Genomic DNA, 288,358 nt, shown 5'->3' with positions numbered 1-288,358 from the left:
AAAAAGCTTCCATACCAGAAAGGACCTTGTTCACCAGCCGCTGAAAAGTGGCAGGGGCGTTCTTGAGCCCGAAGGGCATCACACAGAACTGGTAGTGTCCCTGAGGTGTAGAGAAGGCTGACCTTTCCTTCGGCCCCTCAGTAAGGGAAATCTGCCAGTATCCTGAAGTTAGGTCAAAGGTACTTAAGTATTGGGCAGCTCCCAGCCGGTCAATAAGTTCATCCGCCCTAGGGATGGGATGAGCATCTGTCTTGGTTACTGAATTTAGTCCTCGGTAGTCCACACAGAATCTCAATTCAGGTGTGGTGCCCGGCGGGGCAGCTTTCGGTACCAAAACCACCGGACTAGACCAAGGGCTACTAGAAGGTTCAATCACTCCTAGCTCCAGCATCTTAGCGACTTCACTTTTGATGCTGGCCTTCACCTTGTCCGACAGCCGGTAGATCTTAGACTTCACAGGTGGGCTGTCTCCTGTGTCCACGTCATGGGTACACAGGTGGGTCCTACCCGGGACAAGGGAGAACAGAGAAGAAAATTGCTCCAGGATCTGACGGAAATCTCTCTGCTGTTCAGGAGTCAGGGATGGTGAGAGAATCACTCCCTCCACTGACCCATCCTTTTCTTGAGACGAGAGAAGATCAGGGAGAGGTTCACTTTCCTCTTCCTCTGCTCCATCGGTCACCATCATTAAGACAACCTCGGGCCTCTCATGGTGTGGCTTGAGGCGATTGGCATGCAGTACCCGGTGGGGCTGTCTCGGGGTCTTAAGATCCACCAAGTAAGTGGCTTTACCCTTTTTCTCCAATACCTCAAAGGGGCCTGTCCAACGATCCTGGAGGGCATTTAGCTCTTCAGGTTCCATCACCCACACTTTTTGTCCAGGCTCCAGTTCCACTGGGTGAGCATTGTGGTCATACCACTCCTTCATAACTGCTTGGCTGGCTTCCAAGTTGTCAGAAGCTTGCTTCCACAACTTGGCCATTTGGCTCCGGAAGGCCAGCATGTAGCTCACCACGTCCTGGGGAAGCTTCCTGGGAGTCTTTTCCCATCCATCCTTCACCAGGCTGAGAGGACCCCGTACAGGGTGCCCGTACAAAAGTTCGAAGGGGCTGAAGCCCACTCCCTTCTGTGGCACTTCCCTGTAGGAAAACAAGAGACAGGGTAGGAGGACGTCCCATTTCCTCCGCAGGCTCTCAGGCAGACTTCTTATCATGCCTTTCAAGGTTTTATTAAACCTCTCCACAAGACCATTGGTTTGTGGGTGATAAGGGGTGGTAAACCGATAGGTAACACCGCACTCCTTCCACATAGCCCGCATATATGCTGAAAGGAAGTTAGTCCCCCTGTCGGACACAACCTCCTTGGGGAAACCCACTCGGGTGAAGATCCCCATCAGGGCCCTTGCCACTGCGGGTGCAGTGATGGTCCTCAGAGGTATTGCCTCTGGGTACCGTGTGGCATGATCCACTAAAACCAGGATGAACCTGTGACCAGCTGAAGTTGGTGGATCCAATGGCCCTACAATGTCGATGCCCACCCTCTCAAAGGGGGTGCTAACGACAGGTAGTGGTTCCAGGGGAGCTTTTAGCTTCACCCCTGTTTTCCCACTGGCTTGGCAAGACACACACGTCCGACAATATGTATCGGACGCCACTCTCATCCGAGGCCAGTAAAAGTGGGGGACAAGCCGGGCAAAGGTCTTGTCCTGTCCTAGGTGTCCTGCCAATGGTATCTCATGAGCCAGTTCCAAAAGAAAGGCTCTAAAGCATTGAGGGACCACCAAGGCCCTGGATGAACCATGTCCAGGTGCCTTGGGCTCACTGTAGAGGAGTCCATCCTCCCAGTAAATCTGGTAGCTCCCTACAATGTTCCCTGCTGCCTGGGCTTTGGCCTGTTGCCGCAGCCCCTCAAGAGTAGGACACTCCTTCTGAGCTTTGCAGAACTCTTCCCGGGAAGGACCTCCCTCCACATGCCATTCAGTAGGGATGGGTAGGTTCTCCAAGGAAGCAACATTCTCCCCTGAGGACTCCAGATCCACCTCCGCAGGTGGCCTGTCTGTCTCACGAGGTGGAGATGCCGAGGCAGGGTCCTCCGGCCTCCTGTCCTTCTCTTCTCTGGCAGCTGGCTGGGCCATTGTTCCAGGCTCCAGCGTAAGTGAACTCCCCCTTCGGGTAGTCGCGGACCTTGTGCTGACACAGGCCCAGTCAGGGGGTCCCAACATCTCAGAATGAGTCTGGTACTCCACCCTCCTCCAAGCATTGTGCTCCATATCATTTCCTAACAGGCAGTCAACAGGCACGGCAGGGCTTACGGCAACTCGAAGTGGGCCTGCAACCCCTCCCCACTCAAAGGGAACCTCGGCCACAGGATAGTGGCCCAATCTGCCGTCAGCCATCACGGCGGGATGGAGTACATCTGGGATGACCTGCTCTGGAGACACCAGTTGACTCCTTACCATAGTCATACTGGCTCCTGTGTCTCTCAGAGCCTCCCCTCTACGGCCGTTGATGGTGACCCACTGCTCATACTTGGTAGTATTAGAGGGCAGTTGGGTCTTTGGCACCATCTCCTTATCACCCAGGGACACTAAAGTGACACCCGCCCGCTCCCCTCCGTTACCCAAAGGCATCTCCTCCCCGAGCACTACACTAGTTATTCCCGGGGCTTTTCCTCCAGTGGGAGGAGGTGGTCTTTTTGGGCATCTCACATCTCCTTTATAGTGTCCCACACCACCACACTCGAAACAATGAACAACCCTTGGCTGCTGGCTTTGGCCAGGATTAGGGTTGCGAGGGGGGTTACTCTTAGGGATGAATCCTCTGCCCCTTCCTTGTGAAGTATTTTGTGGACCTTTTGAGAACTCCCTCTTATTATCCCCGCCCTCTTTCTTCTGGGGGGCGCCCTGTCCAGACTTCTGGGAATCCCCTCCAGTCCCCTTAGATGACACCCGGGTACTAGCCCAGATGTCCGCCTCCTCAGCAAGCTTCCTGGGGCTGGTCAGCTTGCTGTCCACCAGATGCTGGCGCAGCTCGGGAAAACATTTCTCGAGTAGGTGTTCCTTGAGTATGAGGTCATATAAACCTTCATAGTCCCCTACCTCGCTGCCTTTCACCCAACCCTCCAAGGCCTTCCTGGCCTAATCCAAAAAGTCCACCCAATTCTGTGTGCCTAGTTTGTGGCTACCCCGGAACGTCTGCCTATACTTCTCAGGGGTTAGCCCAAACTTCCTTATCAGCGCCACCTTCATAGCAGGGTAGTGGGTTTGCTCACGCTGCTCCAGGGCCAACAAGGTATCCCTGCCAGCAGGCGGCATGTATTTATACAACCCACCCCCCCAGTGGGCTTCCAAGATCCCATGGGCCCTCAATGAGACCTCATAGGCGGCTAGCCATTTTGCAATATCATCACTTGGTACGTAGCTAGCCATGACATCTTTGGGTAAATAGGGTCTGGGTTCTCTGGTGTTCACCTTGGTTTCGCTGCCACCATTTGGAGTGATGTTAGGGGCCTGGAATTCGAGTTCTCGTAGCTTGAACTCGTGTTCCAACCTCCTCCCCTCCCTCCTTTCTTCCAACTCCATTTTTGCTATTTCCCACCTTAACAGTCTTTCCTCTCTCCTGTCAGCTAACTCGGTTTCTGACAACCCTCTCGATGACACACTGCTGCCCTCCCTTGAGGTTGCCTTGGGGCTGATTGACATCTCACCCACCCCCGGGGGACATTCCGCAGTCCTATCAATGACAGTACCTCTGTCCGATTCCTCCTCCTCTACCATTCCCTCCGTGTGCGCTTCCACCCAGGCTCGCAGACTAGTACCGAGCTCTTCTCTTTTGGCCCCTCGCCTAACGAACACTCCCCTTTCCTGACAGAAATCCTTGAGCTGTGCCACAGTATAGGTCTCCAGCTCTGACATTTCGAATTCCATCTTGTCAGTGAAAAGTGTGGACAACCACCCGAAAGTAAGTTACAAGGATAGGAAACTCTGAGGGTCACCTCCACCCACCACCAGGAGTACATTTAGAAAAACAAAATTCTGATTAGGAGGGCCGCAGGGAGAAAACTCCAGGTGTAGTCCCGTGGAAAGCACTGCGTTACTAGTGTAAGCACAAATCCGCAATCCCACCGCTGAAACACCAATTATGTTAGACCTAGGGTATCCTAGACTACATAGGGTAGCCTGGCACAGTAGGGGAACAGCTAAACTCCAAGGCGTTGGTTAAGTGCTTACAGGACCCACTCACAGTAACTCAATGACTGACCACTAAAAATAAAAGACGCTACACCAGTTTAGAAAAATACCAGTACCTTTTATAAAAATTCTCTTTTGTTCTTTTCTTAGGCAAAAGCAGTACACTTTTAGTTCAGTACAGATTTCATATATATCACATCAACTTCAATACTTTTCTCAATTCAGTGCAGATCAATCAAAGGTACATCACATTTGAGGTAAATTACTATCAGTTTCACAGAATGCTTCTTCACTTAGTTGTTACAGAAGGGAAAATTCGCTTTACACAATCTTGGCATGTACATTACCCATCTGCACTCAGGGCCCAGGTCAAGCTTGTCAGACTTCTACCCCCAGCAGCGTTGTTCACAAAGCCCACAGCCAACTATATAGTTAAAGAGGAGACAAGGTACATTAATTAGGCTTCCTTGGGACTATTCTACGGCTACTCCTCTCCTGTAATAGAACTGACTCCGAGTGATTAACTGCCTGGGAAGTTGTTGTGACTGAGCTCTGTTCGTTACCGGCACCCTATGGCCCAACTTGCACCACTCCTACGCAAGGCACAAGAACCTCATGCTTCGTTTCCCTTTGTCACTGCTCCCCCTGTTATTAGCTCGATTTAAACGGATACTAATATACTGAGAGGGTTGATGGCCAAGTTCCTCACGTTTCTATTCCTGACGGTTCATTAGTTTTTCAGTAGTTTTTCCCAACACTGCCGCTTCAATGCTCTGTGTCAGCCGGCTCTGCCGCCTCCCGCTTCCCCTCGTTTCTCCCCCGCTTACTTTATCTGAAGGCAATCCGGCTTGAGATGTCCTCGCGCTCGGTTGTTCTCTCCTAGCGCTGACGGCGGGGCCTCTGAGGAAGTCGGCGTCGGGGCGGGGAAAACGGGAAGGGCTTACTCTAGCCGGGGACGCTCCTCTGGCGATTCCGTGGCGGCGCTTCTGCCTCCTTCCGCGTTACCTCAGGCCGAAGCTCCGCCTCGGGCGCACCTCCTCTGACGCGCCGGGTCCTTCCTCCTGGCTTCGGACTCCGCCTCACCTCCAACGACGACTCCTCCCGTCAACACACGGGACAGCTGGGCATTTCACTCGCGTGTGGGTCAGGCTTGATGACGGCGCTACACACAGGTAGGAGCCTCAGCCGATCTCACCGCCTTTCTCCACAGTGTGAGAGCTGGTCTCGAGTGGGGTGAATGTGGCTGTCCTCACTCCTCAGCCAGACAATACAGCTCTGGATCGACGTCCACCTGCTCCTCCCACAGCCTTCAGGGCAGGTGTTCAGATCACCCACAAGGGTCGCTTTACAGCAGTTTGCGAGGGTCTTTTCAACACATGACCCGGTGATTTGAAATCTGGTCACAATGTCTCTGGTCACAATTAATGGATGACGTGACAGTGGGGTTTGGTCAGCCTGAAAGGGGGCACTTCCCAATAACGCGACAGCCGGCCCACAGGTCGATCTGGTCACCACTGGTGCGCAATCCTCCTCCACAAGTCGCCTCTCTCCTCACTGGTCACTCCTGAGACTGCACAAAATGGCTGCTGGTCACTGGCCTTTTATAGAGTGGCCTGAGACCTCTGGAAGCCACTAGATGTTTCTGGAACCTTCCTCATGTTAGTCTATGGGTCTGTCCTCCTGGAATGTCCGTTATGGCAGTTGGTGGACACCATTTTAGGTTCATGAGTGTCCCTAGATTTTCCAGGAGCTAGACTAGGCCTCACAGAGTATGAAGGGAAAATGGCGTCATAGTCAAGGAACACCTAGCCCCCTGACAGCACTGAAAAATCCTGGTGGACATAAAAAAAATAAAAATAGAAACACTGGGAGGCTAAGGGGGACAAAAATAAATCATGATGGTTAGAACACCCCCAGATGCAGACAGGTCTAACACCAGCCATATGCAAATCAGCCTTGACCCTGCACCCAATGGGAACAGTCCAGCCCGAACTGCCAGGCCAGGTCCTCCCTGGACTGGGAACAAGCATCCTAGGACCGGTTTCGGGGTTTCATCCCTCATCAGCCAGGATCGCTTGAGCCCAGTGGCATTGAGAGAGTGAAGGGTATGCCCAGACGTGGATCCTGTGCTCACTACACCACTGGATTCAAGTTAGCCTGGCTGATGAAGGGTGATGCCCTGAAACTGGTTCCAGGATGCTTGTTTCCGGTCCAAGGAGGACCTGGATTGGCAGTTCGGGCTCGACGGTTCCCACAAGGATTTGCATACGGGTGGGTCCAAAATGGGGTGATGTGGTGTGCAAAAGAATGATGGATTTAACCCAGATCCTTGTGCTGGGGGTGAATGTTTGCATTGTCCAGCATTCCATCCATCAACTGCTGTTGATTCTCGTGGTCTCATGTTCCATTAACACAGCGGCTGGGACAACAATCACTGCCAAAGCCAATAGGCCTGACTTTAAGATGCTGTTGCATGCAAATATAGGCATTCACCAAAGCTGTTTGCATGTGTTAGCACTTTAAAGTCATACCGAATGGTGTTCGCATTCTAGGTGTCCTAAGAGTGCGCAGCACAAGACAGAAGTAAAACAGGATGTTATTAGGAGTTCCAAGAGTGAGCAGCACAAGTGTGCATTACCACAGTTTATTACTAGGTGTCTCAACAACTAGCAGCACAAGCTTGCAGCACCGGAGGCTGCTGCTAAGTGTCCCGAGAGTGAGCTAGCACAAGCCTCCAGTACTGCAGGCTTTCACTAGGTGTCCTGAGATTAAAAAATATCAGCTCCTATACATTAAAATATACTAAAATAGCATTGAAAAGTAAATTATCAATAAAGAAATTACAAAGAAGGAGTCTGTGCATTATGTGAAAGGCTCCCAGTTTTCCGTTTTTACTGATTTTTACAGATAAATACAGACAGAAAAGAATGAGTTTCCTGTCTGTATTTATTTTTAAAATTGGAAAAATACTGAAAAGTGTGCTTCTTGTGTAAGATTCTCCATGCTGTATTTCATGAACTCCAGGCAAAAGCTGAACAGATAGACAGCATAGGGAGTTAAAAAACAGGATGAGATTTCCTTAAATACAGACATATGTTAACAAATATTTGTAGTAAAATGCTAAGATGTACATGTGGCTGTAGTGTTATGTTATATGTGACTTCTTCATATGCTAAAACGCGACAGGAATCCACATATGAGTGCATGAGTAAGAGTTAAATAAATGTGGAAATATACAATTTTGCGACTTCATTTATTCTCAAAACACAAAATAAATATGGATAAATACCAATAAGATATCCAAAAAATAAATATGGATAAATACAGACAGAAATGGTTAAAAATAATACCATAAAACTAGGAGCCCTAAATATGTGATATATTATTGTTGATATTCATCAATGGATTAATCAATCATCTTGGACAAATATTGGGTGTTGTGCTGAGTCAATAGTTAATTAAGTTTGTGAGGAGTTTCTCCTGTGTGAAAGGGAAAGAGGTTTGACCTTACTGATTCCTGCACTTCAGGAATTTTTATGATTACCCAAGAATGAGATAGGTGCTGTAAGGCATTCCCTCAAACTGTTTCTTTGTAAGCATTACAAAGAAACCATCATAGAATTTTGTAAATATTTAATAAAAGAAGCAGAATTAAAGGACCACAATGGCAGATTCAGCCAGTGCAATAGAGAAAGGATTCTAGCGGCACAAACAACCAACCACGTTGATGAAGGACCTGAACGTGACATAAAACAGCGCCATAGAATGAGGACCCTGACAGCACATCCAGTGTTGGTGAGGAGCATACTCACTTCGAAAACAAACCATCCGACCCAACTACAGGAATGAAGCAGAAACCGAGTAAAGTAATGATCCAGCTAATTAAGAACAGTATGTAAGTGCTGAATAATATAGCTCAGCTGTTATTTGTAAAGGAAATACTTTTCATGTAGAATTTTTAGTAACCCCCAAAAAATATTATCGTTCAAAATAAGCAGTGGCAGAGAGCTGACTAAGCCTGACTTAGAAAGTAAAGCGAAATCTGCTGAGTCATTATTTGCCCTTGCCCTATACTTTAATAAGCAAATCTTGGGTTGTTGAGGTGCCAAAGGTGGGGTAAAAGAAGAGAGCGCTGTAGGACAAAGGGTGCATTATGTCTCTTGCAGCCTCTGCTATTTTGTTGAATCAACATCCGTGCAATTGCAGTGTCTGAGTGTGATGTGTTATTCTTGTAAGGGCTGGCAAAGGTACACAACTAACCTGTAGTCTAATTAAGCCAAGGACGTGGCTATAAACATGATCATTCTTCTTTCAATAAACCGGAGACAATTTACATGATGAAGGCTATGCATGCAACGTAGGCAACAATAATAGTTACAAGTTACAACAGTTACTTTCAAAAGTTACAAAGTGAATTTTGTTCAAGAAATAGATTGATGGATGAATGTTTTAAAGGGCGAATCCAAAAAATGCTTATTTGAGAGGTGGTCCCCAATTTATAAAGTGTATGGAACTGTTTGATAGCCCATAATCAGAGTCAGATTGGGGACTTATTTAAAAGCCCTGTGCGTCGCCGGACCTTCACTTTTTTCATACTCTGGCGGCGCAGAGTGCAGACCCATTTCTATGAGGCCACGCAAAGCCACCCTGCGTGCCTTTTCGTGGCCTCGCAGATATGGTGTAAGGCAACGCTTTGCCGCACGCTGCGCCAGGGAGGCATGGCATGGGCACTGCGGAGGGTGTTCTCACGGAATGCCCGTGGATTTTGACACATTCCCAGATTTAGAGCAGAGCGTAAATCTGGAAATGCATCAAACCATGCTCCTTTCCAGGTGTGGCGTAAGGATGAAGACTAACTTTATTTCTCCTCATTGTTTCCTCTTTCTGTATGTGCTTCATTCTGCATACAGAGAAAGAGGACAACAACTCCATTGATTGTTTTTGTGCATGAAGGTATGCCTTCCTGCAGAAAAACAATCATTCCTACAGCGCGGACTCCCATGCACCATGTTGCAAGGGTGCCTGCGTTGCCTCAAAACAGCAATTTGTGAGCCAGCACAGTGAAAGAGGACAGGAATGTCCTATATCTCATAGATATGGCGCATTTTGCCCTTTTCTTTTGACGCAGGGCAGCACAGCAATACGCCTTGCGTCACAGCTCTGTGCCAAAATGTTGTAAAAGAGGCCCTTGGTTATTAACTCCCATTCCACATTTCACCTTTCTTAGAATTATATTTTGTTCATTGAGATTGTTTTTTGATATTGTTTTAAAGTCCATATGGTAGTAGCTGTGTCAACTGAAATATTTCAATATTTTCATTGTGTGCAAAGCGATTCAGCACCTCCATGTTGTTGTTGGCGTGGTCCCCACGGTATGCAACGTTTACAACGAAATTTTTACAACGCACTACCATTACAACGCAGGTATTACCACGCATACCATTACAACGCATTGCGCTGGGGGGGGCGCTCTAGGGTGAGTAATAAGTTTAATTTTCTATCCAACACCTTCCCTAGTGTCCACGGGGACTGGAGTTGGAATAGAAAATTATACTTACCACTATCCAGCACCTCTAAGCGCTATGCGTTGTAACGGTATTCGTTGTAAATACCGCGTTGTAAAGGTATGCGTGGTAAAAGTATGCGTTGTAACGTCATACATCCGGTCCCCACCCTTTCCACCTCAAGAAACCTTTGAAAACATGACACCATTATACATATTTTAACACAAGCTGTACAAAGTAATTGGTTTCAGAGACAATTCAACAAATCTGTGTATGTAGTCTGACGTGGCTTCATATGATTCTTTAAGAGGCACATACCATGTGTCTTCACGTTGGCGCAGCATAATTTAGTGTTTCATGCACATAAGCACCATGTATACTCATTGTACTTTAACAGTGGTAATCTGTGTGCACCATATTAAATTAATAACAATAGGTAGCTTCATGTATTCATATTAAGAGCAACACATGTATAATCATATTATAATCAATGTAAATGTGGGTGTACTTGTAAAGTGCACTGCAACTCCATGGAGTATCCTGGCGCTGAAGACCGCTGGGGAACCTGTCCTGGTTTTCCCTGTGAGATGGTCCCTTTCTGGGTATCTCCAAGGTGAAACCAGGCATACCCGGCGTCTGTTGGGGGCCGTTGTAGAGATGAGGCAAGCTTAATGCCCAGAGTTGCCCAGTGTGTTCCCTGGTGAGAGTAGGCACCGAGGCGAGAATTATCGAGTCCGTTTTGACCCTGGTCCACGACCCTGCCGCGTCGGGAATTGAACCCTGGTCCCGGGCCGTTCTCTGCTTATGGGTCTGCCGCCTCTAACCAGTGAGCCACACCACTCCACTCCACTCATGCTAACTGTACTCATGTGTTGCCATCTATTTTGTTTTCCTAAGGTTGGTATGACCTGTGCTTAGGCTTCAGCCACTCATATTATTTCTGAGATAAATTAATTGCAAGTTTCATGTTATCTCTCCTCTGCAGGTGCAGTCTGAAGACGTGTTCGTTAGTTATAATAAGTCTTTGTTTATTGTTGAGTGCTGTTAAGATGTATTTGCCTAATTGGAATTTGGCTGTGGACATGCAATGCATATACTGTACGACGACTATCGTCAAATATTTAGGTACAGAGAGATCCGCCGCATCAACTCCAATCGTCATCTTCCTTTCTTCTGTTAATCATGCTTATCATAGTAAATTCACAGTCATATATCATGATTGAGAATCTATTTGTAAACTAGCCCTAAAGGAAAGAGGAATGGCATAGCCGAATGGACATGTATTTTGGGTAAATAAATATATCTCCAACACCACTCCAACAAATGCTGATACTGTTTCTAAGTAAATGAATGGACCTGTATGTGGGGCAGAGAGAGTCATGTATGAAGCCTGGGGCTACCTCCACAAATTCTACAAAATGTGGAGATGCTGGATGTACTATTATAAATTGTGCAACACACCAGGAGATGTTGTGAACTCCAGGGATGAGACGGAGAAGAACGAAGAGAAGAATTGATACCCAGCACCCTCTCATGACCATGTGACACCAATCCTCGTTAATCAGCTTAATGACTACCTCTCATAAAGGCAGTGTCATATACAAATTAAAAGTGCCCATTTCCATATAAAAATGTGGTATTCTATTGCTGACATTGGTATGCTTTTTGTGTTGCATAACATGTAAAACCTATATAAAAAAATCAAAAAGAGAATCTACTTGGAAGGAAGGAAATGGGAAAATTAAACATAATACAGATCTCAACATAATGCCCTAGGTCACAGAGCTACCCCTCACTTTAGAGATCTTTCACAAAGCTCAGTCACTAGATGTTCGGCTACACAGACATATTATTGTGATTGCACCAATCTTACAAACATGCTGCACATGTCACTCTAGTTATAATAATGTCAGAAAACAATGTCTCTTATCAGGATTTGATGATCAAATGTTTCCATGCGAAGGAAAGTGCCCCCTTTTGACATGGTCATCCCCTATGTTTGATTGGTATCTGATGCAATTTTGACAGAAGTGCACTGGGTTCCTGCAATCCATGTCCCCGTGCCAGATCTCTTTCGCTAAAACTTCACAATTGTTTCCCCAGATGGATATACCTTTAGCCCCCCCTTGTAAGTCTCTAGTAAATGATACCCCTGGTATCTATGGAAAGGAGGCTAAATAGGATTTTCAAATAGATCCCCCGAATCAAGGAAAACCATCACCCATACACTCCTAACCAACAGACTGGACTACGGAAACGCCCTCTACGCTGGGATCAACAAGTCTCTGCTCTGCAAACTCCAGACCACACAGAACACCGCAGAACAGACTTGTCCTCGGTATCCCACGTCACGAACACATCACCCAGCACCTGCGTAACCTCCAATAGCTCCTCATCGAGAAAAGAGTGACTTTCAAGTTACTCACCCATGCCTTCAAATGCCTCCACAACACCGGACCCCAATACCTCAACGACAGAATCTCCTTCCCCGTACACAAGAGGAACCTCCAATCCGCTGAACTCGCCAAACCCCTGTGCATCCGTAGAGCAAGAACGGTTGGAAGAACCTTCTCCTACATCGCTGTCAAGTCCTGGAACGAGCTGCCGATTAACATCAGATGCGCCCTCACCCACGCCCTTCAGGACAACCCTCAGGACCTGGCTCCTCAAATGACGGGAGCTGCTCCCCCCACCCCCAGCGCCTTGAGACCCTCTTGGGTGAGGAGTACACTTAAAATTCCCCTGATTGATTGATTGAAGGGCTGCAGCATGTATTGTGCCACCCTTAGGACTCTTTAGCATCAACATGCAGACTGCCATTGCCAGCTACATGCTATGGTGCTGAGAAAGTGAAGACACGATATGGCACACCTTTTGTGTGCTACGCCTACAGACACTGCACGCTGTATAGGTAAGTCACCCCTACAGCAGGCCTTACAGTCCTAAGGCAGGGTGGACTATACTACATATGAGGACATATCTGCATGAGCAGATATACCTCTATGATATCTAAGTTGATTCTTGGATAAAGTGAACAGGGAAGCCATTTTAAGAACATGTGCTGAACACTAGTGTTTACGAGATCCCCAGCTACATGATGGATTCACTAAAACTAGAGATGTTTGGTATCAAACATCATACATAAAGAAATCTACACTGATTCCAGTGATGGCTTTATTAATACATTCACCCAGAGGGCACCTTAAAGGTGCCCCCTGAAAACCTGCTGACTACTAGTGTGCTGGCCTACTGGTGGAGATCAGTCTGCCACCACAGACAGGTTTCTTACCCCCTGCAGGTGAGAGCCATGCTCTCCGAGGGTAGAAACAATGCCTGTTCAGGACAGAGGCGTTGTCACCTCCTCCAAGTAGGATGGCTAAGTGATCAGCATATCAAGGCAGGAGGCTTCAAAGGCCTCTGCCACCTTTGATATGTGACCCAACGCCTCACCAAACAAGGGAAATGCCAACCCTTGCCCCAGGCCCATTTAGCATCAGGACAGGTGGGAAAAGTAGGTAGTCAGAAGGTGTATCCCACTCCTCAGGCTAGTACCACCCCTAAGGTGGGCTACCTGAAGTGGGCATGACTTTTAGAATTCCACCATCTTAGTTTTGGTGGAATTTGGCTCGCTGGGTTAGGGTTATGTCTACTTCTCCCATTAAGTGGACATATAGAGGGTGTAGACACTCTAAAGGTGAGTAGCCCATTGGCTACTACATGTCACTCCATGTAACACCCCGAAATTTAGTATTTATGTGGCACCCCTGACACCAGGAACTCAGATTCGATGGATCAAGAAGAAGAGGACACCGAGAGCCGCAAGAAAGAGTGAGAACTGAAGATTACTGTGGATTTTTGGTGCCAAACACTGCCTGCCCACACCAAGTCTCCACAATCATGACCAGTGACTAGTCCTGCCGCTGACCAGCTTCCAAGAACCTCAGGAGACTGCTAACCGCCGAAATTGCCAAGCAATGCGTGCGGGTCTCTTGGCAGTAGCAAGCTGGCTTCGCACCAACTGCCTCCAGTTGAATGCCACCAAAACGGAGGTATTGGTTCTTGGGAAGCAAGCTGAGCTATGGGGTAATCAGTGGTGGCCGTCAGAGCTTGGTGTCACACCTATTCCAGTGGCTGGAGTGAGAAATCTAGGAGTCTGGGTAGACTCTGCACTTTCCTTCAAGGACCACACCATGAAGGTGGCTGCCACATGTTATGGAATACTGCGTGGTATTAGGCCAGTCTTGAAGTACTTTGATCCCCCTACCAGACAGCTCGTAGTTCAGGCCTCAATACTATCTAGGCTGGACTACGGTAGCTCACTGTTGTTAGGGGTGAATCAAGCGGAGGCCTCTAGGCTCCAAAGAGTACAAAATGCCGCGGCACGAGCCATTGTGGGCCTTCCCAGACACTGTTCGGTGTCGGGCACCATCATGGCCTTGCATTGGCTCCCGGTCAGACAGCGAATCAAGTTCAAGGCGCTGTGTCTGGCCTTCAAAATTTTGAAAACTTCTTCGCCACCGGCACTTGTTACTCTGCTTACACCCTATGTGCCATCGAGATCTTTAAGATCGGAGGGTCTCCATTTGGCTGTCTGCCCACGCTTCAGGTTGAGCAGGATGGGTGGCCGTTCTTTTAGGGTTCTAGCGGCTGGCCTATGGAACTCGCTACCAGTCCACATTCGTGCTCTTGAGGATATGTTTGCCTTCAGGCAGGCCATTAAAACTTTCCTCTTTCCAGTTTCTGGCTAATCTTTTTAGTGTGTTATGTTATAGCATCTGTCAAAGCGCCAGGACGCCCCTTTGCTGGGGCAGCTGTGCGCTCTAGAAATTTTAATAACATAACATAACATAACAATCTCCCTTGGAGTAGAGAGGTTACTCCCCTGCAGTCCACAGGCACCAGTAAGCAAAGCAAGAGATGCCTGTGCTCCTGAAAGTGAGATCTGTCCCCCAACGAAGTCAGAGAACACTAGGACTAACTGGAGCTGCATAGGACCAATACCTGGGGTACTGGAACCCTTGCACCAAACAAAGACCGTGAGAGTCCAATCTGAGCTCCAATGACACCTAGACCAAGCACCCGTTGAGGGACATCAGAACTGCAGAGACCCATGTTGAGAGTGGACCAGCAGTCCTGATGGGTGCCACCGAACTGATTGTGCTTCCTTGTCTCCCAGGCCCTTGTGATCCAAGCTCCCCGTTAGGAGCTCCTGGACTGTCCCCATGTCCCCCTCTGCCGCCTGTTTCAAGGTGGCCTCCCTTCACTTTACCGACGTAGCGCACCCAGCTACCAACACAAACAGCACCTCTGCATCCGGACACACCTGGGCAAGTAACGAGTAAGTGCGGGTAGTACTTTGGACCTTGGCCTCCTATGACCCTAAGACCCGAAGGAGACCCCCAGAAGCCTACCGTAAATACCTGCATGCTATCTGTGCCTTTTCTCCCATAGGAAATCATTGTGTGTAAAGGCGCATTTAAGTAACTGTTTTACTTACCCACACAATTCTATATTTTGAAAGTACTTACAGTGCTATTGAAGTTCTTGGCATAAAAATGTATATAATATAATATGACTTATTTTTCTAAATTGATCTCGGGTTTATTCTTGAGTGTATGTCTCATTTATTGCCTCTGTGTGTGCCAACAAATGCTTAGCACTACTCTCTGATACACCTAACTGCTCACCCACCCTACCACAAAAGAGAGCATTTGGGATATCATTTGTGCCTCTGTAAACCAATTGGGGTTTGCCAGGACTCTTTAGACAGTGTTACTCGTTTTGCGCAACTATATAAAAAGGCTGCTTCCTAATTTGGTGGTTCAGTGGTGGGATACAATAGTTTGCATTTGCTGACAACAGTTGCTCAATAAAAGACTCCACAAGGTAAATCCACAATTGACTTTAGTTGAAATAGATTTGAGAATTGTTGTAGACTTTTCTAAATTTCTAAAACTTGAATTGTTAGGGCCTTGGTTAAGTCCCCTGTCCATTAATATTAGAGGTCTAAAACTATCCTCAATAGTTAGGCCTTTTCAACAGTATAGTATGCTAGATTTCTCTAACTTCTTTAAAAGGTCCCTACTGATCTAAATACCATGTCTGAGACAGAGGGTAATTCCCAGGCGCTCAACCTGGGTCCCTACAAGAAACTTAAGTTGACCCAACCTAAGAGCCTTTGCACAGCATGGAACCTAGCCATGGGGACTAAGGCCATGACAAGCTCATCTTCAGATTCTAATTGCTATGCATGATAGAGCCATGGCAATGGAGGGAAATTCAGTTGGCACAGAAGATGCAGGTGCCAGTGATGATGAGTCCTTGGACCCCCCCATCCCCACTGGCAACACCTCTACTCGAAGTAATACTAGTAGTACCCCAGATGAAGTTGAGGATGAGGATCCTGAACTTTAAAAACTAGCAAAGAGACTGGCTTTAGCAGCCAAAATCTTAGCCATAGAAATGGAGAGAGCTGAGAAGGACCTAGGGCCCATCTCTGGGGGCAGCAGAATTATAAATAGGGAGAAAGATTAAGCTTTTGACTCTAAAATCCCCAAAGGGATTGTCCCCAAATATGTAGAAGGTGATGATATCACAAAATGGATTATAGCCTTTGAAAGGACTTGTAAAATGAGGAAACTCAGCCAGCAGTATTGGGACTATCTACTCTGGGAGCTCTTTTCAGGAAAGTGTAGGGATAGACTATTGACACCGAATGAGGTGGATGCTGAAAGACCTCAGAAAAGATACCTTGATGGAGGGCTTTGGAAGTCCCACTGAAGAGTACAGGTTTTGTTCAGGAAAACTTGTAAAACTTTGAGTCAAACTTCGAGTCAGACCTGTGTAGATATGGTTGACTTCTTAGTCAAAATACTGGGTGGCTAGCTAAAAGGTAACAATTTGCAAGGCTTTAATGAGCTTTATAATCTTATGATGACAGAGTATCTGTTAAGTAACTGCATTTCTGAAAAGTTGCATCAGTACTTGGTGGACCTATGTCCAGCCTCTCCCCAAGAATTGGGAAAGAAGGCTGACCACTGGGTCAAGACTAGGGTAACCAAGACAACTCATGGTGGGAGTGACCAAAAGAAAGGGGTTAATGAGCCCTCTCCCCCAGGGAAAGATGGTGACCAGGCGAAAGACAAAAACATGTTCAGGAGGGTGGGGCCCGATACAATACACAGACAAAGATTGGGTACCAGGGTAAGACCTGGGACCCCAAGATTTCTGGGTGCTCTAATTGCAAAGTCAATGGGCACTGAACTGGATGCACTATCTGCTCCAAAAAGAATCCCCCTAGTGCACCTGCAGGTAATCCTGCAGTGGTAAGTCTTCAGATGGGATCCTTGGTGTGAGGATGGGGTGTATGTATTTGCTCTGGCTGTTTGACCCACTAACAAGCCAAAACACACACACAGCAGATTTTGAGTAATGAGATCAGAGTAGAAGCACTGAGATCACCATGGTGACTGAAAATCTAGTATCTCCATGGCAGTATCTGGCTGGACAGACTTGACCAATCATCAATGCTGATAATGTGACCAAGGTTAATTCCATGACTATGGTGTCCTTGGAGTGGTAGGGTGGAAGGGGTTACTGGCCAAAAGAAGGTGGTTGTGTCCTCAGCAATTCCTGTTGAATGCCTGCTAGGGAAAGATTTGAAGTTCTCAGCATGGGCTAAGGTAGAACTAAGATCCCATGCAGCCATGCTGGGAATCCCTATATGGGTGTGCGTAAAAACTCAAGCACAGAGCAAAGCTGGGGGTGAACAAGATGTTTTTGAGTCTGAAAGAGTGTCCCATGCCTCTAAGAGAAAAGGTAAGAAGTCATAAAAACCAGCCTCTGATCAGCCACAACCTCAAATCCCCTCTCCTCAGGGAGAAGACCTGTCAGCCCCAGAGGGAACTGAACCCCAGGAACTTGGGCCTTACCTGGCAGAGCTCCTAGGCTCAGGGGGACCCTCTAGGGAAGAGCCGTGCCAAGGACAGATGACCTATCCTACTTTTAAAAGCCTGGGACAGCAAGCTGATGCACAGGAACAGGATGTCAGTGGTTCCTACAGGACCTATTGAGAGGAGGGACTGCTGTACACTGAGGCCAGAGACCTCAAATCTTGTAGGAGAGTAGTAGTGCCTCAGCAGTAGAGATAGTTTTTACACTCTTTGGCCCATGACATCCCCCTAGCTAGGCATCCTGGCCAGAGCAAGTTGTGGAGTAGGCTAGTCAGCCACGTCTACTGGTCAAACATGTCTCAGAAGGAGGTTTGCAACTCCCATGTTACCTGCCAAGCCAGTGGCAAAGCAGGTAACCACCCAAAGTCTCCCTTAAATCCACTTCCAGTGGTTGGGGTTCCCTTTAAAAGGGTAGGAGTTTATATTGTTGGCCCCTTTGACCTTCCAACAGTATCAGCTAACAGATTCCATACGGGTAGTAGTGGGTCATGCTGCCAGGTACCGTGAAGCTATATCGAATTTGTAAGCACAGGTGCACCACATATAAGGATTGTGAAAACTAAGTCACAAGTTTGTTAAAAAGACACTAAAGAGTAATGTCCAATTTTAAAAAAAAATCCTCTTTATTGTTCCCTTTGTAAGAAAGAACAGCCAACGCGTTTCGTCCCAGATGGGACTTCTTCAGGGCTGTATTATAACAAAACAAAACATATAAACATACAATTAAAATCATGAACTATTTACATGCTCAGCCGAGCAACAATAGTCACAAATTAAAAAACATGGCTGCCAGCATTAAAATATCTAATTCAATTCTGGTACACACAAAAGCGCAAACAGGGCCAGGCCGTTGGCCATAGCCTCTCCAAACCCGTTACAACGTTGTATGGTAAATACTAACTGTTCACTTAGTCCCTATCTATTCCTATTTCTAACAATCAGGAGGTTAAATCTAGAAATAGGCATTTTGGAGAAGAATAACCATAGAGAGCCAATAGTGGAACTATCCTTTGCCCTTACAATTGTTACAAAAAAGACGAAAAAGTACATACTGAGTCATGGCAATCCTGCGGATAGAAAGTGGTATAAAAATAACATCGGGACCTACCGTGATAAGCTGACACCTCATGGACGATTCAGCAGGTCGTGTAAGAGTAGACAATCGTAGCGATAGTTGCTGTTTTATATACAGCCTAGATGTATCTATTCCCAAAAAAAACAAGACAAGGCAACAAAGTATGAGCCTTAGGACGGCACTTTGCATATTCCCCTCCCTATCCTAGTCGCACCCCCCTCCGTCATAAGTGATGCAGATGGTAAATGCCCAGAGGGAGGCAGAGATGGTCACTCACGTTTGTAAAGTTGTAGTGAGGTTCTTTCTATTCACTTTATCTTTGAAGGAGAAGTAGTTCCTGATCAGGATACGAAGGAGAGAGGGCTGTGGTATAGACTGAGGGAGACATAGAGGGTAGATAATGGATGTGTGAGTGTACATTAATGAAGTGGGGAGCCCTGCCCAAGATCACGAAGTAACATAAGATTGACATTATAAACCTCTTGCATGTGTCTAACGTAAGTATTATATTCGTCTGTGACCTAATCCCGTTCATGTCCATAAACGTAGAACAGGATTCACATATAATTTACTGGCTTTCCCCTAGGGGGAGCCCCAGCAATTGCCCATGCTACAATCACTCCTGTGTAGATGTGTCTAATGTAAGCATTATGTCCGTCTGTGATCTAGTCCCGTTCATATCCATAAACGTAGAACAAGATTCACATTTCGTTTACTGACTTTCCTCTAGGGGGAGCCCCAGAGATTGCCCATGCTAAAATCACTCCTGTGTAGAAAACTCCCAGGGTGTGAATGTGCCCTTTTTAAAATTTTGTTTAACTCCCATTTCTCCTTCTCTGGACTTTTAATTTATCGCCCTCCGGGCTGCGATGCTGCTTTTAGGGCTGCTCTCCCGGATTTAATCAGTACGGAGGCATTGGGATGTGCTAATTACATAGTCCTCGGTGACCTCAATCTTCATCTTGCCTGCCCGTCCTTGCCCCCTATCCGGAGCTTCTTGGCCGACTTAGAGGCACTGCAGTTCTCCCAGCTGGTGACTTCCCCCACACATCGAGATGGTCACACACTTGACCCGTTCTTTACCAACTTAGAGGGAATCAGAGCACTCTGTCCTATCCAGATGATATGGACCGACCATATGTTGGTGAAAATGATATATCCCATATCTGAACCTCCTTATATATCTCAAGACAGACCAATTCTTAAACGACATTGGAACAAACTAAAATTGGAGGACTTCTACCACTTGTTGGAGGAGGCACCCCCTGGGCCCTGTCACCAATGTTGATCACGGATATGATTCCTTTTGTGTGTGGATCTCCCGCGCCCTTGATTCCTTGATCCCCCTGGTATGGTCTAAGCAGTGTTCAAAACAGCGTAGCCCATGGTACGACAGTACCTTAGCGTCTCTTAAAAGAGCCTGTAGACAGGCGGAAAGGCTGTGGAGAAAGTCGTTTGATCCTGAGCTAAAGGCTTGCTACTCTGTTAAAACTAAGATCTACCACAGGGCGGTATGCAGAACTCGAGCAGCCTATTATGCTCAAGAGTTTCAGAACAGCTCCCACCCCTCGAAACTTATATTCAAGGTGTTAAAGGACCTTATGGCTAAGAGGACAACAGCAGCAGAAATATGCTCGGACTCCCATTGTGGCCTCTTTTTTCCTCGAGAAGGTGCAAGCCATCTATCGAACCTTCCCGATGGGCTCTTTAAATCCAGAGCGGGCCAGATGTATCTTGGGAGATAGCGAGTGTCTTGTCAGTCTGCCTTCCTTGGCCAGGGAGGCCTTTGATTCCTTGAGTCTAAAAATTAAGTCAGGTTCTCCCGCAGATCTGCTTAAACCGGCTCAGCTTAGGAATATGCCGCCTCTATGCCGCACTCCGGTGTTGTCTTTGATTAATCTGTCACTTTCTTCAGGTGTAGTGCCCATTAGGTGGAAGCAGGCCGTAGTTACACCTATTTTGAAGAAGGCTACCCTCGACCCTCGCAAACCAGAGAACTATCGCCCTATTTCCTGGCTTCCTTGGGCCACAAAAGTTGCTGAGGCCCATGTGAACGGCATTCTGGCAGACCATCTCACTAGGGCCAATATTCTTGACCCCACCCAGAATGGGTTCCGTGCGGGCCACAGAACCGAGTCGGCCTTACTTTCTATGGTCGAACACCTGCGTTCTGTGCTTGATGCGGGTCGGACAGCGGCACTATTGCTATTAGATCTAAATGCCGCGTTCGACACGGTCTCGCACAGGATTTTGCTCCAGCGACTCGAGGAAGTAGGTGTCAAGGGTTCTGCCCTTTGCTGGTTCCGATCTTTTCTTACGGAAAGATCTTTCCAGGTTGCAATTCCACCCGGTAAATCTAAATCCTATCCGTTGGCCCTGGGGGTCCCACAGGGTTCATCGTTGAGTCCCACTCTATTTAATCTTTACGTGAGACCGCTGGCTGCGGTCGTCAAGCAATGGGGCCTGACGATGGTCTCATATGCTGATGACACGCAGTTGGCGGTCACATTGAGTGGGGACTCTGATGTGGAGGCTCTCAGGTTTCGAGACGGTTTACGGGCTGTGGCCAATTGGATGAACTCCAACTGTCTCCAGTTGAATACCAAGAAGACAGAGGTCATGGTGGTTGGCAAGCAAGTGGGTCTGTGGGGTGACAAGTGGTGGCCTTCTGAACTGGGTGTGACCCCCCTCTCCTGTATCGGAGATAAAAAATCTTGGGGTCTGGCTTGACCCGACACTCAGTTTTATCTGCCACACCAAGAAGGTGGCGGCCTCCTGTTATGGCTTTATCAGAGGACTTAGGCCTATACTTAATTTTTTTGATGCCCCCACCAGACAGCTGGTGGTTCAGGCATCAGTGCTGTCCCGGCTGGACTATGCCAGCTCGCTTTTGGTGGGATTAATCAGTCAGAACTCATCCGGCTGCAGCGAGTGCAAAATGCTGCAGCCAGAGTGGTGATAGGTCTGCCTAGGCGGTGCTCGGTCTCAAAAATGCTGCACTCGCTCCACTGGCTCCCCGTAAATCAGAGGATCAAATTCAAGGTTCTCTGCTTTGCGTTTAAAATTCTCAAGGGTACTTCTCCCCAAATCTTGGAGAATCTTTTGACACCGTATGTACCCCCGCGAACCCTGAGATCCTTGGGGCAGAATCTGGCGGTGGTTCCGCGTTTCAGGCTGAGTAGAACTGGCGGCCGCTCCTTTCGAGTGTTAGCGGCGAAGTGGTGGAATTTGCTTCCTCCTGAGATCCGGGCTATTGATGACCTTCTTCAGTTTAGGCGCGCCATCAAAACCTTCTTGTTTGCTTAGTTTTAGGCTGTTCTCTGTACCTTCTTCTTTTTTTCGGTGTTGTGTTTGCCTTGTCATAGCGCCAGGACGCCCCTTCGCTGGGGCAGCTGTGCGCTGTATAAATAAAAATAACATAACATAACATAACATAATGCTTACCCTTATATGTCACAAAAACCAAGACGCTTGAGTAATATCCAGACGAGCACCATCTATCAGATGTGCCCTATAAACCTGAGAGGAGGGACGAGAAGAACACGAGATTTGCAAAAATTCAGTAAGTTGTGACCATGGGCATAGTGCATGGAAATGACCCTCGAGTTCTCAATTACCTGATCTCCAATTTTAAGGCTCAAATCGGCAATCCAAGGTGTCAATAAGAACCTTCCTATGTCCCTGGCCGACTCTAAAAAGAATAAGAGATAAAATTACATGATCGAAAAGAACTTTGAGTAAACTAGGTCGATGGACATGGTAAATGGAAGTACTGAATTACCTGGTCTCCAAATTAATGGCTCAGATCGCCAATCCAAGGTATAAATTCAAACCTTCCTATGTCCGTGGCCAACTCTAAGAAGAATACGAGGTGAAATTATATTACTGAGGGAATGATTACACTGTATAATTCTCAGATTAGACGCAACGGGGTATTTGGTTAGTTATGATTGGTATTCACAAACTACCGACAACCCCGCATAATAAACTGAGTGTCGTTGTGGATATACCATGCCTACGGTCACCCGGGATGTACCCCGTTTTTTATATATATACAATATCACTAGGGCAGGCAACTTCGAACGAGAGGGATTAAAAATTCAAGTCAACATAACCGCCCCACTTCGAACGAGAGGGATTAATAATTCAAGTCAACATAACCGCCCCATAAGGAGTGAGGCTTGTGAGTGAGGGGTTGGCCTAACGGCTAAGGCGCTCGACCTCGGACCTGGGGAACTTGGTTCGAGTCTCGGTAACGACGCCAATAACCCCCTGTGATTCTGGGCAAATCACTTAATCTCCCCGTGCCTAAAATGAAAGTGTGTCCTCATGTAACGTAACTGGTGCTATGTAAAGCGCTCTGATAACTGATTTGGTTCGGTTCTAGTTCGCGCTATACAAAACTCTGCAAAAAAAATAAAAAAATAAATATATATATATATCTTGCCCCCGATGAACCACAATAAGTCACCCTCTTAAGTTGATGTTGGCAGTGGATTAGGTTAACAAAGATTACAGTCCTGAAATGTATCTGAAGTATTAGCGCAAACAGGCAAAGGATTACTGTACACGAAAAGAAACGAAACAAAATAGCAGAAAGACTAAGTCCACATCCCAAGTGCCCTTAAAAGAGAGACCAAGTGTAACGCGTAACTCCCACCGGATACTGCATTAGCATAAACTCTTACCGCGGAAGGGTGGTTAAAGCGGCTCGAACTGTCTCCTTCGATATAAGTCTTCACGCCTCCAGTACGAATAGCACCTGGTGGAAGTGGGTCGTGTGGGAGTTGGTATATATATCCCCAACTGATTAGCTAATCAATTACACCTGTGTAAACCTAAACAGGCGGGTACAAATATTAACCTGTCAGCCCATGTATAACGCGGCCGCCATATTGGAATGTAGCGGATACTTATCTAGTGCGGCATGTAATCTTATGAATGAATGAAAAAAAGGGTATCGCACGTCCCGGAGAAGCAGGTAGGATTACAGATAAATCTTATGTCTTATGGGTAAAATTCTCCGAGAACACATGTCCAGAGTTGTAATCGTAAGGACCGAAGGTGTATCAGTCCCGGTACTAGCAAAACGCATTACAAATGGAAATGGTGGCCATCTTGAAATGGTCAGAAGCTAATCAAAAAGCATGGTAAACAAAAACACGATATGTACTCTGACGAGGAGTAAGTCTATGATAATTTTGAGCAATTGTCTTCTAAAAGAATCACGGTAAAGGGTCTCCACAGCGTGACGCAACCCCGCAGTATTGCCATAACTCAGCGAAGTTTGCATCGTTCAAAAATTAGAATAAAAATATGAACAATTGTTCTTCCTATGTAAAAACACCGGATAAAGTTACCCTGTCTGGTTAAATGGTTTCTTTTTGGCATATTTAACCTTGTAGTGAGAGACAACAATCAAGGATTATGCGATGGAATACACAACATAATTTTTTGGCCGCAATTGACAGATTGAATTGACAACAACATTACGTTTCCACAATAGGACGAATCCATCTTGGCTTGTTTGATCCTAGGATGGAAAAACGCACAGTTTTCAGAGGTTGAAGATGTTACTGCTTTTCCACAATGTATAAGGGTCTCTTGCATTTGTATACATTCTGGTCATTCTCTGAAGATCCTATACATTGTATACATTCTGGTCATTCTCTGAAGGTCCTATAGGTATGACAAATGACAAAACATTGTTTATACAAACAAGAGCAAAAGATAGCAATAGTGCAAAACATGAAAATCTATATCCAACTTTGGAAGGTCTATTACAGAGGATTTCATGTCAAGAAATAATGCATCTCATCGTCAAAATTATGGCCGAACTCTAGCGTTCTTAATCTACAGATCCAGGTCGCCTTCTTCTTTCTTATGGCTAGAAGTCTATCCCCACCTCCAGGAACATGGGGACACGGGGACATGATCTATACCCATAAACCATATGGTGTCTTCTGGTGTGTGTCTATCCTGCATATAATGGGTCATTGGGTACTTTAGATCACCGTTTCTATGTGCTCTGACATGTTCTTGTACTCTGACTTTCAGCGCTCGTTTTGTGCTGCCCACGTATATTTGTCCACATGGACATCCCAAAACGTAAACTACATATTCAGTATTGCAGTTAATGAAATGGTTAATCCTATGTATACGTGTGGTGTTGAAACAGAACTCCTTCATTTTATCTTTGCCTAGTTTGCACATATTGCAACCTCTGCAGGTATAGAATCCAACCAACTTGTTACATAGCCAAACTGTTTTTTTCTCCCTTGTGATGTAACTAGGGCAAAGAACGTTTCTCAGGTTGTGGCCTCGTCTATATGTCACCCTAGGTTTGGCAGGCAGGATCCCCTGTAGGCTAGGAATGGCTGTGAGAAGATGCCAATGCTTGCGGAGAGTATTGTAAATTCTACTGCTCTCGTCTGTGTAGGGTGTAGTAAACGCAACATATGGTTGCTTTGACTTTCTTTTTTCCGACGGGGCCAGGGTCACCTCCCTAGTTACTTTAGTAACTCTCTTGAATGCCTTGTTCAAGATATTAGAGGGGTATCCCCTATGTCGGAATCGTTCCGTAGTCTCATTGATGTGGTTTAGGAAAGTGTCTGGAGTGCTACAATTTCGTCGCATCCTAATCATCTCCCCATATGGGATGTTATTGATACCGTGACGGGGATGTGCGCTGGCAAAATGTAAAGTATTGTTGCAACTCATGGCTTTCCTATGGGTCCTACTGTTGATCTTGTTATTTTCAACAAAAAATGTCATGTCCAGGAAGTTAATCTCCTTACTGTTGAATTCCATCGTGAAGCGCACATTAAAGGGGTTGTCATTAAGGTATTCATAATAGGCCAGGAGATCTGGGGCAGGTCCATTCCACAACATAATCACATCGTCGATGTACCTGCCCCAGTATATCACATGATCTGACCACCGCGATGCCCGGCGGCCCCAGGCATGCTCCCGCTCAAACCAGCCCATAAAAAGGCCGGCGTAATCGGGAGCAAACCTTGACCCCATTGCAGTCCCCTGGGTCTGTTGGTACCATGTAGAGTCATGGAGAATTTTTTTTTTGGATAGAATGATATTAGTCATTTCTATCAGCATCTCATTGTTACCAAGGTGCTCCGCTGCTCTCTGTCCTAGATGGAATTCAAGGGCATTTATACAGAATTCCTTTTTTATGCACGTATACAGGCTGGTTACATCGAGTGCAACAAAGATTAAGTTTTCAGCCCATGTAAATTCCTCAAATTTAGCTAATATATCCTTGGTGTCCTTGATATATGCTGGGATATTTTGTACAAAGGGTTGTAAATATGCATCCACATATTCCGATAAACGTTCCGTTGGTGAATTAACACCCGAGATGATCAGGCGGCCAGGTGGAAAAGGGCCGCCCTTTTGGATTTTAGGTAAGATGTATATACAAGGGAATGTCGGCTCTGTAACCATAAGGTATCTGCATTCCTCCTCACTGATCAAGCCCACTTCACGCCAATCTGTAAGCCTCATGTTGATGTAGGCTCCAAGGGGGGCCATGGGATTGTAAGCAAGCTTGGTGTAACAAGCTGTATCAGACAATTGCCGGTCAATTTCCATAAAGTAATCAATTTTCTTCATCAGGACCACATTGCCCCCCTTGTCTGCCTCACAGATGACAATTGTACCATCTGTTTTTAAATTATCTAGGGCTTCCCTTTCCCCGATAGTGAGGTTATGTTGACGTGCTTTGGGGCGGATGGGATGATCCAATAGTTGATATAGGCCATGGGTTACTTTCTCCCTAAAGATGTCAATATTGGGATGAGTTCCTACAGGTGTAAATTTGGACCTGGGTTTCAAACTACTTTCTATCGTCACATCTTCAACAATTCCCATTTCTTCACAAATTAAATCCCTGTCCACAGAAGTATCAAATTCAACTGCCATCATTGATTCAATTACATTTATTTCAGTAGCCGTGTGTTCAGAGACAAAGTCAACATTACAAGGGGTGGTTACAGTAGGGGGGTTTCTGGCAAAATGGTCTTTGAGTTTTAGAGTCCGAATAAATTTAAACAGGTCCACAAAAACATCAGTGTCTCCACCCACTTGGTTGGGACAAAAACCCAGTCCCTTACTTAATACAGATATGTCATCCGTGGATAGTACCCTGTCAGAAAGGTTTAAAATAATGGATTTTTCACATTCCATGATAGTACTGGTGGTCACCTCTGTTAGTTCTTTGTTCTGTTCGACCTCGTCCTTTTTGCAACCGTCTCCACACCATGACCTTTTCCTTTGTTGTCGTTCCTGCCACCACCTGCCCCCCCTTCTGGTTTTGGTACTTTTGGTCTTGCCCCCAACCGTAACCTCTCCATTTCCAATAATTTTTTTTTATTATTATTGGGTCTTACTTCTCCCTCTACCGGTTCTGCCGTTGTCTCAATTGAGATTGAACTGGCTCCCGAAGATAATGATGTTATGCTACTGGCAGATGTCAATTCTGAAGTCTCTTCTCTGCGTCTCTTTCCCTCCCCAGTCATCTTTACATTATCATATTTATGTGAAAAGGTGTATATCCTTCCATCCCTGTAATCCTTGTCGTCCCGCTTGATCTTTTTAAGCTGAAGCTATATCCCTTAGGACTGTCACTGCTCCTGCAATTGCCAACGTCCTCTTAAGGTGGCAACAGGCAGAGGTAGTAACTTCATGTCCGGCAGCCTAAAAGCAATGTGGAATGGATGTGGTGTGAATTATAAGTTTACTAACCCATATCATTAAAAAAAAAGGTTTAGTTGAGAGATTCAACAAAGCCATGAAAGGTATGATCCTGGGACTCCCTGAAAAACTCAGAAGGAGATGGAATGTCCTTTTACCATGCCTGCTTTTCGCTTAAAGAGAAGTACCTCACAAGTGAGTAGGGTTTCCCCCCTTTGAACTTCTGTTTAAGCATCCTGTAAGGGGACCACTGTGTCTACTTAAGAAAGGCTGAGAGAGACCTCTCAAAGAGCCTGAACAAGATGTTTTAGGATGGCAGAGTGCATGGGAAAAGTATCCAAAAACCTTGAGGCCTGCCAAGAGCTCCAGAAGCATTGGCATGGCCAACACTCTGCACTGGTGGAGTTCCAAACAGGATGGAAGGTATGGAGTTTGGAGCCTGTGGCACCTAGGGCCCTCTAGGACAAACTGAGTAATCCCTACCCTATCCTTGAAAGGAAAGGTGAGGTAACCTATCTGTTAGACCAAGGCACCAGCAGGAGCCCTCACAGGGCCATCACGTTAACGGCCTAAAGCATTTCTAAGACAGGGTTGATGCAACTATGCTCATGGTCACTGATTAGGATCAGGAAATAGAGAGTAAACCTATCTCTGACCTCCTCTCCTACAGCCCCAAAGATGGTTCTGTAGATAGAGTAGTCTTCTCAGACACCCTCCCTCTCTGCCCAACAGCAAGCTGACTGAAGGCAAGTTTTGGAGCAGTATGCTGAGCTCTTCTCCCTAACCCCTAGTCAAACTACTTGGTGTACCCATGATGTGGACACTAGAGATAAATCACCAGTCAAAAACAAAATGCATAGCCAGTCTGATCAAGTTAAGAAGAGCATCAAGATGCTGCTATTGGGAGTCATTGAACCCTCTGAGAGCCCCTGGACCAGCCCAGTTGTGTTAGTCCCAAATATCATTCCAAGGTTGGAAAAGCAGAGGTTTTGCAAACCTGTATTCAAAACACATACTCATGCACACAGAAAAACATGAAAATAACACAAACATGCGGTCTACTCCAAAATGTGTAACACAGTTGAGATAGCTTAACACCACTGATCTATTATTACACATTTAGTTCTTCAGTTTCTGCAGGAGGTGAGCAGCCTATTGCGCCAGCTGGCATCACACCACATGGGCAATTGGTAGGTCTATAAACATTATATAGATCCACTATTACAAGGAGGAGGTGTAGCTGAAGGACTATACTAAACTTCAGCCAGAGGAAAAATTCTGCCTTTAAGAGTGTATGCCTGCTATTGACACTGCATCAAAGACACACAAACAGAACAGAACAGTGCTCTTCTGCAATCCTTTTTACCAAATCAGCAGTGGAAGTCAAGCGTAGAATTCTGCTAATGTCTCTTTCCTTCCCTAATCTGCTGTCAGACCTGACAACTCACACAGTGCCACCCGTCTGACACGATTTCGGCTCCCTTCACACGTCATCCCGTGAGGAGCTGAAATCACACAGTGGAAGGGAAAGCGAGCTGAAAACCACTGTAAACAGTGCATTTCTAGCTCGTTTTTGGAGGCAGTAGCTGCTGATGTCCATTAAGAAGTGTGAAAACAACCCAGGACATTGGCGACAGCCTCAATGACCCTTTGTCTTCTTGTTTTTTTGAGAGGGGTGGGGGCTTCATGAATGGCAGAGTTCCTCTTAGGTAGCTCTCTGCACAAGGCCCCTCTCCTCCAAGGCCCACCCCACCTCACGCTGTGCAATTAATTTGTAAGTTGGCAGATATGTGCTGTGTAGGCACCGCCCAGCACTTTCTATATAGCATTTTCTGCTTCATAATGAGTGTAGGGCCTAATGTACTAATCTGTGTAAACAATCCAAGAATATGTCAATTGCAAACTGACTCATTTGCATAAAGGGGTTCGATTTGTGATGCATCCTATGTATAAGAAGTTTCCATCGCAATTTTTGCATTCACAGAGTGTCCCAAAATATTCCTGACAAATGAATATTAATTAGGCATATGTCTATTTGTGACATCCTATGATTGCCTGCACATGCAGGGGATATGGCCTGCAAGGACCAGCAAACCACTGCCCTTCCATTTGGTTTCCCAAATGTGAAACATATTTTAAAGGGACAAGTGCAGACAATCCTGCGTCCCCTTCTGTAATAATGATAGCGCTGGCACACATGAAGCACCAGTGCTATCATTACAGGGCATTTTCCCGTTTGCACCGGGGTGTTGCCCGATGCAAATGAGGGAATCACTTTGTCTCTGGTGGATGTGGTCGTAGAGGCAAACATGCTGCGAGGTGGCACACTAATAGTGCACCACAAAAAGGGGGCACACTTTCAGTACACCTCCTAAAGGCAGCCCTCTGATGGGGGAGAAAAAGGTCCCATGGACTCCCCAGAGTTCCCCATTCAGGTGGATGCAGTCACGCACTGTACCCGCCTTCAAGGGGATCTCTCTCCCCTCTTAAAAGTGTAGGTGGATGCCTCCTGCTCTGTGAAACATGGAACAGTTTTTGAGCAATTGCTCTGTATTTCACTTGAATGCATTGCCACAAGGGCAGTGCGAGTTCATGGCTGCCCTGTGGAACAGCACATTATTTCTAATACGGTGCCTGTCCCTGTTTGCACCTGGCGCCCCTTTTGAAGAGTTGAGAGTTAAGTACATGACCCCTCTACCTTGCCTGATTAATTTTGTGCCACAACTGGGCCTGCATCACCTTCACCAAGCCATTCACAACACCTCTAAGTTTCAATCCTTTGAACATTGAGACATTTTCCTCTTGAATGACTTCCTGAACCAAAACAGATCTTGAGCTTAACATTCTGCGCCCCATAAAATCTAGTCACAAGTCCTGTTTTGAAGATGAATCTATGCTTGTCTTCCCAGCACACTCTACATCCGATCTGTGAACATATGATTTACTAAAATAAGCAGTAATCATGTGTTATAGTACTGTGTGTTTTCTTGTTCCATTACTCAGATCCTCCTCCTCCTCTGTGAAACCACAGAAACTTCATATTTTCTTAAATATTACAGTAACATGATGTACAATATTTTTGTTTGCAGGATATACATTTCGAATAAAGGCAACATAGACTTTCATCTGCATTAACCACTTCTACCTAGCCAGCCATGGCACACAGCAGAAGGCAACAGAAGAGAAACCCTGATTCAAGTTGGGCATCACAATTGGCGTCCACCGCCGCATTCCACGCACGTCAAAGGCCACCTCTTGGACCCTGTATTCAGTAATTGCGCATACCTTAAAGTGGGCTCCATCAGTCGTCTGCCTTGGACTGACCACTTTTTGATCTCTTTTACCTGGACTTCATCTAAACCCTTACCCTGCACCCCCACTCTGCGGAGAATGAGAAACTGGTCCAGACTTTCCTTGAACCAGTGGACCAATACTCTCGCAACCTCCAGATCCTCACTTATCGGGGATTCTTTTTTAGATAACAAGGAGTATGACAAGTGGAGTTCGGACTCACTTGACTCCATACTTCCCCTCCATAATATCAACTTAAAAAGACAGCAGAAAACTGCTCCCTGGTACTCGGAAGAGCTCATAGAGAAAAACCGCTTCTGTAGGAAGCTTGAGAGGAGGTGGCGCCTGGGATACGCTGCCGCGGATAAAGCCACATACAGGGAGGCTATCAAAGCCTACAAATTAGAAATAAAAGCAACAAAGTCGGTCTACTATAGCGAAAAAATCATGACGGCTAGGTCACAACCTAAAGAGATGTACCAAATAGTAAAAAGCTTGACTAGGCTTCGACCCTCCCTGGCTGCCAACTACAACCCGCGCTCTCGATGTAACGATTTAGCGGAATTCTTCTACCAAAAAATAAATAACATCTACCTATCATTTCCAGACTTGGAGTCAGACCCCACCACTCAGGGACCACATCTCCCTGTGGAAGCTGAGCATTTTTGTCAAAATATTTTGGATCATTTTCCCTTGTTAGACTTAGAAACATTGGAGCCGCTGTTACGCCAAGTGAAGTCAGGCTCCCCATATGATCCTGCACCCCCTCGTACGTTGGCTTTAGCTAGCCAGACCATTCTGCCCACGATTATGGAGTTATTGAACTCCTCCATAGCGACCAGCACTGTACCACTCACCTGAAAACATGCCATGGTACGAGCACTCCTGAAGAAGCCTACCCTAGACCCCGGCAACCTTAACAACTACCGCCCAATTTCTCTGCTCCCCTGGGTGAGCAAAATCCTCGAGAAACACATTAACATCTGTCTCACTAGGTTTCTCGAGAGCAACCACCTGCTAGATGTCACCCAGATAGGTTTCCGTCCCAAGCATGGGATGGAAACGGCTTTGCTGGCGGTCACAGAGGAAGCTAGGCGGATCTTGGATCAGGGAGGATCAGTGGCAGTTATCCTCCTTGATCTAAGCGCCGCGTTTGATACGGTGAATCATAAAACTCTATTGCGCCACCTCTAAAACTTAGGAGTGTCAGGGGAAGCTCTGGCCTGGCTCAAGTCCTTCTTAAGTGATAGGACTTTTCAAGTCTTTGAGGGATCTTTTGCTCCCTCAAGCAAGCCTTCGGGCTGCGGGGTACCACAGGGCTCATCTCTGAGCCCGGCGCTATTCAATGCGTATATGAGACCGCTGGCTAAGATCGTTCATCCATATGGCATTAAGATCATTACATATGCGGACGATACTCAGCTAGTGGTCTCTCTTGCGCAGAGGAACTGCCAGTAACCACAGACTGGTCTGACAACCTGTCTGGAACAGGTTAAGAGCTGGATGATGATGTCGTACCTCAAGCTTAACGGTGACAAAACTGAGCTTATGCTTCTCGGCCCACCAGCCCTGCCTACTATAGACCTGTTATGGCCCACTGGCATGGGTATGCCTCCCGCGCACAGAGACGACATAAAAAGTCTTGGGGTGTGGATGGATAAAATCCTGACCTTTAAACATCCAAGCAACTAAACTGTCAATGACCAGCTTTGGACTTATTCGGATGCTGAAGAAAATGTTCCCACTTCTACCTTTCGAAGCCAAGCAAGTCGTTATGCAGGGCTTAATTCAATCCTGCCTCGATTTTAGTAACGCCCTGTACTTAGGGGCGCCTGAATACTGTCTGCAAAAACTTCAGCGGATTCAGAACTGCGCAGCACGGACATTGCTTAGTCTCCCACGCAGAGCCTCGGCGGAGCCTGGGTTGAGAACTCTGCATTGGCTACCTGTTAGGGAGAGAGTCAAATTCAAGTCCATGTGCATCTCCCATCAAGCGTATTGGAAAACTGGCCCAGAAATCAACCACTCTTTGATCACTCCCCACTGTTCGAATAAACAGCTTCGTTCCGCTCATGCCTTTTTGGCGACAGTTTCCCGCATCAGAAGATCTAGAGCTGGTGGCCGGTCATTTTCCTATAACGCCGCTAAGTTATGGAATTCACTCCCCCTCCATTTAAGATCCAATCCCAACCTGACGACCTTTCGCAAACAGCTCAAAACCTTCTTGTTTAATACTGCAGACTAGCCCCTAGGTTACCACCCTGGGAGGTACCAACCTGGTCCTCAGCGCCTGGACGCCTCAGGGCAGCAGCCGCGCTCAACAAAATTCCTTTTCATTTCATCCGCCCCCACCAATTATATTGTCAGTGGGAATGATCTCACGCATATAGTTCTTGCAAAAGCAGCTTACAAGGCAGAAATCAGAATCTATAATTCTGGCTTTCACGACAAAACAAGTATTCATTTAAGTCAATTAAGTCAAGTCATACCTCACTATCCTGTGCCAGTTAGGCAAAGCACAGAGCACTTTGCAAAAAACAACTTGGGACTATGTCTTTGACAGGTGCAGCATAAAGAATGATGTACGAAATTGCATACATTTGTTCTGCAAATTAAGTGAAATGTTGAAAGAATTACCAGAAATTATGTAAAATACTCTTTAGGGTATCACAAGTCAAAACTGAAAGCCAGGGCATATCTTGCAATCAAAAACACTAAAAATAAGTGCTTGACAACTTATTCATGGAGAAAATGACTCTCCCAGCACATTTACTGCTTGAGTCAGACATTTTCTTCTCAAACTTATCCTCTGCAGCCAAACATTGGCAAATTACGTGCTCAACAGTCAGACAGTTAGCTCTAAGAAGGAAAAACCTGAACCCCTGATGCCTTGTAGGAGAGTCCTATTTGAGACAAGTAAGAGGAGATGGAATTTATCCCTTTTCAAGTGGAAGGAAGATGAAAGAGCAAAATGATGGGAAACTCAAACTTGGTAGCCATATACACATTAGAGTGCACCACTGGAGATCAGGTGAACCCTTAGCTATGTATAAAAATGTATGTGTTGGAAGACCACAGAAATACATTGAATGCTTTGTGAGGTGAGAGAAGAGCTTATTTATTTGAGTGCCCTGAGATGTGGAGTGTTCCCCCCAGAATGTCATTGAGTTGAATATTTATGGTTTACCCATCTTCCAGGACTACCCATGGCTCTGTTGGGCCTTTGCATAGCTGATGGCAAACACTGACATACGGCTTATACTTTCTCAAGTAAAACTGTACGGTTGTTGGACAACAAACATCAAAACTGTGGAAGACTGATTCCACGCACACATCCAGATATGTTGGCCTAAGTCTTGCTAGCTTACAGTGCACCATCTATACCCCTAACCTGAAAAGGTAACAAGTGGATGTGCAAACTCAGAGCATGACAAATCGGACTCCCCAAGGAAATCATGGTAAGAGATCTAGAACCCTGTTGCTTAGTTAGTTATGCATACCCAAATAGATACATAGTAAAGTGTTTCAATATTTATTGAAGCATTGTGATTCTTGTGTGGAAAAAGGGTCAAGCAGATCAGGTCGATTACCCCTTTTCAAGATTTGCCCGGCGTTATCCGCCTCTCACCCAACTCACTGTTACCAAATAAAGAGGCAGGTGCTGGAGACTGGAAGGCAGGAAACAGGAGTTTATTCCGACGGAGCAGAACACATCAAATCAGACAACAGGGTATCTTCTCGAGGTGCTCTAACAACATCTCTGAGGCCTGGCCTCTTATACACTGGTTTATTACTTTATTACATATCACACATTCTTGGTAATGCTTTGATGTACGGAAAGACATTCCTGGAATCCCCGCTTCAGGCCCATTCCCACACATATCTACAGTAGAGGTCCCCACCCAAACCTCAGCATGATGGCTGTCGCGCAGCTGGACATACCGCTGGGAACAGGAATGCGGGCGGTCGGTCGGATCTTGGGGTGTGAAGGCATTGATTAATCACCGCTCCTCTGATGTGAGGCGAGGTCCTACTGTAGGGAGCAAATAAACTGCATCTGTTGGGCTAGGTGATGGCCTGGGATCAGGCCGGGCAATCGGGCAGGGAGGAAGAGATTATCAAAGGGCCTGTTCTAAGGGTGGGATGAAAGAGCGAGGGGGTTCAGCACGGGATGTGGCTCTGAGACAGGGTCGTGTTTAGAGGTGCGTTTATGACCCAAGCAGGAGAGACCGGGGGCTGTCAGGGCGCGGGGGAATACTTGCGAGGCTGGGGAGTGAGGGGGAGAGACGCGCAGGCTATTGGCAGTGGGCAGAGAGGTCATGACACACAAAATGGCTGCCACCTATGTTCGTGATGGGGCCTAAAAGGGGACAAGATGGCGTGGCCACTGTTTCGTGACTTTCGCTTTACTTTCAACAGTGGCGAGGGTGAACATAAATGAACGCCGCTTATGTACATATACATTGTCATTTTCCACACTTGAGTAAAATACTTGTGCTGCAATAATCAGTAGAAGGAAGCAGAATAATGTGATTAGCATTATGAGAATGGTGAAAAAGATAAACAGTTTAACCATTTTGCTGATTACAGAAAATATACGCTTGCCTACACACACTGTGCTCCTACCTAGAACTTCCTAAACTAGTGTGCCTAGGATGGGGGTGAATCTTCAAAATCCCTGTAGGGTGATCTAACTCCATGTTACCTGTGGGTAGGTGTCATAAGGCTTGGACGAAAGCTGAGCAGCATCCCTTGCAAGAGGTAAACAGATATCACCTGGGCTGGAATTACGGCATATGGTTGACCTCTCAGTGCCAGCTAAATGCTCCCCTGCCTAAACAAAGGATTGATGTCATATATATATATATATATATATATATATATATATATATATATATAAATAATAAACATCATCTGTGTTGCCATGCCAAAGCCACAGTCAGGCCACATTTGTTTATTCTATTGTGATAGCTCTGTCGCCAAAAAGTCAAAACAAAGAACAGCAGTTCGCTAAGTGAACTTAGCCCTTGGAGAGAATGTTCAAGGTATCTGATAATGTGTCGAAGAAGTGGAAATATAAGCAAAGCTTAGTTCAGAGAATATTATCACGCACTTGCACCCAAGTGAATGTGTATCAAATGTCATTGTGTTTAAGAAAAGAAGGCAACTTAAACACATGAGCATGCAAAATGGTGTTTCCATCCAGGCCTACAATGTGACTACAAAACAACACAGACCTATGTCTACTTTGTCATTGCACATATAGATCAATGACCACAACTGCCAATCAGACAGAGACCTATGCTTGCACTGCCAAGGCAAACATTGATAAATGCCCTCACTGTCAGGGTAAACCTAGACCGATGCCAGCGCTGCGGAGGCAGACATAGAGCTATGCCTCCTGACTACCAAGGCAGACTTAGACCATGCTTGCACTACCAAGAAACACACTGATCAATGCTCATACTGCCAAGACAAACGTAACTTCTGCTCACACTACCATGGTATATACAGAGCTATGCATGCTCTGCCGAGCCACACGTTTGTCAATGCCCACAATGCCATGACACACACAGACCTATACTTGCATTGCCAAAGTACATGTAGATCAACACCCTCACTGCCAAGGAAAACCTAGACCTGTGTCTGCCCCGCCTAGACATACTCAGTCCTATGACTGCACTGCCAAAGCACATGTACATCAACGCTTGCATTCCAAAGACAGACATAGAACTATGCCTGCACTGCCATGATATACATAGACCCACGTCTGCACTGCGAGGGCACACATAGATCAAAGCCTGTACAGCCAAGAAAAACATAGGCCTATGCCTGCAATGCCATGACGCAAGCAGACCCGTCCCTGCATTGCCAAGGTACAAGTGGATCAAAGCCCGCACTATCAAGATAAGCCTAGACCTAAGCCAGCACTACCAAGGCAAACAGACCTATGCCGCAATGCCATGGCGCACACAGACCCGTCCCTGCATTGCCAAGGCACAAGTGGATCAACCCTGCCCTACCAAGACAAAGCTAGATCTGTGCTCACACTTCCATGGCCATCCTGGCCTGCATTAGAATGGAAGTTGTGATGGAGGCAATCCAGGTTCCTTGAAGACTGTCTTTTTGGTGGGACTGTTTAAAATGACAGTACCGTGACTATCAGTAGAGAGCTCCAAAGAGGGACATGAAATCACAGGTTACTGTGTGCCAGTACTTGCTGGCCCTGGAATAGGAATCCCCTCTTTCTAGTCCACTGAACAGGCCAGGGATAATTACGTGGTTGCAACATTTTGCAAGCACTGGAAACCCCCCCCACCACCCCATAAAAATGTTTGTAGAGCCAGTATCCCTGTGTCTGTCCATTGAAGAGGCAAAGAGGGGTCTCCAGGGCCATTGCCATTAATGACCTGAGGCGATGAACATATTCTGTGCTCTGCCACGGATACTGGGTGGCGTCCACGCAGATGAATTTGTAAGGATGGAACATGGCTGAAACCCTTTAGTATGGGCACTGCCCGGGCACAAGGATTTAGTTGTTGAAATATGATGAGAAGTGTTTAAAAAAATGATTGTTTCTTCCATTAAAGAGATTTTCCGGATTGGTGTAGCAGGTGGGACCAAGGCACGTCAGAATAATACCTGACAAAATTGTGGGGCATATTACCAACAACTAGCGATAATTATCGCTATGTTGGCTTAGCGGCAATATTTTTATCGCCGAGCTGCGGTGATTTTTATCGCTTAGGAACCTTGCTATTATCAAGGTTTATCTCCTAAGCGATAAAAATCGGCCGAAATGCATGAATATCGCTGAAAAGTCATGCAGTACCGAGCTAATACTCTTAGCCATGTTATCCACCTACCATTGGATAACATGGCTAAGGACTGCTCAGGGGCAGGTGTTAGCTTTTGGAGATAATCACGCTTAGCACGAATATCTCCAAAAGTTGGTAATAGGAGATAGCGATGTTAGCGACTGTTTCCAGTCGCTAACATCTTGGCGCGCCCACTTTGCATGTCATTAGTGATAAATTTCACTGACATGCAAAGCGGGGCCCAAGATGGTCGCTATCTCCTACTAGCTGTCGCTAACTGGTGTTAGCGACAGCTAGGTAATAGGGAGATGATTTTATCTCCGCTTTCTTGGTTTTTAAAGCCAAAAAGCAGAGATAAACCCCCTTGATAATATGCCCCTGTGTTCCATCGGGATATGTATGTAAACACATTTTTTTTAACATCTGTAATGAATCCGACCCTCTTAAACCTACATTGGTCAACCCTTCTATATTTAGAGGTTCAGGTTTTGGCAGATTCTGGCACAGCAACACTGTGGAAGCGGCTTATCTAACAAACAGTTAGTGCTAAGAGAGAAAAAGTCTCCAGACTGTGGCCTTTTTCGGTATGCAAATTCCACATACATACCTCAGAGTTGCAATAGCCTCTTCGAAGGTCTCTCAAAGTTAGGGTAGAGCCCTGGAAATTAATAATAACTGCTGGTCATTTTTATAGTACACAGTGCTACCTGAACTAACTCTTACCTCTGTGGCACTATCATACAACTCAATATTTACCAGCCCTAAAATGATGAAATGCTAAGTCAGCCCTGTGTGGTTTGAAAATTGTGAACTGCAGACTACACACGGATCTCTGCTGCAGAGGCTGAAAAGATAGGACAAGTTTAATGAAGCAACCATAGGTAAGACGTGCCCAATGGCTACCAGTATACTTTACCTAGATCCATTGTTACAACCTCCTCACACCGCAAACTCTGGAAATATGGCGGCTAACTAACGCGCCAACCAGACTGTCCTCTTTTTCTTCCTCTCTTTTCCCACTTCCGATTCCTCCCTTTGAGGGTAATACATAAGACCACCAATGGCAACATACGCCAAGATCGTGATTACCTACTCAAATATACGTGTGACCAACCTTGCTAAAGATATGCCTACTGTAACCCCAACGGCGTATAACGACACCAGTATTGCCTTCACTATATCTGTACTGTATATAAAAAAAATTCTCTAAAAAAATCGTTTGAAATAAAAAAAAAAGAGTACATGTTAACATAATACATTCATAAGTACATTTACTGCCCGACCGACCCTCTCTACCATGCACTATATAAGTGTCGCTCCCAGTGGGAGGTGATTCTGGAACATCCAATCATACACAACTTTTTTTAAAGGGAGGGGAGTGACATTCAAGGTCTCAGGCACCCTTCCTGTGGTACACACCTATGAGAAACAAGTAAGTCTAACAACTTGTTTGTGAAAGATGTATCACTGGTTTATAAAGAAGAACATGAGATCATTGTGTTTTCTATGACATAAAGCTAACTTGAGATATTAACATTGTGGGCAGACAAACTAGGGGCCTTATTGAGCATTTGCCGTTTGGGATGCTCCGTTACAAACGTGGTGGATGTTTCTTCTACCATATTACAAGTGCATTACAACCTGTGGCACTTTAATAATGGGATGTGCCAGGTGTGTGGAGAAGAATCCCGCCTGTAAACTCTAAATAAGGTCCACGAGCTACCTTGGTATGAGCTCCTCTTATATTGCTGAAAGGTCAGCTTTCCTCAAGGACAGATTTGTGTGACATATGTTCATAGGAATTACCCTTATGTCTATGTATATGTACAATGGACAGGATGTGGTGTAAGGGCCAGAGCTGCGACTTTGGAGCTGAGGAACAAGGTTCGATTCTCAGCATCCGCTCAAAAGTCAGTGATTCAGGGCACATATGCAATCTTTCCAGTGCCAAACAAAACCATGAATGTAACTGGTGCTCACGTTAAGCGCTTCAATACCTTTAGGTCGAGTTAAAACCACAAACAAAAAACATTTATAGGTGCGGTTTATTTATTAATATTCATTATTTAACTGTGTTTTTAACATGTTTGACTGGAGCATGGCACTAGAAAAGTTTTCCATACCATGGCTGGAGAGTAATGCATCTGGAGAGATCAAACATACAGTATGAAAAGAAACACATATCCTGGATGCCCAGAGCCTGGCTTTGTTCATGTTGACTTGTTCCATACTGGAAAAGCTCCTTGGTTTCCCGCCAGGAAGAAAGGCTGTGCAATGGAACTCCTCATGTTTAGATGATGAAGACATGCAGTAAACACCACAGGCAATGAAGAAGGTCAATCTGCCTGACTCTTCCTATTACTCGCCGCAGAGGCTGCAAAGCCACAAATATAGACCACTTTCTGGAACTAAAATCTCACAAGTAAACCAATGAGTCATCCCTGGCTCAGCTGCCACTGGTAAACCGCGCCAAAACATTTCCTCTGCAAGTTTTGAACACACTCCTCCAGAGTGCCGTGGTTTCCATTGGACTCTTCCATCACTCAGTCGTATTACTTACGACTTCTCAGGTGTGCTACAAACAGTCTGCATTGGACTTTCACAGAAGGGATTCAACTCATTGAAATACATTTTTAAGGCTGGCACTGACTACATGCCAGTTTATATTCTGCACACTTCTGTTCTTTGCCATCAATGCCCTCTACTCCTTTTTAGGTCTTGATTAGTAAGTGAATATGCTGTCTCCTCGAGACATGCTGTATCTAGGATATGAACTTGAAAAAAACGCCCGTCTTTTTCTTTGGTTCTTCTTGCTGTCTTTTAGAAATACTTGCTTTTCATTGATGGATAAACTTAGTAGTCCCTCCTTTTGAAATGTTGTATCCTCCCATGAGGACTGTCCCTCTTACATGTGTTCTTACTGTTCAGGTTATTTATACTTAGCGGGAACTCTTTTTTTTAGTTGGACTGCCTTTTTGCTCGATAACTGTTCTGTTTACTTGTGTAATGAAACTTCGGTCAATTCATTTGCTTGCCATGTGCCTTCCACTCACTCCTCCCACAACATTCTGCTTCGGTCTCATATCTCCTGTGCTCCCCCTCACCCCTTCTACAACACTGCTGGCAGGCCTCCACCACCTCTCTGAGGCCACTGCTGTTGTGCGCTTAATTTATGCAGTCTACCCCCAACCTCTTGCAGCGGACGGCTGTTTTGAATTCTTATGGTATTTTAAATGAGTTACTTTTCTTTATATAGCACACCTATCCATGCGCTCAAGTTTGAGCCACCACCAGACTGGAAAACAGATCCCCAGCTTCCCAGTCAGCAACTCTCATTGCTGAGCCATATCCTTTCCCTAGCTATGTTGCAGGATGCAGTACCAAATGTGCCAAAAAGAGGTCCCAATGGACACCTAGTGACAGCTTATGGTACTGCACCCCCATAACACTGCATATTTTTAGGTCAAGCCTAGCAGGGCGTATGCGCTACCCGAAAGACATGTTGTATTGACTATACAAGTGTAATCCGCCTGCTGCTTACAATTGACTGAGTCCAGTGTCGGTCTTCTTTGCTGCTTCCTAATTGGTTCTGAAGCCGATACCTCACTTCTGGTTTTTTATTCAGAATCACCGACAGAGGACAGTTTCCTTACGCTTCTATTGCTTTTGTACTTGTTGGCGGAACTCTTTTTTAACATTCATGATGATATTGTGTTCAAGTGGCTACGTTGTGTGTAGTCTTGTTATAATTAGTGCATCGCGGCATGCCATGCTTTATCTTCACTTGTAATTGTTGCAGTGTGGCATGCCACGCTTCCCCGGTATTTTAAATTGTTGCAGCGTGGTATGCCGTGCTTTATTTTTATTTCCTGTGATTCTGGGCAAATCACTTAGTCTTCGATCCTTTTGTTGCTCCAATATTGTTGACAAACTCTGATGAAAAATGAAATGAGGAGTGCAGCCGTAGCAAAATAGGGAAACACAAAGAAAAACCTCTTCAGGGCTCTCCCAGGCACAGCTGGAGAGCCGCTTCTATACAATTCACTGCACCATGGAGCCTTGCCCCATAATGCTTTGCAGGGCCTATTTATTTAAAATATCACGTTGCCCATATCTTTGCCTGTGGTGACCCTAGAATGATGGGACCACCGACAAACTGTTCAGTGTGACATGCTCAGATTTTTCTGATCATCTACTGGGTCCTCACCTTAGGTTGAGGAGGTCCCCAAAATCATCCCCTCCCCAGCTTTTTATAATGCAATTTGAATTTGTTCATGACTAGAGCTTTTGCACTACAGCTGGGATGAGGATTTTCTTTAAGGTTAATTTGTATCCCTGAGAATAACATATTTTATGCAGTTCTTATTTATCTTCAGAAAGGAATCTAAATCTTGCAACCATGTAAGTCATAAACCTCAATTTGACATCTTGTGGATTTATGGCTAATTTGTCTTTTCACCACATAATATTCCTAGTCTGTGCACAAAACTCATAACACAATACCCATATATTAATTGGAGATATTTTTTATAGCTATTTCTGTATTGCTTTTCACCTTTGCTTTATTTTTGTTTTACTCATGGTACAACAGTTATTTTTGAAAGCTTTCTATAGAGTATTCATGAAATGCAAAGCGCAAGTCAAGTCACTGCTTCCTACAGGGAATTAGAATAGTTGAATGTGTATTTTTTTCCAGCCAGCATATTACTCTTGTCTCCTCTCCCTCATAACCTATTTCCAATTTTCTGGTTCTCCAGCCCCGCAAGGTCACATGAATAGCAATAACACAATGCAAATATGATCACTCCACTGCATACAAAAAAACTAAAGTAAAAAACATTGTAATTTTGAACGCCAAGAGCTCTAACTTTCACAAATGCGAGACCAATTGCATTTAAAATGCTTGTTTACTTGTTCTGTCAGTCTTCATCTCCTCCTGCTTTGAATGATGGCCATGATGACCTCATAGGTGGGCGAGAAAGCACCATAATTTATTCTAGCACATATTGAGGGATCCGGTTGCACGACCTTCAATGTCAAACCTTTCTACTTTCCAAAATAATATTTTGACAAAGAACTGACAGATGATCTGTTCAACTATTTATGTGCAAATGTGCAAAACCTGGTGGTCTGCACTGTAAACTGATTACCCAAGATCAACAAAAGCGTGGGGAAAAAAGGACTGGTTTTGGATTTGCATTAAGAACTCAATTTCCGTATGATTATTTTATTCAGTAAATCATCCTCATGGTTCAATGGACGAAGATGGGAGTGAATAGGAGTTGTTGGTGGTTAGGCAAAGTAGCAAAAGATGTGATGTCACAGTAACTTATGATGAGGCATAGGTAGTATGAAACAATTACCACTCCCAACTGAAATTACAAGGAATATGATCTCCAACGATAACAATCAAAGCACAGGCTTCTACTGAACGCCATGCCAGACCTGCAAACTCACACGTTGCGACTATGTGTCAGACGGTATCGTGATATCAGAGCTCGTCACGTAGTCACCTGATGAAAAACCCATGTCACAAGGTGAGCACAGGGTGAGATGGCAACCCCTTCATGGAAGGGGTTTCTAGCCCATGCATGCTTGCTTAGGGTTTGCACGCACATGATTGATTATTAGAAGCCATTGCTTGTGTTTTGAGGGTGGTAAGCAGTGTATACTAAGGTAGCGCCCAGCACAAAGCCCTGTCCTGCTTCCTTGCCCCACCCACTCCCTAGCTATTTGACTGTGCTGGCCCTAAGGCTTCGCCCCTCCTCTGTCCGTCATCCTCTCTCACTTGGTAAAAAATGTTTTGGGGGGTTGACCGAACTGCTATACCTCTGCATTCACCTTCTCCAGAACCACTCATTCAACACTCAACGAAATAGCAGCAAATATCAAGAAATGTCTTGTTGATGTAATCAGCTCAATCAACAGTGAAGTAAACAACCTATTACCAGACTCACTCTGTTATCACAATGCAACATTCCAAGGAGGTCCTGGTGTTTACCCATTTACCTCACAGACAGCATGCGCCCACCACGACACCCAGCAGTGCTTGTCACAAGGTCAACGTCTTTCCCTTATCCATCATTAAAACACTTGTCAGCAATGATCTAGCATCCATTTCAACATTGCAAATGCCTTCCTGACAAGAGCCCTTTCACATTAGCTTCAACAACAAATCACATTCTTCCTCTCCAAAATCCAGGTACCTCAAAGTAACTCTTAAATTAGAACCCATCACGCATTTTCATATAATATATTTTAGAGAGCCATTGCTGCACAACTCCACACTTGCATAGAGCAGCCAGAACCTACTTACTGCAGGCCCATTAGACAGGGTACAGACACTGCTGCATCACCAAAGTAACTATCATCTAAGTGGTCCTAGAAATCCCACAAATCTTAAACAACAGTGACACTTCCCAATGATCCTGGTAGATGTACCATTAGCCTTTGATATTGTGTATAACTGGTTCTTCTTTCCATCGTATCCTCATATATTGTCATAAAAGTCAAAGTCTTGAATATGACACTTCCTTCCTGGTCAACATCTCCAATTTTTTCCAGATGAGCTGCACAAAATGCACCTGCTAAAATACATTAGGTAGTTTCAAGATTTTTTTTTTTTTTTAAATTCTTTTTATTGTTGCATCAGCAGTATCACCGCCAAAGAAAAGGTAGACAGACGGCAGGGCGTCAACATTCCGCCCTATCCGCCAGGAACGCAACTTTTCTCAGTAGTTACATCATGTCATATTCTGCAGTCATAGATTCGCATTCAAACTAGCAAGAGTAAGAACAAATAAACCAAAACCCAACAGAATCCCAGGAACAGCCGCCCGCCACCCCGCCACACCCCCCCCCACCCCTTGGTCCCACCCTCTCTCGGCATGTCTCAACCGACAATCTCGCACACAAGAGCAGGTATTAATGTAGGCATATGACACTCATGGGTCCCCACTGTGCACATCATCTCGTCCAGGTGTTCCCCTCCCACATTTTACTAGTCCACAGGGTCTCAATCTAGTCCATGGAATTGTCTCCATTTAGCCCATATTCTCCTGAATTTTTTGGGGCAGCCCCGTGCACGATAAGTAACTCTCTCCGCCGCCATGTACAGATCTAATCCCCTCCGCCATTCTTCCATGTTCGGCTTTCCGGGCGCTCCCCAGCATCGTGCGATGTCTCTTTTTGCTACTACTAAGGCCAGAACCAGAAAGATAGTCAAGGGGCGGGGCAGGTCCACCTCTGTGATTGTACCCAACAATGCCAGTCTAGGGTCACGTGGGAGGGCCACCTCTAATACATCCTCCAGTTCCCGGAACACCTCCTCCCAGTATTCTTGAATTATTTCACATCCCCATAGTGTGTGGAAGAAATCACCTGTGTGTCGATGGCATCTAAGGCATGTTGTGTCTGGTATTCTACCCATTTTAAAGAGTCGTACCCTATCAAAATAAGATCTGTGCAATATTTTGAATTGTATGAGGCGGAGTCTGGATTTAATAGCTACCTCCCGGGGGTGCATGAGGGCGAGTTCCCAGTCTAGATCCTCCATGTCCCCCACATCCGCCTCCCATCTATCACGTAGGGCTTGCAGGTCACCCAGCATATTGTTGGTTAGATTCTTATACGTCAGGGATATCGCCCCACCCTGTAGCTGTTCCTGCAGCAGTCTACCCTCCAGTGGTGCGTAGTCTGGGAGATCTGCCAGTACAATGTTTTGTGCGTTCCATGCATGTTTCAGTTGTAAGTATTTGTAGTACTGAGTGTTGTGTAGGCCAAATTCTGTTCTTAGTGTCGGGAAGGTCTTTAATTCCCCTTTTGCAATCACGTCTCCTACCGTGGAGATGCCTATGTCATCCCACCTCCTAAAACCTTTCAGTTTATTCAGTTCTCCCAGCCACTTGCAGCACCATAGTGGTGTCTGACGAGTGACCCTCTTGTCCCAACCCATTCTTTTCGTCGCCCTACGCCACGCTGTCAACGTTATCTTAGTGGCGGGAAGGAAGTGCTGGCCTACCGCTTCCCCATAGAGGTAATGCAATATTGATTTGTGTGACCATTGAGACCTTTCCAGCGCATAGGTGGGGTGATCGGCCGCCGCATGGAGCCACTCGTTGATCGGGGCGAGGTGCTCCGCCCAATAGTACGCCTCCAGGTTGGGAAGCGAGATACCCCCGCTATATTGGTGGCGCTGCAACGTGGTGAGGGCCACCCGAGGTTGTTTTCCCAGCCATAGGAAGGCGCGCAGGTCTGCATGTATTTTAGTCAGAGTCGCCAATGGAAGGGGATAATACTCATTCTGGAGTGCATAGAGAAACTTGGGTAGTAGGACCATTTTATATAGTGCGGCACGACCCAATAGGGTGAGCGGGAGTAGCCTCCATCTGTCCATTTCTGACCTTGTTTCCACCATTATCCTAGCCACGTTTGAAGTGTAGGAGCGTGTCTTATCTAGCGTTATATATACGCCCAGGTATTGGAAGCCGTCTGTCGTATGAATAAGCTGTCCCGGAAGGCACTCATGACGCTCTTTTCCGTGTGGGTCATAAAGGACCGATTTGTGCCAATTGATCGTGTGTCCCGCCCTCGCCCCGAATTCGCCTAGCTCCCCGAACAGTGCTGGAACTGTCCTGCCCGGGTCGGTCACGAACAATAGTACGTCGTCGGCGTACAGAGATATTTTTTCCTGTGTGCCGTCAATAGTACCCCATCTAAAACCTCTGATATCCTGGTTCTGTCTAATCCGTGTCGCTAAAATCTCAATCGTAAGGGTAAACAGGAGGGGGGATAATGGACAGCCCTGGCGCGTACCCCTATCAATGGGGAACTCACGGGACAACCTTCCATTGATCCGCACTCTCGCCTTCGGGTTAGAATACAGGAGCCGGACCCACTGCATGTATTTGGGACCAATCCCAAAACGTCGGAGGGTCTCCATCAGGAAGGGCCAGTGGACTGCATCAAATGCCTTCTCCGCATCCAATGAGAGGAACCAGTGGGGTTCACTCCTTTCACGGACCTCCTGGAGCCAGTTGTGGGTGCGACGGAGATTCAATTTGGTCGCCCTATCCGGAAGGAAACCTGACTGGTCCATATGCACCAACTCCGATATCACCTGTCGTAACCGTCTAGCCAGGACAGTGGCCAGCACCTTCGTCTCCGTATTCAGGAGGGAAATTGGGCGGTAGGAGGAGCAGTCGTTTTTGGGCTTGCCCTCTTTGTAGATTGGGATAATAGTGGCCAAGACCAGGTCCGGGGGTAAACTCCCTGCCTGGTATGCGTCCGTGAAGAGGTTTTTCACTTGTCGCTGTAACAGATCCGCCGTACGTTTAAAAAATTCTGCCGGGAAGCCATTGGGCCCGGGAGTCTTCCCCGGTTTCAACGCCGTCACGGCTTCAGAGATTTCGTCCAGCGTCAGATCCGCCTCCAGGGCTGCAGTAGCCTCCGCGGATAGTGTCGGCAGCTCCATATCACTTAAGTAGCGTTGGGCGTCCCCACAGTCGCCCAGGTCCCTAGCCCTGTAGAAGTCCTCGTAATAGGTCGCGAAGGCCTCGGCTATGTCTCTATCCGTGTGTACCTGCCTGTTTCCTGTTAACGAGATCTTATCCACCCATCTCGCTGCAGTTTCCCTCCTACTCAGCCAGGCTAACAGTTTGCCCGACTTGTCACCGACATCATATAGTCGATGCAACGTCGCCAGTGCCTGAGTGCGCGCCTCATCCGTGACTAATTCCCTGTAACGTCTCTGTGCGTCAATCAATTTCCTGAGGCGGGCCTCAGTCTTTTGCTGGTGATACTCCGTTTCTAAATTTAAAATGGAGACCTCTTCACTCTCTACCTGACCCTGACGCGACCTCCTAGCCTCTCCCAGCCTGGTTTGAATGCGGTCTCTTAGGACTGGTTTCATAGCCTCCCAGAGGGTAACACCAGAGTCCACCGAGCCCTCATTTTCGGCCATGTACACCCGTATGTCCGCACGCACGCCCTTAAGTATTTCCGGGGTTTGGACGTCCCATGCCGCTAATCGCCATTGTGACTGCCTCCTCCCTCTGTCTCGTCCCACCTGTACTAATAGGGGGGAGTGGTCGGAGATCCCCCGCGCCTTGTATTCTGCTAGGTCTCCAACCGTGATATCCTGTCTAGACATAAAAACATAATCCAGCCTGGAGAAGACCTTGTGTGCCCCGGAGTAAAAGGAATAGGCTACCTGTGTTGGATGGAGCCAACGCCATACGTCGGTGAGGCCGAGGGTATTCATCTGCCGGGCTAGGGCGGTTGTGGAACCCATTGGGTGTGAAGCCCCCGATCTATCTTGTGTGGTGCACATGACATCATTAAAGTCCCCCCCCATTACCTGAGTTGTGTCAGCCGTGTCCAGGAGGATAGTGGCAACCGCCTTCAGTGTGTGAGCCTGCAGCTTGGGTGGGGCGTACACTGATATTATCGTGAACCTACGTCTTTTCCACAACCCCTGGACTCCCGCATATGTGCCCTGAGGGTCCAACCAGGTGCGTGTAATCGTGAATGGCGCAGATTTTTTTATAAGGATCGCCACCCCCCTGGAGTCTGCCGTGTATCCTGCATGTGCCAGGACAGTGTACCTTCCCCGCGCAATAAATGCGCACTGGTTCCCTCTAAGGTGTGTTTCCTGGAGGAGGATGACGTCTGGTGCCAGTCGTCTGAGGTACGCATTAACTAAACCTCGTTTAATTTTCGACCCCAGGCCGTTCACATTCCAGCTTAGCACCGTGAACCCTGTGTCACCCGTGGGTGTAGCGTCTAGTGTACTTGCCATTGTGTTGCTCTGAACCTTCCCTGTGTGGGACCGTGACGTAGGGATGTCAGCAACTGTGGAGTGGCGTGTCTCTGCTGTTCCTGAACGTGATCCCCCCTCCCCCCCATAACCTTTGTGGACCCCAACCGGGGGTAATACAAGAACCAATTCCCCTCCGCTCCCCCCTCCCCACCTCCCTCCCCTTCCAGTTGCATCCCAACCCGGGCCTGAACTATCCAAGGGAGAAGGTCTGTCGCCCTCCCGCACATCCCTCCCCACGCTAAACAAGAACTAACACTGAGAACTTAAAGAACAGTAGGGGGGTGCGTGCCAACTTGCTTGCTCCGTGTCGCCGAGACTTCATCATCTCCGATCCCCCAGCAGCCCAGTTCACGAATGTGAGTCCTGAGTGTCCGTATTCATCCCTTGGCTTGAAGACTCTTGTTCCATATGTTGGATTACCGTGATCAGCGGGTGATCTGAGTTGTCCATTGGTATGTCTCCTTCTCCTCCAGACATTTGGGCTTCCGAGTCCTCCACCTCATCGCCTTCGGATCTGGTTCTATTCCTCAGGCAGCTGAATCTCGAGCCCACCACTAAGTCATTGCTCGGGGACGCCGACCTGTTGCCTCTTTCACCCTCCTTGTCTCGCGTGCGGTATGGCGTCGCCGGGGCTTTCTTCTGCGTCCTCCGCGCACCCCGTCGCTGTGGTTTCGGCACCTCCCAGAGAGGCCCCTCACGGATCGTCTTGTCCAGAGCAGCTCGGCCAGCCGCCTCTCTGCTGTTCAGAATGGGCCTCTCCTCGAGCCACTGCCACACATCCTCCGGGTGGGCAAAGAAGATGGATTTGTCTTTATATATTACCCTGAGTTTGGCAGGGAAGAGGAGCATGTAAGAAATGTTCAAAGACCTCAGCTTCGCCTTGACCGGGTCGAACAAACGCCGCTGCTTCGAGACCTCCTGACTGTAATCTGGAAAAATCATGATGGAGGTATTCTCCAGACGGATTTCCCCCAGCTTCCTGGCTTCGCGGAGGATCAGGTCTCTGTCCGCGTAGTTCAAAAAGCGCGCTATGACAGGTCTCGGCCGCGCTCCCTCCGGAGGTTTGGCGAGGAGCGCCCTATGCGCCCTCTCGATGATGAAGCACTGGGAGAATCGTGCCGCCGGGAAGGTAGTTTTCAGCCAGTCCAGGAGAAAGGCGGACATGTTCCCATCCTCAATCCCTTCTCTAAAGCCCACAAAGCGAAGGTTATTGCGCCTGGATCGATTTTCGGCATCATCCACCTTCCACAGCAGTTGGCGATGAGAGGCCTGCAATTCCGCCATATCCTTCTTAAGTGTTGTAATCGCCCCCTCATTGTCGGTCAAGCGAGATTCGGTCACCGTAACCCTCTCGGACAAGTTTCGGAAGTCCTGGCGTAGTAGCGTCACCTCGGATCTCACCTCTCCAATCTTCGTTTCCAGGGCCGTCCGAGATGCCTGAATATCGGTTCTGGACGCTTGAATGGCCTCCAGCAGCATGGCCGTGTCGTTGCGTGCGCCGTTCTGCTGAGATTGCTGTGCCGCCCCGGACCGCGTTGCGGTGAAGTCGTCCATGGGGCCCCGTTTCGAGGGCCCGGAGGTCCGGTCACCTTTCCCCATATTGATATCGCGCCTCTCTGGCACCTGCGGCGCAGATGTGCCCAGCCCCGGGCAGCGTGTGGCAGTAGAGTCCCTTTGGGCGGCCCCGTTTGCAGAGACTCTCCCGCGGGCCCCCCGGCACCTCTCTCGCCTCAGTCCTAAGGGTCCCCTGGCTGCTCACCGTGGTCTGGTGGTCGCCGTGTGTGGGATGGGGTCGCGCAGGCAGGATCTCTCCCGGGGCCCCAGCAGACTGTCTCCTCACCGGGGGGATCTAGGTCTCCTCTCCCCAGCAGTGGCCTTCAGGCTGGGTAACAAAGCAGCCCGGCCGCCATGTTGGTAAAGGCGGGCACCGAGTGCAAGTCAGAGGCAGACCCCCGGCTCCTGCGTGGTCGGCTCTCGGCTCCTGTGCCCCGGGCTCACCTCCGTCGCGGTCTGTCAGCGTCTCCCTGGCCGTCCGCCACTTGGGGTTGGCCGCGGCGGGGACTCCTCGTCTGTCTCGTCCGCTTCACACTCCGTCGGTCGCCATCTTGGTGTAGGCGGCCGGTCGGCTGCGCCCGCCTCGGATCACCCTCCTCTCTCCGGCGGCAGAATCCCGGTCCCGCCTGGTCGCCAGGGGGGGGTGCGGGGGTCCCGGCGCCCCCAGTAGCCGGGCACTGCGGGGCAGGATTGAAAGGTGAGGCACTAGGGGCGCCGCGTTGCACCGCGCGCCGCGGTCGTCAGCATGGCCGCCGGGAGGCTTCTGATGTAGAAATGACCGGCGCTCGGTAGAGACAGCTCCGCGCTATCGCTTGGGGGATTCCGCCGGGTATCAGGACGTCGGTCCTCCGTTTTGGCATGAGTTAGGGCCCATGGGCGATCTGCATCGTCGGATAATCGTGCTGCTCGGCCGGAGCTCCGGCAAGGCACGTCTAGTCGGCCATGTTGCTGGCCACGCCCCCCAGGTAGTTTCAAGATTCACATGTATCACGACCTGAAGATGCTTAATATTCTTGTGAAATATAATTAACCCATAATGAGCCCAGCCACCTGCTCTAACTCATTCTCATCCAAACCAGGATGTCTGCTGTCCACCTGAAGATAACCTGATTAAGACCGAGTTTGTGCTTCACACCAGTTACAAACATTACACACAAATCCGTGTGTACCTTCCCGCTAAGCATTTCTTGAATTTAAGATGGGACTCGTTCATATTTCAAATCACTCTTCATTGACCTGGTGGTGCAATGTCTTGAGAACCTCGTCTTCCTTCATCACTGCTCTTGTTCTGCTGGTGTGGTGCACCTTCTACAGAACTGCCCCATACACATTGAGCCTATTTGGCCACGCTCCAGATACACCGCCACCAGACACAAAGAATAATTTACGGATTAAATAGTTATCTAACACATAGTGTGGATAATCTGGGTCTTACTTCCATTGTACAACACTTTAACACTGTGGTGAACAAATCTACAAACTTGAAGCACTAAATCCACTTTTTGAACTAATTATGAATACATTATGACACTTACAGACTAATCATAAGAGGATACTGAGGATAATATGTAATGAATTACACTTTGGAGTGATCAAGAGTAGGTTAGGATTCTCAAAAACATATAAAACCTCGCTTAGGTATATTAATGCTATGAGGAAATGGAAGGTTTGAATTACAAGACTGAAAGCAAGTGAAGACCCCAGTGTGGAAGAGCATTAGATAAGAGCTGTATTTTTGTGAAAGCACGTTTAATAAATATTCATCATAAAACTATTTGAGTATGTCCATAGCTAAAGAACTCAAGTACAGAAGAACCGGGTACCTAAGGTCATTATTGGAAGCTAGAATAAGTGTGATCATCAAATATTTAATGTGCATTGTGCATTGTATTGTGATTAAATGTGATATATGTGAAGATGCTGATGGAGTTTAGTAAGTTACTGGCAGTACCAATGACAACCATGCTTAATCATTCACTGGAGACATGGGTTTTATCGTGAAGAGCAGTTAACCAAAATGAGATGCAAGGTAGACGTTTCCGAGCAAAAACTGCAGCTAACCCGACTTCGCAATATTTACAAGGAATTCCTTGTATGGTGCAAAACCCCCAAAACTGCCTCTAACTCCAGTTAGAGTCAGTTTTTTAAGACCAGAAAATAGCTGGTCTTAAAAATGGTGCAAACACTTGGGGCCTCATTTCAGAAGGTTTTGGTGCTGGACAGCGCTGCAAAGAATGTTGCTGCGCTGCCCTGTGACTAAAGTACAGGGCAGGAATGCACACCATCAATAAGATAGGGCATTCTTGGGCCTCATTCATGAAAAGTGTTGCAGCGCTGAGACAAAACGGAGTTGCAACACTTTTCACTACGCCTTTCTTGCGTCACCATGGATGTGCTGTATTCATTGCATGGCACTCCATGTCGCAATTAATGACAGATACGTCTGGAATCCTGATGTATCTGTTAGCGCTAAAGTCATGCATTGCTGTAGTTGTGTCACAAACATGACACAACTCTAGCAATGCATGGGGCCAGCTTATCCCTGTGACACTGCATCACCCTACGCCTGCCATGAGGCAGGCGTAAGGTACTGACGCAGTGGCATCCTACAATTGTTGCAGTGAAATCTGATGGATTTCACTGTGCCACTCCTATGAGGCTTTGTTGCCTGGGAGCGCCCACCCTGCACACATCATACCTGATGCAGGTATAATGTGGCACAGGGCTTCACAAAATCATGCATATGCCTGGATGTGTCACTTTGCAAATTCGGCGCAACGTATTGCAAGAATCACGCTGCAAGTAGGTCAAGAAAAATGACGCACTAGCGGTGTAACTGTCAGAAGGGGGTCATGAATAAGCCCCCCTGTCTTTTTCCCCTAGTTGGCGCATAATGGCTGCCATGCACCAACGTAGGTACCCTCTCGCCATGGTGTAAGGGTGACTGTGTTGCATAGTTGATTGATGTTGTGGCTCCATCTCTTCTCGAGATGTCTGCATGTGTGTCAGGATTAGTGGAGGGCGGGCATGAACCGGTTGGCCTTGTTGGAGTGTTGTTTGCCTGCTCTTTTCTTGAGGGCTGCCAGGGTGTTGGTGCGATTGGAGATCCATTGGTGGAGGTTGCCCACTGCGTGTTGTCATCTGTAAACGTTGGCGAAGTGATGGTGCCGAAGGAGTTGACTGTAGTGTGTTTATCTAGGTACCTATATTGATACTCCTATTTCTGACCCTTGTCCGGTTATTAATTCACTAATATCCATACACCGGCACAGAAGCCCGTTTTCAGATTGGGTCATAGCGCATGCTGTCACATTAAGCAAGCACTATCCCTCCAGCCCCCTAGAAAGCACACCGAGTTCTCAAAAGAAATCGAACCTCCAGCAGACCTGGGAAATCCCCAGCAGCTATTGTTTTTATTTCGCTCGAGAACTCCTGCAAAGAATGTAAGAACGACCAGTCCTTATGACATTCTTACTGACGTCCTTATGTCCATCCTTACGTCAAACTCGGCACCTTTCAGGTATAAATATACCAACGCTGCCCTAAGCAGAGACACGGTGGTGACGAGCTTGGAGCAGCGCTACTTGCCGGAGAGCCCAGCTGATGCAGAAAAGCCCACGGACGCTGCCCCTCCCTTTTGACGCGCGGAGAGAGACGCTGCCTTTTCTCCTGCCGAGAAATCCAGCCTCCGGCGTTTCCAGCCGCCCTCGCGGGTAACTGGGATATCGAGTCCTGTGACAGAGATACCAACCCTCCAGCCTTCTAAATCCCAGGTACTGAGCTGACTGACCCCTTACAGAAAATTCTTGAGTCAGATCCTTGGAAAAACAAACTTAACTTAAACTGCTACTTATTTACTCCCGCCCAAGTATTAGGCTTAGGTCAGGTACACCGGGGTAGGCGTAGTTAGAAGCACCAGTTGAGAGCGATTAGTCAATGTATATATGTATGTATATCTTTTATCCATTTTAAGTATCATATGGCTAAGAAACCATATAAATGCTTTTACAGTATTATTTTATAATTCTGTTTTTACTGTATGCACTTTACTTAACTATAAGTATTCCAATAATAGCAATTCATTTCTCTTGTATGAGAAAAGAGACTGATCAATAAATAACATCTTTTTATTGAAACACGCCCATCTCTTATTTCTCTACAAACTGGTGAAACTAAGAATGCACGTACTGACTGAGTAAAATAGTTGTCTTTTGTTTTCACACGACTCTAGAGATATACTCTTGATTAGGGAAGAGCAAAGTTGTCATGTTCTATGGTTGTCAGAAACTAAATCCCTTCTTGTCTATCCAGGGAGGTTAAACTCCTCCTTGCCTATTCGAGAAAGTTTCTAGTGAACTCTGAGCTAGCTGGCACACATAACTTTAAGTCTAATATCGTCAGTAGAAGACCTAGTTAACCACAGTCCTACGTCTATACTATTGAAGATATTATTCCAATGCGCAGAGCCTATTGGGATAATAGGAACTACACTACATGGCGCCCAACGGTTTGGATAGGCGATAAATCTAACGCAAGACATTAGAGTAACTCAGTCGTGCTTTTTCACACAGACCCTTTTTTCCCATAAAACTCCAAAGACGTCTGGAGTGGGTGAAAGGTTAAATCCGCCAAACTAGGTAGGAGGAGACTCCCATGTATGGTTTTTGGTTTATTAAACGTTGAAGGATACAGTGTTCCAAAATATTGTGCACCTAATCTTTGTTTCCGTGGAAACATGATCTGCAACAAAACAGTTCTTGACAGTAAAATGTCAGAAACTGAAGAAGAAAGGGAGACAGCTAGAGTAGCAGCTCAACTTCTAGCGGAAGACACAAGTCTCGTACAGCAAGACCCGGATGCAATACTCATCCCGGTCAGCATAAGAAAAACTATAACCTTAAAACTTATAGAAAATGCACTGACACCAAGAGGTGGTACAGTCATATTCGTAATTGAGGCACACGAATATCGGCAGACAGAGTTATTCTATTCATGGATAAATTTTCCAGCAGCAAACGCTGTAGCAAAGGAGTTCCATTATTACAAGATAGAGGAACCTCCGGATGAGTACACCCCTTTCGAGGAGGTGGAAATACCACTCAAATACCAAGAACACCTGCTCTGGTTTAAAGGCGCCCTAAAACATAATGATCACATCACCAGGCTCGGTCCACTAGGTAGACCAGGAGCAACGTGGCCGGTTCTAGCCAGCTACACACCACATCCAGACATTGAAAAAATGTCAATACCAGAACTTTTAACATAGTTAAAACAACTGATTAAAATACACAGACAACTAGTCCAATATGTTATGCGGACTTCAACAGTCCAACCAGCTATTAAAATTCCACAGCTGACCCCTCATCAGGGGAACACAAATAAAATCACACCACAGAACATACAGTCCTGTCTAGGTAAAGTACCCATTAAAAGGGAACAAATTCCATTCTGGTTAGCACAGAAAATCACTCAAATAGAGGCGGTATTTCCAGATACCACCCCTGTTGAGAAACACAGAATTCTGACTATCTGCCTTCCAATGGGGATCGCACCACATGTGGAGGACTGTGACACTTGGGGTACAGTGTTTGCTTCCATTTACACAAAAACACATGGTGTTCCATCCATGGCGGTAATACCAGAGGTGCTAAAACAGATTCAAAATGAATACGGTCCAGAACCCGCTTTAACTCTGGGTATGAAATTACTGAAAGACTTCAAGCAGGTCTCGGCAATATTACTAGCAAACATAAAGGGGGAAGCAGCAAATGTGGCAATCCGCCAAAGATTGAAGGAAACAGATATAGCAGACCAACCATTTGAACTTGCCAGCATCATAGAAAAATCCTATGAAGAACTAGGAAGAGATAGTTTGGGTGGGAAACCAGTGAAACCTCAACTAATAGAAAATCCTGAAAAGGTATTTATTAAAAATAATCTAAACACTTCAAAAAACAACTGGGATGGAAATAAACAATCCACTCCCAAAGAAAAAAGATTCCAGTCCAGAGGAAGGTCTCCTCGGCGGAGAGAAAGATCTCCGGACCAAGGACACAAGTCTCCCCAGAGGGAGCCCTCTGAGAAAAAAATACAACCTTAGAAATAGGGATAATTTGAAGAAACCTGATAGATATCAAGATACTGATACACGTCCCTCTCGATCTTTTCAGACTTCCTCGCAGAAATCGGAAAGAAGAGGACGGTCAGAACACAGGGAAGAGCTCATCAAGTCCAAAGACAAAGAACCTGCTCATCAAAGTAAAAAGTTACAATTTCCAAAGAAGAAGGTAGCCAGCATTAAAATAATCAAACATGCCGAAGATCCTGAGGACTCAGCTGAAAAACGGAGAGTGGGCTCAGACAATGCTAGACAGCGCAGCAGAAGTGAGCATAGCTCGCAAGATACTGATGAATCATCTGGAGACAGTGGACACGAATGAGTACATTCTGGTGGAAACTGCAGATACCAGAGTTAGCAAACCTCATAAAATATATGAAATAACTTTACGTATAGAGGGAGATAAGACTAGGAAAATAAGGGGTCTATTTTGGGATAATCTCTCCAAGGGCTATGACATCCTTCTAGCTGAAAAAGACTGGCCACCAGAGTTTGTCAGGGAGTGCCCTCATGGCGAAGAAATGATTATGCCTGCCTTCTCAAATCATATTCCAATTCATAAAACATATACACTTGCAAGAAAGTGGGCAGTAGCCCAGGCTCCTGCACTATATAAAAATCATGTGGGATGGGATGAGGACTCTCCTCCTCACAAGATCCAGTTAAAATCTCAACCAACTGCACAGAGGCAGTACCCAATTAAGCAAGAAGCTAAACAACAGGTCAGGGAGATCTTAGATCAACTTGAATACCAGGGGGTGATTGAAACATGCACCTCACAAATGAACAATCCTTTGTTTCCTGTCTCCAAACCAGATGATTCATATCGTCTAGTTTTGGACTACAGACACCTTAACTCATGCTGCAAATCGTTTGCAGTGCAAAACTCACACAGTGCGGCACTAATGAATAGCATAGTGCGCAAAAAATACAAAACAACATTAGACATCTCTAATGGATTCTTTTGTCAAAATATAGCACCAGAAAAGCAGTTCCTGTCTTGTCTGTCAACGGGACAAGATCAGTAGTACTACCGCCCCTTGCTGGTAAAAAAGAGAACCGAGTTGTATCCATCGACCTGGTTAAACCACAATCATGTGGCTGATAACAAGTAGTAGGCCAAGTGGACTCCCAAGAAGTAGTAGAACACCAAAGTTTGCTACAAACACAGAGGTTCAAACTGAAAGACTAATCACACCTGATAAACCTACAGTGATTCAACAAGGACTATGCAACAAAGCGATGGAACTTAAACCTCTTGAAACCCAAATCAAAGCTTTACATCAAGAAACTCCATTCTACAGTGAAGTAACCACAGACTATGCTAATGAAACAAAGCAAATACCTAAAGCAAAAAGGAATCCAGAAGCAATTGAAACAATTGATAGAACAGCATCCGGCTACTTCATCAACTTCGATGATTTTTCTGAAGATCTGAGTGAACCTGAGGAACAGCCGACAATAAAAACTTTTAAAGATAAAGCAAAGGAACTCTTTCATCAACTAAAAGAAACCTATCTGATTTCTCCATGGATTGAACTTTGGGTGGCACTAGGAGTATTCATCCTCATACTTTGGCTCATCATGGTACTATGCTTGGGACATTTCATTGAGGGAAAATATGCTACAATGGACACAGCAAGTCAGAACATCAACTTGGTCCTGAAACCACACAAGTCTTCACACATAGAGAAAAGAGAACTTTCTTCAGTAAACTTCACAGCCAATCCTATACCCGGTGGGGTAGCATGGGACAAAACTGATTACGAAATCTATGGTCCGGTTGAGCTCCTGAAGTATCCTCATCAATTCAAGATTTCATTAAGTGACTTTGTAAAACCAAGCACATTCGCTGATGATTGGGATTTTGAAAGTATTAATGATATGATGTCTGATCTAGTAATGTCAGCTAAATTTACAGAACATGATTATTTGCAAGGTTCATCTAATTACGATCAAATGTTTTGTTACAACCATTATGGTAACCATTATCTGCATAAATCTACTCAACCTAGAAATGTTTTAAATTTTAACCAATGGGAACATTGTGCAACTCCACCGAAAGGCAGTTCAAAGACATTTTTTTATAAATATTCATACTTTTCGGGGTTCAACACTAGTAATGCAGAATCATTTTATTTCAAATTGTTAAATAAGACAGGAGTGAAAACCATGCTTACAAACACAAAATTGATATATTCGGACTAATTTTTTGAAAAAATGAATACATTCGGTTTTGATTTCTGGAACAATAACATTGAAACGAAAACGATCTGGGGCACAAAAGATTGGCAAGTGCAAGGTATAGAATCATTATTTAGAGCCTGCATGATCCCAGAACAAATTATATTTTTGAATGATACAATTCAACAGACATCCTGTCTTGGCCTAGCCAAAATTAAAGACTTAAATAAACCGTCTATTCCAAAACCAACACCTAACAGTAATAGCACTACGGATGTTGAGATAGACGTATCCCATATTTTAAACCAAAAGAGAACACATCCTGATTGGAAAAAATGGTTGATCTGGCCCACAGACACAAATAACTGTCAAGACAGATTCCTGAACAAAATACAGGGGTTCACATTGACCAGGCCAGACCCAAGATACTCCCAGAGACAACATCCAGGGATTGTAACTACTTACAGTGTGGGAAAACTCTGCCTTCAATGGCTACATACATCCACACTGTCAGAAATTAAGCAACACTTAACTTTACTTAAAGAAGGTGCTGACTTGCGTGATTTCATCATGGGACCACGCAAACAGCGTCAAAAACGTTTCATAGCGGCCTCTATATATGCAGCATACAACGAAGCTTGGAAAATAACTCAAATTGATACAGCAGAGAAAATACGGGAAATTGACCGTGTTAATTTGGAAAAATCACTTTCTGTTGTGGACAATGGGTTAATGACTCTGTCTTCCAGAATATATTCACTGGACAGTATTGTATCTTCTGCAATCGATGTAATAGAACAAGACTTACTGATGTTGCAACACGGTCAGTCTCAATTACGTTCTATTGTACAGCTTGGCTGGACGTTACAAAATCTGCGTTCAGGCTATGTGCCTTGGCGTTTAATCAACACAACGTCACTATTTAATATCTTTAACCTTACTGATAAACAAATCAGTTTGGCACAAAAGGGTGCTGACTATACAATTCTGAGCATTGAAAAACTTGAGAGATTACCATTGACAATGTCAGAACGACCTGTCATTGAATGGATAATACATGGAATAATAAATATACCGATAACAACTTTCCAGTTTCAATACTGCCAAAAATATATACAGGCAGGCCAGTATGAAAGGTTGGGTAAAGGATACATTAAGTCCACATGGAACTTGCCCTATACACACACATGTGTCAGTAATAACGGACAGAGTGTATTTCTTAGTGGTAATAATTGTGAAAAATCACTCAGTGGCATACTTCTGTGTCAGGGTATTAGTTTACATGGGGCCTGTGAAGGGACTTCAAATAACCTTTCATGTCACTAGTTAGGCACAACCGCAACACAAATAGAACCATTCTTTAGAAGACTTTCGAACGGGAGTTACATTCTAATTGTAGATCACAGATGTTGTGGCTTGTTGCCAGGAAAACCTTATCTTGTAAGCGTGACTTCCAGGGTCATGTGCTGTGAAAGAGTATTGTTCCCGAATGATGCTCCAGACAGGGAGGGAAGGTTATGGCCCAGTTTAAAAATCTCTTCTATTCTAATTGATACTTTAAGCAGAATGAAGACTGTGCTCCTACAGACGCCAACCCAGTTGACGTCATCAAAAGAAACGTATGATCTCCAAGTTGCAAGGACAACGGCAGAGATTCATTCAATGTTATCAACAAATTGCCCCCTACACTTCGCAGAAATGCTGAACGAAATCTTAAATATTTCTGATACAAGTGGTATCGCAAGTGTATTTAAGACAGTTTTTTCAGGAGCTTTAACCCCATTCAAAGCGATCCTGGGTATTTTTCCAAATTTCATCCATTCCATCTTTGGCGGACTTCCACTCCTGTTGGGACTAGTAGCAGGCATTTTATTCTTGCTACTCTTGCTTCGTTATGGCAAACCTTGTCACAGACAAGACTCCAGCAACAATGGAAGAAACGATCCTAGCTATCCGCTACCGGGACCGCATAACTAAAGTCCTTGGCTTAGCCCGGCTACGGGATCTAAATATGACCTGGTTTCTTTCATTCAGACCCATCTGGCAGAATTGTGTTATGCCTGTATTAAGGTGCATGCTATGCGGCGAAGAATGCGTGTTGGACACCTGTCTTACACTACAATCGGACGTACCATTGGACGCAGATACTTTGTTGGGTCCAGTAAAGGTTCATGCATTGTGCTGTCCCCAGCGGCTACCTATCCTGATAACGGCATTCGTGGAGACTTCACCACTACGATTGAAGGGTAGTGAAGTACAAGATGAAAGCAGCATCGACCAGGTACGACCTTCTGTAAGCAGTTCTGATCGAGCCATCATTGAAAGCAATCATGCGCATGACTGCATGGTAGCGACATTTTCTAACCTAGTCGAACTTTCACCAGAAGCTGTAGACTGTTTTTTCGAAAGTCTGTCTGAAATGATGTTTTCACCGGAACAGAGAGAATGATTTTAAACAAACTTGCACACGGCGTTCCCTGAACTATGAATTTGGCCTTCAGTCTTTTAACAACAAAATGACTGTGAACTATTTTTTCTCTTCTCCCCTGAATAGCGAAAAAAAAAATTCCACTTCCAAAATATTTACCTTTTTGGCACTTATCTTCTGCTTAAAGTAAAACTATTCTTAGAGAACAGAGCTTCTATTCTCAGGAATTCTAGAGACATTAAATTACCTCAACCTCTAGTTTATATGCAATTAATTGTGTTTATATGTGATGAGATGGACTCGCAATTTTTTCTGTATCAAGAGCCATTTCATGTGTAATTTCGCAACTCATTCATGCTGATATAAGATGTGCAACTCCTTTTTGAATGATTATACTGCTTGAATGCATACAGTACCTATACTCATTTCGTGCATTTTGCATACGCCATTTTTCAAATACAAACAAAAAACAAAAATTTTTGTTTTTAGGGTGGTTCGGTATACACATGCACTGTTAGTTATGTTTACTATTGCTTAGTTTAGTAAATATGTACATAAAATCATGGAGTGGGTGTAGTGTGTTTATCTAGGTACCTATATTGATACTCCTATTTCTGACCCTTGTCCGGTTATTAATTCACTAATATCCATACACCTGCACAGAAGCCCGTTTTCAGATTAGGTCATAGCGCATGCTGTCACATTAAGCAAGCACTATCCCTCCAGCCCCCTAGAAAGCACACCGAGTTCTCAAAACAAATCGAACCTCCAGCAGACCTGGGAAATCCCCCGCAGCTATTGTTTTGATTTCGCCCGAGAACTCCTGCAAAGAATGTAAGAACGACCAGTCCTTATGACATTCTTACTGACGTCCTTATGTCCATCCTTACGTCAAACTCGGCACCTTGCAGGTATAAATATAGCAACGCTGCCCTAAGCAGAGACACGGTGGTGACGAGCTTGGAGCAGCGCTACTTGCCAGGGAGCCCAGCTGATGCAGAAAAGCCCACGGACGCTGCCCCTCCCTTTTGACGCGCTGAGAGAGACGCTGCCTTTTCTCCTGCCGAGAAATCCAGCCTCCGGCGTTTCCAGCCGCCCTCGCGGGTAACTGGGATATCGAGTCCTGTGACAGAGATACCAACCCTCCAGCCTTCTAAATCCCAGGTACTGAGCTGACTGACCCCTTACAGAGAATTCTTGAGTCAGATCGTTGGCAAAACAAACTTAACTTAAACTGCTACTTATTTACTCCCGCCCAAGTATTAGGCTTAGGTCAGGTACACCGGGGTAGGCGTAGTTAGAAGCACCAGTTGAGAGCGATTAGTCAATGTATATATGTATGTATATCTTTTATCCATTTTAAGTATCATATGGCTAAGAAACCATATAAATGCTTTTACAGTATTATTTTATAATTCTGTTTTTACTGTATGCACTTTACTTAACTATAAGTATTGCAATAATAGCGATTCATTTCTCTTGTATGAGAAAAGAGACTGATCAATAAATAACATCTTTTTATTGAAACACGCCCATCTCTTATTTCTCTACAAACTGGTGAAACTAAGAATGCACGTACTGACTGAGTAAAATAGTTGTCTTTTGTTTTCACACAACTCTAGAGATATACTCTTGATTAGGGGAGAGCAAAGTTGTCATGTTCTATGGTTGTCAGAAACTAAATCCCTTCTTGTCTATCCAGGGAGGTTAAACTCCTCCTTGCCTATTCGAGAAAGTTTCTAGTGAACTCTGAGCTAGCTGGCACACATAAATTTAAGTCTAATATCGTCAGTAGAAGACCTAGTTAACCACAGTCCTACGTCTATACTATTGAAGATATTATTCCAATGCGCAGAGCCTATTGGGATAATAGGAACTACACTACATGACGAGAAGTTCTTGAGTGGCCTTGATCCAGCTACGACAGTGGAGGGAGATAATGGCAGTGGTATACGGTGAGCATGGTGAAGAGGTGATTAATACAATGATGGTCAGTACAGGAGAGTTTGGTAGTGTGGCTGTAGTTGAAGTTCACGCTGGCGGAGAAGACAGTCTAGAGCTTGTGTCCGGAATGTGGGTTGGTGCAGTGACTAGCTGCTTGAGTCTGATGTTGGCGAGGTTCCCCAGGAGGAGGTGGTGTTCTGGTCAATGGGGTTGTCCAGGTGGAACTTGAAGTCTCCGAGTAGGATATAGTCAGTGGATGGAAGAGCCTGGGTTTCAATGAGGTCTACAATGGCACCAGTGAATGGGGGTTAATGGCCCGGGGGGCCTGTAGACATGGGTGTCATGGAGGGTGGTGTTGGGGTTGGTCCAGGTCTGGAAGTGGAGGTGTTCCATGGTCACTGTTGGGCCATTAGAGAGTGTGGTCAGTCGGAGTGAGCTTTTATAGACGATGGCAATGCCTCTTCCTGTATGGTCAGGGTGGTCCTTGCGGCTGATTTAGTAGCCGTCAGGGATGGCGGTGTCTGGCCCGGAGCAGAAGATGGTCTAGGTTTCCGTGAAGAAGGCGATGTCTGAAGAGGTGGCATCAAGGGGGTCCCAGATGTCTGTGGCGTATTTGTGGAGGGGCCGTTATGTAAAGAAAGGCATTACCACTTCAGTGGTGTGACTGTCCACATCTCACATTACCATCAATGTATTAGATTATCTGTGGCACCAGTGGGTTCTACACTGAGCATTAGAAGTTGATCTCAAAACTTGTAAACCATCCATGGTGACAAGCAGTGGGCAATGTCTTTGTCTCTGGAATATCATATGTTAATGTTGAACTTATTGCCGATCTCATCATTTGGCATTCAGATAAATCCAATTGCTTATTGATCTGATTAGTAGCTACGTCAACTGAGCTTACTATCATTAAATTATAGGATTTTAGACAAACTACAGTAGCTCAAAGTTTCCCTTCAGCATTCACAGGTAGATATCCACCACACAGAAAGTACCACAAGCTTTTTGCTACCAAAAGCGAACGGCGTGCCATCTGTCTCTCTAGCCTCTCTTGCTCTTTCTCCCTCTTCTTCTACCTTTTCATATTCCACTCCCTCTTCCTTTCCCTTTCTCTTCCCCTCCTTTGCCCCGTCACTTTCCCTCTCTTGTCTCTGTGCACATCTGGCATAAGCTAGACTGGACTGCCCGCTTCTAATCACTTTTCTTCAACGGCAGGGCCACATTACAGTTCGAAAGTCGAACCAACCATGATGGTTAAAGTTTCTTTCTCAAGAGGGGCTTTTGGGAAGGGCTAGCCTTAACCTTCCTTCATTATGAGGGAAGATATAGGGGGACAGAGAGAATGAATGAATGAATGAATGAATGAAGGTCTAGCGGATGTTCTCCTGTAAAGTTTACCACAGTCTAAATGCTAAATTATTCAGTTACCTTAAATACCAACTGCCTGTAAAAGCCTCATATTTTTCCTGGTACTGGTCAATCTGTGCAATGGGCAACAGCCTTTACAACAGGGGGCTTTACCACGCGCTGCCATTACTACGCTGCTTTTACAACGCAAGTCGTTTCAACGACTTGCGCTGGAGGGCGCTGTTGGACAAGGAATAGTTTAATTTTCTATTCCAACACCTTCCCTACTGTAACGTGGGCTGGAGTTGGAATAGAAAATTAAACTATTGCACTATCCAGCGCTTACAGTGCAAGTCGTTGTAACGACTTGAGTTGTAAAAACAGCATTGTAATGGCACGCGTGGTAATAGCCCGCATTGTGCTGACATACAACCTGTGCATTTAATCGCATTTCAGCTCTTTGTATCCCTTCAAAAAAGCAGAAGGGTTTCATAAAAAATGGTTATACATAGCTGCACTCACAGTAAACCGGACGTCGACCTTGACCATGGGCATATTGGGATGAGACAGTGTGGTTTGAAGGTCGGCGGGCAGAGACTTGAGCAATTACAATGTGCCGCTGGGGGAATGTACTGTGCTGGCGTGGAAGGTAAGTAATTAGGACCTGGGGCGGGAGATCTCACTTCACAGGATATGAGCTTTTGTCAGGTGCCTGGTGGTTTGCTGCAGAGGGCATCCCAAAGGTGGTCACCTAGAAGCGAAAATGTAGGAAGCTGCGGCCACATTCCATTCAAGTCCACTGCGACAAAAATATGCTTTAAAACCAGTTTCTAAAAACACTCATATAAATAAAAAAAAACGTAATCTACATCCTCGGCTCGTGCAATATACAGTGTTAGGAAACTCATTCACAACCCAAGAATTCCACTTAATTCATGAAGAAGTGAAGCTCAGCCTTGGATACTGCACGTCTGGACTCGCCCCCAGGCCCCAAGTATCAGTCCCAGTTCCAAATGACTTCAGGGAAAACCCCTTTAGAGTAATACACGTCTTTTTACATGAGACAAGATGCACAGTGGATTGTCAGATACAATTCAATCATAGACTCTAGTGAGATTGTGTCAGGGCAGTGCAGGGTACCTAGACATTTGTTGTTGTGGGGGTAGGTTTTTTAACATAATGCACACAAAAAAACACAAACCTTGAGGATCAAGATGAAATGTAGCTTCTATTTTTGTAGGATGATTTTGTATACCACTCGTCTGCTAAATGATTCCCAAAAGTATTAATTAATTAGAGGGGAGGGAGGCAGAAATCCATCCAGAACAAGGAGGAGGTGTTGTTTTTCCCAGACGTGATGGGGTATTTTAATTTGTCGATGGATGGATGGATCAAAGAAGGAGAGTTTTTAACCCTTGCTTTGGTTTGATGAAGATGTCGTAGACATCGGATTGGCTGGTAGCATTTGAAGACATTGAAGAAGTGCTCAGGGGCTAGGGAATGCAATACTATACAGATAACGAATGGGGAGCATATTTACAAGGCTCTAGTGCCACCAGAGCATCACTTTTTTGATGTGCTGGTGGCACTATGTGCTGGCGCATATTCACAAGAATAAACAAAAGAAGAGAGGTTGGAGTATCAAAACAAGCCACATAGAAGGAGCGAAACAACTAGTGGAATTCACACCCTATTTGGGTGAAAAGGAAAGCCCTCACACACCGACCTAGTCAGTGTCATGCTTCATCATTGGGCCCCACCAAAGAGGCCGAGTGCCTCTTTGGTGTGCTGCGACGCCAGAAGACTGCGGAGCTGGTTGTGTGAAGTGGGCGTGTTGTGAGATTAACTAAAAGTAAAAGTGTCTAAAGGGTATCTACAAAAACTTTTATTAAATGATCCCTAGGACACAGATAAAAGATTTATGTGTCTGAATTTTATTGCCAAAGGTAATGGATGGTAAATTCAGAATTAAGTATTAAGTCAACATGTTTCAGCCTTACGGGTGGTTTAAATTGACCTAGGCATTCATCAGGACAGAGATAAACCCCGGCGGTATGGACTCTCTAATCGTCCACCCTGACCTGGGGCGTGAAAGTGAAAAATTAACAAAAAGTGAAAAAGTGCATAAAAACGTGGAAGAGCGCAATGCTCATTCCAAAAATACTCCTAACTCTGGAGTGTATCTGCACCTGTGGAGTAAAAAAACACAGACAAACACATACGACATACAAACAATTAGTTGTAACGCTGTGTCATCACGTTTTTTGACCATGGTGCTTCATAGTAGTGGCATTGAACGTGTTTCCCAAATAAATGCTAGAATTAACACCATCCACACACCCTATAGGGATGATACCTCTAGCTCTGGGAAGTGAGGTGAAAATGGTGTTTGTATTAAAAGCCAAAAGAAAGGTTTGTTAAAAACAGGATATTGGTGCTTCAAGGGATCAATGGACCAAAGGTCTGTGACCCCCAATGAAAGGTTGCATAAATACCAACATATCTCACTTTAAAATATGGCGCTAATTGCTCCATGGGTCTCAGGAGGGGGGTAGGAGCGTCCCTGGCACATCCTAAAAGTAAAAACGAAATGCTAGAAATACACAGAATCGGAGTTAGACTTAGCTCGAGTGAGTAATATTTGTCCGGTCATCCTGGTGACGTTACTCACGCCCTCAGCGCTCGCTGCCCACTTCAACACCTGGTAATCCCTCAAACCGGACCCCGACGATGGGGAGCGGGGCCGGTAAATGAGATTAAATGCTCGTTTCTCCCTTCGGCGTTCTTCCGGGTGGGCGTGGCCTCGCGGAAGCGAGGCCTGGGACCGCGCCACTCCGGGAGGGGGGCGTTGTTTAGCTCCACAGCGAGGCTTGGATTATATCGCCTATGGGAGAGCTGGCTTTCAGAATAATAAGCAAACGCGAAGTAAAGCAGAAACGAAGTCTGTATACAACGATCGTTCGGGATGTTAGAATCTCACAGCATGTATGTATCAGGTACCCATGGTGAACAGATGGAAATGATCCACTAGAGTAAATCCATGCTGCTTACAACCTAGGATATCTGTCATAAGAGCTGGGAGGAAAATATAGTATTCATTTTAATTACTATTGATGAGAAGTAAAGATCACTGGACAAAGCAATACATCCTCTTTAGCAGCTGTTACAGAGACCTGGGTCACTGGGTGTAAGAGATAAGTAAAGGTGGGGATAGTCAGCGTCGAACAGTGTTCCATGGAATATCATCATTGAGCCCAATGATGTTGGTCCCCAAACGATACACCCAGCGCTGCTCTTTTTCAAAGAGCCTACTAGTGACATTTGTGGTACCTGTGATTGTCTCAATTATTGTCCATTTCATGTCATTGGTGGTATGATTGGACTCCAAAAAGTGCCTACTTAATTTCGTAGTTGCTTTTTTGCACCTTATGTTACTACGGTGTTCACCAATCCGCTGTTTCACTTTGCATGTAGTCATGCCAACATAACGAAGGGAACAGGGACAAGTGATTAGATATATTGCATTGGTGGAATTACAATTGGTATGGGCAGTCTGTGTCCAGGTTTTTCCTTGTTCCAGCGAGAGTGTTTTCGAGGCTTCCGTTAGGTGGCAGACACTACAATCTGCGCAAGGGTAGTGTCCTATGATTGGAGGCAAACCCCACGTAGTAGTGACTGAAGAGATTTTAGGGGGTATTTTCTCTTTAGGGCGAGTGTGAACTAAAGCGTCTTTTAAGCTACGACCCTTTTTGAAGGAAAAGAGAAGTTTTTCCCAATCCTTCTTTGCTGACGTTATGATACTCCAATGCTTGTTGATTGTTTTCTTCATGACGTTGGAGAGACCATTGAATGTAGTTACACAGGTGAGTGGTACACCCTCTTGATTGTTAACTTTTTCTTCTAGCAGGGCTTCTCTCGGCTGGTTTCTGGCTCTCTTGTATCCTTTGTTGAGGGTTGATGGTGGATACCCCCTCTCTCTCAGTTTGTCAGTTAGGCCTGAGGCTTGTTCCTTGAAGTCAGTTATTGTACTACAGTTCCGTCTCAACCTCAGGTACTGTCCATACGGGAGGTTCTCTTTCAAGGGGCGGGGATGGAAACTGTTAAAATTCAGTAGTTTGTTCTTAGCTGTAGGCTTGTGGTGAGTTTTCGTGGTTAGGCATGTGTTAGTTACTGAGATTACTACATCAAGAAAGACGATGTCTGTTTTGCTTGTGGTGTTAGTGAACCTCAAATTGTGGTCAAGAGTGTTAATCCACAGCAGGAAGGACTTAAGGTCTTCGTCACTGCCTACCCATAGAAGCAGAATATCGTCGATGTAGCGCTTCCATAAAAGCATGGAAGATCTGAATTCCGCGGTTGGTGGCAGGATGTGTTGTTCTTCAAAATCAGCCACATAGAGCCCCGCCACGCTCGGGGCAAAGGTACTGCCCATGGAAGTCCCCGAGCATTGGAGAAACAACTTGTTTTTAAAGGAGAAAAAGTTCTCCTTGAGTGCTATGGTTGCACATTCGATAATGAACTCCTTGGGAGTTTGATATTCCCACTCAATGGAGTCTAGTGCTTTTCCCAGGACTTTGATGGTATCGTCCTGGGGGATGCTTGTGTATAAACTTTCAACATCCAAAGTCACCAGAGTGACTGAGTTTTTTTCGAATGTGATGTCTGCGAGGAGACGTAGTAGACTCTTTGTGTCTTTGAGATAGGAAGGGGTTGCTTGTACTAGTGGCTTTAGGAATTGATCACAAAAGCGCGAAAGGGGCTCCAAGAGGGAGCCTATCCCCGACACTATGGGACGTACTGGTGGTGGCAGACGATTTTTATGCATTTTGGGTAATGTATAAAAATATGGAACAAGGAACAAGGCCACACAAAGCCACCTTGCGTGGCTTTTTGTAAATGTAAATTGATACTTGTATAGCGCACTACTCACCCGCTGGGGTCTCAAGGCGCTTGTACGAATACCGCTGTGGAACCCATCCTGGCTTTCCCAGTGAGGTGTCCACTCCTGGGCACCTCCAAGGTGGAGGCCAGGCATCCTTAGCGTTGTGGGGGCCGTTGTGGAGATTAAGCAAGCTATTGCCCAGAGTTGCAGAGTGGACTCCATGATTGGAATAGGCACCGAGGCGAGAATTATCAGGTCCGTGGAATTTTGAGCCCAAGACCCGCCGAGGCGGGGAATTGAACACTGGTCCCGGGCTAGGCCTCTGCATCAGGGTCTGCTGCTCTAACCATTGAGCCACACTTCTCCTCCATTTGTGGCCTTGTAAATACAACCCCTTTTCGTGCATCACTTTGCTTGAAAGGGGGGTGCAATGGGTGTTGCTGTGGGCGTTCCACCTCAACACTCATTGCATTTTGACAGTGCCCCAGATTTACAAGGTTATGTAAATCTGAGGCAGCCCCAAAAACTAACAACATTGAAAAGCAGGCATTAGAGTTGTGAAATGAGGAGAAATACTTTTACTTCTCTTTGTTTTTTGCTCCTTAAGGAGCCAATCACCTTTAATGGTTGTTTATGTGCAGGAAGGTGTCCCTTCCTTCACATAAACAATCATCCCTGAAATGCAGCCATCCTTGTGCATGGTGCAAGCGTGCCTCCATTGGCGCTAGGCAGCATCAGCGCAAGGGAAAACACAGGCATGTGCCATATTCTTGTAAATACAGTGCATCCTGCATTTTTAAATGATGCTCTGCGGCGCTGCTAAATCGCTTGCAGCGATGTGCTGCATCATTTCTTTGTAAATATGCCCTAGGGTGACCGTGCATTCCGGATTTTCCTGGTTGTGTCGACTAAACAAAGAGAAAGGCAAGTTTTCATGTACTCTATCTAGTGAAGGATTGGTTAGCAGGCACCATCAGATGATGCTGTGTGCAAACGTTACATTAATTTCCTTTAGTCCTGCATTGTGTGTGTTTTTTATGTATGTGGACACTGTTAATTAAGCCTTTTTGTGCCCCCCTGTCAATGCAAAATTGTAGTCCTTCTTCTATGCTTGTAGAGAGTCCCGGCATTCAAAATCTGGTCAAGCTACGTAGGAAGAAAGTTCTAAAGTCCACACCTACGGTGGCATTCACAGTGGAGTCAGTGTAACACAAGCTGCACCTGTTGAAGGCAGGTGGCATTTTGGGGAGATACCCCATCAGCAGTGCTGACATTGCATCTCGGGGGCAAATTAAATTGGGAATGTCCCATTGACCTGAGGCAGTGACAAACTCCCTGAGCCTTTGACATAGAGAAATGCACATCTTCTCCTTTAACACCTGGTTGTGACTTCAATACACAAAATAACGTTTTCCTACTAGGAACCTTAGATTACACTGACAAGTACAAAAGCCTTGAAGACACAAATGGGGTTGTTTTCAAGGCCACATATGTTAAAGTTCCTCTGAAGGAGTGGAGGTCTATTTTTTTTTTTACTGTCAATCTTCCTGGAAAGACTATCAAGTAATAATGAATGCTGCTTGGCTGTTAAAAAATAATCTGCATACAATGCTTGCCTTTTTCTCTAATACTTTGAACTATTTTTTTAAGTTTCAAGAATAAGTTTATTAAGATATTCAAGAAAATAATAGTAACATTGCTTCGTATAAGTAACCATGAAATATTGCAGAAATACAAGAAAAAGAGATAAGAGATGTTGATGATATTCAATTACAATTGGAATGATATAAAGGCTATAATAAGGAACATAAATACAATCAAAGTATAAAAGAAAATTCTGGTTCATAAAACATTATAACATAAGTATATTCGTTAAAAAGATACAATCCTATGCATATTACTGAAGTAGTAAAAGAAACTATGTCGTAATGAAAATATAGGAAGTCAAGGAGGCTTAGTGACTTCTTGTGTCCGGGGGATAGGTGTCGAGGATGTCTTTACACTGTCATTTAAGAAATTCGTAAAAGGATACCATAGTTGTTATCTCTTGTTAGCCAAAGACAAGGGATGTACCAAAACTGTATCCAGTCTATGATTATGACAAACAGCATACCACCAAGCTAGATAAGACAGTTTAGAAGCGTCCCTCCAAATTTGTGTTATCTGCTGAAAGGCAACTCCTAATAATAAATCTACAAGTTTTGTCTGTGAATGTCTGCTACTCCAGTCTGTAGATAGGCTTCCTTAAAAAAGGTTTGTAAAAGAGAGGGGAGCTTTAGTGTGAAAGATGGTGTTTATTTGGGACCAAACCTGTCACCAGAAGTTAAATACTTGTGGGCATGTAAAAAGCATATGTTTCAAATCGGCATTATCTTGAGAGCATGTCCAACAAGTAGTGGGATTTGTATTATGTATCTTGTACTTATTTACGGGTGTAAAAAATAGTCTGTTTTATGTGAAAATAATTGTTTGTGTTGTGCTTGCCACTCTAGAAGTCTTCCTGATGTTCAACAAAATTTTGTTCGAAAGAGAAATAGGCCAGACTGTTTGTAGATCATTTTCCCTTTAAAATTTAATTTAATTTTTGTCCCGGTTCGGGAGAGTGTTCATTAAGCGCCAAAAAATGGTACAGGCTTTGGGATGTATGCGTAAGGAAATTGTGCCATGTATATTCAGATTGGGGGCTAGGGGAAGGTATAGTTGGAAATTTGGCAGAGGCTCTAAAAATTGAATCCTGTAAAAGTGAAAATGTATGTTGAAAAGAAGAAGGTAAATGATAAAGGGCCTGCAACTGTATGAATTGGATAGGTGCGCCATGGTCGTATAGCTGATGAACCCAGATTAAACCCTTATTTCTCCATACCTTCCAAAATACAGATTTGTTGTTGATAAGAATACGTTTGTTATGCAAAATTGTGGACTTGAGAAAAGTGTCTAGATCGTGTGGGGCGAGACAAAGGGTAGCATCTAATAACTTGCAAGATTGTTTGATTATTGGGGTAGAAGTTCTTTGTGGTTTCTGGGTAGATGAAAGATATTCCTGAAATGAAAACAGGGATATAAACGAGGATTCCAAGTCAACCCATAGTGGCATGCCTATTGGATGGACTGAGATCCAAATCGATAATTGCCTTAACTGAAAAGCTCTATGGTATTTAGAGATATGGGGAAAGTTCACACCACCTTCTGACTTTGTTCTTTGCAGTTTCTGTACTGACTTCTTTGAATTATTTATAACATGCATTATTTTGAAATGTGGCATATTTTTGTGCTTCCTTTAGAAAGGCGATGGCACTGTCCTATTAAAGGTACAGTATTTGCACAAAGAAGAACAGTCACTGTCCATTACAATTTGTGCACTCCCGCAAAGAAATGCTGGTACTGCCTCCACTAACAATACATTTATGTTTGTAAATAGAGGTACTGTGCTAGCAAAGGCATAGCAGCAGTACTGAAGACTGCTATTACTTCTCCTTACAAACATAGCAACTCTGGTGACCAAGGCTTTTATTGCCCATTACAAGCACTGGCCCTGCTGAGAGGTGCTTGCCACCTCAAGTACTATTAATTACTAACATAGTAGATCTGTGAGGTAGACTCTGATTAAAATATAGACTGTGCTACAGGGGTGTACTGGCACTGCCCTACTGGTTGTATTGCAGGCCTGCTGAGAAGGCCTGGATTTGCACTCCTGAAAACTGCAGGTGCTGCAAATTAAACCTGCAGGAGGTCTGTTGGGAAGTGGCTCCAATGTCCTTTGTAAATAGCAGCCTCAAAAAGTGCCAAGCTATGAAGAGAGGTACTGTTGCAGGCCATTACAACTGTGGCTATTTTCACACTCCTTTTAAAGAGCCAGGAAGTACTCTGTGTGCACTACTCTTGTAGTATCCCTGCTGAGAACTGTTGCCAATATTGGTGATACCACATTAGCATACGGCAGTCAGTCCTTATGCCATGGCAATATATCGTATTTCTAAATAACATAACCAGGTAATCCTTCAACCTGCCTTGTCCCTAGCCCTCTAGTTGACTGTAAGAGTAATTGTCACTCTTAACATTGTGCAGCTGAAAGGTAGTCCAGCAGTGGCAGCTCCTCCAAAATAGGCAGGAAATGAAAAATGAAATAACACTTGTTTTATTTCTCCTTTCCTGCAGGGCGGGGCCTGGGCGGTGACAACCCTGAGGGGAATGGTAATGCACTCCCTTTACTGGGCATGTTGGTTTGGCTGGCCTCTTAGGCCGGCCAAACCGCCATGCACAGTGAAGCTCTCTCCAACCCTAGCTGCTTTTCTGGGGTTGGAGAGAGCAGTCACTGGCTCTTAGTCTCTCCAGGAGTGCTAATTGAGGGCGCTCAGGCCAATTCTGAAGCTGCTCTCACGTGAGAGCAGCTTCAGGATTGGCCGCAGGGCAGGCAGGGAGCCTGAGCCTGAAGAAGAGGAGTGCAACACAGCCTGCTGAAGTTACGTTTTTAAAAATTATTATGATTATTTTTTATTTTTGCCCCGTCCCTTCGCGACACCTATGCCCCCTCACCCCCTACCCACCCACCCTGCCACTCGTAGCAAGCATTGGCTGCTACTGTAGTCCATTGAGCAAAAAAGCAGCAGAACCCAGAAAAGAAATTACTAATGGCTCAGTGTACATTTTATGCATTCTGGTTGGCTTGGGTATGCACCTAAGCCAAAAGAGTCAGTCCTTTTCCTCTGTCACAGATAGAAGCAGCAACTGCAGGCTAACCCACTCCTCACACGGAAAAGGCAGTGCTACTCACACAGATCTTCTTGGCAGGGCCCTCTTGTTCTCAGATGCGATCTAAAGTTCTGGGGTTTAAGGTCCAATACTTATACCCCTTTTTTTCTCATTGTAACCTTTGTTTCAGAGTCAATGAGGTCAGTACAAACCAGTCCTGTCCTCCCTGATCCAGCTTGACCACGGGGGGTGGAGACAGCATTGTGCAGAGGAGACACAGCCTGTTCAGGTGCTAGTGATAAATCCTCCCACAACTCTAAAGGAAGAAGATCTTTTCAGCCTGGCTATGAGTCACCCAGGAAAGGCAAGATACACCTCAATCCCCCTTATGACTGTCTATAGTGAATGCACATCCCCATCTCCTGTCACTCCAAAAGCAGACGGTGAATACACAAACAGACTGAAGCACATAGAAAGGTAAGGCAAGAAAATGCTCTCTTTCTAAAAGTGTCATTTTCAAACACACACAATTTAAAAACCACCTTTAGTTAAGGGTGAGTTAATAATTCCTGAGTTCAGAGAGCCTACACTCAATTTCTCTATCTTGTCCTAATGGAAGTTTACTCTTGTAAGACGTTACAAGGCAGATCCCATGTTAACCTATGGGACAGACAGCCTTTTAATAGTAAAAAACAAAGTGCACAATATTTCATTATCAGGACATGAAACACACACCAGTACATGTCTAATCTTTAATATACACTCTACCCTGCCCATGAGGGTACCTTGGGCCTACCTGAGGGGTGCCTTACATGTAAGAAAAGGGAAGATTTGGGCCTTAAAATGGGTGCACTTGCCATGTCCCAGGGCAGTTTAAAACTGCACGTGCAGACACTGCAATGGCAGGTCTGAGTCACATTTACAGGGCTACTCATGTGGGTGGCACAACCAGTGCTGTAAGCCCACTAGTAGCATTTGATTTACAGCCCCTGGCACACTCAGTGCACTTTATTATGGACTTACCAGTAAATCAAATATGCCAATCATGGATAAACAATCATCATCACAATTTACACTAAGAGTATATGACCTTTAGCACTGATCAGCAGTGGTAAAGTGCCCAGAGTACATTAACCAACAAACACACAGTCAGAAAAATAGGTGGCAAAAAGCTAAATGTTAGTGGATAAACCTGCAAAAAGGGCCAGGTCTAGCTTTTCTCTACCTCTTGTCCATCTAGTCCCTCTCAAGCAGCTCAATTTATCTTACTCAACAGAGCCAGAGGTCACTCTGTAGCCAAAGAAGTGTACATAACAAAAGAGGAGATGAGACGAGGGATAAAGCAGGGTAAGAGAATTATGGAGAAAATGATCAAATTTCACCCATTAGCATGGTGAAAATCCTCAGAGCAGTGCTTTGATTTTCACTGTAACTATGAGAATCCCAGTAGTGAAGGAAGCTTTGTTTGTGTTTATGAACATCTGGTAATAAAATCTACAGTTTCAGATAGTACTTGAATACAACTTCTTTTAATGGTATGCAATATGTAAATCAAGTCGGCATTACCCTGTCTTTTATACAATGGGAGGAACAGGCTGATTTAGCACTGAAATACAGATAAAATATTGTTGCAAGACAAAACAAAAATAGACCCAAACACTTTTGTTTGCTATTATTTGTCTGGTATCCCCTGGGCAGGTTGAGCTTTTAGCTATTTTGGCGTGACCCTGTTTCTAAAATTTTAACATTTACTTCATTATTGATTGTCATCACCGGAGGTGATAATGGGTAATAAATACAAATTTGGGCCAAACAGAAGGCCTCAAAATATGTCTGGCCCAGGACAACCAACATCTATAAGATGGCTTGTGCTCTGTGCAATAGTTAGATATGTTGGAGAGAATAGAAAAGAAGGATAATAGGGGAGATGGCACAGACATAATTTGATCCTTTTCTGGAAGATGCAATCTTCAATTGTTTCTCAGTTACAGCTTTTATTGCTGTTCCATCTACAATATTTTTCCATTTCAATACAATTCAAAGAAATATCATTACAGTTTATACAGGTGCCACCTATGAGAGTGTAAGAGGGGACATAAAGTGGATGAGCGAGCATAGATGCATATAGTAGATAAGGGGACAGTAGGCGAGGGGGCACAGAGGGCAACGGGTAAGAATGTAAACAAAGCTTGTGTGATGCCTAGTGAAGAGGGAGGCACAATTAATAAGGGAACTTAATGGATAAGGTGGCACATAGTGGGCAAGGGCAGTGTGTGGGCTGCACAGACTACAGGGTGTGAAGGTACACACTCCTTTTTTTTTATTTCAGTAATTTTTTTTGAAAATAAAAAGCATATTTACATGGTGCAGAGTGAAACACATGGGGGGTGGGAAAAGACACGCCCCGGGGGGGGGGGAGGAGGGGGGCAAGCATTGTCTCGATTGGCTTGTGTCTGTTTGTTCATGTTCTCATGCTTGCTTCTTCTTCTTCTCGTCAATCCTACAGGCTTAGTCTGATTGTCTTTTCGCTCCCCTGGTGGCGTGAGGAGAAAAGAGAGGTGTAGAGATATATAGAGAAGAGAGAGAGAGGAGGCACATTGTGTCACAGAGTAGGTGATGCATGTTGTTTATGCAGTGTTGCCTAGTCTGGACGTTCAGGGTGGCTTATGAGAGGACAGGTAGTTGTCTAGCGACAGCCACATCTCGCTTTTTTTCCCTGAGTTCGGTAGGCTGTTGGTTGTTATGGTGTCGGCTCCTCTTAGGAGAAGGTACACACTCCTGAGAGGATATGTGAGTGTAGGCAAAGGGAGCAACAGAGTGGACCAAGGGGTATTGAGTGGGGTGACCCGGTGAGCATATTCCTCACCCTATACATCTTGTGAGGGGTTCATTATTAGCAGCAACCAAGATGCTCCAGGTTCCTTGATGAAGCCTGGCTCTCTGACCTTCAGCTGTCTTTGAAAGCTGTTTGCATTTCCCATATTCTATGGCTGACTGAGCTGAAAACACTGCATTATAAGCCAGGATCTATGTTTCTGTGCATCTATACTGCTAACCATTCCTTGGAGTTCTTTGTGATCTTTTTTGTAGTCAGGAAGAGATGTGCACCGTTATAAGCATCCTGCAAATCCCAGTCGATCACACACTCTGAGCTGAAGCAGACTGTTTTCTGCCTGCAGCGTCCCTGCAGAGCTCTCCTTAGATAACTTTCCTTTCCCTTTGAAGTCTCTCCTGCCTCCCCAGACTTGATACTCATTTACATCCCTTGCATAAATCGCCTCCTTCTGTCTGTGAATTGCAAAACAAACCCTGCTGATGGTGGGCAGAACCTGACTAACCATGTGCAAAGCCTGATGAGTGGTGGGCAAAGTGCAGCTAAGCATGTGCAGAGCATGGTGGCTGAGTGTGTGCAGAGCACAGCTGTGTAGCTGGAGACAAAAGCTAAAAATGCCCTGTTAACTGTGTTAAGCAATCTATAACCACGGTTAATCTGCTGTAGAAAAATGGAGAACTGAAGGCCTTATTTAGGAGGTTTTGGTGCAGCCCAGCGCCGCAAGTAATCTTACTGCTCTGCCCTGTATCAGAAGAAAAAAGCAGGAATGCATCATCTCTATGATATACAGCACTTTCTGTCCTTTTCCCCTGCCCTGGCGCACATTGGGCTTCCATGCGTGTCTGCGTTGTAGCTGTTAATTTTTTGTGCAGAAAGGGAAACCTTCCTGCACAAGAATATTCATGAGAGCTAGAACATATAGAAAGAGGATAACACGGGGATAAATTGGGCTATTTCTCTTTGTTGTGCTTCCCTAACACCGCCCCTGGAATTGGGTTAGAATCTGACGCATTTCCAGGTTTGCGATTCTTCGCAAATCTGGGCATGCTTCTGATTTCATGGGTGTTGCGTGGGAACACCAACAGCAACACCCATGGAACACCCCCTGACGCAGTGTTCAGCGTGAAAGGGACACATATTTACAAGGCCATGAAAAGCCACGCAAAATGGCTTTGAGGGGCCTTGTAAATATGCTGCGGCATATTGTGCCACTGAAGGGTCACGAAAGTGCTGCTTCGGCGATACAAAAGTCCTGCTAGGGGCCGTGTAAATGAGGCCATGAGTGTGGTAGGTAGATTCCTAAGGTACTGAATACACAGCCAGGTTTTCACCAGAGCAGTATCACTCACCCCGCAGTGACATAGTTGTTTGGAATTATACACAACGTAGTTGAGATGGGGCATTAGAATGACGTTCACATGTTCTCAGTCTTTCCTGCCAATAACAGCGGTACTACTCTTGGAGATGTCTTGAGCTCTCTGATTGACTCCTGACCTGTGTCAGTCTGCCGTATGTGCATGACCCGACAGAACCACAATGCAGAGGCCAGATCTGCGCACCAGGGGCGGCCCCACCATGTGGGCGGAGGAGCGCCACCCCACTGCTTTCTCGCAGTATGAGAAGCAGAAACATAAAATGGGATTATAAATACCATTTTATGTTTCTGCTTCTCGCACTGCGAGAAAACAGAAGGGTTTGGTTTGGGGCGGGGCATGGGCAGTCCTGCTCTAGGGCAGGGTAGGAGTGGCTTGCCCACTCTGAGGGCGCTGACAGTTTAGTCGGTCCCAGAGCCGACCAAACCAGTCATACGCACTCTGCCTTTTCTCCATGTAGGCTGCATGCAGCCTACATGGAGAAAATGGCCTCCCCATAGACGCCTGTGTGGTGGGCGCCCCAACCAATCACAATGCTGCCATTGAAGCGTTATGATTGGCTTAGGGGAGGGAGGGAGGCTGCCTGCTTCCTATGAGGAGCAGAGAACCAGAGACGATGCGGGACAGGACTGGGCTGGCAAAGGTAAGTTCACTTTATTAATATTATTTTTTAAATAAACCTATCAACCCCACCCGGGCGACCCACGAGTCATGCCAGCCCGACTGCTGCGCACCTGTGGCACGACAGCTCCACAATGCTTTGCGGTCTCAGTTCCATGTTCACAAAGGCTGGTCTCTGTAATTGGACAGCTGCACCGGGCGACCATGCCAGAGAGGCAGTGCTAAAAGGGATGAAAAGGGGAGGAGGTTGCTGGTTTGCATAAAAATTATATGGACTCACTGGATTAAGCTAAACTTATCACTCAGCGTTAGTCTAACAGGAGTTGTGTGACACTTGGCTGGGCTATTTTGCTGTGTGGACGATTACTGTTTTAGTCAGAGCTATAACGTGGATTGGAATTTGTTGCCTTAGGCCATCTTAAAACTAGCTCCCTTAATTTGTTTTTAGTTAAGAAATTAGGCTTTTGGTAAAGACAGCTTTGGATTCTTGTGAGTTCTAGTCCAGAATTTATCTGGCTTCCAATTTAACCTTTATGCCCAATCACAAGTTTGCAGAGAAACTGCTTGCCGGCGAGCTGTTGTCATATTATCAATAGAAGTGAGTATTCATTTCAGGGTACAGAATTTAATGACGCAAGAAATAATGACTTTTTTAAAACAAAAGCATTTTTTTTAGCGAAGGACCATTAACAACATAAAATGCGTCGAGTACCTGTGATATAACGTCCCATCTCCAAATATTGTCGAGGTTGAAAATGCATAAAGACGTGTTACTTTCTAGCAGTGCTGTGTTGTAAGAGCAAATTGATGAGCCATTTCCTTATAACAGTACAACATAATAGGCAAAGAAATAAAATAGCATAGCTTAATGTTTAAGAAGAAATCACATCACAGCATGAAACAGGTTTACTCCAACCTACTCTGCTCCATCTCCACAGTGTATCAGCTAGCTTGAATTTATTAACCCGCCATAAAAGAAAGAGCTGTAATGCAGTGAGGTTTAACATACTGAAAGATTCTCAGTGCAGGAGTACGCTTCTATTAAATTCCTTTGTTTTTTCCCATTGGGTGCTTTCTTTTGTGCTTTACTGATCACTTCCTGTTCTTGACAGTTTCCTGTTGACATCTTATCTTATCTTATCTTAAGGGGAATTTCTATAGCGCTCTGACACCATGAGTTTCCTGGCGCTGATTGGGTGCTGGGAGATACGAGGGAGGGGGTCTAACCGGACTGTGTGAAGAGACTAGTTTTCAGGAGTTTTCAGAATTCAAGAAGGGATTTAGAAGATTTAAGCAGGGGGGACAGCGGGTTCCAGAGTTTGGGGACCAAGTGAGCAAATCTACGGCCACCGAATTTTTTGAGTTTGATTGGGGGGGGGCGACTAAAAGCTAACGATGAGAAGACCGTAGGTTGCGTGCCGGACAGTAGAGGGTGATCAGGGATTTAAGGAAAGCGGGAGAGGTCCCGAACATAGCTTTAATTGTCAGGCAGCCGATCTTAAAAGCAGCCCTCTGTTCAATCGGCAGCCAGTGGAGTTTGCGAAGTAACGATTTCGCAGACTGCCACTGCGGGATTATATAGGCCAGTCTGGCCGCCCGGTTCTGCACAATTTGGAGCCTATGGAGAAGGAATTTGGGTAGGCCATGGTACAGAGAGTTTGAGAAGTCCAGGCGGGAGAGCACCAGGGTAATCAAGACTTGTATCAGGGCCTCAGATGTAAGGAGGTGGGCGACTTTCCTGATTTTTCTTAGCTGGAACATACATGATGACACAACAGCACCCACCTGGGGCTTGAGGGAGCGCTCAGTGTCAATGATAACCCCGAGACTCTTTCTCGACCTAGCCGGAACAGGCGGGGAGCCAAGCTCCACCGGCCAAAACTGTGAGCCCCAGTGAATGGGGCTGTTACCCGGGAGGATTAGCTCTGTTTTCCCCGGGTTCAGCTTGAGCTGGTTATGATTCATCCATTGCTGGATGTGTAACATAACCGCTTGACAATCGAGAGCTGCATTGGGGGTGTTGAGGGGGAAGATAATTTGCAGATCGTCCACATAGTTGAACACGATGATGTCCCACCTCTTTAGAGAGTGGATGAACGGTTGGAGATAAAGATTAAAAAGCAGAGGGGACAGGAATGATCCCTGGGGCACTCCGCAGGTGGATGGTTCCTTAGCGGCCGTGAAGGGGCCTAAACGGACCGCCTGGGTTCTGCCCGACAAAAAGGTTTTAATCCAGGCAGAGGCCAGGCCCCGAATGCCGGCCTGCTCGACACGGTGGAGAAGGATGTTATGGTCCACCGTGTCGAACGCAGCCGACAAGTCCAATAGGACGAGCGCCTGGGGTGCCCCTCTGTCGGCATTACCTCTCAGAGAGTCCATAACTGCCAGGATCACAGCCTCGGTGGAGTGAGCTGGTCTAAACCCGGCTTGATTAGGTTCGAGGTAGTTGGAACACTCGATAAATTGAGAGAGGCAGCTGGTGACATGTGCCTCTAGTAGTTTGGACAGATAGGGCAGAAGGGAGATAGGCCGATAGTTGGCAAGGTCCGCCGGGTCGGCTCCAGGTTTTTTCAACAGAGGCACCAAGACAGCCTCCTTAAAGGAGTTAGGCACCGTGCCTGTTTCGAGAGAGGTATTTACCAGAGGCAAAATGCAATCCGGCAAAGCGAGGCAGATGTCGTGGAAGACAGAAGGGGGACAACAGTCGTTGGGCAAGCCAGATTTGACTCGGGCAGCGAGTTTGGCCAGAGTGTCAGGGTCAAGGACGGGGAGATATGACAGTGAAAATGGGTTTCCAGGGGAGGAGGCTGATATGGCGGCGGGAGGAGAGGGAGGAATGGTGTTCTTGATCTTGATAATTTTTTCAATGAAAAAACTATTTAAGGCGTTGCAGGACTCTTGGGTAGGGGCCTGAGAAGGAAGGGTTCTGGCATCAGACGTGAGCTCACTCATGACTCTGAAAATCTCCTTGGACTTGTTAGGGGCAATAAGGATCCTTTCAGAAATAGGTGAGGATTTCGCTGCTATAATTGCACTTTTATATTTTTTCCGTGCAGTGACGTATACCTCTCTATCGATGGAAGAGTAATTACGTCTCCACCTACGCTCCATCTAGCGCAGTTCGAGTTGCTGCATTTTCAGTGACGTTTTAAACCACTTATGTGACTTGCTGTGCCGGGAGCGAGGGAATCTGGAGAGGGGGGCGAAGTGGTCGCTGGCTTTGGTGACCCAACTGGAGAAATCGTCCTCCAGTGTGTGGACAGTCACGACACTACGCGGCGGGGGCGAGTCTCAGCCAGGAAGGAAAGAAAGCCTTGGGAATCAAGGGCGCTCCATTTACGAGCGACCCAACCCACCAGAGGAGGGACCTTTACACGACCCCTGACTGTGATCGAGGTCTCGATCATGTAATGGTCCGACCAGATACAAGGAGTGATCACAGGACAACAAAGCGTGAGGTTGTGGGTCCAAATATGATCTAGGATGTGGCCCCTGATATGGGTAGGAGAAGTAACCAGTTGGGTCAGATTAAGGTTGGAAAGAACTTCAAACAGCTCGGACGCATGAGGGCCGGCGTCGCTATCATTGTACCAGTAGTTGAAGTCCCCGAGGATAGCGACTCGGGCAGATGAAGTAATCAGATTGGCTAGCTGTTCGCTAAAGGCGACAGGAAACAGAGGCATAGGATGAGGGGGGCGATAGAGAACAATAAGGGTAAGAGCTCCCTCCCCAGTTTCTAGACTGATGATAAGGTTATCCACATCGGCAAGGGTAAAAGAGGACATGGAGATGAATTTAAGCTCCTTTCGTATGACAGCTGCTACCCCACCACCAGCGCGACCCGAGGGTTGGTTCATATTGAGCATGTAGTAGTCGGGGGGCAATGCTGCCAGGATGTCAGGGAGAGTCAGCCAGATCTCGGTGATTAGAAGGATGTCAGGGCTTTCATCGATAAGAAGAAGAATGAGATCAGCCTGGTGTTTTACAAATGAGTGTGCATTTAAATATAATAAGCGGATGCGCGTTTCGCTAGTGCTGGGGCAGGCGGAGGGCTTACAGCTGGAACGTGGGAGAGATGCTTTACGCGCGATACCAAGTGATGAGATACGATATTGGCTCTCCGGAGGTAATACGCAATGTGCATATTGTAGATTCCTGAGGGCAGGGGGCGAATAGGTAAGAGGAGTAACAACATCCCTGGCCCCTGGTCCCGTCCGGCCGCAGACGGGCTGAACTTAGGCGCGACTTCGGCGCGCTGACGGCGTGCCCGCTGCGCCCGTCCGCTGCGCTCCCTGGGGGGGGTGGACCATTTTGTAGGGCTGAGGGCGGGAGGGGCCGAGCGCTAGTCCGCTCGCCTGCTCCTCACCCAAGATGGCGGGTGACATTGGCGTAGTGTATTTCTAAAAGCTCAAGTAACAGGGAATGGGTTGTAGTGGGGTCATTATGTTATGTTATGTAGATTTGTATCATTCGGCTAATCACCTGCGAGGGTATCCAGACTCTGAGTAGGGCAAGCCTGCATGGGGCGGAGGGGATCATGCCCGGTTCGTTTGGAAGAGCCATGTCTTGAGGTTCCTTCAGAAGTCCATGAGGGAGGGGGAGGTTCTGAAGTGTTTTGTGATGTCGTTCCAGGTCTTGGCTGCAAGGTATGATAAGGAGTGTCCTCTGCTTCTGGTCTTCTTGATGAGAGGGAGGTGTGCTCTTGCCTGGGACGCAGATCGAAGTCGTCTGGTGGGTTAGTAGAAGTTGAGGCTGTGGTTGAGGTAAGCTGGACTAATAGTGTTGTGGAAAGCTTTGTCCTTGACATCTTGAGTCCAGTCCTTGACCTTCTAGGTCTATTTTGCTGCTACCTGCTGTCGTTGTTCAGCTACTCCTGGCTCCCAAGGTCAGGTGACCAAACCGCGATCCCAGAGCTCTCTGGCTCGGTCCCGCTGAGTTGACATTGCAAGTTCATCATCTCTTGTTTTGACAGTTTTTGTTGTTGCCTGATTGCTTTAATCCTCCCACTTTATTTTGCTTTTATTTATCCTGATTGCTGCGTGTTGATTTTTGCTTACTCTGCAGACCTCTAAAGTATCATCTCTATATTGCATAGTGTAATGGCCTGAAAAGTCTGCCAATAATCAGGACATACGACCTCATCCCCTCTTGGGGGCTAAAAGGACACAATACTTTACCATAATCACCCAAGAAAGGAACACTAACACCACAAAAGCTTTTATAGTCTTTGCTGAAGGGCTCGCAACACTTTTCACCCTAAGCCTCCTGGTGACAGGCGCTGTGCAAGAGGCAAATAACCGTTCCTCACCTGACCACACAATACTCACCCAGGAAGGACTGCAAAGCATACCCTTCCAACAAGACTGGGGAGTGGAAGAATTAGAATTTCGCTCTTTGCTAAGGGCCAGGCAACCTCCCGAAACATCAACTACCCATTAGAAGGGAATTCACCCATCCTTCTATAAGCATTTGTCAAAAAGGAACCTGTTCTCCCTTCACAAAGAATACAGACAAATAATCATATGCTCTGGGGTTTCTTTTATTACACAATGATAGAATGACAAAGAAAGAATCACTACTATGTCACGATAAGCCTTCTTCATATATTAGCACCTAAGCAATTGCTAAACGCAATCAGTAAAACATATATAGGTCTTATATGTATATAAATGTATGGAACCTGAAAATAGAAGAAGATAGGCAAGAACAGTAGGAATATAAGTATTAGTGGAACACCTCACCAAGTATCTACAAATCCTGTTTCCACTTCGCCAGAGGGGAGTCCGTTTCTTTAGCCGAATCAGGATTCTGCTCCACCGTCACAGCTACACGTCTGTACTGTGATGAACTACCAGTGATCGAGACCCAAACGCCCGCTTTAGTACAAGTGGAAATGTAAGTCGAAGCTTCTAGTGAGCCTCGCCCCCTCGTTCTTATGAGAGCCGGCACCAGCTTGCTCCAAGACCACGGCATCGGTTGATCAGGCCTTTGCTATGGCTTCGGGACAGAGCCTGTACATTCCTCTGATAAGAACCAGTTTCTACCAGCATACAAGGTGCAGAAAACAAGTGAAAATCATAACATGGCTTCTCACCGAGAAAGGTTCAGAAGATGGCGACAGCTTAGAAAATGGAGTCGCTTAAGCATAGGCCACTACTCCCGTAAATGTGCGAAATTAGTATGCAAGGCGGCATAAGAGTATGCCAAAGCCAATAGGTAAGCACTACCACGAAGCAAGATAAAGTCGGAAACAGAGAAGGCATAATCAAGCCCTACTTTGTAGCTTATTCATACTATGCAGGCCTACACATCACTATATCAGGTTAAAATATACTGAGATGGTGGTGGGCAACGGTCATAATCGGGCCATTTAACCATTGTCCAACACCGTTGAATGTATAGAAACATTAAACAGAACGTAAATCATTACTTGAATAATAAGAAACATAACTAACAGATCTAGTCAAAATACCAGGTCGAAACATATTCAAAAGGTTGCGTACACATTGAATGCAACAGCAGATTGTAATCAGAAAGCAGAAAACTAGAAGTGCACCGCCTAAAATAGAACAAAGCAAACTAAGATTAGGTAACCACCCGAAGAGCCAATCCCACCATCCTTGATCAAACTTTTGTTGAACTTCTAAAGATAAATCGTGTAAAGCATTAATATGAGACTGGATAGATTTACAGTGGTCAGAAAGATCAAAACAACATAAACCTTAATAATCCGAGCATCCATGATCATGTTTGAGTAAGAGATAGTCAATAGCAGCTCTCTTCTGTAAAATAGCTCGGTGTTCACCTTGTGCATCTAATAAAAATTCTGATAAAGCAGTTGAAGTGTGATTTATCGACTTAGCCAGAAGACAAGCTAGTTTACTAATGGTTCTGAAATTGTAAATTGACAGTCCGGGAATGCCTACAATTGAAGCTGCTAAACTAATATATTCAGATTTAGAAAGTAAATGCAAATTAGATTCACAGTGTTCATCTAATAAAGGAGCTTCACATACAGTTCGACTATGGGTAGAAGGAAATAAAGAAAACATCATCAGACTGAGTCTGGTTAAAGCACACGGTCCATCAGAAATGTTTGCTGGAATAAAGGACCATGAAGTATTTCCACGCGAAAAGAGCCATCCGGTCAGCAATAAGACATTTCTATAATGACTAACTGAAAGAACTACATTTTTACACGACATAGAATTGTGAACCGAAGAACACATGTTGGATTTGCGATTATGGCACAAAATCCATATATACTGGGAAAGTGAGGAAACATTTTTTAATTTAGCTTGTGCACATTTGCCAATCAATTGTGGATCACATGTAAATGTATAGCATACATTACCTTCCGTGATGTTGTAAGTGGTAATAGCAAATGTTTGGAATGTATGAAAGTCAGTCAATACTGTGCAAGATCTACATTAATCGTAGGTGGACAAACGATTCTTCACGTTCTCAATGGTGGCACTTTTGTCGATGTTGGTAACGGTGAAGGCATTTATCAGAACAGCAGCAGACGGAACGGACACTAAACACATTGACAAAATGTCCAGGACACTCCTCATGTTCTCCATGCAGAAATAGGAATTATTCAGCACTTTAAGTGCAATATTCTCCCAAACATTCAGTTTATCGGTCAAGATTGAACTCATCCTGCGCTCTCGGACGATCGTCTTGCTTCGGAATCTCCTCGGCCCATCTCGGCCCCATGCACACCATGCCAAAAGTAGTCCAGTGACGACACATCCCGCAGCGACAATCCATACAGTTGCCTAAAGAAAAGGAGTCAAAAACAGGCATTTTCATTCTCAAGATAACATTTTTCAGCTGGGACACAGTCCCACTTTTCCTGTCCTGGTTTCATGACTAGTATTGTATTAGCCTTGCCAGTGGCAATTATTTCAGCCAGCTCAGGGGGTTGGTTGGGTGACTGAACCCACAGTCTAGCTCCTGGATTTTTATCAGTTGAGCCAAAACCTCCTTCTCCACGTACAGTTAGGAGGGTTGGGGCAGTCCCCTTTCTCACCACACCAACAAAGACTGGCATTATAACCAACTGGGCAACTCGATCTCCGGGCTGGACTATTAAATCCAGATCACCACTGTTCAACAGAATAATTTTGATTTCACCTTTATAATCAGAGTCAATTACGCCACCCAGCACCTGGATGCCTTTTAGCACTAGTCCAGAGCGTGGGGCGATCAAGCAAAAGTGTCCTGCTGGTATTTGGACACCAATTCCAGTTTCAATAAGAACAATATCTCTTTGTTTAAAAACATGCTGCTTCAGAGTATGCAGGTCTAAGCCAGCAGCTTCAGGAGTCGCTCTATGTGGAGCCAAGGCTCCAGGGGTAATTTCCCAATAGACCATGGTAGCCACTGCCATATGAGGCTTAACATTTACAGAAGGGGTCAACATTCGCATAAGGGGTGTTTCAGAGTTATTCAAAGGACGATTATTCAGAATATGTAAGGCATCAAATAAATGGTTTCTCCAGTTACGTAATGAACCATCAGACAGTTTTTTCAATTGATCTTTCAAAAGGCCATTCATGCGCTGAATTAAACCTGCAGCTTGTGGCTAATAAGGAATATGAAAAATCCACTCAATATTGTGTCTAACACAATATTCCTGTACCATTCTCCCTTTAAAGTGTGAGCCATTATCTGATTGAAATTGTAATGGATTTCCGTAGTACATAATCAGCAGGTCTAGAGTTTTTAGCGTATTCACCTGAGTAGCACGTTTGTAAGGGGATGCAATCAAATATCCTGAGTAGGTGTCTACAATAGTACATACATACTGACATCCTTTGCACATTGGTAAGGGACCTATGTAATCTATCTGCCAAATCTGCACTGGTGACTTACCTCGATGTAACTGACCTCTCACTATCTGTGGTATGTCTCGTTGTCGGGAATGCTGGCAAATGGGACACTGCAAAATTACGGTCCTAATCATAACATCATGGGGGAGATATATCCCTCTATCTGCTGCCCACCTGCTAGTGATCTTTTCTCCGAAAATATCCACACTTTTGATGTGCCCATCTCGCCAATCCAACCAGGTCAGAACTCTGCTTCTCCACCTATGCCTCAGAGATTTTAGCATTTTCGTCTGCAATGAGGTTAAACCACCTATCAAGTGAATCAATTGTAGAGTGAGCATCTACATGAAAAACTGACACAATACTTTGGGGAAGCATATCCCGCACCTCTTTCCACAGTTCTTTTCCCCCTACCTCTTTGGTATTTATCAACCAATTGTGCGCGTACCATGTGGGAAGCCATGTGACTAATCCGTTAGCAGTCGACTATGAGTCAGTATAAATGTGGCAAACTCCTGGCAACCCCTGTTTTAAAGCCTGATAAACAGCATAGAGTTCTGCAAACTGACTGCTCTTTCCTTCACCAGTTGTACTCAACAATTTGTGGGTAATAGGATTATAAGACACTGCTTTCCATAGCCTCTTTGCACCAACATACCTAGCTGAACCATCCGTAAACCACACATGCTTTCTGTCCTCCACGGAGAGATCGCTAAATGGCTTACCCCACTTAACAGGGGATTCCTGTACTACAGGTACGTTGTATTCCACATCTGTCTCTTCTTTTGGCGCCTGCGCCACCTGCTCATGTAACATCGCCGTGCCTTTAGGACCCACTCGAGCCCTGTCCTGTATGTACCACTTCCATTTGATTACACGGGCTTCCTGTGCATGACCAATTCTGTGAGTTTTAGGAGAGCTCATAACCCATTGCATGATTGGAATCTCAGGTCTCAAAACTACATCCTAAAGCCCTAAAGTCAATTGTTCCGTATCTACTAAAGCCCAATAGCATGCAAGCAACTGTTTCTCAAAGGGTGTATAACGCTCACCAGCGTGGGGCAACTTTTTCATCCAGAATCCTAGGGGTACATTTGTCTTGCCTTGCTTTTGCCATAAACTCCAATTCGCATATGGACCCTGTACAGACACATTCAAATCAACATCACCATCTCGCAACGGCCACAAATCCAAAGCATACTGAATAGCCTCTTTCGCCAGTTCAAACGCGGTCTGCTGCGATTCACCCCACTCAAACGCATTCTTCTTTCGAGTGATTTTGTACAAAGGAGCCAAAATCTGACTTAAATGGGGAATATGCTGTCTCCAAAATCCAAACAAATCAATGAATCTCTGACCTTCTTTCCTGTTTCGGGGGACTGCAAATTCTTTAATTTTCTGTCTCACCTGTGAAACCACTTCTCGATTTCCCTGATGCCACTGAATGCCTAAAAATTTTACACTTTGTGATTGACTTTGCAATTTATCAGGATTGATTTCCTAGCCTTTGCTCTGTAAATGGGTAACAATTCGATCTGAGTTTGGACTTGCTCTTGTGTTTCACCTTGAATCATGATATCATCAATGTAATGACAAATCTGCACTCCAGAAATTATCGGTACCTCATCTAAATGCTCTGTCACCAGCCGGTTACATATCGTCGGACTATGCAAATAGCCGTGAGGCAAACTTCGAAATGTCATTTGTCTGCCACCCCATGAAAAACTGAATTGTACTGTATCATAGAGATCACCTTAGTCGCCTGAGGCACCTTCACAGGAGGAATTTTCAAGCGACCTACTCTCACTGTGTTAGCTGAAATGTATTGTTTTGTTCCAAACTGATAGTACCCATCATTTAAACACAAAGTCATTCCTTTTAAAATGTCAATTCCAAGGATATATTCAGAAAGGGGCATAACTAATACACTATATTCTCTTTTTGGTATTCTTCCGATTTTTTATTGGAGATTAGCTTGTACTTCTGGGGTCTCTTTACCACCTAAACCTGTAATAGTAAAATACTGTCCTCTAAATTTCTTAGGATTTCCATATATCAAAGTGGCCTCCACTCCTGTATCTACTAGGGCTCGGGCACGTTGTGCATTAGGATGCCTCCAAAAAATTTCTATATCTACATAGGGTCTATGATCTTTACGAGCCCAATTCGGTACCGGAGCTTGACCTATTTCCTAGTCGTTTTTGTTCCTGTCTTGCACCCAAGACAAATCAGGGTAAAGGCTTTTCACATCATTTAGGAAGCACACATTCCTCGTACACTATCTCTTCATAATATGAATTTCTCATATTTCTGTCACTCTGCAATCTTCGATCGGGAGATCTACCTCTTTCATTTCTCATTTTTAGTTCCGGGGATCTGCCTCTTTCATTTCTCTTTCTACTATCTGAAGATTCTTCCCTCTCGTGTCGTGTTTTATGTATAGTAGATTCTTCCCTTCTCCCTCGATATGACTCGTCACCACTTCCTTCTGAGTATCTCTGGAGTAGGTTCCCCATCTATTTCTTCTTTTCTCACTCCATCTTTCATTAGAGCCATAAACTTGTATCATCTAGTTAATCTGTTATTATCCGTGCGGGTCTCTGGTCTAGAAGGTCTTTCGACTTTCATCCACTCTCCCAGTTCACCCAATTCTTGAACTGCCTCAATCACTTGTGCTAAAGTATTTCCCGTCTGATTTATTAACAACGTCATCATCACCTGCTTATAAGCAGCAGGAGCAGTACGAATGATCTTATTTTGCACAGAAGTGTTAAGTAGTCCTTCCGTTAATCTGTGTGCTTGAGCTAGGAAAATAAGTTTTCATCACCTCTTCCTTTGACCTCTGTGTCGCGTCTCTCAAAGTATACAAAGGTTTCTCATTTACTGGCCAATCTGATTCAGTTGTGTATTTGTGACTACATCCGGCCACAGCCAGTTGTAACAGACTAATCTGGTCATTAAGGCCCAGATGCATCAAACAAAAATCCGCTCGCAAAGTGGCAGATTCTCAGAATCTGCCCCTTTGCGACCGGTATTTTTGCATTTGGCATGCATCATCCCAAATGCAAAAATCGCAAATAGAGAATTCGCTAAATTGCGATTATTTGCATTAAGGAATCTTAAATTGAGATTCCTTAAAGGCAATGCATGAAAGTTTTAAAAATAGCGAGTTCGCTAATAGGGCACGCAAATTACCATGAAGTACAACTTCATGGTAATTTGCATAAACTTTGAAAAATGCACTAAAGTGCATTTTTCAAAGTTTCATGTTGCACGCACGCATGCCCTAAGGGCATGTGTGTGCGCAACATATGTGCACAGATCAATTTCAGGGGTGCAACAGGGTGTCCTTTGGACACCCCTGCACCCTTGAAATCGCAATCTCAATTTGCGGTTCGCTAATTACGATTTGCAAATTGAGCTTGTCTTCCCATTCATTCATAGGCCATTATGAATGAATGGGGAGGTATTCCTTAATTGCGACTCGCAATTTGCGAGTAGCAATTAAGGAATTCTAAGAAATCGCTATTTTTTTCGTGATTTCTTGATGCATTCCATTTTGCTATTCCTTAATAGCGAATCGGTATTTTTCACTATTAAGGAATCGCAAAATGGGTTGTTGATGCATCTGGGGGTAAGTCCGTAATTTCTAAAATGTTCTTGTACTGTCGGGTCTGTGCTTAACGTACAAAATTTCAGTGCATCTTCTTGGTATAACATCACGCCTGCAGCACCCAAGTCATAGATGCGATCCATCTATGTAAGTAGATTTTCACCAGGTCTCTGCCGAAACCTGTCCAAGATGTCATTAATCTCTTGTTGCATAAAATCCTCCAAGCTATCTAAAGCTACTCCCCCTTGGGGATAGTGTGGACCACCCTGCAACTTTCTCCGATGTATCGGCTGCGCATGCACCTCTGTACGCTCCCAAATATTTCCATCCCACTTCTCGGGGCCCAGTTAAGTCCTGCCTTTGTATTAGCTGACTGTATCTTCCTCCTATTAATTCTCCCTCGCTTGTTTCTATATTTGTACTATGCAATGTGCACTGCAGCCCTTTCCGCTACGGTCTGTTAAGTCTCTGTCTTGTCCAACAATAATTTATTCTGACATGTTAACAACGTGGTGGCATTCTTTGCTTCAACATACTGTTCTTCCAATCTTTTACACTCACTCTGCAACTTCACATATTTCTCATGTATTATTCTGTAAGCATTTAATAAAATCCATCCTCTTCTTCCTAATGTAGGAAGCTCTTCTCTCTTTACCGGTGCTTTTTGCAGACATGCAACCACCTGAGCCGGTTCAGCTTCTAACAAACACACATTCCAGTTTTCACTCATACCAGCACATTTAGCCCATTCATGGGCCAATACTCCATACGGAGTAGATTCCCATCCGGGAATTTCCATTGGCAACTGATAATCAACCTTTGTTTTCCTAGAAAATATAACCCTCTTATTTCCCCTAGAATCCACCCTTCGATCCTGTGAGTCACGACGCCAAGATGTAATGGCCTGAAAATTCTGCCAATAATCAGGAGATACGACCTTATCCCCTCTTGGGACCCAAAAGGACACAATACTTCACCATACTCACCCAAGAAAGGAACACTAACCCTATGAAAGCTTTTATAGTCTTTGCTGAAGGGCTCGCAACACTTTTCACCCTAAGCCTCCTGGTGACAGGCGCTGTGCAAGAGGCAAATAACCGCTCCTCTCCTGACCACGGAATACTCACCCAGGAAGGACTGCAATGCATACCCTTCCAACAATTTTGCTCTTTGCTAAGGGCCAGGCATCCTCCCGAAACAATTAACTACCCATTAGAAGGGAATTCACCCATCCTTCTATAAGCATTTGGTCAAAAAGGAACCTGTTCTCCCTTCACAAAGAATACAGACAAATAATCATATGCTCTGGGGTTTCTTTTATTACACAATGATAGAATGACAAAGAAAGAATCACTACTATGTCACGATAAGCCTTCTTCATATATTAGCACCTAAGCAATTGCTAAATGCAATCAGTAAAACATATATAGGACTTATATGTATAGAAATGCATGAAACCTGAAAATAGAAGAAGATAGTTAGGCAAGAACAGTAGGAATGTAAGAATTAGTGGAACACCTCACCAAGTATCTACACATCCCATTTCCACTTCGCCAGAGGGGAGGCCGTTTATCCAGCCGAATCAGGATTCTGCTACACCGTCACAGCTACACATCTGTACTGTGATGAACGACCAGCGATCTAGACCCAAACGCCCCCTTTAGTACAAGTGGAAATGTAAGACGAAGCTTCTAGCGAGCCTCCACCCCTCGTTCTCATGAGAGGCGGCACCAGCCTGATCCAAGGTCGCAGCATCGGTTGATCAGGCCTTTGCTATGACTTCGGGACAGAGCCTGTAAATTCCTCTGATAAGAACCATTTTCTACCAGCATACGAGGTGCGGAAAACAAGTGAAAAGCATAACATGGCTTCTCACCTAGAAAGGTTCAGAAGATGGCGACAGCTTAGAAAATGGAGTCGCTTAAGCATAGGCCACTACTCCCGTAAATGAGTGAAATTAGTATGCAATACAGCATAAGAGTATGCCAAAGCCAATAGGTAAGAACTACTACGAAGCAAGATAAAGTCGGAAACAGAGAAGGCATAATCAAGCCCTACTTTGTAGCTTATTCATACTATGCAGGCCTACACATCACTATATCAGGTTAAAATATACTGAGATGGTGGTGGGCAACGGTCATAATCGGGCCATTTAACCATAAAATAGCTCAGTCACTACACATAGTGACGATTTTTCCTGCCAGTTTCTCCCCGCTGCCAGCAATCCCAACTCCCTGACAGCTCCTTCCAGGACTACTAATGCAGGCCGCTGCACCGCCGCGTCAGCGCCACACTGAATGCGCACCAAAGGCAAGCCCGTCTGTGCCTATATGGTCCTGGACCATGCCCAGCACAAGGACCCCTGCCTCTTCCACTCCACGAAGCTAGACAGCCATGGATCTTTGAGCCCTGAACCCCAAGCGCACCAACATCCAATGCTGCTGCATGTCCCCACACACCACCAAAGGACCGTTCTCCTGCTGACACTGCCACCTCACCTTCAGCACCGAAGCAACCGATGACACAAGAGACAATGCCAACACAGACACCATGCCGACCAATATCACAACAGAAAAATGTTAGTGCATTTTACTCAATGCATGATCAGACATGCAACGGAGATCTGGGACACGATCTCATCCCTCACCCCAGACGTCATCTTACTCACAGACACCTGGTTAAACCCCGGTTCCACTCCAGATATCACAATCGCCATCCCCGGAGGCTACAAAATAACTCACTGAGACCGAACCAACAAACACAGAGGTAGAATCACCATCATCTACAAGGGCACCATCCACTGCATGACATCCCTGAACAACCCAACCCCGTTAATGCACCTCAACTTCCAACTCCACAGAGACTGAAGAAGCACAATCAGAGGCACCCTGGCCTACAGATCACCAGGACCATGCCCCAGCTTCGGCAATGGCATCTCAGACCTCATCGCCCCAATTGAAATCGACTCAGAGCACTTCATCTTCCTAGGAAACCTCAACTTTCACCTTGATGACCCCAACGATGCCCACACCACCATATGTGGAAAGCATGAGCAACTTCTCACCAACCCTACCCACATTGAAGGACACATAATCAAACCCCATCTTCACCTCCAGCAACAAAGTCAAGTACACCCACGCCACAAAAATTACTTTGTCCGACCACTACAGTGTCCACTTCACCATTGCAGGACGCATCAATGCTGGTAACATGCCCCCCAGATCCACACACACAGACTGGAAAAAGATATCAGAAGACCAGAGGAACAACGCTATCTGTTCCCACATAGCAGACTCCACACCCGACCCAGAAAAGGCAAAACAAAATCTCTCCCAGTAGATCCCAGAATGCACGGACAGAATTGGCCTGCCAAGACTGTCAGAGGACCAACTCAAAGTGCCAGCTGGGCCATTGAAGAACAGCAATCTACCAAGTGCAACTGTCGACAACTAGAAAGAAAGTGATGCCTCAGCAAAAAGTCGGAAGACCACATCACATTCAGGATATGAAAGATACCAAGAAGCGCACCCTAGCACACCACATTGAAGCCTGCATGAACCACAGAATGAAACTCTTCACCATCGTAAAGGAGTTCTCCAACCCAGCAGCTACTGAGAACTACATTACACCCTCCCAGGAACCTAGCGACAACCTTACTGACTTCTTCCACAACAAGATATCGGTCAGCTACGAAAACTTTGAATGCCAACCCTCAGCCGCCGACAGCATCAAAAAGCTCCCACCCAGGAACACAAACCCGAACACCAGCACACCCACTGGGACCTCCTCACCACGCACGACGCTATATCCATCAAGAACTCCGTGAATTCAGAAGCACCCACAGACCCCTGCCCCACCATTTCTTTAACCTTGGAAGCAAGACAATTGGTGACAAACTCAGGAAAGTCCTGAACACCTCCATCATCTTGGCCTCCTTCTCTGAGGAGTGGAAGCACGATGAAGCGAAGCTCCTCCTGAAGAAACCATCCGCTGACCCAGCCGTACCTAAAAACTACCGGCCCATCTCTCTGCTTCCCTATCCAGCAAAGATCCTCGAGAAAGCAATCAAGCAGCAATTCACTCGACACCTAGAACACCACAACCTCCAGGACCCATACCAATATGGATTTAGGGTCAACACAGCACAGAAAAAGCCCTGATCACAGCCACTGACGACATCAGGGCCCTCCTGGACCACGGAGAAACAGCAGCCCTCATCCTCCTGGATGTGTCAGCCATGTTTCACACTGTTTCCCATCACATCCTGATCAATCAATCAATCAATAAATCAGGGGAATTGTAAGTGCGCTACTCACCCGTGAGGGTCTCAAGGCCCTGAGGGGGGTGAGGGTACGCAGATCTGTTTAGCCAAAGAGCCAGGTCGTGAGGGTCTTTCTGAAGGTGTTCAGGGAGGGGACGAGTCAGAGTCTGCCGGTAGCTCATTCCAGGTCTTGGCTGCAATGTGAGAGAAGGATCTTCTGCCTGGTCTGGCTCTCTGGATGTACGGGGTTTTGACTAGCGCGAGGTTGGAATATCGGAGGTTTCTTTTGGGGACATGGAAGTTGATGGTAGTTGGGTTTGTTGTTGTGTAGGCATTTGTAGGCGAGAGTGAGGATTTTGAAAGTGACTCTTTTCTCCATGGGGAGCCAGTGGAGTCTTCGTAGATGTTGGCTGATGTGTTTCTGCCGGGGGATGCCGAGGACGAGCCTCGCGGCAGTGTTCTGTATTGTCTGGAGTTTGCGGAGTAGGGATTTGTTGATGCCGACGAAGAGTGCGCTTCCATATTCCAGTCTGCTGGTGATGAGTGTGTGGGTGACTGTCTTCCTAGTCTCAGGGGGGATCCATTTTAAGGTCCTGTGGAGGATGCAGAGGGTGTTGAAGCAGCTGGAGGTTACGGCATTGACCTGTCGGTTCATGGTGAGTGATGAGTCGAGTACGATGCTGAGATTTTTGGCATGGTCTGAGGGGCTAGGAGGGCTTCCAAGGGCGGTCGGCCACCTGGTGCTGTCCTATGCTGAAGGGGTAGTTCCAAGGACGGTCTTCTCGGTGTTGAGATTCAGGCAGTTGTTGGTCATCCAGACTGCGAAGTCTTGCATTCCTGTCTGGAAGTTGAGTTTGGTGATGGTGGGGTCTTTGGTGAGGGAGAGGATGAGCTGGGTGTCGTCGGCGTAGGATACGATGTTAAGGCCATGTTGTCGGACGATGGCTGTGAGGGCGGCGAGGTAGATGTTGAAGAGGGTCGGGCTCAGTGATGACCCCTGTGGGACTCCGCAGGTGATTTTCATGGGATCTGAGAGGAAGGGTTGTAGTCTGATCCAGATCACCTGGCTTCTGGTGGTGAGGAATGACCGGATCCAGTCCAGGGCTGTTCATTGCATACCGGCATTGTGTAGTCTGGTGACTAGTGTGTGGTGGGAGACGGTGTCCAAGGCCGCTGATAGGTCGAGTAGGATGAGGGCTGCGGAGTGGCCTTGGTCCAGGAGGGTGCGGATGACGTCTATGGAGGCGCGTAGGGCGGCCTCTGTGCTGTGGTTGCTTCGGAATCCAGATTGGAACTGGTGGAGGACGGCGTTTTCTTCGATGAATCGAGTCAGTTCCCTGTTTACTCTTTTCTCTGCAACTTTGGCTGCGAAGGGGAGGAGCGAGATGGGCCGGTAGTTCTTGAGTTTGGTGGGGTCAGCTGTGGGCTTCTTGAGCAGGGGCCTGACTTCTTTGCACTTCCAGTCATCTGGGAAGGTGCCTGTTTTGAAGGTGGTGTTGATGGTGCGTTGTTGTTCGGGTGCAATGGAGGTAGCAGCTCTGTGGTAGATGTGAGGAGGGCAGGGATCAGTGGTGGCCCCCGAGTGGATGCCTTTCATGGTCGAGGCAGTGTCTTCGGTCGTGATCGGTGTCCAGTTGGAGACAGTGGTTTGACTTGTGTCTCTGAAGGGCGGGGTTGGCTGTGGCGTTTGGTGGATGGCCGACGAAGTTGTCATAGAGGTTTTTGATCTTGAGGTGGAAGTAAATTCCAAGCTTGTCGCAGAGGTTTTGGGATAGGGTGATATCTGTGGTTTCGCTGTGTGGGTTGATGAATTCCTGAATGACACTGAAGAGTTCCTTGGAGTTGGTGGAGTTGGCGAGGATTTTGTTGTGAATGAAGTTCCTCTTGGTGGTTCTGATTTGGTTCAGGTAGTCTGTCATGGCATCCTTGTAGGTGGAGTAGTTTTCGGTTGTTATGGTGTTTCTCAAGTTCTTCTCCAGGTGTCTGCAGGTATGCCTGACTTCTTGGAGATCAGTGGGGAACCAGGCGGCTTTCCTGGGCTGCTGTTTGACGGGGTTGCATGGCGGGGTGAGCTAGTCTGCGTAGTTGAAGATACAAGTGTGGCGTTCTCTGACTGCGATGTTTGTTTCGGATGCCCAGGTGTGGTTGTCTCGGGTGAGGGTGGAGTTAAGTTGTTCTTCGGTAACTTTGCTCCAGTTCTTCGTAATGGGCGTGGGGCTGGTTTGGGTGCCTTGGGTTTGTTGACGGTAAAGTGTACGCAGTGATGGTCGGTCCATGGCGGTTGCATTGTGTGGCTGAAGTGAACGCTGTTTCCTGCTGCGAAGATGGGGTTGAGGGTGTGTCCTGCTCTGTGGGTCAGTGTGGTTACAAGTTGTTTAAGTCCAATGTTGGCGAGATTGTCACGAAGGAGGGTGGAGTTGGGGTCGCTGGGGTTGTCGAGGTGGAAGTTCAGGTCTCCAATGAGTATGTAATTCATTAAGGCGATGGTGTAGGGCGCGATGAAGTCATTGATGGTGGTGGTGAAGGGTGTCCGAGGCCCGGGGTGTCTGTAGACAAGGGTTCCTCAGAGTGTGGCATTGGGACTGGTCTGGATCTGGAAGTGCAGGTGTTCAGCAGAGGGGAAGGTTTCACTGAAGGTGGTGAGTCGGAGGATGCTCTTGTGGGGGATAGCGAGTGGTTGGAGCGGTCTTTCCTCTGGATCTTGTATCCGTCCGGGATGGCGGGGTTGATGTCGGGGGTGGAGGAGGCGTTGGTCCAGGTGTCCGTGAAGAGGGTAATGTCGGGTGAGAGAGAGTCGAGTAGGTTCCAGATTTCCATGGCGCATTTGTGTATGGAGCGCACATTGAGGAGGATACATTTTAGGGTGTCGCCGGTGCTGGCGTCGGTGGTGTTGGAGGGCGGGGTGGTGGTGAAGGTCTGGCAGCAGTGGAGGCAGGAGAACTGGCCGTGGGTCGTGTTTGGTGAGGTCTGTTGGCAGTCTCTGAGTCTACCGGGGTTGAGTGCGAGGAGGGTGGCAGTGTCGTAGCGATGGATGGTCGGAGATCCAGGGTTTCTGGCGCTGGCCACAGTCGGGTCGTGGAGGGGCACAGACTGGCTTTCTTTTGGCGTGCCAGTGGAGTGGCTGCGCAGCGGCCTCCATTAAGTAGGGGAGGGGGAGGGAAAGCACAGCTGAAAGGCGGGAAGCGGCGATCGTGAGGCGGGCGGGGTCTCCAAGCACCAAACCAATGTAAGGGAGAGAGGGGAAAAGAATAACAAATAAACAATAAGGCAAGACCTAGAAGTCAACTGAAGTGAAAAACAATGCGAGTGAAAAACAATGCAGAAGTGAAAAGCAATGCCAAAGTGAAAAACAATTCCAAACCAGACACCAGGGCAGGCAACCAGGTCAGGCACAGAGAGCGGGTCAAGAGCGGTGTTGAATCCTGCTCTACTTAGTAAGCGGCGGTAACGGCCAGGCGGAGCTGTGTGGAGGGAGAGCGGTTCCCTGGCCAGAAGGTCAGGGCACTCACTCAATCCTCCGAGCAGTGGCCTCCATTAAGTAGGGGAGGGAGGTGGAAAAGCACAGCTGGGCGGCAGGAAGATGGCAAGCGGCGATCGGGAGGTGGGCGGGGTCTTCAAAGCAGTGAAAATGGTGTAAGGGAGAGAGGGGAAAAGAAAAACAAATAAGCAATAAGGCAAGACCTAGAAGTCACCTAAAGTGAAAAACAATGCCAAAGTGAGAAAAAATGCCAAGACCAGACACCAGGACAGGCAACCATGTCAGGCACAGAGAGCGGGTCGAGAGTGGTCTCGAACCCTGCTCTACTTAGTTAGCGGCGGTGATGGCCAGGCAGACCTGCGTGGAGGGAGAGCATTTCCTAGGCCAGAAGGTTAGGGAACTCGATCAACAGACTCCACCACAATGGGATCCAAGGAAACTCCCTCAAATAGATCTCCTCATACCTCACTAGTACCGTTCACCTCAGAGCCCAAGAAAATCCCCAAGAATTGTCCCTCAGCCCCACCATCTTCAATACCTACATGTCCCCCCTGACTGACACCATCAAATCACACAAACTCAACATCATCTCCTACATGGATAACACCCAGCTCATCCTCTCATTATCCGAAGACCACTCCACCACCAGAGCCAACTTACACAGATGCATGAGTGGATGAAAGACAACTGTCTGAAACTCAACACAGACAAGACGGAAGTCTTCATCTATGGAAAAAATATCTCCACCTTGCCATGGAACGATGCATGGTGGACCACAGAACTCATCTCTCCCCCCACTCCAACAGACCACACCAGCAACCGCAGCATAATCCTGAACTGCAAGTTTTCTATGAAGAAACAAGTCAATGCAGTCTCATGCACCTGCTTTCACACCCTCCGCATGCTCCGCAAGATCATCAGATGGCTCCCAGTCAACACCAGAAGGACTGTCACGCAGGCCCTCATCACCAGGGGACTGGACTATGAGAATACACTCTACATAGGCTTCACTGCACGTCTCCTGAAGAGACTCTAGACTATACAAACCTCAACATCAAGACTCATCCTCTACTTCCCAGAAGAACCCACATCACATCCCACCATAAGAAACTAAACTGGCTCCTGATCCAGAAGAGATTCCAGTTCAAGATATTTACCCATGCTTAAAAGGCCTTTCAACAAATGCCTGACCATCCACCAACCGGCCAGACACCTCTGATCTGCTTCCCTTGCAGACACCACTTGAATTCGCCGAACCAACAGAGGAGGACGCTCCTTCTCGCATCTGGTTGCCAAGGCATGGAACAACCTTCCCCTGCACCTCAGGACTGCACCTTTGCTCCTGCATTTCACGAAGGAACTCAAGACCTGGCTGTCCGACTGAACATCCCATCTACTTCTCTAGCACCTCGAAACCCTCACGTGTGATGTTTGATTGATTGATCTGTAGGCATGAGTGAGTAGCTTGAACTTATATCTTTCCTGGACTGGGAGTCAGGGGCGGTTGTTGTGGTGTGGAGAGATGTGGTTATATTGTAGATGTTCAGGATGTGTTTTGCGCGCGGCCAAGCCCAAATTATGATTTGGGAGGGGCAAAATTTGGTCTGGGTCGCATTTCTAGTAGGGCTGTGAGTAACTGCTGTTAATGGGGCAAATTCTGACAAACATCCCGAATACTGACCTACCAGTATTTTGCATAACTTTTTGTTGTTTTAAGAATATGCAGCCACGTTGGTTTGCTACCATGAGACTTGATTGGAGCAGGACTGTTTTTTGGATAAAGTGAAATCGGATGGTTGTCATGTGAGCTGCATTGCGCTAGCAATCTTCTCCATGTGACTTATGGAAAATGGAAGGATTTGGATGCGAGACTCGGTTGGGGCACAAATGGGTTGCCAGCTCAGTAAAACCACATGCTTGTTGCATCAGCTACAGTGTGCTAACAATATCCACCTCACAGCTTACAGAAAACAGATGGGTGGACTTGTGTTTTCCATCACCTCGAATTCAGTAATTTACCGAACATCTTGCTCTGAAGTTATACAATGAAAATCGCGGTCTCGCAAGAAAAGCATCGCAATATTCTCGAATTTCATTTCAGAAGCCCAGTTTCCTATAGTATGTATGATACTTGTATTTACTTTGCACATACAAAAGTCTATACATCTTGGCACATCCCTAGATTCTAACAATCAGAGCATAAGTTGGCTTAGAGGCACAAGTTACCTTTTTTTTACTCGTGCAAACCCACTTTTGCTAATCTCAAAAGTTAGTTTCGTATTCTAAAAGTTAACTGGCATGAATTATTGTCTTTGAGTAAATCTATGAGACTGCGTTATACGCTATAGAAAGTTCCTCCATGAGGTAGCAAAAAGTCCTGTGGCAACACACAGAGACTTCCCTCTTCCTCTGAATCCAGGCTGATTCTGAAGTGCCAATGCCAAGCAAGAGTTTTCATAAAGGGAATCTAGAATACATTTGGTATGTGACTATAATCTACTTCTTGCAATGTTTGCTCCTAACCGAAGCCAAGCCCAGTTGTCCAAAGCTGCCATAGTTCCTGTGTTTAGTGGCAGCAAAATTCTCCAGCCACCCCTTGCAAGAATAAATCATACATAACTGAGGATAAGCTTGTGTGAAAAAAAGTCTATGTTTGTTCACAACTCCGCTCACCAGAGACCAGCTTAGCCCAGTCCACATCAAAGATATTCCATTGCTCTGCTGGTGTCCGCATAGTATGAATAATGCATGATTACGTTCCTTGTTTTGAAGGGCACTTAGTATTTGCAGGGCTATACACTGGAAAGTATTCAGGCCATTAATTGAGGTGTATGTAGGTATATGTTATTTATTATAGCATGAGCCTAGCCAAAAGGCAGTGGAACACTGTTCAGGATCCAAGGCAAAGATATAGTCAACATGCTTCTTGTGAGCGTGGCCCTTTGAAGCATCAGCCAGGTTTTAAATAAGTCTTCCATCTCTGTTCTCTCTGCGGTCCACCTTTGGATATGTTCTAATTCTCTCCATCAGGGTAGGATTGGGACAGAAAATAGGATTGGGCACCATAAAAAAGTCCCCTCCGTTAGTGACTCATATAGTTAAAAGAGCTGTCCATATATGCATTTTGTGACAGTTTTGAACTTGTAAAGACTCAGGGCCTGATTCACAAACGTCTCCGCATTCTAGCGGAGGCCACGCAGTCGTCGGAGAATCTCCACCCTCAGGTGGAATTACCGAGAATAAAACTCTCATTGTGGAGATTCTGCCCTGAGCGCGGAGAGTCCCCCACTTCTGTGGGGCCTCTGCCCGGTGTGCGGAGGACAGTGGCGGCTCGCATAGGGCATGCTGTGGTACGGTGCAGGGTGGAGGGGGTAGTAAACTTGGACATACGGCGGAACGGAAGAACATAATATTTACTTTTCTACGTTCCATCCTATGTCTGAGTTTACTACCCCCCACCCTGCCCCTCCTCCACCTCACCGCTCCACAGCACGCCCTATGCGAGCAGCCACTGGGGGAGGCCCTTTGTGAATCAGGCCCACTGTATAAGTATTTTCCATGATATGGAAGACTGCATGGATTTGAGCTTGCTGCAGGCAATCTTTGTTGCAATATCAGGGAAATCAACAGTAAATACCAGCACAAAACATCACAAAAAAGCCCACAACCTAAACAAATGGCTGACAAAATGACTTTTAAGACCACCCCTGAGGTACATCCAGTTTACCCAATAGGCCAGTCGGACCCTGCTCTCCATTTCAACTTCTCCAAAACTGAAATTCTTTTCTGAAGCAACCCCTTTCTCCTGTCTTCCTGTGCACCTATTACTTTCCCTCATTCGTTCATCTACTACAGAAACTTGGTGTCATTTTTTCATCTGTGCCCTTCTACATAAACATTTTCTCAATCATGCAATTTTGTTACTTTAAACTCTGCAAACTTTGCGAATTCTGGCCTCTACTGACTGCCCTCAGTACTAAGAACCAGAACTCTACTCCAATCCTTTCCCGTGTGGACAGGCCCTCTTTCATTTTTGTGCTCCCAGCTTTCTCCTACTTTCTTGCCAACCTGCAGGGTCTCCATTAAAGTCCACCTCCCTACTTTCCCTACTTCACTGCTGTTGCCTCTGTCCACTGGCTTTCTCTCCCGCAGCTTATCCTGTTGAATTTTCTCACTATTGACTACAAATGCATCTGGGGCCTTGCTCCCCTGCGCCTCTCTTTTCTTGTTTCCCTGTGTGTTCCTACTTGTTCCCTTCATTCCGCTTCTCAGGTCTTGCCTACTGTTAGACCTGGCATCTTTGGCGTGGTTTCCCCCTATCTTTTTGCCTCTACCTCCTGTATTTTTCATGCTGTGCTGGATTTCGTTTTTGCTGGTTTAGATGCTTTGGACACTCTGCCACTGCTGATCAGTGCCAGAGTGTAAGTGCTCCCTATGTAAATTGTTATTCTGATTGGATATACATGTTTGGCATATTTGTATCACCATGAGGTCCCTAGTAAAGTGCACTGGGTGTGCCAGGGCTGGTGATGACAAATGCTATTAGTGGGCCTGCAGCACTGATTGTGCCACCCACATGAGCAGCCCTAAAATGGTGTCTCAGGCCTGCCACTGCATTGCCTGTGTGCAGTTTAGAAACTGCCATGTCCTCCTGGTCAGTGTCCCCACAGACCAGGCCTAACCCTTCCCTTTTTGTGCACATCAGTCACCCCCATGGAAGGCCCAAGGTACCCCCCTGGGCAGGGTGCAGTGTATGTGAAAGGTAGAGCATGTACTGGTGCAGGTAACATGTTCTGGTAGTGAATTACAGCCATTTTCGTTTTTCACTACTGTAAAGCTATCTTGCTCCATAGATTAACATGGGGGATGCTGGCTACAGTGGTTAACAGCATTTCTTCTCATAGGAACAAGATAGGACATAAGTATCTAGTATCCCTGAACTCAGAATTTAATAACACATCTTTTAGGAAAGGTTGTTTTTAAATCCTGTGTTTGAGAACAGCACTTTTAGAAAGTTGCTGTTCTCTTGTCTGACCCTTCTGTGTGCCTGGGCCTGTTTGTGTATTGACTGTCTGGTTTGAGAGTGACAGGGGCTGGGGAAATCCCCAGGAGGCTGGCTGAGTCAGCCCTAGGCTGAATGACTGCATTTGCAACTGGAGTGGTGGGAGGAGTTAGCACCCGGGCCTGAATAGGGCTGTGCCTGCCTTCCACAATGCTGGCACCACCTCCTGCTGGGCGGCTGAGGACCCTGCTCCTCACTCTGAAAGGAAAGAAGCAGCCAGCAAAACAAAGTACTCAGGAAACACCCAGAACTGGTTCAGACCGGGCTCAGGGCCCACATGCACAGAGAGAACAAAGACTTTAGGGGTATAAGTACAGCACCCTGACAACAGAAAATTAGATCATCCTGGAATCAAGAAGGAACCTCTGCCAAGGAGAAAGCTGACTCTGAAGAAGGAAGACTGTCCTGCTGTTGCTCTGCTGGACTTACCTGCTGTTGCTTTGCCTCCAAGGAGAGGGGAAGGACTTTGCTGTGTGCTGTGTCCCCTGTCTTGAAGGAATCTCCAAGGGCCTGAGAAGAGCTGGCTCCCTGTTTTGAAGTCCCAGGGACAAAAGGACTTCACCCCCAGCTTCCCTGAACTCTGCTGAGAGAGTTCTGTCCCTCCTAGAGTGCTTGATCCAGTTGTGGGGCCTCTGGAGGTTGTACCTGTGCTGGGAAGCTTGAAACTAAGCTTGAGAGACTTTTGAAATTGAAAAGTGTCGCATGTGTCGCATCACTCGCTTGCGGAGCGCATCCCCGACAGTGCGAGAAGTTTTCTGCCGCTACGAAGGCCGATATCGTCGCAGCGCCTGACGCCACTGCCAGAGCCGTCGCATCCTTCGTTTGCGGGACGCACCAGACCGGTGCGGGAAAGTCGAACATCGCTGCGAGTGTCGTCGCAGAGCCTGTCGTCGCTGGGTGAGATCGCCGCACCGCTTGCTTGCGGACCGCATCACGTCGCTGCGAGCATCGTCGCAGAATCATCGCATCGAGGAGCTCTGAGAGAGAGGATCAACGCTGGACCGCGCATCGTTGCCCCGGAGATCGTCGCAGCTCCTACGAGATCGTCACATCGTGCCTTTGCGAGAACAAACTTTCTACGGAACCTATGCACCGGAATCCATACAGGTGGCCTTCCTCCCCATACAGACCGGATTCGCCGCAACACGCCCGCTGCTGCAGCGGGGCTGTCGCATCGCCTCCCCAGGGTCTCAGGAGCAACGCATCGCTTGTTTTCCACCGCACCAGCTTCTGCTTTTGGAACTTTGTCACAACTAAAAGGTATTGTGAGTAAACGTGACGTAACTGTGAACTTTTCACGCATCTGTGGATTATTCTATCGCAACGTAGAGAATTTTATCGCAACCTTAAGAACTCTTTTCAAACCATATTCTTGAACTGTGTATGTTGGATTTTTGTTGTTTTGGTCTTGTGTAGTCTAGATTAAATACCTTTATTTTTCTAAACTGTTGTGGAGTCAGTTTGTGGTGTTTTCACTGTGTTACTGTGAGTGTTGGTACAAATACTTTACGCATTGCCTCTGGTTAGCCTAGACTGCTCGTGCCAAGCTACCTAGAGAGTGAGCAGGGGTTATCTCAGAGGGTTATCCCCTTGCCCTGACTAGAAGCAAGGGTCCCTATTTGGACAGTGGTACCTATCTCTGCCAACCAGAGACCCCCAGTTCTAACATTGGTGGTCAGGCGGTGGGATTTGAACTTGTATTTGTACTTGACCCACAGTCATTGGTGTACATCACTAGTGAGTGCAGACCACTACGCCACCGCATACTACTGGTTTTTGATTTTTGATTTTATTTTTGAGTAACTCTTCAAAGCATCATGTCTGCGAAGAGAAAGGCACTCAGTGAGGGGGCAGAAGTAGAGATGGAGTTTGTCATTGGAGATTTGTATTCATACAAAGTTGAGCATCTTAGGAAATTCTGCCTTGAGTTTGAGTGCCCCATAAAAAGCGCCTACAGAAAGGAGGAGCTGCAGAGAATCTTGAAGGCCCATTGGGAGGCACAAGAGGGAAATGATGATGTGAATGGAGAAAACAGTTTTCAAGGTGCAGATCTGCCAGTGGGCAGAGTAGGTGCAGGAGCTGGCAGCAACCATTCCAGCAGGGGCCTCTCCCCAGAAGAGTTACAAGAGAATCAGAGAGTGAGAGAATATGACTTGGAGGTCTTGAACATGAAAATGAAGCAATTGGAAGTAGAGAAGGCGGCGGAGGAGAGCAAAAATACCCGTGCCTTAGAGGAAAAGAAATTGCTTTTGGCTCATGAGTTGAGCATGAGAGAACTGGATATGAAAGCCAAGGAGGTGGATGCCAGTTCAAATGGTGGCAGCGCGCAGCCAGTGCATGGGGATAAAACATATATTCCAAAAGACCTGGTACAGAATTACCATAGGAGTGAGGATATTTATGCCTGGTTCACTTCGTATGAAATTGCATTGAAGATGAATGGTGTGCCTGATCAGCATTGGGGGGTGGGCCTGTGGAAACATTTTGAGGCTTCTGGGAGGAGTGCTCTAGAGCCCTTAGAGTTGGCAGGTGCCATGACCTACCCCAATATGAAGGAGGCCTTATGTCTCAGGTATGGCCTTACTCCAGAGCAGTATAGACTGCAGTTTAGAAACTCCAAGAAGAGAGAGTCTGAGACTTGGATGGAGTGTGTGAATTTGTACTCGCGTGCACTGGAAGGTTGGATGAAGGGCAGTAAAGTAACTGATTTTAAGGGGTTGTTGCATTTAATCAGTTGGGAGCACTTGAGTAGTCTTTGTGTTCCAGAGCTGCGCCAGCATCTTTTAGACAGCAAGCTGACAGACCCCATTGAGCTTGCTAAGGAGGCGGACCGCTGGACCAGTACCAGGGTCCACAGAGGAATTGTGGGTATCACAGCCAAAGTTGGGCAGGGTCTCCAGCGGAAGAGTGGGGGGGACAAGGGTAACCAAAAGGAGTTCTCAGAAGGGCCCCAAATAGTTCCCAGGGAAAGGAATCCCAACCCCCCAAACCTAAACAGCCATGGCCCTCTAAGGGCAGGCGGGACAATAGAGACAGAAGGGATAACCAAGGTCCCCCTACCTGCTATCACTGCAATGAGGTGGGCCACATTGCTCCAAAATGTCCCATGAAGAAGCCCGCACCCACTGGTGCTCAAGCCCCAGGGTTAGCAAGTGTAGCTTTGGGCGGGGATTTGATTTCTAATGGGGAGGTGGGCTTAGTAGTTATGTCCCTTGTCTCTCTAGGAGACCAAGAGATGGTCCAGGAAACCTTACTGCCCTCTAACACTAAGAAGTATGGGCAGAAGGTGACCATCAATGGGAGGGAGGTTGAGGCTCAGAGAGACACAGGAGCCAGCGTGACATCCGTGAGGTGTCAGTGGGTGTCTGAAAAGCAAATGATCCCTGGTGTACTCCGCCCTGTAGTGGCAGCTGACAGCTCAGTGCGCCTCTGCAAGCTGGCGCGTGTTCCCTTTGCATGGGGGGGAGTCTCTGGTCTTTTGGAACTAGTTGTCAGTGATGCCTTGCCTGTAGACTGTCTGTTAGGCAACAACCTGGAGAGTTCTCCATGGAAGGATGTGGAGCACAGAACTCATTTGGAAATGTTGGGTCTGCCTGCATGGATCTGCGTGACCACGCGTGCTATGGCAGCCAGTAAGGGTGATTCAGCAGAACTGGAGCCTGAAACAGTGACCCAGAGTCCTGCCAGGAGAGGAAGAGGCAGGGGGCGCGGGAAACCAGCCCCAGCCGTCCCCACGGTCCAGGAGGAACCAGAACCTGAGGGGGATGCCCTGGAACCTACAGGTGACCTGACCTGACCTGACCTGACGGTGACCTGACCTGACCTGGTCAGAGCCGGTCGCTCCACCCGCCGCGTGGCCCACCCTCAGTGTGCCCGGTCTCCGTTGCTGCCGCTGCTGCCCGTTAGTATCTGCCTCACTGTTGCCCCTGATCGCGCCGTACCTGTATTTCTATTAGTTTGCCAGTAACTGTATTGTATTGTATTGTGCCTGCTCTTGTATTCTCTCGCCCTCTGTCTTGCCTCACTGTTGTGCCTGTATCTGTATTAGTTTGCCAGTAACTGTTTTGTGCCAGTATTTGTCCTCTCTCGTCCTCCGTTGTGTCCCTGATTTTGTTTGTGTGACCCCATCACCGTTTCCTCTCCCGCTGCACTTCCCCGCTCCCTGCTCCAAGCCGCTGCTCCCGCGCGGCCCCACCCCCGTCCCCTCCAGCATCACAGCAACGCTCCCCTCCCCACTCGCCACCCCGCTCCCGCCTCCCAGCTGCTCCTCCCTCCCACTGGCTACTTAGGGTGAGGTCCGCGAGGCGGGAAGCTGTGACCTGACCTAACCTGGTCAGAGCCGGTCGCTCCACCCACCGCGCGGCCCACCCTTAGTGTGCCCGGTCTCCATTGCTGCCGCTGCTGCCCGTTAGTATATGCCTCACTGTTGCCCCTGATCTCGCCGTACCTGTATTTCTATTAGTTTGCCAGTAACTGTATTGTATTGTATTGTGCCTGCTCTTGTATTCTCTCACCCTCTGTCTCGCCTCACTGTTGTGCCTGTATCTGTATTAGTTTGCCAGTAACTGTTTTGTGCCAGTATTTGTCCTCTCTCGTCCTCCGTTGTGTCCCTGATTTCGTTTGTGTGACCCCATCGCCGTTTCCTCTCCGGCTGCACTTCCCCGCTCCCCGCTCCAAGCCGCTGCTCCCCCGCGGCCCAACCCCCGTCCCCTCCAGCATCACAGCAACGCTCCCCTCCCCACTCGCCACCCCGCTCCCGCCTCCCAGCTGCTCCTCCCTCCCACTGGCTACTTAGGCTGAGGTCCGCGAGGCGGGAAGATGTGACCTGACCTGACCTGGTCAGAGCCGGTCGCTCCACCCACCGCGTGGCCCACCCTCAGTGTGCCCGGTCTCCATTGCTGCCACTGCTGCCCGTTAGTATATGCCTCACTGTTGCCCCTGATCTCGCCGTACCTGTATTTCTATTAGTTTGCCAGTAACTGTATTGTATTGTATTGTGCCTGCTCTTGTATTCTCTCGCCCTCTGTCTCGCCTCACTGTTGTGCCTGTATCTGTATTAGATTGCCAGTAACTGTTTTGTGCCAGTATTTGTCCTCTCTCGTCCTCCGTTGTGTCCCTGATTTTGTTTGTGTGACCCCATCGCCGTTTCCTCTCCCGCTGCACTTCCCCGCTCCCCGCTCCAAGCCGCTGCTCCCGCGCGGCCCCACCCCCGTCCCCTCCAGCATCACAGCAATGCTCCCCTCCCCACTCGCCACCCCGCTCCCGCCTCCCAGCGGCTCCTCCCTCCCACTGGCTACTTAGGGTGAGGTCCGCGAGGCGGGAAGCTGTGACCTGACCTAACCTGGTCAGAGCCGGTCGCTCCACCCACCGCGTGGCCCACCCTCAGTGTGCCCAGTCTCCATTGCTGCCGCTGCTGCCCGTTAGTATATGCCTCACTGTTGCCCCTGATCTCGCCGTACCTGTATTTCTATTAGTTTGCCAGTAACTGTATTGTATTGTATTGTGCCTGCTCTTGTATTCTCTCGCCCTCTGTCTCGCCTCACTGTTGTGCCTGTATCTGTATTAGTTTGCCAGTAACTGTTTTGTGCCAGTATTTGTCCTCTCTCGTCCTCCGTTGTGTCCCTGATTTAGTTTGTGTGACCCCATCGCCGTTTCCTCTCCCGCTGCACTTCCCCGCTCCCCGCTCCAAGCTGCTGCTCCCGCGCGGCCCCACCCCGTCCCCTCCTGCATCACAGCACCGCTCCCCTCCCCACACGCCACCCCGCTCCCGCCTCCCAGCTGCTCCTCCCTCCCACTGACTACTTAGGGTGAGGTCCGCGAGGCGGGGAGCTGAGACCTGACCTGACTTGGTCAGAGCCGGTCGCTCCACCCGCAGCGTGGCCCACCCTCAGTGTGCCCGGTCTCCGTTGCTGCCGCTGCTGCCCGTTAGTATCTGCCTCACTGTTGCCCCTGATCTCGCCGTACCTGTATTTCTATTAGTTTGCCAGTAACTGTATTGTATTGTATTGTGCCTGCTCTTGTATTCTCTTGCCCTCTGTCTCGCCTCACTGTTGTGCCTGTATCTGTATTAGTTTGCCAGTAACTGTTTTGTGCCAGTATTTGTCCTCTCTCATCCTCCGTTGTGTCCCTGATTGCGTTTGTGTGACCCCATCGCCGTTAACTCTCCCGCTGCACTTCCCGCTCCCCGCTCCAAGCCGCTGCTCCCCCGCGGCCCCACCCCCGTCCCCTCCAGCATCACAGCACCACTCCCCTCCCCACTCGCCACCCCGCTCCCGCCTCCCAGCTGCTCCTCCCTCCCACTGGCTACTTAGGGTGAGGTCCGAGAAGCGGGGATCTGTGACCTGCCCTGACCTGGTCAGAGCCGGTCGCTCCACCCGCCGCGTGGCCCACCCTCAGTGTGCCCGGTCTCCGTTGCTGCCGCTGCTGCCCGTTAGTATCTGCCTCACTGTTGCCCCTGATCTTGCCGTACCTGTATTTCTATTAGTTTGCCAGTAACTGTATTGTATTGTATTGTGCCTGCTCTTGTATTCTCTCGCCCTCTGTCTCGCCTCACTGTTGTGCCTGTATCTGTATTAGTTTGCCAGTAACTGTTTTGTGCCAGTATTTCTCCTCTCTCGTCCTCCGTTGTGTCCCTGATTGCGTTTGTGTGACCCCATCGCCGTTTCCTCTCCCGCTGCACTTCCCCGCTCCCCGCTCCAAGCCGCTGTTCCCCCGCGGCCCCACCTCCGACCCTCCAGCATCACAGCACCGCTCCCCTCCCCACTCGCCACCCCGCTCCCGCCTCCCAGCTGCTCCTCCCTCCCACTGGCTACTTAGGGTGAGGTCCGCGAGGCGGGGAGCTGTGACCTGACCTGACCTGGTCAGAGCCGGTCGCTCCACCCGCCGCGTGGCCCACCCTCAGTGTGCCCGGTCTCCGTTGCTGCCGCTGCTGCCCATTAGTATCTGCCTCACTGTTGCCCCTGATCTCGCCGTACCTGTATTTCTATTAGTTTGCCAGTAACTGTATTGTATTGTATTGTGCCTGCTCTTGTATTCTCTCGCCCTCTGTCTCGCCTCACTGTTGTGCCTGTATCTGTATTAGTTTGCCAGTAACTGTTTTGTGCCAGTATTTGTCCTCTCTCGTCCTCCGTTGTGTCCCTGATTGCGTTTGTGTGACCCCATCGCCGTTTCCTCTCCCGCTGCACTTCCCCGCTCCCCGCTCCAAGCCGCAGCTCCCCCGCGGCCCCACCCCCATCCCCTCCAGCATCACAGCACTGCTCCCCTCCCCACTCGCCATCCCGCTCCCGCCTCCCAGCAGCTCCTCCCTCGCTTCGCCCCCCCACTCACCATTTATGGCAGAGTCCGCACGTGCGCGCAGCGTTCACGTGCAGCGGGTGCTCCAATGGTGCGCCGAAAGCGCGCCAAAGGCAAGCCCGTCTGCACCCGTCCGTGCCGGAACCGCGCCCAGCGCCAGAACCCCTGGCCCCCGCAGATGCCAGCCCACCCGCCGAACCTACGACACAGCCACCCTCAACACACTCAACACCGGCCGGACCCACGGCTGCCACCGAGCCACCCCAGGACGCACCCACGGACCCTTCACCTGCCAATCCTGCAAGTTCTCCTGCATCCGGACCTGCACTGCATCCGCCAAGCCGAGCACCAGCAGCAACCACCTGAAGTGCATCCTGCTCAACACCCGCTCCGTCCACAGACACGCCGTCGAACTCTGGAACCTCCTCGACTCCACATCCCCAGACGTCGCCTTCCTCACGGAAACCTGGATGAACGCCTCCTCAGCGCCCGACATCGCCATCGCCATCCCTGACGGATGCAAGATCACCCGGAGGGACCGCGTCAACCAGACAGGAGGAGGCATCGCCATCGTCCACAAGAACACCATTCGTATCACGACCAGCTCCGACGACACCTTCGCCGCTGCTGAACACCTGCACTTCCAGATACACACCGACCCCAAGACCACCCTCAGAGGCACCCTCATCTACAGACCCCGGGACCACGCACACTATGCAGCGAAGACATCGCCGACTTCATCAGCCCGCACGCCCTCCCCTCCACTGACTACATCCTCCTAGGGGACCTCAACTTCCACCTGGAGAACAACAACGACCGCAACACCACCACCTTGCTGGACAACCTCGCCAACCTCGGACTCAAGCAACTGGTGACCACCCCCACCCACTATGCCGGCCACACGCTTGACCCCGTCTTCTCCTCCAGCAAGGACATCTCCTTCAACCACGCCACCGGACTCCACTGGACAGACCACAGCTGCGTCCACTTCAGCTTTAGAAGGACCACGCTCCACCACCACCCGCAACAGGTTCCCCGCAGAAGCTGGAACAAGATCACAGCCGACCAGCTCGCCACATCCCTGAGCCAGAACCCTCTCGCCAGCTCAGCGAACCCCAACCAAGCCACCAACAACCTCACAAGGTGGATCAGCAACTGCGCAGACGATCTCGCTCCACTGAAGACCCCCCCAGTCAGACCCGGCAACAAGAAAGCATCCTGGTTCACCGACGAACTCAAGAGCTCTAAGAAGAACTACCGAGCCCTTGAGAAAGCCTGGCGCAGGGACCCGACACCAGACAACATGACCACCCTCAAGCTCGCCACCCGAAAATACCACCAGCTGATCCACACCACCAAGAAAACCGCATTCAAGGAACGACTAGACAACAACGCCCACAACAGCAAGGAACTCTTCAACATCATCAAAGAGCTCTCGAACCCAGCGCTGGAAACAATGACATCACCCCATCGCAAGACCTCTGCAACTCGCTCGCCTCGTTCTTCCACAGCAAGATCGCAGGTATACACAACAGTTTCAGCACACAGCCGACGCACCCTACGACCACACCTATGCCCCCACCACCACCCTCCGCGCCTGGACCCCGATCAACACCGAAGACACCATCCGCACAATGAACTCCATCCACGCCGGATCACCAACCGACCCCTGCCCTCACCACGTCTTCAACAAGGCCGACTCCATCATCGCACCCCATCTCCGGGACATCATCAACACCTCCTTCGACACCGCCACCTTCCCAGAGAGCTGGAAGCACGCCGAACTCAGTGCCCTACTGAAGAAACCATCAGCGGACCCCACCGACCTCAAAAACTACCGCCCCATCTCGCTCCTTCCTTTTCCTGACAAAGTCATCGAGAAGACCCTCAACAGACAGCTGGCCGCCTTCCTCGAGACGAATGGATCCCTCGACCACTCGCAGTCCGGTTTCAGAGCCAACCACAGCACCGAGACCACCCTCATCGCAGCCACAGACGACATCCGAGCCCTGCTTGACAACAGGGGAACAGCGGCACTCATCCTCCTGGACCTCTCCGCGGCGTTCGACACGGTCTGCCACCGCACCCTAGTGCAGCGCCTCAGCAACATCGCAATTCAGGAGAAGGCACTGGAGTGGATCATCTCCTTCCTCGCGGAAGAACCCAGAGAGTCCGCCTCATCTCGTTCAGATCAGAGGCCACCGAAGTCATCTGCGGCGTACCACAAGGATCATCGCTCAGCCCCACGCTGTTCAACATCTACACGAGCCCCCTCGCGGCCATCGCACGCCAACACAACCTCAACATCATCTCCTACGCCGATGACACCCAGCTGATCCTCTCACTCACCAACGACCCAGCAACCGTCAGAACCAACCTACACAAAGGGATGAAAGATGTAGCCGAATGGATGATGAACAGCCGCCTGAAACTGAACTCAGATAAGACGGAAGTCCTCATCCTGGAATCATCATCCTCCGCCTGGGACGACTCCTGGTGGCCCCCTTCCCTGGGCAGCGCACCCAAACCAACGGACCACGCACGCAACCTGGGCTTCATCCTGGACTCCTCCCTCTCGATGACCAGACAAGTCAACGTCGTCTCCTCGTCTTGCTTCAACATCCTACGCATGCTACGGAAGATCTTCCGGTGGATCACCACCGAAACCAGGAAGACGGTCACCCAGGCGCTTGTCACCAGCCGACTGGACTACGGGAACTCCCTCTACAACGGAACCACAGCCAAACTTCAGAAAAGACTCCAGCGCATTCAGAACGCCTCAGCACGACTCATCCTGGACATTCCCCGACACAGCCACATCTCCGGACACCTGAGAGACCTGCACTGGCTCCCCGTCAGCAAAAGAATCACGTTCCAACTTCTCACCCACGCACACAAATCTCTACACAACCAAGGCCCTAGATATCTCAATGACCGCCTGACCTTCTACACTCCAACCCGCCAGCTACGATCAACCAGTCACGCCCTCGCCGCCATTCCCCGCATCCGAAGTGCCAAAACGGGAGGAAGATCCTTCTCCTACCTGGCGGCCAAGACGTGGAACTCCCTCCCCATCCACCTCCGCCTGACCCAAGACCACCTCTCCTTCAGGAAGCAACTCAAGACCTGGCTGTTCCAGCAGTAGCACCCCCCCCCCCAAGCACCTTGAGACCCTCCGGGTGAGTAGCGCGCTATGCAAATGCCTTGATTGATTGATTGATTGATTGGGGAACAGGTGGCCGAACTGGGGGACCTGCCTGAGCTGACCCATTGGCAGCAGTAAGGTGGTCTTTCTCCGGCGCAGAAAGAATGCCCTTCCCTCATTGGTCTGCGGCAACAGGCTGTAGATCAGGCAGCAGGTGGAGCAGCCAGAGATCACTTTATCTACTGGGAAGATGACCTACTTTATAGCGAGCCTAAGTTTGCTGAGCCCTGTGCAGCCCGTGTGCTGGTGATACCCGAGCGCTTCAGAAACTTCCTAATGGGTCTGGCTCATGACGTGCCTCTTGCAGGACATCTGGGGCAAGACAAGACCCTGAACCGGCTTGTCACCCACTTCCACTGGCCCCAGATGAGAAAGCACGTTGGTTCCTTTTGCAGATCTTGCCAAACCTGTCAAGCCAGTGGGAAGACTGGAATGAAGTTAAAGGCACACCTTCAGCCGTTCCCAGTGGTGAGCACCCCTTTCGAGCGGGTTGGCATAGACATTGTAGGGCCCCTGGACCCCAAGACAGCCTTAGGCAACAGGTTCATCCTGCCATGCCACCCGGTGCCCGGAAGCAGTCCCTCTCAGAACAATCACAGCACCCGTGGTGGGCCTTGCATTGATGGGGATCTTTTCCCGTGTGGGGTTCCCCAGAGAAGTGGTCTCCGACCGGGGTACCAACTTCATCTCTAAGTACATGAAGTCTCTGTGGGAGGAGCGTGGGGTAACGTATACGTTCACCACTCCTTACCACCCTCAAGGAAATGGGCTGGTTGAAAGGTTCAACCGGACCCTAAAAGGTATGATTTTGGGCCTAGCGGAGCCCATGAGACGTAAGTGGGATGTCTTGTTACCATGCCTGTTGTTTGCCTACAGGGAGGTGCCTCAGAAGTCCTTAGGGTTCAGTCCCTTTGAACTCCTGTATGGCCACACTGTTAGAGGACCTCTCTCACTGGTGAAAGAGGGTTGGGAAAAGTCCAGTGGGAAAACCCCCCAGAATGTGTTCAGCTATGTGCTGGCCATCCGCAACCAGACAAATCGCTTCAGGAAGCTCGCTCAGGCGAACCTGGAAGCAAGCCAGGAAGAAATGAAAAGATGGTACGACCAGAATACCACTCTGGTCGAATTTCAACCTGGGCAGAAAGTGTGGGTGATGGCGCCAGTGGAGCCTTGTGCGCTCCAAGACAAGTGGACTGGGCCATATGAGGTGGTGGAAAGGAAGAGTGAGGTAACCTACCTGGTTAACCTGAGGACTCCCAGGCAGCCCCTGAGAGTCTTGCATTTGAACCGCCTCAAACCACACTTTGAGAGGTCTGAAGTGGCTATGCTCATTGCTACAGATGCAGATATGTAAGATGATAGTGATCCTCTCCCTGACCTCCTGGCAGTTAAGGAGCAAGGTGGGTCAGTGGATGGTGTGGTCCTCTCGCCCACCCTGACCCCAGAACAGCAGAGTGTTGGGTCAGTTCTCCTCCCTGTTCTCCCTGACCCCAGGAGTCACCAACTGGTGCGTCCATGATGTGGACACTGGAGACAGTCTGCCTGTGAAACAAAATTTTTACAGGGTAGCTGACAAGGTCAGGGCCAGCATCAAGGAAGAAGTTTCCAAGGTGTTGGCGCTAGGGGTGATTGAGCCCTCCAGCATCCCCTGGGCTAGCCCAGTGGTCTTGGTGCCCAAGAAAGCTGCTAAGCCCGGTGGCCCTCCAGAACTCCGGTTTTGCGTGGACTACCGTGGGCTCAATGCGGTCACGAAGACTGACGCACACCCCATCCCCAGAGCTGATGAACTCGTAGATCGGTTGGGAGCTGCCCAGTATCTCAGTACATTTGATTTGACTTCTGGGTACTGGCAGATTGCCTTAACTGATGGGGCCAAAGAGAGGTCAGCATTTTCAATGCCAGAGGGGCACTTCCAGTTCCGAGTCATGCCCTTTGGGTTGAAGAATGCCCCTGCCACATTCCAGAGACTAGTCAACCAGGTACTGACCGGGCTGGAGGAATTCAGCGCCGCATACCTGGATGACATTGCTGTGTTCAGCTCCACGTGGGAGGAACACCTGCAACACCTCTGCGAAGTGTTGAAGGCTCTGCAAAGGGCAGGCCTCACTATCAAGGCCAGCAAGTGCCAGATAGGGCAGGGATCTGTGGTGTATTTGGGACACCAGGTGGGGAGCGGCCAGGTGACGCCCCTACAGGCAAAGATTGATACCATTCTAGCTTGGGAGCCCCCAAAGACCCAGACAGAGGTGAGAGCCTTTTTAGGACTCACCAGATATTACAGACGGTTTGTCAAGGGATATGGCACCATTGTCGCCCCCTTGACAGAACTCACTTCCAAGAAGTTGCCCAAAAGAGTTGACTGGACTGACGCCTGCCAAACTGCTTTTGATGCCCTGAAAACTGCAATGTGCCCAGCACCGGTGCTCAAGGCCCCTGACTTTTCCAGTGAGTTCGTAGTACAGACAGACGCTTCAGAGCATGGTGTGGGAGCAGAACTCTCATAAGTCACCGAGGAAAATGGAGACCAGTCGGTAGCTTTCATTAGTAGGAGGCTACTCCCAGGGAACAAAGGTGGAGTGCGATCGAAAGGGAAGCTTTTGCTGTGGTCTGGGCTCTGAAGAAGCTGAGGCCCTACCTGTTTGGGACTCACTTCCGTGTTCAGACCGACCACAGGCCCCTCAGATGGTTGATGCAAATGAAGGGTGAGAACCCAAAACTGTTGAGGTGGTCCATCTCCCTACAGGGAATGGACTTTTCTTTGGAACGCCGCCCTGGTACAGAACACGCCAACGCTGATGGTCTGTCCAGATTTTTCCGCCTTAGTGAAGAGAACTCCCAAGAGGGTGGGTAGTTCTCCCCACTTTCAGATGGAGGGGACACGTGTTAGACCTGGCATCTTTGGCGTGGTTTCCCCCTATCTTTTTGCCTCTACCTCCTGTATTTTTGATGCTGTGCTGGATTTCGTTTTTGCTGGTTTAGATGCTTTGGACACTTTGCCACTGCTGATCAGTGCCAGAGTGTAAGTGCTCCCTATGTAAATTGTTATTCTGATTGGATATACATGTTTGGCATATTTGTATCACCATGAAGTCCCTAGTAAAGTGCACTGGGTGTGCCAGGGCTGGTGATGACAAATGCTACTAGTGGGCCTGCAGCACTGATTGTGCCACCCACATGAGTAGCCCTAAAATGGCACCCGGGCCTGAATAGGGCTGTGCCTGCCAACCACAATGCTGGCTCCACCTCCTGCTGGGCGGCTGAGGACCCTGCTCCTCACTCTGAAAGGAAAGAAGCAGCCAGCAAAACAAAGTACTCAGGAAACACCCAGAACTGGTTCAGACCGGGCTCAGGGCCCACATGCACATCGAGAACAAAGACTTTAGGGGTATAAGTACAGGACCCCTGACAACAGAAAATTAGATCATCCTGGAATCAAGAAGGAACCTCTGCCAAGGAGAAAGCTGTCTCTGAAGAAGGAAGACTGTCCTGCTGTTGCTCTGCTGGACTGACCTGCTGTTGCTTTGCTGCCAAGGAGAGGGGAAGGACTTTGCTGTGTGCTGTGTCCCCTGTCTTGAAGGAATCTCCAAGGGCCTGAGAAGAGCTGGCTCCCTGTTTTGAAGTCCCAGGAACAAAAGGACTTCACCCCCAGCTTCCCTGAACTCTGCTGAGAGAGTTCTGTCCCTCCTAGAGTGCTTGATCCAGTTGTGGGGCCTCTGGAGGTTGTACCTGTGCTGGGAAGCTTGAAACTAAGCTTGAGAGACTTTTGAAATTGAAAAGTGTTGCATCGCTCGCTTGCGGAGCGCATCCCCGACAGTGCGAGAAGTTTCCCGCTGCTACGAAGGCTGAGATCGTCGCAGCGCCTGACGCCGCTGCCAGAGCCGTCGCATCCTTTGTTTTGCGAACATCGCTGCGAGTGTCGTCGCCGAGCCTGTCGTCGCTGGGTGAGATCGCCGCACCGCTTGCTTGCGGACCGCATCACGTCGCTGCGAGCATCGTCGCAGAATCATCGCATCAAGGAGCTGCGAGAGAGAGGATCACCGCTGGACCGCGTATCGTCACCCCGGAGATCGTCGCAGCCCCTACGAGATCGTCGCATCGTGCCTTTGCGTAAAAAAAACTTCCTACGGAACCTATGCACCGGAATCCATACAAGTGGCCTTCCTCCACATACAGACCGGATTCGCCGCAACACGCCCGCTGCTGCAGCGGGGCTGTCGCATCACCTCCCCAGGGTCTCAGGAGCAACGCATCGCTTGTTTTCCACCGCACCAGCTTCTGCTTTTGGAACTTTGTCGCAACTAAAAGGTACTGTGAGTAAACGTGACGCAACTGTGAACTTTTCACGCATCTGTGGTTTATTCTATCGCAACGTAGAGAATTTTATCACAACCTTAAGAACTCTTTTGAAACCATATTCTTGAACTGTGTATGGGACCAACCGCAAGGGACTTAAAACTTGGCTTTTCCAGCAGTGAATAGAAGTTTCCTTTCAGTAAAATCAGCATGCAAGTTTTTCTTCTTTAGTCTGTCCCTGAGCGACGGGAAACCCACTGCGGGTAGCTGTGCGCTTTATAAGTTTAAATAAATAAATAAAATAAATGTTGGATTTTTGTCATTTTGGTCTTGTGTAGTCTAGATTAAATACCTTTATTTTTCTAAACTGTTGTGGAGTCAGTTTGTGGTGTTTTCACTGTATTACTGTGAGTGTTGGTACAAATACTTTACACATTGCCTCTGGTTAGCCTAGACTGCTCGTCCCAAGCTACCTAGAGGGTGAGCAGGGGTTATCTCAGAGGGTTATCTCCTTACCCTGACTAGAAGTGAGAGAGCGTAATTTAAGAAAATGTAGAAGTGCATCATATTTACAAGCACGTTGTGTTAGTTTAGTATACATCACATAAGAGTGTCGAATTATAGAGTGACAATATATATATGAGTTTTAACTAGAGTGATAATACATATACCTGTGTGAGAAGCTAATATAGAATTGTGTAGTGTTGTTAGAATGATGCTAAAATCCTGTGTTGTGTGACCATAAGGGGAAAGTGTAATTCTGCTAAATGTAGAAATGTGTAGGCCACATGGCAGTTCACAGAGAGTACAAGAAGCTAATACATTTTCACTACATGGGTAAATGATGTTTATGCAAAGAATTACTGACTAATAGAACTGAAATATATGTTTAGATGCTTTATGTAACCTTAGTATGCTATAAGTTAGAATACTGTTTAAGTTAAGAAATTAATTGTTTGCAGGATGCATAGGCCCGTTTTCATGTAATCCTATTAGGCCTGAAAAGACAAAGTCATCTTCTTTGATCTGCATGTGCTCGTTAGAGAAATGTCGTGCTAGGCACAAACTGTGAAGCCTGTTGAATGTTTTACGACTTAGTAGATACAGTGGAGGTCAGAATCTGGGGCCCACAGTACGAGTGTCTGTTGCAGGTGCGAGCAGTGGGCCTAATCAGGAAAGTGATGAATAGACTTTTGTTCAAGAGAGCCTGGCACAGGCCTGTAGGAGTCTTCAGGAATTTCCTGGGGGGTACCGTCCTGCCGGAGAGAAGCCTGGGAAGCAAGGTCAACGCTAACGAAGGTCCAGAGGAGTACCAGCATGGAATTTGCCGCCAGAACCGATACCACGTGAGGGGCGTCTCAAGGGGCGTTCCTGTTGGAAATGTGATTTTGTATTAGGGACAGCACCCTGGGGTGGAGTTAGAGCAGAGGGTCTGAGGAGCCTAAGAGAGCGGATGGGTAGGCAGATAGGTGGACTGCAAGAGATCGATTCACAAAGGAGACTAAGGGAAGTGTGTGATCTTCTTTGGAAGTCACCACTGCTGACACCTTTTTAGGTTAAGATCTTGTTAAGTAGGGATGTCACTTAGTCTATTGTAGGGACAGTCTAACCTGTATTTTTCCTTTCTGTAAATGACTCTCAGGATGCAACTTGTAGCCATACTTGCAACTCTCATGACGTTCGAGTTACTCCTAATAATTTTCTTCTGTAGACTAAGAGCATTTAAAGAATTCTTGTTTGTAGTGATACCATTGAGAGAGCGTAAATTGAGAAAAAATGTAGCACCATATTTACAAGCACATTGCATTATCTTAGCAAAAGTACATATAAGAGTGTAGAACATATAGAGTGCAAATATATAAGGGTGCCTAATTTGAATAATAATACATATATTTGTGTGAAAAGCTAATATAGAAGTGTGTAGTGATGTTAGAATGATGTTGAAGTCTCCTGTTATGTGGCAGTATGAATAAGAAATGTAATTCGGTAAACCATGAAATGTGTAGGCCACATGGCAATTCACAGGGAATGAATAGTGCTGCTACACTGTCACGAGATATGGACTTTAATATTGGTATAATCTGATGTATTACTAAACATAGAACTGAAATATATTTTATAGAAGTGTTTTACTTATTTAGTGTGGTAGTTAGAATACTGTTTAAACAAAGAAATTAATGTCTGCAGAATGCATAGGCCCCTTTCATGTAATCCTGGCAGGCCTGAAAAGACAAAGTCATTCCTTTTGATCTGTATGTGCTCGTTAAAAGAAAGTCGTGCTAGGCACTAACTGTGATTCCTGGTACATGTTTTACGACCTAAAGATATGGTGGAGGTCGGAATTTGGGGCCCATAGCAGAAGTGTCTATCTGCAGGTGCGAGGAGCTCTAATCAGTATGGTGATGAATAGGCTCTTGTTCAGAGGAGCCATGCACAGGCCTGTAGGAGGTTTCAGGTATTTCCTGGGGGTACTGTCTTGCCGGAGAGAAGCCTGGGAAGCAAGGTCAACTTTAACGAAGGGTCCAGAGGAGCCTCAGCCTGGAATTTGCCGCCAGAACCGACACCACGTGAGGGGCGTCCCGAGGGGCGTTTCTATTGGAAATGTGATTTTGTATTAGGGACAGCACCCCGGGGTGGAGTTAGAACAGAGGGTTTGAGGAGCCTAAGAGAGCGGATGGGTAGGCAGATAGGTAGACTGCAAGAAATCAACTTGACTCAGAGACTAAGGGAAGTGTGTGATCTTCTTTGGAAGTCACCACTGCTGACACCTTTTTAGGTTAAGATCTGTTAAGTAGGGATGTCACTTAGTCTAGTGTAGGGACAGTCTAACCAGAACTTTTCCTTTCTGTAAATGACTCTCAAGTTGCAGATCATAGCTATTCTTGCAACTCTGTTAACATTTGAATTGGCTTTAGTAATATTCTTTGGAAGATTAAGAGCATTTAGAAAATATTTGTTTATATTAGTACCTGTGTATCTTTTGAATCTTATGCTGAGAATTTTGTATCTCCAGCTGTTTTTGGCTTTACAATAAACTTTTAAAACTTATTCTTAGTCAGTGGTTCTTTAGAGTGGTTTAAGTTCTTAATTGATTGATCTAGTAGTGGGTTGCCATTTACTCAATGACAGATACCAACGATCCAGTCGACCTGAGCTGGGATCTGGTAAGGTAACAACAGACCAGAAATCCCGCGTTAACAGTTGGTAGCAGAGTGAGGATGGTTATCATCTTGAGGAAGGTAACCTAGACTAGGTTAGTTTACCCCAAGGCCCCTAGAGATCGAGAGGTGGCCTGCCGAAGAAGGTGCTGACGGCGCGAGAGAAAAGCAACAGTATCGGACGGGAGAGAGTATAACAAGGGTCATGCGTGGACAGATTGCGGTGTTTTGTGTTGTATTTGTATTGTAATGTCATGCGGAGTTGAATGCCTGTAGTATGAATGTGAGAAGGTTGTGAGCGCGCGCAACCTGGTAAAAATCTTAAGTTCGGGGAAGAGCTTAAGTGGTCCGGGTGTATCGAACACCCAGAGTAGTTGTCGACCATAGTACGGGGGTCATGAGGTACCATTGATCGCCCGCGGAACCGAGATAGGGGGAACGTGTGAGTGTATGTGTGGGCAACGAACGCAGGTCGAAAGTTGCCGTGTGTAAGTAACCTATCAGAGAAGGCGATTGTCTGGACGTACACGGAAAGACATTTTGTCGGTTAAGGTGACAACTACAGTTAGGCTGTGGACGTACAGTCGAGGAAAGTGATCGCTTGGTCGAAGTAATCATTTTTCAGAGTATGAATGGGACGCATGCATGAACGCGAAGACGAGCTGAGAAAGGAGGGGAACTGCTGCGAAGGGGGACGAGTGACGTCGGCAAGAGCCGCGCTGAGATAGGGCGGTTAATGAGGAGCCGCGGCGTGATAGGGCGGTTGGTGTGACGTCAGGAGAAGCCGCGTAGTGATAGGGCAGCTAGCGAGAACAGTGCTGAGATTGGTGGATTGTCATCAGGAAGTAAACAAACCGAAGAAAATAGAAATTTGTAGATTTGAACATGAAGTGTTTTAAATGTTTGAGGGATATTTTTAAAAGGAAAAGAAGGGAATCTTATTACGGGGAAGAGGCACCGCCAGAGGGTACACCGGCTCACTATATGGCAGCGAATGTTGGTTTGCACACTATATTGTGGATTGGTGATTGGAGCAAGCTTACGGAAGGGAATGAGGAACTGCCGTTCCCAAAGTATGGGACGTTTAAGTTAGAGGTGTTACATCGGCTGAAAGCAACCATGTCCTCATTGAAACCTCCGCCTAGACCGACCCAGTTTGAGTACCTTAACGCATGGATTAGGGCGGCGCATGAGAGGAATATGAATAGGCGCCAAGAAAGGCTGACGCGATCGGTAAGAGCAGTGCGAGATTCCAAATGGGATGAAGACGCTAAGAGATGGAGGGTACAGACAATTGAGGTAGATAAGTTGTACCCAGTGAAAGAGGTGGCAGGAGAAAATAGGTTTATGGACGAGGATGAAGAGAGCGAGTCGGAGGACAATCTAATAAATAGATTATTGATAGATAGACCACCTCCAGAAAATAGGGAGACGGAAGGTGCGGGGCTCCCAAAGGAAGACAGGGTTGGCATAGAAGGGTATAGGCCATTCCCTATATCGGATTGGGTACCTATCAAAGATGGAGAGTCGCCTCAACCTGATACAGTACAGAGAGTGGTTGGAAGGATTGCAGTGCAGAAGATGCCAGCATCTGAGAGGGCTGAGACCTATGAATTACCAGATGCTCCTCAAGTACCCGTTACCATAGGACCTATACGGTCGATTTACCACCCAGAGAAGGGGAGAGAGGAGGAACAGGTACAGCTAGGCAGAGAAAGAGTTGAGATGGAAAGGAGGAATAACACGACAAATGCCTGGAGGCAATTGCCAGGACCAGTAACTTGGAACACCCCATTAGATACAACAGTGGGCCCCGTAATAGATCAGGGGGGGTCAAAGGGGACCGATGGACCTGAGGGGACCACGGCCGAAACCCTATTCAGAGCTAAGAGCTGACTTGAGAGAATGGGATGGGTCCACAGAAACACCGAGCAACAGGTCCAGAGTAGAAGCAGAATGGGGAAGTCGAGGCAACGGAACAGTATCTCACTGTGGGGCAAGTGAAAGCAGTCAGGAACGTGGGGGTCAAAGTCAAGAGAATAGGGGAGTTATGCGTCCTATGGACGGTAGAGACGGGCAGGAGCGAAATGGAGGAAGTACAGAGTGTGGAGAGATGTCTCGTCTCTTTGAAAAAGGTGGAGACCAAATGGTACTGGAGTATAGGGAGAGGTTTAGGTGCACTCATCACGCACCCAATGAGAATATACAGCACTGGAGTCGTGGGGACAGTGAAGGGTCTTGCCATGCGTCGAGTGTTCAGAGACCTCAGGCAAATGGGGATGAAATGGGGAATAATGGGATGTCTTGCCAACCATCTAGAGAAACCAAGCAGAATGGGGGATGTGGGACTACGAGAGGCAATGAAGTGTTTCATTATCCACCCAGAGGGGACGGAATGGCATGGGACCTGGAGAGGTGGGAGCATGGGAGGACTCCCCTTAAATCGCTTGAACCTAGACGTAGAACTAGGAGCTGGGATGGGAGAGAGATGAATGGACCCCCTAGAAATGGTGTACTGAAAGCTGCAGTGAAGGCCAAAAGACTTGATGTCATTAGCTTAAAATCTGATTTGGATGAGATCATAGATGGAACGCTACCCTTAGAAAGGATTGACTCATACGAACAAGATGAACTGTTGTTTATAGCGAAGGATGTTACTCGAAAGGCAAGAGCAGTTCACGAGAAACTGTCTGAACTGGCAGACAAGTATATGGTAGATTTGTCCAGAACAAAGACGCTACAGAGTAACCATAGGTTACAATATACAGATCAGGACTTAGACGAAAAGAGAACAACTGGATTGAAAACACACATAAGGGAACTGATAACAGGAATAAGAGCATGGAGAGATCTGGACAAATGGGAGGAGAGGTGGTCCAAAAGGGGTACTGTTAGATGGAGCACGAGTGTGATGGCTCCGGAGGGAAGGCTAATGCAGATGGAGGCATTCCCTTTGCGAGAAATATCGAATGGGAATTATGTACATGTGCCCTGGAGTAGAGGAGATTTGGCTGCATTTACCAACTCATTTCCGAAGTTAAGGGACAATCCAGTTGAGTGGTACAAGCAGGTAGAAAGGTTTGTGAAAATCTCAAAGGTATTGTGGATTGATTTGAACACCTTATTTGACCTTGTTGTCCCAGGAGATTTGTGGACAGCATGCAAGGTTAGTGTTGAATGGCCAACTGCAGAACCAGAAAGGAATGCTCAGACTAATGGACCGTCAGAGACGGTAATGCTAAAGTATGAAAGGGTAATAACTTGGCTGAAAGATAAGGTGCCACCACAAGACATAGATTGGGTAAAAATAGACCGAACAAGACAGGAGCCAAAGGAGACAGTTCATGAGTTTTATGAAAGATTGTTGAAAACATTCAAACAATACAGTGGGCTCGATGTAATGGACCCCAAAGATATAGGACAGTTTGTACCAAAGTTTGTTTTGGGGTTGAGACCTGATATTTGTTTGATGATTCAGCAACATTTAATTTGCTGGCAGAACAGACCACTGGATGAGATTTTGCGGTATGTGAGATATTGCAGTGATGAGATAGATTCCAAGACAAAGAAACTAAAAGAAAAGCTGATGGTGGTACAGATGCAGTCAGCTGGAAAGGGTGGACAGCAAAAACAGGGAATGGGGACAATGGGACGGAAATCGAATGGTCAGAATAAGGATAATGAGGAAAGCCAGAGACCTAGAATAGGCTTTGCCACGTTAAAGAAAACGACAAAGTGCCACCAGTGTCACCAGGTGGGACATTGGAGACGCAAGTGCCCTTATAACCCTGAAAATGGAGAACTAGAGTTAGAGGAGGAGGTTCAAGAGGTTCCAGTTCAAGGGGTGACAGTTCCAAGAAGCATGGTGGCCAAAGGGGGGACTTCGGCTCCGCGAGCTCAGTTTCCACAGCCACCAAAGATTGCGACAGGGGGAAAGGTCTATAAGCAAATGCCTCTTTTCATCGAGGAAGAAAAGGGTTACTACATTGATCCATTGACAGGACAACGTGTGAGCAGAGAAGAGGACTGCACCCTCGGGCAGTTCTAGAGGTGGACCAAAGAGGACCGTTTGTTGAGGCTGAAGTAGCAGGGTGTCCTACGACATTCTTGGTGGATACTGGAGCTACTCGATCAACTTTGAGGTCGGCAGTGGTTCCAGATCTACCAATGTCGGGGGAAACCATTCAGGTGGTAGGGGTTGCAAACAAAAGGATGACCAGCCCTTTGACAGAACCAGTGTCAGTGAAAATAGGAAACTACACAAATGAACATCAGTTTGTGGTATGTGATTCAAGTCCTGTGTGTCTGTTAGGAAGGGACTTATTGTGCAAGCTGAATTGCACCATATACTGCACACCTCAGGGTGTGGAGGTTCAGACTACAGATGATGATGCTACCTTTAAAATTACGAATTCGAAAACATGTATAGAACTGTACCCTACTCTGACTGTGGGAGACCTTCCTTGGGACTTAAGAGATGCTGTCTCATCTGAGGTATGGGATTTTACTGGGGAAGAGATAGGACTGATCAAAGGGGTGGAACCAGTGAAGATCATGGTAAAACCAAATGCTGAATATCCGAGAACGCCTCAGTATAAATTGTCCCAGGAGACGATTGCAGGAATAAAACCTGTGATTGAGTCCATGATTCAACAGGGAATACTGAAAGAAGTCGTGGTCAGTCCATGTAACTCCCCGATTATGGGTTTGCAGAAACCTAGTGGGAAGTTCAGGATAGTACAGGATCTTCGAAAGATTAACAACATTGTTGTTTCATGTTGTCCAGTGGTACCGAATCCATCAGTGATACTGTTTCAAATACCATTCCAAGCTGAGTGGTTTACAGTGATAGACCTTTGTCAAGCCTTCTTTTCAATTCCATTAGATGAAGAAAGCCAGTATCTTTTCGCGTTCAAAATGGAGAGTCGCGTCTTAACATGGTGTAGAATCCCACAGGGGTTCACAGATAGCCCTTCAATCTTCAACCAGCTGTTGAAGAAGAACCTTGAAAGTCTAGTACTACCACAGAACTCGGTTCTGGTCCAGTACATAGACGACCTACTTGTTGCGTCAGGAACAGAGGAAGCTTGCAAGGAAGACACCATTGCTTTGCTGAATCACTTAGCTGAAAATGGACACAAGGTATCCCCGAACAAATTGCAGTACTGTCTGGCAGAAGTACAGTACTTGGGTCATCGGATAGAGAAGGGGAAGCGCAAGGTGTCGCCAGACAGAATAGAGGCAATCATGAACATGAATGCCCCTACGACACAGAGAGAAGTTAGAATGTTCTTAGGAATGGTTGGTTATTGCCGACAGTGGATAGCTAACTTTTCACTGAAAGCAAAACCTTTACAAAAACTGACGCACAAGGAGGTGAGTGATCCGGTACCATGGGACAACGATTGTTTAATGGTGTTCCTACAGCTGAGAGAGGATTTGTGTTGTGCTCCGGCTTTGGGAATGCCAGACTATGAGAAACTGTTCTCATTGTACTGCTGTGAAAGAGAGGGATGTGCGTTATCAGTGTTGGTGCAGGTACATGGGAATGCCCGTAGACCAGTTGCATACTTTTCGGCTACATTAGATCCAGTAGCTGCAGCGTTGCCCGGATGTCTCAAATCCGTTGCTGCAACAGGTGTCAGCATTGAACGTTGTGAGAACATTGTGATGGGACACCAATTAGTGGTGTATGTGCCGCATTCTGTAGAACTGTTAATGACTAGAACCAAGACGCAGCACTTGACCAATAGTAGGCTCACGCGCTATGAGCAAGTTATTCTTGCTGCAGAGAACGTGACCCTTAAGAGGTGCTCTGTCTTGAATCCTGCTACGCTGATGCCACTTCCTAATGATATTGAAGGCGAAGACTGTGAAGATCACGATTGCCTTGATGTGACTGAACTATGCACGAAGCCCAGACCAGATATTGTGAATGAGCCATTGATCGACCCTGATGAAATTTACTTTGTTGATGGCTCATGTTTAAGGGACGATACTGGTCGGTTGAGAGCAGCTTATGCTGTTTGCACCATTACTGGAGTTGTGGAAGCCGCTTGCCTGGAAGGAGTACACTCCGCTCAGGTAGCTGAAATCATTGCATTGACACGTGCCTGTATAGCAGGTAGCGAAAAGAGAGTCACCATTTATACTGATAGCCAATATGGTTTCGGTGTAGTTCATGATTTCGGGCAGTTGTGGTCTCAGAGGGGTTACATGACTTCCTCTGGTTCGCCAATCAGGAACGGGGAATTTGTACGACTGCTGTTAGAAGCATTGCAGGGTCCAGCTGAAATCGCAGTAGTCAAGTGCGCAGCTCACACCAAAAATACTGATTTTGTGTCACAAGGAAATAGATACGCAGACGAAGTTGCTCGCTACTGTGCAGAGCAAGGGTGTACTTTCACGGAGGTGGAAGTAGGTGGGGCTAAGGAAAAGACAGAATTAAACATGATGTTAGAGACCGTTGATACTTGGGAAGATTTGAAACAAATGCAAGAAAATGCACCTGAGTCTGAGAAAAGGTCTTGGGAAACCGCAGGCTGTGTGAGAAGTGAAATGGACTTTTGGGTTTCAGCAGATGGAAGAGCAGTGTTACCGGAGGAATTAGTGAGCCCAATGGCACGACAGATACATGGTCCAACACACTTAGGAAGGGATGCCATGCTGAGGGTATTTAGGCAGACTTGGTATTGTCCTAAGTTTAGGATTGCAGCAGAAGCAGTCTGTAGGAGATGTGTTACATGTCAGCAACTGAACGTAGGGAAAAGAACACCAGTTACCATGAGTCACATTGGGAGGTCTGGGGGGCCTTTCAACAGAATGCAATTAGATTTCATTGAGATGCCAAGAGTCAACCGCCTCAGGTATGTTTTGGTGGTTGTATGCATATTTTCCAGATGGGTCGAAGCATACCCTACACGTAGGTGCGATACACTCACAGTAGCAAAGCTGTTACTCAGAGAGTTGATCCCGCGCTACGGGGTGCCAGGTTCTCTGGAATCTGATCGAGGAACACATTTTAACCCCTTCGACGCTCATGACGAGCTGGGCTCGTCATGAGGTAGCCTCCTCGCACGCTCATGACGAGCCCAGCTCGTCATGTAAAGTGCACTTTACAGATTCCCAGCGTACAGGCGGAATTCCGCCCGCACGCATGCGGTTAACAGTGAAATTGTGAAGATGGTCTGCTCTGCATTGAACATTGATCAGAAGTTACACTGTAGCTATCGACCAGAGGCTTCAGGTATCGTGGAGCAGATAAACGGGACATTGAAGTGCCGAATTGCCAAAGTGTGTTCATCAACTTCCTTAAGTTGGCCTGATGCTTTCCCTTTAGTGCTAATGAGCATGCGTAGTACACCCGACAGGAGGACAGGTCTCTCTCCTCACGAGGTGCTGATGGGGAGGGCAATGAGACTTCCGACTGTCCCGACAACTGCCTTGCTGAATATTACAGATGACCTGATCCTGGACTACTGCAAAGGACTGTCTGACGCCATTCATTCTGTGTCCTTTCAGGTGCAGGCTGCTGAGGTCCCATCTTCAAGAGATCTGTGCCACGACTTGTGCCCAGGAGATTGGGTCGTGGTGAAGAAGCACGTCCGGAAGAACTGCCTAGACGTGCGTTGGAGAGGACCTTTCCAGGTTATCTTAACAACGAATACTGCCGTGAAGTGCGGAGGATTGCCAAATTGGATACACGCTTTCCACACCCGAAGAGTTCCAGCACCCCTGGAAGAAACAGCTCCTCTCGCAGATGAAAATCCAGCCGAAGACGGAGAACCATTAGAGGGGATCAGTCAAGCTGTGGGGGTGTCTGAAGAAGTTGGGAGCGTTACAGATCCGGAAGAAGAAGGACAGGACGGTAGTGAAACTGAAATTGCTACAGAAGGAGAAAGTTGCTGTGAATGCGACTCAGAAACAGATCAAGTCCAGAGTGATCAAGGACCGAGTGAAAGGGCGAGAGATAGGAGAACAAGACGTGGAGCAGCTACTTGGCCCGAAAGAAGAAGAAGGCCAAGCTTGAAGCCAGCTCGAGAGGAAACTCTTGCTCCTATATCCGAAGACTCGGATCTGGACGAAGGTGCACAGGGCCAGGAACAGGAAGGTCCAAGGAGATCAAGGAGGGTGCGAGTGCCTTGCAGAAGATACTCTACTCCTGAGTGGACCTACCTTGCTACAGATGTCCGAAGCACGCAGAACCGGGAGGGTGAGGAAAGTGACCCTGACCAGAACTGAACCCATTATAACCGTGGAAGTAGAGTTGCTGATACCAGGAGTGGAGATCGAAGGGCTGCTGACACTCAACATCGTCTACCCTCCTCTCTTGAGCGGAATAAGAAAATTGATCCTAGAGACAGTTGAATTTCCGTGTTGCTGTTCAAGGTGTCCAATACTTGAGGGAATCCTTCTTCGTTTGGAAATATTCGAGCAAGTGGTGGGAGTTCTTGGAACACGCATAGTTTCGGATTACTAAAGATTTTGCAAAGAACTTTGTAAATACAGATTGAAAGATAACCTAGCGCCGAGTGGAAGAAGAAAGAAACTAGGGACTTCCATTTTAGTGGATGGAGAAGGGCTAGGGTTGTCTATTGCTACAGAACTCAATGACTGATTTGCGGAGGGAATTATCAGTTTCCAGGTGTGGTTCGTGAAGAGACATTGTGCAAAGCGAAAGAGACATTGTGCAAAGAAAAGAGACATTGAGGAGAAGAAAAAGACTTTGTGCTAAGAACGAAAAACCAGAGCTACACTGTTTTGAGATCATGGAGACTGGCAACCCGAACCGCAGGACAAAGTGCATTGTAGGCACACTTTTAGTGGGAGTGATTTTTCTTATAGTTTTAGTAGTAACTATATCATATGTAGTGGGACATGAAAACGAAGCAAAAGCAAGAAAAGAGACAAAAAGAGTATCGACACAAAGGCCTACCACTGTTGCTGGGGAAAAAGGGGAAAACACTGAGAAAGAAAAAGCTTTACTAGATGCTGAGGTTAAGAGATTACATGTCGATGAATCCCAAGGGAACTTCAGATCAAATGCTTATGCCAAATTGCTTTATGAATACATTGATGTCATGGAGGCGAAGAACTGTTATGTCTGCATGCAGTTGCCAGCCTCTGTAGACGAGGGCATCAGGTATCATCATCTTCCATTGACTTATGGAATATCATGTAGTTTGTTGTTGAGCATATTTTATGGACGTAAGGGGTTCGAGTATTACTTCTCGAACTTTGACTCGATATTGCCAGAGGTGCCAAATTATAAACACCTCAATAAGTGGGATTATTACAAGAGTGAAGACAGGTTACAGAAATGTTTCCTTCCATGGAGAACATTAGATACTTCACATGCCCGAAGAAATAATTTGACTTGTAAAGTGTCCGAAATTGAGAAAAAGTTTAAAGGGCAGGTGGATGATCGATACAGAAGACAAAAGATCCTAAAAGCTTCAGGACAATGGAAAACAGATTGGACCCAGGAAGAAAGGGAACACCAAAGAAAGGGTAGTAATGGTCCAATAGCTTTAGACCGAGAGAAAAGGGGAAAATTGTGTATACACAGAAGTCAAACATATTATGAGAATGTGTTTGTGGGAGAAGTCAGTTGTGAACATGCTTTCCAATTGGAGTATTACTCCAAGGACTTCTTGAAGGAGATGCAGGCAATCCCAAATGTATATTTTGTATGTGGAAGAAATGCATATGTGAAACTACCAGATAATTGGTACGGATCATGCTATTTGGCAATTGTCTTCCCCAAAATATACCATGCTGAGGATTTAGCTAAAAAGGGAGGAACGCCAACTAGAGGGAGAAGAGATCTAGGCGCTGAGGAGGTAGTTGGAGATATATTTGGCGCTACCATGCCTCTGTTGGGGATAATACTCAATGACATCAAAATCAGAAGATTGGCAACAGTTGTAGATAGGTTGTCTGCCAGCACTGCTAGATCTTTAATGCTGGTGGAGGGTGAAATGCAATCGATAAGGGCAATGGTTCTTCAGAACCGACTTGCTCTAGACGTTCTGTTAGCCAAAGAGGGAGGAGTCTGTAAGGCTTTGAAGGTCCAGGAATGTTGCACTTACATTCCAGACAATTCAAAACCTCTAGAAAAGTACATACGAAACATTACTGAAATACACCATGAGATAGAAGATTTGACCAAGATAAATGTATGGGAGAAAGTAGGTCAAGGAATGGGTAAAGTTGGAGGTTGGTTTGCCAACCTAGGAAAGAGTTTCATTTGGTACATATTGAAACCCATCATCATAATAGTGATTTGTGTAATCACTTTGTGGGGATTGGTGCGACTGTACCAATGGTATAGAGCAAACAGGTTGCAGAGATCTATGAGAGAACAGGAGAGAAGACTGACTGCGATGCAGGATACCCAGTATAGGAGTCTGAAGGCTCTAGAGACCATGAAACGAGGGGGTGTTGCAACAACTTCAGTCTGAAAGATTCCTATCTTGGGATGGTGTTTTGATAGTGATGACTCCTGAAAGTCATCAAAGGGGGGATTGAGAGAGCGTAAATTGAGAAAAAATGTAGAAGTGCACCATATTTACAAGCACATTGCATTATCTTAGCAAAAGTACATATAAGAGTGTAGAACATATAGAGTGCAAATATATAAGAGTGCCTAATTTGAATAATAATACATATATTTGTGTGAAAAGCTAATATAGAAGTGTGTAGTGATGTTAGAATGATGTTGAAGTCTCATGTTATGTGGCAGTATGAATAAGAAATGTAATTCGGTAAACCATGAAATGTGTAGGCCACATGGCAATTCACAGGGAATGAATAGTGCTGCTACACTGTCACGAGATATGGACTTTAATATTGGTATAATCTGATGTATTACTAAACATAGAACTGAAATATATTTTATAGAAGTGTTTTACTTATTTAGTGTGGTAGTTAGAATACTGTTTAAACAAAGAAATTAATGTCTGCAGAATGCATAGGCCCGTTTCATGTAATCCTGGCAGGCCTGAAAAGACAAAGTCATTCCTTTTGATCTGTATGTGCTCGTTAAAAGAAAGTCGTGCTAGGCACTAACTGTGATTCCTGGTACATGTTTTACGACCTAAAGATATGGTGGAGGTCGGAATTTGGGGCCCATAGCAGAAGTGTCTATCTGCAGGTGCGAGGAGCTCTAATCAGTATGGTGATGAATAGGCTCTTGTTCAGAGGAGCCATGCACAGGCCTGTAGGAGGTTTCAGGAATTTCCTGGGGGTACTGTCTTGCCGTAGAGAAGCCTGGGAAGCAAGGTCAACTTTAACGAAGGGTCCAGAGGAGCCTCAGCCTGGAATTTGCCGCCAGAACCGACACCACGTGAGGGGCGTCCCGAGGGGCGTTTCTATTGGAAATGTGATTTTGTATTAGGGACAGCACCCCGGGGTGGAGTTAGAACAGAGGGTTTGAGGAGCCTAAGAGAGCGGATGGGTAGGCAGATAGGTAGACTGCAAGAAATCAACTTGACTCAGAGACTAAGGGAAGTGTGTGATCTTCTTTGGAAGTCACCACTGCTGACACCTTTTTAGGTTAAGATCTGTTAAGTAGGGATGTCACTTAGTCTAGTGTAGGGACAGTCTAACCAGAACTTTTCCTTTCTGTAAATGACTCTCAAGTTGCAGATCATAGCTATTCTTGCAACTCTGTTAACATTTGAATTGGCTTTAGTAATATTCTTTGGAAGATTAAGAGCATTTAGAGAATATTTGTTTATATTAGTACCTGTGTATCTTTTGAATCTTATGCTGAGAATTTTGTATCTCCAGCTGTTTTTGGCTTTACAATAAACTTTTAAAACTTATTCTTAGTCAGTGGTTCTTTAGAGTGGTTTAAGTTCTTAATTGATTGATCTAGTAGTGGGTTGCCTTTTACTCAATGACAGGTACCAACGATCCAGTCGACCTGAGCTGGGATCTGGTAAGGTAACAACAGACCAGAAATCCCGCGTTAACACCTGTAAACCTTTTGAACCTTATTCTGAGATGTTTGTATCTCCAGTTATTTGTGGCTTTACAATAAACTTTTAAAACTTTTTCCTAGTAAGTGGTCTTTTAGAGTGGTTAAAGTTCTTAATTGATTGACCTAGTAGTGGATTGCCTTTTACTCAATGACAGGTACCAATGTTCCAGTCGACCGGAAATGGGGGTCTAGATCCATAACTGTATTCTAGGAACCCCGCGTTAACAGATGGTAGCAGAGTGAGGATGGTTATCTTCTTGAGGAAGGTAATCTAGACTAGGTTAGTTTACCCCAAGGTCCCTAGAGTTCGAGAGGTGGCCTGCCGAAGAAGGCGCTGGCGGCGCGAGAGAAAAGCAGCAGAGTCGGAAGAGAGTGAGTATAACAAGGGTCATGCGTGGACAGATTGCGGTGTTTTGTGTTGTATTTGTATTGTAATGTCATGCGGAGTTGAAGGCCTGTAGTGTGAATGAGAGAGGGTTGTGAGCGCGCGCAACCTGGTAAAAATCTTAAGTTCGGGGGAAGAGCTTAAGTGGTCCGGGTGTATCGAACACCCAGAGTAGTTGTCGACCATAGTACGGGGGTCATGAGGTACCATTGATCGCCCGCGGAACCGAGATAGGGGGAACGTGTGAGTGTGTGTGTGGGCAACGGACGCAGGTCGAAAGTTGCCGTGTGTAAGTAACCTATCAGAGAAGGCGATTGTCTGGACGTACACGGAAAGACTTCGTCGGTTAAGGTGACAACTACAGTTAGACTGTGGACGTACAGTCGAGGAAAGTGATCGCTTGGTCGGAAGTAATCATTTTCCAAAGTATGAATGGGACGCGTGCATGACCGGGAGACGAGCGGAGAAAGGAGGGGAACTGCTGCGAAAGGGGGAGAGTGACGTCGGTAGGAGCCGCGCTGTGATAGGGCGGTTGGTGTGACGTCGGCAGGAGCCGCGCTGTGATAGGGCGGTTGGTGTGACGTCGGCGAGGAGCCGCGCAGGGATAGGCCAGTTAGCGAAAACAGCGCTGTGATTGGTGGATTGTCATCAGGAAGTAAACAAACGCGGAGAAAATAGGAATTTTTGCAGATTTTGAACATGAAGTGTTTTAAATGTTTGAGAGAGATTTTTAAGAGAAAGAGAAGGGAATCATATTATGGAGAAGAGGCCCCGCCGGAGGGTACGCCAGCTCATTATATGGCAACGAATGTTGGGTTGCATACTATACTGTGGCTTGATGCTTGGAGTAAGATTACAGAAGGGAACGAGGAGCTGACTTTCCCGAAATATGGAACGTTTAGGCTAGAAGTGTTGCATCAGCTAAAAGCAGTCATGTCCTCATCGAGACCTCTGCCTAGACCAACACAGTTCGAGGCTCTTAATGCATGGATCAGGGCGGCGCACGACAGGAACCAGAACAGACGCCAAGAAAGGGTACGGCGATCAGTAAAGGCAGTGCAAGATGCTAAATGGGATGAGGAAGCCAAGAAGTGGAGGGTACAGGTGATTGAGGTAGAGAAGTTGTACCCCATGAGAGAGGTTACAGGGGGAAAGAAACCCATGGAAGAGGATGATGAGAGTGAGTCGGAGGACGGCTTAATAAATAGGTTGTTGATGGACAGACCGCCTCCAGACAATAGGGAGACAGAAGGTGCGGGGCTCCCAAAGGAAGATAGGGTTGGCATAGAAGGGTATAGGCCACTCCCTATAGTGGATTGGGTGCCTACCAAGGATGAAGGGTCGCCCCAACATGGTGCTGTACAGAGTGTAGTCGGAAGGTTTGTGGTACAGAAAACACCAACCATAGAGAAGGTTGAATCTTATGGATTGCCAGATGCTCTTCAAGTACCTGTTACAATAGGTCCTATAGTGTCGATTTACAACCCAGAGAATGGGAGAGAGGAAGAGCAGGTACGGCTAGACAGAGAAAGGGTTGAAATGGAAAGGAGGAATAACACAACAAATGCCTGGAGGCAATTGCCAGGACCAGTAACGTGGAACACCCCATTAGATTCAGCAGTGGGTCCCGTAATAGAACAGGGGGTCAAAGAGGACCGATGGACCTGAGGGGACCACGGCCGAAAACCTATACGGAGCTAAGAGCAGACTTGAGAGAATGGGATGGGTCCACAGAAACACCGAGCAACAGGTCCAGAGTAGAAGCAGAATGGGGAAGTCGAGGCAATGGAACGGTATCTCACTGTGGGGCAAGTGAAAGCAGTCAGGAACGTGGGGGACAAACTCAAGAGAATAGAGGAGTTATGCGTCATATGGACGGCAGAGATGGGCAGGAGCGAAATGGAAGAAGTACGGAGAGTGGAGAGATGTCTCGTCTCTTTGAAAAAGTGGAGACCAAATGGTACTGGAGTATAGGGCAAGGTTTAGGTGCACTCACCACGCACCCAATGAGAATATACAACACTGGAGTCGTGAGAACAGTGAAGGGTCTTGCCATGCGTCGGGTGCTCAGAGACCTCAGGCAAATGGGGATGGAATGGGGAATAATGGGATGTCTTGCCAACCACCTAGAGAAACCAGGCAGAATGGGGGATGTGGGACTACGAGAGACAATGGAGTGTTTCATCATCCACCCAGAGGGGACGGAATGGCATGGGACCTGGAGTGGTGGGAGCATGGGAGGACTCCCCTTAACTCGCCTGAACCTAGACGTAGGACTAGGAGCTGGGATGGGAGAGAGATGAATGGACCCCCTAGAGAGGGTGTACTGAAAGCTGCAGTGAAGGCCAAAAGACTTGATGTCATTAGCTTAAAATCTGATTTGGGTGAGATCATAGATGGAACGCTACCCTTAGAAAGGATTGACTCATACGAACAAGATGAATTGTTGTTTATAGCAAAGGATGTTACTCGAAAAGCAAGAGCGACTCATGAGAAACTGTCTGAATTGGCGGACAAGTATATGGTAGATTTGTCCAGAACGAAGACACTACAGAGTAACCACAGGTTACAATATACAGATCAGGACTTAGACGAAAAGAGGACAACTGGTTTGAAAACACACATAAGGGAACTGATAGCAGGAATAAGAGCATGGAGAGTGTGGTAAATAAATAAATAATACCCTATTTTTGAATGCTTGAATGAATAACAGATAGCTCAATAAATAAGAGTCAAGATTCGAGGTAGTAGGAGTTGTTGCAGGTTTATTACAGCATAAGGACAGGATCAGGACAACCTGCATAGGAATAGGACAATAAGGCCCGGCAGCTGCCGGGGCTGGGTCTGGGATGAGCTTGGAATGAGCGCGCGCCAACATTCAATAACAATGTAGGAACATATATACATAGCGCAAACACATAGCATTACATTGCAGTAGGCGTAACAGTGGGTGGAGTAGAAGGCGTGACGTGTAACAGTCGCGAAAGATAAGAGTAAAAGTAGGTGTAACTGGGAGTATACATAGACATGTGATGCGAACGTAACAGAATATGTCATGAATGGGCGGACACATAGGAGGGGGCTACCTAAGGAGCCGGGACCTCTAACCTAATGGTGCGCGAAAACTAGCAATGACGTATTACTAGGAGAAGCTGGGGGCTACGAACTCTGTGCTAGGAGTAGAGACTAAAGTCTGGAGGGTCGGAGCGACATGTACCTAAACCCTATCTGGTATCTAATGTTTAGGGAACGTGTTGATATAAACTAGAAGTCATGAGGGGAAAAGCTAACCTGATTCTAAGACTGGATCATGCATTATTCTACATGTAGTGCGTGAAGAATATAAAATGACCATTAAATACAGTATTTCTCTAACATGGAGACGAGAAGGCTAGACAATGACGGAAACTATTGATGCAGTTCAGTAGCTTAGGAATGCAGAGGAGGAGGACTGAACTGATAGCTGGAACTATAACATACTTTTGGCAGACTCAGAGGCAGAGCCGGGCTGCACCGGGCACTGCTAGGCAGGAAGTAAGTGAAGGGTCGAGGATACAGGTGGGGGCTGTATCGCTCCTTAGCGAGGCTTTCAGGAGACAGGAGCTGAATCTGTGGTCCGGGCCCTTTTTGAGGCCTGGAAACGGGAACTTTATAATTGAATAACGTGCACACTGAGAAACGTGGCAACATTACTTACATAGGCCTGATATTCGTAGTATTCACGAGGACTGGAAACTAATCATACTAGAGGTGGACACAACCATAATTGCGTCTTTAATCAGAAATGGGGAATAACATATGCATATTGGTCATGCACACATAACATATGATGGATGGGGCGTAGGGACACAGAACATGGCAAAATTTACTTTTCCACATTCCCTCCTTGTCACTACGTTTCCATCAGGAAACATCAATATTCATGATACCGTCTATCATTTCATACAGTACCATTTGCTCGTCTCGAATTGTCTTGGAACGGGATTTAGAACGGGGCTTGGGACTAGGAATACAAGAGGTAGCACACATGCTGCAAATCGCAGGGCCACATTGTATACAGAGGCAGCAGCTAAATATGATCGCTACTGCAATACCTAGGAAGGACAGGACTTTCCATCCCCATGCGGAAATTACATTCCAGAACCAACCGGACCATGTCCAGGTGCCTGGATCTTGGTGTAACAGATGGGCGATTTTATGGAGCCTGGTTATAGCTGAATAAACAGACGGCGCGTTATTTGGAATGAAAATGCAACAACTAGATCCGAGAATTCTACAGGCCCCGCCCCTATCGGCCAGTATGACGTCAAGGACGAGACGATTTTGCAAAACGACAAATCTCATAGCAGATTGTTCTTCGGTTAGGTTACCTAGAGCAGAGGCAGTCTCATTTACTACAGCTTCAAGGGTTCTTGTTAACCTACGGATCAGTTTACTATTCTGGACAGGTCCTATGAAAAAGAAGAAACCTTTATTGAAATCTGTATACTGTTCTAGAGTAGTTTCAGTTTGATCGACAATTGGGGACTCCCTCCTAGGTCTAGTGTGTACTAAGAAAGAATTCCTATGATAGTCAGGTGGGGCTAGAAAAACAGGTGGCAGTAGGAAGGCAATGTAACAGGTTCCCTCCCAATCGAGGGGCAGACGGACATATGCAGTTTGACCACAAACAAAATAAGAATGACGTGAAGCTTTAAAAATAGATTTCCTACTGTCACTATACTGGATAACAGTAGTACATTCACTATGACCTATATGTACAGAACCATAACTACGGACACATAATTCGCCTTTGACTGGTAGTACTGAAATAGCAGGTGAGTCTGGAGTAGTATCAGACTGAACATTCAGGACCATGAAATTCGACGAATAATTTCCTAAATTATATACCTCATTTTCTAAATCTAAACCTGTTCTGTGGGGAAAACCTTGTTTGTCTGGAAAACATGTACTGTTAAGAAAAGACATATCTGTGGAAGATGACGTTAACGTGGACCATGCTCCACACGAACCATTGTGTGAGAATGGATAAGGAAAGAGTGGCAGAACTCCCTTCGATGTCTGGAAAGGGGGGAGTCGACCACACACCCAACAATTAGTGGCATTGCTGGTCTGGTGTGAATAATGTAACATACGGATGAATGTGTTATTACGCATGGCAAGGCGGTATGCATATTCGTGAGGAGGCAGGTCACTAAACGTGTGCTCTACTGTAGCATTAGTAGACATATTTACATGAGGAACTGGTAAATACAGGAAAAATGCGTAGCTGGTGCAGGAAATCATTAAGCTGAGAAATAATATGAAACTCAGAAAAACGATGCATTGTAGTGAACTGCGACTGACTCTCTCACTATGGGGGTCTATTTTATACATGTCAGAAACAGTCTAACCGTTTCACCTAGGGGAGGACTTATACAATCAAACTGGCTGACTTATTAGACCTGAGCTTTAACTTATACTCCTGTTGCGGAGTTTTCTCTAACAAGGGAGGGGTTGTAACAAAGTCTGGTGCGGGACAGTCCTTTAAAACAATGTTCTGGCAATCCTTCGAATCCTGGGAAATGTTCTTGGCAATGTCTTTGACGACTGGCTTTGATCCTTTGAAAAGTTTTACGTGAGAAAGGTGGACCCACCCCTTCCTGCCTTCTAACTTGACGGCAGTTCGGGTGGTCAAGAGGACTTGACGTGGTTCCTTCCAACGTGGTTCCAGCGGACTTGATCTGTCAAAGTTGCGGACGAGGACCATCGAACCTGGAACGATTTCATGCGGTGCCACCTCGGTATTGTCTGGAAATGCGGCGGCAACCTGTGAACGACATGAGTTGAGGGCAGACATCAAGGAAGCTAGGTAATCTGTCAGCATATTACATGAAACATCGGTAATACTTCGGGGTCTAGGAGTACCCCACATATTAGGGGGGCGGCCGAATACGACCTCATACGGGGACAGACCTGATCTGGAATGTGCGACCATGCGCATGTAAAACAGAGCGACTGGCAAAGCTACTAACCAGTCTACACCTTTGTCTTTACAGACTTTTGCTATACGAATTTTCAGAGTCTGATTATGTCTCTCGACTAGTCCAGCTGCTTCTGGATGGCGTACACAATGAAACTTCCACTGGTACCCTAACAACAGGGAAACGTGCTTCATTAATTCGGATGAGAATGGCTGACCGTTATCAGAATATACGACTCTAGGGAGTCCATATCTAGGGAAAAATTCACGAACCAACTGCTTGGCAGTGGTCGCGGCTGTGTAATCTGGGACTGGATAGGCTTCTGTCCATCTGGACAAGGCGCATACTACTACAAGGACATACTTGAAACCTCGACATCGCTCCATTTGAATATAATCCATCTGGAGGACCTCAAAAGGGTGGTCAGGGGGCTGGAAACCACCTTGTTCCACCGGAACACTTTTACCTGGATTAAACTGACAACATATCATACAGGTACGGACTTTCTGCTTGGCTGCAGCTCGTAAATGCTTGTTGAACCAAATGTTCTGGATACTGTCTAACATAGCTTTTTCTCCTAAATGTGCTGGACTATGTGCGGTATTGATAATGACTTGAACCATAGAATCGGGGAGAAACCATGTGGCTCTACCCTTCGTTAACCATCCTTGATCTGTCTGGACCCCTCCTTGTACAGACCATTTCTTGATTTCATCGGGAGTAGCATGTAACTGGATATCTATGACATCTTGTGTAGGGTCCTTAACTGTCATGCATGTAATCAGATCTGGAGTATGTGTCTGATTAACTGGAATGTCTGGAGTCTGTGCTGTAAGCTTGGCTGTACGGTCTGCTAGATCATTACCTTGGGTAATAATGTCTGTAACTTTCGTATGTGCTTTGCACTTCATGATAGCGATAGATGTCGGTAAATGTATGGCATCTAACAGGGCTTGAATAAGGAGACCATGCTGAATCTTGATTCCATGAGAAGTCATAAAACCTCTCTCCTGCCAGAGCACTCCGAAGTCGTGTACAACTCCGAATGCGTAACGTGAATCTGTGTAAACATTAACTTTCAGGTTTTTGGCGTGTATACAGGCTTGTGTCAGAGCGACTAGCTCTGCTGCTTGAGCGGACAGAATATCAATACGGTGTGTTTCAATAACTTCAGTGTCAGTAGTCACTGCATACGCGGCGACTAGTTCTCCTGTACTAGTTCTCATACATGAACCATCCACATAAAGTGTCAGGTCAGGATCTGGTAACGGAATGTCTGTCAGGTCTTGTCTTGGCTTAGTCGTAATGTTAACTACTTCCACACAATCATGTGGATCTGGATTTGAATTGACTGATGGTAACAGTGTGGCAGGATTCAGGACGTTGCAGCGTCTAATTTCTATGTGTACCTGGAACAGTGTCAATTCATAACCTGTTAAGCGTGCAATTGTCAAGTGCTGAGTTTGTGTTCGGTTTAAAAGAACTTCTACTGAATGTGGGACTTGTACTGTCAGGGAGTGTCCTAAAACTATGGAATCACTTTGTCTGATAGCTAGTGCTGTGGCTGCAACTGACTTCAGGCACGCAGGCAACGCCTGGGCGACTGGATCTAATGTGCTCGAAAAATAAGCACAGGGCTTGTATTGACCTGCTTGATCTTGTGTGAGAACAGATAATGCTGTACCTTCGCGTTCTGTAACGAAAAGTGTGAAAGGCTTACTGTAGTTCGGTGTAGCTAGAACTGGAGCTTGACATAGGGCTTTCTTTAACTCGTTGAAACTAAGTGTATGTTCAGATGTCCAAGGGAGGACAGTCGATACGGCTGCCTCCTGTGTCGTTAACTGTATCAATGGCTTGGCTAGAAACGCATACTGGGGAATCCATTGTCTACAATAAGAAGTAAGGCCGATAAAAGCACGTACCTCCTTCTGGGTTCTGGGCTGGGGAAGACTCGCTATTAACTGGATACGGTCGGGTGTCAACTGCCTACCCCTCTTGGACAGCAAGTGTCCTAAGTATACCACTTGCTGGACACAGAATTGAAGCTTCGAAGGTGACACCTTGTGCCCCATCTCGGCTAGGAAATACAGAACTGTAAGTGATGCTCGCTCGCAGTCACGTTCAGAACGGGCTGTGATCAGTAGATCATCGACATACTGGAGCAGGGCAGTGTCAGTTGGCATGTGAATGTTGTCTAGTTGTCTCTTGAGTGCTTGACTGTAAATACTAGGGCTTTCTGTGAAACCTTGAGGAGCGCGTGTAAACATATAGCTCCTTCCATTTAAACAAAATCCGAAAAGAAACTGGCTGTCTGGATGAATTGGAACACTAAAAAATGCATTCTTGAGGTCAATAACAGTGAAAAACATGGCTTCGGAATCAATGGCTGTTAACAGGGAAGAGATGTCTGGGACAACTGGGTACTGAGGAATAATACATTTATTAAGCTCTCGTAAATCAATCACTAATCGATATACTGGGGGTGCATTCGGATCAGTACGTTTCATGACTGGAATGATCGGAGAATTGCATACATTGGAGTCAGTTTCTACAATTACTCCTTGAACCATGAGCTCGTCAATAATTTTGGATAAGGCTGCTACAGCCTCAGGTGGCAATCTGTACTGCCTGATTCGTGGTAACACTACACCTGGTTTGAGAGTCACACGATAGGGTGTGATTTGCATGTAACCTACATCAGTTGGACCTTGCGCCCATAACTGCTGCGGAACATTAGACAATCTTGAATCAAAATCTCGTAATACATAGTGACCTTTAAAGTCACGTAGGAACAGACGTATTCCCTCTGGGGAACAACAAATAATTGCACCTAGTTCTTTCAATGTCTTAATACCTAGCAGATTTTCTGGACATGACTTAGTAAGTAACAGATCAGTAGTACGGGACAATGGACCTACTTCTAGAGTAACTGGCTGCGATATTTCATTAACTATGGGTTTTCCTGAAAATCCAAGGGAAACATTTCTTGAGCCTGAGAGCGGAGCCCCTGGAACTTCGGCATGACTAATTGTGGTCCTACTTGCCCCTGTATCGATCAAAAACTTTCTGTCTTTCCCTAATACTTGACTATGGACATAAGGACCTTCTTGGTCTACAGGTATCTCGATGAGAGGCAAGCCAACCTCCCTCTCTAGGCTGTTTCATGAATATGACTGGTACTCTGGATACTCGGACTGTGCATACTGGTACATCTGCGATGTAACGTGCTGTGTTGCAGCAATAGGCTGCGGTACTGTAACTGTCTGTGGTGCATTCTGTGACTGAGGAGCCTGTGAAACTTGTTCTTGTCTAGGCGGACGTGGTCTTTCTTTAGTCTTACCAGTAGCTATGTTGTGCTTCAGAACTGCACACTCGTTTATAAAATGACCTGGCTGTTTACAATAATTGCAGTTCCCTTTAACGGGAGCCGCAGGATGACTGGCTTGATTCGGACCCCTCTTCTGACTATCTTGAGGAATAGATTGTGCAACTAGCACTTTCATTTTCGTGTCTTTCATTCGTTTTCTTTCGTGTTCTTGCTCTTCTCTAATTCTATTCTGGTGGTACTGAAGCATCTGGAGCATCTGGGACGGACTATTTGCTTGCCAGGTGCTTTCGACTTTCAAAACTCGGTTTTTAATCTGTGGACTTGAATTCTCGACTAATTTGGTAACGAAAAGATGTGGGTATGACTCACTACTTGTCTTGAGACCACTGTTAATACTGAAACATTTCTCGAATCTAGAATAAAAATCACTAATATCCTCTTCTTGTTTCTGTTTACAGGCTGAGATTGCATCCCAGTCTTCTTTTCTCGTTGTCAATAATCTGGGTAAAACTTGAATCAATAATTCTGGTAATTCTTTACATTTATCTCCAAGACCGGTACCTGGTACTCGTGCCTTGTCTTCAGCTTCTAGAGCTGTCCAATCGATCTTTTTCTCTCCCACCTCCCATTCTTTTTCCTTTAACTTTTCATACACCCCTGCGGGTAGCAGAACTTTTAACATTTTAATAATATCTGGGTAAGTGTATTCTCCCATACGGAGCATGTCTTTTAATTCTCTATGGAACCCCGCTGGATCTTTGTCATGACAGGGAATTAATTTCTTCATTTCGAGGAGTTCCATCTTTGATATCGGAGTGTATACAAACACTCGTTGCATTTCGCCACCCGTCCCTTGGACTGGGTGAACTTCTCGTAACGGATTCTGTCTGTCTATATAGAATGGTTTACTTTCTGGGGGTGAGACATGAACAAAATGCGGGTTCAGGAACGTTCTATACTTGTGACGCTGTTCTAGAATGACACTAATTAAATCGGTACCTAGACCTCTCCATCTATACTGGAGTAACTCGTTCAGGATATCATGTAACGGACCTGGATCAGAATGTTGACCCTCATACAGGGTAATGAGGTGCTGGATCATATACATACCCACCAGTCGTTGCTCGGCTGGGGGCAGTTTCAGAAACATTTGTGCCACTATTTCGTCTGGAAAAGTGGTAGAATCAGTAATCCATCGGACTGCTGATCGGGCTAGTTCTTGTTCGTGCATAGTACTTAGTTCGCTATAACCGACTCGTGATTTCAGAATATGATCGGTAGCTTGAAATACTTGTTCTAGAGAGCGAGGCTCTCGTTCTGGATGCTGAAAAACAGACTTAGGTTCTGGACGTAAATGGCGATCTGGAAATCTGGATTTTCCTACATACGCTATTCTGACGGGGTTCTCGTCTTCCTCTTCAGGATCAGAGACACTTTCTTTCTCACTTACTTGTGCTGCTTTACGTTGTTCGTGTAACCTTACTATTTCTTTACGAATTTTCTTGTACATACTCTCCATGGCACTAATTGTCTTGTGCTTACCCTCGGCTATATTATCACTCCACCTTGTTAGGATTCTCATTTCGGCGGGATCTTTAAACGGGTAATCTTGTTCTCTTATTAGACAATTGATCAGGAACTTTAATATCATGAGCTGAATCTCGGCTTTTCTTTGAGACATAATCTCGCCAATACTTTCTGGATCATCCCCTGTACGGATGAAACGATATATTCTGTCTAGATCTTCTTTCATATTCGGCAAGGTGACTAGATACTCGGTCACCCTTCTTACACGTACGGAATATAAAACCATATTATATTCCCCTGGAACTGGATCATAAACACATTCGGTAAGGGCTTGTCTGATTTCTGTGACAGACTTATTACTTTTAGGAGTACGCTGTGATGCTTGAGCATGTAATTCAAGTGCTGACAAACGCTTGTGTGGCGGCGGGGTTTGAGGAGGACCTCCTCCTGCGGCCCCTAGACTAGAATCGTCGACTGACATTCTTCGTGCTTGCAGGGTCGGTAATTGTAACGTGGGCTGAACTTGTATGGCAGGCTGACCCGGGGGTACCGTAACAGGTACTCCGGTGTCTGGGAGAACGGGAAGTGCCTGATTTACAGGGACAGGTGGAGCGCGAACTGGATTTGCATATTCTGGAACTGTGTCGTCCAAATAGGACGAAATAAAAATATCAGCTGCGGTCGGTTTGTGACGTAGCTTGGTCGGAACTAATGGCGGCGGGAAATTACTGGATGCCTCTGGGGTCGCTTTTGGCAAGCCTTCGGCAAGGAGAGGATACATACCCTTAATAAGGGCATGCCTCTGTCTGTCTGACTGTTCGGCTTTGACTTGTTCACCTATCTCGATTAATTCTCTTTCTTGGGCTCGTTCTTGGGATTCTCTACTTAACTCTGACTTTCTGACTTCCTTTTCCGTTCTTCTATGCGCTTCCTTACGCCATAACTCGATGGCATCTTTCTGCGACTGTCTGGCTTTCTTTTTCCATAATGCTTCTTCTACTCGCATGATACATTCGGCATCCCATGTACCCGATACGGGCCATCTATACTTTTCTTCTAACTGTTTGGTATACTCTACCCATAAATCTAGATACAAGATGGCGCTTATGCCATGTTTCTGATACATAAAGTGACCTGGACTGTCCCTAGGCGGAACAGGAACTGCTGCTTCCAGCAGACCCTTTCTAGTTTTTAACTGACGTAACTTTGAAAAGAGCGGCATTCTAAACTTGAATCGGAACACAATACAATACACGAAAAACAATAACAATTGGGAAAACAATTCAGGCATACCACGACATTGAAAATACATTGAACAACATTATAAATAACAGTTCGAACAGAATACTACCTGAAAAATACTGAAAACAGAAACAGAACAGAATTCTCGAGAACGGAACAGACTAGAGTTACTGGATGCACTGCTGTAACAGTACGGAACATACCGGTCCCATAAAGGAACACATCAAGACCCGTATCCACCTAGGTGAACACTTCGTTTGTGGGCTTGGGTACCACCAACCCACGGACCAGAGTCAATTTAGACTGACCCTGTCGAGACACTACCCCAGCAATGGTACTCACCGGGCAGCACGGAACGGAAAGCCTCGGACGGGACTGGACTACGACGACGAACTTCGGACTTCGGACTTCAGTTACGGGTGGACCTCCGGATACCTCGGACCTTGGACTCTCGGCTTGGGCTCTGGTCGGGACTCGCCGCGTTCCTCCACCGTCTCGTTCGGATGCTGGACCGCCTCCTCCGTCTCCTCCGTGGGCCTGAGGGATACTTGGAGCAGAAATATCTGCCGGGTGCACGGTATGGTTCCGTCACGACTGCAGAGGGTCAGGGGGTCGGCGTGGCTTCACCGACGCGTGGGGAAAGGGCAAGTCCCTATTCGGGCGCCATTATGTGGTAAATAAATAAATAATACCCTATTTTTGAATGCTTGAATGAATAACAGATAGCTCAATAAATAAGAGTCAAGATTCGAGGTAGTAGGAGTTGTTGCAGGTTTATTACAGCATAAGGACAGGATCAGGACAACCTGCATAGGAATAGGACAATAAGGCCCGGCAGCTGCCGGGGCTGGGTCTGGGATGAGCTTGGAATGAGCGCGCGCCAACATTCAATAACAATGTAGGAACATATATACATAGCGCAAACACATAGCATTACATTGCAGTAGGCGTAACAGTGGGTGGAGTAGAAGGCGTGACGTGTAACAGTCGCGAAAGATAAGAGTAAAAGTAGGTGTAACTGGGAGTATACATAGACATGTGATGCGAACGTAACAGAATATGTCATGAATGGGCGGACACATAGGAGGGGGCTACCTAAGGAGCCGGGACCTCTAACCTAATGGTGCGCGAAAACTAGCAATGACGTATTACTAGGAGAAGCTGGGGGCTACGAACTCTGTGCTAGGAGTAGAGACTAAAGTCTGGAGGGTCGGAGCGACATGTACCTAAACCCTATCTGGTATCTAATGTTTAGGGAACGTGTTGATATAAACTAGAAGTCATGAGGGGAAAAGCTAACCTGATTCTAAGACTGGATCATGCATTATTCTACATGTAGTGCGTGAAGAATATAAAATGACCATTAAATACAGTATTTCTCTAACATGGAGACGAGAAGGCTAGACAATGACGGAAACTATTGATGCAGTTCAGTAGCTTAGGAATGCAGAGGAGGAGGACTGAACTGATAGCTGGAACTATAACATACTTTTGGCAGACTCAGAGGCAGAGCCGGGCTGCACCGGGCACTGCTAGGCAGGAAGTAAGTGAAGGGTCGAGGATACAGGTGGGGGCTGTATCGCTCCTTAGCGAGGCTTTCAGGAGACAGGAGCTGAATCTGTGGTCCGGGCCCTTTTTGAGGCCTGGAAACGGGAACTTTATAATTGAATAACGTGCACACTGAGAAACGTGGCAACATTACTTACATAGGCCTGATATTCGTAGTATTCACGAGGACTGGAAACTAATCATACTAGAGGTGGACACAACCATAATTGCGTCTTTAATCAGAAATGGGGAATAACATATGCATATTGGTCATGCACACATAACATATGATGGATGGGGCGTAGGGACACAGAACATGGCAAAATTTACTTTTCCACAAGAGACCTGGACAAATGGGAGGAGAGGTGGTCCAAAAGGGGTACTGTTAGACGGAGCACGAGTGTGCTGTCTCCGGAGGGAAGGCTAATGCAGATGGAGGCATTTCCATTGCGAGAAGTATCAAATGGAAATTATGTACATGTACCCTGGAGTAGGGGAGATTTGGCCCCATTTACAAATTCATTTCCAAAATTAAGGGAAAATCCTGTTGAGTGGTATAAGCAGGTAGAGAGGTTTGTTAAAATCTCAAAGGTATTGTGGATTGATTTGAACACCTTGTTTGACATTGTGGTCCCATCTGATTTGTGGACATCATGCAAGACTAGTGTCGAATGGCCAACTGCTGAACCAGCAAGGGATGCTCTTACTAATGGACCGTCAGAAAGTGTAATGCTAAAATACGAAAGGGTGATTGCATGGTTGAAGGATAAGGTGCCACCACATGATATAGACTCGGTAAAGATAGACAGAACAAGACAGGAGCCCAAAGAGACAGTTCATGAATATTATGAACGATTGCTGAAAACGTTCAGACAATATAGTGGTCTAGATGTAATGGATCCCAAGGATATAGGACAGTTTGTGTCGAAGTTCGTTTTGGGGCTGAGACCCGATATTTGTCTAATGATTCAGCAACATTTGATTTGTTGGCAAAACAAACCGTTGGATGAAATTTTGAGGTATGCAAGATACTGTAGTGATGAGATAGGATCTAAAACAAAGAAATTGAAGGAGAAGCTTATGGTAGTGCAGATGCAGTCAGCGGGAAAAGGCGGACAGCAGAAACAGGGCATGGGGACAATAGCACGGAAGTCAAATGGTCAGAATAAGGACAATGAGGAAGGCCCGAGGCCTAGAATAGACTTTGCCACGTTGAAGAAAACGACAAAGTGCCACCAGTGTCACCAGGTGGGACATTAGAGACGCGAGTGTCCCTATAACCCTGAAACAGGAGAACTAGAAACAGAGGAGGAAGGTCAGGAGGTCCCAGTTCAAGGGGTGACAGTTTCAAAGAGCAAGGTGGCCAAAGGGGGGACTTCGGCTCCACGAGCTCAGTTCCCGCAGCCACCAAAGATTGCGACTGGGGGAAAGGTTTATAGACAAATGCCTCTTTTTCTAGATGAAGAAAAGGGTTACTACCTCGACCCATTGACAGGACAACGTGTGAGCAAAGAAGAGGACTGTACCCTCGGGGCAGTTCTAGAGGTGGATAAAAGAGGACCGTTTGTTGAGGCTGAAGTAGCAGGGTGTCCTACGACATTCTTGGTGGATACTGGAGCTACTCGATCAACTTTGAGGTCCGCAGTGGTTCCAGATCTACCAATGTCGGGGGAAACCATTCAGGTGGTAGGGGTTGCAAATAAGAGGATGACCAGCCCTTTGACAGAACCAGTGTCAGTGAAAATAGGAAACTACACCAATGAACATCAGTTTGTGGTATGTGATTCAAGTCCTGTGTGTCTGTTAGGAAGGGATTTATTGTGTAAGCTGAATTGCACCATATACTGCACACCTCAGGGCTTGGAGGTACAGACCACAGATGATGATGCTACCTTTAAAATTACGAATTCGAAAACATGTATAGAATTGTACCCTACCCTGACTGTGGAGGACCTTCCACGAGATTTACGAGAAGCAGTGTCATCAGAGGTATGGGATTTTACTGGAGAAGAGATAGGACTGATTAAAGGGGTGGAACCAGTGAAAATCACGGTAAAACCAAATGTTGAATATCCAAGACCGCCTCAGTATAAATTGTCCCAAGAGACGATTGCAGGAATAAAGCCCGTAATTGACTCTATGATCCAACAGGGAATACTGAAAGAAATCGTGGGAAGTCCATGTAACTCCCCAATTATGGGTTTGCAGAAACCTACTGGGAAGTTCAGAATAGTGCAGGATCTTCGAAAGATTAACAACATAGTTGTTTCATGTTGTCCAGTGGTACCGAATCCATCAGTGATTCTGTTTCAGATACCATTCCAAGCTGAGTGGTTCACAGTGATAGATCTTTGTCAGGCTTTCTTTTCAATTCCATTAGATGAAGAAAGCCAGTACCTTTTCGCGTTCAAAATGGAGAGTCGCGTCTTAACATGGTGTCGAATCCCACAGGGGTTCACAGATAGTCCTTCAATCTTTAATCAGCTGCTGAAGAAAAACCTTGAAAGTCTGGTACTGCCACAGAACTCGGTTCTGGTCCAGTACATAGACGACCTACTTGTTGCGTCAGAAACAGAGGAAGCTTGTAGGGAAGACACTATTGCCTTGCTGAACCATCTAGCTGAAAATGGACACAAGGTATCCCCGAGCAAATTGCAGTACTGTCTGACAGAAGTGCAGTATTTGGGTCACCGGATAGAGAAGGGAAAGCGCAAGGTGTCGCCAGACAGAATAGAGGCAATCATGAAGATGAACGCGCCTACGACACAGAGAGAAGTTAGGATGTTCCTAGGAATGGTTGGTTATTGCCGACAGTGGATAGCTAACTTTTCACTGAAAGCAAAACCTTTACAAAAACTGACGCACAAGGAGGTGAGTGATCCGGTGCCATGGGACAATGATTGTTTGATGGCATTCCTGCAGCTGAGAGAGGATTTGTGTCGTGCTCCGGCTTTGGGAATGCCAGATTACGAGAAACCCTTCTCACTGTACTGCTGCGAAAGGGAGGGTTGTGCTTTGTCAGTGTTGGTGCAGGTACATGGGAATGCCCGTAGACCAGTTGCATACTTTTCGGCTACATTAGATCCAGTACCGCAGCATTGCCCGGATGTCTCAAATCCGTTGCTGCAACAGGTGTCAGCATTGAGAGGTGTGAGAACATTGTGATGGGACATCAATTAGTGGTGTATGTCCTACATTCTGTAGAATTGTTAATGACCAGGACCAAGACTCAGCACTTGACCATAGTAGGCTCACGCGCTATGAGCAAGTTATTCTTGCTGCAGAGAACGTGACCCTTAAGAGGTGCTCTGTTTTGAATCCTGCAACATTGATGCCACTTCCAAATGTTATAGAAGGCGAAGAATGTGAAGATCTCGATTGCCTTGATGTGACTGAACTATGCACGAAGCCAAGACCAGATATTGTGGATGAGCCATTGAACGACCCTGATGAAATTTATTTTGTCGATGGTTCATGTTTAAGAGATGATACTGGTCGGTTGAGAGCAGCTTATGCTGTTTGCACCATTACTGGAGTTGTGGAAGCCGCTTGCCTGGAAGGAGTACACTCCGCTCAGGTGGCAGAGATCATTGCATTGACCCGTGCCTGTGTAGCAGGTAGCAAAATCAGAGTCACCATTTATACCGACAGCCAATATGGTTTCGGTGTAGTTCATGATTTTGGGCAATTGTGGTCTCAGAGGGGTTACATGACCTCCTCTGGTTCGCCAATCCGAAATGAGGAATTTGTGCGACTGCTGTTAGAAGCACTACAAGGTCCAGCTGAAATTGCAGTTGTTAAGTGCGTAGCCCACACCAAAAATACAGATTTTGTGTCACAAGGAAATAGGTATGCAGATGAAGTTGTCCGCTATTGTGCGGAGCAAGGGTATTCTTTCACGGAGGTGGAAGTAGGTGGAGCTGAGGAAAAGACAGAATTAAACATGATGTTAGAGACTGGTGATACTTGGGAAGACTTGAGAATCATGCAGGGGAATGCACCGGATTCAGAGAAAAGGGCGTGGGAAACAGCAGGTTGTGTGAGAAGTGAAATGGACTTCTGGGTTTCAGCAGATGGAAGGGCAGTGTTACCTGAGGAGTTAGTGAGTCCAATGGCACGACAGATACATGGTCCAACACACCTAGGAAGGGATGCCATGCTAAGAGTATTTAGGCAGACTTGGTATTGCCCTAAGTTTAGGATTGCAGCAGAATCAGTCTGTAAGAGATGTGTTACTTGTCAGCAACTGAACATAGGGAAAAGAACACCAGTTACAATGAGTCACATTGGGAGGTCTGGGGGGCCTTTCAACAGAATGCAGTTGGATTTCATTGAGATGCCAAAGAGTAACCACCTTAGGTATGTTCTGGTGGTTGTATGCATATTTTCCAGATGGGTTGAAGCTTACCCTACACGTAGGTGTGACACACTCACAGTAGCAAAGTTGTTGCTTAGAGAGTTGATTCCGCGCTTCGGGGTGCCAGCCTCTCTGGAATCTGATCGAGGAACTCATTTTAACAGCGAAGTTGTGAAGATGCTTTGCTCTGCATTGAACATAGATCAGAAGTTGCACTGTAGCTATCGACCAGAGGCTTCAGGTATCGTGGAACAGGTCAACTGTACCTTGAAATCCCGCATAGCCAAAGTGTGTTCATCGACTTCTTTAAGTTGGCCTGATGCCTTGCCCTTGGTGCTCATGAGCATGCGTAGCACACCCGACAGGAGGACAGGACTATCTCCGCATGAAATTTTGATGGGGAGGGCAATGAGGCTTCCAACTGTCCCAACTACTGCTTTATTAAATATTACAGATGACCTGATCCTGGATTACTGCAAGGGACTGTCTGACGCCATTCATTCTGTGTCCCTTCAGGTGCAGGCTGCTGAGGTTCCATCGTCCAGAGATCTGTGCCACGACTTGTGCCCAGGAGATTGGGTAGTGGTGAAGAAGCACGTCCGGAAGAATTGCTTGGACGTGCGCTGGAAGGGGCCATATCAGATCATCCTCACCACGAATACTGCTGTGAAGTGCGGGGGACTGCCGAATTGGATCCATGCCTCCCATACTCGAAGAGTTCCAGCACCTCTAGAAGAAACAGCTCCTCTCGAAGATGAAAATTCCACAGTGGACAGTGAACCACTAGAGGGGATCAGTCAAGCTGTGGGGGTGTCTGAAGAAGTTGGGAGCATTACCGATCCAGAAGAAGAAGGACAGGACGGCAGTGAAACTGAAGTCGCCACTGAAGGAGAAAGTTGCTGTGAATACGACACAGACACAGAACAAGTCCAGGGCGAACAAGAACTGAGTGAGAGAACAAGAAATAGGAGAACAAGGCGTGGAGAAGCTACTTGGCCTGAGAGAAGAAGGAGGTCAAGCTTGAAGCCAGCTCGAGAAGAAACCCTTGCTCCTATATTCGAAGACTCAGATCAGGACGAAGGTGCACAAGAGCAGGAACAGGAAGGTCTAAGGAGATCTAGGAGGGTGCGAGTGCCTTGCAGAAGATACTCTACTCCTGAGTGGACCTACCTCGCTACAGATGTCAGAAGCACGCAGAACTGGGAGGGTGAGGCAAGTGACCCTGACCAGAATTGATCCAATCATAACAGTGGAAATAGAGTTGCTGATACCAGGAATAGAGGTTGAGGGTTTGCTGACACTCAATATCGTCTACCCCCCTCTCCTGAGTGGAATAAGAGAATTGGTTCTAAATAAAGTGGAGTTTCCAGTTTGCTGTTCTAGGACTCCAATACTTGAGGAAATCCTTCTTCGTTTGGAAATATTAGAAGGCGTGATGAGAGTTGTTGGTCCACGTATAATTCCGGATTGTTAAAAGACTTTGCTAAAAGACTTTGCTAAAAGACTTTGCTAAAAGACTTTGCTTAAAGAAAAAGACTTTCGAGGAACTTTGAAAAGACTGTGTGAAATAAAAGGATTGAAAGACAACCTAGCGTCAAAGTGAAAGGAAAAAATCTGGGACTTTCATTTGTGAGCAGGAGAAGGGCTAGGGTTGTCTGTTGCTATGGAACTTAAAGACTGAACTTGCAGAGGGGATTATCAGCTTCCAGGTGTGCTTCCAAAAGAGACTTTGTCCAGAGAAAAGAGACTTTGTGCTGTGGAAGAAACCCGGAACTACACTGTTTGAAATCATGGAGGCTGGCAACCCGAACCGCAGGGCAAAATGCATAGTAGGCACACTTTTAGTGGGAGTGATTTCCCTTATAGTTTTAGTGGTTACTATATCATATGTAGTGGGACACGAAAATGAAGCGAAAGCAAAGAAAGAAACAAAAATTGTGTCAGCGTTGAAACCTACTACTGCTAGTCAAAAAGGGGACAACACAGAGAAGGAAAGAGCTTTACTAGCAGCTGAGACTCGTAGATTACACACAGACGCATCAAAAGGGAACTTTAAATCGAATGCATATGCTAAACTGCTTTATGAGTACATCGATGCCATGGAGGCTAAAAATTGCTACGTCTGCATGAAGCTGCCAGCATCTGTAGATGAAGGCATTAGGTACCATCATCTTCCATTGACATACGGAATCACATGTAGTTTGTTGTTGAGCATATTTTATGAACGGGACGGGTTTGAGTACTATTACTCGAACTTCGACTCTGTGTTACCAGAGGTTCCAAATTATAAACATCTGAACAAGTGGGATTATTACAAGAGTGAAGACAGGTTACAGAAATGTTTCCTTCCCTGGAGAACTTTAGATACTTCACATGCCAGGAGAAATAATTTGACTTGTAAAGTGTCAGAAATTGAGAAAAAGTTTGTAGGACAGGTGGATGATCGATACAGGAGACAGAAAATCTTAAAGGCTTCAGGTCAATGGAAAACAGATTGGACCGAAGAAGAAAGGTCACACCAAAGGAAAGGTAGCAGTGGTCCAATAGCTTTAGATCGAGAGAAAAGGGGGAAATTGTGTATACATAGGGGTAAGACCTATTATGAGAATGTGTTTGTGGGAGAAGTAAGTTGTGAACATGCCTTCCAATTAGAGTACTACTCTAAAGACTTTTTGAAGGTAAGGCAGGTGATCCCAAATGTATATTTTGTATGTGGAAGAAATGCATACGTGAAACTACCAGATAATTGGTATGGATCGTGTTACTTGGCAGTTGTCTTCCCCAAAATATACCATGCAGAAGAAATAGAAATCATAGAGGGAGGAAATCGAGCTAGGAGAAGAAGAGATTTGGGCAGTGAGGAGGTAGTTGGAGATATATTTGGCGCTACCATGCCTCTTTTGGGGATAATACTAAATGACATCAAAATAAGAAGATTGGCAACAGTTGTAGATAGGTTGTCCGCCAGCACTGCTAGATCTTTAATGCTGGTGGAGGGTGAAATGCAATCGATAAGGGCAATGGTTCTTCAGAACCGACTTGCTTTAGACGTCCTGTTAGCCAAAGAGGGAGGAGTCTGTAAGGCTTTGAAGGTCCAGGAATGTTGCACTTACATTCCAGACAATTCAAAACCTCTGGAAAAATACATACGGAATATTACTGTAATTCACCATGAGATAGAGGATTTGACAAAGATAAATGTGTGGGAGAAAGTAGGCCAAGGAATGGGTAAAGTTGGAGGTTGGTTTGCCAATCTAGGAAAGAGTTTCATTTGGTACATACTGAAACCTATCATCATAATAGTGATTTGTATAATCACTTTGTGGGGATTGGTGCGGCTGTACCAATGGTATAGATCGAACAGGTGCAGAGATCCATGAGGGAGCAGGAGAGGAGATTAACTGCAATGCAGGCTACTCAGTACAGGAGTCTGAAGGCTCTAGAGATGATGAAACGAGGGGGTACTGCAACGACTTCAGTTTGATTCAATCTATACCTTAGTAATGGTGTTGTGGTGGTGATGACTACTAAAAGTCATCAAAGGGGGGACTGAGAGAGCGTAATTAAAATGTAGAAGTGCATCTTATTTACAAGCACGTTGTGTTAGTTTAGTATACATCACATAAGAGTGTCGAATTATAGAGTGACAATATATATATGAGTTTTAACTAGAGTGATAATACATATACCTGTGTGAGAAGCTAATATAGAATTGTGTAGTGTTGTTAGAATGATGCTAAAATCCTGTGTTTTGTGACCATAAGGGGAAAGTGTAATTCTGCTAAATGTAGAAATGTGTAGGCCACATGGCAGTTCACAGAGAGTACAAGAAGCTAATACATTTTCACTACATGGGTAAATGATGTTTATGCAAAGAATTACTGACTAATAGAACTGAAATATATGTTTAGATGCTTTATGTAACCTTAGTATGCTATAAGTTAGAATACTGTTTAAGTTAAGAAATTAATTGTTTGCAGGATGCATAGGCCCGTTTTCATGTAATCCTAATAGGCCTGAGAAGACAAAGTCATCTTCTTTGATCTGCATGTGCTCGTTAGAGAAATGTCGTGCTAGGCACAAACTGTGAAGCCTGTTGAATGTTTTACGACTTAGTAGATACAGTGGAGGTCAGAATCTGGGGCCCACAGTACGAGTGTCTGTTGCAGGTGCGAGCAGTGGGCCTAATCAGGAAAGTGATGAATAGACTTTTGTTCAAGAGAGCCTGGCACAGGCCTGTAGGAGTCTTCAGGAATTTCCTGGGGGGTACCGTCCTGCCGGAGAGAAGCCTGGGAAGCAAGGTCAACGCTAACGAAGGTCCAGAGGAGTACCAGCATGGAATTTGCCGCCAGAACCGATACCACGTGAGGGGCGTCTCAAGGGGCGTTCCTGTTGGAAATGTGATTTTGTATTAGGGACAGCACCCTGGGGTGGAGTTAGAGCAGAGGGTCTGAGGAGCCTAAGAGAGCGGATGGGTAGGCAGATAGGTGGACTGCAAGAGGTCGATTCACAAAGGAGACTAAGGGAAGTGTGTGATCTTCTTTGGAAGTCACCACTGCTGACACCTTTTTAGGTTAAGATCTTGTTAAGTAGGGATGTCACTTAGTCTAGTGTAGGGACAGTCTAACCTGTATTTTTCCTTTCTGTAAATGACTCTCAGGTTGCAACTTGTAGCCATACTTGCAACTCTCATGACATTCGAGTTACTCCTAATAATTTTCTTCTGTAGACTAAGAGCATTTAAAGAATTCTTGTTTGTAGTGATACCATTGAGAGAGCGTAAATTGAGAAAAAATGTAGAAGTGCACCATATTTACAAGCACATTGCATTATCTTAGCAAAAGTACATATAAGAGTGTAGAACATATAGAGTGCAAATATATAAGAGTGCCTAATTTGAATAATAATACATATATTTGTGTGAAAAGCTAATATAGAAGTGTGTAGTGATGTTAGATTGATGTTGAAGTCTCATGTTATGTGGCAGTATGAATAAGAAATGTAATTCGGTAAACCATGAAATGTGTAGGCCACATGGCAATTCACAGGGAATAAATAGTGCTGCTACACTGTCACGAGATATGGACTTTAATATTGGTATAATCTGATGTATTACTAAACATAGAACTGAAATATATTTTATAGAAGTGTTTTACTTATTTAGTGTGGTAGTTAGAATACTGTTTAAACAAAGAAATTAATGTCTGCAGAATGCATAGGCCCGTTTCATGTAATCCTGGCAGGCCTGAAAAGACAAAGTCATTCCTTTTGATCTGTATGTGCTCGTTAAAAGAAAGTCGTGCTAGGCACTAACTGTGATTCCTGGTACATGTTTTACGACCTAAAGATATGGTGGAGGTCGGAATTTGGGGCCCATAGCAGAAGTGTCTATCTGCAGGTGCGAGGAGCTCTAATCAGTATGGTGATGAATAGGCTCTTGTTCAGAGGAGCCATGCACAGGCCTGTAGGAGGTTTCAGGAATTTCCTGGGGGTACTGTCTTGCCGGAGAGAAGCCTGGGAAGCAAGGTCAACTTTAACGAAGGGTCCAGAGGAGCCTCAGCCTGGAATTTGACGCCAGAACCGACACCACGTGAGGGGCGTCCCGAGGGGCGTTTCTATTGGAAATGTGATTTTGTATTAGGGACAGCACCCCGGGGTGGAGTTAGAACAGAGGGTTTGAGGAGCCTAAGAGAGCGGATGGGTAGGCAGATAGGTAGACTGCAAGAAATCAACTTGACTCAGAGACTAAGGGAAGTGTGTGATCTTCTTTGGAAGTCACCACTGCTGACACCTTTTTAGGTTAAGATCTGTTAGGTAGGGATGTCACTTAGTCTAGTGTAGGGACAGTCTAACCAGAACTTTTCCTTTCTGTAAATGACTCTCAAGTTGCAGATCATAGCTATTCTTGCAACTCTGTTAACATTTGAATTGGCATTAGTAATATTCTTTGGAAGATTAAGAGCATTTAGAGAATATTTGTTTATATTAGTACCTGTGTATCTTTTGAATCTTATGCTGAGAATTTTGTATCTCCAGCTGTTTTTGGCTTTACAATAAACTTTTAAAACTTATTCTTAGTCAGTGGTTCTTTAGAGTGGTTTAAGTTCTTAATTGATTGATCTAGTAGTGGGTTGCCTTTTACTCAATGACAGGTACCAACGATCCAGTCGACCTGAGCTGGGATCTGGTAAGGTAACTACAGACCAGAAATCCCGCGTTAACAGTTGGTAGCAGAGTGAGGATGGTTATCTTCTTGAGGAAGGTAACCTAGACTAGGTTAGTTTACCCCAAGGCCCCTAGAGATCGAGAGGTGGCCTGCCGAAGAAGGTGCTGACGGCGCGAGAGAAAAGCAGCAGTGTCGAACGGGAGTGAGTATAACAAGGGTCATGCGTGGACAGATTGCGGTGTTTTGTGTTGTATTTGGATTGTGATGTCATGCGGAGTTGAATGCCTGTAGTGTGATTGTGAGAAGGTTGTGAGCGCGCGCAACCTGGTAAAAATCTTAAGTTCGGGGTAGAGCTTAAGTGGTCCGGGTGTATCGAACACCCAGAGTAGTTGTCGACCATAGTACGGGGGTCATGAGGTACCATTGATCGCCCGCGGAACCGAGATAGGGGGAACGTGTGAGTGTATGTGTGGGCAACGGACGCAGGTCAAAAGTTGCCGTGTGTAAGTAACCTATCAGAGAAGGCGATTGTCTGGACGTACACGGAAAGACATTTCGTCGGTTAAGGTGACAACTACAGTTAGGCTGTGGACGTACAGTCGAGGAAAGTGATCGCTTGGTCGGAAGTAATCATTTTTCAGAGTATGAATGGGACGCATGCATGAACGCGAAGACGAGCTGAGAAAGGAGGGGAACTGCTGCGAAGGGGGACGAGTGACGTCGGCAAGAGCTGCGCTGAGATAGGGCGGTTAGTGAGGAGCCGCGACGTGATAGGGCGGTTGGTGTGACGTCATTGTGCTTCTTACAAAATGTGAAAATGTGTGAAGTACTTCATTTCAACGATAGATCTGAAAAGGTGGCTTAGGCCACAGTTAAACAATATCATGTATATCAAAGTAACAAAACTAAAATATAGGTAGATTAAATCTGATTGTAGATTTGATATTTTATCATCCAACTATATATGCAGAATAAATGCAGTGTTGATCACATATATCAAACCCGCAGAAACAAATTAACACAAGGTCTCAGTGGTCGGTGCATTTACTAAGCTGATTGGCTGGTTGAAAACGGTGGGGTAGCTTTATCCAGATCCCAGTTAACATGCGTGATTGTTGGCGCTCATGACAGGTTGTTCTGCACTGCCACTGTTTTCTTGTGGCAGTTATTAATAGTTTCTCGGCTCCCAATGACAGCTCGGTGACAAGACACCGAGACAGGGGAGGCCTACAGCTATACTTGCTGCTCAGCAAGACTTGGGCACGCTTTTTTAGCAGAGCACATGGGATTGGATATGTTTACCAGATGTCAGTCTGCAGTAGATTTAAAATATATTGACTTCAAAACCGAAAACAAAAGATACAGGTGGCAACACGCAAAAGCAGATGGACTTCCCCGTGGTCCCACTTCGTTTGTTCATCTATTTCACTAATGATGTGCAGTTCTAGAGCAACTATAGTTCAGGAATTCACATGTTGTTAATGTTTTTCATCTCTGTCTTGCACTCCATCATGGTAAATGATCAGTTTCTCATTACCTTTTATGTGTGCCCTAGTATCCAAGCTACCCCTCACCGACAGGCCTAACAAGGCTGAAACCAGTCTGGGCATGTTTGTGTTCCCTTCAGGAGGGGGTCTCACATGGAAGGTCTAGATGGACTATTCCCATGAGGAGCAGGGTCAGTGCTGATTTGCAAAAGGCGGGGCTTTATCTAGAGAGGCGAGGTGGGTGAAGAACAGTGGCTGCCCTGGGTGATTACCGGTGGTTAGATAGACTACTTGCAAGCATTCCTCCCATCACCTTTTGTATGATTGTTGTTGATCTGCAACATGCAGTATTCAGAGGTTACTTCTCTCTTTACCATAGGAAGAGCATCATAAATGGAGGCCTCTGACTTTACCCCCACAAAGAAACCTATCTGCGGCGGTTTGTAGACTCAACTCTACCTCAAGGTTGCCTCCACTCATGATCTCTCCGTCCTAAGCTCATCTCTGGACTCCATTCAAAACTGGATGTCAACACATCAACTGATTCTGAATCCCTCCAAAACTGAATTCTTCCTCCTCGCCTCCTCACTTTCCCCTCCCCTGGTTCAATCATGGATGGACCAGATGACTACTGAACAATAAACCCATCATTGTCGACAGCGCAAAATCCCTTGGTGTCATACTGGACACAAAACTCAATCTACTCTCCGACATTAATTCAATTGCAAAGTCTGCTCGATACCAACTGCGCCTTCTTTTGGGGAGTCGTCGCTTCTTCCCGGAGCATGACCTTAAAACCCTGGTCCAATCGCTGGTTCTCTCCAGACTTGACTACTGCAATTCTCTTCTTACTGGCCTCCCCAAATCCCACCTGTCCCCCCTTAAATCTGTTCGCCATTCAGCAGCTCGTTTCATTTATGGGGCCAAAAGAAGTGACCACATCACACCAGTGGCGTAACGAAACGTGAGGGGGCCCCCCTGCAAACTACATGGAAGGGGCCCCCTCCCATCCTCCATGCCAGTCTAGAGCTCTCAGGCCAGCGACCCGCAATACTGCAGGGGATGCGGGCGATTGTTACGCCAGTGTCACCAATCCAGCCATTATAAGTAATACTGGATGGTGGAGTTAAAGGCTGGGCTTAGTCTGCCCGCAGGTTATCATAGGTGATGGTTCATTCATTACAGGGTCCCTGCCATCAGTAGACCGGGATAGTTTGCCCAATTTTAGGTGGGTTTCCTGATGCAGACGCCTGTCATGATATACAACATCGGGCCCACTCATCGTTCAGTTTTGACAAAAGTGCATCCACTGCTCCTTCTCGTTTCCGTTTTAAAACATTAGACAAAGCGACAATGCAGTATTTCAAAAGCAGATGTAACTACAAAGAGCACATTTTGATAATACATTTTTATTAGTAGACAATAGCAATCTTAAGAGGCATTGCATAGCTTCATACACACTGTGACCCCAATTCCATCACAGTCTCTCTCTCTCGCTCTCTCTCTCTCTCTCTCTCTCTCTCAGTGAGTCAGTCTCTCTCTCAGTGAGTCAGTCTCTCTCTCTCTCTGTCATTCAGTCTCTCTCAGTCAGTCTGTCAGTCAGTCAGTCACTCTCTCTCTGTCAGTCCCTCTATCCCTCTCTTTCTGTCAGTCTCTCTCTCTCAGTCAGTCAGTCTCTCTCTCTCTCTCTTTCAGTCAGTTTCTCTTTCAGTCAGTCTCTCGGTCAGTCAGTATTCAGTCTCTGAGTCAGTCAGTCTCTACTCTCCCTCCACTCTATCTCTCTATCTCCATTCTCTCTCTCAACACTGTCCACTCTATCTCCACTCTCTCTCTCTCCACTCTCTCTCCACTGTCTCTCTCTCTCAACTGTTTCTTTCTCCACTGTCTCTCTCTCCACTTTCTCTCTCTACTCTATCTCCTCTCTCTCTCTCTCTCTCTCTCTTTCCACACTCTCTCCACTCTCTCTCCCTTCCCTCTCTCTCTCCTCTCTCTCTCTCTTCACTCTCTCTCCTCTGTCCCTCCACTCTCTCTCCACTCTCTCTCTTTCCACCCTCTCTCTCCACTCTCTCTCTCTCCAATCTCCCCACTCTCTCCACTCTCTCTTCACTCTCTCTTCACTCTCTCTCCCCACTCTCTCTCTCCACTCTCTCTCCACTGTCTCTCTCCACTCTCTCTCTCTCCACTCTCACTCTCTCCACTGTCTATCCATGCTCTCTCCGCTCTCTCTCTCCACTGTCTATCTCCACTCTCTCTCTCTCTCTACTCTCTCTCCACTCTCTCTCTCTCTCCACTGTCTCTACTCTCTCTCTCTCCACTCTCTCTCTTCACTCTCTCTTCACTCTCTCTCCCCACTCTCTCTCTCTCCACTCTCTCTCTCTCCAATCTCTCCACTCTCTCCACTCTCTCTCTCCACTCTCTCTCTCTCCACTCTCTCTCTCCACTCTCTCTCCACTGTCTCTCTCCACTCTCTCTCTCTCTCCACTCTCACTCTCTCCACTGTCTCTCCATGCTCTCTCCGCTCTCTCTCTCCACTGTCTATCTCCACTCTCTCTCTCTCTCTACTCTCTCTCCACTCTCTCTCTCTCCACTGTCTCTACTCTCTCTCTCTCCACTCTCTCTCTCCATGCTCTCTCTATACCCTCTCTCCACTCTCTCTCTGCTCTCTCCCTCCACTCTCTCTCTGTTCTCGCTCCACTCTCTCTCCACACTCTCTCCCTCCACTCTCTCTACTCTCTCCCTCCACTCTCTCTCTCCACTCTCTCTCCACTCTCTCTCCACCCTCTCTCTCTTCTCTCTCCACTGTCTCGCTTCACTTTCGCTCCACTCTCTCTCACTCTCCTCTCTCACTCTACACTCGTCCCCCTCTTTCCACTCTCTCTCTCACTCCACTCTCTCTCTCCACTCTCGCCCACTCTCTCTCACAAAGCAGTGTGCGTTGCCATGGGCGTCTGCAGAAATGTTTCGGGGGGTGGGGGGACACATTTTTAACTTCATCACCATATCCCTTGCACCCTTCTCCCGTCTGCCTTGTACCCTTCTCGCCCTCCCCCTTGCACCCTTCTCCCCCTCCCCCTTGCACCCTTCTCCACCTCCGCCTTGCACCCTTTTCTACCTTGCATCATTCTCCCCTCTGCCTTGCACCCTTCTCCTCTCTGCCTTGCACCCTTCTCCTCTCTGCCTTGCACCCTTCTCCCCTCTGCCTTGCACCCTTCTCCTCTCTGAGTTGCACCCTTCTCCTCTCTGCCTTCCACCCTTCTCCCCTCTGCCTTGCACCCTTCTCTCCTCTACCTTGCACCCTTCTCCCATCCGCCTTGCACCCTTCTCCCCTCTGCCTTGCACCCTTCTCCCCTCTGCCTTGCACCCTTCTCTCCTCTACCTTGCACCCTTCTTACATCCGCCTTGCACCCTTCTCCCCTCTGCCTTGCACCCATCTCCTCTCTACCTTGCACCCTTCTCCTCTCTACCTTGCACCATTCTCCCCTCTGCCTTGCACCCTTCTCCCCTCTGCCTTGCACCCATCTCCTACCTACCTTGCACCCTTCTCCTATCTACCTTGCACCATTCTCCCCTCTGCCTTGCACCCTTCTCCCCTCTGCCTTGCACCCATCTCCTATCTACCTTGCACCCTTCTCCTCTCTACCTTGCATCATTCTCCTATCTACCTTGCACCCTTCTCCTCTCTACCTTGCACCATTCTCCCCTCTGCCTTGCACCCTTCTCGGGCCGCCTTGCCCCCCACCCCCACGGACGCCCACATGGTGCTTCTAACAAGAGTGCTTACCTGAGGGCACCATTTTGCTGCCTCATCCCTTCTCATATGAGCTTTGCCCTGGAGAATGCTGTCTCTGGGGCCCCGACCCCCATCCTTTGGGCGGGCTCTGACTGAAGAGAAACAATGTAAGTTGATACATTGTTTCTCTTCAGTCAGCGGGAGGGGCTCAGAGCAGGGAGAGAGGCTTGCTTTAGAGCAAAGCAAGCCTCTCTCACAGCGCTCACCGAAGAGCTGAGCAGGCCGGGGCCCCCTTCATTTACTGAAGAGAGTGGGACCGCCCGCACCGCGGGGGCTCCCGGGGCGATAGTTATGCCCCCGCTCCTACGGTACTCCTGTAGTATTCCTGTAGTACTCCTGTATTACTCCTGTAATACTCCTGTAGAACTCGGGTGGTACTCAGATAGTACACCTGTAGTAATCCTATAGAACTCCTGCGCTACTCCTGTAGTATGCCTGTAGAACTCCTGTAGTATTGCTGTAGTATTCCTGTAGAACTCTAGTGGTACTCCGGTAGTACACCTGTATTACTCCTATAGAACTCCTGTAGTACGCCTGTAGAACTCCTGTAATTCTGCTATAGTACTCCTCTAGTATTGCTGTAGTACTCCTGTATTACTCCTATAGGACTCCTGGGGTACTCCTGTAGTACTCCTGTATTACTCCTGTAGACCTCCGGTTGTACTCTGGTAGTACACCTTTAGTACTCCTGTCGTACGCCTGTAGAACTCCTGTAATTCTCATGTAGTACTCCTGTAGTATTGCTGTAGTACTCCTGTAGTACTCCTGTATTACTCCTGTAGAACTCCGGTGGTACTCCGGTAGTACACCTGTAGTACTCCTATAGACCTCTGGTGGTATTCCGGTAGTACACCTGTAGTACCTCTGTAGTATGCCTGTAGAACTCCTGTAATTCTCATGTAGTACTCCTGTAGTACTGCTGTAGTACTCTTGAATCACTCCTGTATGACTCCTGTAGTACATCTGTATTATTCCTGTAGGACTCCTGGGATACTCCTTTAGTACTCCTGTATTACTCCTGTAGTACTCCTATAGAACTCCGGTAGTACACCTGTAATACTCCTATAGTACGCCTGTGGAACTCCGGTAATTCTCCTGTAGTACTCCAGTAGTACTGCTGTAGTACTCCTGTATTACTCCTGTAGGACTCCTGGGGTACTCCTGTAGTACGCCTGTAAAATCCTGTGGTACTCCTGGAGAACTCAGAAAAGCTTTTGTGGAGGGGCCCCTATGAGCTCAGTGTGTTGTCAGTCTGTAATAGACACAACTGGGGCACGCTTCGAGGAGGGGCCCCTGGATTCGCCAGGGTCAATCCAGACTAAGGCTTGATTTGTGGATTCACTGAAGAGTAAATCCAGTCAGGTCTGCAGGGTATCCACAATTACTACTTATAAAATGAATTCACAGATGATTCATTTTAAATGAGATTATTTGCATATTTGATAGCCATCCTGAAAGTTTAACTGAAATATGCTCAATGTCCATTTGACCCCCGGAGCACGTTGACGTTTTGACTGCGCAGTCCATGTGACATGAGGGAAGCACAAGTCTCTGTGGCCCCTCCTGTAGTTACCCAGGACACTTTTAATATGGCCCCCAGCGCCCTCGTAAAAACTGCCCTTTTATAGGCGCAATAGTTTGCCTCATGTGCACATTTTTGGATTCCACATCTTAACTGAGACTGAGGTCCCCCTGATCCACGACTGTACCCTCATAGAGCAGAGGTCACCTGCTTCAAATGGGCCCCCACCCCCATCCTCTTTCCCCCTCGTGCTCTAACTGAAGAGAAACAATGTCACTTGAAACATTGTTTCCCTTCAGTCAGTGGGAGGGGGGAGGGGCTCCGAGGAGGCTGCAGCCTGCACCTGCTTCAGACACAGAGGAGAGAGGCTTGCTTTAGCCAAAGCAAGCCTCTCTCAGAGCTCTCAGAAGAGTTGAGGGGGGCCGGGGCCCCCTTCATTTACTGAGGGGAGTGGGGCCCCCCCACACCGCGGGGCCTGCGGGGGCGTTTGTTACCCCCCTGCATCACACCCATGCTACCTCTTACATTTTGCTTGCTTTCGATACTTGCACAAGTACCACCATTGCCTACGTAATGTTTGTTCTTGTGTTTGAGTGTCTGCCATATATTGCAGTATTATACCTCTACTTGTACTTTGTACGCTTTTGTAACCTGCACACGTCACGTTTTCCTCCTGTAATGCACCGTTTGCTACCTCTTGTATTTTGTTTGCTCCAATTGTCACTTTTGCCTCATGTAACTTAACGTTTGCTTTTGTAATTTGTTCACTTGTAATGTTCTCCTCATGTATCATTTCTGTTCCTATTGTGAAGCGCTCTGACACCTTCGGGTGAAGTCCGCGCTAGGTAAAAACGCATTAAATAAATAAAAAAATAAAACACTATGCCACTATAGCATGGTTAACAGTGTTGGTCTGCAATGTTAGTACATCCACTAGCTCAGGCTAACCAGTTTATTGCTGCGTTACTGCATATTTAATGGATCCTAACAATCACTTAACTAGACTCACCCTGTGACTTAGGGCCATATGTATCAAGCTAATTAGCATTCGCAAAGGCCGAAATTCTGCTAATTTCGGCCTTTGCGAATGCTAATTTGACAAATGGTATGTATCAAACATGTTTGATACAAAATAAGGAATAGCAAAATTTGCAATTCCTTATTTTGCGATTGCACTTAAGGAATCGTAAATTTTGCGATTCCTTAAATGCAATGTATCAAACAAAAAATATTCAAAAAATGCCATTAAGGATTCGCAAATTACCCCCAACTTCTAGTTGGTGGTAATTTGCGAATTCTTTTCAAAAAGCTTTTTTCCAAAAAACAAAAGGTGCCATATGACGCCCATACATGCCCATAGGGCATGTATGTGCGCCATATGCCCCCAAATATCTTTTTCAGGGGTGCAGCAGGGTGTTCTTGAGACACCCCTGCACCCTTGAAACGATTCCTAATTTGCGATTAGCTAATTGCTAATCACAAATTGCACCTTCATTCCTATGGGCCTCCTGGCCCATAGAAATGAATGGGTAATTTGCAATTAGCAATTTGCTAATCGCAAATTAGGAATGGTAAAGAATCGCTATTTAATAGCGATTTTGTACATACATACCGTTTTGCGAATTGCAAATAGCGATTCTTTCAAATTTGCTATTTGGAATTCGCAAAACGGTAGTATGATGCATATGGCCCCTGGTGGTTAGACCGGTTGTGGATACAATATTATTGTCATGCAATATATCGTATACGGTATAGTAACAATCTACCTTGGGCTCCGAGGACACGCCTGGCACTGTGGCCGTGCAATTTTCAACCATTTGGATAGACAGCGCCAGTGACATTTTGCACTTTCATTTGCAACAACATTTAGACTATCTGAATTCTGGAAAGTTTTTTTCCACTAATCAGACAAGCAAATGTGTCTGCACTTGTGAGGTGCAGCAAGCCTTGCGCACAGGCGCAATCTGTGTAAAACTGAAATGGGAGCACACAATTCCATCAGCGCAGGTGCAGTTTATGGAATGTGTTCTCAGAATTGCAAGGTGCAACGACAACAGATGCCACAGTTCGACACATTTTCTTTACACCTACACGGACCGTTTCCACCAGCCCCTCAGGCTAACAGCTGACCCAGGAGCCGCTGCAATGTTTCTCGCAGATTGCATTTCATTACACAGCCGTAAACGAGAGGCCCGGCTGAACTGAACCAACAATTGACTGGGCCGCGACTTGCCATAACTCAGTGTAATAGAGGGAAGTCTTGCCTCTCACGCAGCGAGCCCGCGCCCGCTCTCGCTGCCATGTTTGCACATTTAAGATTTACGAGCCGGCGCCGCCATTGGATGGAGCTGGGATGGATGCCGCGGCGGCGCACGGATGTCTCATAGAGTCGTCGCTCACCTCTGCATCTACGCTCCAGAAGAGACATTCGGCTCAAATGCACCGGCCCGCGGCCCCCCTCGAGACTTCAGAGAGCATCAGGGGTCGGATTCCGTCCACGTAAATAATACATAACTCGGTGCTAAACTCGGTGCTTTCCGGCTGCCTGAGATGAACTGGTCCCTCGGTGCACCCTGGGAGGAAACGTTCACAGCATCATTTGCAGTTGGAGCTGATTTCGGGAGCTAAAGTCCTATAGCCCTGCTTTCTGATAGCGTCGGGATATTCTTCCAGTTTAGACTTATGTGACCCCCCTGGTTCGTGCCCCCGCCGCAATTGGGCCAACATAACAGGCATATTTGTAGAGCACACGTCCCACCGCAAAGTAGCCTCTTTGACACTGCTGACAGAGAAGAGATGGTTAATGACACCTAAATGAATGCTACGCGGCTCCTTTTCTGGAACTCCGAAGGATAAACAGTTGAATGGACCCTCTGGAATTCAAACCTATGATGAAGTGGTCAGACCGAGATCTCTGCGGTGGATGAATTATTCCACTGAGCCAGCCACCCAGGTGGATAGGGCTCAGGAAGGTCATACACGTACTCTGTATTCTCACATTGCGATTTTTGAATCTTTAAGTGCAGAGTCATGAAGACTTGATGTATCCTCTGGTCCCATTTCTCTTGTGTCCTTGCATGGTGAAGTCACCTCTGACTGTGCTGCACTCTGTAAAGACAAAGGGATTGTTGTGTAGAAGACCAGAAATGACGAATACCACACAGGTCAGACTGTTCAACTTCCTGGTTACACCAGGACCTTTTTATTACACCAAGAAACCCCGCCCCCAATTAACTAATTAACTACTAACACTATATATATCACATGTGTGGTGACGCGATCCCCTTTGGGACCGTCAGTCAGAGAAGGTAAGAAACATGCACACATCACATTCCTCCAAAAACACACCAAAATAAAGCACAAATGATTAGTTATTTTAAACATGTTACATAATCCCTTAAACGGGTAGAACGAACAGGACAGGGATTCAATTGATATCTCCCCACACCCCGTTGTCGACCATCAGGCGCTGGTAACGAGGATTCAATAATGGGAGGCACAGGGACCGAACCAGACTCCATGGAAGATGGTGACACAGATGGAAATCCGCCACATGGACTAGTAGTCACATCATCTGCCAATGGAACAACAAAAGGAGTTGGACAAATATCATTGAATTCATCATCTGAACATACTGAGTCGGCATCATATGGAACTAGATGTCCATGGTTCTGGGTCGGAACAGGAGCCCGGAATGATTTAAAGAAAGAAACATTACGTGAAATAACCACATCATTCTGAACAGCAGTAACCTTTGTTCCAGCAATTGATTGTACAACCCAAGGTTCTGGCTCAAAGGGCAAACTAAACTTCCCTTTACGATGCAGTGTCTTCACCATAACAAGATCACCCACTACAAAAGTCAGGGGTTTAGCTCCACATTGAGATGATACTTTATCATTCACCATGGGGAACAACCTTTACAACGCAACTTTTACAACGCACTACCATTACAATGAAACCTTTACAACGCAACATCCATTACAACGCATGTCTTTACAACGCAACCATTACAACGCATGACACTACAACGCATACCACTACAACGAATGTCATTACAACGCAGTCATTAAAAAGCATACCATTACAACGCATAACATTACCATCCAACACTTACCCTACTGTTGCACCCCCTGGTGTCAGAATAGTAATTGTTACCCCTACACTATCCAATACTTACCAAACATGCAATGTAATGTTATATGTTGTAATGGTATGCGTTGTAAAGGTAGTATGCGTTGTAAGGGAATGTGTTGTAAAGGTAGTTTAACAATATTCGTTGTAATGGCATGCGTTGTAATGGAATGCGTTGTAATGGATGTTGCATTGTAAAAAATGCGTTGTAAAGGTATGCGTTGTAAAAGTATGCATTGTAACGTCATACAACCTTCACCACTTGCCGATTCTTCAACTCCCCAGCCACAGTTGCATATTGTGCCGGGCTTGCTTCCATTCTGGGCACAAATTCCTTGATGGGACGATTCATACAAAGAGACATTGGACTGACTTTGGTGGTAGAATGAGGGGTCATCCGGTATTCCTTTAAAAACAAAAAGATGGCACAATCCACATCCTGATGGTCTGTAAGGGCAATCCTAATGGCTTTATTAAGTGTTCGCATGAAGCGTTCAGCTTCCCCATTAGCCTGAGGCCATAAAGGTGTAACTCTACGATGCACAATACACCTCGAGTGCAAATAACTCAAAAACTCATAACTAGAAAAAGGGGGTCCGTTATCTGTGCGCAGTTCGGATATCAAACCATGAGTCGCCATGATTTTGTCAAATAACAGAATAGTACGACATGTGGTGGTGGTGTCCATAATTTCTACTTCAGGATATTTCGAAAAGTCATCTATCGCCACCAACATATGCCGCTCATCAGGTAGGCACCCAAAATCAGCACTCGCCCTCTGCCACGGGAAGGAGGGGATTCATTCTGTGATGATGGGAGCAGGAACATCCCCTCCCCCAGCAGCCTGACACAGCGCACAGCCCAACACTGTGCTCTCAATGAGTGCATCCAGTCCAGGAAACCATACCTTGGATCTCAAACGAGATTTGATCTTCACCACCCCTTGATGAACCAAATGAGCGAGATCCACCACACGCTGTTGAAGACAGGAAGGAATCACCAACCTTGGTACCCTCATAAGACATCCCTCAGGGGAACGAATCAACTCACCCCGTACCTGAAAGAGGGAAACCAACGTAGACCTCGCATCCACTATACGACATTTAGTGAAATACATCAACTCAGTCCATATTCCAGTACCAACAGCGGACAGGCACAGTTGAAGGCAATCATCCCTAGTCGTGGCACTCAAAATCTCAAAATCTCAAAATCACTCAAAATCTGGACCGTTCGACTACCAGATGTACATACTCCTCAACTTCTTCGGCATCATTTTCATCTGCAACAGTAGCAGGACGAAAGTGCCTAGAAAGATAATCAGCGGGATTCGAAACCCCAGGACGGAAAATCACTGTAAAGCTATAGTCCTGTAACTGCAAAATCCATTTTTCAATACGGGGAGGAGGTTTTGAGGAAGAACCCATAAACAAATGTATAAGAGGTTTATTATCAGTAAAAACAACAAAAGGCTGGCCATACAAATATAAATGAAAATGACGGCATCCCCAATGCACTCCAAAGGCCTCCTTCTCAATGTGAGAATACCTCTGTTCAGTGGCAGTTAAAGCACGACTAGCATTAGCCACCGGAGCCAATTCACCATTCCCCTGCCGCTGGGAAAGAACTGCCCCCAAACCCCCCGGACTGGCATCCACAGAAAGCTCAGAGTCCAGCAATGGATTGAAGTACATCAAAGTAGTGTCAGCAGATAGGGCCTGCTTAGTTGGTCGAAAAGCAGACTCTTGTTCCGGGCCCCAATCCCAGGCAACATTCGACTTGGTGAGTTCCCGTAAAGGAGCCGTCAGTTCTGATAAACCACGGAAGAATCGGCCACAGTAGTTGACCATCCCCATGAAGCTCCTTACACCAGACACATTCACAGGAGCAGAGGCGGACTGAATATCACGCACCTTTAGAGGATCAGGGGACACATCATCCTGCGAAAACCGATAACCGAAGAACGAAATGTAATTCCTTAGAAAGTCACATTTCTCTTTATGCAGGGTGAGGCCATGATCTAACAACCTCTGAAACAAGTCTTTAAGGTGGCTGAGATTTTCATCAAAGGTCGGGGCATGTACCAAAATATCATCACTGACATTTATTACCCCGTTCAGCCCAGACAACACCCCACGGATAGTGTCCTGAAAAACCTACGCGGCACTCGAAATGCCAAAGCTAAGGCGCTTGTAACGCCGTAGACCCACATGAGTAGAGAATGTGGTAATCGCTCTGGAAGCAGGGTCAAGCAGCAACTGCTGGTAACCAGCACGGAGATCCATCTTAGAAAACCACCTAAACCCGCTTACTTCCACCACAATATCATCAATTGTAGGGGTGAGGTGCCGTTCGCGTTTGATCGCCAAGTTGGGCAAACGCATGTCCACGCAGATACCGACCTCCCCAGGTTGTTTGGGCTTACGTGCGATCACAATAGGTGACACCCATGGAGTCGGGCCCTCCACCTTCTCGATAATATCAGCCTCCTCCAGCTTTGTCAGTTCAGCCTCTACCTTTGACCTGAGATGAAATGCCACTCTCCGATGACGTAACGCCACAGGCTGTACTGTGTCATCGATATGTAATTTAATCATCCGATCCTTCAGACAGCCTATGCCCTGGAACAAAGAGGAAAACTGGACCATCAAATCATCAATAGTCCATTCATGTACAGCCAATGCAAACACAATCAGATGTAATGTCTCAGCTGTCTGGCAACTTAACAGCATTCCTTGGCCTGTCTTGGTAACATTCACCAGCGTGTTCACGACATGAGGACCATGTGAAATTACAGCCGTAAAAACACCAGCCAGTGGAAGAAGTTCACGAGCTCCAAAAGCAAATATTCTGGTAGAAGTTCCACTTAAAACAGGCATAATTGGCAGCCCCTTCATCATGGACTCGGCCATCACATTGATGGATGCACCAGTGTCAATCAAAGCAGACACCCAGTGCCCATTCACCGAAACACAGCATTTGGGCAAACCTCTCCTTATAGTACCTCCAGGTTGTAAAGTATGTAAAACATGCACAGTCTCATCATCATCCATATCCTGCTCCGCCAAATCTGGAACAGTTGAATATACCTGGGCAGATGAAGAAGCCAAAGATCCTCGGACAGGAGCAGAACGACACACTTTTGCAAAGTGGTTCACTTTATTACATTTGGAACACCGCTTCCCAATCGCAGGACAAACCCCTTTATGAGGAAACAAACCCCCACACCCATAACTAGTCCAGGGTCGTTCCACTTTGCCTCGATACTGCATCTTTGGTTTATTAAACACTCTTGCTGAAACAGAGTGTACCGGCTCCATCTTTACAGCATGTTGAAATGCAGCATCCATATGAGCAGCCCTGACCTTCGACAGCTCCTTGGACCTACCTCGGGTCAGCATATCAGCTATTGGCATGTTTGGCACCTGTAATATGGCTTCCCGAAGCTTGCTGGAATAACATCCCTGTATGAATTGAGCCCTTATTTCATCAGCAGCGTCAGGCAATCGACAGGTACTAGCCAGAGTACGCAGCGGAGCAAAGAAAATGTCCGCGGACTCATCAGGCAACTGTCGAGCCTGACGCAATAGGAACCTCTCATAATCTGGGTTTGCCAAGGGTTCAAAGTGGTACAAAAGGGGGTGGTGATGGACGGAGCATCTGAATCAATCAAACACTCACACCCAGTCAAAAGATCTGGGTTTAATCCATCACCGTTCTTTAGCCCACTCTGCCACCCCAGTTCAGACATGGCTATATGCAAATCAGTCTGACCCAACGACGTAGCTAGGGGGGAGGCGAGGGGGGCGGTCCGCCCCAGGCGGCACTATTTTCGGGGCGGCGCGTCACTGATGGCCCAAGGCGGCGACCTTTATAATTTATTTGCGGACAATGACAGTGTCCGCAAATAAATTATAAAGGCCGCCGCCGTGGGCCATCAGTCCTGCGAGGGCGGGAGCGCCGCGTATGTGAGTCCCAGAGCCATCATTGGTAGCGAAAGCGCTACCAATGATCGCTCTGGGAATCATTTTTGACCAGCCCCCCTGCGCTGAAAGCGCTGCAGTGACGTGCACCATCACCACGCGCTCTCGAGTCTGGAGAGTGCAGGCATATTTGCAGCGCCTGAACTTGTTGTAAAGAAGAACCAAAATAAAGTCGTCAAATGCGTGTTTTAAGCACATTGGAGCCAGTGCATTTCTTTTTCCTGCTGAATACCTCGAGGCCTGCTTCATGATGTCAGGGAGGTCACGGCGGCAGAGGGCGGAATGTGTATTCAACGCTACGAGGCACGGTTGATACTGAGTGAGTTTATTTACCATAAAATAAACCCATTGATTGTAGTCATGCTATGCTGTGGGTTGTATTTATGTAGCTTGCAATATCCGTTCAGGAATGTCTGGGAGCATTGCTAAGTCTGCATCAGAGGCTAATAACGCACATAGTACACTTGGCTGAATGTGCACTTTACTAAAACACATGTTTTGTAACAGTATGTTATGTCACGCAGTAAATCTACTCGAGGACAATTAAAGGCTGAGCTCATAACACAGAATTCGAGTCTGTAGGTTAGATGGTCCACGCTCGCTCGATTTGTGGGGTGCATGTTATGAAGCTCACATTGTGTACCATTGGAAACAGAAGTCCTTCATGTGTACCATTGGAAACAGAAGTCCTTCAGTGGAAACACATGTTGAAGCAATCGGGGGAACCTACTTCAAGGTTTCTGCCTGTACATACTTTCTGTTAAAATATTAGATTTGCTTTGATCTGGAGGCAAGGCCTGCTGGTTTCCAGAAACCCAGGTTTCTCTTTGGAGGCACAGCGGCCAGCTCTGGGTGCAAAGAATTTGTAGGAGTTACATGTCTGGCCCGCCTAGTGGCATGAGGGCATAGTGCAGCTTGAAGGCACACCTGAGGCAGGCGGAGAGGCGAATCATCTGAGGGGGTGCTGGACCCCATCCTCCTTTGGGAGAAAAAGTCATCCATGCACTTTGGGAGTGCAAACTCTGCACTGTCTGTCTGCTCATGTGTGTAACTCACTCCACAGCACTGGCATAGCTAGGGGGGGTGCGGAGGGGGCGGTCCGCCCCAAGTGGCACTATTTTCGGGGTGTCGCGCATCACTGATGGCCCAGTTCTTCTATTTTGCCTTTTCTCAATTTGCTTAATGACACTTATTGCATTGTAAATGCATTTATATAGCGCTTACTTCCCTTGAAGAGGCGTCAAAGCGCTTTTCGGTGAGTAGCATGCTACTCTGGAACTTAAACACTATTAGTTGATTTGGTGTAATGAAATTGAAAGTAATTTGAGCGTGGACATGTTAGAATATTATTTGCACTGAAAAGGAATAGTGGGGGATATGTAGAGTTGGACAAAAGGAAGTCATTGGGCCTCTTTATATATTTAAAACCTAAGTTTTGTTGGAACTAATATTTTTTGTATTTCAATTGCAAACAGCGTGCCAATTGCAGGCTGTTTAGCCTGCTTCGAGGTCACTTAAAACATTGATTTAAAGTCTTCTGCTCTTTAAGTGTCTTGATCCATAATGCCTGTCAGAGTAGTATGTATGTGAGGGGGTTGGGAGGGCAGCTGCTGGAAAACGATTCCTTGCACTGTTGTAGATTTAGGTTTCTCTCTGAGTTTTCCAGATCCAAGCGTGAGGCGCTCACTCAGTGCATTTTTCTTTCCTTTGCATTCTGGAACTTGTAGTGTTGGGTTTTTGATGGGATGAACAGGACTGGAAACCCCTGAGTGCAATAAAAACATATGGACGGGATGAGCTACTGAAGCTTGGAAATGGAGAACCTGAGAGGTCTGTGGTTTATCAGAGGAGCCTGTGCCACCAGAAACATCTTGATCCAGTCCTGAGCTTTCCTTTTAGAAATCATTGCCATTTTTTACTGTAGTCCAGTAGGCTCAATTCAAGTGAATCACGACTGCGACTCCTTACATTCAATAATTTGTTCCATAAAGAGCAGAGACCCGAACATGGTGTCCCAGTGAGAGGATATAGCGTTAGGGCCAGTCTCCAACAACTATGAGTGACACTTCCGCGCGAGCAAAATCAAGCAATGAAGAGGAGGGAAACTTATAAATATTATAAATTACATCCATTTGAACAAGGATAAACTATAAGAAGATCTTAAAATGGCTGGAAAGCACCAGAAATGGACGGACACGCACATAGCTAGGGGGTCACAACCCAGGCTGGAAGGTACTGAATGTGGTAATGGGGAATAAGGTTAAAAATACATGATAAAGGGATGGAATAATGTAGCATGTGTAACGTTATGATGTAAAGCGTGCCAAGAATGTCAGAAAACAAAAGGAGTGTGTGATTTCTCTGTCACTAGGCCTTGTGTGAAATGAACTTCTATATATCAATAACAAGCTGGAGGTTTTTGGCGCGACAATGCCAAGCTACATGGTTGACTTCATTGGGGCTCCGGAGCAAATACGTCCTTTTTTCTGTAGTCCTCTCCCCTCCCCCTCCCACTATCGGCCAGGGGCGGCAATCTGAGAGATAGCCCCGGGCGCCAGAAGCTCTAGCTACACCTCTGATTGTGGAAAAAGGGCAAGCAGGTCAGATCGATTACCCCTTTTCAAGGTTTGCCCGGCGATAGCCGCCTCTCACCCACCTCAAGGTTACCAAATGAAGAGGCAGGCGCTGGAGACCGGAAGGCAGGAAACAGGAGTTTATTCCGACGGAGCAGAACACGTCAAATCAGACAACAGGGTATCTTCTCGAGGTGCTCTAACCGCACCTCTGAGGCCTGGCCTCTTATACACAAGTTTATGGCTTTATTACATTTATGACATCCGTGGTATTGCTTTGAAGTACGAAAAAGGCATCTTTGGAATCCCCGGTTCAGGCCCATTCTCACACGTATCTACAGTAGGGGTCCCCACCCAAATCTCAGCATGATGGCTATCGCGCAGCTGGATATTCCGCTGGGAACAGGAATGCGGGCGATCGGTCGGATCTAGGGGTGTGAAGGCATTGATTAATCCCTGCTCCTTTGATGTGAGGCGATGTCCTACTGTAGGGGGCAATAAATTGCATCTGTTGGGCTAGGTGATGGCCTGGGATCAGGCCGGACAATCGGGCAGGGAGGAAGAGGTTATCAAAAGGGCCTGTTCTATGAATGAGATGAAAGAGTGAGGGGGTTCAGCATGGGATGTGGCTCGGAGGCAGGGTCACGCTGGAGGTGCGTTTTGGCCCAGGCAGGAGAGACCGGGGGCTGTCGGGGCGCGGGGGATGCTTGCGAGGCCGGGGGGTGAGGGGGAGAGACGCGCTGGTTATTGGCAGTGGGCAGAGAGACCATGGTTTTCAAGAAAATGGCTGTTGCTGCAAGTGTGCGCGAGTCTGAAAGGGGACAAGATGGCGCCGATAATGTTGACATCGCACACCAGATTTTAACATGGTCTGACCCTGTGCGTCATGGGAACAGTCCAGCCCGAACTGCCAAGCCATGCCTTCGGTGGACCGGAAACAAGCTCCCGAGGACCGGTTTCTGGCATTCCAGCCGTCTTCAGCCCGGCTTGCTTGAATCCAGTGGCAAAGTGAGCAAGGAACTCACGTCTGAGCATACCCTGCCACACTTCTGGTGGCCAAAAGTGGTAAAAAAGGGGGTGGTGATGGACGGAGCATCTGAATCAATGAAACACTCACACCCAGTCAAAAGATCTGGGTTTAATCCATCACCTTTATTTAGCCCACTCTGCCACCCCAGTTCAGACATTGCTATATGCAAATCAGTCTGACCCTGTGCCTCATGGGAACAGTCCAGCCCAAACTGCCAAGCCATGCCTTCCCTGGACCGGAAACAAGGCAATCGACAGGTACTAGCCAGAGTACGCAGCCGAGCAAAGAAAATGTCCATGGACTCATCAGGCAACTGTGGAGCCTGACGCAACAGGAACCTCTCATAATCTGGGTTTGCCAAGGGTTCAAAGTGGGCAGTCAGTGCTTGTTTCAAAGTATCATAAGACTGTGGAGTACCTTCCATCACTGATCGCCCCAAACGATGAATCGCCGCCCCGCCGAGATGCAGTAACATTGGACGCCTCCTGTCCTCCACCAAGTCGATGGCGTCAAAATAGTTCTCCAACCTGTCCACCCACTCCTTCCAGCAATCTGCCTGGGCCGAGGGTGGGCCATCCAACAGGAAATTTTCCACTGGTGGTATGGCAGTCATATTAATCTCCTTATGTAAAGAACACAGCAGCCAGAACCCTCAAATGACACACTGCTTCAGCACCACGTACTTGGAATGGGTAGCCACAAACTATATCTTCATAGACATCTACAAAGCATCACAAAGCATCTCCTGCCGGTGCAAAACCCAACAGACTGCTGACAGTATTCACAGTACTTGTGAAACATGAACAGGGGACACAGCCGCCCTGTCTTCTTAATTGCCCTCAGAGCGGCCCCAAAGCCCTGCCTCGATCACTGCCAAGATCAAGCAAGTGAATCGATATTTTATTAAACTGTGCGATTACTTAAAATCTTTACAGTATAAAACACGAGGAACGTCACCCCCCCCGGTGCACCCATCACCCGGTAAAACCATATGTACAACTTTAAAATAGTATACTGAATGTTTTTGCTTCATTTTGTCCAATCAAAGTTCTGTTAAAAAAAAAAGAAAGGATTTTGTTTATTCCTTAACTTCATGCCTTCTAGAGTCTAGGGGAAGTGTGGAAGTACGGCATGATCATTCTCACTGCACAGTCAGTTGACAGTAGATGGATTCTTATTTGGACCCTTGTCCAGCCCTGATTTAATTTCTGGGTCCAGTAGTTCCAGTTAATTTACGGGAACTCCCTAAGTTTAACTGTAAGCGGATATCGTTAGGGCACCAGATGGCGCTTCTTGCACAGTGTCGAGACTCTTAGGATCTGTGGCCTTTTGATGGTGGTCGAGTGTCATTTTGACTTGATGGGTGAACTTGCCGACCCTAGCTGATAAACAGGTCGTAGTTTCTGAAAAGCATCAGTCCGAGGCCTCTCTGCATGTTCTATGGCCTAGAGTCCGTAAGGCCGGGCGCAGCAAACGATGACGGTTGCAGACTAACTTTGTACAGCAACACAGCAGGTGTAACCAAGACTCTCTGTGGTAGTTGCATAATCGGCAAGCAGTTGCACCGTCCATTCGTGCCCATTTTGGGTTAAAGTCCGCGATCATGAGGGCCAAGAGACGGAGGTACAGGATTTTCTTTCTCGCATGGGTTGTTAGCAAGTGTATGCGCTGCAACCGCCGTGAGCCAACCGGCTTCCCACAGCAGCGCGCCACAGGGCGTAGACTGGCCACGCCCCCAAACACCGCCGGAGCAGGCAAGCGGCAACAGGACACCACGAACCCACCGGAAAACAGGAGGACACCGCTCTCCTTCGGCACAGGAACCACAGCAAAATGGCACGCCAGCACGAAAATAAACGCCCCAAAAGCGTCGCAGCTCCGCACCAGCACCGGAACGAACCAGGAGTGGGGAGAACAGCACACAGTGGATCCCACCTTCATCGCCAAAGATGTTGTGTAGAAGACCAGAAATGACGAAACCACACAGGTCAGACTGTTCAACTTCCTGGTTACACCAGGACCTTTTTATTACACCAAGAAACCCCGCCCCCAATTAACTAATTAACTACTAACACTATATATATCACATGTGTGGTGACGCGATCCCCTTTGGGACCGTCAGTCAGAGAAGGTAAGAAACATGCACACATCACAGGGATGACACAAGGGCGAAATGGGTCTGTATGCTCACAGGGTGTGTATCATACACCGGGATGTTGCGTGTGGTTGCTAAGAGGATGTGTTGGTTGGTACAATAGGATGTTGGATGTACCTCCTGGGGCGGTGCTGCATCATAGCTCCAGTCAAGGGTTCTAAACACCCCCTACACATCCACCCTGCCTGGTCTATGTGCCCAGCCCACAGACCCCAACATTCCCTGCATAACCACCCACAGCATTCTCCATCATGACCATGTGGCCCAAGCCTCTCCTGGAGGCTATGTCTATGCATCCCTCACCTATATTTGTTGCATCCACCAATAAGTGAGTATGCCTTTTTGTCCTCCATCGTTGCATTCAGGGTTGCCGGTGTTTATTGCAGCTTCAAAGGATGCAGTGAAATGACGGGGACACAATGCAAAGGGATTTCTATTGCATAGCTGAGAGCCTTTCTTCATTGTAAAGTGAGGGTGGCTACAGGTTAATCAAATATTCCTTGGTATTTGTTTTCTTTTGCCTTCCAGTAGCTCTTTCTCCATGCTGTTTAGCAATTGATACTGTCAGGTGTGCCTGTTGGTATCTTCCAGGGTCTCAGTGTTGGGTTGAGGACAGATATCAATTACTAACATTATAAACATTATTCATTGTTTTCATTTACCCCCTGTAATGTATTCAAAAGTATATAATCTAAAGATTTACAGGGCATTAATAAAATGCCAGGAATGAAGCCTCAAGTTTGTGAGCTGAGATGGCCACATTCATTGAGCACCTACCTCATGGTGGGAGCTATCTTGTCGAAAGATGTTTTTGATATTATGGTCTAATAAGCTGTCGTCTGTGATACTGGGAGGCCTGAGCTGTAATTCCGACTACCCCACTTGATCAAACCGTGTGATTTATGATTGACATAACAGAATGCTCACAATCACACAGAGCTCTATTGCCCCCATTTAGACATGGTTGGGAATGCACACCATTCTGCCTGGGTTCTTTACTTGAATGCCTTCGGTTTCGTATACAGGTAGTCATTCCTCCATGCATAATGGTACTACATTTTACAGATGTCCGAAGATACGTTTTTAAACCTTCTCTCACCTAACTGGGGATAGTACATGAAAGGATTGTGGAAACACAATTTAAAATAAGGACCAAATGCTTGTTAGGTGACTTAACTTACCTAATAAGTAGGTAACCTACAGTCAGTGGTGGTTCCTTCTAATGGGCGGAGGAGTGTTGCTCTGCCTCCTGCCAGTGCAGCAAGCACATATAATGGACCATTATTACTATTTTATATTTCTTACAGGCATATTCGCACTGTTCTAGTGGTGATTGACAGAGTGTGAGGGTGTGGCAGGGCAAAAGGCAGCAGCATGATCAGGCTGTTTTGTGAACCTGGCTGCCAGTGCACATGACTGATTGGCTGACCACTTTGTGACGGCCAGCTCGACATGCGCACTTCTGACCGCACAACGCACAGCAGTGTTAACCTGCTAGGGATTAGAGGCAGAGGCACCTGAGCTCAAACTGAGCGCTGAGTTAGCCTGCTCAAACCAATCATGGCGCTTCTCTCATGCCTGAAACAGCACAATGCATTACAGGTGCAGAAATCCATTATTTAACCTGCAATGTGTTTCATAGCACGATATAATTTTGTGGCACTCAAACGTTATGGTGTTAATATAATGCCGTCATAAATCAGTAGCACATTTGTGCAACAATGAGAGGGCATAGAACTAAAAGATGAAGGCCTCCTCCAAATCATTTTTGGCGATGACTTTTCAGTACTTTTGATACTCCTAAAAGTGCTGTATGCAGCATGGGGTATTTCACTGCTTTATACGCTTCGGAGGTTCTCGGGAATCATCTTTAGTAGTGCACAGTACAAAAACAGACATGACAAATGCAATTGTAGATCAGCATCCGAGGATGAAGCCTGCTGTTCTAGAGTACTTGACCACTGCACTTCAAGGCTAGCAGCTCCATTTCAATAGACATTTGAACAGCCAGAGTGTAGTAGCTAGCTGCTGCTGGCGCTGAGCCCAGCTGGACAGCTGATGCCTGCACTGGTACTACAAGAGCAGGCGGTGGGAAGGTGGGAGACCTAGGACGCACCAGACACTGGGCAGAGGGAGGGGAGCCACCGCCTGAAGGGGAAGGAGATTTGAGCGGGTTAGACTTACAGGAAAGTGACCGAGGGAGGGAGCAGTTTATTAAGAAGTTACCGCTGCAGAAAAGCCGACATTAGGCGAAGGTGGAGCGAAAGAAAGGAAGATGAGGCTGGCACCATAGGAAATCAGAAAGATCCTCTGAGTGAGAGTACCGGTGCAGCACCACTGCATGCTGCAGCAACCGGCTGGTACCACTTCCCAGGGAGAAAGGAGCCAGGAGAGAGAGGGATGCATGAGCTGGCATGGCCAGGCACCCCCATTCCACGCAGCATCATAGTGACTCACAACTGCATAATCATTTAATGAAGCAAAGGCTGATGAGGCAGTCTGATGAAACCATTTTAAGTAGATAGAAATACTTGTTCATTCAGGTATAAATGATTCACAAATCGTTGATAATTGCACCAGAACAAATCTATGATATGAAAACTACATGACAGCAATTACATATGTATAATTTCCGCTCTTTGATTATAGTAATTATATAAAAAGCTAATGAACGGAATGAACGAGTAACACCAACATAAAAAAAACGTAGAGCATAACTAAAATAGTTTAGAAATGAAACGCTTTCAATTAATTATTATGTATTGTAAAAGCTTTCTACATGAGATTTGCCTTATTGGATGGAGCCTATTCAAAAATCTACTTTGGAGTGCGTAAAGTAGTACTACTTAACACACTTCAAAATGCAAATCACAAACCTCCAGCAGTGGATTTCTGTCCCCGCCTCTCCTATATTTCTTGTACGGAGATTGCCAACCCTGTTGTGCTGTAACGGGGAGATCACTGCACACCTACGTATAGGATTTAGTAGTAAACGTGAGCAGGACAAGCATGAGGAGTTAGAAAATGGGACTCCAAATTAATTACCACATTATGTATGAGGTTAAAGGAAATTGAATGTGGCATTTATGGATGTGTATTCAAAACAAACACCCACATAAGGGTAAGACAAATGCAAATATCAAAATATTCATAACCTACTAAAATATTGCTATTAACAAAACAGGCTCAAATGTAGTCCAGCTCATTTTTGGATTAAATAAAGCAACACACTCGGCTAACTAATGGCTATGCAATACCCTCCCATAGACATCAATGGTGGGAGGAAATAAGACTAACACATAGTGAAACATATAAAAGACATAAATGAACTAACATATTCAATTAAACTTTACTTACATCATTTTTAAGTTTATTATTAAATGTTTAAATTTTAATTTAATGTATTTCTATCTATTAACCCTTTTAATTAAATATATTGTAAATAATAGCTTAACATATTCAATTATTTTAAATTGCAATACTATGTTAAGTTTCAGTGCAGGTGACTTGTCTCGTTACTGTGTTATTCCGGAGTGAATAAGAGTCATGGAAACGTGTTTTAATATTTTTTATTTTAAAAAAAAGTAAAATTTTTTTGTAAAACTTAAAATGACTTTTCTTAAACTGTCCTATTACCTTCTATAAGGACATCACTGCCATGGTGGCAGAGTTCTATATGAACAGTAAGAATGTTACTAATAGTCATAAATTCAGTCTCCCCCTTGGAGATCTCCAAAACAGGAGCAGAGAAATCCCTATAGAATGTAATAGCAAATATTAGGAAACTTAATTTATGGTGGCTCATATGTTAACATCTAAGTGCAAATATACACATGGAAATGACAAATTCCATCTATAAGAAGATTTACACCAAAGTGAAGGTGAAGATCCACATGTGAGGAGATCTACACAAGCAAACTTATCCTTAAGAATAAAACCCAAAAAGAAGGCAATGTCTTAAGAGCATTCCAATATAAACATCATCAAATAATCTCCTCTAATCAAATCTTTCCTTGGTATTATTACATTTCTTATTTGCATGCTTTCAGTGACTGGTCATTGCCACAGAGAGTTGGAACTTTGCTCTTTACAATGAGATCATAATCTTCAAATGTACGAGGTAGAAGAAAATAGCTTACTTGGCTGAGTAGGGAAGAATGAGAGAGTACAGCTTACATGTCACAGTTGAGCTTCTCTTATACCTTGTCTTGACTAGTCACATCCAGTGATGATCCATGTAGCTCGGCTGAACTCAATACTTGAACCCTGTAGGACAAAAATGAGCGGTGGGAGCTACAAGATGAACACCATTGAGCCTAGCAGCTAAATGTAGCATAATTTCCAGATATCATTAGGTTGGGAAAACCAAGAAATAATGACAGGACTTACCGACAGTTCATAGACAGGGATCAGCGGTTACCATTAAGAGTAAGACACCAGGAGAATTGGAGTCTGTGGCATTCAGTACACAGATGCAGAATGGGAATTTATGGTCAGTTTGGTTCCCATTCTAAGATGGCTGCCTTATTTATAGCATCACTGACTGATAGTACCCTATTGCTCGATCCAAGATGTCACCCATCACTGCAGGTCATGCCATCACTTCCTCTTCTGGATCATTTTAGGAGCTGCACTATAAAATGCAGCAATAAATAAAACTCAGTTGCCTTACAAACTTTCATCCTGCTGTGTTCTTCGACCCTGTCATTAGTTCACACCCACCTAGCTGCACCTTTGTTGTTTTCTTGGCTCCCCATTTTAGTTCCACTACGTTGTGCATGTCCAGTGTTGGATCTCTTAACTGTAGTCCTTCTTTGTTTTTGTTTTTTTTAACACATTCACTGAACCAATCTCCATGCCACCTTTAGGACCAGAAACCCCCAGGTTCTGGTGGAGGAGTAGTGTGTTCAATTGTGGGTGGATCTCTTGTATCCGTGCTTATCCTTATTTTGTTCCCCCTGTCTCTGAGACCGTTCCACTTGAACATTGTTTTCTTACTAGTGCTGCTGAGGTGTTGGGATTAGGGAAGTTATGGGTTTGCAGCTGGAAGTCTTTAGTAATGCTTGTGATCAAGACCATATCGGAGCAGATTAAAAATAAATTCAACCACCTATCAGACATGAAGTATGAAGGACTTGTGATAAAGTTTCTTGGCAGCTGATAAAGTTTACGACAATGGAGAAAAGTCTTAAATGTGATTGTTTTCATAGGCTTTGTTGGCATAAACTAGGGGAGAATGGGCCTGGTGGGTTAGCAGAAGCAATCGGTTTCTTAGAGCAGATTTATCTTCAGACTTTGCTATGTGACCAAGTGAAGTTCCACTAAGTGGCAACTAGGGTTCAGGATAGAACAGGTGGGCCGTCAGTTTGGCCTACGGCTACTTCACCACATTTGTGGTGGAGTACCCTGTCCACCACACTCTAAACAAGGCAAAAAATATGTTACTTTCTATAGAAACTAAATATACCCGTCCTATCCTGGATGGTGGTCTGCTTATGGATGGGTAAAAACTCATCGGAAAGCTTACTCATTCAGTCTGTTTATGCTGATACAGCTATGATGTGTAGTCAGCTAAAGATGAGATAGATCTAAATGCAATCTTTGGTCACCAACAGAATGGACCATAGGCTTTCAGGCTGTGAGCAGTGTTAGTAGCTCATTTATCCCAGACTTTTCATTCTGGTACTTATAGTCCACACTATTCTATTATAAATGTGGGGCTACAAGTATCAAAATGAAAACCAAAAACATTACTGCATGAACTACTGATTCTTGCGCTTGGACATTTTTAGAGTTCTGTATTATTTCTTCCTCCATCAATCACCTTATCTTTGAGGGGGTAAAGTTCAGAGGTTTGGTTATTGTGTGACAATAGCAGTTGTTACACTACTCCTGACACCTACCCAAGGGCTTCCTCTGAAGGGTGGAATCAAAGTTAGCATCACCCACATCAAATGTACTTTCTATAGTCTTTATCACTTTATAACTTCTCAGACCGTTACTGTTCTATCGTCTAAAAGAGCTCCATGCTTCTCTGATGGCTGCCCCAACTTTGTCTAGGATAGATTACTTCAACAGCATCTATGTGGAGATGTCATCCTGTGTCTTGCAACATGGTAACGAGTACAAGGCTCAGCAGTTCAGCTGATCCACTACTTGGATTCATATGATCATGTGTTGTGCCCCATGCATAAACAGATATGCACTGGCTGGCTGTGAAGCAGGGCATTTACTATATATTGTATTGTAATTGTCACTGGTGCATAAAGCTTGCACACTTTACTTTGGCAACCCGCTTCTGCTCTTATGTTACAGCATGCTCTATGGGTGGAGACTACGAGCCTCATTGCAATATTTTTATGCAAAACTTTAGAACGTGAACCGTCGCACTCGTTGTTACTAGAGATTGTAAAACAGTACTGAAAGGTAATTAGGTGCTAAATGAGTTCCTCTTTCTGAGTCTTGGAGGCTAAAATGATGAATATGATAGCGTCATTCCAACCGGGAATGATGTCCTCAAATGCACACAACACTGAATAATTTCCTTAATGCTTTGTACTTTCAAATAAAGTTTTATTGAAACACTCGATTTAGTTGGTTGTAATTATTATTTTTGCACAATGTTACTGATGTTCAAATGTCAAAATTATATTTGGCCCAATGCATTTCGGGCATTGTGCCCTTCGTCAGGGGCATTAATTCTCTGTCAAGGAAAATAAACACAACTGTCATATATTCGTAGCCATAGATACACGACTGTCATATATTCATGACCATATTTACAAAACCATATCTGCACATTGTTTTTACCAAACAAATTGTAACCCATATTATTTTAAACACTTTAATAATGCACTGCAAAAAACGCTTCATGGCGTGTACTCTCTCATGCCTTCTTGTGAATTAATTAAATTAAAACAACCTCTGCACAATTGCTGCTATTTGACCTCCACTCTTTAGAAAACACCATTGTTCGACATTTAGTAAACAGAAATCGTACCTTCTAACACTGTCGAGAGTTTGAAAAGCAATTAATATTGTCCGCTCGAAGCATGCAACCCCGCGTGTGTGACCTGAGAAAAATTAAGTGATCGTCGTGCTCTTAATTTACTACATCTAGATTGCGTTCTGTAGTAAAAGTTATCAATATCGTAACCACAACCATACCTGTTGTGTAAATATGCCTGAATCAGGTCCAAGAGGTTTGCGATGTCGTCAGGGTTCACAGACCGCGTTCTGGAAAAAAGGAACCCAGTGGTAACTAAGTACCAGTATCCGATCGTGTGAGCTCAAAAATGCTTGTAACAGCATTGTCAAAGAGTTCCGTCATGAACGGAGATACAGTCACCTAGTTCGTAAAGATTCATCGGGCGGCTTAGAGGAATCACCATGCCGCAGGTTCGAAAAAGTGATGTGTGGTGTTTTCGACAGTGCCGGGTGTTATCACTCCTAACCCGGAAGTGATACGCGTTGATTACGAATGGCAAAAATAGAAAACGGAGTAGTGTGTAGTTTCTTAACATAGGAACAAAAAAGATACTATGTGCCGAATCCTCACTCGGAAAGTCAAATGTACTCAAAATAAGGTGCTGCCCTTTATAATAAAAAATGCTCGAAAAGCGGTAAATTAAATGAGCGGGTCTAAATTTTTAAGATGGTGCCAGAAGCCTGTGTTTTTTGCGTACTTATTCCTAATATGTCAAGTACTCATAATCAATTCATGAACAGTTCATAACACACCCTAAATACAGTTGATTCTTGTAAATCATTGTAACCTGAAAAAAACATGAAAAAAACATAAAATATTACCGTGCTCATTATTGTCCATAATGACTTATGCTCAATGTGAAACCATTCAGTCCATTAGGTTTTCAGTTTACAAGAAGCAGTTCAGATCAATACGATCATTAAGACCCTTCGGTTGTGCTGTATTAAGATGGGTAATCCAAAAGACTTCTCTGCGTAAAAGATATTGAGCGTTATCTCTTCCTGGTAACACCGGTACAATTTTCAAAATAAGAAATCGCACCTGACTGGGGGAATGATTGTGATTATTGAAATGGGATCGCAAAGGAGATTTCACATTCTTGTTCCGAATATTCCTTTTATGTTCAATAATGCGTGTTTTTATTTTGCGTTCCGTTTTCCCAATGTAAGCTAGGCCACATGGGCATTTAATCAAATAAACCAAGTTTCACCTGTCACATGTTGCAGTGACTCGTAATTTGATGGAAAATCCTTGGCTTGAGTGTTTGATTTCATTACCTTTTATTATAGCGTTGCAATTTCCACAATTGTGGCAGGGTAACGTGCCTTTGTATTTGTCGATGTGAACTTGTGTTTTTTTATTCAACATTTCCTTGATATTTAGGGATCTCTGGAATGCAAATCTTGGATTGTGCTGAAAAATGTTATTAAAATCTTCCTCCAATGTCAGTAATGACCAGTTTCTCAGTATGATTCTCTTGATTTTTTCACTCTCAGTTGAATATTTGGAAACAAATACCATTCTGTCCTCATCTCGTGTCTTTGGTTGAGTCTGTAACAATGATCTTCTATTGATTTTCCTCATTTTGGTTTTAGCTTCTTCTAGAATCCCCATTGGGTATCCTCGCTCTTGAAATTTGTCAATGCAGGTTTCCTGCTTTTTTTCAATGACTCCTCAGTGGAAGAGATCCTTTTTATTCGCAATAACTGTGAATACGGTAAGTGTCTTTTTAGAGAATGCTGGTGAAAACTTGAAAAGTGTAATAGATTGTTTCTGTCTGTGGTTTTGGTGAAAACACTGGTTTCAAGTTTGTTTTGGGTCTTCTGGATGAGCACATCCAGAATCGGTAACTTGTCTGTTTGAATGTTGTGAGTGAATTTAATTCGGTCGTTTACTTGATTCAAATCATCAATAGCTTGCTCCAACTCCATCTGTGTTCCCTTCCACAAAACAAATATGTCGTCAATGTATCTCTTGTATGTAATGAGATTTTTGGACCACTGTTCTTTGCTCAAAATGTTATCCAGTTCAAATCTATGCATGAAAAGGTTCGCGTAGGCAGGTGTTTTTTTCAGGTTACAATGATTTACAAGAATCAACTGTATTTAGGGTGTGTTATGAACTGTTCATGAATTGATTATGAGTACTTGACATATTAGGAATAAGTACGCAAAAAACACAGGCTTCTGGCACCATCTTAAAAATTTAGACCCGCTCATTTAATTTACCGCTTTTCGAGCATTTTTTATTATAAAGGGCAGCACCTTATTTTGAGTACATTTGACTTTCCGAGTGAGGATTCGGCACATAGTATCTTTTTTATTTCTATGTTAAGAAACTACACGCTACTCCGTTTTCTATTTTTGCCATTCGTAATCAACGCGTATCACTTCCGGGTTAGGAGTGATAACACCCGGCACTGTCGAAGACAACGCGCATCACTTTTTCGAACCTGCGGCATGGTGATTCCACTAAGCCGCCCGATGAAACTTTACGAACTAGGTGAGTGTATCTCCGTTCATGACGGAACCCTTTGACAATGCTGTTACGAGCATTTTGAGCTCACACGATCGGATACTGATACTTAGTTACCACTGGGTTCCTTTTTTCCAGAACGCGGTCTGTGAACCCTGACGACACCGCAAACCTCTTGGACCTGATTCAGGCATATTTACACAACAAGTATGGTTGTGGTTACGATATTGATAACTTTTACTACAGAACGCAATGTAGATGTAGTAAATTAAGAGCACGACGATCACTTAATTTTTCTCAGGTCACACACGCGGGGTTACATGCTTCGAGCGGACAATATTAATTGCTTTTCAAACTCTCGACAGTGTTAGAAGGTATGATTTCTGTTTACTAAATGTCGAACAATGGTGTTTTCTAAAGAGTGGAGGTCAAATAGCAGAAATTGTGCACAGGTTGTTTTAATTTAATTAATTCACAAGAAGGCATGAGAGAGTACACGCCATGAAGCGTTTTTTGCAGTGCATTTTTAAAGTGTTTCAAATAATATGGGTTACAATTTGTTTGATAAAAACAATGTGCAGATATGGTTTTGTAAATATGGTCATGAATATATGACAGTCGTGTATCTATGGCTACGAATATATGACAGTTGTGTTTATTTTCCTTGACAGAGAATTAATGCCCCTGACGAAGGGCACAATGCCCGAAATGCATTGGGCCAAGTATAATTTTGACATTTGACCATCAGTAACATTGTGAAAAAATAATAATTACAACCAACTAAATCGAGTGTTTCAATAAAACTTTATTTGAAAGTACAAAGCATTAAGGAAATTCTTCAGTGTTGTGTGCATTTGAGGACATCATTCCCGGTTGGAATGACGCTACCATATTCATCATTTTAGCCTCCAAGACTCAGAAGGAGGAACTCATTTAGCACCTAACTACCTTTCAGTACTGTTTTACAATCTCTAGTAACAACGAGTGCGACGGTTCACGTTCTAAAATTTTGGTTATCTTGTCTTTCTGAGTTAAGTGAACCACGCACCACCAGCTAATCAAAATGCAATTTGAGGATATAATCAAGATAACTGATGAAAGAGCACATACTCTCAGATTTACGGAGGATGATACACAACGAATATATTCGTTAATAGAAGAAAGTGAAACCTTATTACCCAGCACAGGATCCAAACAAAGTAACATCAAACAACTCCTTTATATGTCAAAGAAAATAGTCAATCAAAAATTACACGCAAGTACGCTCATACGTTATCACAAAGTTCAAAGAATCCCCCGAGGGTTACGCATCTCGCTCAAATCCACACTGTGCAAAAATAATTCAAAATTCACGGAAAGATGGCATGCAATATTAAATAAGTGTTCTCTTGACCTTATACTTTTGATTGTAGAAGAACTGGCCAAATTAATTGAGGATTTAACAAAAGAAACACAACAACTAAAATAGGACCTAAGTAACATGCTTACAACTGAGGAAATGGAGGACATGTTAAATGACATTACAAAACAACTGGAGTCATACACCAAGGATATAAATGAAAGAAAAATCTGAAAATTCAAACGTGATACGCTTGATTACAAGCTTGGAGAAGTTTATAATTGGGCCGACATATATGCAAGGAGAAGACAACAAACATCCACGTCCAATAGACCATCAGATGAAACATCATCTTCGGATGATTCTCAATCCAGGAGACAACCATCAAGATTCAAACAAACCACGAAAACAACACAAGAGCAACCAACTACATCTAGTGGTACAAATAACACAGGGAATACTTTTTGGGAGAGAGGCCAAAAATCATCCAAAGAACCAGGAGGGGCAAAAGGTCAAGTAACAGAGGACTCAATTTCAAGAAACACCAGGAGTCAAAAACCCTAGTTATCAACCTTTCCAAACAACAAATATCACGTTCAGAAATCAATGTTTTACAAAAAGGAACTACGTTTGTATCAACATTTCATTCAAAACTTCTGGATGCACAAGTATGCATTCACAAGTTCATGAGAAAATTACGATTACGACACTTCTTCAGTAACGTCATCCCAGTAGCAGATGAATCACCTAAGGATACTCTAAAGGGACTTAGAAATAAAAGTAAATTTATCCCTCCGGTGAGTCACAAGGTTCTGGACGCATTTGAGAAAGTTATCAGTAAGGAGGTGGAGAAAATTTATAAACAGCCAAAGTCAACAATCACTAACCTTTCCAACAAAGAACGAAACATCCTCAAAAAATTGGCTGAAAATTCAGAGATTACCATACGTCAAGCAGACAAGGGGGGAGCCCTTGTTATTTTGGATACGGCTTATTACAACAACCAAGTAAACGAACATGTTAATGACTCAAACATCTATTACAAAATAGAAAGAGATTCAACCAAAGAATTCACAGAGATACTTTCCACTCTAATAAACAAAACAATTGACTCAGGTGTAATTGGATTAAAGGAGAAACTATACCTCATCAAATCAAATCCATCAGTACCATATATTTATATGATACCAAAAGTTCACAAACATCCGACCCACCCTCCCTGCAGACCCATAGTATCTACAGTTAACTCCATTCATGAACCAATTGGCAAATACATTGACAAACATCTACAGCCACTAGTACAATTAATGACCACGTACATCAAGGACACAACTCACTTCTTAACTATACTTGAAGACCAGGAAACACAATTTACCAGCGACATGATACTCTGTACCATTGACGTACAGTCATTATATACTTCAATTCGTCATAATCTAGGACTAGACGCGACTGCGTCATTTCTAATGTTGTCAGAGATGGAAGAAGGCCAGAAGGTATGTATCATGGAACTTCTGAACTTCACATTATACCACAGCTACTTCTCATGGAAAGAGTCATTCTACATCCAAAGCTCGGGTATGTCCATGGGCAATTGAGCCGCACCTGCCTACGCGAACCTTTTCATGCATAGATTTGAACTGGATAACATTTTGAGCAAATCTCATTACATACAAGAAATACATTGACGACATATTTCTTTTGTGGAAGGGAACACAGATGGAGTTGGAGCAAGCTATTGAAGATTTGAATCAAGTAAACGACCGAATAAAATTCACTCACAACATTCAAACAGACAAGTTACCGTTTCTGGATGTGCTCATCCAGAAGACCCAAAACAAACTTGAAACCAGTGTTTTCACCAAAACCACAGACAGAAACAACCTATTACACTTTTCAAGTTTTCACCAGCATTCTCTAAAAAGACACTTACCATATTCACAGTTATTGCGAATAAAAAGGATCTCTTTCACTGAGGAGTCATTGAAAAAAAGCAGGCAAACCTGCATTGACAAATTTCAAGAGCGAGGATACCCAATGGGGATTCTAGAAGAAGCTAAAACCAAAATGATGAAAATCAATAGAAGATCATTGTTACAGACTCAACCAAAGACACGAGATGAGAACAGAATGGTATTTGTTTCCAAATATTCAACTGAGAGTGAAAAAATCAAGAGAATCATACTGAGAAACTGGTCATTACTGACATTGGAGGAAGATTTTAATAAAATTTTTCAGCACAATCCAAGATTTGCATTCCAGAGATCCCTAAATATCAACGAAATGTTGAATAAAAAAACACAAGTTCACACCGACAAATACAAAGGCATGTTACCCTGCCACAATTGTGGAAATTGCAACGCCATAAAAGGTAATGAAATCAAACACCCAAGCCAAGGATTTTCCATCAAATTACGAGTCACTGCAACATGTGACAGTCGAAACTTGGTTTATTTGATTAAATGCCCATGTGGCCTAGCTTACATTGGGAAAACGGAACGCAAAATAAAAACACGCATTATTGAACATAAAAGGAATATTCGGAACAAGAATGTGAAATCTCCTTTGCGATCCCATTTCAATAATCACAATCATTCCCCCAGTCAGGTGCGATTTCTTATTTTGGAAACTGTACCGGTGTTACCAGGAAAAGATAACACTCAATATCTTTTACGCAGAGAAGTCTTTTGGATTACCCATCTTAATACAGCACAACCGAAGGGTCTTAATGATCGTATTGATCTGAACTGCTTCTTGTAAACTGAAAACCTAATGGACTGAATGGTTTCACATTGAGCATAATACATTATGGACAATAGTGAGCACAGCAATATTTTATGTTTTTTTCATGTTTTTTTCATGTTTTTTTCAGGTTACAATGATTTACAAGAATCAACTGTATTTATGGTGTGTTATGAACTGTTCATGAATTGATTATGAGTACTTGACATATTAGGAATAAGTACGCAAAAAACACATGCTTCTGGCACCATCTTAAAAATTTAGACCCGCTCATTTAATTTACCGCTTTTCGAGCATTTTTTATTATAAAGGGCAGCACCTTATTTTGAGTACATTTGACTTTCCGAGTGAGGATTCGGCACATAGTATCTTTTTTGTTTCTATGTTAAGAAACTACACGCTACTCCGTTTTCTATTTTTGCCATTCGTAATCAACGCGTATCACTTCCGGGTTAGGAGTGATAACACCCGGCACTGTCGAAAACACCGCACATCACTTTTTCGAACCTGCGGCATGGTGATTCCACTAAGCCGCCCGATGAAACTTTACGAACTAGGTGAGTGTATCTCCGTTCATGACGGAACCCTTTGACAATGCTGTTACGAGCATTTTTGAGCTCACACGATCGGATACTGGTACTTGGGTTCCTTTTTCCAGAACGCGGTCTGTGAACCCTGACGACACCGCAAACCTCTTGGACCTGATTCAGACATATTTACACAACAGGTATGGTTGTGGTTACGATATTGATAACTTTTACAACGGAACGCAATCTAGATGTAGTAAATTAAGAGCATGACGATCACATAATTTTTCTCAGGTCATACACGCGGGGTTACATGCTTCGAGCGGACAATATTAATTGCTTTTCAAACTCTCGACAGTGTTAGAAGGTACGATTTCTGTTTACTAAATGTTGAACAATGGTGTTTTCTAAAGAGTGGAGGTCAAATAGCAGCAATTGTGCAGAGGTTGTTTTAATTTAATTAATTCACAAGAAGGCATGAGAGAGTACACGCCATGAAGCGTTTTTTGCAGTGCATTTTTAAAGTGTTTAAAATAATATGGGTTACAATTTGTTTGATAAAAACAATGTGCAGATATGGTTTTGTAAATATGGTCATGAATATATGACAGTCGTGTATCTATGGTAACGAATATATGACAGTTGTGTTTATTTTCCTTGACAGAGAATTAATGCCCCTGACGAAGGGCACAATGACCGAAATGCATTGGGCCAAGTATAATTTTGACATTTGAACATCAGTAACATTGTGAAAAAATAATAATTACAACCAACTAAATCGAGTGTTTCAATAAAACTTTATTTGAAAGTACAAAGCATTAAGGAAATTCTTCAGTGTTGTGTGCATTTGAGGACTTCATTCCCGGTTGGAATGACGCTACCATATTCAATATTTTTATGCAGTCAGAGCAGCACGTCTTCCTGGTGCACTACAGTCCTTCAAAATAAAAGTGCAGGAATGCGGCGTATCTACAAGATACGCCGCATTCCTGTCCTTCTCCCCTGCACCAAACAGCAGCTGTGTGCTAGCGCCGACAGTGGGGATTAAAGGCATTTTCCTCTTCCTATGCATGCTGCAGAATGCAGTACGTTTCTGCAGCACCCATCGAAAGAAGAAAAAAACATTTCTCCTTGTCATGCCTCCTCACGCCAATCCTGAGGAGGCTTAGGATTCCGACGCATTCCTAGCTTTACAAAATGTTGTAAATCTGAGAATGCGCCAAGTTCCATGGATGTTGCGTGGGAACACTCACTGTAACACCCATGGAACACCCCATTCATGCAGAGCTATGTGTGAAAGGAAAACATACAGGATGATTTTACATGGCCGTGTAAATATAAGGAAGCCCATTCCGAAGCTGATGCGTCAATAAAAGTGACCCACTGGTGGAGCCATGGGCTTGTAAATATGCCCCTATGTTGTTATTGAAGGTGCCAATGATAAAACAAGATCATTTCAGAGAGATCTCAGCCTGCTGGGTCATACACGCTGCCTTTGCCGCAAACTTGTCAGAAGTTCTTGCGAGTCTTGTGGCCAAAACTTAATGCAAGACCATCTGGTTGCATCAGAGTTGAGTTAGCAGTTTATGTATGTTGCTGCTTCGTCCCTAATTTAAGGTCTGTGTGTCAACAAAAAGAAACCTGGTATCCACTGTACTGTATAAAAAATCTCATCAAATCAAAATCTTAATATTAAGTTGCATCTGTTTGGTGCATGCACATTTGTGAGAAACCCCACATTATTAATTTATTATTTATAGACCATTCCACAATATTTTCGCAGCAATGCAGACATTCCCGTGAAATGTACCCAAAATTTGTGTGCATGACAGATAGTTTTGTGTTTGTGTGCTCCTACTGAAAACTAATGTATTCCCAGTCATTTCAGTAACTAATTGTCATTTAACCCTCTTGACGTCGCTGTAATTAGCAGCCATATGATTTTGATTAACCTTGATAATTGAATGACTGCAGATGCCTTTTTTTGTCTTTCTTCCTCTGCTAAAAACATCTGCCTCTTAATTATAGCATATTTTCCTTTAGCACTTTTAGATTGCCAGTTTCCAGGATTTTATAATGTGTTATTCTAATTAACATATAAAAATGAATGTAGGTGTATTTCACAAAGTGGAGTGTAAACCACAGGTCACCCGTGGGCACGTTCCTACATGTTTTTGTAACTTCCAGGGCAGAGGTCTTCAAACTGTGGGGTGCTCCTCCCTGGGGGTGTTAGACAGTATTCCTAAGGGGGTGCTAATGCCTCAACAAGTTCTTGTAAATGAAGATGGCCTGGTAGCACAACTTTTTTTATTTGAGGCATTTCCAGGCTGTCTTCATTTACAAGCAGCGATTGAAGTGCTTATGAAAACTACAGGCACTGTGATCCCGAGTGCCTGGTGGGGGTCAAACATGTATCATAGACTGGGATTCAAGTCAAAAACCTACTCCTCGTTTGTCATACTTTCCATGTGTGCTGCAATGTACGGCACACATACAAAGTGGTTTTTGTACTGGAAGATGCCCCTCCCAGCTCAAAAACTATGACTTAGAGAGCGCAGATACCCTTGCAATATGCCGCAAGAGTCTCTGCGGAGGCACCACATCTTAGCAGATATGGCGCTGTTCTACTATTTCCCTTTCATGCAACGCAGCGCAGCAACTTTAATTTACAGAAACTTTAGCCGCTGCGCTGCATTGCACGCCTTCTTAGTAAATCTGCCCCTCCGTGTTTAATATAAAACAAGTGATGCAATTAATATATTTTAGTAATGGCAAACACATGAAGAATTGAGGAATGTGACAGGCACTACTGTAAGGTCTTGCTTAAATCCAGAGAGTGATCAATTACATTTGAACTCTATGGTGAACAGGGTTTAGACAGTATATCATTTAAAAAGTAGAATAGACAGACATTTCTGAAATTAAATAGCCTTACACAAATATAGTGATGCACAAATATTGTTGAAAAGAATATAGTTTTTGAGGTAAGTAACATTGTTGTAAATAATATTGATGTTTTAATACCACTTTAACTATTACATGTGCTAAAAATATTGCTTTTCAATTATTTTAATGTGTTTTGGTTTATTAATTGTAGGTGTTACTTTTGTTTATATAAATGTTATTAATTATTTTTAAAATATAGCTTGTAATTTTAAGTGATTTAGATTTTTTTATTAAGTAATACATAATTGAGAATTGTTTAATGGATTTCATTATGTCATTTATGTAATACTGATTTATTTTTGTTATATGTAATTTATGGGTTTTTCCGTTTGTAGGGGTACAGGGTGGGAAGTTAAGTAAGTAATAGCTCATTAACAATTAATTATTATTTGTTAATCAATTATTTAATTGGTTTCTAATTATGTAATTTTTGGAATACTTATTTATTGTACCTATATTTTAGTTGTGGGCTGCTAGGTTTGTAGGGGTGTAGGGTGAGAAGCTAATTAAGTAATAATTAATTAACAATGTATTATTAAGGGGTAATTAGTTATTTAAATGTTTTGTATTTATGTTAAATATGGAATACTGATTTATATTACTTATATATTAGCTGCAGGAGGCTAGGTTTCTAGGGGTATAGGGTGGGAAGTTAGTTAAGAAATTAATTGACTATTAATTATTATTTGTAAATTAATTATTTATTTGATTTTTAAATATGAAATTGTGGAATGGGAAGTTAAATAAGTAATGATTAATTAATAATTAATTGTTTAATTTATTCAAAATATGTAAATTATGAAATAGTTATTGTTTTAGTTATATTTTAGGTGTAGGCTGCTAAGTTTGTAGGGTTCTGAGTGGGAAGCTAATTAATTATTAACTGAATACCCATTATTTATTAATTTATAATTCATTTTTTATTGAGTGGTAATTATGTACATTTATTAAACGTTGTTACATATATATGTATTTTATGCTAATTAATATTATTTTATTATTATTTTAATTAACAGTTTAATATTTTTTCTACTCCTATGGGTTTACTCATATATGTAATGTGTTTGAAATTGGTTTTTTTCCCTACTCTTTCTTACACTGCAGTTGTCATAGTGAAATGATCCTCTTTGCAGTTTAACACTTTCCCACTGTTGCGTTGTTTGGAGGGGGAATAGTAAATTTCACTACTACGAAATCCAACACTTTCCCTACTGTTCCAGAGGCTGGAGTGGGAATAGTATATTTTACCATTCCAACACTTTCCCTACTGTTGTGCTGACTGGAAAGGGAATAGTAAATTTCACCTGGACGAAATTCAACGGTTTCCATACTGTTGCACTGACTGGAGTGGAAATAGTACATTTTATTCCTCCAAAGTCCAACACTTTCCCTACTGTTGCACTGTTTGGAGTGGGAATAGGAAATATTGCCCCTCCGAAAATCAATGCTTTCCCTACTGTTGCACAGACTGGAGTCGGAATACTACATTTTACCCCTCCAAAGTACAACACTTCCCCTACTGTTGCACGGTTTGGAGTGGTAATAGTAAATCCTCCCCCCCGAAATCTAGCGATGTCCCTACTGTTGCAGAGGCTGGAGTGGGAATAGTAAATTTCGCCACTCTGAAGTCCAATGCTTTCCTACTGTTGCACTGAATGGAGTGTGGATAGTAAATCTAACCCCTCTGAAGTCAAACAAATTCCCTACCATTGCATAAACTAGATTGTGAATAATACATTTAATATTCTTAGACTCCAGTAGTTTTCATATTATTTTTTAAAAAGATGTTATAGCATTAATTGTTCTATATTTTATATTATTTGTTTTTATTTTTTAATTTATTTGAATTTTTATAATATTTTTTGTATATTTTATTTATTGGCTACATTAAACAATATATATTTTCTTATTTAATTGTTCATATTATGTATGTTTTTTGTGTGTATGTAAGATATATATGTATATATATATATATATATATATATATATATATATATATACATATATACTTATTTTACATTATATTAATTTTATTTATTTTATTAATATTTTATGTAAATATTTTCAAAAAGTAAAAAATTTACTCACATTTATTGCTGCAAATATATATATATTTTAAAAATAATCAATATATAGAGCAAAATAAATAATTGTATTAATTATATTTTATTTTATCATTATTCATTATTTAAGTTTTATATAGCACTAGCTCAAACCGACATCTCTGCTCTTACTTTCTAAAAGCATATGCTTCTAGGCATTCCTGCATGTTGTCAGGCTGAGCCTGTGTGAGCCCAGACAGCATCTGGTTTTCCATGACTACTTAGAATATATCCTGCAAAAGCCATCTACAGGATTGCAACACCTCTGTAAACCAAGGGTACACAGCCAGAATGCCTGTGTCATTTATCAGCTTTTGAGTAGAAGGCTCAGGCAAGTGCTCTAGATGTAAGAGGCTCCTATGAAGCATTTATTGCTAAGAATTGCAATTCAGTCAGGGTACATATAGGAAAAAAGGTATTCATCAAGAAAGGGTGTCCCGTCCATCAGAACGTCAACCGTACCCACTACCTTCATACAAGTTAATCTTCTCATATAAGAAGACTCTGGGGCCGATTTCGATCAGAAGGGCACCGAACGTGATACTACGAGCTGTATGTGTGTTTTCCGCCCGACTCGTACAGCTGTGTGAGTGAGCTAGTACGATACGAGCTACTTGAAAATCACCGACCGAGTCGTTCCCGGGTCAGAACCACCCCGTACAACTTGGCCGTAAGCTAACCCCGTACAACTTGGCCGTAAGCTAACCTTGGCTGCGATTTACGACCGAGCCAGTACGATGCACACGTCAGAGAGCCGGTGTGAGCCGAAGTGTCCAACTCGCAAAATGTCTGGGAAATTGCCTTTGGGGGTCCACGTCGGACCCCCTGTCACCCGCAGCCCTACGACTCGGACACAGGGGGAGACCCAAGAGTCTCCCCAACACAGGCATGGTATGGATGGCACCGACGCATACTCACTGTAGGGGGCGCCCTTGCACGAGACAAACCCATTCAGTCAATGGGAGCCCATGGGAACCCTTGTACGCATCGTACGACCGGCTTCCATTGACTTCAATGGGAGTCCGACCGAACCGAGTCCGGCAGCATACGGCCGCATCGTACTCGCTCGGTCGGACTGCAGGACTCCGGCTCGGTCGGAAAACACTCCGGATCCGGCTCGGTCAGGAAGCTTTCCGACCCAGATCGGAATCGGCCCCTAACAGCCTAGCCTGCCACTGGACTTTGAAGCTTGTTTCTAAAGGCTTAGAGAGTCTTGTGTGAGCTTCTGTTTCCTTAAAGATTGGCCACCAAAGGTAAACAACCTTTACAACGCAACTTTTACCACGCAGTGCCTTTACGACGCAACTTTTACAACACAAACCATTACAACGCATTGCGCTGGGGGGCGCTCTAGGATAGGGAATAGGTTTAATTTACTGTCCAACACCTTCCCTACTATCCACGGGGACTGGAGTTGGAATAGTAAATTAAACTATTCACTATCCAGCACCCAAAAGCACTATGCGTTGTAATGGTATGCGTTGTAAAACTCGCGTTGTAAAAGCATGCGATGTAAAAGCATGCGTTGTAATGTCATACATCCACTACCAAAATGTGCTCTTCTGCCGAAGGTGCCAATCCAGTCAAGAAATCTAGCAGGGTCCTCAAGTGTCAGCTTATACTTCAAACCGTAAGAACATTCATTTTCCTCCATTTGAGGATCGTGCATGAGCCTTTTAGAAAGAGGAGAACCCACAATTCATCACCTGCTCTACTACTATTGCCTTGTGTGGGCACTATGGTTCGGGCTTCTCCCAGAACAAAGAGTCCAAGCCACCAATTTTGCAGTAGATGAACCAGAACAGTTCACCACAGTCAGAAGTTGTCAGATACTAAATACTGCAAGATTGCCCACTCGCCTTGACTAATGTTGTCTGCTGTAACAACCACAAGGTTACAGTACACCTGGTATCTAAGAGCAAAAACCCAGAAAGCACTCTTCATTCGTTTGGTAATTTACAGGAGTTCAATTCTGCATCAAACAAGACGGTTCTGGAATGGAAGGAGTATATGTACTAGACTGGTGGAATTCTATATTCTTTTTGGAGTGTTTAAAGATTGTGTAATGCCTTATAGTAGCCAGGGTCCTATTAACCTCTAGAGCAATCTGGCAATGCCCAAAGGGCTAATCTGACAGGGCAGTATATGGGCCATTTATTTTTACTTTTGCTGATTATGGGTTTTATATTCTTGTGGGCCATGTTTCATTGCCGTTTCCCTGTTATTACTACAAACATTGCCTGCCGCAAACATAAATGCAAGCAGTCTTCCATACCTTGCAAAACACTGATACAGAGTGAATTTACAAGTTCAAATCTGCCTTGGATTGAAAATGTGGGCCTCATTTTTAGCTGTTGGCTAATTGGGGCACTCTTAATTTAGTGCCCAAGTCATACATGTAGAGTAAGAAAGCAATCAGTGATAAGTAAGCTAGAAAACAACTGCAAAGTAACAACTGATTAGTTAGGTTCATGATCCAGAGATGTCTACATGAGAATAGTCCAGCTGAGTTCCTCAGGATTGTTATTGGAGCTATTTGTTCATCAGAAGCCTATCCACTTCTTTTTTGAAGGAGGTCGTCAAGGGATTAGACCTGATAATGGGTGGCAGTGCCTTCATATTCTTGGGGGGGGAGGGGCTCAGCCAGAAAAGAAGTGGTTGTAAGTTATCTTTTTGGTGAGCTTCTACGGTTTCAGTACTAGGGAATTACCACTTCTTGAGGAACGACTTCCCCTGAAAGTTCTAGTTTATTGGTCAGCGTTGGAAAGCGCAGTATCTGTGAGGCCTGCACAAATAACATGTCACATTTGTACTTCACTGTGAACCAAACACCCCAGTGTAGCACCTGACTCTCAGAGGGTGGCGTTGCAGAGCAGTCTAAGGCTTACTCAAGGGAGGTGGTGTGGGCTAGTAATCAGCATTTACAGGTACGCAGAAATAACACTCAATAATTTATTTTCCAGTCTGTACTTTGCTTTATAAAAGTAAGGGTATATTTATTAGACACACACACTACTCAATACTATGCACCAATTTACAATAATACATAAGCTGTTGAAATTACTTTTTGACATTGCATAACATCTCCACCCCTCCCGCAGGGGGTGTGGGGTCTAGTACCACCACTCCCATGTTTGCACATCATCTTGCCCCCTAATGCAGTTAGTTGAACATTACCTGGAGCGAGGGCCCTGCTCACTGGCACCATCCCAGTGGATGACCCACCCCATTATCTCAACCAGCATTTAAAATAGGTACACCTACTGTGGTGACACATAACCCTAACTGAGCATCCCATACTGACCATGAAGTATACGCCTCTACATCTTAGGAGCTAACAGTCTGGGTTCTTCTTCACCTAACGCAGCAGCAAGAATTCATGTTTAGGCATCCCTTTAAAATGAGGTACTTATTAGACTCAATAACATTTATAATGCATTGCAATTACAACCTCTAAAAGGCATCACAGATGAAATCACAGGATTAAGCAGAGCAGAAACAGACACCAAACACCAGACATCAGACACCTAAGCAGGAATGTCTAGCAACATAACCTCTCATTTCTTATGACTTCCCATTTAACATGTGACTTACAGTCCCTCCATAGAAATAATATTAGCAAATGCACTTCTCATGATGAAATCACAGGATCAAGCATGTACAGCCAAACACCCTAGCAAGAATGTCTGGTAACATAAACCTTCAGTGCTTATGTCTTCACATTAAACATGTGGCTTTCAGTCCCTCCATAGGAACAACCTTGGCCAATGCATTTTGTAAAAATTGCATTAGTAATACACTTCCTGTGCAATTGCATCTCTTCGCCTCCAGGGGATGCCCTTTTCCAGACATCCCCAACTCAGCCCTTCATCCCTTGGTGCACTGACTGCACTCCTCAATACACCCCCAGCCGATGAACAAAAGTTCCAGCCCAGGAGGTGATTCAATGCTGGCTGGGCCCTTGAGGGGTTATTCCTATTAAGCCCCCGGAGACTTAGGGCCCCATTACGATGGCGGTGGACTTAGTCCACCCACTACCGTCACAGAAAACAGGAACGACCACCATAGGCGCGGAGGTCCCGCTGGGGCAATCAGGATGCGACTGTCACCCTGGCGGTCGCACCCCCATCTTTTGCATTGCAGCAGGCGGTGCTGCAAGCAGCACCCACCACAATGTAAAAGTGGCATGTCGTGCATTGACATGCACAACGTGACAGGCACAGCGTGGTGGCTGCCACCTTGTGCATGCCAATGTAGGGGGGTACCATGGGTACCCCCCAATACCCCGGGGGCCCGCAACGAGCCCTCAATGCAAAAGACCGCATACCTTTCCATGGTGACATTGCCGCCATGGAAAGGCCCTAATCTGCCCACATCATAAAATGGCGGGCTGTGCCTGCTAGGCACCGCCAACATATTACGGGCCAGGACCACATGGCAAGCATTTGTAACGATTGCCTGCCGGTGGTAAAGCGGCAGACGGTCTTTCCGTCCGCCGCTGTACCCCCGCCAATGTAGGCGGGGGTAATTGAAGGGCAGCCGGACAAAGATGCTAGGTGGATCGCCACCGCTGGTCGGGCGGTGGCAATCCGCCTGACATCATAATGGCCCCTTTAGTGAGAGAACTTTTCCTCGTGGTGCTGGGGGAGACTGCGTTGCTCCTGCAGCTCCTCCTGCCCCTGAGCACTCACTGGGTGGTGACCCCTTTCTCCTGGGGTCACAACAAACAGAGAAAAGGTGTTTTTTCCCCCTGCAGGCAGGTCCAGGCCTGCAAGGCATTATGGGGCAATTCCTCGTTTTAATGCATAATAGATGAGCGGCTCTCCCGCTGTGCTGGGCGTTGGTGATGCTGATGGTCTTCCACCGCATTCTTGCCTTGTTGGGGGACCGGGTCCCACCTGGACCCCCAGGTAAGTCAACGTGGCCTGAGGAGCCCACCCCTGGCTGCTTCTGCTGCCTCTTGGGGGCACCCCGCTATCAGCATCGTTGGGGAGCAGCGCAAGGAGCCCACTGCGGCATCTCCCGCTGCCCCCCGACCGGCCAGCACCCTTGCGTGCTGCCGCAGGAGCCGGAGCACTTCTGGTCAGACACTGAGATTCCTGCCGGTCCAGGGGGACCTCGGGGGAGTGCGACGGCACTCCCCCTGTCTTCTTCTAGCTTCGGGGGAGTGTGGCGGCACTCCCCCCTCCTCCTCCTGCCAGCAGGGGCCCAGAGATGGGATCTTGGGCCCCCACACCAGCTTCACGAGGAGCGTGCCGGCGCTCCCCTACTTGTGTTCTTTTGCGGGGGCCAGGGTGGGCTCCTGGCACCCCGCGTGCACCTCTTCATGGGGAGCATGACGGCGTTCCCCGGCTTTGCTTCTGGGCATCGGACCCAGAGTTGGGGTCCCGGGCCCCTACAGGCTTCCTTTCAAGGGGGGCGACGGCGCTACCCGCCTCCTCCTCCTCACACGGGGCCCAGAGTTGGAATCCTGGGCCCCTCCCCCGATCTTCATGGGGAACGCGACGGTGCTCCCCGGTTTCATTTTCGGGAGGGGCCACGGTGGGCTCCTGGCACCCTGCGTGGGCACCTTCACGGGGTGACGGCACACCTCGACTTCACTTCTTCTGGGGGCAGCCCCCGGGACCTGACCCACCCCAGGGGCATCTTTGAGACCGGCGGCAGAGCCCCACGTGCTTCGTCGTCGGTCGGCCAGAGGTCAAAGGTCGCCTACCTTCTGGGGGGCATATCTCAGCCCCAAGGGGTCCGATCTTCTTGCTCCTAGTGGCACTTAACAGCCACCCTCCTTCGCCCTCCTTATCTCAAAGAGGACGCATGCAGCAGGGATCTGTCTTCACTGGCTCCCTGAGCCAGTGTTTCACCTGGTTCTCCTCCTGGGCCTCTCTTATCCTTGTGCAGAGGCCTAGACTTCTGCTCACTGGTCCTGGACTCCTCTCCTGGCGCTGTTCAGGATCCTGGGATATTCAGGGGGTTCCTCCATGCCGCCAGGCTCCAGCACCCTCTGCCTCAGCAGACCACACCCCAGAGAGCTTCTCTTCCTGTAAAACACTTTTTAAAGAATGGGGAAGTGGCTGGAAGTAAGTCTCTGTTTGTCCTATCAAACAGTGACACATTACTTCACTGCCCCTGCTCCCTCCTTACTGCCCAGGCTTCTGGGTTGGTTCAAGATGGCGTTGTCCGGGGGTTTCCTGCCACATGATCTCTGAAAGCCCCTTCTGCCTGTGCTGCCTTCTCTCCAGTGCAGCTTGATGCCTTGCACCAGGTGACAGCTGCTGATGGATTCCCCTTTAGCTCCACGCATCTTTTCTTCTTGGAGAGGAGGTTTTCGCCCTTGGAAAGAAGGTCATTAATATAGCCTGTCTGCCAGGGTCCGCCCCAGCCAGGCCCTGGTTATGAGCTGGGTCAAAGCAATATGACAGTTCTGGATGACAAAAACAGTACAGATATCTTGGACTCTGCAGAATACTTCTTTTCACACCTGTTACAGCGAACTTTAGTGTGTGTCTGGGATTTGTAGGCCTTAGGAAAGTGAAACAAGCCCATGTGCTCTACATCTCCATAGGAAAATAATAGAGTGAAAAACAGTAAAACCACCTGACGTTCCCTGGCATGTTTCTTTCCGCTGTATAAAGCCTATTCAATGTCACCACCCAGCTCTGCATAAGACCTGCCACACCATTCCATTTGTACCCTCTCCCGGGCTGCGCACACCATGAAGCGCATGTGTGCACACCCATGTACCCATGTGCCTAATATGTAACCAGCCCAGTGCCCCTTACTCCAGCTGCAGCGCAGCGGCCTAGTCAAGCCAGGGGGACACCAGTAAAATACACATGCAGTCCCTTTCATCATGAGTTCCCTGTGGGTGAGTCCCAACTTATGAGGCTCTCCCACAGTAAAAGCTCAACAAATAGGTGTCCAAAAAGGGAACAAATCTGGGCAGCTTAGATGGTCAGAACCACCTTCTAACAGTCAGGTAGACAGGAGTATTGTGGTGAAGGGCCTTGTGTGCCATGTAGGCAATTTTCAGCTGGATCCTTTCTTTAAACAGGAGCAAATTGAGAGGTTTTAGGCCTGGAGTGATGTCATCAAATTTTCTGGATCCTGTGATGAGCCAAAACACTGATTTCATCACAGCCCTTAGCAGTGCTAGCCTTGCTTTGGGTAGACCTGCAGGAGTAGCACTCCCGTAATCTAATTAGGAAATGACTAGGGATTGGACTGCGAATTGATCATCAGGGGGAAAGAAAGGATAGATTTTCCTTAGAATGTTGAGTTGGTAGTTGGCTCCCTGGTTGGTCGCGCTGATATGATCTTGCATATTCAGGTATTTGTCCAATGTTATACTAAGTAATCTAGTAGAGTCAATGATGTTGGGGGTGCAATTGAGAGATATAAGTTGTTTGAGTCCTTTGTCTATGGGGGCTGAGTGATTGTGGTGGGGGATCAAGAGGAATTCCGTTTTGAGTGTGTTGAGCTTGAAAGGTTGCAGGTTAACCATTGTTGGGGTTTTTCAGCAAGGTGCAGTTGAGAGTATTAAAAGTCATTAAGTGATTATATTTTCAACTATAATTGTGAATCATCAGCATACTCGTGATAAATATTTGAGTGCTTTAGAATTTCATTGAGGAGTTCCATGAACAGATTGAATAGCGTAGATGAAAGCGTGGATCTTTGAGGCTCTCCATTCGAGACTAGAGTAATGTCGGAGGGGAATTGATTGACTTTTATTCTTTGAGTTCTGTTATGTAAGAACGAAGCAGACCAGTTTGAAAAGGGACCAGATAGCCCCATCCTTGACTCCAGAAGGGCAACCATGCTGTCATGTTTGACCGTGTCAAATGTAGAAGAGAGATCAAAAATATAAGCAGGCATATGTTCTCATCAGGAAAACTCAGGGCATCATCTACAATGCGGGTTAGAGCTGTTTCAGTACTATGTCCTGTTCTGAAGCCAAATTGGTAGTGATCCAGGAGATTCAAATTTACAATGTGGTCACAGTGTTGCAGGTGTATGCATTTTTTAAGGAGCTTTGCTAGTGTCGGGAGGTTTCTAATGGGACAGAAATTATTGAGATTAGACTGGTCAGAATTTGGCTTTTTTAGAATTGGAATGACCTGTCCTATCTTTAGACAATCGGGAATCAGGCCCCGAGAGAGATGCATTAACAATCATAGTCCAGAGCGAGAGAATGGAGGATTTAAGCTCTTTGATGCAGGCAGGCAGAGGATCATTGAAATGGTTGGACGGTTTTAGTGATATTATTATCTTGAGTATGTTGGCTTTGTCTGGAAATATGAAGGCATTCCAAGTAGCATTGTTCTTTTTAGTAAAGCTGGATTGGGAGTTCTCACCAGATGTTGTACTGGGAGGAGACTTCGATGGGAATGGTTTAGTAAATGCTGGGAGGCAAGCTGCTGTTCTGATTCGAGCTTCTTAGTCTTTTCCATGAAATGGGTGGATAAGTTGGTTCCAAAGAGGTAATGCTCCCTTACCTTCTTAATGGGAATTAGAGTTGTAAATTGCTTGTTGTTTGATGAGTTCAAAACTTTTTATGGGTCTTTTAGCTTTGTCCAGTTGTGTCCTAAAGTATTCAGTTTTAGATCTTCAGATGTTTTTATTGCAGGTGCTTTTAGTCAACCTTAAGCGCTTGAGGTATGTGAAGGAGGGAGAGATTCTCCAAGATCTCTCAGCAAGCCTTAAGTTACACCTTTCCTCAATAAGGTTACAGTTGAACCAGGGTTTTGAGTATATATTTGGTATTCTTTTGAGCTGTTTCGGTGCAATTATATTGAGTATGTCTGACATGGATTGGAAGTAGTGATCTGTAAGATCATTAACATTCTTCATGTTTATAAGGGGTTGTAGGAGGTTGCTGCTAATAGAAGATAGCTCGTTTAGGTTGTTATTTCTATGGTCACTGTTCATTGGCTGGTTTTAAGCGATTAGCCGTGTCTAATCAGCATCTTTTCCAAGATGAGGAAGGAGATTAGTTAGTGATCAGACCAGTTGCAAGGGATATGGATTTCAATTGTATGACATTGTCTTTGGCGATGATAAGGTCGAGGGTGGAACTTTTATTACGTGTTGAGCCATTAACATGACTGGGTGAGGTTGACGTCCGAAAGAAAGGCCTTGAAGGTGTTCAGTATGTGATCATTAGAATTGTTCCTGTGAATGTTGAAATCACTCAGGAAGAACTAGTTTGTGGGTTGTTCAGAGTTTGATGAGATGGTCTCCATTAGTTGTTCACTGAAAAGTAGATTATTGCCCGTGGTGGTAGAGAGTGTGGAGAGTGCACACAATCGTATCATTGTTCCATATATCATTTCCTAGATATTTACAAGAAGACATTGGAGCAGTTTGTGCTTGGTTCAGGGCGATCAAGGAGTGCTAAAATGTGTGATATGCTGCCCCCAACCTTTCAATATCTATCCAATCTGATGATGTCATAGTTGGGTGGAAATAGAATCTCCACAATGGTAGAGGAGGTATGATTGAACCAAGTTTCCATTAAGATTAAGAGATTAAGGTCTTGTGCAAGGATGAGATTAGCGATTTCCGCTGCAGTTTAGAAGCATAGACCTGTTTATCAGATTTGGTCACTATTGGTGTATTGTCGGAACCTGTAATCATTTGCACTTTTTCATAGTTCTAAGCTTGAGCCTAGGTTCTCTGAGGGTGTTGGAGGGGATGGTCTGGATAGTGATCCGTAAGGGAGGCGAATCATCAAGAGTAATGTATTTTATATTATTTTTATTTTGAAGTTTTTGTAATGTTGTGAGGTAATAGAAGGGAGTCAATGTCAGCCTTTGATAGATGTTCAGTAACCCTCTGAGCTCTAGTAGAGGGATTGGGGTGAGGTTTAGATGTCCAGTGTATGATAGTAAGGTTCTCAATGATTGATGTCTCATGACAGGAGTCCAGTGGCCTTCCCACAGTGGGTAGTTGTATTGAATAGAATGTGGGGTTTGTTAATCTTAGTGGCCAGGATGGGGTTTCAGAGCTTCTTAAGCTTCGAGGTGGTGAGTATTAGGTTTTGGAAGTCCTTTTTGACTATCTGGAGGTCTCTATTGATGGCATTGGGTTTGTCCTTCAGGGAAGAGGATCGTAATATAAGTGTGAGAGTAGCTTGGTCGAGGGATGAAAGACGTGAGAGATCTCTCCAGGGTGAAGTGCCAACTGTAAGCGCTATTGTTGATGAAGGAAGAAATTGGAGCACTGAAGGGAGGATGAGGATAAGTGGGTGGGAAGCTAGGAGTGATGATAGGTAGTGGGAGAGGTTTACTAGGCTCGTCGGTGGTGGATCTCATGTGTTGCTGGGAGATCCTTGTGACCAGGTTAGGTTAAGTGGTCAGGTAAATTGCCCATTGAGTTGCAGAAGGAGTGGGGGAGGGAGAGAACTTGAACAAGGGAAGGCAAATAGTGGTCATGAATAGCTCCAGGTTGAGGCTGTTGACAGATTCAGAGTATGATGCATTAGTTTCAACCCCACTATGAGTTAAGTGAGGGGGCAGGACAGATTAGTGGATTGTGGGGGAGGGGCAGGAATCAACACTAGGAATAGACAATCTTGAATTAACAGCATCAGTTCTAGTGTTGCAAGAGAGAGAGTGGTCGAGAGGAGGTATAGATGATAAGATAGAGTTGGGACTAGGTGATACCAGTTTTTCAGTTGGAGAGCAGGAGGAAAGACTTCTGGGAACAGAGGCTGTATTAATCAACACAATGTTTTTGATCCTCAAGAAGATTTTGTCGAACTGCTCTAGATTCCTGTCAGATCACCGGATGAGAACGTTTCCGTTGTTTTAGAGTGACATGGTTGCTTCAGCCTTGAAGATCAGAGAGGGTATAATGGACATATGTAGACCATGAGGTGTTGTCTTGGAAGAGTGAATTCGGAGTATGGATGTTATTGCTCTCCTCTATTGAGCTTGTCTGTTGGTGAAGATTAGGTCATGAACCAAAATACCTTTTTGGGGACAAAAGTAGTAATCAGAGAAGTGCATTTCAGAGTTCGCTTTAAGTAGTTTGTATTTGAAGTTCTTGGTTGCGTTTTTAGATAGGTTAGGAGGGTAGAGGAACTTTAAAGCATTGCAGTCCACCTGTGCCAGTAAGCTATTGCTAGTACTGCAAGTGTATTGCTCCTTGGTGGCTAAAGGTACAGAGGGTTAGTGGAATAAAATAAAGGTCTGAGTGTTTCAATATATCTACTGGGAAGAAAACCTACTGCAGAATAAATGGTTAATTTATAGGGAGTAGATGCATAAGCGTGAAGCCGTCAGAGGATGTATATAGGGTGTAGAGGGAGGAGCGTAGGACCCTGAGAGATCTCCTAATGCAGAAAAAAATGTGAACGCAACAATGGAGACTCATGAGTGGCTGTGAAAAGGTTGTCTTATTAGGGCATGCAGATCCCTTCAGATAGATTAGTGGAAATCACCGTACCTTTACAAGATGGCTGCCACATTAGGGATACTGTTGTGTGCATCGAAGTCCTTCTTTTCTTTCAATGTGTTGGGGTGCCTTAAGTCCTATGTTGATTGTGTTGCCTGTGAGGGGGCCACAATTTTAGGGAAGGGAGCTTCTTGCAGGGAAAAAAAGAGATAGGTGGATCCCCAAAATAGAGGCCTAGCCAAGCCCAGTGAGGTCAACACTACAACCATCAAGCTCTGAACACCATCATAGCAACTGAATTAGGAATGTGTAAATTGGGCATAACTGAAAGCGCAGAGTAGAGAGGGCTCTGTGAGTCTGAGGTAGGCAGATCTTGAAAAAGGTGAAGGCTCCGTCATTATAACACCAGGGCAGCAGCGTCATATTAGATAAACAATTGCAGTGGGAGAGCTCCTATGTCGGCAGAGAGCAGCGTTTGAGCTCCGCAGGACACATGATAGCCAAAACAGATCTGCGGTGGGCGGCTGCAGCTCTTGACGAAGGCAGCTCAGGCACAAGCCAGCCCTCACCACCAGTCAGCTCTGGTGGGGGCAGTGGTTCTTGGCAGAGACAGCCTCGGGCCTAAGTTAGCCTACCAGCCCGCCCAGGTCAGCTGCAGCCAGAGTCGCCGGCCACAGAGGTGCCCAACTCACCCTCCGATAGTGATGAATAGGCCCAGACAGCCCTCAATGTCAGGTTGATCCCAGAGGGGAGCAGGGGTGCTCGCCAGATTTAACTAAAAAAGTTGTATTAGCTTTCTTTTGTGTTCACGCAGTCTTCAGGTTCCCAAAATGCAAGAAGCAATCAAAATGCAGTGACCTCTCCGTACTTGTTGGTGTTGGCCTCCTTCTCACGGATAATGCATTGCCAACTTCTTCTCTCATACTGACTTAAGGACATCTCACAAAGGAGTATTCATCCCCTCAGTTTCTAATCTCATGCAGGTGCTGAAAATGACTGTCCTGACTAATTGCTACACTACATCCTTCAAATAGTAAGCTAACAAAGCATGCCCTTTCTAAATGAGGACACCATGACTAATGCCTGAAACAGAAAAGAAAATTATGCACAGCAGGCAGAAATACAACTTTCATTTTAAACATGGAAGTGGGAACTATAAAACACTTGTAGTATAATGTATGAAATGATGTGTAAATGATTAATAAATCATGTATAAATAATGTAGACTATGGTTATGCGGGTTACAGATTAACACTTCATTAAGCACAAATAAATGATGGTGACTCTGCTTCACCAGTAGCCTCTGGTCTTGCAATACAATTGGAGAGTTCTCTGCAGGGAATTCACTGATGGGCAACACACTGATGAGAATTTGTAACAAGGATATCACGTTAGCAGAAGTATTGTATTCGGCATCATTACTCAATATAAAAAGTGAATGATTTGGTATTAATTAAAACATGTATCAGACACTTTTTGTTCTTTTTCTGCACACCTAATAAGCTGTGATTCGAATACTAGAAAGCAAGGTCATCAGAGCTTGATGATGCTGCGAGGGAACGATGCAGTCAGTTTTATTTCACTCTCTGTACTGGGTCACAAGCTCTGGGAATTCATTTGCGAATGAACCTCAGGCGAAATAATTCCATCCGCAGAACACTGTGCACTATTACTAGAAATGGCAATGCTGTTCTGCTCTGCAGATTAAATATGGTCGCCTTACTATTTGTGTCATTACACAAAAGTTAACAAACTGCACATAAAACCAGATCTCATTAGGGCTCTACAGCAGCGAGATAATGAGAATGGTGCAGACAGTTAAACCCCCCACTGCTGTGCCTACACTGCCCTGCAGATAACAGAGCATCATCACAGGAGCACCAGAATGCTGATCTGAAAGCACTTATAACCAAAAAAGTAATGGTTCTGATGGAGTGATCCACTGGCCTCCAGGTCTCAGGACCTGCCCTTCCACCACCACTCAATCCAGGAAGCTGGGCATACAGTTTGTGTCAGAGCTGTTTGCTCCACGAGTTAAGGCAGGGCTGAAAAGGTTCAATCTCTAGACTTCCTCACTTCACTAAATGTCCCCTTTATTCCAAACTGACCATGGGCTGGAATTAACCAAGGCCATTTACAGATCCCACCCAGGTTATTTTAAAATGTTCTGCTTTTGTGTCATAAAATGCTCATTGCCATGCTGCAAAGACTATTGAACCAGCCAGAATGTTCCTTAGCCTATGTATTTGAGACCACATATTCCCTGCCATTAAAGCAGCTCGCTGGCCTCCAATCGCGGAGTGTTGAACATTGCAACTGATCTGAGTTTAATCCATCATCATTCTTTAGCTCACTCCCAGACATGGCCATATGCAAATCAGTCTGACCCTGTGCCTCATGGGAACAGTCATGTCTTCCCTGGACCGGAAACAAGAATCCTGGGACCGGTTTCGGGTTCATAACCCTCATCAGCCAAGCTATCTTGAATCCAGTGGCAAAGTGAGCAAGGGACCCACGTCTGGGCATACACTGCCAACTTAGGGCGAACAAAGCAAAACCAAAGGGGATGATGGACGGAGTGTTGAACATTGCAGGCACTCACCCCCAGTCAACTGATCTGGGTTTAATCCATCATCATTCTTTAGCTTACTCTGCCACCCCAGTTCAGACATGGTCATATGCAAATCAGTCTGACCCTGTGCCTCATGGGAACAGTCCAGCCCGAACTGCCAAGCCATGTCTTGCCTGGACCGGAAACAAGCAACCTGGGACCAAATTCAAGATTCTCTGTATCACCCACAAAGCCTACTGAAAGAAGCCCAAAATACTTGACCTAACACAATACTATAACCCAGCCAGGAACCGTCTGTTGATTGATGGCGAACCTCATCCAGCAATAACTATTCAAGTGGGTTAAATACCCTCGGCCTTTCCCAAATATCCAAGCCCAATGACATAAGCTTCAGATAACTCCTGAAAACTGAACTATGCAGACAAACTTTCTAAACACTCTCCAGACTCTCAAGGGGTTTTAATTGAAGAACATCAGGTATGAGGACCGAAGATATTGGACATAGTGTTGCTCTACACCAGATTTTTAAGACAGGACACAGCCCCTGTCTGCACATATGGAATATATACGGCATGTTTTGAAACTCCTAAATAAATAAACCAACATACAAATAAGCGCATAGCATAAATAAATAAATACATTATAAAAATGAACCAGTTACTTATTAGTAATATTCATAATTCTAAGCTACTTCATATTCAACTTTTAGCCACCACCTGTGCCATACAAGAATGAATCCTTACCTTGAAGACTCATGGGGGATATTCATAATAAAATGTCAGAGCGCGGTGTTACTCCAAAATTGGTAACACTGCTCGGAATTTTTTTTTTAAGCGCAGGGATGCACCATATTTTCCAAGAACGATGCACCTCTGCATTTCCCTTAGCGCTGGTGCTAAAAAGGCAGCCTTGCACCAGCGCAGGCACCCTTGCACCATTCTCTAAGGGTGCCTGTGCCGATGGGACACCTTCCTGCATGTAAACAATCGTTAAAGGCGATTTGCTGTTTCTATGTGTGTTGCAGAATGCTGCACACATAGAAAGACCAAAGTGTGTAGAGAAATGAACAATGTCTCATTGTATCTCACCATCCTAAGACCAGGTTTTACCTGGTCTTAGTTTTTGGCACTGCCCCATCATTGTAAATAAGGGTCAGCGTCAAAAAGCAATCGGTGTTGCCGTGGAACGCTCACAGCAACCCCCATTGCCCGCCACTTTGCCTCAGCAAACTTCAGCGGTAGGGGCATATTAAGAATGTGGGGTTAATCCACCTAAAGTGGCTTAACGCCACCAGGTAAATATGGGGTAGAGAGCAACGCTACCGGAATGTCAGAAAAAGTGATGCTCCAGTGGCGTTAGGGGCTTATATATATGCCTTAAAGTTCCTTTAGCACTTTAAAGAAATTAGGAAGCATATCGGTGGTCTTGTGTAATTTACCCTAAATCATGAGGACCTACCAATCTTCCAGTGTTTGGAAAGCTTTCTTCTTCTCAGAATGAGGATTGAGATGAAAGGAAGACTGATGTTCGGCTCTTTACCATAAGCTGAATCCAGACCTTGATGGAAACCCACCCCATACAAGAGGATCCTAAGGATGGCTTAGTGATCAGGTTCCTTCATTTCCCTAATTGCCTAGCAGTTGTAAGAGCTGAAGTCATAGCCCATCATTAAGGGTGGAAGAGCGCAGCTTCGCCACGCTTTTCCGACACAGGAATAGTGTCTGTAAGGCTGAGCAAAAATGAGACACTCTTCATGTTCGGGTCAGGCAGCCAGGCACTGTACATGTGCTAAATACTCAGGTGCCTGGTGTCCTGAGTAAATATTTGCTTGGCTGAAGATTTGAAGGATTCGGGAAAGCAGCAAACTGTGCAGGAATAGAGAGACAACCACAATTTAAGCCCAGAAAGACCTCTATCTCCTTAAATATATATTCTGAATCAAGTGACCTGACTCTGTAAGAGCTTCGTAACCTGGGGGATGTTAGAACTGGGGGTCTCTAGTTGGCAGAGGAAGGTACCACTTTCCAAATAGGGACCCTTGCTTCTAGTCAGGGTAAAGAGGAAACCCTCTGAGATGACCCCTGCTCACCCCCTTGGTAGCTTGGCACGAGCAGTCAAGGCTTATCAAAGGCAATCTGTAACGTATTTGTACCAGCACTCACAGTAACACAGTGAAAACACCACAAACTGACTTCACAACAGTTTAGAAAAATAAAGGTATTTACTCTAAACTACACAAGACCAAAATGACAAAAATCCAACATACAGAGTTCAAGAATATGGTTTCAAAAGAGTTCTTAAAGTTGCAATAAAATAATCTACAGTTCCGTTAAAAATTCACAGTTGTGCCACGTTTAGCCAACAGTACTTTTTAAATGGGACAAAGTTCCAAAACAGAAACTGGTGCGGTGGAAAACAAGCGATGCGTCACTCCTGAGACCTTGGGGAGGCGATGCAACAGCCCCGCTGGATGTAGCGGGCGTGATGCGGTGACTCCGGTCTGTATGGGGAGGGATGCGATACCTTGTATGGATTCCGGTGCGGATTCCATAGTGAAAAAGCTTGCAAAGGCACGATGTGATGATCTTTGGAGTTGCGACGATCTCCGGGGCGACGATGCACGGACCAGCGGTGATCTTCCTCTCGCAGCTTCTCGATGCGATGGCTCTGCGACGACACTCGTAGCGACGTGATGCGGTCTGCAAGCAAACGGTGCGACGATCTCACCCAGTGACGACAGGCTCTGCGACGACACTTGCAGTGATGGTAATCATCCCACACCGGACTGGTGCGTCCTGCAAATGAAGGATGCAACGACTCTGGCAGCGGCAACAGGCGCTGCGACGAACTCGGCCTTCGTAGCGGCGGGAATTTCCTCGCACTGATGGGGATGCGCTCAGCAAGCGAGCGATGCGACAAAACTTGCAGAAACTCTTTAAAAGCTTGGTTTCCAGCTTCCCAACACAGGTACAACTTCCAGAGGCACCACAACTGGCCCAAGCACACTAGGAAGGACAGAACTCTCTCAGGGAAGCTGGGGGTGAAGTCCTTTTGTTCCTGTGACTTCTTAACAGGGAGCCAGCTCTTCTCAGGCCCTTGGAGAGTCCTTCAAGCAAGAGGACACAGCACCAAATCAAAATCCTTCCCCTCTCCTTGGCAGCAAAGCAACAGCAGGTCAGTCCAGCAGAGCAACAGCAGGACAGTCTTCCTTCGTCAGTTTCAGCTTTCTCCTTGGCAGAGGTTCCTTCTTGATTCCAGGATGATCTAATTTTCTGTAGCCAGGGCTCCTGTACTTATACCCCTAAAAATCTTTGATCCCTTTATGCAGGAGGACTCTGAGCCCGGTCTGAACCAGTTCTGGGTGTTCCTTGAGCACTTTGTTTTCCTGGCCTCTCCTTTCCTTTCAGAGAGAGGGGCAGGGTCGTCAGCCGCCCAGCAGGAGGTGGAGCCAGCATTGTGGAAGGCAGGCACAGCCCTATTCAGGCCCAGGTGCTACCCTCCCCCCCCACTACTCTAGATGCAGATGGAGCTATTCAGCCCAGGGATGGCCCACTCAGACTCTGGGAGCCACCCAGCCCCTGTCACTCACAAACCAGACAGTCGATTCACAAACAGGCCAAGGCACACAGAAAGGTAAATCGAAACGAGGTAAGAGGAGCACTCAAAATGTATTCTTAAAGTAAATATTTTAAGACTATCTCATCAAAGGATGCATCACCACGGTATTGTGTTGGCTGCACAATAGTGAAAAGGAATGATAAAGTAGAAGAAATCTACTTGTGGTGAGCACAGTTCCTACTGGGAAAGAGCTACCATTTCCAAAATTTTTTAGAAAAACGACTACTCATGACTTGATACAAACAATGAAAACCAAGTTGAAAATACACTTACTGGTATTTAATACTCAAACACAAACATTTATATGGCATGGATGCATTATTACATTGTGGTCATGTGACCTATGCATACATCTGTTCTATCTGCTGAGTGAAAAGCTATATTTGTACATAACCAATTAGATTTTTACTTATAACAAAAAGACTTCTTTTTGAATAACGACAATTTAGTAGTAGAGTTTGATTCTGTCTGAAATAATTTTCTGAAGACACGATGCCCAATGCATTTCGGGACCAAAAAGGTACCCTTCTTCAGGGGAGAAATCCTAAAACATACAAAGAACTAATCAGTAACATCAAAGAAGCGAAATGTTTTGAACATGATATGATCTATCTAAAAATAATGGACACGTCAGGGGGAAAAAAACAGACATAGTAGATCCATTAAATCAGACATAGTGTAGAGAAAAGCTCCTATGTGCATGTGGTTTAACAAATCACGTAAATGTTCTATACCATCCGGCACATAACAACATGTATTAACCTAACTGGACCTCATGATGACAATATATGTGTATATTACAAACATTTATATAAACCCATAAAACTAAAAACCATGACCGTAATCTGATGTGATCAAAAATAAATCTGGACCAAATTATACACGAAACATGCATATAAAAAAATGGTATATACATCCTTGTTTATACGGTTTAAGAAACACTTTAAATGCTTATATCACCTTCTTGCTAGCATTCTGTATAGAAGACCTTGTAAATTGGAACATGTCAACAATAGAGTGGATATCATGACATCATAATCTACAACATTAATAGTTTATACATATTATAACTGGTGCACTGTAGCTATTTACAATCATTGTGCTACGCTCATACCTTGTATCTGAATGTATTGCACTATGGGTGAACTCCTACTGAAATAACCACTGACGTCAGCTAAACTGGACTCGATAATAGGGAACCGCGCACACTTGATATCTAAGTGGATGAGATAGTGAGAAACCACATTATAGAATCCGTTTCTCTAAGTAAATGGTGCAAATCAAACTACACGATAGAATAGTTAGGTACCTGCAACACTCGACGTTGTTTCCAGAAAAAATCCGGTACTTTATAAAGATATCAAATTTTGCGTGTGCGTATTACTGTCTGGAAATCTGTCTCAATCTGTAAAAACAAACAAATATCACATACGTCGTCGTGTAACTAAATGTGCGTTACTACGAGAGAACGCATCATGGCTGCAGAATAACCTCAAATTTACGTACCTACAAATGTGTCACAGGATTCCCAAAAACAGGGTCTATCGTTACTGTGTGATGGTTAGAAAAGAAAATCTTGCGCGTAGAGGCGCGATCCTCTGTAAAAGTGCCACTAAAAAACAGAAAAACAATCTGTAGTCTTTTACTAATGAATACGTACGCAAAAGCATGCGAGTCTGAACTCAATTAACTATACAAAATGTACCTCCAAAAGATCATTAAACTAGCGGTAACGTGTCCAGTGTCTTCCGTCTAAATGGATGTTCGAAGGTATATCAAACCGAATCTACAAAAAATAATGAGTAACACGGAGTAAATTGAAAGATTTATTATCTCCTCAGTTTTTAAGAAAAAAATGTTAAAAGTGGAAAGACACATATCTTTCTGTTCGTAAAGTAAAAGATTACCTCCGCTACTAGATTTCCAACTGTTCCTGCAAACGCCAGTCCTTCTGCAAGTATTCAGGTAACCGTGGAAGGTTACAACACCGATATATTAAGAGTCCCCTCATTACAAAAAAACGCTAATAATTGTGGGAAATGAAGTCCCATGGTTGGTGCTTATTATAATGCCGTACCTAATACCGATGTTCAGGTTAAACACTACCATTAGTGAGTGTACATAACAACTGCGTTTGACAAAAATCCACATGAGTTACTACTGTTCGTGGTATTACCACAATGAATTGGTAATTGAGTCATCTCAAATTGTGGAGAGAAAGAAGGAAGGGAAATGTATGTTAACTGCAGTCAAAAATCGATGTATAAATGCTAGGAGATTCACTGCCGGCTCTTGGCACTGTAAATTATAAATCATGACGGTGCTAACTGAATATTTGAGCGTCATATGAGAAGATGCTTCCGATTGTTCTTATCATGGATATGTCAGCACTTCAGCCAGAACCTGTTCAAAAGAATAGCCTGAAAATATGATGCTCATACTAAGTGCGTAGGAATGAATTAGGGTTGTGTCTGTTACTGTTCTCATATCAGAGACTGTTACCCAGGCTAATAATGTAACCATAAAACATGTACACACTCACTAGTGAGTATAGATTATTTAAATCAAAAAATCTGTTAGGAATCTATTTACTACATAAATATTGTGGCTGCCCGAGTACATGTGTCTAATTGCGAAATAAATTTGCAACTTTACATGGTTATAACAAAAATTGTGTAATAACATTATGTTTGACATGCTTAAAAAACATGATCACGTATCATATTTGGAAATATAGGTATGCAAAGAAACCAGAAGAATTAGAGTACATGGTAAACAATGGTTGCCTGGACACAAGCCAGTATCATGAACTTAAAAGTGCTGAACTGATGTAGAGGTCCTTATTCTGGTCAGGAAATTTATACATGTCTGTTAGATACATACAAGTTGCTGAAATGACATATAAATCATAGATAACATCCCAGATCAATACGGTCGTTAAGACCATTCAGAATGACTGTGGATAAAAAGTCTATCCAGTAAATTTCACGCTGTAATAATTTGGCCGAATTGTCTTGACCCTCCTTTTTCGGTACCACCTCAATTATCTGTGCACGTAACTGCGCTATATTATGTTGACTTTCATCCCAATGAATGGCTAATGGGGTACTTTTGTTCTTCAACCGAATGTTGCTCTTGTGCTCTGTGAGCCGGATTTTAAATTTGCGTTCAGTTTTACCCACGTATAGTTTCCCACACGGGCATTTGAGACAATAAACCAGATTGGTACTATTACAATCCGATGTGTGTTTGAGTGTAATTTTCTTGCCTGTCATGGGGTGAGTTAGAATGTTGCCAATGATGATATTATTACAGTGTATGCAGTTTTGACATTTCATAGTTCCTTTATGGTCAGATTGGATTTGTAAGTTGCTGGGTGACCGGATTAAATCCATCAGGTTGCGGCCTCGTGTGTAGGCAAATATAGGTTTCTCCCAAAAAATTCCTTTAAATTCATTTTCATTTTGGAGTAATTCCCATCTTTTGAGTATAATATGTCTAATTTGATTAGCTGCTGTGGAGAATTTTGAAACAAAGGTGAATTCATGAGTGGATGTTTTGGAGCTGGGGGTCAACAGAGATTGACGATCAACTATGGCTAACCTGTCAATACATTGATCCAAAATTTCTACTGGATATCCTCGTTGATCAAATCTTTTACGATGAATTTTTATTTGGTCATCAAATATCTCTTGGGTGGCACAGATTCTTTTTATTCTCAAGAAGTGGGAATATGGTAAATTTGTTATCAGGCTCTTAGGATGAAAACTGGTATACATCTGAGTGTTGTTCCTATCGGTAGGTTTGGTATAGACATTTGTTATCAGTTTATTGTCTACCAAATCTTTGGTGACTAGTACATCCAAATAATGCACTGAGCTGTGGCTTATGTCATAAGTAAACTGCATCCTTGGATTCTTTGTGTTGAGGTCCTCTATGAGACCTACCAATTCCTCATGAGTCTTGGACCATATCACGAAAATATCGTCAATGTAACGACCATACATTACTATCCCTTGGTTCCACTGTTGATTCATCAGAATGTGGTCATGCTCGAAAAGTGACATGAATATATTCGCATAGGCAGGAGCCCCTGAGAATCCCATGCTTGTTCCGGTCATCTGTCCAAAAAATTGGTCTTGCCATTTGAAATAACTGTTATTTAGGCAAAAGTGTAGCAGTTTCAAGATGAATATACTTTTTTCTTCACTTAACTCCATCTGTAATAATGCCCATTCTGCTGCCTCCATACCTTGTTGATGGTTAATGGATGTATACAATGCTGTGACATCAATCGTACACAGTATCCAATCTGTCCTAAAATGATCCTGAATAGCTTCTAATTTTGAAAGAAAATGGGTTGTATCCTTAATATAGGTACACCATGATTGCACAAATTCTTGGAGAAAATGGTCGAGATATTTCCCAATAGGGTCAAAGATGGAGCTGCACCCAGAAACAATAGGTCTAAATGGAGGATCCGTCGGATGTTTGTGGATCTTCGGAGTCATGTACAAGGAAGGTCTTCTAGGATTCAAAGTAGTTAGAAACGTCTTTTGTGTGTCAAAGATGATTCCCGCGGTGCAGGCTTCTTGGAGCAGGTCAGATAAGGCCTTTTGTAATAGAATGGTAGGGTCATGATCCAATGGTAAGTAAGTTTGTGTATCTTGAACATGCTCAAGCACTTTCCTATTATAATATTCTGTGTCCATAATGACAAGTGCGCCGCCCTTATCTGCTGGTTTCAAAGTCAGTTGGGAATTTTGGGCAATAGTTTGTACTGTGTGGTAATCATGCACTGTAAAATTCTTACTTTTCATAGATGTATATCTGATCTTGGATAAATCCCTCTTAACAGAGTCTTAAAAAAAATCCAGAATCTTATGCGACGTCGGAGCCATGTATTTGCTTTTAGGTTTGAACTTGGTGACTTCCAATGGCGATTCAGGATCCGCTTGACACTCCATTACATTCTTGTAGTAATGACAAAGTCTCAATTTACGCATGAATTTGAAAAATGCCACATTAGTTTCAAGTGCTGAGGTGTTGTTCGTCGGTACGAAGGACATGCCTTTGTTAAGGGTCATAATCTGTTTCTTGGATAACTCCACAGAAGATATGTTTATGACGAGGGTAGATTCTTCCCACTGCGAAGTGACCTTCCCTTGTCCTCTCCTTGTGGGACGTTTGCCTGGCCTTGTGGTGTTTCTGCTACCTGCGGTGGTGGTTGACCTTCCGTCATAGCCTGTAACAAAAAAGATCCCGTTGTTGTTTTGTTAGCTTCCTGAATGTTAGGAACTGTCGCAGATGAAGATGTGGAAGCACCTGCGGATTTCGCTAATGGTTGCCGAGATTCAGATATATCTTGTTCGGTGGTAATACTTTCCTCACTGGAAGTGATCTTTTTGTGAGGAGTAAAACGTCTTTTAGCATATATCTCGGCCCACGTGTAGACTTCATTTAATTTATAGTCTATAGTATCGCTGCGATACTTCCTAATCTTCCCTTCCTGTAATTCACGGTTGTAGCGATCAAGTTTGGCATTCAGTTCTTCCAAAGTCATATCCCAAATGGTTGGATCAATTACAGTTGATAGATCCCTTTTTAAATTAAAAATGTCCTCATCCAGGTCTTTAATAGTATGTGACAGTTCTTCTATGATGGGAAGAATCAAATCTAGGGAACATTTATTTAGTATGGCGAACCATTTGTCCATGAACTCAGGGTTTAGGTGAAATCTGAATAACATCGGTCTGAGTGCTATCCAGAGTCCCCTCGGAATTCTTTTTGCTCGGTGATATTGAACAAGCGTGGATGCATGAAGACATTGATTTAGTTGCCTCCTTGTCAGGTATTCCAATTGTTTAAGGCGTTGGATTGTGGAACCCCCTTTCGTGTCTACGAGTTGGATTTCGTTAATCAGAGCATATATATCTGTCGCTTCTTCTGCTGTATATGCTAGGGTATTAGCCCTGTTCTCTGTTATGTGTGTGATACTATCAAACGATGCCATATTGGCTTTATTATCTCAAATTTTTTTACTAATATTCCGTTCGTTGGTGCTACCTCAGTGGGCCAATGTGAACAATAGAAACGAAGTAAGAGGAGCACTCAAAATGTATTCTTAAAGTAAATATTTTAAGACTATCTCATCAAAGGGTGCATCACCACGGTATTGTGTTGGCTGCACAATAGTGAAAAGGAATGATAAAGTAGAAGAAATCTACTTGTGGTGAGCACAGTTCCTACTGGGAAAGAGCTACCATTTCCAACAATTTTTTGAAAAACGACTACTCATGACCTGATACAAACAATGAAAACCAAGTTGAAAATACACTTGCTGGTATTTAATACTCAAACACAAAAATGTATATGGCATGGATGCATTATTACATTGTGGTCATGTGACCTATGCATACATCTGTTCTATCTGCTAAGTGAAAAGCTATACTTGTACATAACCAATTAGATTTTTACTTATAACAAAAAGACTTCATTTTGAATAACGACAATTCAGTAGTAGAGTTTGATTCTGTCTGAAATAATTTTCTGAAGACACGATGCCCAATGCATTTCGGGACCAAAAAGGTACCCTTCTTCAGGGGTGAAATCCTAAAACATACAAAGAACTAATCAGTAACATCAAAGAAGCGAAATGTTTTGAACATGATATGATCTATCTAAATATAATGGACACGTCAGGGGGGAAAAAAACAGACATAGTAGATCCATTAAATCCATAAACTTTCTAAAAGTGCTGTTCTCAAACACAGGATTTAAAAACAACCTTTCCTAAAAGATGTGTTATTAAATTCTGAGTTCAGGGATACCAAACTTTTATGTCCTATCTTCCCATGGGAAGATATGCTGGTAGCCACTGTTGCCAGCATCCCCCAAGATAGCTTATGGGGCAAGATAGCCTTACAATAGTGAAAAACGAAAATGGCTGTAATTGACTACCAGAGCATGTCACCAGCACAAGTACATGCTCTACTTTTCACATACACAGCACCCTGCCCAAGGGGGTACCAAGGGGGAGCCTTCCATAGGGGTGACCAATGTGTAAAGAAAGGGAATGGTTAGGCATGGCCAGTGGGGACACTGACGAGGAGGACATGGCAGTTCACAGACTGCACACAGGCACTGAGGTGGCAGGCCTGAGACACCATTTTAGGGCTGCTCATGTGGGTGGCACAATCAGTGCTGCTGGCCCACTAGTAGCATGTGTTATCACCAGCCCTGGCACACTCAGTGCACTTTACTAGGGACTTCAGGGTGACACAAATATGTCAATCATGGATAACCAATCATAATAACAATTTACACAGGGAGCACTTGCACTTTGACACTGAACAGCAGTGGCAAAGTGCCCAAAGCATCTAAACCAGCAAAAACGAAATCCAACACAGCATCAAAAATACAGGAGGTAGTGGCAAAAAGAAAGGGGGGAAACCACGGCAAAGGCGGCAGGTCTAATAGGGGATTTCTGGCAGTAAATGTGTAATATGCAAAATTTCATATGTAACATGTGCGACTGTATAAAGATCTGTGAACATGACAGACTGCCTTTCATCCACCACATATATCTGTAGGACTTTTATAATGTGGATGCGAGCGCTGTTACACATTGCCTTTCATCCACAACATATAGGTGTATGACTTTTATAATGTGGATGAGATTTCTGTTCTTTAAAGTTGAAGACTAAGACATCTGCATTTACCCCAACAAATTCTGATATGAATGGCCCTTGGTTAGAAGTGGGTACTAGGGAACAGTACTATGCAGTTCAGTCCTTTTCAAATGACTGTATTACTCCAACACTGTAGCACAGGGCCTCTTTAATCATATACACCCTATGTATTTGCAAACTGCAAGGAGCAACAGTGTAACCACATTATGCATTTATGTGTTTGTCTATTTCTATATTTATGCAGTTATATCTAGCATGTGTCCGATTCAGGGGTGTCAGAACTCTTTACAGAAGGGTTGCTCATTATACTAGCAGAAAGTATTAAATTTGTAAAATAATGAATGACAGCGCCCAAATTGCTGCTCTGACTCCCGCGTGTCACTATTAAATGTCAGCTCGCCGAATACCAAGGATGTATGGTCCTGAATCCACCTCAGGCCTCTTTAAGTCTCTGTTAGAAACTTCCTTCCCCTTTCTCTCACTTTTGCTGGTACAGATTTCTCCCTTGGTGAGTTATTCCATTTTCTCTTCCTCCGTCTTTTCCACTTGTGTGTAATTCCCTCTCTTGCTCTTAGTGAAATGTCTGATGAGGAACAATAAGTGCCGGTCACCAAAAATGATGTACTGATGGTCCCACCAGCAACCACCGGTCCAGGAGCACTCCTTACGCATGTGGGATAGTAAACAGCTATTCTTAGGTCTCGCCTACAGGCATTGCACATGCGCTGTCGTTTGGAGACAATCTATTCTGTCTAAAAAAAAGACTCTAAAAATGGGCTACTAGCCAACACATCACTTAGCATTTGTTGGCACCATTTCCACTCTTCTTTGGTGCCTTTTAATTCTGCAGTGCGAGTGAGGCGTCACTTCCTGTTTCACTTCCTTTTGTTTGTGTGGAGCATGAACCAAGTCCAGATTAATTTCTTAATTAGTGTTCATCCGCTTTTTCGCGCTTTATTTACTTTCAGCCATGCTGCACAGCAGCCACGCAGCTGTATACCATGAGTTAAAATATATTGAAAAGTCAACCAGCAGAGCTACTTAGCTTTGTCAATGTTTTCTAGGCTATGTTGTACAGTTGCATGGCTTAAAGTGAAAAAAAGCAAAATGCTGTAAAGCGGCCAGCGTTGACCACCTCATAGCTCTTTTTTAAAAAACTTTTAACCATGTTGCACAGCAGGTAGGCTGCTGTCCAACCTAGCTAAAAAACATGAACAAAGCCAATCGATCTCGCCTAGCCATGCTTCACTGCAGCTGCCCTGCAGCACAACATAGCAAAAAATAGACATTGACAAAGGCAATAGATCGCGCATAGGCGAGACCTAGTGGCTCTGCCAATGCTTGTTTACATTGAAACCTCTATGTGTAAGAAAACAAAACAACAGACAAGTGAGAATTCGGCTAGGAAGAAAAGGAAACCTATTTTGTCCAGCGTTCAATGTCGAGGCGAGAATTGTATTGATTAATTGAGGGGTTTACCTTGTAGAGAACGCTGGAGCAGATGTTGCTTCAGGGCCTTTTTCCAATGACTCAAACAATGGGGTAGTAAGCATTGAGGGGAAATCAACTTCCATATTTTTAGGGCATTGCCTGAAAAGGAGAGAGAGTATTTTTTTTTTTTTAATCTTGGAAGTTTCCGGAGCATGGATTCCACCCAACACAGGATGCCACTGCCCCTGATGGAGTTGTGTGCCGAATATCTAGGTCAACCACAGTGCATGGCTTTCAGTGCTATGAGGGCTATTTTGAATATGCTTCTAGCTTCTCTGCTGCATTGATGTGCCTAACACCATCAATACAGAGAAGATACAACTAGTGGTGTGCCATTTAGGAATAAACAAACACAAAAGAAACACAGCAAACTCTTTCTGAACAAGGTTTAGGTTATTTTCTATGTTCATGACATTTATTGTATATATGAAGGGCTCCTGAAAGTGCTCAAATACAGGGAACCAGTCTAGGGTACACACAGGTAAACAGTGTCTGCCCACTCTTTTCACAGGGTGGACGTCGCCTACCCTACCAAGTGGTCGGCCCCATAGAAATATGCTAAACTTGTCGTGTGTAATTTTCCGACACCAGGACACATTCAACAGCACCTGCACATTGTCTGTTTTGGTTCAGGAGCAGCAAAGTGCAGGCAGCGAGGGGGCTTAACAACAAACGCAATGGAGGGGGAACAAAGGCACACAGCTTATCACTTCACAGGTACTTAAGAAATTTAAATTCCACTATTTTGTTTTATTTCTTTTATAGCGCTATAGTGCTACTCATCCTATTGCAGTGTGTCACAGCACTTTACATCACAGTTACACACTATACATTGACAACAAATCATATGTGTGCAAATCAATGTACAGGGTGTGTTACATAAGACAGTTATGATTACAAGGTGTGGGGGGCTCAAGTCCTTCATAGCTTACTGTGCATAGTTTACTTTGCTGGATTAAAAGGCTTTCAATTTATGAACTGTAAGTAACAAAAGGATAGCTGTAAAAAGCTGTAACCCACTTACCCATTTACATAAATAAATAAAAATCTGTTATTTTTGGGTTACGTAATGTGCTATGCAGTATACATACTAACCCTTTATGCACCTTTCATTCAAAACTGTGACTAGACAAAACACAGACCTTTCCAGCATATAGTTATTTTACCATTATTATTTTTTCCTGAGATTTACCGGGCACATAAAGTTCTCTGCGGCAGGTGTCTTAACCCCATCAGATATTTTAAAATTCAGACTTTGCAACCATTAAGCAGACCAAATTTACTGACTTGTTTTACCTTTTGTGTCAATTTATTTGTGGCAGGATTAAAAAAAAAATGCATAAATTGAGGCCCAGATTTTGCATTGGGGTTGCATCACTTTTTTCGCACAACCCTGAGGCAAAATCTCAATTGATAAATATTGTAATGTGCTCAAGTGTATTCATGATAGGCCTGGTAAATATATGTGTGAGGTCTGAAGATATGATGTCACTTCTTGTGAGGTCATGGGTTGCAATGCCACTTCCTGTGATGTCACATGCAATGTCACACGCTGTGAGGTCACACACTGTGACGCCATGTGCCATGATGTCATTTACATACTGCCTAACTTGGTTAGTCCCCCCTCACTTCTTTTTTATGACGTGCCCTGCTCAAATACATCCCACTTGTTGGAGGAATGATTTGGATTAAACAAAACATCTGAATGTCTGCCATTCTAGACAAAATTCAATGTTTAGGGGATGACAAGTATCCCTGATATGTCTATTCATTTTCAAATACGTTTTCATTTTAATGTTGAGACCCTAAAATATGTCTGTGCCAATGGCCCTTTAAATCCTCAAGGCAGCTGCGCCCGGCACTGCATATATCGACGAGGTTTCACCTGGAACAAAAAAAACGAGACCGCAAAACAAACAAAAATTCACAACATTCTTAAATCAGGATTCCTGTTTTTGGGCGATTCCTAGTTTTAGTAATGCCTGCGCGACATTCATGAGAAGCTGTGGCAAAGGGGCAGCAATTTGAAGCACATTGGAACCAAAAGATTGGAAAAAGCCAATAGGATTTTAAGGCATATGTACGTGAGTTACTGGCATTTTCCACTAAACGAAGTTTGGGGTAATATGCGCATCAAATAGGGTTTTTTAGCGCCCCCGCCCCAAGGGAGGTGTGGGCATTTGTGTGTCTGTGTCTCTGCCTGAGGAAGCAGCTTCCTTCCATCGGACAGCCATAGTTACTGTTCAACTCTTTCATTGGTCATACACGAACCATTAAAACATCAGTACACATTAGCTACAAAGTCAGCACCTGCAAGGCACAAAAAACAGCCCACGCTGGAGTTATGGACGAGGCCTTCTGGCAATGCCCGGTCATGTCTCTGTCTTCCACCATCTTCCAACTCCTGCCTTTTTATTATGTCTTTCTTCCAGCTTCTTTCGAATCCCTGGTTTCTTCAATTGGCTCGGTTTTCTTTTATTCTTCACCCCCCATCGTTCTCACTTTCCTATTTACATTTCTCTTGCCCTGGGTGAGGGTGGGCTCATTCAAAATTAGTTTCATTTTCCTAAAAACAAATGCTGGTGGTGCGCACCTGCACAAATTAAATACCGGGCTCACATGACCGGAGGCACTTCTTGGAAGAGGGAAAAGGGTACTTCTTTGTTGCTACTTGTAGCACCGAGAAGAATTGTATTTTTTCTATAGAGGCCCCACGTGATTGTCTTCATTGTGAGCCCTAGCGCTTTTAATGTTGGTTGCTACGAGGTGGTAATGTTTGTCCTTTTCCATCAAGAGAAGGTGAAATTTCACCCCCGCAATGAGTAATTCATTAATTTTTCGTAACTGTTTGCTGAATAGAGGACCGAATCCTGTAGAGCAAAAGCTTGTTAGCTGCGGGGCGAGAAAGGTCTGCAGAAGCCACACAATTAGCTGTAAAAGCCTGCAAACTGAACATATACAATTACAAGGCGGCCTATAAATAAAATAGCACCGCTTGAGAAGCTCCATGGAGCTATTAAGTGGCAATTGGCAGCCAGGTTCACTTTCCTTTGCCAAAGCATGTTGTGGGCACTGTTTAAAGGTTGGTACGCGAGTCTAGCAGCAGAGTGATTGTTTCATAACAGCAGGCCCGGCCTTGGAAATGATAAACAATGGAGTGAGGGTGAGTGGGCGTCTGGGTGGGGGCCGTGGTGGCGTGCCCAGGACTGTTACAGTGCCTCAGCTGTGCACTGCAAGCGAAGAGCTAAAAATAATTCCATTTTAAAGTGAAGCGAAATGACGTTTTAAATTTTTAATGAATTAGAAGGAAATAGGCGCACCTCCCTATTTAACATGCTAGCTTACTTTATGCAACAGCTCAATTACCAGCATTCAAGCGGGTGAATGCTGCCACAAGGGGACCAGCTCTCGCGATGGCGGCAGCCTGCGCCTCCATTTTGTAAAACAGAAGGCCCAGGATAGCGGTGCGAAGCCAGGTTTGATTTTTTTGAGGAGGAAAGACGTGTCTCGCTCAATTTTCACAGATGAATGCCCAAGTGTCTCTTAATAGTTTCATGACACTGACTTTCCTGGCGTAGTTAAACCAATAATAAAAAAAAAAATTGTTGCTAAACACTGTAGCTGAAAATGTATTATTAATGATTTCTGCCTGATTAGAAGCTGACATGCATGAACACACAAAGAAATTACATTAGAATAGCCCTGGGGCCGCCTGATCATGAGTTTGGAGGACAGGACAGGGTACTCCAACACTGCTATAATTCTGATTTTTCCCTTCCAAGCAGTCTCCTTTTTTAATTACATAAATTGATTTGATATATATGGCAAATATAGAACGTACGTTTTATTAATATTTTTTATCATTGCAATGTTATAATCAAGTTTGCTCAAATATTCTCACACTATTTAATCTGAATGTAAGGCTCTGTTCTCAACAATAGTTAAATGATTTCGGTTACTATTGAGCTCAAGGTTTCACGGAATGACAGGCCCAGGTGCCACCTGGACCGCTCAATATTAGCACAACAATAATGTGTTAGCGAAATAGAGCTCCCATTTTTTTTTTGGGAGGCGTTCAAAGCTACCACTAAGGGACGGATTATTGCCTTCAAGGCATTCCAACATAGATAATATCATCAAAAGATTGCTCAAGTTGAAGGATGCCGTAGACCAGGCAGCACAACTTGGTAGACATTCTTCTGCCTATACAAAAGCCAAACAGAATTTAAGGGATTTTTTCACATTACAAGAAATCACTAGCTCCAGGGCTTATCAACAGAAACTATATGAAGAGAGTCAGCAGATTGGGAGGTATTTGGCTTGGTCTACCAGTGTAAAGCAAGAGTCTGTGTATGTAAGGAAACTGAAGAACTCGGCTATGGGTGATTTGGTTACAGACAAGGATACAGTATCCAGGGCTTTTTTCGAGCACTATAAATCCATCTATGAAACTGCTGATCCTACTTCACAGCTAGGAATAACCCTATATTTTCAAACTATTATAATACCAACTATAGAAGACATCCAGGCTCATCAACCTTTGTCAACTATTACAGCTAAGTAATTAAATGATGTCTTAGCCTCAATGTCTTGCAGTAAAGTGGCAGGCAACAATGGATTTTCAGCCGAATTTTGCAAAACGTTTGCTGCCGAATTACTCTCCTTTCTGACTGAGCTATTTAACATTATTAAGGATGGTGGTGAAGTATCATTTCAGTTTAGGGAATCAACAATAGTCAGCTTCTTGAAAATAGGTAAAAACCCTGAGGATGCCAACTCTTATAGGCCCATTAGCCTCCTTAACGATGACTATAAGCTTTTCCTGAAGGTTTGGGGAATTCGTATTAGTACACTGGCCCAGGGTGTGATCCATAGGGACCAAACAGGCTTTGTCGCTGGGCGGCTGATGGCTGTCAATATGAGTTTCTTTCTCAAGGCAATTGATTTTTTCTCAGTTAACCAGACGAAGGCTATGGTTATCATGTTGAACCAGAGAAGGCGTTTGATCTGGTTAACTGGGAGGCGTTGTTTTTAGGCCTCCAAAGGTTTGGGTTCCCTTTAGTCTTTTGTGAATATGTTATCAAAAGTCTATCATGGAGCCAACCCTCAAATTCTTGTCAATTCTTGTCAATTCTCATCTAGCTGACTCAACTGCAATAAAGAAGGGGACCTGATAAGGGTGTCCTCTTTCGCATATATTATTTAAATTGTTTATAGAGCTTTTAGCAATTAGGTTTCGGGTTCCTCATGCTTTAGATGCACCACTTTCAGGTATGACCAAGTTAAACACCGGCAGATGATATTATCTTGAACTTGAAACCAGAAAGGGGAAATATTCAGCAGGCACTTGATTAATGTTATCAGTTTAAGAATATCGGAGGCTATAAGATCAAACCAATAAGAACAGAAGTCCTGCTTTTTAATTCTCCTCCTGAAGTTCTTCAAGAACTTCTGCACTCTCAGGCAAGACATCAGAGACCTATTATATTTGGGGATATATGTTACTCAGGATTATTTGAACCTTTTCCAGCTAAATTATCACCCAATGTTTTAAGGTAAAGGGGCTGCTTGAAAAATTGACTCTACTCCCTTTGACTTTGGTAGGCAGAGTAGCCCTGATTAAGATCTCTATTCTTCTGCTCTTAATATTTCTTTCTTCAAACGTCCCCATTAAAGTTAAGACAAGTTAATTTACAGCTGTAGATGTGCTTTTAAGGCATTTTATTTGGAGTAATAAAGCATGAAGGGTTAAATATTCCACCCTCCAGCTGAACATCCTTCAGGAAGGGTTGACTGTTCCCAATTTTAAGGGTATTGTCAAGCGGCACTTTTAGGTCTCTGTGTCAGAGCTTTGAAAGGTAGCAGAACAATTGACTCCTTCTTTATGGATAGATTGTTGCAGGATGCTGGCACACATTTGCCAGTTTTATTAAGAGTCCTACATTTCTGAAAAGAACCAGATATACTGTCCTAGCAGATATCAGTGATATGCTTTTGAGTCTATATCGTTGTTACTAGTGGGCTTCCAGCACTGGTTGTGCTACCCACATGAGTTGTCCTGTAAACATAACTCAGAACTGCCACCGCAGTGTCTGCAAGCGCAGTTGTAAACTGCCATGTTGTCCTTGTAAGTGCATCCACTTGTCAGGCCCAAACCTTTCTTTCCTTACATGTAAGGCGCCCCTAAGTAGGACCAAGTTAGCCTCATGGGCAGGGTGCAGTGTATGTGAAAGGTAGAACATGTACTGGTGTGTGTGACATGTCCTGACAGTGAAATACTGTGTATTTTGTGATTCACTATTGAAAGGCTGGCTGTCCCATAAGCTTATCATTGGGGCTGCACTGTAACATTTTACATGTGTGGTTTCCATAGGGGCAAGATACAAAAATAGAGATTAGGCTCTCTGAACTCAGAATTTATTAACGCACCTTTTGGTAAAGGTAGTCCCCTCCCCACCCGCGAACCCCACCCGCATCAACCGCCTGACCTCCTGGACCGACGTCAACGACGACGAAACCCGCAAGATCATGAACTCCATCCACTCAGGATCACTGCCAGACCCCGTCTGACCTCCTGGACCGACGTCAACGACGACGAAACCCGCAAGTTCATAAACTCCATCCACTCAGGATCACTGTCAGACCCCTGCCCTCACCACATATTCAACAAAGCCGACGCAGCCATTGCACCCCAACTTCGAAAAGTGATCAACATCTCCTTTGAGACAGCCAATTCCCGGAAAGCTGGAAGCACGCTGAGATCAATGCCCTTCTCAAGAAACCGAAGGCGGACCCCAAGGACCTCAAGAATTTCCGGCCCATCTACCTGCTCCCATTCCCGGCGGAGGTCATAGAGAAAATCGTCAACACGCAACTTACCCGCTGCCTCGAGGACAACAACATCCTGGACCCGTCCCAGTCCGGATTCCGAAGAAGCCACAGCACCGAGACAGTGAGATCAATGCCCTTCTCAAGAAACCGAAGGAGGACCCCAAGGACCTCAAGAATTTCCAGCCCTGCTCCCGTTCCCGGCGAAGGTCATAGAGAAAATCGTCAACACGCAACTTACCCGCTGCCTCGAGGACAACAACATCCTGGACCTGTCCCAGTCCGGATTCCGAAGAAGCCACAGCACCGAGACAGCCCTCATCGCCACCACAGATGACATAAGGGCCGAACTAGACAACGGCGAAACAATGGCCCTCATCCTCCTGGACCTGTCAGCCACCTACAACACATTCTGTCACTGCACACTAAAGACATGACTCTAAGAAGCCGGCATCCAAGAGAAGGCCCTGGACTGAACCACGTCCTTCCTCTCCGGCAGAACCCAGAGCGTCCGCCTCCACCCCTTCCGCTCCTCAGCCGCCGACATCATCTGCGGCATACCCCGGGGATCCTCCCTCAGCCCGACGCTGTTTAATGTTTACATGGCCCCTCTCGCTCAAGCCGCCTGTCAGCACGACCTCAACATCATCTCCTACGCCGACGACACCCAGCTCATCCTCTCCCTCATCAAGGACCCGCACACCGCCAAAATCAACCTCCACGGGGGAATGACGGCCGTCGCCGATTGAACTGTCCAAGGCTGTTGCAGCCCACATGGAGGCGGCCCTCCATGTCCCGGTGAAGACAGAACCGGTGAATGCGGTCACGACCAAGACCCCAATGAAGTGGAACAAGAAGGGACCCGGGACAGCGCCGACAGGACAAGCGAAGACGTGTGGGTACTTTGGTGGGTCTCCACACCCAGCTGCAGAGTGCCCGGCTAAAGGAAAGAGGTGCCCAGGATGCGGGCACTTCAACCATTTTGAGAAAGTGTGCAGGGCCAAACGGTATCGCCGCCCGTGCCAAGTGGTAAATACCCTGCCGGAGGGCGAGAAGACACCCAGTGACATAGACAATGATGAGGAGGAAGAGCGGGTAGTCCACAAAGTACACATGATTGGCACTGCTTCACGGAAGACGCAACGGTTGCCGGAGTGCAACATTCATGTGGGGTCCCAGGATGTCATGGCTGTAGTGGACACCGGGTCCACCATCAACATCATGGCTACCACTCTCCACCGAACCCTGCATCCAGCACCCCTGTTGTGTCCATCAGCAATAACGGTATTGCGCTCCAAAGAACCAGTTTTAATTCGGCAAGCAAGGAATAGTTATAATCAGATCTTAAGGATAGAGCGCAAATGCGGGGAGGATGTTGGATGGGAAGATTTGTTAGCTGCAGCAAGGGCGAGAGACCATTCACTATTTTGGTGGATTATCGCAAATGGTACTAAACTTAGTAAGCCTGCCCAGGACTACCACCTGGCTCCCACTATTTGGTTTAATCATTTTGCACAGTTATATGCACCAGAGGAATTGACACTCAGTCAGAACCCAAGTCCTATTAAAGAACTGTTAGAATCTAATGAGATCGTTCCAATATCTTTTGCTATCTCAGAAACTGAGCAGGCAATAGCATAAATCAAGGCATCGAAAGCCCCAGGGCCTGATAATGTACCGGTACCTTTTTAAACATGATCCAGATGTATGGGCACCGTACATGAATCTACTGTGTAATACGATAAGCAGTGGTCAACCCATCCCTGCTTCATGGAAGGGGGCGTTGATTGTCCCTATACACAAGAAGGGGTGTATAGACAATCCCGCCAACTACAGGCCGATTAGCCTGATAGACATTACCCAAAAAATATATGCAAAGCACCTCCTGTAAAGGTTAAATCATTGGTTAACAGAGAGTGACATTCTGTCCCCTTACCAGGCTGGGTTTAGAAAAAGAATCAGCACCATAGACCAGGTGTTCAGACTGTTAACCATTGCCTGGAAATATACCAAAATAAAATCGGGTAGTCTGTACGTGGCCTTTATCGATTTTAAGGCCGCATTTGACCTAGCCTAAGAGATTTACTTTGGGAAAATTTGTTAAAACAAGGTGTCCCCAAAAATATCCTGGTGCAACTGATAAGCCTTCATGAAAATAACTACGCAAAAGTTTGTTGAGGGACAGGTGGGAAATTAACTGAGGAGATCCCGGTGAGGAGAGGTGTGCGCCAGGGATGTGTCCTGGCGCCAACCCTCTTCCTCATTGATATTAATTATATGGTAGACTCCCTATTGAACTCAAAACATGACTCGCCTAAATTAGGTGACTCCACGTGTGCGCCCTTACCTTTGAGGATGATACTATCTTGGTTTTGTAGACTCCCAGGGGGCTCCAGAATCTTCTAAACAAGCTGGAGGGGTACTGCACAGCAAAGGGCCTGGAAATAAATCCTTCAAAAACCAAGCATATGTGTATCAGGCCCCACAAAAGTTTTAAAAGCAATATCACACTCAACGGTGCTGCAATAGAGCGGGTTCACAACTTTGTTTACCTAGGCGTGACCCTAGACTTGAAGCTCTCATGGCGTCCTCATATTAAAAAGTCAGAAATTGTTTTAACGCAGAATTCGGCGCCCATATTGAAAAAACTCCATGCCACTTATACTAAATCTATTACTCCGGCATTGGAGGTATATAAATCAAAGGCTCAAACTGCCGCTCTTTATGGGTCCAAATTGTGGGGTGGACAGCAAATAACTACATTGGTCACGGGGGAAAACAGGATCTTACGAGCACTCATCCCCGCCCCAAAAAACACCCCGATGATTCCGTTCACATATGATCTAGGATTAAAGCGTATAGAGGACAGAGCAGTACTGATGACCCTACTATACTGGGTCAGGTTATGGGCTACTGAAGAACTTTTCATGTACAGAATGGCACTGAAAGAATTAATTGCACTAGATACACATGCATCCTTCCCTTGGCTGGTTAATGTGCGCAGGTGGTTAACAGACTTAGGGCTTAGCGAGTGTAGGTTCCACCCAGAAAACTTGACCCTTAGTTCAAAAAAAGAACTCAAGAGGATCTTTTGGAACCATGTTGTTTTAAAAACTGTATCGAATAGTAGTGCTGGCCCACTAACTAATGACTACCTGATGGTTAAACCCGTTCCATGCTTTGAGGTTTTCCTTGATCAAATAGAACCTCAACTTGCAAAAATATTGTATTTAAAATTAAGGTACGGGACCCTTTTAGTTAGATCCTTTACAGCCAGGTGGGGACTTGCTTGTAATGAAGAGGAAGAATAACAAGTGCAAAATGTGCCAGCTGTCAACAAGGGAAAGTATAGCCCATGTTCTTTTATTCTGTCTTACTTATAAGAAAGCTAGAGAGAAATGGATTGCACCGTTAGGAAGAAAGTTGGATGTGAGAAGGTACATGGAAATGATGCGTATTCTGAAAACTGAAAATAACCAGCTTGTTGTGTTTGGAGCCTCGACATTTTTACTGGCTGCCAATTATATTAGAATGAAGAATGGTCAGAAATTCTAAGTAGGATCTCGGTCTTAATATATTTGAAAACATTAAGATTGTACCTTTTTAAACTTCACTTTTTAAAGTTCACAGTATTTATATTTTTACAAATAATACTTTTTTAGCAATTTTTAACCCTTGTGTAAAATGTTTTAACTAAATTTACTGTATCCTATTCACTGACTAGTATTTCTTGTGATTAGATGGCATTTGCACTTTAGTCTGGAGTTTACATATTTGTATAAATGATTTTCCCTAAGACCTATGATTCATGTATAATACCACAATGGTTTCTAAGAACGCGTTCTTTTACGAACTGCATGGATTGTTATCTAAACCTGTATTGTATTTATTTATGTAGCAATGTAATCTTGCAGAAACTGGCACCTTATAATTATGAATGCACTTTATGCTGGATTTGCTTGAATATTTTACGCTCTGTTTTCTTTTATGGTTCTTTGAACCGAATAAAGATATTTTGACTGACAATAACGGTATTCGCGTATGGCCAAAACACGCCTCTGAAAGTCAAGGGTCGCTTCAGAACATCCATCTCCCATGGGGACCACTCGATCACCACCAATATTTATGTCACTGAAGATGGCCAAGGGATGCTGCTAGGGTGCTGTGCTGCAGTGGACTTGGTTGTTGTAACATTCGCATTCAGCGTGCATCACGAGTCGATCCAACATTTGCTAGAAGAATTCTCAGAAGTTTTCGAAGGAATAGGACGATTCAAAGGCAAAGAGATCCTGCACATAAACTGAACAATCAGACCAGAACAGATTACATAGGTCTTGTAGAATATAGCTGTGAAGCCATGTTTAGGTTGGTATTGCTACAGATTACTTCGTCTACTAAAATTGACCAGTCAAGATAGTCTGAATGTTTAATCCTGGCTGGAGTGATTGGGTCAATTGCATAGAATTCTTGATAATGAGTTGGCTTATTTCCCTTTCCTCATAATGTAGTGTGCTAGATGAGCCTCTCACTTCTGTAATTCGGTCTCTTGTTATATTCGCCCGTAATTTATATGCCAGGATCACGTCAGCCTTATTACCAAAACTGTTATAATCTAATTAAGGAATATGCTGACTTGTCTATGTCTTGGGCTCTCAGCTGCGTCCAGAGTGCTAATAATTTTCTCCACATTTTAGATGGATTCCCTAACTTGTTAAAGACTTTGATAAGACTCACATCTATGCTTAAAAGGGCTGAACAATTTCAAGACCAGTTGGCCCCTAGTCAAAGTTCTCAAGTCATCCCAAACAGTTCAAAACAGTTCCAGTCCCCACTGCCCAAATGCCATTCTCTGTTAAGGTATTTATTATTGTGCTGCTGCTGCCTAGCTCCCCGGGTAGTGGTGGATCCCTCAATGAGTCTTATTTTAGCTTCTGGTGTCTATGCATTAGAGATGCAACTTGCTAAGCTATATTTATTCAGACAGGTACGTGGTCTGAGAATGCAATATTATCAATGCCCAAATATTTCACTCCGGGGGAAGCAATGCTCAGGCAAGGAGATGGTCAAGCCAGGCTTTGGTCTTATATTTGGCCATGTAGAAGGAGAACACCAAGGAACTGGGGAGCTGTGACTGCTGGACATCTATCTGTCCAACTTTGTGCATGCATTCCCTTCCTCCCTTTGGTATCTCATCAATATCGCTCAGCCTCAGTTGGGATCCATCCATCATGGAGTCCATGAACATATTAAAATCCTCCTTATAATTCGGCACCCTTCCACTTTCTCTAATATATCCCCAATGGATGTCTTAATGGTTTTCTCTCGGTTAAAATTGAGCATGTCTAGACTACAGATTGTGTAAATTGCAAATTCAGAGTTAACAAGTTGCCTGCCTTATCTGAAATTACATCAAGTACTTTGCAAGTGTTAATGGATGCTATAATTACAGCCACTGTCTCTTTTTGGATAGACTGGGGGAAACTGAAACCACCTTAATTAAAGACAGAACCATACTTTTTTAAGAAGGTGAGTGTCTTGACTAAGGCAGACCGCCACACGTTTACTCCTTTGCACATTTAGGATAGCCAGCCGCTTGGCCAAAGTGTGCAAAGCCTTTGCCAATACAGCTGAACCATCTTCGGCACAGTGAAAAAACAATCCTAATCTTATTAATCATTTGGCAAGGTTGAAGCACAAGATGCAATTCTGGAAAGACCAATATTCTTCAATGAGCAAAATCAATTTCAAAATCTAAACTAATGGATCTCCTAAATAAAATGTTGCGGGAATCCCCTCCTCTTCTCAGAGTCAAACGTTTCCGCATAACCGCTCATCAATCTAACCTCTCAGTGACTAACCTCCCCAGTCCCCAAGCATGGAATGAATGATAATTTCTCACAATAGTCATGTTCAAGGTTCTTCTTCTTCCTCATTCCTCTTCTGTGAGGTGTTGCAGGCTCTTAAGTGTTAGATCACACTGGCACAAGAGGCAGCTATGTCACTGGGTGGAGATTTTTAATTGTTCATTCTAAATCATGCCATAAGCCGTCTCAAGTCACCTGCCATCAGTCTATTGTCCATGGTGGGATTTTCTGTCACTTCTATCAAGCTTAGGATTTATCTCATTGTTTTCATGGTTCCATTTACTACCTTTTTCTGTTGCTGCTCAGATATGATGCTAAAAGCGCTTCTTTTGATATGGTGTCTGGTGTTCACACGGAAAGTCTCTTATCTCCTTGAACTCATTTCTTCTACATAGCAATGATAGTTCCTGCATTTTGTCGGACATAACCAGAAGTTCTTCCTTATCTTGGAAAAATGCGCCAGTGTCATTATTTCAGATTGTAGTGCTCTAGGCCACCCACTACGGCTCTGTGGGTATTGTCCAATCGCAATGGGAGATCACCTAACCACCCTTTATAGTGTGTAACAAATCTCTAATGACTCCCTGAATAGCTTAATCTTCTGTTCTATATGGGATGCACTGTAGGTGTTGTGGGTCTTCAATATGTTCTTGTTATTACTTATTTTGTTCATTTTTATAGAAGTTCATGTCAGTCTAAATTGTGTCAATTTCTGTGTTAATATCCTTTAGGAATCAGTGAAAAAATCGTTGCATGATTTGAAGTTTTTTCTCATCAGTTGATTTGGCCAGTGGAACCTGTTGTTTAGGCGTTTAGCTGTATGTCAATTTTTTTGTTTGCCGAACTTGGAGAAGTTCTTTTCCCAGTACCTTTCTTCTGCTTCTGTTAGTTAGCATCTTCTGTTTTGTAAAGTTAGTTGGTGTGTTTCCAGGTGAGGAGGTTCTGGTTTATATCCCTTAACCTTACATTTTTTACATGTCTCCACAGATTTCAATACTCACCGGTTGCTTAATCTGGTGGTGTGTGAGTTACTATGCTTAATCTGGTGGTGTATGACTAACTACTTCCCGGAGTTTGTGGGTTGATGCAAGAGATCAGTTGTGTCATGTCACTGTAATTTGCTTCTGAGGCAGTTCTTGTCAATGCAAATCAAAGGATCAATGAGAGAGCCCAATACTTGCTAGGCCTCAAGAGATTTAAAGCAAGAGGAATGTGCTCCCAGGGTGTATTTGTACTGTCCAAATTATATCTTGTGAATTATACACATTGTCAGTCCAGTAGGTAGGGTCGGTGCAAAATGGGGTGGTGATGGACGGAGCATCTGAACCAATCAAACACTCACACCCAGTCAACAGTTCTGGGTTTAATCCATCACCGTTCTTTAGCCCACTCTGCCACCCCAGTTCAGACATGGCCATATGCAAATCAGTCTGACCCTGTGCCTCATAGGAACAGTCCAGCCCGAACTGCCAAGCCATGCCTTCCCTGGACCGGAATCAAGCTTCCTAGGACCGTTTTTTGGCATTTCAGTCGTCTTCAGCCAGGCTTGCTTGAATCCAGTGGCAAAGTGAGCAAGGGACTCAACGTCTGAGCATACCCTGCCAACTTCTGGTGAACAAAGCGGTACAAAAGGGGGTGGTGATGGACGGAGCATCTGAACCAATCAAACACTCACACCCAGTCAACAGATCTGGGTTTAATCCATCACCGTTCTTTAGCCCACTCTGCCACCCCAGTTCAGACTTGGCCATATGCAAATCAGTCTGACCCTGTGCCTCATGGGAACAGTCCAGCCCGAACTGCCATGCCATGCCTTCCCTGGACCGGAATCAAGCTTCCTAGGACCGGTTTCTGGCATTTCAGCCGTCGTCAGCCAGGCTTGCTTGAATCCAGTGGCAAAGTGAGCAAGGGACTCTACGTCTGATCATACCCTGCCGACTTATGGCGAACAAAGCGGTACAAAAGGGGGTGGGGATGGACGGAGCATCTGAATCAATCAAACACTCTCACCCAGTAAACAGATCTGGGTTTAATCCATCACTGTTCTTTAGCCCACTCTGCCACCCCAGTTCAGACATGGCCATATGCAAATCAGTCTGACTCTGTGCCTCATGGGAACAGTCCAGCCCGAACTGCCAATCCATGCCTTCCCTGGACCGGAATCAAGCTTCCTAGGACTGGTTTCTGGCATTTCAGCCGTCTTCAGCCAGGCTTGCTTGAATCCAGTGGCAAAGTGAGCAAGGGACTCAACGTCTGAGCATACCCAGCAAACTTATGGCGAACAAAGCGGTACAAAAGGGGGTGGTGATGGACGGAGCATCTGAACCAATCAAACACTCACACCCAGTCAACAGATCTGGGTTTAATCCATCACCGTTCTTTAGCCCACTCTGCCACCCCAGTTCAGACTTGGCCATATGCAAATCAGTCTGACCCTGTGCCTCATGGGAACAGTCCAGCCCGAACTGCCATGCCATGCCTTCCCTGGACCGGAATCAAGCTTCCTAGGACCGGTTTCTGGCATTTCAGCCGTCGTCAGCCAGGCTTGCTTGAATCCAGTGGCAAAGTGAGCAAGGGACTCTACGTCTGATCATACCCTGCCGACTTATGGCGAACAAAGCGGTACAAAAGGGGGTGGGGATGGACGGAGCATCTGAATCAATCAAACACTCTCACAGAGTAAACAGATCTGGGTTTAATCCATCACTGTTCTTTAGCCCACTCTGCCACCCCAGTTCAGACATGGCCATATGCAAATCAGTCTGACTCTGTGCCTCATGGGAACAGTCCAGCCCGAACTGCCAATCCATGCCTTCCCTGGACCGGAATCAAGCTTCCTAGGACCGGTTTCTGGCATTTCAGCCGTCTTCAGCCAGGCTTGCTTGAATCCAGTGGCAAAGTGAGCAAGGGACTCAACGTCTGAGCATACCCAGCAAACTTATGGCGAACAAAGCGGTACAAAAGGGGGTGGTGATGGACGGAGCATCTGAACCAATCAAACACTCACACCCAGTCAACAGATCTGGGTTTAATCCATCACCGTTCTTTAGCCCACTCTGCCACCCCAGTTCAGACATGGCCATATGCAAATCAGTCTGACCCTGTGCCTCATGGGAACAGTCCAGCCTGAACTGCCAAGCCATGCCTTCCCTAGACCGGAATCAAGCTTCCTAGGACCGGTTTCAGGCATTTTAGCCGTCTTCAGCCAGGCTTGCTTGAATCCAGTGGCAAAGTGAGCAAGGGACTCAACGTCTGATCATACCCTGCCGACTTATGGCGAACAAAGCGGTACAAAAGGGGGTGGGGATGGACGGAGCATCTGAATCAATCAAACACTCTCACCCAGTAAACAGATCTGGGTTTAATCCATCACTGTTCTTTAGCCCACTCTGCCACCCCAGTTCAGACATGGCCATATGCAAATCAGTCTGACTCTGTGCCTCATGGGAACAGTCCAGCCTGAACTGCCAATCCATGCCTTCCCTGGACCGGAATCAAGCTTCCTAGGACTGGTTTCTGGCATTTCAGCCGTCTTCAGCCAGGCTTGCTTGAATCCAGTGGCAAAGTGAGCAAGGGACTCAACGTCTGAGCATACCCAGCAAACTTATGGCGAACAAAGCGGTACAAAAGGGGGTGGTGATGGACGGAGCATCTGAACCAATCAAACACTCACACCCAGTCAACAGATCTGGGTTTAATCCATCACCGTTCTTTAGCCCACTCTGCCACCCCAGTTCAGACTTGGCCATATGCAAATCAGTCTGACCCTGTGCCTCATGGGAACAGTCCAGCCCGAACTGCCATGCCATGCCTTCCCTGGACCGGAATCAAGCTTCCTAGGACCGGTTTCTGGCATTTCAGCCGTCGTCAGCCAGGCTTGCTTGAATTCAGTGGCAAAGTGAGCAAGGGACTCTACGTCTGATCATACCCTGCCGACTTATGGCGAACAAAGCGGTACAAAAGGGGGTGGGGATGGACGGAGCATCTGAATCAATCAAACACTCTCACAGAGTAAACAGATCTGGGTTTAATCCATCACTGTTCTTTAGCCCACTCTGCCACCCCAGTTCAGACATGGCCATATGCAAATCAGTCTGACTCTGTGCCTCATGGGAACAGTCCAGCCCGAACTGCCAATCCATGCCTTCCCTGGACCGGAATCAAGCTTCCTAGGACCGGTTTCTGGCATTTCAGCCGTCTTCAGCCAGGCTTGCTTGAATCCAGTGGCAAAGTGAGCAAGGGACTCAACGTCTGAGCATACCCAGCAAACTTATGGCGAACAAAGCGGTACAAAAGGGGGTGGTGATGGACAGCGCATCTGAACCAATCAAACACTCACATCCAGTCAACAGATCTTGGTTTAATCCATCACTTCTTTAGCCCACTCTGCCACCCCAGTTCAGACATGACCATATGCAAATCAGTCTGACCCTGTGCATCATGGGAACAGTCCAGCCCGAACAGTAGGAAGGGTCAGCGTGGAATTCTCTTGCATTACAAAGGCACTAGAGAAGTTTGATGGTAGCAGGTAAAGCCCACTCTCAAATCAGCAGGCCTGCCAAGTTTGGCAAAACAAATCATCACCTCAGTCCTAGATGTCTGTCTGCCGGTATTACATTTCACATACACTGAACCCTGCCCTTGGGGGTTCCTTGGCCTAGGTTAGTGGTGCCTTACATGCAGTAAAAGGGAAGGTTTGGGCCAGGCAAGTGGATGCACTTGACAGGTCAATATATCAGTTTATGGTTTAAATCTTTTATTGGTTTTCAAACAGAGAAAAGGAGAACAGGACCTCCAGCTCCTTAAAGACAATGCAATACAGACATCAACTTCAGCCCTGGTAGCATTACCGAGTAAATGCTGGGAGCGGGTCCACAGGAGGAAACCCTCAGAAGAAGGAGAGGGAACCAAGTAACAGATACTCCCCAAATCCACCCCACCCCCTGTCCACAAACCATAAAAATAGGATAAAAAAAGGGAAATAATGCCAGATGTGTGTGCGTCGCCGCGGTCGCCTGGGGTTGCGCTTCTCAGGGATCTGCGTGCCCGCAAGGCGAAGGAGCCTTAGGTATCGGGGGCAAGTCTGTTCCCGGAACTCCATTGTAAGCAAAGTTAAGAAGGGACGCCACAGCTCAGGAAATTCGTCCCCTTTGGCCACCAGTGTGAGGGATAGTTTCTCCATGCCCAGTACCATCAAGTCACTGTGGCCAGCCCGAGTGTGGTGGGGACCTGGGGGGAGCGCCAATGTGTCAGTATGTTCTGAGTGGCTGCCCCTAGGGCAATGGCGATGAGACGGCCTCTCCGGGATTTCAAAGGATATGTCAGCGGATTTAGTTAGCCCTAGGAGGATGTATGCTGGAAAACGTGGGAGTTGTGTGTCGAGATGAGAGTCTATGTCATCGAGAATTGTCGCCCAGTAGGGTTGGATTCGGTCACAGCTCCACAGAAGGTGCTCCAAGGTACCCACCACCCGACATTCCCTCCAACACCGGTCGCTAATGTGAGGGTCAAAGCGATGGAGGCGCTCCGGTGTATAATACTAATAGGTGGCAACCTTGGTCAGTGTCTCAGTGAGCCCTGTGTGATATGCCGAGTTTCGAGCCCTATAGTATATGCTGCCCCATTCTTTGTGGGATAGAGTCCTGCCCAGCTCCCGTTCCCAACGTGCTCGTCCAGCATTGTATGTAAGGGTAGAAGCCGCTATTAGGTGTTTATAAAGATCAGAAATTATTTTTTTATCGGAAGACCGGGTGATCAGCCACTTCTCATATGGGGTTAAAAGGCGCTGAGCTCCGGGTTTGATTTGCGGTTGAAGTGCCCAGTGTCTGAGTTGTAAATAGTGCATCCTATCTGTCTCCAGGATACCATAGTCTGTTATAAGTTGTGGGAGCAGGATGATGCCCTCTAAGTCAAATAAGTGTCCCATCGACCGGCATGAGCAGAGGCGCCAACTTGTAAACGCCTTAGGATCCAGTCCTGGACTGAAGTCAGGATTATTAAACAATGGGGTCATACGGGAGGGAAATGTTGTCAGCTCATGTATAATAGTGGTGCGGTCCCACGCCTCCAATATTGTACTCGTGATGTGAGATGCGTAAAGGTTGGGTGGTCTGGCTTCTTCCAAAGAATGGGGAGCCCTGTAGGGGCATTGCTGCAACTGCCTGATCCTGGAACAGCCAGTGTTTTCGGATTCCAGGCGGTGCCATTCCACCAAATAGCGGAGCTGTACCGCATAAAAGTATAGTTGCAGATCCGGTATGCCGAACCCTCCCTGTTCCGGAGGTAGGACTGCAATCGCCAGCTTGAACCATGGCTTGCGGCCCTGCCATATGAAGTGTGCTAGATCTGACTGGGTTTGTTGGATCCAACCTGCGAGAGGGCACATAGGGAGGGTCTGGAAAAGATAAAGGATCTGGGGAAGAATGGTCATTTTAATGGCTGCTATTCTGTCCTGCCAAGAGAAGTGGTAATGTTTCCATCTGCTTATTTCCCTGCAGATTTGAGTGCAAAGCCTGTCATAGTTAGCTGTGGTGGTGGCTGGTATAGTGGGGCCTAGTTGTACCCCCAAGAAAGGGACCATGGTGGCAGACCATTGGATAGGGTGCTCTTCCTTTATATGGGCCAAAGTGGTCGCTGACAGTGAGATATTAAGGGCAATCGATTTGTCCATAGTGATCTTGAACTCCGAGGCCTGCCCGAAGTCATGCAATTCAATAAAAAGAGCCCGCTGAGACTGGACAGGATCGGTGATGGAAAGCAAAATATCATCTGCGTATAGGCTGATCGTGTGTGTGTCTCCCCCAAATTTAATACCTGTGACAAGGGGGTGATGTCTAACTCTCCGCACGAGTGGCTCCATGTACAGCATGAAGAGGAAGGGAGAGAGAGGGCACCCCTGCCGAGTGCCCCTACCTATGGGGAAGCGGGAGGACGTCTGGCCGTTGACCCGGACTGTGGCCTGTGCCGAGTGATAACAGTTTAGGATATGGGTGCGCAGAGTGTCCCCAAAGCCAAACCGTTGCAGGACTTGTTCTAAATAGGGCCAGTGAACCCTGTCAAAAGCTTTTTCTGTGTCAATAGCCAGTAATATATATTCCCCCTGTGTACGGGATGCTTTTCTATGAGATGTAGTACTCTCTTTGTGTTGTCACTGGTTTGCCGCTGGGAAATAAAGCCGCTCGGCCCGGTTCCACCAGTTGGAGCATATAAGGAGCTAGTCTTGTCGCAAGGATGCTCCTATATAGCTTAAGGTCGATGTTTAAAAGGGAGATCGGCCTATATGCACTGCAGCTAGTTGTGTGATTTCCGGGCTTCGGGATAACTATAATCGAGGCTTCCAACATTTCCTCCGGGATTGCTCCAGATTGTGCAAACATATTAAAGAGATCACGCAGCAGGGGGGCCACCTGGTTGCAAAATGCTTTATAGAAGGCTGCGGAGTAGCCATCTGGGCCAGGTGATTTCCCAAGCCGGAGGCATGAGATAGCCGCGATAACCTCCTCCAGCCCAATATCCCTGTCTAGGTGGGCAGCTTGAGCAGGATTCAAAGTGGGCAGCTGCGCAGCTTCTAGGTAGTCAAGGCTGTGCAGCATGTCGAGGGACTCACACAAGTATAGCTTAGCATAGAAGTCTCGGAAGGTTTCTGCTATGGCTACATCGTCAGAGGTGAGATCACCTCCAGGTGGTCGAATGGCTTTCACCCCTTGCCGCTGTCTCACTTCCCGTAGCTTATGAGCTAAGAGACTGCCACACCTATCGCCTCCGGTGTAGTAGGAGTGGTAGAGGCGGAGGGCTGCATACTCAGCCCTGTCCTGGTCAAGCGCCGCGAGTTGAATCTGCTCCGTGCAGAGTTGGCGCCAGGCCCTGGCTGCCCCAGTGCGTTGGTGCATCTGTTCTAACTCCGCAACCCTCTGTGTGAGCTCAGCCCATTTCTGGCTGCGTTCTTTGTTGATGGCAGTTGAAATGGCTATGAATTCTGCCCGAAATATAGCCTCAAGGGCAGTCCATTGTGTCATTAGTGTAGTGTCCGGGTTAGCATTGAGGGCTAAATAGTTCGAGATAGTGGATTTGATTTGGTCAGTTATGGAAGCCTGACTTAAGAGTGAGTCGCGGAGGTGCCAGTCCCGCAGTGGTAGCTGTGTGCGTGGAAGTAAGAAAGAGGCTGTGACTGGAGAATGGTCAGATAAGGACGTGGTGAGAACATCGGCGTCGGTAGCTAGTGCGTCCAGCGGGGTGGAGCACAAGAAGTAATCTAGCCTGGCGTAGGTCTTATGGGCTCCTGAATAGTAGGTGTTTGTTCAGCTGTGGGGGTGAAAGTGTTGTCAAGGGTCAACAAGGCCCAGGTCTCGGATACGAGCCAAACCAGACTGTGAGAAAGCCCCTACCTGGCTAGTGTGTTGGCAGGAGCGATCAGCAAGGTTGTCGAAGACAATATTCAGGTCTCCCCCTAGCAGTAGGCACCTTTCTGAGTTAGCCGTTGCTACAGTGAGTGCGCTATGGAGGAATTTGTCCTGACCCTGATTGGGAGCATACACCGAACCTATTATGAGGGACACCCCAACCACTAGAAATTGGTACGTGAGCAGGCGGCCCTTGAGCTCAGCATCTTCCTGGAGTACCTTGCTGTGAAAGGAGCAGGAAACAAGTATTGCTACCCCTGCAGACTTAGTGGAATTGGAGGAGAACAGCTGTGTGGGGAAGGATCAGGATTTCATCCTGTGTTGATCTTTGTGCAGCAAGTGGGTCCCCTGAAGGAGGCAGCTATCGGCTGTCTAATATTCCAGATAATTAAGGCCAGCCCTACGTTTGATGAGGTTATTCATGCCGGGACATTAAGGATTCAAAACCTTAAGTGGTCTCTGTGAGATCTAATGTACGAGAAAGGGGTAGACTATAATAGGCGCCATGCAGACAGGGCATGTGGGTAGTGCAAGAAGAAGATGGTGTCAGCCCTTGAGGTGGTCCGCACTGGCAGGCGAAAAGAAAATGTGGACAAGCGAGACCCACCCAGAAGAATGAAAAGAAGGGGAAAAGAAAAAAGAAACCCAAGGTACCATAACAAGAAAATCCCAATAACCTGTCCCCAACGGGAAAAATAGTCCATAGCCCCAGGGCAACTGGTCAGTCAACAAAATGGGGGCCGTCATGTGGCCAAAAGGAGAGCTATCACCTCCCGCCGCCCCCCACACCCAGCAAGGATGCAAGTAGTAGGTCCGGCAGTTCAAAGGTGTTCATTTGGCAGTCGAGTCCTCTCTGGCGAGGGCCTCAGTGGCAGCAGAGAGGGTTGCTTGCTGACCTCTGGCAATCTCTGATCTGGGAGGTCGCCGGGAGCATCGCCGCCTGCCCTGGCGCTGCCATACCGACGGGGATATTTCGGGTCTCGAGGTGGAGCTGCGGTCGTCATCATCTTCAGTAGTCTCCGCCAGGCCTAGCAGGCGGCAGGCTTCTATGAGCGAGTAAATCTGCTGGAGTTTCCCATTGTGGCGAAAGATGAGGCGAAAAGGGTGTCCCCAGGAGTATGAGATCCCCTGCTGCCGGAGATGTTCCGTAACCAGGCGAAATTGACGGCGTCTTTGCTGCGTGATCAGGGCTAAGTCCTGTAACAGCACCGGAGAGTGTCCCTGGTAGGAGATGGGGTGGAGGGACCATGCTTTAGTGAGTATGGCCTCTTTAGTCTTAAAGTCTTGGACACATACCAGGATGTCCTCTGGCAGTGCTTTGGGGGCTCGAGGTGGTTCTACTCTGTGCGCCCTGTCCAAGACAACCTCGAAATCATGCGCATCTCCCAGGATGTGTCGGAAAAGGCCCTGAGTGAATACGAAAAGGTCGCGGGGGTCCTCTGAGGGTTTGACCCCTCGGATCTGAATGTTGTGCCACCGGTATCAGTTTTGTAAGTCTTCCATCTGGATCTGAAGGTCAACGTTTTGATCCTGGAGCCGGATTACCTCCTGCTGCATCATAGTTAGGTCCGATGTCGTAGCATCGCTTCTCTCCTTGAATGAGGCCACCCGTTCCCTTATGACATCACTGCATATTTCCTTGACCTCCGCAGCAAATTCAGTTTTAACTGATTGAATGTCCTATCTGAGTGAGGAATAGCGATTCAAGGAAGGCTTTCGTAATTGGTTCATCTCCGGTGGATGGGGGACTACGCCCTGCTGCAGCTTCTAGAGTTGTGGCCGCCATGTTAGGGTTGGATTGCGAGCGGCCAAAGATGTCCTTGAGGGGCTTTACTTTGTTGGTTCTAGCCTTGGACACCCTGTCAGCCCTCAGCAGGCAGTTATTATGTGGGCTCCGAGATCAGGGTGTATGCTTCTGACGAAGGGGCTACTGGCACCAATCAAGCCAAAGTTCCTCGCTGGTCCCCTCAGAGCATAAGAGGCCCTCCCCACCCAGGCAGCCACCTCACAAGTCACAGCACTGTTGCGCAGCGCTTGCTCTCGAAGCAAAATGCCAGCCCTACTTCTTCACGGGAGGCATAAATATGGCGTCTGCCGGTACCCCTTCACCTCTGGTGCCAACAGCGTCCTCAGATGCTAGGGTCCCACCGTTCCCGGGGCCTAGGGGAAGTCCCCCTGTTGTCTGCTTGGTGGTTCGGGTCCGAGCTGCTCCCATGGGAGGGTCCCACTGGGAGGGTCAGGAAGGTGTCAGTGCTCCGCCGCGAGTGCTGGGTATGACTCCGGGCAGGGATTTGTGTGTAGACAGTGATGAGAAGACCTGTGGGGTCCCCACTTCCCCCTCCAATCGTCTAGACAGAGCCTAGTAGCTGCTGTGGGCCCAGCTCCACCCCCTCAAAGTGCTGTATTACTCAGTCCTGGCCCACGGGTACCTCCGAGCCACAACGGTGGCGTGTTGCCTTCTCTCCTGGACATCGGCCTCCACCGGTCCAGGGGCTTCCTCTGCACCTCTGGTGCAAGCTGCGCAGTGCAACCACGAACCCCCAGGTGGCCTGTACTAGGCCGTGATCCTTTACTTTAGTGCCTTGTGCTCTGCGGGGTCAGTTGGCCGCTGCGAGGGGCGGATGAGCGCAGCTAGAGGCGGGAGGGCCCCCAAGGATCACGATCCACCGCAGACGCCTGCTGACACAGAATCAGCGGTCTCTCCCAAAGCATGCGGGTACGGTGCGCCTTTGGCAGGTCCAGGGTCACTTGAGGACGGGTATCGCTGCAGCCTAGGGTGCCGTGCAGGCCCAGGGCCCACCCTCTGTGCCGCTGACAGCCGCGGTCACGTATCGCGTGGGTCTTCTCTATAGCCCCGGGGGGCACCTGGGGTGATGCTTGCGCAGGGGAGCACTCACGCTCCCGACTAAGGCAGTTGCAGAGCCCACCGGCAGCGTCCGCTGTGATTTCACTGGGGCAAGGTCCAGCCTTCCGTCGCTCTACCCTGGCTGGTCAGTGGGACAGGAGACCGGTGGTACAGAGGGCGGGGGAAGGGAAACTGGCCTCAGTGATCCGATCCCGGACCACCGCGTTGTCGAGGCCGCACCAGCGTGGGCGGCCGGGTCTGCCTCCCTGCGCCTCCGATCTCACCTCCACCATCACTGCTAGGAGTCAAGTTCCGGGCTCAAACTGGGTCCAGTGTGTGCGGCCAGAGTTCAGGGGTCCGGACCTATGCTAATCGGGCACCCTGGGAGCCATGCTATGCTGTTGCGGGAGGGCGACGGGCCAGAGCCAGAGAACGGGTTCCTACCTCGCCGCTCTCTTGGCCACGCCCCCCGAAATAGCAGTTTAAAACTACACTTACCAACACTGCAGTGACAGGTCTGAAACATGTGTTTGCAAGGCTACTCATGTGGATGGCACAATCAGTGCTGCAGGCCCACTAGTAGCATTTGATTTACAACTCCTGGACACACATGGTGCACTTTACTTACCAGTAAATCAAAGATACCAATCATGGATAACCAATTACAATCACATTTTACACAGTAAGCACTTGCACTTTAGCATCCATCAACAGTGGTAAAGTGCTCAGAGTTCTAAACCCACAAAAACGAAATGCAGCATACAGTGAAAAACAGGAGGTCAGAAGCAAAAAGACAGGGGGGCAATATGCAAAAGATGACAGGTTTAACACTCTCCAAGATCATAGTTTGTATTATTCACTGGTCATGATTAAGATATGTTTTATTATTTATGTTGTTTTCATCTGTTGCTAAAATTTCTTTCTTTTGTCTTTTTTTGTCTTTCACTGATGTTGAGATAAGTCGGATCACTGACAGAATATCGAGGAGAAGAATATCAAGCTGCCACAATATCGAGGTAAGAATATCGAGTGACAGAATATTGACTTCCTATCTACAAACAGGTAAGTACAAAAATATTGAATTCTAAATTTCGTTGTTAATAATATAGTTTGCTAAAATATCACATTTTTTAAATGTCTTAAAAGTAATATAAAATGAATTAAATAAATATAACTAAGTAAAACATACTTAAAAATGATTTTAAAAGGTTAACATTAATAAACAAAAAATAAACATTCATTTTTTTATACATAGTAACTTAATAATATTAAAAAATAATTAATAATTTTAATTATACAACGTTAAAAACATAATTTCAAATATAGTTACATATATATATAAACAAACCTATAATATAAATATAAAAATACATTATATATAATAAGTTAAAACATTCAAATAAATATATATTTTTTTTAATAATGTTTTACACTACATTAAATATAACAATATTTAAAACATTGCATAGCATAGGGGATAACATTACTATTCCCACTCCAGCGAGTGGTCCAGTAGGGAAAGTGTTGGATAGTGGGTGGCTAAAAATTACTATTTCCACTCCAACAAGTAGAAGAGTAGGGAAAATGTTGGATAGTGGGTGGGTAAAAATTGCTATTCCCACTCCAGCGAGTGCAACAGTAGGGAAAGTGTTGGATAGCGGGTGGGTAAAAATTAACATTTCCACTGCAGCAAGTGGAACAGTATGGAAAATGTTGGATAACGGGCGGGTCAAAATAACTATTCCCACTCCAGTGAGTGCACCAGTAGGGAAAGTGTTGGATAGCGTGTGGGTAAAAATTACTATTCCCACTCCAGTGAGTACAACTATAGGGAAGGTGTTGGATAGCGGGAGGGTCAAAATTACTATTCCCACTCCAGTAAGTGCAACAGTAGGGAAAGTGTTGGATAGTGGGAGGGTAAAAATTACTATTCCCACTCCAGCGAATGCAACAGTAGGGAAAGTGTTGGATAGCGGGTGGGAATAATTTCATATTCCCACTCCACCAAGTGTAACAGTAGGGAAAGTGTTGGATAGTGTAGGGGAATAATTTAGTATCTTAATCACCCCAGAAAAGATGGAAAATAAAACTTTGTGGTAGTGAGAAAGTGTAGGGGAAAATACACATGGTTTATAAAACTGCCCTCACACACAGCAAGCTGTGTCATGCTTCATCATAGGGTTGCTAACACACCTCCGTGCAAGCCGAGCTTGGAGGTGGAGCAATAGGGAGGGGGAAGACAATACAACATACATTGTAGGATCACATGCGAGAAAAGGTGTGCAGAAAAAATGGTAATATAAAACTGGTGTCAGGGAGTCCCATTAACAATTTTAATATTGGGCACCCTGTCCAGGTTTAAAATGAAGGAAATGTGGATGCTGGGTTGGGGAGTTTATAATGAGGCACCAACCCCTCCACTCTTCAAAAGCGTTGACATGTTTCAGCCGGCAAAATATACTACCCCGGCTTTATTCAGGACTCTCAATGTTGTGATCCCTCAGTGCTTATCCTACCTCCTTCAACTCCAGGAGTAGTGGGAAGATTGCCCTACCGAGTCAAATGCTTGGTTGAAAAGTAGTTGAGCTCATTGCTCGTTGAAGAGAAACCTATAAAAAGGTTAACAAACAGAGAACAAGTGAGGTGCTAAGTGATATGTTCTTCATACAACAAATAAATAAAGAAACAAATGCGTTGTATCGACTCCATAACTCTCTCCCACCATCCTTCTATGCAAGGGCACACCCACTCGAAAATCTGAGGGTAATGCCTTATGCCATTAAGACTCTCCAATTAGTCATATTCAGAGCATGTCCATTAATCATGAAAACATTGTTTATTTAAAAGGAAGACATGGTAGAGCAAAGATTCTTCAAATAAAATAAACATTAATTTTAAAACAGTGATGTTATACGAGCATCGCAAGGTTAGAGACAGCAAAATACCATCACCAGTCAACTCATATTCTTACCAAGTTTATTAGAATTCCAAACTCGAACTGGCAGGGGAGTGAGAACAGCTCCCTGTAATCACACTCTGTTTGACGAAGAAAACAGAGAAGAGTTAAATCTGGTTTTCAGAAGGAGTAGGCTATATGCAAAAGATAACATTAGAATTTACATTAAAATTGACAAAAAATGGAGGCGAGAAAGCAACGCCATCTCAGTGACCCTCTTTCCCCCGTAATGAACGCGGATCAACAGCCCAGCTGTAGGTGTCGGTTAGAAGTCAAGTTCATAGTGCATACCGCGTCAAACACCCGTTTGCAAAGTTACACAAGCGGTGTATAGAAGCCTCAGGCATAATTTTCGTCGGATCGAACCCCTTCCCTTCTGTGTCCCCACTTAGTGTCTGGAAGGTAAGCTGTCGCTCGACACTCTTTGTCTCTCCCTGTCGCCGCGAAGAGCTAACTAGTGGTGCCATTGGGGCTTCTCTGATTGGGTCTAACTCCTCTTTCTCGCTTGTCATCTGTCACGTGATCACCATCCCCTGGGGGCACACAACAACTAGAACACTCTCTTTGTTTTGATGTTACCCTCCATTATGATGATGACTTCAGTAATGAATTTAAAAACGGGACCAGCTAATGTGTCTGAATTTAACAATATTCTCCTAGGGAAAATGTTCATTTGTTAAACAAACTTAATTCAAATTCATTAAATGTCTATATCGAACCTTTTCATTATGTGTAAATAAATTTCACCTGTCTAAGTAGGCCTATTTATTAAAAGTCCTGGAAACTGGCTGCAATGGTCACTATCAATATTGGTGTTCACATGAGAGTGGGTCAAAACAGGACCACCGGGCATAATTTTAATTTCTACCCCAACTGCACATAAGGTGACCCCCTTAAACAGAAACAAATTGTATCAAATTGTCAGAGAGGCTGGTCTCAAATGGGGTACCTAAATAGTGCTACTAATGTTCTGCGGAGTGGACTCCACAGTGGTTCAGGAATTCTGGAGGCTGTACCAGGGGCTGTCATCATTTAAACCCCTGAAGTGGCTGCGAACCCTCTAAACCCACTTCTGTTCTCGTACAAATAGGGCTTTTTCAGGGTTACCCAAACTCAAGTTGATGTTAGGTTTATGGATGACAGTCCAGAAAAAATCCTCGGCCGAGTAATTCTTCTCTTTAAAATGATTAGTCAGTCTGCTCACAGTACGTTGGCATCTGAATGTTGATCTATGTTCCATGATTCTAGTTTTAACCTGTCTGGTGGTCATTCCCAGATATATAAGTTCACACAGGCATCTCAGCATATGGATAACATATGATGAATTACAATTTGTATGCCGCTGTTGGTCCCATGGACCGGTCAGTCCAATATCCACCAATTTAATGTTGGCTGTCAGATGGCATACATCACACATCACACATCTCATGTGACCAGTGACTGGAAGAAGGGACCAAGTCAATCTTTCCTCTTCTTTGCTCTCCTGTCTCAATCTGGGATTTCTCAGTCTGGTATGAACCAACATGTCTTTAATATTTTGGCTCCTCTTAAATGAGAACAGGGGTTTTTCAAGCCCTAGTCCATTGGAATTTAAAATCTTCCAATTACGTAGAATGATTTTCTGAATACAGCTGGAAGCTGTATTAAATGTAGTGATGCAAACTGTTCTTTCCGTTGATGGTTTGTCTTTTGGCACGAGGAGTGTTTCTCGATGGCAGTTGCTTGCACTCTTGTGTGCCCTTTTAAAAATTCGTGGGGGATAGTTCCTTTGTAGAAGTTTCTTCTGTGGGGTTCAGCTTCCAACCTATAGTCTACTAGGTTTGAACAATTGCGCCGAAGACGCAAAAATTATCCCACTGGGAGATTCTCCCTAAGGGATTTAGGAGGAAATTTTTTGAATGAGAGTAGACTATTCTTGTCCGTTGGTTTATGAAACATTCTTGTATGTAAACCACCTTGCGCTGGAAAAATGGTAAGGTCCAGAAATGGGAGATTCTCCTTGGTTACAGTTGAAGTAAACAGTAGCAGGGGAATACGGCTATTGAGCCATAACACAAATTCATCTAATGATTATCTATCCCCCTTCCATATCAGAAGGACATCATCAATAAAACGTCTCCAGACTTTTATAATGTTATTCCAGGGACCTCCATGGGTGTAGATGTACTGGTCCTCAAACGCCGACATGTAAAGCCCAGTTAAACTGGGGGAAAAGACACTCCCCATGGAGGTCCTATGTGTCTGGAGGTAAAGGGTCCCCCCAAAGAAATTCTTGGTCAAGGCAATTTCTGTAAAATGTAAAATAAAAGGTCTTGGAGTACAGTATTCCCAATATATGCATAGAGGATATCTTCAACCACTCGTAGAGTCTCCATCTGTGGTATGTTAGTATATAAAGACTCTACGTCAAGCCCCATTAAGAATTCCTCAGCAGGGTCAAAATCCAAATCCTTAAGTAGAAGAAGGACCTCTGTAATGTCCCTGAGGTATCACAGTCTTGATTGCACTATAGGTTTAAAGAAAAAGTCACAAAATTGTGACAAAGGCTCCAATAATGACCCGATCCCCGAGACAATAAGCCGCCCTAGAGGAGGACTGGTAGGTTTATGTACCTTTGGGAGGGTGTAAAATATGGAGTAACTGGTTGGGGTTGACACAGGAAACTTCCCCTTAGAGATTTTCAGACTACTGCAACTTTAAACAGGGATCATCTAACATGCTGAGCCCCCACGCAGCTATGGTCTTGGAGGATTTAGTGGGGCCTTATCCATTGAGTGACAGTAAACACTTTTTGGGCTTTAACCTTCCTTATTTCTCTTTGTAAATATGTTTTTACTCAGTTAACTTACCTTTCCTTCCCGCAGATTTCATTCCATTTTCCTCTTCAACCTCATGCAACATTTGTTCTTCCTCTCCTCCAATTTATCTAGTCTATTTTTCCACTTTGTTCTATGCCTAGTTTGTATTTCTCCTCCCAATCTAGACACGCCTAAACAAGGGTGTGGTCAATATAAAGATTTTTCATCCCAATTCCTGATGGTGTCTTTTAAACCTACAGACATGTTGTATGCATTCTGTGACCAGTATGTTACTCTTAATGTGTGTGTCTAAAGCAGAAGGATACAGTCTAAATTAAAGTAATTAATCACAGAGATGTGGGGCCCTAACCCAGAAGCAGTTTTGGCAACCCCAGCAGTAGGCAATATATATATACATATATATATATATATTCACTGAAAAAACCATAGGTTATAGACCATATATAGTTAGGAATTAGCATTTAAAAAACCTTTTTTTACTCACACAAAACCATTGAAATTCCATATATAGTTAGTTAGTTGCACTAACTATATATCGCGCACCCGCAATCCACTGCTGATCATGTCACATATTACATCATTCATGACATGGTCAGTGACATCACTGATGACATCACTGATGACATCTCAAATGACATCACTGATGACATCACTGATGACATCATCCAGTGACTGTATGTTTCTGTAAAGTTAAAATATGTCTTACATATTGAAGAATGAGTGGAAGTATACGTGTCTGGACGAAGGATTTAGTAGGTGCATGACTGAATGTATGAGTGAGTGATTAAATGTGTCTCACTGAGTGCATGGGTTAGTGACTAAACTGTCTTAATTTGTGCATCATTATGTCTGTTGTTCTGTAAACTGCTGCATGTGTTGATCAGTAGCTATATGATTAACCATATGGGTTATTGATTCATTGTCCAAGTATTTGTATGGGAGACTGAGTGTGTGTGTGGCTGGCTGGGAGGTGTGTGACTCTGTGCAGATCAATGTGTACTTGTATCAATGATTGTATAAGAGAGTAAGTATGTGTTAGTATATGTTTGAAAATGTAAGGTGCTCTATGTTTAACTGTATGGACAAGAAAATGGAAGTGTGATTGATTCTTTACAGGACTGACTAGGTGTGTGAGTAACTCCATGGATGAGTGGCAGAGTGTGAGTGTCTGTATAGGTGTATGAGTGCATATGATAGTGTTGTAAAGATGAGTGATTGTATGTATGAATGATTGTATGGGTGAATGAGTGAATGTGTGTGTAGACGTAGGAATCAGTGAGTGCGTATGTAGTAACTAGTATTGGTGTGTCAATGGTTTCAAAAATTATACTCTGTATTTAACACTGGGTGTAACAGAGGTTATATTAAAATGTGAGGAGATGCATTGTATTGTCACATGAATGATATCATCAGTAATGTGATCATTGATGTCAAATGAGATGTCATCAGTGATGTCATCAGTGATGTCATTTGAGATGTCATCAGTGATGTCATCAGTGATGTCACTGACCATGTCATGAATGATGTAATATGTGACATGATCAGCAGTGGATTGCGGGTGCGCGATATATAGTTAGTGCAACTAACTAACTATATATGGAATTTCAATGGTTTTGTGTGAGTAAAAAAAGGTTTTTTAAATGCTAATTCCTAACTATATATGGTCTATAACCTATGGTTTTTTCAGTGAATTTTCAAGGTTTTGTAAATGCTAATTCCTAACTATATATGGTCTATAACCTATGGTTTTTTCAGTGAATTTCATTGGTTTTTTAAAAGCTAATATATATATCTGTAAAATATATTCTTTTTTACGTGACGTATCACGTAGCCACGTGAGACGCCTCATGACACGTCGCATAACCGTGACGTATCGGCTCTGCAGCGCAAACAAAACCCGTAACGTAAGCGCGCCGGAGCACGCTTACAGATATATATATCTTTTTTAACCTTAATTAGACAAAATCCACACATGCACATATCTTGAGGCCTTGCAAAGGCACATCAAACAAACAGTCCCTACAATTTTTCAAAGTTTTCTTGATAATCTATTCCATAATTTTTTTTTTTACTGTTTCTCTTGTTACGCTTACCAGGACGCTACCCGGTACGCGAACCGGACGCTCCAAAAACACAAGATGGCGGACTCCCGTTACGCTGCCGGTTAGCTGCCCGGTTCGCGTACCGGGAAGCGCCTCTACCGCGAAACATGAGTTTGATTTGGACTACCAATCCCAGGATACATTGCTGATACTCACCTGAGTTTGATTGTATTGATTGTAAGCAAAAGTAAAGGGTATTTATTGGCAAGTCACGCGTTGGCACTTCTTTGTTTGCAGCGAACCTCTGATGAAGGCGGAGCCAGAAACGCGTCAGGTGCTGCGGGCGCAGGCTGTGTGAAAGACCTTCCCTGACCCTATGAACGCCTAATGGGAGTGCTCCCTGCAAGTGGCAGTTCTGTGGACCTTAATGTATTCCGGCCAGCCAGGTCGGGGGGAGCACCGCCGCACAACATGCGGTTCCGTGGCTGTCTTTGGTGATAGCATTACGGGACTACCAGGCGAGTGGCAGAATGGGGGAAGCCACCTTTGACACACCCATGTAAGATAAACTTTATTGAACAAGGAAGTGCTGCCAGCTCACATGAGTTTGATTTGGACTACCAATCCCAGGATACATTGCTGATACTCACCTGAGTTTGATTGTATTGATTGTAAGCAAAAGTAAAGGGTATTTATTGGCAAGTCACGCGTTGGCACTTCTTTGTTTGCAGCAAACCTCTGATGAAGGCGGAGCCAGAAACGCGTCAGGTGCTGCGGGCGCAGGCTGTGTGAAAGACCTTCCCTGACCCTATGAACGCCTAATGGGAGTGCTCCCTGCAAGTGGCAGTTCTGTGGACCTTAATGTATTCCGGCCAGCCAGGTCGGGGGGAGCACCGCCGCACAACATGCGGTTCCGTGGCTGTCTTTGGTGATAGCATTACGGGACTACCAGGCGAGTGGCAGAATGGGGGAAGCCACCTTTGACACACCCATGTAAGATAAACTTTATTGAACAAGGAAGTGCTGCCAGCTCACATGAGTTTGATTTGGACTACCAATCCCAGGATACATTGCTGATACTCACCTGAGTTTGATTGTATTGATTGTAAGCAAAAGTAAAGGGTATTTATTGGCAAGTCACGCGTTGGCACTTCTTTGTTTGCAGCGAACCTCTGATGAAGGCGGAGCCAGAAACGCGTCAGGTGCTGCGGGCGCAGGCTGTGTGAAAGACCTTCCCTGACCCTATGAACGCCTAATGGGAGTGCTCCCTGCAAGTGGCAGTTCTGTGGACCTTAATGTATTCCGGCCAGCCAGGTCGGGGGAGCACCGCCGCACAACATGCGGTTCCGTGGCTGTCTTTGGTGATAGCATTACGGGACTACCAGGCGAGTGGCAGAATGGGGGAAGCCACCTTTGACACACCCATGTAAGATAAACTTTATTGAACAAGGAAGTGCTGCCAGCTCACATGAGTTTGATTTGGACTACCAATCCCAGGATACATTGCTGATACTCACCTGAGTTTGATTGTATTGATTGTAAGCAAAAGTAAAGGGTATTTATTGGCAAGTCACGCGTTGGCACTTCTTTGTTTGCAGCGAACCTCTGATGAAGGCGGAGCCAGAAACGCGTCAGGTGCTGCGGGCGCAGGCTGTGTGAAAGACCTTCCCTGACCCTATGAACGCCTAATGGGAGTGCTCCTTGCAAGTGGCAGTTCTGTGGACCTTAATGTATTCCGGCCATCCAGGTCGGGGGGAGCACCGCCGCACAACATGCGGTTCCGTGGCTGTCTTTGGTGATAGCATTACGGGACTACCAGGCGAGTGGCAGAATGGGGGAAGCCACCTTTGACACACCCATGTAAGATAAACTTTATTGAACAAGGAAGTGCTGCCAGCTCACATGAGTTTGATTTGGACTAACAATCCCAGGATACATTGCTGATACTCACCTGAGTTTGATTGTATTGATTGTAAGCAAAAGTAAAGGGTATTTATTGGCAAGTCACGCGTTGGCACTTCTTTGTTTGCAGCGAACCTCTGATGAAGGCGGAGCCAGAAACGCGTCAGGTGCTGCGGGCGCAGGCTGTATGAAAGACCTTCCCTGACCCTATGAACACCTAATGGGAGTGCTCCCTGCAAGTGGCAGTTTTGTGGACCTTAATGTATTCCGGCCAGCCAGGTCGGGGGGAGCACCGCCGCACAACATGCGGTTCCGTGGCTGTCTTTGGTGATAGCATTACGGGACTACCAGGCGAGTGGCAGAATGGGGGAAGCCACCTTTGACACACCCATGTAAGATAAACTTTATTGAACAAGGAAGTGCTGCCAGCTCACATGAGTTTGATTTGGACTACCAATCCCAGGATACATTGCTGATACTCACCTGAGTTTGATTGTATTGATTGTAAGCAAAAGTAAAGGGTATTTATTGGCAAGTCACGCGTTGGCACTTCTTTGTTTGCAGCGAACCTCTGATGAAGGCGGAGCCAGAAACGCGTCAGGTGCTGCGGGCGCAGGCTGTGTGAAAGACCTTCCCTGACCCTATGAACGCCTAATGGGAGTGCTCCCTGCAAGTGGCAGTTCTGTGGACCTTAATGTATTCCGGCCAGCCAGGTCGGGGGGAGCACCGCCGCACAACATGCGGTTCCGTGGCTGTCTTTGGTGATAGCATTACGGGACTACCAGGCGAGTGGCAGAATGGGGGAAGCCACCTTTGACACACCCATGTAAGATAAACTTTATTGAACAAGGAAGTGCTGCCAGCTCACATGAGTTTGATTTGGACTACCAATCCCAGGATACATTGCTGATACTCACCTGAGTTTGATTGTATTGATTGTAAGCAAAAGTAAAGGGTATTTATTGGCAAGTCACGCGTTGGCACTTCTTTGTTTGCAGCGAACCTCTGATGAAGGCGGAGCCAGAAACGCGTCAGGTGCTGCGGGCGCAGGCTGTGTGAAAGACCTTCCCTGACCCTATGAACGCCTAATGGGAGTGCTCCCTGCAAGTGGCAGTTCTGTGGACCTTAATGTATTCCGGCCAGCCAGGTCGGGGGGAGCACCGCCGCACAACATGCGGTTCCGTGGCTGTCTTTGGTGATAGCATTACGGGACTACCAGGCGAGTGGCAGAATGGGGGAAGCCACCTTTGACACACCCATGTAAGATAAACTTTATTGAACAAGGAAGTGCTGCCAGCTCACATGAGTTTGATTTGGACTACCAATCCCAGGATACATTCCTGATACTCACCTGAGTTTGATTGTATTGATTGTAAGCAAAAGTAAAGGGTATTTATTGGCAAGTCACGCGTTGGCACTTCTTTGTTTGCAGCAAACCTCTGATGAAGGCGGAGCCAGAAACGCGTCAGGTGCTGCGGGCGCAGGCTGTGTGAAAGACCTTCCCTGACCCTATGAACGCCTAATGGGAGTGCTCCCTGCAAGTGGCAGTTCTGTGGACCTTAATGTATTCCGGCCAGCCAGGTCGGGGGGAGCACCGCCGCACAACATGCGGTTCCGTGGCTGTCTTTGGTGATAGCATTACGGGACTACCAGGCGAGTGGCAGAATGGGGGAAGCCACCTTTGACACACCCATGTAAGATAAACTTTATTGAACAAGGAAGTGCTGCCAGCTCACATGAGTTTGATTTGGACTACCAATCCCAGGATACATTGCTGATACTCACCTGAGTTTGATTGTATTGATTGTAAGCAAAAGTAAAGGGTATTTATTGGCAAGTCACGCGTTGGCACTTCTTTGTTTGCAGCGAACCTCTGATGAAGGCGGAGCCAGAAACGCGTCAGGTGCTGCGGGCGCAGGCTGTGTGAAAGACCTTCCCTGACCCTATGAACGCCTAATGGGAGTGCTCCCTGCAAGTGGCAGTTCTGTGGACCTTAATGTATTCCGGCCAGCCAGGTCGGGGGAGCACCGCCGCACAACATGCGGTTCCGTGGCTGTCTTTGGTGATAGCATTACGGGACTACCAGGCGAGTGGCAGAATGGGGGAAGCCACCTTTGACACACCCATGTAAGATAAACTTTATTGAACAAGGAAGTGCTGCCAGCTCACATGAGTTTGATTTGGACTACCAATCCCAGGATACATTGCTGATACTCACCTGAGTTTGATTGTATTGATTGTAAGCAAAAGTAAAGGGTATTTATTGGCAAGTCACGCGTTGGCACTTCTTTGTTTGCAGCGAACCTCTGATGAAGGCGGAGCCAGAAACGCGTCAGGTGCTGCGGGCGCAGGCTGTGTGAAAGACCTTCCCTGACCCTATGAACGCCTAATGGGAGTGCTCCTTGCAAGTGGCAGTTCTGTGGACCTTAATGTATTCCGGCCATCCAGGTCGGGGGGAGCACCGCCGCACAACATGCGGTTCCGTGGCTGTCTTTGGTGATAGCATTACGGGACTACCAGGCGAGTGGCAGAATGGGGGAAGCCACCTTTGACACACCCATGTAAGATAAACTTTATTGAACAAGGAAGTGCTGCCAGCTCACATGAGTTTGATTTGGACTAACAATCCCAGGATACATTGCTGATACTCACCTGAGTTTGATTGTATTGATTGTAAGCAAAAGTAAAGGGTATTTATTGGCAAGTCACGCGTTGGCACTTCTTTGTTTGCAGCGAACCTCTGATGAAGGCGGAGCCAGAAACGCGTCAGGTGCTGCGGGCGCAGGCTGTATGAAAGACCTTCCCTGACCCTATGAACACCTAATGGGAGTGCTCCCTGCAAGTGGCAGTTTTGTGGACCTTAATGTATTCCGGCCAGCCAGGTCGGGGGGAGCACCGCCGCACAACATGCGGTTCCGTGGCTGTCTTTGGTGATAGCATTACGGGACTACCAGGCGAGTGGCAGAATGGGGGAAGCCACCTTTGACACACCCATGTAAGATAAACTTTATTGAACAAGGAAGTGCTGCCAGCTCACATGAGTTTGATTTGGACTACCAATCCCAGGATACATTGCTGATACTCACCTGAGTTTGATTGTATTGATTGTAAGCAAAAGTAAAGGGTATTTATTGGCAAGTCACGCGTTGGCACTTCTTTGTTTGCAGCGAACCTCTGATGAAGGCGGAGCCAGAAACGCGTCAGGTGCTGCGGGCGCAGGCTGTGTGAAAGACCTTCCCTGACCCTATGAACGCCTAATGGGAGTGCTCCCTGCAAGTGGCAGTTCTGTGGACCTTAATGTATTCCGGCCAGCCAGGTCGGGGGGAGCACCGCCGCACAACATGCGGTTCCGTGGCTGTCTTTGGTGATAGCATTACGGGACTACCAGGCGAGTGGCAGAATGGGGGAAGCCACCTTTGACACACCCATGTAAGATAAACTTTATTGAACAAGGAAGTGCTGCCAGCTCACATGAGTTTGATTTGGACTACCAATCCCAGGATACATTGCTGATACTCACCTGAGTTTGATTGTATTGATTGTAAGCAAAAGTAAAGGGTATTTATTGGCAAGTCACGCGTTGGCACTTCTTTGTTTGCAGCGAACCTCTGATGAAGGCGGAGCCAGAAACGCGTCAGGTGCTGCGGGCGCAGGCTGTGTGAAAGACCTTCCCTGACCCTATGAACGCCTAATGGGAGTGCTCCCTGCAAGTGGCAGTTCTGTGGACCTTAATGTATTCCGGCCAGCCAGGTCGGGGGGAGCACCGCCGCACAACATGCGGTTCCGTGGCTGTCTTTGGTGATAGCATTACGGGACTACCAGGCGAGTGGCAGAATGGGGGAAGCCACCTTTGACACACCCATGTAAGATAAACTTTATTGAACAAGGAAGTGCTGCCAGCTCACATGAGTTTGATTTGGACTACCAATCCCAGGATACATTGCTGATACTCACCTGAGTTTGATTGTATTGATTGTAAGCAAAAGTAAAGGGTATTTATTGGCAAGTCACGCGTTGGCACTTCTGTTTGCAGCAAACCTCCGATGAAGGCGGAGCCAGAAACGCGTCAGGTGCTGCGGGCGCAGGCTGTGTGAAAGACCTTCCCTGACCCTATGAACGCCTAATGGGAGTGCTCCCTGCAAGTGGCAGTTCTGTGGACCTTAATGTATTCCGGCCAGCCAGGTCGGGGGGAGCACCGCCGCACAACATGCGGTTCCGTGGCTATCTTTGGTGATAGCATTACGGGACTACCAGGCGAGTGGCAGAATGGGGGAAGCCACCTTTGACACACCCATGTAAGATAAACTTTATTGAACAAGGAAGTGCTGCCAGCTCACATGAGTTTGATTTGGACTACCAATCCCAGGATACATTGCTGATACTCACCTGAGTTTGATTGTATTGATTGTAAGCAAAAGTAAAGGGTATTTATTGGCAAGTCACGCGTTGGCACTTCTTTGTTTGCAGCAAACCTCTGATGAAGGCGGAGCCAGAAACGCGTCAGGTGCTGCGGGCGCAGGCTGTGTGAAAGACCTTCCCTGACCCTATGAACGCCTAATGGGAGTGCTCCCTGCAAGTGGCAGTTCTGTGGACCTTAATGTATTCCGGCCAGCCAGGTCGGGGGGAGCACCGCCGCACAACATGCGGTTCCGTGGCTGTCTTTGGTGATAGCATTACGGGACTACCAGGCGAGTGGCAGAATGGGGGAAGCCACCTTTGACACACCCATGTAAGATAAACTTTATTGAACAAGGAAGTGCTGCCAGCTCACATGAGTTTGATTTGGACTACCAATCCCAGGATACATTGCTGATACTCACCTGAGTTTGATTGTATTGATTGTAAGCAAAAGTAAAGGGTATTTATTGGCAAGTCACGCGTTGGCACTTCTTTGTTTGCAGCGAACCTCTGATGAAGGCGGAGCCAGAAACGCGTCAGGTGCTGCGGGCGCAGGCTGTGTGAAAGACCTTCCCTGACCCTATGAACGCCTAATGGGAGTGCTCCCTGCAAGTGGCAGTTCTGTGGACCTTAATGTATTCCGGCCAGCCAGGTCGGGGGGAGCACCGCCGCACAACATGCGGTTCCGTGGCTGTCTTTGGTGATAGCATTACGGGACTACCAGGCGAGTGGCAGAATGGGGGAAGCCACCTTTGACACACCCATGTAAGATAAACTTTATTGAACAAGGAAGTGCTGCCAGCTCACATGAGTTTGATTTGGACTACCAATCCCAGGATACATTGCTGATACTCACCTGAGTTTGATTGTATTGATTGTAAGCAAAAGTAAAGGGTATTTATTGGCAAGTCACGCGTTGGCACTTCTTTGTTTGCAGCGAACCTCTGATGAAGGCGGAGCCAGAAACGCGTCAGGTGCTGCGGGCGCAGGCTGTATGAAAGACCTTCCCTGACCCTATGAACGCCTAATGGGAGTGCTCCCTGCAAGTGGCAGTTTTGTGGACCTTAATGTATTCCGGCCAGCCAGGTCGGGGGGAGCACCGCCGCACAACATGCGGTTCCGTGGCTGTCTTTGGTGATAGCATTACGGGACTACCAGGCGAGTGGCAGAATGGGGGAAGCCACCTTTGACACACCCATGTAAGATAAACTTTATTGAACAAGGAAGTGCTGCCAGCTCACATGAGTTTGATTTGGACTACCAATCCCAGGATACATTGCTGATACTCACCTGAGTTTGATTGTATTGATTGTAAGCAAAAGTAAAGGGTATTTATTGGCAAGTCACGCGTTGGCACTTCTTTGTTTGCAGCGAACCTCTGATGAAGGCGGAGCCAGAAACGCGTCAGGTGCTGCGGGCGCAGGCTGTGTGAAAGACCTTCCCTGACCCTATGAACGCCTAATGGGAGTGCTCCCTGCAAGTGGCAGTTCTGTGGACCTTAATGTATTCCGGCCAGCCAGGTCGGGGGGAGCACCGCCGCACAACATGCGGTTCCGTGGCTGTCTTTGGTGATAGCATTACGGGACTACCAGGCGAGTGGCAGAATGGGGGAAGCCACCTTTGACACACCCATGTAAGATAAACTTTATTGAACAAGGAAGTGCTGCCAGCTCACATGAGTTTGATTTGGACTACCAATCCCAGGATACATTGCTGATACTCACCTGAGTTTGATTGTATTGATTGTAAGCAAAAGTAAAGGGTATTTATTGGCAAGTCACGCGTTGGCACTTCTTTGTTTGCAGCGAACCTCTAATGAAGGCGGAGCCAGAAACGCGTCAGGTGCTGCGGGCGCAGGCTGTGTGAAAGACCTTCCCTGACCCTATGAACGCCTAATGGGAGTGCTCCCTGCAAGTGGCAGTTCTGTGGACCTTAATGTATTCCGGCCAGCCAGGTCGGGGGGAGCACCGCCGCACAACATGCGGTTCCGTGGCTGTCTTTGGTGATAGCATTACGGGACTACCAGGCGAGTGGCAGAATGGGGGAAGCCACCTTTGACACACCCATGTAAGATAAACTTTATTGAACAAGGAAGTGCTGCCAGCTCACATGAGTTTGATTTGGACTACCAATCCCAGGATACATTGCTGATACTCACCTGAGTTTGATTGTATTGATTGTAAGCAAAAGTAAAGGGTATTTATTGGCAAGTCACGCGTTGGCACTTCTTTGTTTGCAGCGAACCTCTGATGAAGGCGGAGCCAGAAACGCGTCAGGTGCTGCGGGCGCAGGCTGTGTGAAAGACCTTCCCTGACCCTATGAACGCCTAATGGGAGTGCTCCCTGCAAGTGGCAGTTCTGTGGACCTTAATGTATTCCGGCCAGCCAGGTCGGGGGGAGCACCGCCGCACAACATGCGGTTCCGTGGCTGTCTTTGGTGATAGCATTACGGGACTACCAGGTGAGTGGCAGAATGGGGGAAGCCACCTTTGACACACCCATGTAAGATAAACTTTATGAACAAGGAAGTGCTGCCAGCTCACATGAGTTTGATTTAGACTACCAATCCCAGGATACATTGCTGATACTCACCTGAGTTTGATTGTATTGATTGTAAGCAAAAGTAAAGGGTATTTATTGGCAAGTCACGCATTGGCACTTCTTTGTTTGCAGCGAACCTCTGATGAAGGCGGAGCCAGAAACGCGTCAGGTGCTGCGGGCGCAGGCTGTGTGAAAGACCTTCCCTGACCCTATGAACGCCTAATGGGAGTGCTCCCTGCAAGTGGCAGTTCTGTGGACCTTAATATATATATATATATATATATATATATATATATATATATATATATATATATATATATATATCAATCAATCAATCAATCAATCATAACATTTGTATAGCGCGCTACTCACCCGGAGGGGTCTCAAGGCGCTGGGGGAGAGGGGTCCGCTACTGCTCAAAAAGCCAGGTCTTGAGTTGCTTCCTAAAAGAGAGATGGTCCTGGGTTAGCCGGAGGTGGATGGGGAGGGAGTTCCATGTCTTGGCTGCCAGGTAGGAGAAGGATCTTCCTCCGGTGGTGGCTCTGCGGATGCGTGGAACGGCGGCGAGTGCGCGGCTGGTCGATCGTAGCTGGCGGGTGGGAGTGTAGAAGGTCAGGCGGTTGTTGAGGTACCTGGGGCCCAGGTCATGGAGAGCCTTGTGTGCGTGGGTGAGGAGTCTGAACATGATCCTCTTGCTGACGGGGAGCCAGTGCAGGTCTCTCAGGTGTCCGGAGATGTGGCTGTGTCGGGGGATGTCCAGGATGAGTCGTGCAGAGGCGTTCTGGATGCGTTGGAATCTTTTCTGAAGTTTGGCTGTGGTTCCGGCGTAGAGGGTGTTTTCGTAGTCCAGTCGGCTAGTGACGAGTGCCTGGGTGACCGTTTTCCTGGTTTCGGTGGGGATCCACCGGAAGATCTTTCGGGAGCATGCGCAGGGTGTTGAAGCACGATGATGAGACGGCGTTGACTTGTATGGTCATCGAGAGGGAGGAGTCGAGGATGAAGCCCAGGTTACGTGCGTGGTCCGTTGGCTTGGGAGTGATGCCCAGGGCAGGGAGGCTCCAGGAGTCATCCCAGGCGGAGGGTGATGATCCCAGGATGAGGACTTCCGTCTTGTCTGAGTTCAGTTTCAGGCGGCTGTTCTTCATCCACTCGGCGACGTCTTTCATCCCTTCGTGTAGGCTGGTTCTGGCGGTGGCGGCGTCGTTGGTGAGGGAGAGGATCAGCTGGGTGTCGTCGGTGTAGGAGATGATGTTGAGGTTGTGTTGGCGTGCGATGGCTGCGAGGGGGCTCACGTAGACGTTGAAGAGGGTGGGGCTGAGTGATGATCCTTGTGGTACGCCGCAGATGACTTCGGTGGCCTCGGATCTGAACGGGGGGAGGCAGACTCTCTGGGTTCTTCCGGCGAGGAACGAGATGATCCACTCCAGTGCCTTCTCTTGTATTCCGATGTTGCTGAGGCGCTGCACTAGGGTGCGGTCGCAGACAGTGTCGAATGCTGCGGAGAGGTCCAGGAGGATGAGGGCCGCTGTTTCCCCGTTGTCGAGCAGGGATCTGATGTCATCAGTGGCTGCGATGAGGGCGGTCTCGGTGCTGTGGTTGGCTCGGAAAGCGGACTGCGAGTGGTGGAGGGACCCGTTCGTCTCGAGGAAGGCGGCAAGCTGTCTGTTGACGATTTTCTCGATGACTTTGGCAGGAAAAGGGAGGAGCGAGATGGGGCGGTAGTTCTTGAGGTCGGTGGGCTCTGCTGTTGGTTTCTTCAGGAGGGCGCTGGGCTCGGCGTGCCTTCAGCTCTCCGGAAAGGTGGCGGTGTTGAAGGAGGTGTTGATGATGTCCCGGAGTTGGGGTGCGATGATGGAGTCGGCCTTGTTGAAGACGTGGTGGGGGCAGGGGTCGGTTGGTGATCCGGAGTGGATGGTGTTCATCGTGCGGGTGGTGTCTTTGGTGCTGACCGGGGTCCAGGCGTGGAGGGTGGTGGTGGGGGGGGCGTTGGTTCGGAGGTTGGGTGCGTGGTCTGTACGCCGAAGCTGTTGTGTATGTCGGCGATCTTGCTGTGAAAGAACGAGGCGGGTGAGTCGCAGATGTCTTGCGAGGGGATGATGTCGTCGTTTCCGGCGTTGGGGTTGGAGAGCTCTTTGACGATGCTGAAGAGTTCCTTGCTGTTGTGGGTGTTGTTGTCCTGTCGTTCTTTGAATGCTGTCTTCTTTGAATGATATCTATAGATATATCTGAAGCCGCCTGCATGCTGCACGGTCTCTTTCGTGGCATAACCGGTATAAGGCTGCCTCTATTCTTTCATAACTTGCAAGCTCTCCTACAGTTTGCCAATCAACAGTAAAACGTATCTATGAATTATACAGAAGCATGATTAAAATCACTGTGCTGCTCCGACAACATCACCCTGTACTGCGACTCAAGCCAATCATTTTATTCACCAAATGTTTTGAAATTCCGACAGATAAACACTAACCCTAGATGGATTGCTTTCCACCTTGACTGCCCCAATATCACAGTCATAGATGATGAAATAATATTCCTCTTGTGGACCCCTTCGCTGTTTTTAAAATCAAATGAGTCACTTTTTGAGGAAATTACTTTACGGTCAAACTTGTAAAAAAACAGTTGGTGATGGTAACCAACTCTATGTATTAATGTTTCCATTCAGTTGACAACTAACTAATTCTATCTGAAAATTTCATCCACAATGACAGAAGAATATGTAAGTTCCAAAGTTGAGAGGTATTGTGAAAAGATTAGCCCATTAGTGAAATATTGCTAACAAAAAATGAAGACCACAAAGCTCCTTCCCCACTTTTGACTTGTAGTGCCCTACAGTTCATGATCCTGAGGAGAGCCCCCACGTCTTGGGTTTGAAACGTGATGATATTTTTTTTAAAACAGAGAGTCTTTCTGAAAATAACTAGGGAACCTCCCTTTGTTGAGAAATACATTCCGGGTCTCGGTGTTTTGGTGTATGGCCTGCAAAGGAACTGATGTTCTAACCCCTGGTTTGGGTCACTGAGAGAGCCCACATTAATGTCATAATCAATCATGTCTCCTCCTGTTTTCAAAATTTAGGACTGGGACACATTTATTTTTTCTTGTGTTTTTGAGTTCATGTCCCGTATATGAAATATTTCATTGTCATACTGTATATTCTGCTGTGTTTGTGAATTGCACGGGTTAAAAAATTGAGATTTCGTTCTGTTGTATGTTGTTTGATGCTCCAATGTTTATGACAGATTCAGTTAAAAATCGCAATAGTGTTTTGAAAAATAAGTTGCAAATAAAATGTGATCAATATCAGTACTGGTTCATGTGTTTGCTCTACTTTTCGAAAGTGGACATTTCTCTGCTCTCAACCTAACTCTGTGTGCCTGCAGCCTGTCTCCAATACATGTGTGGGCTGGGTAACAGCTACACTTTGTGCATTCCTTCCAGATAGCCACAAACACAGGAAGGGTGGGTGTGACAGAGAACTCATCTGCATTCTGATAGCCTTCCTGGGCAGGATTGGGGAGTGGGAGCTGACACTTGCATCTGAATAGGCTGTGTCCTTTCCCCACTCAAAGGACTGATTACCCCCACAGGTAGCTTGGTAGACAGAGCTGGGATTAAAGGGGACCTGTGCACTTCAAGGAGCTGGTTTGAAGTGACCCCCACTTTGAAGGCACATTTGGGTATAAGTATTGGGGCTCTGACCCTATCAAATTAGTACACTACTGGACCTGTGAAGAACTCTGCCAGAAGTGTAGGACTGCTGTGCTACAAGGATTGCCACTCTGTGTGACTGACTGTTCCAAGGAATTGCTTTACTGCTGTACTGAGCTGCCCCTTCTGCCTGCTGATCTCTGCACTGCTGAGGACAAGGACTGGAACCATCCCACTCAAACCCAGAGTAACTCTAGGGGCTTGCTGGCTTGCCTCCTAATTTTCCACCCTTGAAAACTGGAATCTGATTCAGTGTGTGCCGATGTACTACGCATATTGTTGTTCTGGCAGTATTCTCAATTTGGTGTCCATTTCTTGAGCTGTCTGTGTATAATTTTGGGGTTAAACGACTGATGACTTTACAAATTGTTCAAGTATCTTCTAGGACATTACATTTGTACTGCAGTATTAGTGTTTGAATAAGAATCCAGTCAGTTGGCTTAATTGTGTGCCAACAGATTACCACACATTTCACTTTTTACTGCTGTTCTCTGAATGAGGGCCTTTGTTTTCGCATTTGGAATTTGCTTGATCTGTTCTGTAAAGATGCACTCTGGCTGTCATGTTCTTTTTCACATTAGCTCAGATAAATGTATGATTTGTTTGAGTGGCATGTTTTTGTTTTGCCCTTTAGGCCTGGAGGAGAATTTACTTTGTCAGGCAGAGAACATGATCTGGCAACCTCAGATGCAGGAGAGAAGAGAACATGAAATCTTTGCACAGCCAAAACGCATCAATGGCTTTCTTATTTCATGCTGAGTATGGATTTGCTGCATTTCTTTCTGGATATCAATATGAGTTAAAAGAGGCAAGTCTCTTTTCTTTCACCTCCCCTGTCATTTCCTATCATGATGTCTGGCTTGACTGGGCTGTTACACATAATCTAATTAACAATGATGGAGGATAATTCACACATTCAACCTTTTTGTTTTCGTCAGTGTGAAGCCCTAATTGCAATGGGTATGTCCAGATGTGGGTTTCAAGCTCAGTCTGCTACAAAGTCTAAAGGGGGAGGCATAGTAAGGTCGTAATTGGACTGAGATTGCTTGTGCGTGTTCTCAGTTGTAGTTAACTATAACTGGTGAATTTGAGTGCTTTTTGGAGATTAAACTGTAATGTTGTAATTAGCATTATCACCTAACTGTATCAACAATTTCTAAGTTTTATTTAATGTAAGACACTGTCAAAATATAAAAGACAGGCCTATTAGTTTTGCTAATAGATCATTGCAATGCCAGTTAATAAACATTAAATAAAACATTTGTAGTCAAAACAATATTAAACAATCATGGAACTGTTTCTTTTACAACCCTCAAGCCACATAATTCAGTCATAAAACCAACCACAAGAAATCCCTACAATCCAAACTTTGAGGAAAAAAACTCCAACTTTAGGAATGCTTAAAAAAATGGTCAACCTTTTCTGGGGTCATGTTATATAGACCTCAGGAAACATAGGATTATTTTTTTAAGGATTTCTGGAGGCTGCTGTACTCACTAAAACCCCCTACAACACTTTAAAAAACTGCTGCTGGTGCCCCTGCCCGGATTAGGGACCACATGCATGAAAACATATTGAAATTAGCCTATGAAGGGCATTATGGAGCACTCCTTGGCAGGAGCGGTAAATGATAAATGAACAGCTATGACAATTCATTTATTAATTTTTAGCCTTAATCTATCAATTTTTAGCAATTTTTTGTGGGGAGTCCCGATATTACTTGGGACACTCACAGCTTTTTGTGGGCTACAGGGGGATCCCCAGGGCTTCTGCAGCTCCTAACGCTCCCTGGTCAGCACCCATTGTATGTGCTGATGGGAGTCGGTCACTTTGTTTTTAGGTAAATGGCCTGGTGCTCACTCAGTGCATTCGTATATTTCAAATATGTAGGGGGCTGTGGGGGTAGCACCGATGCTGATTCCCCAACTAGCAATCATCGTGGGTGCTGGCAGGAGCCTGCAACAATAATACTCCATCCCTGCAGCAGCAGATTTTTACTCTGCTCCTCCAGCACAAGTAAACATTTTTCCTTACCCTAACTCATGGACAGGGAAACAGGCAAATGTGTACTCCCGCCTGGCGGCCCGAAGCCATCCCCCTTAAATTTAAAAATCAGCCTTGCGGGATGGGTCCCAAAGACTCTATAAGGCTCAGTAAAGGGTTCCTCATGCCCCTCCTCTAAATGTAAAAAATCAGCTTTGGGAGATGGGATCCCTGGGATCTCTATAAGGCTCGGGGACTGGGGACCAAAATGCCTCCTACAACACAGGCGTACTTTTGAAAAGGCCATTTGTTTTAGTGGCACCGCAGATCCTCTGGGGATCTGTGTTACCCATAAAATGAAAACATTTAGTTTTTGGCTCTGTGGGGGAGGGGGTACTCTTGGACCGGGCCTACAGTGGCAGGATATCCCTACCCTGTCCCCTATAAGTTTTCTTTACTTATTTTTTCAAGACAAGGGGAACTGAGTCCCTTAGTCCTAAAACGTTGTTGATGTAGTGGCAGCCAATCACATCTCATCTTAAGATCTGTTGGTTTACATTTTGAACATTCATTCCTCAAAAACTCCTGAATGGATTTACATCAAATCCCAAAAAGCACTCTTCCTGGATCAAGATATAGCTTTCTGCCAAATGTTGTGCGATTTCGTTTTGTCTATAACTGTGCTTAATTTTCCTATGGAAAATTGCATAGGGAAAATGTGTGAAATATCAAATGTATAATATACTTAACATGTGTAGTAAGGGCATGCGTTTTAAAGGTATATGAGGTAAAGGCTGCATTGTGAAGGTATTACATGATAAAGGCATAGTTGTAAAGGCTGCTTCCAGCTGACAAAAGTAGTATACAATGGTACACTATGGTTCTCATTACAAGTGGCTCCAATAATCGGTGTAATATTTATCACACCCTATGGCACCTGATAAAATTTGACTTTGCTGAGTTTTTGGTGGAATAACTTGAATTTTGGTGCTCGCTGCAGCATAAATCAGCATATTCCGGTAAATACTGAATATTTTGCCCCCTATAATTACTGGCCGGTTTGACCAGTCGACATTTATTTCAAAACATATACTTGGGATATGTGCGGTAACAGTAATTACTGCACATACTGCAATTTACTGGGCTGTTCTTAATGAGGGCCTTGGTAAATATTACCAGGTGGAGTGGAGAAGGAGAGGGGAAGATACCAAGGTACAAGTGGGGAACAAGGAGTGAAAGGAAGAGACAACCTTGGTAATGGAAGTTATCATACATCTAAGCGATAAAACAATATGAAGACTACACAGCTGCCTCAGGCTTTCAACCTTTTGAGTTGATAAAATAATTGGGCCTTATTTATGAAAAGAGACGCAACGCTGCGTGAAAACAGCGATGCGTCACTTTTCACTGCGCCCTCCTTGCGAGACCAATGATGCGTCATATTTACAGTATGACGCATCATGTCGCAAGGAGTTACAGATACGTCAGTATTACTGACGTATCTGTAAGCGCAAAAGTCACGCATTGCTGGAATGTGTCACAAAAGTGACGCAACTCCAGCAATGCTTCCTTTCACATGGGGAAAGCCCCATGTGAAAGGGCTTGCGTCAGTCTTACGCCTGCTGTGAGGCAGGCGCAAGATTTTGACGCAACAGCGTCCTAAAAGTGACGCAGTGAAATCTCATAGATTTCACTGCGTCACTAATACGAGGCTTTTTGCGGGTGTACGCCCCCTCTGCATACATTATACCTGACGCAGGTATAATGTAGCGCAGGGGTTTACAAAGTGACGCATCTGCTTAGATGCGTCACTTTGTAAATAGTGCGCAGCAGGAGGCATGTTTTACGCCGCCGATGCGTCACAAAAAGTGACGCATCGGGAGCGCAAAACTGACGCAAGGCCTCATAAATGAGGCCCAGTATATTTAAAGGTCTCAATTCCTCATATATTCATACTAAACACTTAGGGCCTTATTTATGAAGGCCTTGCGCCACCAGTGCGTCACTTTTAAAATGAGAAAAAGTGACGCACCGGTGGCGCAAGGCCTTCATAAATAAGGCCCTTAATCAATTATTTTTGACACTGTGGTGATATTAGGTGCAAAAACTACACTTGTCCTTGGTGCCTGCAGTGGTTTTCAGCCTGATTCACTAAAATGACGAATACCATGAAAATTAATTTTGGGCCTATTATCCACATATTATTAACAGATTCTTGGAGTTTTGTTTTCACTGTTAGCACCAGCTCAAAGCCGATTGCAGGAGCAAACTTGAAAAATCGGCAAAGCACAAATAGCTCTCACCCCTTAATTGGAGCTAATGCAAAAATAGACGTAGTAATTGTAATTCTCAAACCTGAAATATTGCTCAGCTACAGATGAGCGTATTAAACTGGAGGTACCAATGAACAATATGTTTATTACTGGTGCACAGTATCACTTTCAGATTTAGCACATAACTCTAAAATGACCCCAGCAGACATCCAGTACATATCTAGGGGTGCTATCATAATATTTCAGTCTTCTAGATGATACAGAACTAGCTCTAAATCCTCCTTATAAAATACCGAGAGTCTGATTGGGACCACGAGAAGCAGGTGATGCTCCCATTCAGGCCTGCTTGGACCTTTTCACACAGCAGGACCAAGAAAAGAAAGAAAGGCCACAACATAACAGAAAGGAACCAGTGATGTGTCTCCTGCTTCCTGAAAGTTGTTTGAAGTTCTTGCTCGTCTGCTGTTCTTTTGAAGTACAACACAGGCATTTGTATTTTTATCTACACGTGATGACAAGTATAGCTATAAATACACAGTCAAAGGATCCTGTCTGTGTTGTAAATCCTTCCCTGTAGAAGTTCCTTTAACAATGTTTGGTTTGCTTTTAGCCACCTTTGTTTGACAGTCTCCTTTCAGACTTGCTGTAACTGGGAACAACAACAAATTTATCTACAACGGTGGAGAAATCAGCTGTTGACCTTTGAAACTATTCCAGGTATATATAGGTTGCAGTTATACATGATTATTGGCTGGAATATGTTGATTTTGGTTTATCCGTTGTAGTAATGCTTGTCTCCTATTTTATGAATGTATTTTCTGAATTTTTACTGTGTTAAGTGATAATTGTGAAGAAACCGCTGAAGTGTTTGTTAACATGTCACCAAGCTAGCATCACTGAAAACGACAATGCTGTCAACCAACGTGCTTTTTTTAGTGACTTCTTTAATAAAGCAGGGTTTTTCGAATTCCAAAATAAATACAATTTCATGAATAAACTCTCAAAGTTGGAGTTCATTCTTGAAGAAGAAGTCACTCAATGATCCTTAAAACATGGATATTTCACTGTAGGCCTGGGGGTCTCTGATCTTGGTCACAGGCAGGGCTGGCTTCCCTGTTCTAAGTAGGGCGGGATGACAGTCCCTATGGCCTGTGGGCCCTGTGCTGGACAGGCCAGTGGGTGGTGGGCACTGGGATGGAGGTTTAGCACAGGACACCTTGCCCGGGGATCCATGGTGGAAACCCAGGGCTTCCCCTCACTCTAAATAGAGCTGGAAACCCCTAGGGGCATATTTACAAGCCTCTTGCGCCACTTTTGCATCATTTTTACAATGGGAAAAGTGGCATATGGGTGGCGTAAGGGGCTTGTAAATAAGCCCCCTAGTTTGGTGAGGCGGGAGCACTGCTGATTTACTCGGAAACTTTGAATTACCGTCTTAATCCTTTGTGGTTAGTTATTATTGTTTTCCTACCTTTTGCAATGTTGTTCCTTGTTTCTTGAGAACAAAATCAAAACATCTAAAGATTTGGAAACCCATCAATCTCTATCTGTAGTATTATCCGCTTTTCTGACAGCACTTCCCCCTGACCTTTCCGTCCAAACCTATAGAAATATAAAGCACATTTGACATCTTCAAGTGCCTAGAGGTGATTCACCTGACTGTGATGTACACCATCACTCACTCTGTCATATGCTTTGTTATTAGTGGCATTTTTCAGTACTGGAGTGCAGTGTCTGGTGTTCTTCCCCAGGCAGGGGCTGTTATAATGATAAAGAACCATTCCTTGTTTTTATACTGAGCTTCATATGACTATACTTCCATCATTTAGCAGAATGAATAAGCATTTTTACTATTACTAAACTTAATGGTACTCAGTAACGCTAGACACTTAGTACAAATGTAGGTTTTGTTATCTCAATGTGCTGCTTTGTTCTTGCATTGCCTAGAGGGTGATTTTCAGATATCACTAATTGGATAAAGCATTTAGGGCCTGATTTAGACATGAATTTACTCCATCAGGGCGACGGAGTAAAGTACTCCATCGTCCTCAATGAGTACTAGCTCCCCAATTCAGAGATATTCGCCCGCCCGTTGGACATCTCTAGCATACATAGGAACCGCCATCACAATGGTTCTAGTAAATGCTTTGAAAGTTTGATGGAGGCCAGACTTTAGATTTTTTTTGATGTTCAAAATCAAAATCCCAAAGCGTGATTTTATTTTTAAAGACCAAAAAAAAAAAATCAACAAACCCACTCACCATGGATGTTTTTTCCCATGGTCTGGTGGTAATTTTATAGTTTTCACAGTAATTTACTGCCAGGTTTTACCTGGCAGTGATGGGCAGTGAAAACTGACAATGTGTTCACCCCCTCTAAATAGGGCAGACAGACATATGGCCAGACCTCCAATTGCCCTCCCTCATCAGGTCATTGGAGGTGTTTGTAGATGGTGGAGAAGGAGTAGTCCACCGTCTACAGACAGAAGTGGGTAGACCTTCGCCTTGTTGGAGAGGGTACTTCGCCGCCGTTGACACAGTCAATGCCCATGAGTTGAAATTGGGTGGAATGCCATTATCATGCATCCTCTATGTTGATGACATTGCTCTGTTGAGCCGAACCAAAGTAAGCCAACAAAGACTGCTAAAATCTGTGGCCAAACACACCTTCTAAACATGTCTTGAAATCAATCTTGAAAGGACTAAGGTCCTTATGTGTTGGGGCACTGCCTGTTACACTATGAGTAAAGAAAGATAATATTCCTCTAAAATGTGCCTGTGTTGCACTTGATAAAATCAACAAAAGCTTGTCTACCTGCCATGTTGTGGTGAACGTTACTAGAAGCAGGGCATACGGCGGAAGCTACCACTCTGCCTAGAAAGCTATGGTGGTAGCCCCATTGGAACAAGAGGCAAGTCTTATCACATTATGGCTCCAGCATGAATGTTAAATGTCGTATACTTGTAAAGCGCACAGCTGCCCCAGCAAAGGGGCGTCCCGGCGCTGTATACCGCTGGGGACCCCGTCCTGGCTTTCCCTGTGGGATGATCCCTACTGGGAATCCCCAAGGTGGAGCCAGGCATCCCCGGCGTTGATGGGGCCGTTGTGGAGATTAGGCAAGCTAATGCCCAGAGTTGCTGAGTGGGACCCCAGGTTAGAGTAGGCACCGAGGCAAGAATTGTCAAGTCCGCTGACCCTGGTCCATGACCCTGCCGCGTCGGGAATTGAACCCTGGTCCCGGGCCGACTTCTGCTCCCGGGTCTGCCGCCTCTAACCAGTGAGCCACACCACTCCATGAGAGAACCGGCACCACAAAGAAAGCCATTAGATGCCCTGTACAGCTCCAGAAGGCAGAAAAATGAGATACAGCAGAATCATTACATTTTTGGGTGGTGGTGCTTAACCGAAGGGTTCCTTGGGGAGGCATACTTTGAGGCTGCATCAAAACTTTCCTGAACTTCTCGCTTCGAATTACGGGTCCCACTGAGCCATGCTGGTGCATGTAAATTGTGTGGAGCATTCATGGAGCTGCCCATATCTTCAGGGGAGTGGTGTTTGCATTACGGTCACTGCTATGTAGAGATGGTGGGCATCCATAAGTGAGAGAGCCATGACAGGTGTTTATAATGCAGTGCAGACTGGTGGTGGCTTTGGTAAGTGGCCCAGCAGTGCATGGAGAGACAAATAAGTGAGGTTGTACCAATTGGTGTCCTTAGGAGGGATCTGCAGATTTAGGGGGGTGTTTTTACACTCTTTATATCCCTATGAATCTGGACACTGTTGGACCCAATGGTTTCAATAACCAGCCCTCTTCTAACCTCCACTGTGTATTTGTATCCCCACAGGGGTTTTTCAGAAAGTTGTAGGATGATAGGTTTATATGGCCTCACCAAGGCAGGAAGGATTGCCAAGAATTTAATTTGCATATTCATAGAAGAAATTCCCCTCTAACTTGCACCTGCTTTTAGAGAGATTGTAGCCTGGATAGATATGTGCTATGACCCTCCTTGCCAGCCAGGCATGCACACCCCAGAAGACTCTTTGATATTTGTTCCCTGATCCACTTCTAAGGTCCTTGTGCTATACTCTCAACCCCCGTCACCTTTCCCGCAGAGACAAGTTCACACTTGAGGTCTTCCACTTTCTCATTAACTGCTGACTCTCCACATACAAGGTTGTGAAGGTGATCTTACTACCTAGGCCTGGGCTGACTGACCTGAAAATAAAACAGCCTTGTGATGCACCTGCCATAAGTGATTCATGTAAAACCCCCATCTAGTACCTACCTTCATGGCAAGTTCTGTCGAAGGGAGAAGGATGTATTTATTGAAACAATATTATTTGAAATAATAAGAATTTTTAAAGTTTTAGTGAAAACAATGAATAGTTTTGGTTTTATGAATAAATATGTTTAAAGATAAATCATTGACTTTAGCAAATTGCTCAAGACCCAGAGTTCTAAATGGTGAAATGTCTTCCCCTTGAGGTAGCGAAACATAGCAGATTTCCCCACTTCATGCAAGGGATGAACACTTACGTTTCTTAATTTTACCCTCTCCATTTATTCTTGGATTGCTCATAGTGTCAGCACTTATTAAATTTACTTTCACTGCCATAGTGATGTTGAAAATAATAGTTGCTTGGGGGCATAATGTGTGGCAGGAGAAATATGAATTGATGATGGCAAGGCGGGAATGCACAGTATTGCCTGAAATAGATTACTAAAGTTGTTTGAGGACCATGGCCAAAAAATGCACGCTACCAACTACGCCTTCTCAAGGGTATCTGATGTTTCATTCCGAACAAGACCTGAAAAAACATTGTTCCATCTTTGGTCCTCCCCAGACTTGACTACTGTAATTCACTCTTTGCAGGTCTCCTCAAGATCCACCTTTCTCCATCCTTCATTCAGCAGCGTGCTTTGTCTATGGGGCCAAAACAAACAACCATATTACTCCTATGCTGATAACTCTTTGCTGGCTTCCTGTTGAAGCCAGATCAATATGTAAGACTGTTTGTATTACCCATAAAGCCATTCAAACTTGCACCCCGTGCTATCTAACTCACAAACTCAAAATTTCAGGTGGATCCAGACCCTCACATAATGCTGAAAACCTACTGCTTGAACCTCCAACTTTCAAAAGGGAAAGACTTATGGCGCAATCTTTCTCAGGAAGTGTGACCAGAATTTAGAACTCACTCCCTCCACATCTTTGCACTACCACCTCTTTCCACATCTTCAAAAAGTACCTAAAAACTCTTCTATTTTAAATACACTGCTAACAATAATTCTTTGACTCTGACTGTTTCATGTTCCACACTGGAGAACTAGTTTGACCTCCAGTTTCAACTGTGGAATATGTACTTTTGTAACCCTAATTTCTCCAACTTTAAATTGCAATGTGTAATTTTTTGTGAATTTATATTCTGTAAATATGTAACCATAATGTCTGATCCTATATACTTTGCTGTATTGTGAAGTTCTCTGCCACACCTGGGTAAAGTATGCGCTATATAAAAACACATAAATAAATAAACCATGGAACAGTGACAGGTGCTAATGGGATATAGTATGGGGGATCTTCCTAAACTAGTAATATTCAGAATTTGTTTTAAAGTATTTAAAAATGAGGATTAGTAGTCCGAGTGAGTCTGTGTCTACAGAAAGAGACCAATGCAAAGACCTTTCGAACTTTGTTCAGAAAGGAAATATTTCCACTTTAAAGGATGTTACCCATTAGACTGTTTTTGAAAACAGGTTTGTGCAGTGCAAATAATAGAACCTGCTGATGTTAATTTTCAAATGCTGTGCATTGAAAATGAATTGGTTCTCTCTGCTTCACTTCTCAATGCAAAACATGCATTTGCAAATCTATGCCTCAAATGAATTCATTCAAATGTATTATTTTTCTCACATTCGCATTCTGATGTTTCACCAAGAACCACTTTGAAGGCCCTGCGAATTACGTCACCTCTAGTGACACAAAAGCTTGCAATCTTTAATGATTGTGAGTCGCATTTATATTTCTGCCAGTCAGGTGTTGTCTAAAAGGTAATGTGTCAACCAACAGAACAGAAATGAAAACAGTAGTTTAAAGTAAAATAGCAATTTAAATTATTATTGAGTAGAAAGTGCTCTCAGTCATCACTATCATGTGAAGACAATGTATTATCTGAAGGTGTTGCAAAGTTTTTTAAAAAAAACAGAAATGAAGAAACAAGATTGACGCTCCTCATTTCCTCATCGCTTTTGGTGGAAAAAAATGGTCAGTTTTCTGCTCAGAGCATCCGCATTATTTACAAGTCAAAGGGTTGGTAAACGAAAATCCTAGTTAGCGAGCCTTTAAATGTCAGAGGACAATTACTGCAGTTTTCAAAGTTAAAAACTATGCTTTAATGGTAGAGAATGTTCATGACCTTAACCCAGAACACCTCAGCCCTAGCTGTGCAAATAGCTTTCACTTGTGTGAGTTCTTCTAAAGCCGCAGGGGTAGCATTGCCAGACAGACAGCTGTGTTAGGTGGAGAGAAACAAGTTATGCTACCACAAAAACGCATTCTCAAAGAGACTCTGTCGCCTTCTCTGAACAACAATAGAAACCTACAAAAAACAGTCACGTGCAGTCACTGTGCTCCTGAATTCAGGCCTTCAGTTCAGATAATGAACTGTACATGGCTGGAAGGCAGCTAAGTCTTCACCCTCTTTCCACATACACTGTGCAAGGAAATAAAAACCCACAGCTTTATTAATTTATTTAGGGTGTGGGTAGAACACCAAAAGTCCATTCCCGGTCACTAGAATGCACAAGGAAAAAAAAGTGGACTGGATAGTCCGAGGTTGTTAGAATTCATTCCAATGTGAGTTGCAGACTCGATCAGATATCCTTCAATCACCATCCATATCATAATAGTTTTCTTGAGTTCTCTGAGACGTAGTGGAGTGGTTTCTAGTTGGGACTCAAGCATTGCAGGTTCAGGGTCCATGGATCCATAAATGTGATCTGAATCGAACTTCCTGTTGTCTGAAAGTTTATTGATGAATCGTGAGTTTGCTGATCACAGGTTCCTGGTTAATATTTCGTGAAGCATCAACACCTGCAAGTGTCAAGTAGCCAGGGCATTTGTTCTATAGGTCTTTTTGGTGGTTTAAAAAGATTTAGGAAGTCAATGTACAGAAGTAGTCGTTTACGTACTCCTACATGACTTTATATGTCCCCAAAACATCTAAAATGGGAATAAACTGGGAACATTCATGGAATGTTCATATACACTTACAGATAGGACTGTACCATCTTTGCATTTTTACTATTAATGAGTTGGGTGTTTCATAGCTGATTCACAAAAGCCTGGAAGAGTATGCAAAAAGAACTCCTGTAATACTACTTCTCAGACTCAAAAATGCTTTTCTGACTCCTTAATCTTGAACCTTTATTGCAAAGGGTGTGAGTGGGCTGCTTTCAGACCAGCTTTCCTCTGACTCCAGTTAAGGAGGTTAAGGCAACCTTGGCGTCTTTGTTTGGGGCCTATGTAGCATAGTATTTTTTCTTAAAGTCACAATGTGAATGCTGCTTGTATAGTGCATAGGGCATAGCACACAACCACCTTCAGAATTCCGGTAATATGTTTTCTGCTTAAATCAAGTCTCCTGGCGCCGGTACTCCGGCCAACTTCTTCCATATGGTGTCGCCAGTGGCGGCCAGTGACTTTTAAAAGTGATGGGGCGTAAATGTATTGTGTGACTTGCCCGCATTCGAACTACCTTTGCATTAACCATGGTGGGACAACACAATAACACCCTGCTCACTGCTGACATGTTTTATTTGCCCCAAATGTAACCTGCACCAGGCATCATGACAGGGTGAATTGTTTGTATAGCGCTCTGTCGCCTGAATGGGCAATGGTTGGTTTGTAAGTACACTGAGTATATGGCAACTTCAGACTGTCTATAAACAAGTAAACAAAAATATAGTTGCTGTCACATCCGTCCTTGAGGATAAGTCTATTGTGTACATGTTATGTGCTATGCTTTGCATCAGGCGCATTGACCCTCTGTGCTTGCTGAGTCAAACCTGTGATCATGCTGCGCACAAATCACCCTAGCAAGTGCACAAACCAACATCAATTCACTGCCATTACACCCTGGGACTACTGGGGTGTAAAATGTGCCCTTCAGCGGGTGCATTACCCTCATAAAATATTTTACTAAGCAATCTGTCTGTAAATAAGCCAGAACAGCTTTGCTGTTACATTTGTCAGTAGGGACAACGTTTGTAAAAACAGAAATGCATAAACGAACAGTCAGTCTCTGCATTTCCTGCACTGCTTCCGAGCATGTTCTGCAGCTCTAAAATGTAAGCATCATATGCCTCATTTATGAGGCCTTGCGTGAGTTTTGCGCTTCCGATGCGTCACTTTTTGTGACGCATCGGCGGCGTAAAACTTGCCTCCTGATGCGCACTATTTACAAAGTGACGCATCTAAGCAGATGCGTCACTTTGTAAACCCCTGCGCTACATTATACCTGCGCCAGGTATAATGTATGCAGAGGGGGCGTTCACCCGCAAAAAGCCTCGTAATAGTGACGCAGTGAAATCTATGAGATTTCACTGCGTCACTCTTAGGATGCTGTTGCGTCAAAATCTTGCGCCTGCCTCACAGCAGGCGTAAGACTGACGCAGGCCCTTTCACATTGGGCTTTCCCCATGTGAAAGGACGCATTGCTGGAGTTGCGTCACTTTTATGACACACTCCAGCAATGCGTCACTTTTGCGCCTACAGATACGTCAGAAATACTGACGTATCTGTAACTCCTTGCGACATGATGCGTCATATTATAAATATGACGCATCAATCATGTCGCAGGGAGAGCGCAGTGAAAAGTGACGCATCGCTGTTTTCACGCAGCGATGCGTCACTTTTCATAAATGAGGCCCCATATATTCAGAGGTGAGACCAGAACTCTTAGAAATTAATCTTTTACACTGACATCAGAAGTGCAAGTCAGTGCACACTATAGTAGGTGCACCGTGTACTTCCAACCCCACAGATGTGCCGGTACAGTATGCGCCATAGTAACCATACCCTTGAACCCTCAAACACACACACGGAATAGCAAGTGAAGCCACTTCAACAGACCGAAAACTCTTGAAGAGCCGGCCTTTGACCTGAATGCTAAACCACATGTAAGGCACGGAGTGGCGTGCTTCCACGGCCGAGAGGCCTGACAAACTTTAATACTACGGGCATATAGTTCCTTTGCATTATACACACACACAGGTGTTCTAACACTCTTATGATGCACCGCACACCTGCTTTATAGCTCATAACCATACATTACAGGCATTCCAAGTCACTCACCTTTATGCTTCCCAAGCAGATTATGGCCTCTAAATGTTCTTATAATTTCCTCTACTGAAATACCTCGGACACAAATTCATTTAATCATCGTTCCAGCATACATACAGTTAATTATTACACTTTCATCGAGCCCCACGTTAAGATAACTCCCTCAGAGGCGTGAGGACATCGCAGTGACGCATCAAAATATGATTCCTTTCAATAGTGACCATTTGCCCAGGCATAATAGAGGATGGGCCAGAGCCAAGATTGTTGCACAGCGCACAGTGACAAACTATGAAAAATATCTGTTTCTGCAGGGTTAAATAGCGCTAATTTGCGCTGAATGCATTGAAGCGTTTTACATGAGCCCCAGGTACCTTACAAACAGGAAAGGTCACATTTTTGTTTGTTAGGCTCCAGCATTAAGTGATTTGCGCAGATTCACAGGATGTTGTGAAACGTCAAGAGTGAGACTGCTATCCCCTGCCCTCCGCCGTCACGAAGTTGCACCAGTCTCTGCCCAGTCAGGTTAGTTCAACCTCTGGAATCGCGCGGGGATGGGGGCCCAGGAGGTAGTTTTAAAATAAAATAAATCTTTCCTACCTACGCAGGTACGCGCCGCCTTGGGTCCCTTCGTTGGCGCCTAACACCCGGATCACTGGCAAGTGGCAACTCCTCTCAACCCCTCTCAGCCAATCCTGGCGCTGCTCCAGCGCCAGGATTGACTTAGAGCAGGGTTACGCTCTGCCCGCCTGCCCATTAGGAGATCGACCCTCGCTCTCCTTATGGGCATGCGCAAGACACTAGTGCGCATGCGTGGGCACGGAGGAAAAATTCGCCTCCTTTCCCACTCATGCGCACTTGTGCTGCTGCTGCATGCTACCCCTGTTCTGACTATCGTGATGATGTCACTCAACATGACGCTGGACTGCCCACTCCCTTCAGAGTCTGAAGGGGGTGGGCGGTCCAGCGTCATGCTGACTGTCTGACATGATTGACAGACTAAGTTCTCCCTCGCGTCTCTGAACTTAAGTAAACTGAGAGTTTACTTAAGTTCAGAGACGCTGAGGGAGCTGCGGGCGGAGACGGCTTGTGGGGCAACGCCCCAACGCCCTCAATGGACGCACCGCCACTGGGTGTCGCTGTGCCCGGCCTTGGAGTCATTCTGGAGAGGGGTGGAGAGTGAGCTGACGAGTGTGTTGGGTTGGGTGGTCCCTCATGACCCGAGACACCTGCTTCTAGGAGTGTTTGATGGTCTAGAGGGCTCCAGAACCGATAAGCGCCTCTTGGGGACGGCGCTGGCAGTGGCGAAATGGGACATTGCTGCCAGATGGTCTCAGGCAGAGGCACCAACCCTGGGGAAATGGAGAAGGGGGGTAGATTGGTGTGTGATACAAGAAGAATCTGTTTTTGAGGCACGGGGTTGTTCAGAACTCTTTCACAAAATATGGGGCAAATGGTTTGGGTTGGTTCCACCGTGATGACCTTGATATATTATTATGTTCGATGGGTACCAATGGCTTATTCTACTTATCCTGATTTGCTATGTGGTGTCATGGGGTGGGGGCAGGGGTATTTTATAGGACTATGTGACTTGTTACGTAAGATTTTCTTTGTATTGAAAACTTTAATAAAAATTGATAATCAAAAAAAAATCAGGTCTCCTGCAAGGAAACGTTATGTGATATGCTCAAGCAAACAGAAAAGAAGAAATCCCTCGTTATATGCATAGCTCAGTAATCGATAATTACACATGATTACTCTTGTGTGAAAAAATATGCAGTAGGCAGAATCAATATCTGGTTTGACTTTGTTTTTTAAATAAAATCACCTACTGTACTCTCACTCTCACTCTTGTGACAGGAAAAGCAGGTCTACCTGAAAGGGCTTGTAAGTTTCTCCCAGAAGCTTGAGGAAAAAGTTTCGGCTTCATCTAGAGATTTGTGGAACAACCATACCTACTATACCCCATGGCATGGATGTGACCAGCAGCACCAATCTGAGAAAACAGCAGTTCACACTAAGGAAGGTTAGAGACCACCTGTGGTAGCAGAAGGCAGATCAAAAGGTCACAATAGAAGATGTACAAGTGCCAACTACTCTAGCCAGCTTCTCATAGAGCCTATCACACATTAGCTTTCAAGTATAAGCTGATAGTAAACACACTTCCTTGGCGAGCAAACAAAACAATTACCATCCCTGAAACCCAGCTGTTGACCTGGAAGTTGCACTCCACTTCCAATGCCCCAAAGCCCAGATATCTCTGGCATCTACCTGCTGATTTTGTTAAGAGCCTTGTGATAAAGGCAGCATGTCATTAGCCTCAGCTGTGCAGATAGCATGTATTCATGAATGGTATTTTAAATGCCAAAGTGCAGAACCGTAGCATATCAGCACCATTAGTGCCAGTATAGTTAATGCCACTGTTACTAAGTCGCCAAAAATGTAAGTAGCAGTGGAGCAGACCCCTTAAAAACATAGCTACTTAGAGTGTGCGTGCCACCAGTGAGAACCCATGCCACCATAAGTACCCCCGTGATACAGTGCAAACCTTAGTCATCCAGAAATAATTTCTGCTAATACCAGTGTAAGTCCCTATCTCCTCCAACTTCAGTCTCAGTATCTATATTGCAAGGTCGGCCAGTTTGTGCTGTTAGCAGCACCACAACACCACCTTTTTATGCCTTAGTAAATACTGTCACCATGAGTGCAAGTGCCTCAATGTATGCCTCACCATTTGCATTCAGTATCAGACCAAAATCTAAAACCTAGAGCCCGACTTTGCCCTGAGGTGAGAAACATCCCTGTAATTCACTTTTTGATCATCCATAAACGTACGTTATGTATTGGCCCCAAAATCTCCTGCCCCTGCTTTCAGCTGCTATGCTGTGGAAGGGGAGTAGTGGAGGAGTGATATATAACATGGCCTCTGTTATGTATCCCTGTCCAAGAGTTTAAAAAGAAATATACCTGCCAGACTTGCCCAACCTCCAAGGGCTACCCAGCCTTCCTTCCCCTTCCTGGCTCTGTGCTTTCTGATTTCATTCAAGGCAGACAAATAGACAGTAGCGGCCCGAGGTGGGAGTGTGTTGTAATGTAACTTGTCTTGTACATCCTCCCTATGCATACCCCTACTCTACTGCTTAGCCCTTTATGCAGATCTTGTAGTGACATTTTGTATGGTGTTTGGGAGTGTTTAGCTTTTAGTGCTCTGCTCTGGGATGGTCGCATATTACTTTCTTCCTGTTACAGTTTATATTGAAGCAGTGAAGAGTGTTTTGTGTCTAGTCACTCTAGTGTGTGTGGTATGAATAGTTGAGAGTTTGAGAGTTTTGTGCTCTCATTTGGGTAGTGTGTAACTTAGTCGGTTACCCCCATAGGCTATGTGCCTGAGAGTTTGAGAGTTTTGTGCTCTCATTTGAGTTGTGAGTAACTTAGTTGGTTACCCCATAGGCAACATGCCATTATCTTGGTTGGGCATGACAACATAAGTATGTCACCCCATTGGTTTTTCAAGGTTTTTGTTGAGAGTCTGATTGTTTTGTACTCTCATTTGGGTTGTGGGTAACTTAGTTAGTTACTCCATAGGCTATGTGCCATTTCCTTGGTTGTGGGTGACATAAGTTTGTCACCCCATTAGTATTTCAAAGTTTTTGGGAGGTGTTTTCCCCAATAAGGAGGTGTTTTGCCTTATACAATATTTTTTTCAAGGTTTTTGGGAGGTGTTTTTTCCCAATAGGGAGGTGATTTGCCCTATACAATATAGTTCAAAGTTTTGGGGGGAGGGGTTTCCTCTAAATTTTTGTAATTTCCTTTGGGAAGGAAGTGGGGTGAGGATGACTTACCTCCGTGTTAGATGGTTTAAAACTTGGTTATATAATTATTTATTAATGTGTTTGGTATGTTAGTAGGTTTAGTACTTGGATGTTAAATCGCTGTGTTATTTAGCTCCTTGTTTCTGAATCTTCTTAACATTCTCTTTGTGCTTTTTCATCCTTTTACTTCCTTGTGAATTATTTTGCATGTGTGCTTATGATTCATTTGTTGATTTTGATAAAAGGGGGATGTGTTGTAATGTAACTTGTCTTGTACATCCTCCCTATGCATACCCCTACTCTACTGCTTAGCCCTTGGTGATGTCATTGGAATGTTGGGATGGTTGAACAGTAAGGAGTTGTCAGTTGGCATGAAGGGCTGAGCAGTGGAACTGCTCCTGGTGGGGTCTCTAATCCATCTCTACTCTAACTCATGGATCTAAAGAAGAAATAAAGCTATGATCCTAAACTACACTTACAGACTATGGATCATTCATTATTGTAACAGAGTGCTGCTGGGCGGCGACGCGGGGCGGGGTCGGGGCAGGGTCGGGGCTAGTAAAATCTGGAATATGGCCCCACAGGGGTAAGTAAACAAACAAATAAATAAAACGAATTTTATTGCATCGCCTGGCGTGGAAGACCTTTATTGCATCAAAAAAAGTGGGTAACAGTTTTGTTATCATCTGTTGCTATGTCATGGAAGTGGATTATGAGAATCAGAAACTGAAATAAATGATAGAGGCTCTGTATGACAGCCATATATAACACAATCCTTTACCCATAGTTGTGAAGTTATAAAAGCCTTCTAGGCCAGGCTGCCAGGGCTCTCTGAGAGCCTATCAGCACAATGCTGCTTGTCTGCTTCACTGGAAGCAGAAAGCACAGATGAAGGAGGGTGAATGAAAGCAGGGAAGGTGGTGGGGGCTGGTTAAGGATGGTAGGTGTGTTTTTTTCTTCTTCACATTTGAGTGAGTGAGCAGAAGCCAAGTTATGTATGGCTCCCACTTACCTCCTCTGCCTCTATGTAGTATCACAGACAACTTGAACTTTGCTCTTAGTGTTTATTTCAAGCCACTCAGAACCCCTCATGGAAAACATTTGTGTACATTACCGTTAACCATATATAATTCTACATGATGTTGTATACTGCTTAATCCTTACAACATTTCTGATTGAAAAATGTTCTTTAGGAAGATGTTACTTGGGTCTGCTGTATGCCGATAACTTAATGCTGACCAACATCAAGTTGGTCAAATTCAGATAAATATTAAAAATAAAGGAAATTACTTTGAACATCTCAACTGTGTTTTCTGATTGAAAGGATTTGTCACAATATACAGACAGTTGGCAAAGCCAATGAAATGAACATAGCCGTGGTCTTATTAAGTATCAGCTCATTATTGCACACCACTGTATGGATCTCAGAAAAAGTTGCATGGATGAATTGATAAATCCTGAGCCTAGGCAGATTCAACATAAGATGTTTTATTAAGAACTGAAGAAGCGGGGGGCGTGGCTTGGACGCCGGCCAAGATGGCGGCATAGACCAGGAGCTCCGGCATCGTTCCTCATCATCACCACATTTGGGACGGCTTGCCTACGACTCCAGCTGCAATGGAACGTGTCCCGCGAACCGGAACGTGAGGAGAGCCTAGTGCCCTCATTGTTTCCCGGTTTTGCGACTTTTAATCGGCGGCTGCGAGAGAGTCCCGTTTTCGTGGCTGCGGACGCCATTTTGTGCGCCGGCTGCGATTTTCTGAGGCGGCCGGCTTATATGCCTATCAATTTACTTACTTCTTCCTCATTCAGCAGATGACTCTTGCTGCACGGACTATTACTGGTGAGCCGCTTTCAGCTGGGAATTAATTTCTGAGGCGCTCTCTTTCTCGCGCATTTCTCAATGGGATTTTGGGCGCCATTTTGTGATTACTGCAACTCACCTCATCGCCCTACTGCTTCACTACTTCACTGCTTTGCCTTTCTACGTCACAGCTATGAATTGAACTATCTTGAACACTTGCAACGCTTCTTAACATTTGAATTTACCCTCT

General features: G+C 45.7%; 1 long non-coding RNA gene across 2 annotated transcripts; it reads right to left on the bottom strand.

The window, feature by feature from the left end:
• Positions 1-85,213: 85,213 nt before the first annotated feature.
• On the bottom strand, positions 85,214-217,026 carry LOC144753036 (uncharacterized). Of its 2 annotated transcripts, XR_013594178.1 has the most exons (5): positions 216,919-217,026; positions 216,722-216,817; positions 216,527-216,628; positions 182,846-182,972; positions 85,214-86,114 (listed from the first exon to the last, which is right to left on the bottom strand). It is a non-coding gene; the product is annotated as an uncharacterized LOC144753036 (long non-coding RNA). The 2 variants fall into 2 exon arrangements; XR_013594177.1 differs by lacking the exons at positions 85,214-86,114; positions 182,846-182,972 and adding an exon at positions 215,586-215,956.
• Positions 217,027-288,358: the final 71,332 nt, after the last annotated feature.

Source organism: Lissotriton helveticus, chromosome 5_1 (assembly GCF_964261635.1).
Source record: "Lissotriton helveticus chromosome 5_1, aLisHel1.1, whole genome shotgun sequence".
NCBI lineage: Eukaryota > Metazoa > Chordata > Amphibia > Caudata > Salamandridae > Lissotriton > Lissotriton helveticus.
Note: the sequence above shows the minus strand (reverse complement) of the source record. Positions and strands in the feature narration are given on the sequence as shown.